The following is a 288,358-nucleotide window of genomic DNA, read 5'->3' as shown; positions in this document are numbered from 1 at the left end:
GCAATTTGTGTATCTTGAGCAAGCCTTCAGATGTTTTCTGCCATGATCTTGATCTCATTTAAATAATAAAGGCTCAGAGTTATCTGAATAATTTATGAGTGAAGTGAATTTTCTTCCAAAGCTATTGAATAATTTACAGCCTCCCTTTCTTCAATGCTCACCACAATAACAAATGTAGCCTGCAACCATTTAGAGTACAGTGACAAGATCCAATTTGGTCAGAAAAATGCAATTATATAGGGAAAATGATCAGTGCTATCTAATTCCTCGATATGAACGTAAATTATTTGTCCCTCTTCCCCCACCACCTCCACAGATGAGCTGAATATTTTGATTCTGTTCACTCCTTCACTTTTCCCGTTCCTGTCATATGATTGAGTTTAAGTAATTTCTAATGTTTGTTGTCCTGAACGCAAAGCACTAACAGTGAACAAATTTACATAGAGGACTCCATTATTAAAGTTCAGTGAATAGGATTAGAGGCCAAGCTTTAGCGCTGTGTGGAAGAAAGACCCTGTTGTGGGATGATTTCTTCCAAACCAATAAATCTTGTCTTTAATAACGAATATAAAAATATACCAATAATATCCTACTGCTAAACAACTTTATGGATAAAATAGATTGCTGATATCGAAAAAAGACATTATCTGTGGGCACAAACGCAATCTTTAATGCGTGCTGACAAGAATTTAATTTTGCCTAAAGCCATTTGGATCAATATTGTGTGAAATCAATCCATCCGTTCATCCTGTATGTTGGAGTCCAAACCAATTAGGCTTTGAAGCAAATCTCCATTGGATTTCAGGAAGTCAGAAAGAAGGGTCTTGATTAGTTAAGAATTATGTTATTCTCTCCTGTTTGGACTCAAATAAACCTGCAGTTTAAACTTGACTGAGTTTCAAAGCTGCTTTCATTGCTTCACAGACAGTGGCTGTTTGACAATTTTAAAGCACAACACACAGGCTTGTATTATTAGAGGGATGCTGCTTTTTTGAAAAGATAGTCAGCAATTTTATTTTGCCAACTCATGAGATTAATAATCACTTTGAAACATATTGAGGAGGAAATCGGATGAAGTCTGAAAACAGTTACAGGGAACTTGGTGTGCAAAGCTCTCACCTGTTCATTGCGATGCTAACAGCATGTAACCTTCACACTGCCTGCTAATTTAAATGTTCATAGTATATAACCCAATGCTGAACGTGCTACTGAGTGACTACACTCCTCATCAGGAGGCTCAGGTTTGTGCAAAGGAACAAAAAACAGGAAACTAAACAAGGTACTGTTCACTGAAGTTTAAAGAAACTGGCACAGAGAGGCTCTTAGTTAAAGACAGGGCTGCACTGTGCAGGTCTGGAGACATCAACTAAAGAGATGCCAGACATCTGAGGCAGTCCTAAGGTTGTTGACACCTTACTGTGTGTGTCTGTGTGTGTCTGCGTGTCTGTGACTGTGTGGGTCCACAGAAGTTGTATTGGATGGCATCTGCCACTTGGTTTCAGAGTGTGGAAGGGCTGATCATATTTTACCTATTGGTTTGCATAGATTGTGTATTTACTGAGAATATTATAGTATAAGAGAAATTTCATAACTAGTGTTATCCTTATCTGAAAACGTGTAGCTGGGGTGAAGCAGTAATGTATTAGAGTTTAACCTTCTCTTGTTTAATAAATGTTTTGTTCTTTTGTTAAATGTTAATGTCCTGTGACTCTGTTCATCCATGTCTCTAACTCAGCTGGGATCAGAACAATCCTCTGACCACTGTACTTTAGTGTTGTCCCTGCTGTTGCGTATCAGCTAACCTAGCCTAGACTGTTGTTGCTCATGCCAAGATGGTGCAATCCAAAACAGTACCTCTCAAATCAGAGTTGTGAAAGATCATCCCCCAAGGTCACCTGCAGTCATCCGCATTGAAAGACTGTAGCTATGCTGCAGTCCTGGGGACTGTTGGGCAGGGAGTGGGCATTAGTGGAGATGAACACCAAGAGAATGCACAAGGTTGATTAGTGGACTTTTATAGACAATATTGAATGATTTATTTGGCAAAGCTGATGTGAAATAGTTGTTTTGTGGTGATCTTTATTCAATGTTGTGGCTAAGCACATGCTGTGAAGGTGACAAAATGAAGATAAGGTATGGGGCATCTATAGAATGAAGAACTGGATTATGTTAACTGGATGAAACAGATGTGGAAAGCCTAACCAGAAAGGGTATATCCTGGTTTCCCTTCCTTCTGCTCCTTCTTCCTCATCCTCCTCCAGTGTCCATCATATCCCTAGTAGCAAGGGTGTGGCATCATGATGGTGAGGTCGTACAGGATACAGCAGAGAACAATGTAATGGGACACTGTCTCTTGCAGGTACTGCAGGGCTCCTTCAGAGGATGCTGCTTTTGTCAGCTTGATTCTATTACCCTACTGTGGTTGGGTTACACACTGGAGCCATGCCCTAGGTAATCAATGGATAACCCTTGTCACCCAGCAGTCAGTCTCTGGTTTCAGATGCTGGTACAAATGTTGATGTTACTGAGAACTGTCGCAGAATAAAGACATCATAACAGTTACCAGGCATTCATCTGCTGTATGATCACACATCAATTAAACACAGGGCACCTGAGATCTCCCAAAGGTGTTCCAGGACCATGCCCAAAGCGCCAAGAATTCCAGTAAGTTCAAACCTTCTCCTGCCACGTCTAAAATGCACAAAATGCATTTTGGACATCCCATTAGCAAAAATCAGATCTGACTGAGGCAGTTGCACTTTAACATGTGCAGTTGCTTCTGTGAACTATGGATGTGGTATTAAGAACTTGCCCTCTAGAAAAATGGTAGGAGCCAGAAGCAAGACTGGGGTTTCCAGATCTATGCCTCCACAGCCATTTTTATTAAGATGGAAAGCCTTTCCAGCTGTGTGAAAATCCAGACCTCAAACACAGTGGTGGAGATAAAAATCTTGGAATCATTTAACAAGCAGCTGGGGGGCTTTGGGGTAAATCAGGGTGACTAAATTGCCTTTCTCATCCATAATTATCTATTTAGATACAATATGTGTTTGCCACATATTCTGTGTTTGTATTTGTGGTTGGTAAAATGTTAATACAGATTCATTTATTTTGCTTACCTAATTTGGGAGTTTTCAGAACATAAATTTCATGGCACTTATCCAGTTACTGTGGCTGTAACAACAGGTTAGAGGCTGGGAATTTTACAGGGAGTAACTCGCCTCCAAACTCCCCAAAACCTATCCACCATCAATAAGGCAGAAGACATGAGTGTGATGGAATACTCTCCACTTGCCTGAATGAGTGCAGCTCCAACAACAGTCAAAAAGTTCGACACCATCCAGGACAAAACAGCCCATTTGATTGACACCCTTTCCACCACCTTCAACATCCACTTCCTCACTACTGAAGTGCAGTAGTGGCAAAAGTGTGTACCATCTACAAGGTGCACTGCAGCGACTCATCAAAACACTTTCGATAGCACACAGATTTGAACTTGTGACTTTCTGGGATAGAGATCAGAATGATACTAGAGTGTTAAGCCAAGGCTGATAACTCAGATAAAGATATTTTATTCCATTCCTCCCCATATTACACCTGACCTGGAGGGGTACTTGATATCTGGCACGTTTGTCCCATTCCTTATAACGACGCTTCACACTTTGAGCACAAGAAAAGCCATTACGTATCAAGTTAGAAGACCAAAGAAAACTGTAGCTGTGAATTAAGAACACTTACGCTGCTACAGTCATAGAGCATAAATTTCAAGATTCTGTTGTCAAGGTATATGCTTGCAAAATGTGAGGAAGGAGGCAGATCATGGTTACATTGTTAACCTTATCTCCAAAAAGCACACCCACAAAGCAAGGAAAAGGTAGCGTACCCTTGCAATAGTTGCCCCAAGCAGCCAAAGTTCCAAGAAAAACACAATGGAACATGAACAAATTATGTTTCACTGTGCCTTTAAGGAAATGATCCTGCCTAATGGGTTAAATTATAAATGATGTGGAGATGCCAGCATTAGACTGGGGTAAACACAGTAAGAAATCTCACAACACCAGGTTAAAGTCCACCAGGTTTATTTCGTAGCAAAAGCCACTAGCTTTCGAAGCGCTAGTTCTTCATCAGGTGAGTGGGATTTCAGTTCACAAACGGGGCATATAAAGACACAAACTCAATTTACAAAATAATGATTGGAATGCGAGTCTTTACAGGTAATCAAGTCTCAAAGCTACAGACAACGTGAGTAGAGAGAGTGTTAAGCACAGGTTAAAGAGACGTGTGTTGTCTCCACCATCCCTTGACCAACATCACAAAAATAGGTATTCTCCCAAAAGAATTCTAAATGCTGAATTTGCGTAAGAACTGGAGTAAACCTTGCTGTTTTCTTTTAATGAGACTTTCAAAATGTGTCTCCCACACTCTGCATTTCTGGTGCGGAGCTGATGATACCAGAGATCTGCCGGCCAGAGATGTGCGGAGGTCATGGTGCCCAGCGGAATGCTGTCTACACAGCCTCCGCTTAAGTCTCAGCACAGCAGGGTGGAAGAATCGCCCCCAGTAGGTAGTGATTATCATATTGTTTGTGGGAGCTTGCTGCATTTAAATTGGCTGCTGCAGTTCCTACATTAGAAGAGTGATTATGCTTTAAAAGTGCTTCATCACCTGTGAAGTGTTTGGGATGTCTGGAAGTTGTGCAAAATGCAATATAAATGAAAATCTATTTTTTCCTTCTGCGTATCATAAAAATAACTCTGAATTGTTTGCCAATAGATCATTATTTAATTGTTCACCAGTGATGTTTATCATGCAGAAATAGAAATGTGGGTCAGCAACATGCTGCCCTGTTCAGGCAGGTAACCAGATACGTCCGAACGCTGTCAGATTGGCAGCTGGTAAATGATTTTCCGTTGCTTTGTGTGAACTGTTTGACAGTGTCAGGAAGATTAACTGCTGTAACTACGTGAATCCGTACCAAGAATAGTGTAGTTAGGAATTTGGTGACAACAGAAACATGAAGAAACCTCAACACCAGCTGTTGTGAATGGCAGCAAGAGAACCTTTCCTGAAATAGCCCTAATGTGTTGCTCGGAAGAAGGACCCAATCTTTCCAGCTAAGTGGGTTATTCATAGAAGCGTCATTAACCATTTAAAAAAAGTTAAAAATGGTAATTGGATTAAGCCACTGAGCAGCTCTACTTCTGTGATTCAGTAGTATCAAGATGCAGAGCTGAGCATTTGAATTTTGAATATAATGTGATACTACATTATTCACTCTGTAAAGTGAGTGAACTTGGAGTACTGTGCTCAGTTGTGGTCACTTCATTACAGGAAGGATGTGGAAGCCGTTCAAAGGGTGCAGAGGAGATTTACAAGGATGTTACCTGGATTGGGTGGCATGCCTTATGAGGGTAGGTTGACAGAGCTCGACCTTTCTCCTCAGAGAGACAAAGGATGAGAGGGGACCTGATAGAGGTGTATAAGATGATGAGAGGTATTGATCAGGTGGACTCTCAGAGGCTTTTCCCAGGACTGAAATGGCTGCCACAAGAGGACACAAGTTTAATGTGCTGAGGAGTAGGTGACAGAGGAGATGTCAGGGGTAAGTTTTTCACTCAGAGGGTGATGAGTGAGTGGAATTGGCTGCCATCGGTGGTGATGGAGGCAAATTCGATAGGGTCTTTTAAGAGACTTCTGGATGAGTACATGGGACTTCATAGGATTGAGGGTTATAGGTAAGCCTAGTAGGTAGAGATAAAATCGGTGCACCTTGTGGGCTGAAGGCCCTGTTTGTGCTGTAGTTTTTCTATGTTCTATGATTTGTTGTAAAGGTATTAACATCCTGCATTGAAAGGAATTCCCATTAAAATGCAGTTGGCTCCCTTTGAGTTCAATTTTCCAAAAGGACATCTGAAGTATATCAGAAATTTGTTGTTATCAGGAATTCATTAATTCACCCAGCATTCGTAATTGATACCACTCCTATAACTAATGTGTAGGGACAGAATGCTTGTACTGTACTAAAAAGAGAAAATATTAGAAATACTCAGCAGGTCAGGCAGCATCTATGGAGACAGAAAGGCAGAGTTAACATTTCAGGTCAATTAATTTTCGATCGAGCCCTTGCACTGTTAATCCTAAAGTCGGTCGACCTTCTTGTTTAACAAGATACAAGAGTCACATTCACGAATTATCTTTGTTCCTTGCTTTAGTAGCAAGAGCAGGGACAACAGCAACAATGAATCTTCTGTCACAATTTTCAGGTTTGATCTTTCCTTTTCACAATGTTGCCTCAATTATCAATGCGATGAAGTAATCACAAGCTGGTTCATATGCACTCTTTCCTAAACATGTGTTCCTGCAGAACATATTACCATAATACTGATATATGTAATTTCATCCACAACCACCATTAAATGGTGATGTGTAATACAAGATTTTTTTGTAATGTTGTCTACATTCAACAGCAATCCTTTCATTTCCCAGAGTTCCAATACTAATTAGTGCCATTACCTTCAGCAGGTACCTCCAACCCCAGGGGTCAAATTTAATACATCATTTAAATTATTCAGCCACCAGAAGCCGCACTTTGATTCCCAAAGGAGAAAAATGAGGGGTAACAGATACTTGCTTTTCCTAACAGTCCTGAAAATTGTTCTACTTCATGTATTTACCCAATTCCTTTTTGAAAGATTACAATTGAATCTGCTTTTACCAAACAAATTCTGACAAAGCCACTTAGTCTTGATACTCAACTCACTTTTTCTCCTCCTCTGAAGGATCATCCAGTTTCCCCAGTAAGTGGCTAAGCCATGCAACCAGGAATGCTCCAGATCTGATCCTTTACCTGTACTGAGTTTGCTGAACCTCTCCAGCACAACAATGGGATCATTCCAGATTGTTTGATGAAAGTAGGAGAAGGAGGTGAAAACAAATGAAGATTCAAATTATTAACTGTTATCCAGAGATGCTAATTGGTTGTACACATATATACATATATACACAATAGGTGGGTGTTGTAAAATGTGCTAGGGCAGGATTCTAGTAAGAAAGAGCTGCAATTATGTCAGGGTATTCACTTAAAGTGAGAATGTTTTTACAAGTCATGTATGTACATGGTGGGTTACAGTGAAGGCACATCTTCTTTCTGAATGACCTGTCTGCTGCCTAGAGCACCTAACACATATGACTGTCAATGCTGTATCTTATCCTCGAACAAGAGTACGAAACTATGGGGGTGATCTTGCGGCTCGTCACATTGGTTGACTGGTATGGCGAGCTGGTAAGATTACGAGAGAGGCAAACAACCTGGTTCGCACCCAATTTCTTGTATCATGCGATCTTACTCGTCCTGAACTGCCGGAGTAATCAGCCTTTCACGTGGTACCCTGGCACTGCCCACCAGACACCAAGCAGGACCTAAGGGGAGGCAGTGTGTGGGGAGCTGCACACTCTGAAATGGGGCCTGTAGGGGGGGGCAGTGAACGGGGACAGTGATCAAGCTACTTGTCAACTGCCTTGAATATCTAGCACATAACTGTCTGGTGTCAGTGCTGCATGTACCTCAGAGATTCACATATCCATTCTGTAACCTTCCTTATTACAGTAAGGTTAGGACCAGAGACAACTGAAGTGCCCAGACTAGCTGTCTAATTTCTACTTTAATTTCTGTACAACTCTTGCTTGATAGTTAAACTGGTTTCTCATTCCCTCTCTTTTTATCTCTTTACCTCATGTGTTTTGTGTTCTTTTTCCCTATAAATTCTTTGGTAACCCCAACAGATTTCACATTCTTTTCTCTGCAAGGTAACTTGACCAATCATCCAAAGGTTGCTCCCAAGCTTCCCTGCTCCAATTGGATTAGGGATGAAAAGAGCAGTGTAAAGGCAACGCTTCGTTACATCATCAGGTAAAACTGTGAGAATATCTTTCAGTAGTTTGCATGGAATGAGAAAAATGAAAGTGATTGATTTTTGCATTCTCTATTTTCATTTGCAAATAGATTTTGCTGCTCATTGTTGAACTGACTTTTTTCAAATAATTCATTGTCCCTCCTATTCTGATCTTTCTGCTCTTTGTATAATTTTCTTCTTCTTCGGCCTCTGCCTTTAACATCTCCCGGTCTTTCTGTTTGATAAATCCTATCAAAGTTAATCCCTCCTGCTCCTCAATCTCTGCCCTTCAGTGTTATCTCTGTATTTTTTGGGAGTTTACGGGGAGTCAATCTCCCAAATTGTTTCCTCCGTCTTGGAGACACCCTCATGTAAATTTCTCACTCCTGCAGCATTTTTCAGTCCCGCTTTAAACAAAATGGTTTTTAAAGCATATACATAAAGTGCTGCAAACATTATTTTAAAAGTGGTGAAATCCAAATCTGCTCTAAGTCTTGGTGTCCATCACAAATTGCATCTTTCTTCTCTCCCATTATCTGAATAAATTCACTCCGGTCATATGAATTGTGAATGGGCCCGTCAGCATTTTGAAGAGGAAATGTTGAAACTGTTCAATTTTTTCACCAGTTCTCTGTTGTATTGGACAGCTGAAGCTGATTGAATTACGTGATGTATATAAATTTGCATGTTTCCAAGACTGAAGCTTTCAGGATATTAATCAATTTGTCCAAACTGTATTGGGTTAGTGCAAATTCATGGCTTGGGTGCCCCTTAAGTACATTGATACCTTGCTGCTGCAAAAGTTCTTCCATAAACTATCGAGTTTACTTAATAATGCAGAGTTGATTACATCTATAATGCTAACATACAACATCACCAGTCATGGGCCTTCAGATGTTATATTGCCTATTTCACTACATTTCATTTTCCCCTCAGTAGCACAGCCCCACTTGAATCTAGCCGCCAAGCCATGTACATAGCAATAACAAAATCAAAGAATGAATATTTTATACATGCAAATAAAAATTACAACAATTTATATAGGGTGGGAATCTCTGGTCCCACCAACTGTCCACCCCTGCCTGCAAGTTTCCTGGCAGTGTGGAGTGGTTTCAGTGGGAAATCCCATCGACAGTGGCGGGACCACAGAATCCTACCACCTGTGAACGCATACCTCCTCCCATTACCGAGAAATACGTGGTTGGAAGGCCAGAGTATCTTGCCCATAATACCTTTAGCATAGACAATTATCTCAGGGCACTTCAGTGAAGCCTTATAAAATAAAGTATGACACTATGCCATTTGGATTAGATGGCCAAGACCTTGATCAAAAAAGTTGTTTTTAAGGAGTGTCTTAAAGGAGGAAAGTGAGCAATAGAGGCGGAGAGATGTTAGGAGGGAATTCCAGAAATTGGATCCCTGACAGCCAAAGGCACAGACACTAATGGTCAAGCAATTATAATTGGGAATGCACAAGAGGCCAGAATTTGAGGAGTGCTGATATCTCGCAGTGTTGTGGGGTTGGAGGAGATTACAGGCATAAAAAGGGGTGAGGCCATTGGAGGATTTGAAAACAATTATGAAAATTTAAAGTCAAGATATTGCTTGACCAGGAGCCAATATAAGTCAGCAAGCGTGAGGGATGTGATAAGGGAACGGGACTTGCTATGAGTGAGACATGGCCTGTCTGATAACACCAGGCCAGCAGGGGTGTGGATGATTTCAAGGTTCAGCAGTAGAATGAGCTGAAACAATGAAGTTGAGCAATGTTACAGTTGTGGGAATAAGTTGGCTTAGTGATGACAAGAACGTGAGGCTGAAAGCTCATCTCTAAAGTAAACGTGACACCAAGGTTGTAAGCAGGCTCTTGCTAGGGAGAGGAACGGTAGCCAGAGAGAGTTTGGAGCAGGAACTGAAAACAATGGTTTAAAGTTTATTTATTAGTGTCACAAGTAGGCTTACATTAACACTGCAATGAAGTTACTGTGGAAAGCTCTTAGTTGCCACACGCAATGCCTGTTTGGGTACACTGCAGGAGAATTTTAGCATGGCCACAGGTGTTCTCCGGTTTCCTCCCACAATCCGAAAGATCAGCATGTATTTTGGACTGTGGGAAGAAACAGAGCACCCGGAGGAAACTCATGCAGACATAGGGAGAATGTGCAGACTCTGCACAGATGGTGACCAAGCTGGGAATTGAACCCAGGTTCCTTACGCTGTGAGGCAGCAGTACAAACCATTGTGCCACCATGCTGCTCTTTCGGCTTTGGTCTTCTCAGTATTTCATTGGAGGATATAAATGGTATCGACCGATATAATCAAACATCTGGTTACATATTTAGGTTGACAGTTCCCACTTGTGCAGTTTGCTATTCTCAAGTTTCCAGAGTTTTTTTTAATGATTTAATTGGATCAGGTTTTTTTAATTCCTGCCTTACAATGCTCAATTACTCTCAGTTCCATGAGATTATATTGAGTCAGCCCATTTCAGTTAGGTTAAGATCAGATTCATAGACTTACATTGTTGCACTTGTTGATCACTACAGGTAAGATTAATGTGTTACGGGCCCTTCATTTGCATTTAGTGAGGACAAATTGTATTGCAGACTTCTTTAGCTGGTAGCTTGAGTGTGCTAATTACTTGTGTATTATGTGCTTGTTTAATAGTAGTTATATGCAATCTGTTTAACTGAATCACAAGCCATTGGGAAACTGTGTAAACCAGTTGATGACATTATGATTCAGGGTGGGCAGAATATGGTCACTCACTACAAAACATAAAAACCAATTACTGTGATGCTGGAATCTGAAACAGAAACAGAAAATGCTCAGTGGGTCTGAGCATCTGTGAAGAGAGAATGAAGCCAATGTTTCAAGTCTGGATAACTTTTCATCAGAGCTGGTTGCCCACTGTCACATTGGTTGTTCACTGTCACACGGTCTTCATGGAATAAAACTGTGTGTTTGTAACTGTTTGTCTACAGTGACATTAACTATTCTTTTAGGTTCTGTGGACTCGGCTCTGAATTCTGCTGATTAATGTAATCCCATTTACTTTTGGGCTACTGCTCTAATTTGCTTTTCTATTTCACTATTTTGCTTTTTACACTGAGATCTACCCTCCTGGCTCCTCAACTTCCTCCTATCTCCTCGGGCCTCCTTGTATTTCTCCCCTCTCCATTCTCGCCAATCCATATCCCACAATGCTTCATAATTCATTGTCATCCCTATTGTCTGGCCACAACTCTAAACTGAATATCTTCTGGAGAAAACCATATCTTCTTTCGATGCCTCTGGCATTCCCCAACCAGGTTGGTTCAGTTCTTGTTTTCGTTTTTTCTATCTGTTTTCTGTGAACACCTCTCACAAATTATCCTATGAGGCAGCATTTTTTGACCCCACTGGGTTCTGGAACAACGGTGGATGGGACCTGAAAATACCTGAACTGGCTGGCCTGCCAACACCTTTTGGTCAGAGGCAGGTTCAAGACTGGCAATGCTACCAGCCTCAATGCGGCAGACAGCAAATTAAGCTCATTAAAAGCCCTGTTAAAGGTAAGTAAAGGATGTTGACTGCAGTTTTCTTCAGTTAGAGAGCAGGCTTAATTTTCTTCAGTTAGATCACGTGACAAAATAGTATTTTCATCTTGTGAAAGTATAAAAAATGTGTTTGTGCCCAGAGTTGAACTCTGAACCTCCTGCCCCGCATGCAGTTCCACCAACAGATACCTGAGGCAGCAGTTCAATGGTAAATTATGAGGTGCAAGAGGTCTAAGAAAATGTGTTGGTCATATCATTTCTAAATCTACTATTATGTTGTTTTCCTATATATTAATCACTTGAAACCCCAAACACCAGTAAAGCTGCTTTTAAAGTGAAAAATGTAAGTGCCAGCAGGCATTTTATTTCAAACTAAGGGGTAATTTAAATCATTAGTCTTTGGCATAGCTAGGATTTATTCTACAATCTATTAAAAACATGAATCACAGAAAGCATTACTTCTGGCTGAAGGATGGTGTATGGAAACAATACTGTTTTCTGATTTGTATTAATAACCTAGACCTGGGAGCACAGGGCACAATTTCAAACATTGTAGATTATGAAATTATTGTGAACTGTGAGGAAGACAGTGATAAAGGTTGGTGGAATTGGCAGCTGAAATTTAATGTAGCCAAGTGTGAAGTGATACATTTTTTGGTCACAAGACCAAGGAGAGATGACAGAAAATGAAGAGCACAATTCTAAAGGAAATGCAGGAGCAGAGGGACCTGGGTGTACATGTGCAATCACTGAAGGTGGCAGGGTAGGTTGGTAAAGCAGTTAATAGATTAGACTGAATCTTGAGCCTTTTAACAGGGGCATAGGGTACAAATGCAGTAAGCTATGGTCCTTCATAAAATACTGGTTCAACCTCAGCAGGAAGGATATGAAGGTTTAAGAAAGGATGCAGAAAAGATTTATGAGAATGGTTTTGAGGATGACTTCAATTATGTGAATAGATTAGCAAAGCTGGGGCTGTTCTCCTTGGAGAAGGGAAGGGTGTTTGTTATGATTCAAAATTATAATATGGATTGAATAAGTGGGGAGAAGCTGTCCCATTGGCAGCAGGCCAATGCCCCTAAGGTGATTAACAAAGGAACCAGAGGCAATATGTGAAAAAGTTGTTTATACAAGAAGTGGTTTGGAACACACTGCCTGAGAATGTGGTGTAGACAGATTCAGTTGTGGTTTACAAAAGGGAACTGGATAATTATCTGAAGAGAAGATTTTACACAGTTACATGGAAAAGATGGAGGGGTGCGTTTGTCTGCCTGCATGGATTTCCTTCCACAGTCCAAAAATGTGCAGATTAGATGGATTAGCCATGGAGCTAGGGTAGGTGGTGGACCTGAGTAAGATGCTTTTTCAGAGAGTTGGTGCAGGCTTGAATGGCCTCATTCTGCAGTGTAGGGACTCTATATGAAGTGGATTCTAAGAAGAGTAGGACTAGCTGAGTTGCTATTGCAGTGAACTGACACAGATATGGGGTAGCCTTACTGGCTTGTCCTGTTGCTCAATCAGCAGGATGAACAGATGAGATCAGACACAAGGTGAAAGATCAGGATTGTGCCTGGTTTTTCACCTCTTGAGATCTTACTAGCCCTCATTTGCCAGCGAAACTGGCTTCTTGCTCAGAAAGGGCACAAAGCCAACTTCAATATTCATGACATTCTTAGCAAGTCATTAGGAGTCACAAATGGTGTTGTCTGGGCTCACTTGCCCACCAGTCAAGGTCCTCCCTGTTGAGGATTGCGCATGATCCCCACCAACGGGACCAGGCATGAAGGCCTCGCCAGTGGGAACGGAGGCCATTGAAGCCCCAAGGATGGTCAGGGGAAGGGCTTGGCAGTGCCTGCCTGGCATCCTGGCACTACCCACAAGGCATCCTGGCACTGCCCACCGGGCACAATGACTGTTTCCAACAAGAGAGGATCTAAGCATCGCCCCTTGACATTCGATGGCATTACCATTACTGAATCCGCCACTACCACCATCCTGAAGGTTACCATTGATCAGAAATGGTACTGGACTAGCCATGTGACTACCAAAGCAGGTCAGAGGCTAGGAATTCTATGCTGAATAACTCACCTGCTGACTCCCCAAAGCCAATCCACCATCTACAAGATACAAGTCTGGAGTGCAGTGGAATACTCTCCATTGCCTGGATGAGTTCAGCAACAACACTCAAGGGGCTCAACACCATCCAGGACAAAGCAACCCATTTGATTGTTATTGTTCCACAAATAGTCAATCCCTCCACCACTGATGAACAGTGTTAATCATATCTACTAGCTACAAGATGCACTGCAGGAACTCACCAAGTTTCCTTCAGAACCAGGGCCACCTGGAGATTGTCCTCCAAGTCACTCACCACCCTGAAATGGAAATATATCATCGTTCCTTCACTGTTGCTGGGTGAAGTCCTGAAACTTGCTCCCTAACGGCACTGTGGATGTATCTACACCTCAGGATTCGCAGAGGTACAAGAAGGCAGCTCACCACCACCTTCTCGAGGGCAATTAGGGATGGGCAATAAATGCTGGTTGAGCCACATCCCTTAAATACATTTTGAGAAAGGCTTACGTGGAACATAAAAACATAGATGGGATGGGACATACGGCCTGTTTCTTGCTGTAATCCACGTAAATCTGTCAGCAGAGAAATAAAAGCGCAATACCATGTTTCACATGCTCAGGCCATCTCAGCTAAGGAATTAAAGTGAGTCACTCTGTCTTTGCCCCACCAGAATTAAATGTATTGTCTCCAAATTTGCGGATGATACAAAGTTGGGTAGGAGGGTAAGCCGTGAGGAAGATGCAGAGATGCTTCAGTGTGATTTGCACAGACTGAGTGTGTGGGCATCTGCGTGACAGATGCAGTATAAAATGGATAAATGTGTGGTTAGCCACTTTGGTAACAATAATAGGAATACAGATTATTACTTGAATGGGTGAAAATTGAGAGAGATGGATACTCAGTGAGACCTTGGTGTCCTCATGCATCAGTCATTGAAAATAAGCGAGCAGGTACAACAGGCAGTAAAGAAGACAAATAATACGTTGGCCTTCATAGCGAGAGGATTTGAGTATAGGGATAGGGATGTTTTGCTGCAATTGTATAAGGTGTTGGTGAAGTCATACCTGGAGTATTGTGTGCAGTTTCAGTATCCTTATCTGAGGAAGGACGTCCTTGCTGTAGGGGAAGTACAGCGGAATTTTACTAGGTTGATTCCAGGGATGGCAGGTTTGTCATATGAGGAGAGATTAAGTCGGTTGGGGTTATATTCACTAAAATGAGAAGAGTGAGAGGGGATCTCACTGAAACTTATAAAATTCTAACAGGGTTAGACAGGGTAGATTCGGAAGGAATGTTCCCAATGGTGGGGGGAGTCCAGAACTAGGGATCATAGTTTGAGGATCAGGGGTAAATCTTTTAGAAGTGAGATGAGGAGAAATTCCTTGACCCAGAGAGTGGTGAATGTGTGGAATTCACTACCACAGCAAGTAGTTGAGGCCAAAACATTGTCTGATTTCAAGAAGCAAATAACTCTTGGGGCTAAAGGAATCAAAAGATATGGAGAGAAGGGGGTATCAGGATATTGAATTTGATGATCAGCCATGATCAAAATGAATGGTAGAGCAGGTTTGAAGGACCACATGGCCTACTCTTGTTTCTAGTTTTTTTTTTGCTTCTATGTGGTGTAATGTTTTCAGCGAATCAACTTACAAGAGCATAAGGACAGGAGAAATAGGAGGAAGAGTTCATGGCCCATCAAACCTGCTCTGTCACTCAGTATGATCAGGGCTGATCTTGGGCTTCAAGTCTATTTATCTACCCGCTCCCCATTTCTCTTAATTCCCTGCAAGACAAAAAACCTCTCTATCCCAGTCTTTGATATACTTAACGATGGAACATTCACAACTATCTGAGATGGAGACATTTAAAGATTCTCTTCATCTCAGTACTGAATGATTGGTCCCTTACCCTGAGACTATGCCCCCTTGTTTTAGATTCCTTGACCAGTGGAAACGTCCACACTATTGAGCCCCTTTTGAATCTTGCAGGTTTTAATCTGAGAACTTAGGTTGGTATCTGCATGAAGGAATGATTATTCAAGCTTAAAGAATATTTAAAGAGTTGCTAACATTTCAAGCCAACATAACTAATTTGAGTTCATCAAATGGCAAGTTAAAGGAGTACTGAAGTTTTCAAAGCTGGTAATGCCACTTTTTATTCAATATGTTTGTGCAACTGAAACAAATAATCAGTTAAACTCATAATCAATATCATGTTACTGTTTCCATAAAACCACAAAATTGGTCCGAACATCAACTGTTAAATGTCAATTATATTAAAGCAAAATTTTACTCTAATTTTCTTTAACGACGAATAAGTCCCCTCCAAGTCACACACCACCCTGATTTGGAACTATATCACTGTTCCTTCACTTTTACTAGATTAGAATCCTGGAATTCTCTAACAGTGCTTTGAGTGTACCTACATCACATGGCAAGAAATGTTGTTCTTGCCCATGACAAAAAAACAGGAAACTAAAGAAAGAGGTGAATTCAGCACTTGGGTAGGGGAGCTGAGGTTTGATTTTTGTGGGTGAGGGCACAATTCAGATAGCTGGTCTCAATCTTTGTGACAGAAAAGCCCATGAGCTCCTCACATTTGGTGTTGGGGTGAAGATGGAGGGATGGGGAAATCAGTTTAAAATACCAGTCGTTAAAGGAAAAACTTGGAAAGATCTTATGTAAGCTTCAATTTAGAGCAGTAGGATCTGCAATAAATCCTACTTGGTGCCTCCTGTCCCCCAATCAGCCAGTTTATATTCAATTACTATAAGATAATTGAATCATCCACTCAGTATACAAACAGCTTATTCTGGAAAGAAGTAACTTCTCAGGGTAGAAATGTGTTATAGTACTGTAGCTTTAACCTCTGCTCATGAAAATACCTACCAGCCTCATAATTTTCATACTTCCTCAGTTATTATTACAGAATTTCTGGTATTGAGTTCTTAAGACTGTACAATCACAATTTATATTTTTAAAAACTGTTGTACATTTTAGGCAATGGAAGGTATTCTCTGGTACTGTTCCAGTCTGCACATGACCCCTGTCCACACTGAGGTTAATGCATAGGGTGGAATCTTACACAAAATGGCAAAGTGTCAGGATCTGATTGAAAATCGGCATGTTTCTCTTAAGGGAAACAGGCGGGTTTTCTCCCATGATCTTATTTCACTTTGTCAAAAAAAAACAAGGGGACACCAAATTCAGGTGTTTCATAATGTCATTATGAGGGACAGGGCCAAAACACGCTAGCAAAGATCGGAGCACCATTTTGAAAGAGCAAGAAATAACCCCTCCACCCCGTGATTAATGCCAACATCACGTTTCCCGATTCTTCCAAATTTTCAGCCTGTATTGTTGTGCTCTCTGACGATGGAGGTGAGCTGAAAATCTGCCCCCGTGGCCTTTTGATTCAGCCAAGCAAGCCACCCAGTGGTACACCCAATTGCTAGAAGGTCCATTGCAACTTCTCAGGACAACAGTTGTATAAATAATCCATTGTTGTCAATAGCTATTGACACGTCCTCAAGGCAACTAGGGAAGCATAATAAATCCAGCCTTGCAAGCAATGTCCCATTGCTGAGAATAACTAATAAAAATGTAAGGTTTCTTTATATTTTAACTCCTCCAAATGTTGTAGCTCATGCCCTTCCCCACCATTTTTCCATCACCCGAGTCTTTATCAAGTGGTTCTTCAAGTTGACTTCTAAATTCTCTTCCTTATGCTCAAATCTTTTGCCTGACCTCATCCACCCTTTGATCTTAGAATTCCTATAGTGCAGGAGGCCATTCAAGTCTGTACCCACCACAAACCACCCGCACCCTAATCCCATAATCCCACATAATTACCCTGCTAATCCCCTGACATTAAGGGTCAATTTAGCACAACCAATCAACTTAACCTGCACATCTTTGGATCCAGGCAGCTTGTAGCATAGGCTTTCATTTTGGCCATATATTAACTAGGTCCTCCCCTCTGCAACATTTGGACTAATGCCTTATCATTCTCATCATCTTTCCAAATCTTCCTCAGAAACGTTTTCATTTACACTATTTTATTTCCTCCTGCTCAGTATTTTGAAAATTCTTTGAGATGTCCTTCTGCACATGAGGAACATGTAGAAATGCAAGTTGATGTTGTTTGTGCCGGGAGCAATACAGACTGAGGGATCCAGGCAGTTTGTTATTGATCTCTGCTAGAATTAGAAAATGAGTAGGGATCCTGCCTGCAGGTTTTTTGTGGCTGCTTGGGCTGTTATGATGAAAGGGCAATTGAGACTGCATTGATTAGATAAATGATAACTTTAAAAAAAAAGCACCAATAAACATAAAAATAAATTCTGAAATCATCCAGTTTAATTGGAAAGTTAAGACAGAGAGAAATTAGTTAGAGATAAAAATGCATTTGAGCCAAGCCCAGAATTCTGGCGTTCAACCATTTGCTATTATACATCATTCTTAATTTAAGCATAATTTAAAAATTAGATAATTGGGGAACAGTTTGTAATTGGATTTAATTTAAATAATTGCAACCAATCCTGTGGCAAACTGCAGTTAGCACGAACACTACATATAAGAATTCCGGTCACATTTTTATGAATAGATGGCATAGTGGTTTGCACTGCTGCCTCACAGCGCGAGGGACACTAGTTTGATTCGTGGCTTGGATCACTGTTAGTGAGAAGTTTGAACATTCTCCCCATGCCCGTGTCGGTTTCTTCTAAGTGCTCCAATTTTTCCTCCCACAGTCCAAAAGACTTGCTGGCTAGATGCATTTCCATGCTAAATGTGTACCCGTGTACCTGAATAGGTGCTAGAGTGTGGCAGCTCGGAGATTTTCACAGTAACTTCATTACAGTGTTAATGTAGGCCTACTTGTGATAATAAATACAAAAACTAAACATCTTTATGCAAAATTGATCAAGAATGAATGTTTAAACAGACTGTTGTATTAAGGATTTCTACATTATCTATTTTATCCATATTTCATGGAAATCCTGGCACGTGTAAATGTAACTTTGTCAAACTTGATAAATATTAGGGTTTAACTAAGAAAAGAACTCCAGTGTAGAATGTAATAATTATCAATCAAAGGAAGAGGTTGATAAATTTGCCAAAAAAGTAGTAAGCCTGAGGATTGGGAGTATTTTAGAATTCAACAAAGAAGAACCAAGAAACTGAAAAAGGGAGAATAAAATAAGAGTGTAAACTAGCAAGAAACATAAGACAGACTGTAAAAGATTCTCTAGGTATGTAAAAAGAGTGGATTAGCCAAGACAAATGTGGGTTCATTACAGGCAGAGGCAGGAAAATTTATAATGGAACATGAGGAAAAGTCAGAGGAATCAAATAATTATTTTATGTCTACCATCAGAGAAGCAGATACAAGAAATCTCCCAGAAATAATAGTCAACCAAGGGACTAGTCAGAATAAGGAACTGAAGGAAATTAATATTAGTAAAAAGTGGTATTGGAGAAATTAATGATAAATCCCCAGGACCCAATAATCCACATCACAGAGTGTTGAAAGTGTTCAATATAGAGATAATTGATGAATTCGCTGTCATCTTTCAAAATTCTATAAAATCTGGAACAGTACCTATGGATTGTGAAGTTCCAAATGTAATCTCTCTATTTAAGAAAGAAAGAAAAGAGAAAACAAGTAATAACAGACCTGTTGGTCGGACGTCAATAGTAGGAAAATACTAGAATCTACAATAAAGGGTGTGATAACTGGACACCTTAAAAATTCTGGTCTGATTCGGCAGAGTCAACATGCATTTATGAAAAGGGAAATCATATTTGTCAACTGTTAGAGACAGTCTTGCCAAAATGAATGGAACACTGATTGGGATGGAAGGGATGGGGGCATTGTGAAGTAGGTCCAACCCAAATCACATGGATTAGTATTGGTTTGTGCACTGAGGTCTTGATCACAATCTAGTCAGAGTTCCTGGAAAAATGCAGCTTCTTTAAATTGGTATTTACTTCACCTTCCCATTGGCTTACCTTGGCTCATGGTCCCCAGTGCTTCATATTCAAAATCCTTATCACTTCCTTCATAACCTGCAGCTTTCCCTATTTTTATAACTTCCAACACTTACTGAAAGCTCCTGTCCTCTCATTTAGCATCTTATAAATGCGCACTCCACTAATTGGTGGCCATGCCTTCAACTAAGTCTTTGCGAAACGCCATCTCTCTTCACTTCTTTAAGATCCTTCTGACCTCTTTAACCAAACTTCGATTGGCACCCCTTCAATTTCCTTGTCCAGGTGATCTTGTATCTCATTATACTGAAGTGCTATTTTTCAATATGAAATACACTATATAAAGTTGTTTTTGTCATTCTAACAATGCCACTGTTCAACTATAATCAGTTCCATTTTATAATTGAACATTTCAAAGGTGCAAGTTCTAAAGCAAACAAGAAATTCCTCAATTATGAGAAGTGAATTTAAAAATAAGTAGAAAAAAGAATACATAAACCAGTCTTTGACTTGTCTGTCAGGACTAGATGGTGAAACATTGCGGTGGTTTGAGATTTCTGAATCCAATAGCACTGGCTTCAGCAGTTGAATAATTGATTGAGATTCTAGGGTCCTGGAATTTAGCTGAGATGTCACTCTGCTTCATTTTCAGCCATCGCTTTGCTGAGACAAGCCAAATCATCAATCAGAGAGAGAGTAAGACTTGTATTTTTACCTGCTAGAGCCAGGGGTGGGCGCGTTCTGTTGCCTTTTTGTTTCTGTGTTACACACTCACATACAGTATTAGTCCATATTAACCATATGTTGCAGCTGGCTTTTTAACCTAGTCTCTTGTATATTCCTCGAAGGTGAAAGTCCACAAACTGATCTAGGATATGGTTTGGAGGATATAATGCCTGCTGAGATGATAAACTGCTTCCATTATCTCCACAGCAAGATAGAATCCAATCCTTGCCAGTTGATGGCATTACCATTATTGAATCCCTTACTATCAGAGTTTGGGTTGAGGGTGCGCTTACAATAGACAAGAAACTGAAATGGAATAGCCATATCAATATTGTACCTACAAGAGTAGGTCAGAGACTGGGAATTCTATCATGAGTAACTCCCCTCCCGACTTCCCAAAGCCTGTCCATCATGTACAAGACACCAGTGAGGTGTGTAATGGAATATTCTCCATTTGTCTGAATGAATGCAGCTCAAGACGTTCAACTCCATCAAACTGTCATTCACATTTGCATATATTTTCCTTTCAAATATCTGTCTGAAACAGGGTATGATATTACATTGTCTTTTAGTATCACCCACACAGGAGTGATCTAGATAGTGAGGATGTAAATTCTGAAAATGCAAATTAAGTCAACCATCTTTGGCTAGTATGTCCATTTTTAAAACAGAGGTCCTATTTCCAAGTTCAATATATTTGTTCATAATTTGAGGTTTTTTCTCCATCATCAGGACACAGGCAATGACCATCTCAAGCAAGATAAAATCCAATCCTTGCCAGTTGACATTCAATAGCATTACCATCATTGGATCCCTCGCTATCAAAGTCTGGGGGGCTGGTGCTTACAATAGACCAGAAACAGAAATGGAATAGCCATACAATATACAAGAGTAGGTCAGAAGCTAGGAATTATATAGCGAGTAACTCTCCTCATGACTTCCCAAAGCCTGTCCATCATCTACAAGACAGCAGTGAGGTGTGTGATGGAATATTTTCCATTTGTCTGCATGAATGCAGCTCAAAGATGTTCAATTCCATCAAGGAGAAGGTAGCCTGCTTGATTGGCACCTCTTTTACATCTTCAACATTCACTTCACTACCAACACACTGGCATCAGTGTGCACCATCTACAAGATGAACTGTGACAATTCACTAAGGTTCCTTCGACTGCAGCTTCCAAACCCCTGGGCCAGAATTTTACCTCTCCACCAGCCACAGGAACCAGAGCAGGCGAGGGGCGGATCATGGAAAGGTCCATTGATCTCGAGCGGGATTTTATGGTTTCGGAATGGAGGGCCGTAAAATCCCAAACATAATCTCTACCTCCAAGAAGGACAAGGACAGCATGGCAACACCACCACCTGCAAGTTCACTCCAAGCCAGCCACCACCCTGATTTGGAAATATATCACTGTTCCTTCCTAGTCAAAGCCCTGCAAGTCCCTTCCTAATTGCACTACAGGTGTATCCACACGACATGGATTGCAGTGCTTCAAGAAGGTGGATCATCACCACTTTCTCAAGGGCAATTAGTAATGGCCATTAAATGTTGGTCTAGCCAGCAAAGCCCACATCCCGTGAAAGAATCATAATTAGAAAAAGGTCAGTCTTGTTCATGCTGGATCTCAGCAAGAACAACTCAGCTAGTCCTATTCCCCTGTCCTTTCCCTGCCATGTTGCAATTTCTTTCTCTTCAGATAGATGTTCCTTTGAATGCCTTGATTGAATTTGCCTCCAACATATTTCCAATTAGTGCTTTCCAGATCCTAATGTGTAAACGGTTTTCCTCAAGTTGCCAATCACCTTAAATCAGTGTCTTCTGGTGTTCAATCCTTCTACCAATGGAAACATTTTTTCTTATTTTGAGCACCTTTATCAAATTTGCTCTTAAACTTCTGTTCTCCAAGGAGAACAGTCCCAGATTCTCCAATCTGTCCACATAACTGATGTTCCTCATCTCTGGAACTATTCTTGTTCTTACTCTCTCTGATGCCTTTGCATCTTTCCTGAAGTGTGGTGCCCACACTTGATACAGAAACAATGTTTTATATATGTTTATCTTCACTTTCTTGCTTTTGTAATCCATTCCCTTACTTATAAAGCTTTATTAATCACTTTCTCAACCTAACCTGCCAGCTTCAATGTTTTGTACACATATATTGTTTCCTTGCACTCTCTTTCGAATTATACGCATTTTTATATTTTGTTTCCTCATTCGTCTTACAAAAATGAAATCCTTTGCATTTCTCTGTGTTAAATTTCAACTGCATCTTTTTGGTCATCTTCTCATCTGTCTACATCCTTTTTGAAATTACTACACTACCCTTCCCACAGTTAACAAAAAAAATCCAGTTTTACACCATCCATAAATTATGCCCTGCACATCCAAGTCCAGGATATATGGAAGTTCCCAAACACTACTTCAACTACATTAACTTCAGCAACTCTCTGTTACCTCATTAAAAAAAACTCAAGCACACTCATTAAGCAGGAATTGCCCTTAACAAATCCATGCTGGCTTCCCTTCTAAATCCGCATTTGCCCAAGAGACCATTAATTTAGTCCCAAATGATCATTTCTGTAACATTCAACTGTTCAACTGAACCTTCAACTGGTTCAACTGACTGACCTGTTCCTGCTGGTCTTATCCTTATACCCTTCTTTGAACAGGAATATTTGCAACTGTCCAGCCCTCTGGAAACCACCCCTGTATCTAAGGAGATTTAAAAGCCAGTGCCTCTGCAATTTCAATCCCTCAGTATGCTTGGATTCACTCTTCCAGTTTTGGCGACTTGTCAACTTTAAGTATAGCCAACCTATCCAATCTTTACCAATTTTTAACCCATTTAGTGTCTCAAATACCTCCTTTCTCAAAATTGTTTGTGCAGCATTATATACCTTGGTTAAGACAGAAACAGGGTACTGATTGTATCTTTCCCTGCAATAACATAAGCAAGAAACACCTTTAGTTGCCCAATAATCAGGAAATAGCATCACTAATATAACTAGTAAATTAGCCCTCCATGTGTAAATTCCCTTTAAAGTTTCTAACCAGCATCACTCTTCCTTTAAACAACCTTTTACTGCTGATTTGCCCAAAAAAGACTTTGGGATTCCCTTTTAAGTTAGCTGAAGGTCTCCTTCTATTCTTTTTTTGCTTCTCTTATTCACTCCACACATTCGATATTGAGTCTGGTTCTCAATTGCGTTCACCACCTGACATCTGTCAAACGTACTCTTTTTCTGCTTCATCTTGCTCGCTACTTATTTCATTATCCACACAGCTCTGGATTTGTTTACCTCAGTTTTTGTCCTCAAATGTACTTTGACTTGAACTACCTCCTCGTTAAAGGCAGACCATTGTTCTTTTACAATTTTACAGGCAATCTTTGATTCCAATCTATCCAAGCCAAATCCTGAGGCACTCCTCCTGCAATGTGCTAATTCTACTCTTTGTACTTACAGTCTTGTTTCTTTCTAAAATGGAATGGAGTTAAACGTGGGGCAGTTTGAAATGATGAACTTATTCTCCTTGTCAACTATTTGCCATTCTCACCCCTGTACAAAGGGAGCATTCATCTCATTTCTTACTGCATTGATTAAAATTGAATCCTCCAGAGGAAAAAAGAAAATTTATTTGAATAATGTTCTAAAGGTTAAATGAGAAATTCTCCTTATCTCAGTAGATTTTAGTTAAATTTGATCCTCTTTATTCAATATCTTTGATTAAAGGGCAGGAGTAGTAGATTAGCCATTATGATAATATGGGAAACATTATCTAGAAATCATTAGACCATGTAAATATAGAAAGCATTCCTTTCCTCCCACCATGTGCATAGATACTAAAGCTCGGTATGAATATCATGCATTTGTAATAATTGAAATGAATTCCCTATCAGCTTATGAAGAAACAGGGGGAAAAAACCCATACGGCATCATATTTCTGAGCAACAACCTTAAACAATAAAGTTAAATCATCATTTAACTTCAACAATCTGGTTTCCTGCATAATGATTTTGAGGAAGTGTGAGTCATTTGCCATGGAAACACAAAAATGTTAGGTAGTTTAAATATTCTATCAGTGTGAGGGTACACAGTGGGCAAAGGACTCAGTTGTTTATATCTTTCAGTCTGTTCATACTTGCATTATATCACTATCAATAGCAAGCGTAGGTTTGATCTTGATGCATTTCCAGCCTGAGGGTGTCCTTGTACATGCAGACTATGTCAGAAGAAAATATCAGTTGACAAGAACATTTGTGTTTTTTTTTACCATTTACCAGTTGTGTTAGTGATGCTACTTCCTGGTTATTGAACAACTAAACAGCTTTCTTGCTCATGTAATCTCCGGGAAAGATAGATTAAAACAACAGTAGATCAATAGATGCAACTTGGTCCTGATTAATTACTGGTAATATCGTCACCTGCACAGCTCTTCAGCATTAATTCAGTGATGTGGAGATGCCAGCATTGATGGGCACAGTAAGAAGTCTTACAACACCAGGTTAAAGTCCAACAGGTTTATTCGAGGCATTAATTCAAGGCAGCGTCTATTTGTGCCGCAACATGAAATAAGCAGACTGTTTCCTGAGTTTCTCCAGGTAAGCACAAATACAAACAAAACATTGAAAGGACTCATAAACAGTGAACTCTCTATTTTTTGCTTTTCATCATTGAATCTTAATTCGGCTAACCTCCTACTGTATAACTTGTTGTTCAGCATGCTTGTGTACATGTGTGTGTATTATGAAGTTGGGACAAAGATTTACCTTTCAAATATTTTTATATCTTTACCTGGGTGAGATTTTAGCTCAAATATGGTGCAATTCCTTTTGTTTAAACTCAGCCTGTTGGATTGGTTTCTTTGCAATCACCACATAAATGGCTAAGTGCTGACATTGAATTAATACCTTCTAAGTTCATTTTAAAAAATTGTTACTGTCAGATCTAGAGAATAGGGTGTCATTTCACTCTTCCTCATGTACTGGCAGCAAGAGGTGTGTGGACGTATTCATTCCCAGTCAATATTTACAAAAGGCTGTGAAAGTAGCCCAATCCATCATGCAAACCAGCTTTGCATCCACTAACTCTGTCTACACTTCCCGCTGCCTCGGCAAAGCAACCAGCATAACTAAGAACACCACACACCCTGGACATTCTCTCTTTCACCTTCTTCTACCAGGAAAAAGATAAAAAAGTCTAAGGTCATGTACCAATCAACTCAAGAACAGCTTCTTCTCTGCTGCTGTCAGAATTTTAAATGTACTTACCTTGCATTAAGTTGATCTTTCTCTACACCCTAGCTATGACTGTAACACTACATTCTTTCTGCACTCTCTTGTTTCCTTTTCTATGAACAGTATGCTTTGTCTGCAAGAAACAATACTTTTGAGTGTATGTTAATACATGTGACAATAATAAATCAAATCAACTTTACAGTAATTCAGTTTCAAACATCTTTTGTTTCTGCTTTTGAACTGCATTGTAATTGGAGATTATTGCTTCAAATATTCCCCTCTCCTTACTTTCAACAATCTAATGTACTCATATAGCCAGCCATTAATTCATACTTTTGTCCTGCAGAAAATATTTAAACAGAACAGACTAAATAACGCAATGCATACGTCAACAACATTAAGATATTGGGAGAAGCAGTATAATGGGGCTAGCATTAAGTAAAGTGGGTGAGAGGATGTGAGTCACCATCCTATTAAAAGGTAATCCTTCAAACTCTAGAATTGAAATTCAGCATCCATATTAGGTAAAAGCTTTAGTCCTCCTTAATAAAATGTTGACCGACAACCTTCAGAGTTTGATGATTGTGGGAGCCAACATGAGGGACTGTTTTCAGTTTTTAGGAACAGGCACATTAATCACCACAGCTTTTTTCATTTTAAACTCAAGTCCGGAACAAGGATTTTATTATCTTCAGCATCAGAAGTCTGCCCAATTATCATTCATCTTCACAATGCAAATGCAGCACTTTCAGATGATTAAACAGCCACTTAGCTGATCTTCCAACACTCAGGGCTGAAAACTTAGCTGTGAGGAGTAGGCAACTATGGGAAGTTGATCAAACAAAAGTTGTTTATGTAGATTATTCAACTATTCGGCTGCAACTTAGAATCACTGCTCGAGACCAGCCAAAGGACAGTTAACCATATATTTTCTTTATGAGCAATAAAAATTTCTTTAAGTCTATCCTCATATTCTACCGTGTGTGTGTGTGTGTGTGTGTGTGTGTGTGTGTGTGTGTGTGTGTTGGGGGGGCAGTGGAGGGAGAAAATGTGTGGCATATGAATGAGGGTTACAATTTACTTGGTTTTATTTGAATTCAGGAAGTAAGGTCGTAAACTTATTTTGTTTTTTGATTTAAACTTGGAAAATCTGACGGATTAATTCTTTACAGTCTGAAAGTAAACACAGTGGGACTAAAGCAGTATTGTCAAAGCGAGTCTCTGCTATATTCACAAAAAACTGTGATCCAGCCAGACCTAGTGTGATAAATTAGGAGAGTCAATTTTTAGCCCTCCTTATGTGGTCATAAATTTCATATTAAGCCAAAGAAGAATTATTTTAGGCTACCCAATTATTTTAACACTGATTTTGTGTATATTTCTCCCTGTTTGAATAAATTTAGTAAAGAGCTATTTTCTGAAAATAGCCAATTAGATAACGAGGGACCTATTTTAATCCCTATCTGCTGAGTGGGCAGTTAAACATGAACAGGTTAAGTTACATATTCAGATCCCTACCATTTCTAATTTTAGCCTGCTAATTGTGCAAGTAATGGGAGCCTGACGTATTGGGTCATTAAATTATAACCACGTACACAATAATGGAGAAAGGGCTTTCATAGCAAACTAAGTTACATATGAAATGATTATATTTGAAAGGTATAAAAATGTGTAACTTGTACATTGAAGACAAGGGCTTAGAATTACAGATGAGTGAAATTGACATAGAAATAATTAAAACACTTATACCGCATTCTTGTGCATAACATATCCACTTGAGCATTAACTCCAGTTAATATTCACAAGTTAGCATCAAAATTGCACAGACAGGAGAATAATAAAAGCCTGAGCATTAAACAGTTACAAGTGAAGCTTATTGATGAATATTGCTGCCTAATAGGTGGGATGCTTTGGTCCCGCCCTCTACCAAGATTGTCCAGTCTCACCAGAAGTCAATGGGCTTTTGGCTGGGCCTCCTGCAGTGAGTCCCACTGCAACGGGGCTGGAAATTCCCAGCCTTTGAGTCCTCTGTAGTGAGGCAGCCAAAAGTCCATTGACTCAGCAGGATCGGAAGATCCCGTCCGCAGGTGGGGCTGGAAGAGTCATGTTTCATCATGTATTATTTACTTGTTGATGTTTGCATATTGTTAGTGTTTGTCTTCTGGACCAGGCGTTGAGACCACGATACAGTTCATGTCTTCCCTACCATTGATCATGGTTCATTTAAAAGAAAATCTTATTCGTTTTGTCGATTTGTGGCATATAAATAAAAATATAAAATAAAATCAGCTTTGCATTACACAGTGGGTTTTACTACTTGCAAGGAATAAGAACTAGATGTGGGCAGGAATTCTCCGACCTTGACCACGCCTGGGATACTCCGGTCCTGGTGTGGTGAATAGAAATGTCAAATTCTCCATTTTGCTGGCAGCCCCAGTGGGGCAAATGACATTGGAAAATTCTGGCCAAGGTTTTATGCTCAGCTGTGACCTGTTCCCACAGATGGTGCTCTTCCTGCTATCACTGCTGTTCTTGCTTTTTCTTATGTGTCATGTCCTGTGGTGTTGATGTTACTGCCACTGATGTTTCTGCTATTTTGTTCATTATTCTCCATGAAAACATTGTAATTCCAGCACAGAAGGAGGCTTTTCAGCCCTTCAGTCCTGTGCCAGCTCTTGAGCTGTCAGTATCCCCTTTTCCACGTCCTTTTCCAATCCTCCTTTTTTAATCATCTTCTGATTCACTTTCCATGAAGTTATTAGTTCTATTTCGATAACCAATTGTGACTAAGCACCTTGATAAACCCTCTATGTAAGAAGACAGTTTCCTCAATTCCTGCTTCATTATTCCAGTGATTAATGAAGTTGATAGGGGATAGTATAGAATTCTTAGTATAAGGCCCTTCATTTTACTTTTACTATAATAAGTAAACTAGATTAAGGTAATTATAAAATGCCTTATACATACTGAGAATTCAAAATGTATCTGGAACAAAATATGCAAAGGTATTAGAAACTGTATAACCACAAATTCATAAATTCATAGAATCTATCTACGATAATTTCCTTGAACAGTAAGTAATGGAACCTATGAGGGGAGCAAACTATCGGAAATCTGGTCCTATGTAAAGAAATAGGAATAATTAATGATCTTACAGTTAGAGACCTTCTCAGAAGAAGCAATCACGGTACGGTTGAATTTAAAATACAGATGGAGCGCGAGAAGGTAAAATCCAATATCAGTGTCTTGTGCTTAAATAAATGAGACTACAATGGGATAAGGGAGGAGTAGGCCAAGAGAGACTGGGAGCAAAACTTTATAGTGGGACAATTGAGGAACAGTGGAGGACTTTCAAAACAATTATTCAGTGCTTGGCAAAAGTAGACACTGGTAATAAGGAAGGACTGTAGAAAAAGAGACAACGAGCCATGGACATCCAAAACAAGACAGAGTATCCAAGAAAATGTATACAAAGTGGTAAAGATTAGTGGGAAGCTAGAGGATTGAGAAATCTTTAAAGGTCAACAGAAAGCCACGAAAAAAGCTATAAAGAAAAGAAAGGTGGATTATGAGAGTAAATTGCTCAGAATATAAAATCAGATGGCAAAAGTTTCTACAAATATATAAAATGGAAAAGAATGGCTAAAGTAAACATTGGTCCTTTAGAGGATAAGAAGGGGGATGTAATAACTGGAAATAAGGAAATGGCCAAGGCATTGAACAGGTATTTTGTGTCAGTCTTCACAATGGAAGACACAAATAACATACCAAAAATCGATGATAAGAAGGCTATGGAAGGTGAGGACCTAGAAACTATAATTATCACCAAAGAGGTAGTATTGGGCAAGCTAATGGGGCTAAAGGTAGACAAGTTTCTTGGCCCTGATGGAATGGAACCCAGGGTACTAAAAGACATGGTGGGGGGAATTGCATATGCACTAGGGCTAATTTACCAAAATTTGTGGAGTCTGGGGTGGTTCCTGCAGATTGGAAAACAGCAAATGCAATGCCACAAAAAGGAGATAGATAAATGGTGGGTAACTATAGGCCGGTTAGCTAACTTCTGTAGGAGGGAAAATGCTTGAATCTATCTTCAAGGAAAAAATAGCAAGACATCTGGATAGAAATTATCCCATTGGGAAGGCACAGCATGAGTTCATGAAGGGCAGGTCGTGTTTGACTAATTTGGTGGAATTCTTTGAGAACATTACATGTTCAGTGGATAGTGGGGAACCTATGGATGTGGTGTATCTGGATTTCCAGAAGGCATTTAACAAGGTGTCACACCAAAGGCTGCTGCATAAAGTAAAGGTGCATAGTGTCATGAGTAATGTATTAGCATGGATAGAGGATTGGTTAACAGAGAGCAAAGAATGGGGATAAATGGGTGTTTTTCTGGTTGGTGATCAGTGACTAGTAGTGTGCCTGAGGGATCAATGTTGGGACCACAATTGTTACAATTTACATTGATGGTTTGGAGTTGGGGACCAAGTGTGTCAACATTTGCAGATGACACTAACATGAGTGGCAGAGCAAAGTGTGCAGAAGATGCTGAAAGTCTGCAAAGCGATATAGATAGTCTAAGTGAATAGGTAAAGGTCTGGCAGATGGAATTCAATTTTGGCAGATGTGAGGTCATCCATTTTGGTAGGAATAACTGCAAAATGCACTGTTATTTAATTGATAAAAAATTGCAGCAAACTGTTGTGCAGAGAGACCTGGGTGTCGAAATGCATGCATCACAAAAATTGGTTTGCAGGTGTGGCAGATAATTAAGAGGGCAAATGAAATTTTGTTCTTCATTGCTCAAGGGATGAAATTTAAAAACAAGGAGGTTATGCTGCAGCTGTATAAGGTACTGGTGAGGCCAGATCTGGACTACTGTGTACAGTTTTGGTCTCCTCACTTGAGAAAGGATATACTGACACTGGAGGGGGTGCAGAGGAGATTCACTAGGTTGATTGTGGAGTTAAGAGGGTCGGCTTATGAGGAGAGACTGAGCAGACTGGGGCTACACTCATTGGAATTCAGAAGAATGAGGGGAGATCTTATAGAAACATATAAGATTATAGAGGGAATAGATAAAGGAGCAGAGATGTTGTTTCCACTGGCGGGTGAAACTAGAACTAGAGGGCATGGCCTCAAAATAAGGAGCAGCTGATTTAGGACTGAGTTGAGGAGGAACTTCTTCACTGAAAGGGTTGTGAATCTGCAGAATTCCCTGCCCAGTGAAGCAGTTGAGGCTACCTCATTGAATGTCTTTAAGACAAGGATAGATAAATTTTTGAACAATAAAGGAATTAAGGGTTGTGGTGAGCAGGCAGATAAGTGGAGCTGAGTCCATGAAAAAATCAACAATGATCTTATTGAATGGTGGAGCAGGCTCAAGGGGCTAGACGGCCTACTCCTGCTCCTAGTTCTTATATTCTAACCAAGTATTGTAAGCTTAAACAGTATTTTCAAAATATATGTATGGTGTGCCTTGGCAACTTTGTTCTGAATGCAGCTTGATGGGAAACAGTGGTAGAGAGACTAAATTTTTTTAACACAATGGAGCACAGAAATGCAGTTTCTCTTATCTGTTTTTGGAATATGCAAAAACAAATTTAATAGGCCAGGTATGTAAGGGAGTGGAAGCGTTCATGGGTAGCAAAGCTGGCGAAGTTCTTCAAGCTGATGAGAAGAGGCCAGATTTTTTTTGCAGAGAATGGCTCCTTCCACCAGTTAAAATTCACAGATGTTAGCTATGATCTTGATTACTGGAATTGACATGGATTAGGTTTCCTAGGTAACAGGGGAGGAAGCTGCAGGGGCAATGAGCTAATGATTTCCTATTCCTGACAAGTGGAATGCTATTGGCTAAGGTAATAATGTGTAATATTATAACTGGACCCACCAGCCTGATTGATGAGGCTAGGCAGGATATTGAAATGTTCAAAATAATATAACAATTTTACAATTGCGAGATTAGTTCAGAAAACAGTCAACCCTCATGAACTGTGTCTTTCTCCTAATACATATATTAGAAAATAAATTCCTTTTCATTCTTTAACTGTACACTGTCTTTCGTAGTCTATGTATTGGTTGAGTAAGATCAACTAAATACAGGACACCCCAGTGGGACACCTCCAAAAATTCCTCTTACAATTCATGTTGTAAAATGAATAACATGTGGAAACTACCTTTAGCTTGTTGTGAGGTATCTAAATGGATATAAAATTGGCTTCTTGACAGAAGCCAGAGGGTGGTTTTCAACTGGAGGCCTGTGACTAGTGGTGTGTCTTGGGGATCAGTGCTGGGTCCACTGTTATTTCTCATTTATATTAATGATTTGGATGAGAATATAGGAGGCATGGTTAATAAATATACAGATGACATGAAGATTGGTGGCATACTGAACAGTGAAGAAAGTTATCGCCAATTACAACAAGACCTTGATCAATTGAGCCAGTGGGCTGGTGAATGGCAGATGGAGTTTAATTTAGATAAATGCAAGGTAATGCATTTTGGTAGATTGAACCAGGGCAGAACTTACTCAGTTAATGATAGGGTGTTGGGGAGAGTTACAGAACAAAGAGATCTAGGGGTACATGTTCACAGCTCCTTGAAAATGGAGTCATGGGTGGACAGAGTGGTGAAGAAGGCATTCGGCATGCTTGGTTTCATCAGTCAGAACATTGAATACAGGAGTTGGGACATCTTGTTAAAGTTGTACAAGACATTGGTAAGGCCACACTTGGAATACTGTGTGCAATTCTGGTCACCTTATTATAGAAATGATATTATTAAACTAGAAAGAGCGCAGAAAAATTTACTAGGATGCTACTAAGACTTGATGGATTGAGGTACAAGAAGAGGCTGGATAGACTGGGACTTTTTTCTCTGGAGCATAGGAGGCTGAGGGGTGATCTTATAAAGGCCCATAAAATAATGAGGGGCACAGATTAGCTAAATAGTCAATATCTTTTCCCAAAGGGAGGGGAGTCTAAAACTAGACAGCATAGGTTTAAACTGAGAGGGGAGAGATACAAAAGTGTCCAGAGGGGCAATTTTTTCAGACACAGAGTGGTGAGTGTCTGGAACAAGCTGCTAGAGGTAGTAGTAGAGGCGGGTACAATTGTGTCTTTTAAAAAGCATTTAAATAGTTACATGGGTATGATGGGTATAGAGGGCTATGGGCCAAATGCGGGCAATTGGTATTAGCTTAGGAGTTTTAAAAAAGAAAGGGTGGCATGGATAAGTTGGGCCGAAGGGCCTATTTCCATGCTGTAAACCTCTATAACTCTGTGACAACTTGGAAGTCCTTTGGATCCACCTCAGGATTTTAGATGGGGGCCTGGGGAGGCTTCAAGAGAAGATTGGAGGCCTCAGAGGAAAGTAAAGGCTTTGGAAGTGTGTGAGATGTGGGGTGTCAGAGGCCATGAGGGAAAGAATCAAAGTATAGTAAAGGGTTAACTCTAATAGCTACTGAGCATAAAGAGTTATATCACAGTGAAGTCACTCACCAAGAGAGAAGCATCTCAGAGAGGAGCTGTTGCTATCTCCTGATGTTCTATAATTTTGTAAATAGTTATTGATGTAAATAAAGGCATTTTGAGTGAAAGATCATTGCTTTCTGTGAAATCTCTTCCAGAGTAATAAACCAAGGCATTCCAAGACAAATCTAAAATAATAGAATAAGAAGGATGGTGGGGGGCTCAGAAGAGTTGCTGCTGAAGGAGATAGAAATGTTTGGGGAAGGGATTAGAAGGACCATCGAGTCGAGATCGGAAATGACAGTGTCAGGGAGATTTCAAAACAGCCTTGGTAGTGGGGAAATGGTAGTGTCGTGGGGTGGGAAGGGAGGGGGGCGGGAAACAGAAGGGTTGGTCATTTGAAGAAAATGGAAGGGGAGATTGCAAATATCAATGCCAGGGTGATCAGAAATATGGATAAGGATCGCAAGGAGATAGGAACGGTGGGAAGAAGATCCAAAGTGTCATTGGAGAGATTAGAAGAGCCTCAGCGGGAGATATTAGTAGGTTTTGAGAAAATGAGGTTTGGGGCTGAAATCAGAAATTGTACAGGAACTTGGAGGAATCAATGTTGCGGTGAGGTTGGAAGGATCAAGCTAGGGAAATCGGATGATCCAAGTAGAGAATGAAAGCATTGAGGGAGAAGATTGGAAGATCCGTGGGGAGATTGGAAAGGTCAATGGGAGATCAGAATGATTCAATGGGAGTTCAGAAAAGTGGTCATGCAGGAAATCTGAAGGGTCAGTTAGGTGTCCAGTCATAGGGACAGAAAGAAAACAGAAACAGGTTGGTAAATCTGTTCAAAAAGTATAGGAAGAACTATGATAACAATGTATTGTGCCTCTCTAAATTAACATGATTAATGTAATTTACAAGCTTAGGAGAGCTTGAAGCAATGACCAACTGCTGGGAGTTAGTCAGGAATAGGAGCAAATGCAATATTTGGTCAGACCAGAAATTGCTGGGATCACAAACATTTGAAGATTAGGAATTGAAACAATGCATTCATGTTGGCTTTTGGGAGTTGAACCACTAACTGGTGGATGTCTATCCATTTTGGAGATTGGAAGCTGAAACATCAATGACTGAGAGTCCACCAACATTGTGATTTGGCAATTGAAACCCTTGGACACGATCTTACCAGCTCACCACACTGGTCAATCAGTATGGCGAGATGGTTAAATGGTGCGAGAGGTGAAAAATCAGGTTTGTTCTTGGTTTCTTGCCTCACACGTTTCTGCTGATCCAGGAAGGGTGTGAGGCTGATTTTAAATATTAATAACCTTTTTTACATGTCATTAACAAGCACGGGACCCAATCATCTGGGCTTACTTAGTCTGATCGATGACCTCACCAGGATGGATCATAGATGATCCCCACCAATGGCGGTCAGACGTGATGGCCTTGCTGGTGGGAATGGAGGTCACTGAAATCCCCCGGGTGGTCAAGGGGTGGGCTGGGCAGTGCCCATGGGGTGGGGCCTGAGGGGTAGAGCTTGACCAGGGTGGAGCCTGATTTGGGGAGGGGGAGGCAGGAGAAGTGGGAAGGGGCAACTTTGCAGAGGGGGTGGGGGCAGAATGGATCGGTGGGGACAACAGTCAGAGGTGGGGGCAGCAATCATGGAGGCAATCAGCCGGGGATAGAGATTGAGATTGGGGAGAGTCGGGAGGGCGACAGATTTGCAGTATACTAGGAAATCGGGGCAACTGTGCAATGGCGTACCGAGCAGTCTTTAGCAGGCTTCCCTGATGAGAATAGGTCCTGCCCACCCCCTACTAGCGTGAATCACCTGACAGCCTTTGTATAGCCTTTGTGTTCCCTGCTGTAAATTCATGTAATTCAGTTCATTGAAAAAAAATGAAAAGACCTCCTGCTTTCTCGCCTATTCTACACTTAGAATTTTTTTGAGAAAATTCCACCCAAGCTGTTGGAAACTGATCCACATTGGAGTTTGGGAGCTGAAACAGGAACTGTTATCAACCCATCCAAATAGGAGTATATAGGTCGATGTGTTTAACTATGAAACATTGAAATTATGATAATTGTTCACCTCACTGTAATTTTGTGGATTAATTTGGAGAAATCACCAAAATCCAATAGGGCGTTCTTCCCCCTTTATTTTGAAAGAGAACTGACTGGTGGTGATTTAACCTGAGGGTCACTAAACTTCAGGTGAGGCACAAGGTTGAGAAGGAAAGTTTTTCTTGGATAACCCCAGCTGGTACGGGAATTGAACTTGCTCTGTTGGCATCATTCGACAGACATCCAGCCAATTGAGCTAACCAATCCCCAACCAAACTTAATGTTGACTTTATGGTAAGAATCCTTGTAGATTTAATGTCATCTGATGTCAAGTGGATATATTAGCCACTTCATTGTACAGAATATTCTATGTTCGGGCAGATCTGATCGTTGTTGAGGAAGCAGTGAACTGAATAAGTTATTCATTATTCAGCCTCCAGCACTGAAGAAAATGTTAAATGGTCAGAAAAAATTGTCTAATTTACCATATAGTTCTAATATTTGTACTGTCATAACAAAAACACAGCAAATCTGGCAGACACTCGCTTGTTTCCTGCCTAAAGGCCAAGTAGTCATCAAACTCAGTTATGTCTTAAAGCTTAAATGTTCCTTGAAAATGAAAAAAGAATAGGAAAAAGGAATACAAAATCACAGGATAAATCTGTAGGTTTTGTTTTGGATTTTGTATAAAATTTGGAGAGTTAATTACGGTGACAACAGTTTTTTCCTGTACCATGAGTTATGAGTTTTCTCAGCTATCATTACATGAGCAGAAAACAAGCAAAATCGGCTGCTCCGGGATATGATGTTTTCCTGAACCAACTGGCAGTCTAAGGGTTAAAATGTTTATAAATATGCCACTTTAATGTCCATAACAGGACACGTTTCATCTGTATGAATAAACCCCTCCAGAACTCTTCATAAGTCTGGGTCTTCATAAGAGTGTATCTTACCATTCGATCTAATGCCACTCCAATATCAAGGTTCTCTACAATAATTATAAGGATATTACAACAGATCTCAACTGATCTTTCATGGTTATCTCTACTTACCTACTAAAAACAAGGTCTTGAATTACACCTTGAACTTCTCAAAGGAGGTTGGAAACAATTTGCCTGCAAAATAAAATCTAACAGGGGTGGCTTTATCTGTTAAGAATATGGTGGGGTTATACATTCGGCTTTTAGAAAGATGAAATGGGGCAGAAGGTGGCTATTATACATTAATATTTGTGGAAACAAAATAATTCTTTGCATGTTCAGCAAGATACCACTTGAACTACAGAAGTGATTGGAAAACATCCTCCGAAACAAATGTTTCCAGAAAAAGTGATCCAGTATGTTAATTATTTTGTTTTATTCATCATTTCAATTCTATTGAAGAGATCACAATGATCTTTCGTAATGCTCTTGCTGTTAATGCTGAATTTCTTAATATCATGTATATGCTTATTCTAATTTTTCTAGTTTCCTCTTCTCCCTTTTTTTATATTTTTGGAGGATGTGTATTTTTCCCAGTAGTTTGGCGCAAGTGTTTTTTTCTACTTTGACTTTCTACTGTTATCTTGTTAGCCTATTTAGAATTCAGTTTCTCTATTTATCCAGTATTCCAATCTCTTCCAAGCTGAAAATGTTCCTGATTACCAGCTTCTAATTGATCTATTTAAAATCATTCCCTTTCCCTGAAGTTAGGCCTTTTAAAAAAGTGTGGCCTTGGTCAGCTGTTTTATGCTCCTATGTTGCAGTGGGCAAGGAAATGAAGGGGCTGGGTGTGAGGGAGTGAGCGATTAAATGAAGAAATTAAGGTGCTAATTTAATCAACGGAAGTTGAGAAAGTAAAGTACAGTATGCGATATTTGGATCAGTACCAAGAAGCCAGTGAAAACACTATATGGATGCATGGGAACTATATGAATACCTTACTGTTGATAAACAGCCAAACACCTGTGACAGAAATTAGGTGGTAAAAACAAAATGCCCTCAAAAGATTCATATTGTTATGATGCCCACAAAGGGCACAGGGGATTGTCAATCAATCTCACAATGGACTTCATGGAGTATAAACATGCTTATAGAGTGAGTGGAAGTTTGCCCAATGGGAAGTGTGCAGTGGAGGGGTAAAACCTGTTGCTTCAATCCAGACTGGTATCCTGTAGGTCCCTGGGTATTGACTTGCATGCTGTAAGTCACAGGTGAAGCTCTTTCTTGTATTGTCATTAAAGGGTTTTTGCTCGCAGAAGACTGGTCTTGGCAAAACTATTACACTATTAAGGCACCAAAAAAAAAGATTGCTGTGACACAGCTCAGAGTAGAGAGCCTGAACAGCTACAGTGCTGTTGGGAACGGAGTTCCAGGTTTTTAACCCAGCAACAATGAAGGAACGACAATGCAACTTTATAAGACCCTTGTCAGGCCTCATTTAGAGTATTGTGCGCAGTTCTGGTCGCCTCACTATAGGAAAGATGTAGAAGCTATTGAGAGGGTACAGAGGAGATTTACAAGGATGTTGCCTGGACTGGGAGGCATGCCTTATGAAGTTAGGTTGAGGGAGCTGGGATTCTTTTCCCTGGAGAGACGAAGGTTGAGAGGCGACCTGATAGAAGTTTACAAAATGTTGAGAGGAATAGATAGGGTGGACTCTCAGAGGCTATTTCCCCGGGTTGAAATGGTTGCTACGAGAGGACACAGATTTAAGGTGCAGGGAGGGAAGTTCAGAAGTGATGTTAGGGGTAAGTTTTTCACTCAAAGGGTGGTGAGTGAATGGAATCGGCTGCCGTCAGTGGTGGTGGAGGCGAACTCGCTGGGGTCTTTTAAAAGACTTCTGGATGAGTATATGGGGTTTAATGAGATTGAGGGTTATAGATAGGTCTGTAGGTTGGTAGGTGTTGATGTGATCGGCGCAACTCGTGGGCCGAAGGGCCTGTTTGTGCTGTAGTGTTCTATGTTCTATGTTCTAATATAGTTCCAAGTGAGGATGGTGTGTGGCTTGAAGGGAAATATCAGGCTGGTGGTGTATCCATACATCTGCTGCCCTTGTCCTTCAAGGTGATAGAGATCGCTGGTTTGGAAGCTGCTATTAATGGTGTCTTGGTGAGTTGCTGCTGTGTGCACAAATCCTTAAATAGGAACAGGAGAATACAGTATTATCCCCATGAAGGTATTTTTTCACTGATGATATAGCTGAACGATTGACTGCCACAGAGAGACAGTTGGCTTTTTCCTGTTGCTGTGTAGATTTGGTAGGAGCTACAGATACATATGAGAGCATAATGGTAGATAAAGATCGGCACTGGGGTTTTGTAGGATGCATGGCATGTCTTATTTGAACTTGTACCATTTCAGCCATGAAATAGTGCAATTTGGATAATTTCAAAGCAGCCCATCATTCATTCATTTTTAATATGTTCTGCAACCTCAATCAGTAATATGGATTTGATGGTTTCCCACTTGTTAGGACAATTTTCCCAGCCACACTTGCAGGAAGGGGCAGGCGTGGGCAAATAGAGGACTGCCAAATTGGCAGTCCCAATCTATATTCCCAATACTAAACAGGGACTGGACTGTCAGCCTGCTCCATGGAGGGGAGGCAGCTAACTTCCATAAAGTCCCCAGTTGGGGACAATTTTTCAAGGTTGCAGGCATGTAGAGTTGATCCAATCAATGGAGGCAATCCCCCTGTGGCAGTCCGGTGTCCACCAGTATCCAAGCCGCCATTCAGTGAGGATGATTTCACACTACTAAACAACTGCAATGCCAATCAGTGAGGAAATCTTTATCTCCTGCCCAATAACTGGTCCTTCTGTGTCTTCTTACAACCTTCATTTGTGGCCAGTGACTGGGCATGGAGGTACTGTCACATAAGAACATAAGAACATAAGAACATAAGAAATAAGAGCAGGAGTAGGCCATCTAGCCCTTCGAGCCTGCCCCGCCATTCAATAAGATCATGGCTGATCTGTCGCTGCTCAGTTCCACTTTCCCACCCTCTCCCCATAACCCTTAATCCCCTCTCTTATCAAAAACCCATCAACCCGCGTCTTAAAAATATTTAGCGAGGCAGCCTCCACCACTTCAACGGGATGGACCCTGGGGTCCACCAGTTCCCACATCATACAGAAACCACACATCACATGCCCCTCCATTATTCACGGTAGTAGTTTTGAAAAAAATTTTTTGTTTTGTTTTTTTTTTCCTTGGTTTTCAAACGAACTCACCTGGCCTTTTTTCCTTCCAGCCCTGCTGCACCTGCAAGCTGGGTTTTTGCGACTCATGCACAAGGACCCCGAGGTCCCTCTGCACCGTCGCCTGCTGCAGTTTTTCGCCACATAAGTAATAGTCCTTCCTACCATTCTTCCTACCAAAGTGGACCACCTCACACTTGCCAACATTAAATTCCATTTGCCATTTCCTGGCCCATTCGCCCAGCCTATCTAGATCCTTCTGCAGACTCTCCACACCCTCCGCACAATTTGCCGTTCCCCCAATCTTGGTGTCATCAGCAAATTTCGACACCCTACACTCGGTTCCCTCCTCCAGATCATCTATATAAATGGTAAAAAGCTGAGGCCCCAGCACCGACCCCTGGGGCACTCCACTCGTCATCATCCGCCAATCCGAATAGCACCCGTTGACCCCCACTCTCTGCCTCCTATTTGACAACCAATCCTCTATCCACGCTAACACCCTACCCCCAATTCCATGTCCTTCGACCTTCTGCAATAACCTCTTGTGAGGTACTTTGTCAAACGCCCTCTGAAAATCTAGAAAGACCACATCCACCGGCTCTCCTCTATCCACCGCCCTAGACACATCCTCATAGAACTCCAGTAAATTTGTCAGACACGACTTCCCTTTAACGAAACCGTGCTGCGTCTGCTCTATCAAGCAATTCCCTTCAAGATGCCTCGCAATTTCCTCCTTAATGACAGATTCTAACATTTTACCTACCACAGACGTTAAACTAACCGGCCTATAATTCCCCGCCTTTTGCCTGGCACCCTTCTTAAACAACGGCGTAACATTAGCCGTTTTCCAATCATCCGGCACTTCCCCGGAATCCAGCGACGTCTGGAAAATAACCACCAAGGCATCCACTATCACCTCCGCCATTTCTTTCAGAACCCTCGGATGCATTCCATCCGGTCCTGGGGACTTGTCCACAATCAGCCCCTCCAGTCTGTCGAGCATCGCCTCTCTAGTAACAGTAATGTCATCGAGACCCTCCAGTCCTACCACCTTTCCATCGCTAACACCCGGCAAATTATTCACGTCCTCCTCCGTGAAGACAGAAACAAAAAAGTTATTCAATACCTTAGCCATATCCTCATCCCCTACCACTAGGTCCCCTTTCTCATCCTCTAAAGGACCAACATTCACCCTAGCCAGCCTCTTCCTTTTTATATATTTATAAAAACTCTTGCTATCCTTTTTTATATTAAGCGCTAGCCCAGCTTCATAGTTTCTCCTACCCTTCTTTATCAACTTCTTTGTCAATCTTTGTTGACATTTAAACCTCTCCCAATCCTCTTCTCGCCCACTACTCTTAGCTACTCTAAATTCCTCCGCTTTTAATTTAACACTTACCTTCACCTCCTTCGTTATCCACGGCTTATTACCTCTCTTCCTACTATCCTTTTTGACCATCGGAATAAATTTCCGCTGAGCACCAAGAAAGATCTCCTTAAAGATCCTCCACTGCTCCTCAACAGACCCTCCCTCCAACGTGCTCCCCCAGTCCACATTCGCCAATTCTTCTCTCATCCTACTGTACTCCCCTCTATTCAAACAGAGGACGCGTGTCCGGGAACCCACTTTCTCCTCCTCCATCTGCACCAGAAACTCCACCATACAATGATCACTCTCCCCAAGAGGATCCTTCACCACAAGGTCCCTAATTCTACCCGCCTCATTACATAGCACCAGATCCAAGATAGCTCGCTCCCTCGTCGGCTCCAACACACACTGTTCGAGGAAACTATCCCGGCAGCATTCCAAGAACTCTTCCTCGAGCCCCCCGCATCAAACATGGGTCGACCAATCAATATGCAGATTGAAATCCCCCATAACTACGGCCGTCCCATTCCTGCACGCCGCACTTATTTGCGCGTTAACAGCCCGCCCCACCTCCAGATCATTATTCGGGGGCCTATAGACGACACCCACCAGCGTCTTCCTCCCTTTGCTGTTCCTAATCTCTACCCACAACGATTCCACCCTCTGCTCCTTGGCTCCAATATCATCCCTTGCTACCACCGTGATGCTATCCTTAATCAGCAGAACTACGCCCCCCCCTTTTCCCTCCTGCCTATCCTTCCTAAACACTTGATAGCCCTGGACATTCAGCTCCCAGTCCCTGTCACCCTGCAGCCACGTCTCTGTAATGGCCACCAGATCGTATCCATTTGTGTCGATCTGCGCCACCAACTCATCCACTTTATTCCGAATGCTTCGTGCATTCAGATAAAGCGCTTTCATCCCAGCCTTCACCTGGACCCTCTGTGCCGTAACGCCACCAACCATACTCACGCCCCCTACTCCCTCTATTGTTGGGACATCCTCGGCCTCTTCCCTTACCTGTACCCTCTCCTTAACTTTAGACCTCGTAACATCACCTACCCTCGCACCCTCCCCCCCCCCAATTAGTTTAAAGCCCTGTCTACAGTCCTCTTTACTCGATTCGCCAGCACTCTGGTCCCAGCACGGTTCAGACCAACCCCATCCCGCCCGAACAGGTCCCACCTACCCCAATACTGGTGCCAATGCCCCATAAATTCAAACCCATTCCTCCCACACCAATCCCTGAGCCACCCATTCACTTCCTTAATCCTGTCAACCCTACGCCCGTCTGCACTCGGTTCAGGAAGTAGCCCAGAGATGACCACCTTGTCGGTTCTACTCTTTAATTCCATTCCCAGCTTTTCATACTCCCTCCCCAGATCCTCAGTCCGCATTTTGCTTACGTCGCCGGCACCCACATGTACCACAACGACCGGATTCTCACCCTCCCACTCCAGGTTCCTCTGCAGCCCACATGCGACATCCTGGACCCGAGCACCAGGCAGACAACACACCCTTCTGTGCACTTTGTCATTGTGACAAAGGACAGTGTCAATACCCTTCACCCCACTATCCCCAATTACTACTACGTTCCTTTTCCCCCTCTCTTTGCATATGTCCTGCTGCATCACTGTACCGTGTGCAGTTTGCTCACCAACCTCACCTGCCTCATTCTCGTCCAGCCTGGAAGCAAGAACCTCAAACCTGTTATGCAGATTAAGAGGCTGAGGCCTCCACTCCTCACCCCCCTTCCTCCTCCCAGCAGCCCCCTCTTGTCCCTGACCCTTAGAGTTAGTCACTTGCACCCCATTGACAATGGCACCCTCTCTCCCCCTGATGAGCCTCAGTGACTGTAGCTCAGAGGCCAGCTCATTTACCCTGAGCTGGAGCTCATCCAGCAACCTGCACTTACTACAGACATGGTCACTGGGACACATCCCACTGCATACTCCAGTGGTAATTAACTCTGATAGTTGGGCTACCAATCTTTTAGTGCTAGATGGTCTCCTGTTGACATTCCAGACGCAGGAGTCCATGCATTGTCCTTAGTGGGATTAAGAAGCCTCTTCAGGAAAATAGCTCCACCAGTCTAGCTGTTGGAAACTGTGGGTTCAAGTTTGCACATTTGCCCATGCTGCTGGGTCTTGAAGCCCATAGGAAATCTGCCCATTGAATCAAAGTTATCAGCATATCTGCTCTTCAACATATTTTCTTTTGTGCTAAATCCTCATAATTGCTGCAACTACAGAGAGCTTTCTCGAGGTTCAGCAATCAATGGTTTGTTTCCCCAGTAACATTTTATTCTGGCTCTTCTGATGAAAAGCAAAGCAAAACAAAATAAAATGCAGCCAAATAAGCAGAAAAATAAGGGAAAGAAGAAAAAGGAAATTAATTACAAATGCTGTTACCCTTTTAAGAACTCTCTTCCACAAAAGACTTTGTTTTACATGTGTGGCAGATGGGTGGATTTACTTAATCAGGATACTTCACTCTAAATGTCAGAAATCACATGCATTCTGATTTGCATATGTTTTGCCCATTGTATAATAAACTATAGTTCTCATTCAAAATCTACACCGACAATCTACACCAAGTGGAAAATTATGCACACTGATGAATCAAATCTGATTCCAGTCAGAGTTGTGCACTGCCAAATGTCATCATCCCTGCACATTTGAATCTCACTGCCAGGAATGATCCTCCTGGAAAATTCACCCCTAGAAACTGAACTGAAAGCTTTACAGTTTGCATTTGGAAAACATTAAGTCACTAGGTTACATGCCAATTGTAAACACGTACACTGTGCTAATTGCCAAGGCAAGCACTGTAGTAATGCCAAGAGTTTACCAACATCATTTGAACTCACTTGCTCATCTCGTGTGGTGTGATCCCAACCCCAGTTTCATTTTAGTGTTGTTTTTAAAAATAACATGAATGCCTTTGGTCAGAACTGCAGATTTGTGATTCTTTGAGGTTTAACACTACAATGCTTCTGTAATTGAGGCAGCAACAACAACTTGAATTTATGAAGCACTTTTAATGAAGAAGTCTCAAGTGGTATGCATATTGGGGCATAGCGCCTTTAAGGAAATGTGACCTCAGTGTAGGATGACTTGTTGGGTTCTGCCCAGAGTGGGCAGTCTACGTTTGGAGTGTGGGGCAAATAGACCTAATAAAGAATTGTGTTCCCTGACTGTGGAACAGTTATTGAGGAGAAGCTTCAATACAACAGGATTTAACACTGATGATGGAGGTGGCATGTTTCAACTATAAAGTGAAGGACAGGAATCTTCAACAAGAACCATCTGGAAATCCGCAGCGCACAGTAAAGAAGGAAACCCTCGGAGGACGGGTAGGGCCATGAGTGTAAGAGGCCATCGTTGCAGGCAGTGAATGGATGGACTCAGGAGCCATCAAAGGCCTCAAGTTGGTTTCCATGACCGTCATTGGCATCAGGTTGGGGGCGATTGAAGAGCCTCGGTCGTCTGGAGTGGCAATACCAAGGGGGGAAACAAGGACAGTAGCCAGCGCAGAAAAACAGGCTTCAGGCTTAAGCCAGGGACAGGAAAACCCAGGCAGCCAATACAGAGGAATGGTAGGAAAGTTCAGGATTGTGAAGAGGCTGAGTCACGGACAGCCTACATCAAATGGTTCAGTAGTTTTGTCACGACGGGTAAGGTGGCAGACTGCAATATGGTACCAGTCTTTTTGAGCATAATGGGAAGTAAAACAGTCAATGTTCTGTGAAACCTGCTGCAGCCAGAAAAACCAACAGTGATAATCTTTCAATAGTTATGCATGGTACTAGAGGGGAATATCAGACCAAAACCACTGCCGATTGTGGAGTGGTTCAGGTTTTACAAGTGGGACCAGATGGAGGGCAAGATCATTGCCAAATTTGTGGTATCCTTGAAGAGCCTAGTGAAGCATTGTGGCTTCGGAGCTTTCTTGCAGGATGCATAATGGGGCCTGCGTGTGGGTGGCCTCCAACAGAGAATAATCCAGCGGAGACTGTTGGTGGAATAGTGTTGGATTTTAAGAAGGTGTTGGAGGTCACAGTCTCCAGGCTGATAGGGAAGTAACACATTTAGGCAGTAATGTGAGGGTGCGTAAGGTAGCAGAGGAACTGAGGAGCCAAACAGGGATCAAGGAATGTCGCCTTCATGGCCAAGGGGGTCACACAGAACCCAGTTGTTAGACAAAAGGAGGTCAGTGCTGGAACTATCAGAAGACGGGCCACATTACCCAAAACTGCAGAATACCGATATTCCAGGAAAGTGCAAAATTGAAACAGTCTGGGGACAAACACCAAAGGAAGTGGCGATGCAGATGAGGACAAAGAGTGCATGGGTTCTGCAGATGGAACAGAGCAGACTGAGAAGACACAATATCCTGTTGACATGAGGTGAAGTGGACAGGTTCTGGGCGATGCCCAAAGTTGAAGACAAATTAGTAAAGATAGAGGTTGACATGGCGCAGCTGTGTCATTGATTCCAGAGTTAATATACAAAGCGAATTTGAAGCATCTTCTCTTGAAACCTGCAAACACTATTCTGAGAACAGATACAGAGTAGCAAGTTCTCCTGAAAGGTTATGTCTTGGCCAAGATGCAGCTGAGAGACCAGTGTGCGCAGCTGACTCTGTGGTAAAAAGTGATTGCCCTGCATTGTTCGGTCTCGCACGGCTAAAAAAATAAACTTAAACTGGCAAGTGGTGAATTGACTAACTAAGGCTCATTCAAGTTTGAATTACAGCTTGGAAAAATATAAGATGGTGTTTAATTAAACCCTGGGGGAAATGAATGGAGTTAAAGTGACTTCATGAATGAAACCAGGCACATTTGCACATTCTCCTCGTGTCTACATGGATTTCCTCCGGGTGCTCCAGTTTCCTCCCACATTCCAAAGATGTGCAGGTTAGGTTGTTTGGCCACAATAAACTGCCCCTTAGTGTCAAGGGGATTGGGAGAGTAAATATGTGGGGTAACGGGGATGCGAACTGGGTGGGATTGTTGTCAGTGTAGTCTCAATGGACCAAAGGTTTCCTTCTGCATTGTAGATTCTATGATTCTATACCCAAACAGCATGAAGGCACATCTCGTGCCATATGCAATTGGACCCAAGGTGGAGGCTGAACTCAAGAGATCAGTAGGTCTCAGGGTATTGGTATTAGTGGTCACAAGTGAGTGGGCCACGCTCATTGTCTCTGTAATGAAGACCAATGGTTCAATGAAGCTATTTGGAGACTTTAAAGTCACCATGAACCCTGACATATGTGCGGATTAATATCCATTGGCTTTGATTGCAGAGCTGTTCAGTGGCTTTGCTGGTGGTAAGAACGTCTTGCTGGTGGGGGCGGCTGAAGACTCTGGCACCATTAACAGTTATTACTCACAAGTGGTTGATTCTTTATAAATGCCTTCCTTCTGGGATCACGTTGGCCCCAGCCAATTTTCACAGAGTAATGGACCAGATTTTGAGTGGTCTCCCAGGGGTCCAGTGTCATTTGGATAACATCCTGGTGCCAGGTTCCACAGGTGAGGAACATTTGTGGAAATCAGGAGAGACATTGAAGAGATTGCAGGAACATGGGCTGCAGATTAAGAAAGACAAGTGTGAGATTTTCGAGGACTTTATTGAATAATTATCAACGGTGAAGATCTATTTCAAGCACTGAAGAAGCTAGGAGACATAATGAAGGCATCAACACTGGAAAATGTGTCCCAGTTGAGGTCTTTCCTCGGACTCATAATTGTTCTGACAAATTTTAGCCTGGGTTGGTGACAATATTGAAACCTCTGAATTGGTTGTTGATGAAAGGGCAGGTATGACAGTGGGTGCTGGAGTGCAAGAAGGCTTACCAAGTAGCAAAGAAGGCATTGAAGGAGTCTGGGGTCTTAGTCCATTTAAACCCCAAACTACTTTTGCAGCTGGCCTGTGATGGATCGCCATATGGGGTCGGAGTGTGATATTCCATGTGATGCCGAATGGAGAAGATAGGCCTATTGCACTTAGAAGAACCCTGTCGAAAGCGGAATAGAACTATGCATAGAAAGAAAACATTGGGTATCATTTTCATCATGACTAAGTTTCATCACTATCTGTATGGCAAGAAACTTGTTTTGCTGACAGGCCATGAACCACTGACTAAGATTCTGGGACCTCATTTGGGGATCTGTGGCTGCAGTCTGATTTGCAAGGTGGGGGGTGTGAGGGGAATATTGCCCAGCCATTTGTATGAAAACTGCTATTGACAGTTAGAACGGCATGCCAATGCAGGTATGTTATCCATTCTGCCATTACCATGTCAAAGAGAAGCACCAGATGAGGTTATCCAGTTCATCTACTCCTCACAAGAGAAAAATGTACCATTGACAGCTGCTAAGGTGAAAGAAGCCACAAGAAAAGATCAGAGCCAAGTAGTTGACCTGATCCATAAAAGGAGGACAAGCTGAATGAAGGGTACAGAACTGAGCCCATATGTAAGTTGACAGTGGAAATTGTTGGTGCAGGACAGTTGTTTACTGTGGGAAATGCAGATTGTCATTCCCTAATTTTTGAAACAGAAGGTATTGGAGCAATTGCACCAAGGGCACCTAGGGTGACGCATATGAATGAGATAACCTGCAGCTATGTGTGGTGGCCAAAGATAGACATCTGCATTGAGGAGAAAGCAGGCTCACGCGACTCGTGTGCCAACTTTAGAAATGCACCACCTGCATTGCCATTGCACCCATGGAAATGGCCGAAGGGGCCTTGGGAGTAGGTCCACGTAAATTTTGCAGGGCCAGTAGAAGGTCAGATGCTGCGCACACTTGAAGTGGCTGGAAGTGATTTGCATTAAATCGATGACCATAGAAGTTATTTTGAACAAGCTCAATGACGTGTTCGCTAAGTTTGACTACCCAACCAAATTGTAAGTGACAACAGACCACAGTTCATACCAGCAGACTTTGAAGAGTACATGGAGCTACGTGGCTTTTGCCATGTAAAATCTGCACCATACCACCTAGCAATGAGTGGACTAGTGGAACATTTTGTACAGTGTGTTAAACATGCTTTGGAGGATTCATGGGGGGAGTGGTCACTGATGTGAAGATTAAACCAGTTTTTGAGCGTGTATAAGAACACTGGTATGCACCAATTTGGTGGTGGCATGTCGTTTGCTGGCAGTGGGATTCTCCAGTCCTGCTGCTGTCAATGGGATTTCACATTAAAAGACAACCCACACTGCTGAGAAATTCATGAGCGAGAGGAGTGTGCTGCTGTCAGGACCAGAGAATTTCAGCCAATGGCTTTGGAGATAGCTATTTATGAATGAATTGGTGAAAATTGCAAAAAGCTCAGGGTGAACATGAGGATTGTTTAATCAATGTTTTCTTACAATCAGTAATGTATCATCTAAAAGGGTGGTGGAAGCACATTCAATTGTAAGTTTCAGAAGGAAAGAAAATATTTTCAGTGCTGTGGGTAAGGGGTAGGAGTGGGGGATGGACGCAGCAAGCAATAGGTATTACCAAAGAAACATTTCTGAGTACATCTACTATTTGGCTAATCCATAATATAAAACCTTATAACAACTTGGTGTTAAAATGCTGTTCAATCCTGGAAAGCTTTTATTGTCACTATTGTAACCAATAATGACTTCAAAATTTGTATCCCAAGCAATTTACCTCCTATGTTATGAAACATCAGTGGTTTTGATATTTTAATGATTTTTCTTTGTAATTGCTGCAAAGTGTTAGTTACTGAAAACCATCGCTAGCTTGGTTTTGTTGTATAATATTTTCATAAGCCCATAATGCAAGGAGGATTCCTGGAAAGGAAACGTTATCTCAAAAACACGTGAATTTCAAACGAATCTCCAGAGACATCTGGAGACTATTAAAGCCTCCAAATTCCTTCAGAATGCCACTTTCCATAATAGATTTGATCTGCCAACAAATGTGCTGCAGGAATTTCTTTTGATCACAGACCTCACATTGCAGTAAAAATTAACTGCATACCCCATTAAAATTGATTTACATTTTTTCCAAGCAGATATTGTGCAGTAATTACCATTTTATTAATGAGTGTTTATTTACAGTAGTTTCCTATATATTAACAAAGATCTTTAAAATATTAAGTGCTTAGCAGGCAGCTTAATCCTGTCCTATCCATGGATATACACTGAAGAAACTAGGCTGAGCTATTACCAAACAATCATTTAGTAGCCACAGGGCTAATCGGTTGAAGCATTTAATTTCCCAGCATTGCGGCACAGTGGTTAGCACTGCTGCCTCACAGCTCCAGGGACTCGGGTTCAATTCCGGTCTTGGGTTACTGTCTAATTGAAGTTTGCACATTCTTCCTGTGTCTGTGTGGGTTTCCTGTGGGTTCTCCAGTTTCCTCCCACATTCCCAAAAATGTGCAGGTTAGGTAGGCTGGCCATACAAAATTGACCCTTTACGTCAGGGTGTTAGCGTGTTAAATACGTGGGGTTACTGGAATAGGGTCTGGCTGGGATTGTTGTCAGTTCAGGCTCTATGGGCTGAATGACCACCTTCTGCACTATAAAGATTCTTTGATTCTATGAGTCTTAAGTGGTGCCAGATCAGCTATGCACATGCACTACATTCATCACTACATGAGACCTGTGCTGTTAAAAATGGCCTTCACCACACAGGTCAACTGATGGAAATCCAATGAAGCTGTGAACTCCCACGTTTTCAGATCTATTGATAATCTCACAATGGAATTCAACAGTTTCTGATCCAGGCCTGCACTATGAGTGTGGTTCTGAATATATAGGGGTGATTAAACAACCTCAAAATTCATTGACAACATCAAAATGGGGCATTCAGCAAACAAAGGAAAGATTGGAAAAAATATGAGCAGATTGGGCACACAGATACAAGTTACAGCCAAAAAATTCAAAGGAATGCATTTTCGGAGGAGAGTATATGAAGTATCAGTCATGGAAAAATGCTGAATGTTGTGGAAAGACAAAGCTCCAAGAGTGCAAATACTTAATTGCTTGGAAATGTGAGTGCAGGTATATAAAACAATAGATACAATCAATAGGATATGTTGTTTTCTCAATATTAAGATTAAAAACAACAATGAGGAAATGTTTTGCCGGTAATCACAGGACTGGCTAACATCTGAGCATCCCATTAAAGAAAGGAAATCAAAGACATAGTAAGTACACAGCAAGAAGTCACCACAATGAATCATAGAATCCCTCTAGTGCAGAAGGCCATTCAGTCCATCGAGCCTGCACCAACAACAATCCCACCCAGACCCTACCCATGTAACTGCATGTATTAGTCTGCTAATCCCCCTAATACTAAGGGAAAATTTGCCATGGCCAATCAGCCTAACTTGTGGGAGGAAACCGGAGCTCCCAGAAGAAACTCTCACTGAGATGGGGTGAGTGCACACAGACAGTTAACTGAAGGTGGAATTGAAACCGGGTTGCTGGCGCTGTGAGATAACAGTGCTAACCACTGTGCCACCATGCTGCCCACCGAAACCAGTCATGAGAATCTATACATGAATAGAGGCTTGAGATGCTGAAATTAATGCTGTTGGATTAACGGAGGTGGAGTAAAGATTTAATGGAGACTTTAAATTTCTGAATGGTGCTGACTGGGATTAGAAAAAAACTGTAGGGGCGATTCTCCCAGCCTGCTGCTCAGGGGTCAGGAGGTCGGTGGCATAGTGCTTAACACTGCTACCCGTCAGTGCCAGGGCTCCGGTTCAATTCCCAGCTTGGGTTACTGTCTGTGTGGAGTTTGCACATTCTCCCATGTCTGCATGGGTTTCCTTCAGGTGCTCCAGGTTCCTCCCACAGTCCAAAAGACGTGCTGGTTAGGTGCATTGGCCATGCTAAATTCTCCCTCAGTGTACCTGATCAGGCGCTGGAGTGTGGTGACTAGGGGATTTTCACGGTAATTTAATTGCGGTATTAATGTAAGCCTACTTGTGACGCTAGTAAAGAAACTTTAAAAAAGGTCAGGACTGCTGAGGTGGGGGAAGATCAAGGTGGGCCGGGGGGGGGAGGAGAAAGGGGTCAAGGCCAGGGACGTCCAGAAGGCAAGTGATTGGGAGGATGGTTAGAGGGACTGTGTTGCAGGGTCGTGAGGCTGCCAGTGATCAAGAGGCTGGCAGTGCGGGGCTACTGTGCATGCACCAATATCCGCTCTGACAGATCGGCACATGTGCAGCGCTTTGCTGCCAGCCTTTCCAGTAGGAATAGGCCCCGCCCCCTGATCGTTGTGCGATTCACGCTGAGGCACTCTGTGATGCACGAACGTGGGAGATCCATTTTGAAAATTCCACTGAAATAACCAGTAGGATTTATTCCAGTTTTTACACAAATTCAGCACTTAGAATTTTTTGGAGGGAATCGAGGCCTATTTCTGGGTGTCAGAGATGAGGCCAGTAAGCAACTAAACATTGTCACTGAAAATGAAGAGTGATTAGTAGAAATTTTTTCACATAGAGGCTAGTCACATTGTGGAATAATTGGAGAGTACTTATGGCAAACATTGTTGTATTTTTAAGGGGAAATTAGGTACATATTTAAGGCAGATAAAGATAAAGGGCCATGGGGAAAGAGTGGGGCAGCAGGATTAGCTTTGAAACTCTGATGAAGGGTCACCCAGACTCAAAATGTTGGCTCTATTCTCTCTCCAGAGATGCGGTCAGATTTTCCAGCATTTTCTGTTTTTGTTTCAGATTCCAGTATCCATAGTGATTTGTTTTTATTTTTGGATTAACTTTGAATTGCTTTCTCAATGAACGGGTGTTATGGACCAACTAGCATTGATCTGTGCAGTTATTTATTAAGATTCCTTCCAGGTACTCCTGCAGTAATAGGATTAAGAAAAATTGTGAGTGGGTGAGCAGATGAGTGAGTGAAATAATAATAGGAAAGGAATGCTACTGGTTCTGAGTTTCTGGGAGATCTCCAGTTTCACCATGGTTCCTCTCCTTTTACATTCTCCAGCAGTTCCAGACTGGTAAGTTCATAGAAACAGAAAAAACTAGTCTGAAGATGATTTCCTACCTGCCATTTGACATCATTTCTTTTCTGCAAGCAGAGCTGTGGCTGTCAGGGGTTTTTAAGGCAGAACAATGAATCGCAGCCAATGGCCAACCAGGATCCCAGCTTGTGTATAAAGGAATGGACTCAACTGTACATGATTAAAGGTTGGAAGTGGGGAGGTTTGCTGATAATTACACAGTGCTCAGAACCATTTGTGACTCCTCAGATACAGAAGTGTATGTATGCAACAAGACCTGGATGCATTTAGGCTCGATCTAATAAGTGACAAGTAATATTCTCACCACACCATTGCCAGGCAACAACTATCTCCAACAAGTGCAAATCTAATCATCGCATTCAATGGCATTAACATCACTGAAGCCCCCCCCATTATCAAAATTCTGGGCTTAACTGAAATTGAATTGAACCTGCCAACTAAATCTTGTGGCTACAAGAGCAGACCAGAAGTCTGGAATTCTCACTTGCTGACTGCCCAAAGTCTGTCCACCATCTACAAGGCACAAGTAAAGAGTGTGATGGAATACTCAGCATTTGCTCAGGAGCAGACAAACTGCTCCTGACGAACTGAAGAAGCTCAACATCATCCAGGATAAAGCAGCCCACTTGATTGGCACCCCATCCATTACCTACAACATTCATTCTCTCCACTACTGATGCATAGTGGCAGCAGTGTGTACCATCTACAAGATGCACAGTAGCAACTCACAAAGACTCCTTTGACAAAACCTTCTAAACCTAGACCAGGGCAACGTTTTGGAACTATATCAGTGTTCCTTCACCGTAACTGAATCAAAATCTTGGAACTATCTCCCTAACAGCAGTGTGTACGTGTACCTACACCACATGGACTGCAAAGATTCAAGAGGCATCTCATCACCACCTTCTCGAGGCCAATATGGGACAGACAATACATGTGAAAGAATGTTTAAAATGCTCATGCATCATGTAGGATTGCCTTTGGGGTCCCAGTTGACAATGCAACGTAAGTTAAAATGGGTGATGTTGCGATGGGAAGAGTATTGATGAAGGCTATTATAATGAGAAGCTGAGTAAATTGGGCTTATAATTCTGTGGAATTTAGAAGAAGAGGCAATTTCATTGCAATCTAGAAAATTATGAAGTGGCTTGATAGGATGGGTGTTGAGAGGTTGTTTCTGCTGTTTGAGGAATCTAAAACACGAATGCTCTATCCCAAGATAAGTTGTCTATTATTTAGGACAGAGATAAGGAAAAATAACTTCACTCAAAGGGTTGCAAATGTTTGGAAGTTTCTCTACCCTAGTGGGTGGTAGATGCTCAATCCTTGAATACATTTAAGGTTGAGATAGATTTTTGGTATCTCAGGGAATTTAGGGGTATGGGAGCGAGCAGGAAAACAGAGTTGAAACCCAAGATCATCTATGATCATATTAATTCAGTGGGTTCTATAGCATACTCCTGCTCCTATTTCTTGTGTTCTTGTGGAAATAAGAAACCTTCTTCACATCACATTTTGGCTCTGACCTGGGGAAGATCATTCAACAAAAGAAAGTTCAACTTGTCTATTTCTATGCATTTACAGCCTTGGAATCTCCCATAACAGTTAACAGCCAATCAGGTACATCTTGAAGTATATTCACTATAGTTAAGTAGAGAAACATTACTGGCAATTTTTACCAGGTCTTACAAACAGAGATGGGATAACCAACCAGATATTCTGATTTTGCTTGATGGTAAGTATTACCTAGGACACTGGGAGAACTTGGAATATTGCAATGGGATTCTTAAAGTATATCTGAGAGACAGGGCCTTTATTTCATACGTCCTCCGAAAGTCAGCATATCTGATAGTGCAACTCTCCTTCTATGACCTCCTGGTTTGTGCACTATAAAGAACCATGGAGAACACTCAGCCCTTCAAGGCCTGTTGCTTTCATAGGTCATATCCAATCTTCCCATTTAATATCCTGAGAAAGTATTTTGTCAGTGGTCTCCAGGCCAGCCCCAAAAGATAAATCAACCAATCTCCCACAATGCCCATCGCAAGGTTACATCAACAATCCCTCATAACATCAATTAATAACAATTAGGCTAGTCCTCTGTGTGCATTGATTATAATTGCAATCCCAGAATTACCTCCCGTAAAAAAAAACACTTGGTTGGGTTGAAAAGCAGCTACACACCCTCTAAGGGGAGAGTCTCATACAAGAATGTACAACTTCTTGCCCTGTAAAAAATCAAATGTACTTTGATAATTGTGCTTAGCTCTTCCACAGCATTCCTGAGGTAACAGTGGAGTTTATTTACATTCTGGTGAAGTGAAAACAACTGATTGCAAAATCTCTTAACTCATCCACAGATGCTGCCATAACCTGCTGACTGTTTCCTGAACTTTCTGTTATTATTCCAGATTTCCAGAATCCGCAGTGTTCTGTTTTCAGGTTGTAGCCAAGTTTCTTTGCTTGGGATTTTCTGTTAGTAGACTCAATCTCTCAAATGAATTGGTGTTATTACAAACCAGTAGTGCATTCAGCTGAGTGTTTAAAAGTGCCACAGATTGCAACTTGTTTACCTGCTTTTGAACTACTTTATCTCCTGAACAATACTCAGTTCCATTTCTTGGTCACTCATTGGCAGAAATATGAGGGGGGGTTGCAATTAGTGTGAGTTATCACTGGAGGCTGTTTAGCAGGCTCTCCGCTGGGCACCATACCCTCCACACGCTGCCACTCTCAGTTGGGATCAGTGGCAAAGGGAAGGAGATGATTGAGGCTGGCCACCAGGGGCAGATGGAGGGGTGTGGTTGGAGCTGCCAGGGAGATGGCCGGGGCAAGACGGGATGGCAGGGAGGAGGTGGAGAAAGGGGATGGCGAGATTGGGATTGCAGGAGTTGGGGGGGTGGGTTCAGGGAGATTGCAGCTGACAGGAGGGGGGCAGTGTTGGGGGTTGGCCCAGAGACACCAAGAGACCAGCAATCTTGGGGGTGGAAGGTTTGGGCTGGCCAGCAATCGGGGGATGTGGGGTTCTAGCTGGCCAGAGATCGGGAGGCCAGTAGTGCGGGGCTACTGCGCATGTGCCGATCTCTACTCTGACAAATCAGCACATGCGCAATGACCCACTCAGCACTATGCTGCTGGCCTTTTGGATGGATACAAGCCTCACCCCCTATTTTCAGCACAAATCTCCCTGAGGCACTCTGCAACGCACAGAGTGTGGGAGATTCATTTTGAAAATCTCGCTAAAATAACCAGCAGGAGTTACTTCAGTTTTTACGTCAATTCAGCAGTTGGAACGTTTTTGGGAGAATCCCAGCCATGATGTCAAGTAGCTTTTGAGCTTAACAGGGATTTCTTATAAAGTAGCATCTGCCTTTGCTGAGGAGAAAGAAATCTGAGTTTAAATAATTTACTTTTAAAACCTCCTGCTATTTGTTTTAAACCACATGTTGCTGTGCTAGCTAGAAATGCAGATTGTAACAATACACTGGTAAAACTGGGGAGCCGGGGAGACAATAAGAAGGAAGAGGAAAGAAAGCCATCATTCTTTTTCCTCCACCTTAAAGATCCAGGAAATGGTTTTATTATTGTGTTGTGTAGTGTGCTGTAATACTTTCCAGAGAATCTTGGCCGCTGAACAAGACAGATACTTGCGTTTCTTTCTCAAGAGGGTTTGTTTTATCCTACAGATCTGTGGATTTTATGGTGTAACAACACAAGCCAATCACACTGATGTCAGCCCTCCCATGATGCATTATATTGAAGAGAAGCAACAGTGTCTCCTGGTGATAGAAATGTAGCTGAACAATGAGACTCCAGTAGACGGTTCACAACACAGAGAGCAGCATTCCGTTTCTAATTGAAAACTGAGTGAAATTCTCCTCAAGAAATAAAATTTCAAAAGATTTTTCTAATTCTGCACAAGCATGATTAAATAAAGTTTTGATGACTAAGGAATGAATAAGAAACTCATTACATGGTAGGAAGCAATGATTATCCATCAGGGAGTTCTGTCAGAGTGGAGAGAAATTCTGACTGAGTCAGGTGTCTTGGATCTGAGTGCTGGGATATGTATTATTTTGAACTTACATCAATGACCTGGTAGCAATTTAGTAATGTTACCAGACAAGTAAGCCAACTAATATTCTGGAGAAATGAATTTAAATCCCACCATTCATAGCTGGGGGAATTTAAATTCAATGAACTAATAAATATGGAATTAAATATTAGTTTAAGTAACAATGCTCATGATACTATTATTTTGTCATTTTAAATAAACCCCATCTGGTTCAATGATGTCCTTTAGGGAAGGAAATCTGCCATCCTTACTTGGTCTGACCTACATGTGAACCCAGATCCACAGCAATGCAAATCTCATTCTTTTAAAATTTGGAGGAGTGGTAGACTCATCTGCTTTGGTCTGGGTTTGTTGTTTCTGGGGTTAAAATTGTAGTACGTGGTGTTTCAAACATTCGTGTCAACATTTCCTTTGTTTTTTGAGCTCCTTAATGTTGTTTTTTTTGTCAATGACCTTTCTTCCTTTGTCGGTAACCTTGAGCATATTTCTCTCCTTCCAGTGGGAATGTTCACTCCATTCATTTGTAGAACTCAAGTTTTTTTGCGGGGGGACACACCATATTCTTTCTGGAAGTTGAATGTTTACCTCAGTTATGTTTCTATGTTCCTCCTCCTGAGCCTGTGGTTCAGCTTCCAATGCTGCACGCTTTTCTTTTATGTGCACTTGTGCCACTCTGAGTTTTGTCTTGGTGAGTTGGTGGTTGCTTCCCTCCTGCTCCAAGATCGACTTTATGTTGTGTGTGTGAGCTTGAAGCTCCAACTTTGTTGCTGTCATTTTTCCTGATTCTGTGACAGCAACTGTTTGACTCTAAAGTTCGGGCTCCACTTTCTGCCGCTGCTCCTTCTCCTCTGTATCTACTGGTTTAAGTATGTTGGTGCTCGTCTGGAGGTTTGGTTGGTCTGACCAAAGAAGAGCATTTTCTGCTGTCTGCAAAGGAGCTGGAATAACTGCCTCTGAAAATAGAAAGGGCAATTCCAAACTAAAGTCCCAATCAAGATCATTAGCACTGGTGGACGTCCTGGAAGGCTCCAATTCAACGTAGTTGACTGCAGTGGTTGTTTTGACATTTTAAGGAGGCATCTCTGGTCAGGAGAGAAAAGGATTAATTGCGAATGACATACAAAATTTTGATTATTTATTTGTTGCCATACCAAAGAAGTTCTTGATTCGTGCCCATGACTGATAGTTGAATTCCACTGGGACAGTAGGAGTCAGAGGTTTTTAAGTCGCATTTACTATCTGAAAGGACCATCACACTAGCTCCTGTGTCTAACTTGAAAATTTTTGGGGTGACCATTTACAGATATGCCAACAGTCCAAAATGTGAATCTAGGATTCTTAATTTCTCCCAAGAAGCATTGTTAGATTTCCTTTTGGTGTAGCTCATCTATCATATGGACTCCTTTGGGATTCTCCGCAAGTCTCAAGATTTTTTAATTACTCATCTTGGTAGTTGCAGTGAATGTGCTATAGAGAGATTGCTGGACAATGCCTGCCTCTGTGAGGTTGTTTGGTGCAATAGTGCTGACATCATCCATCATCTTATGTTTCATTTGAGTATTGATTTCCTTGTCATAGAGTCTCCTTACCCTCTTGTTACTTTAAGAGCTGGCCTGTGGGGGTTCTTCTGTACCATGGTTTAATTTCCCCATGAAAAACGGATGATTTTTGCTGGTGGACTTCTGATAGACAATTGGGATGGCTTTCAAATTGGAGTACATCCTAAATAGTATAATTAGCCACTCCCAGTACTATTTCGTTTCTTATGAGCTCAGGTTTAAGGTCACCATAGTCACAGCCTTCAGCCAATCTGTATAACTCATTTATGAAAGAGTCTATGGGTTCCCTGGGCTTTTGGATGCTTTTGTTAAATTTTACTCCCTCCAAATGTTATTGCTTCTTATGTTATTATTATATCAGCATCAAAGGACTTTATGATCCCTTCAAAATTATTGGAAGATTAATTTATTCCCCATTGGTGGCTCTTGGACCTACTGAATATAATTGTATATTCACTTGTTCAGCCTCTGTTTGTTTATTCAAACCTGATGATATCATATATCTTCAAAATTCTCTTCTCCATAACATCCAATTTTGCCCCTACCCTGGTCCTTTAATCTGCCTTATCTCTGGCAGTGCAATTCACCATCCATGGCTGTTTTCAGCACAGAGGAATAAGCTTTTTTTTAGATGACACTGCAGTAGTCATTTATTTTTCTTCTTCTTCCTGCACTTCTCAGGATTTGGCAATCTCCCGTTGCAGTTATGGAGCTGTTTTAAACTTCAATGATTCTGCGGAAAATGTTTTGAAAGAATTGTTTTGACCAACTAGTTGCTTTCCTAAACTTGGAGAATCAAATTGAAATTAATTTTTTGCTCTGATTTCTCTTTAATTTTTCCTTGTTTCTATGAGGTTGTCATGTATTATGGCATCAATTCTGGATCTGGGCTGCAGCATTCTTCAAGCTTCACTCAACAGTTTGTCTCATGAAGAATTCTAGAGATTTGTATGGTTGAACAATAATTGTTTTTCAATAACTCATAACTATGAAGAGAATTCTACTGTCTCGCCTACCACGGGAATTGGAGCAGGTATCGGGCAGACCATAGAAAGGTCTGTTGATCTGGAGTGGGATTTTCCGGTTTGGGAGCAAGCGAGGCCAGAAAATCCCACCCTATATGTTTTAATACAGTATTGGGCAGAGTTTGGATGGGGCATACCTCCCTGCACATATGTTTCATTTCCTCTCATCCAGAACAACAAAGCAGGACAGGCGCACTATGTTTCCGAGAAGACATCACACTGAAATGGAAACAAATACACGTGAGCAGGGGTAGACCTAAAAAAGAGGAGGCTTGAAGAGAGTCATTTTTCTGAGCATCTGCAAAGGTAAATTGACATGGAGGGTGGTTAGTGTGAAACCTGAGAGACCTTGAAGAGACAATCCACAGCTGCGATTGTGGTTACCACAACCTTTCTTCTACTATCAGTGAGTTGAGTGACAACACAGACCCAACTCTGTTACGAGTGAACCCTGACAAGCCAAAAGATCTTATCTGTCTGAAGATCGAGAGTCGGAAGCCCTTTTATAATTATTTAATTATAAAATAACTAAACGTGTCATGGTCAAATTTTGACTACATGGCTTTGGACTTTGTTCGGTGTGTTTTGGTTTGACTGTAGTGATTAAATATATAGGGGGAATAATCAATGTAAAGAAAGCATTCAACAAAGAGCTAGGCTTTTTTTTGTTTTCTTTTGTTTCCTCATTATTTTGAAGGGCCTTGCTTATATAAAACAGACATTGCAACAATAAATATACAGTCTCATATTAAAGTGTGCTTAAACTCTCATCTACAAGATCCCAGCACAACACAACAGGTACAGTCCTGACTAGGTGCTATCTTCATGGAAACCTCTACCAGACTCACTACTAAACTCTACTGTTCCCATGAGTCTCTATTATCAAATATTGTGTGGCACTGTTTCCCCAGTCCTACATTGACCCTTACAGTCTCAAACACCCGAATCCTACAAAATATTGCATCTTATTTTGCCCACCAAGACAAAAGGGAGGCATTCATATGCTGGAGACAGTGCAGAGAAGGCCTGCAGATCTAGTCCCTAATGAGTTATATGGAAAACTGAAGGCACTTGGAATTTTCAGACTGGAGGAGTGAAACTGAGATCTCATCAAAGAATATAGGCTGTTAAGAATGTAGAAAAAAATCATTTAAATTGAGCTTCAAGAATCAAACAAACCCATACTGGCTCAAACCAGAGAAGAATATTTTCAGTACAGCTATTCAAAAATCTGTCTTCTCAAAAAGTGAGAACATGTGGAATAGACTTCCAGATACATGCAAATATCATGGGATCAGTTGAGTGACAATTAGGATCTCTCCACATGCATCAATTAAGAGAGCTTGAATGATATCCTTCACCCATGATCATTTGTGACCATGTCACATTTAGTTCTTTTATAATTAAGTAATTATAAGAGGGCTTCCGACCCTCTATCTTCATATAAATAAGATCTTTTGGCTCATCAGGATTCACTCAAAATAAGCTGGGACTATGTTGTCAGTCAACTCTCTGATAGTAGAAGAAAGGCTGTGGTAACTACAATCCCAGCTGTGGATTGTCTCTTCAGGGTGTCTTCATTCACTGCTACTTTGTAACCTCTTCACAATGCCATCTCAGAATATTGTCAAAACTGCACTTTCAGCAGTTTGAGTGATTTTTTTGAGAAAATTGAACTCTCATCAAGGGTCAATGTATTGCTGTTTCACCAGATTACTCAAATCTCTGACAAAGAATCATCCAGACTTGAAACATTAGCTGTGTCCTCTCCCCACAGATGCTATCAGACCTGCAGAGATTTTTCAGCATTTTCAATTTCAGTTTCAGATTCCAACATCTGTAGAAATTGCTTATTTTACCCAAATTGTTAATTTTTTCGATTGCTAAATCATCAAGGTGAAATTTTGCAATGCTGAATCTCAATACCATCTGTACTTGGAAAATTACTGAAGGACTAATGTGGAACTGCTGCATCTGCTGGGTGCTGAGTTTCTTAAATTGAGACGTTGTTGCCATAGCTTCCCTTCCAAATGTGTATTAACATTTGCCCCAACAGTCACATGCAGCATCATTATGTCTACATGCAGGCAACATTAGTGTTCAACATATAACCAAAATGCTGCCATTTCTGAAATAAGGGTGAGTAAACAGCAAGCCTGCTAATTTAAGAGAGCATGTATAAAGGATTAACTCTAGTAAGAGCATACTGAACAAGTGCACAGAAGCTATGTCAGGATGATGTTACTCACATGAGACAGGATGTCTGAGTAGCATCTAAATGGGCAGGTCTCACTATATGTTAGTCTTATTCAACCTTTGTAAATGCTCTTTGAACATAGACCATTGCCTCCAGCTGAATCTCTTCTCAAATAAGAAACAAACAGTTCGTAAGACAAACCCTCAATAACAGAGTGTCCACAGTCTTTTCTCTCAGTGAAATCTCCATCTCATTGACTATATCATTCCACCTGCAGCATTGTAGGCAAAAGTGTATGTTCATTAGGGTGAGGGGGCTGTATACGAAAGTGTTGGTGGTTGTGGGGAATAGTAAACTCAGGTCAAAGAGAAAAGGCAAAACTGATCCAATCACTAGCAGGGAGAGAGAAAAGTGATTAAAAAGAGAAATGAAAAAAATTCACACTCCACCATGTTGGGAAAAAGAGAATGCACGACTAGAAAAACAAATGAGTTAACAACTGCCAGTTTGAGAAAACAAGCAAAACCTCCCTGTGAACCTGGAGAATGTTCAGAATATTTTTACATGGCTGCACTGCATATGTTTTGGAAGTCCTTAATGAATTGGTTTAGCTGAAGTAATAACAGTCTGAATTTGTATACAACAAGAAGGGGAAGGAAAATAGGAAGACAAAATAGAAACGCCGGGAGAGTTAAATGTTATATGGGGGATGTTATCTTTTAATGCAAAACACATTTTGCCCTGTATTTTGTGATAGGATTGAAGGATTTTAACATTGTAATTATTTACATTCTTGCTTCCCTGCATTCTCATTTGCGCACATACAAATATACAAAGCATAAACTTACAAAGGGCAAAAATTCTGGCTATGTAGAAAAAAGTTCAATCTGGAAACACTCCAGTACAACCCTGAAACCCTACAATGGCTCGGGGGAAAGTAAACAGTGATGTTTGATAAAGCATTCAGTGCCAATTACCACATATGAGAATGGTGCACTGAGGGTGCTTCTTGGTAAGTACTAGCTTTGATTGCAATGGGACAAGACAAAGAATCAATAGTTGCAAATACAGAAAATGCTGGAAAAACTCAACAGGTCTGACAGCATCTGTGGAGAGAGAATACAGCCAACGTTTCAAATCTTGATGACCCTTTGTCAGAGCTGAGTTAGGATGGTACTGAGTGCATCTTAGCTTTAGCTACTGGAGGATGAGCCCATCATGCATTTATTCAAAGGTCTCTGTTTGCAAAGTTGTTAAACTTCCATTAACCTCAATTATAACAAAGGAATGACAAAGTTTTTGCCACATTTCAGTAACATAATGATTATGGGGATAGCTGAACAGTGAAAATGGCAAATGCAATGTCTTCTGGTCTTGTAAATAAGGAATGGGATGGAAGCAAAAAGCACCCCAAATTGATAACCAATATCCCACAAAGTTTAGTCAACTTGTGCAACTTTCTAGGCATCATTCCAACATCATTTACAAACAGGCAGAATGAACAGATTGGGGAATGGACATTAAGTCATAAAGAGAGATTAGGAGTAATGGCCAATTAAAAGTTCTTTGTAATTTCTAATGGTGAAGAGGAAATGTCATAAAGTTTGGTGAGAGAATTCCAGTTCCAGTGAAGACCATGGAGTCATTCATTTTGCTGTGGTGCAGGGAGATAGTGGATGGAAGCTCCCCATCATTTTGGGTGAGAATCCCGATGTAATCTACACTGGACATGCCATACTCCATCATTTTTGGCAGAGGAATGAGCTTTGCATTGGTTCTGAGAGGGGCACAGTCTAAAGACACCAGTAAATCCAGCTTCACGTAGATCTCAAATTGAAATTGAGAAATTGAGGGTGGCATGGTAGCACAGTGGTTAGCACTGCTGCTTCACAGCTCCAGGTACCTGGGTTCAATTCCTGGCTTGGATCACTGTCTGTGTGGAGTTTGTACATTCTCCTCATGTCTGCGTGGGTTTCTTCCAGGTGCTCTGGTTTCCTCCCACAGTCCAAAGATGTGCAGGTTAGGTTGATTGGCCATGCTAAAATTGCCCCTTAGTGTTCTGAGATGTGTAGGTTAGAGGGATTAGCAGGTAAATATGTCAGAATATGGGGGTAGGGAGTGGGTGGGATTGTGATCCGTGCAGACTCGATGGACCTAATGGTCTCTTTCTGCACTGTAGCGTTTCTATGATTGCTAACCACCCCCTCACTGAAAGGATGTTTATCGACACCCGCTGCCCAACAAACATCAGTGGCATCAGAGCATAGAGGCCCACCTAATGGGTCCCCCTTCGTGACCTCCCAATTTTTGAACCTCCCCTTCCCTCTGTGACCCCCCCTCCGTGCCCCACATCCTGTCCCCCTTCAGGACTCCACCTCATGCCCAAGATTCCTCAGGCTCCATCCCCCATCTAGCTCCAGCGCCTAATGCTCGAGCCCTCCCCGCACCCTGGTAGTGCCCACCTGGCTGTGCCAGGGTGCCACCTGAATGCCACTTTGGCACTGCCAGGTTGACACTGCCAGGTGGCCAACGCCCAGCTATGTCACTGACCACCAGGCGCTTCAATGGCTTTCAAACACTCCCCAGCATGACCAATTGTGGAGACCAGTAAGTTTAAGTTTATTTATTAGTGTTACAAGTAGGCTGACATTAACACTGCAATGATGTTATTGTGAAAATCCCACAGTTGCCGCACTCCAGCGCCTGTTTGAGTACACTGAGGGAGAATTTATTATAGCCAATGCACCAAATGCACATCTTTCAGACTATGGGAGGAAACCGGAGCACCAGAAGGAAACCTGTGCAGACACGGGAAGAACATGCAGACTCCGCACAGACAGGAATTGAATCCACATACTGATGGTGTGAGTTAGTAGTGTTAAGCACTATGCCGCCCCAAAGCATTCTTGCCTTGTTCTCCCTGTGCCTGAGGGTCAAAAAGTCCTGGGAGCATGTGAGATCTGGCCTCAAAAGGACTGCATATTTTAAAATACTCATTTAAATATGCTGATCTGATTCCCACCCCAAATGGTAAAGACAGACTTCATTCTTCAAGTCCTTCACCAAAACAGCCCAAGGTTTTGTCCACAGCTGCTGGCATCTATTTGGAGCTGTGTAACACTGCACTTCAATTGCACAAATTGGTTGGAGATTTGGGACACAATTATACGAAGGATACTTATTTGAACAATGCCAGACTAACAGAACTGCTTATACTGCAAGCTCCACAATGCTGTCTGGCTGAGGAAAACAATGCCTCTGCTTGCATGCATACGTAACTTTTAAGGGGCATCTTGACAAATACATGAATAGGATGGGAATGGAGAAATATGGTCCCAGGAAGGATAGGGGATTTTAGTCCAGTCAGGCAGCATGGTCGGTGCAGCCTTGGACAGCTGAATGGCCTGTTACTGTGCTGTAATGTTCTTTGTAACACTCTATTTTTGGCAATAGTTAAAGTTGAATGCTGGGAAAGTATAGATGGGACAATCAGCTCTCCATGTTCAAGCATTGCTTTGGAACCCTTATAAGGGAAGGAGCTAAAGAAAAAATTTAACAAGGGGTTTTAAAACTATGTGCAGTTTTGAGAAATTGGCTAAAGAAAGAATATTTCCTCTGTTTGGCAAGTCAATGGATAAGGGTCAGGAATTTAAAGTTGCCATTGAGAGGAGGAAGAGAGAGGTTCAAAGACATCCTTTCACACAGAGTTGTTCTAGGAGACCTTGTAGCACGGTGTTAGCATCCCTACTTCTGGGCCAGAAATTGCAGTTCAGTCCAATGTCAAGACTTGTTGGCCATGGAAGGAATGCTCATAACATGGTTCCACAGGCTGATAATCATCTCAATTCCTAGCACCACTTCCCCATGATTCCCCCAAAGGGAAAAAGTATGTGTGTGAAGATGAGATTAAAAAAATAGTGTTGTTGAAGATCAAATGTCACTCTCTTAAGATCAGTTGAGAATAAGTCTGATTAATGTGTTTCTGTAATCAGATCATTTGTCCCTGTTATGACCCTTCTGTTGATCAGCTGTTGAACTATTTAAAATTTATGTGGCTGCTTGGCATGCCACACAATTATATTTATACAAACACTGGCAAAACAAATTTCTTCTTTAATAATATGGCTATCTTTAGTGTTGCTGTGAAAAGATAATCTGTGAAAGCTTTTCATCTTGCACTCATCAGGACAATTGCAAGAATGTTATGGTGTGCCAAGTACTCATCCAGGTACTTTTTAAAGGATATGAGTCACCCCACCTCCACCACTCTCCCAGACAGTGCATTCCAGACCATTACCAGCCTCTGGGTAAAAAAGGTTTTCCTCAAATCCCCCTTAAACCTCCCATCCTTGTCCATCAAAACAACAACTTTATAGTGTATGAGGAGAGAGTGTGGATAGGCTGGCAAGTGGACTCTGACTGGTAGAGACATTGCCATGGAGAAATGACCAGTTAATGGTGACTGACAGTTAACTACCAAGCACTGTTTGAAATTAAACCAGGCAGCTTGACTTTGATTGGTCAAGGCATTGTCCTGAGGGATGAACCAGCAAATGTCTATCACTTATTTGTTCTGCTGAAACAGGCACAATGTGTGCATGTTCTTTCTGTCTGCAAAGAACAGTGCCCTGTGCATTAATGTATGTAGCTTCCAGCACATGCAAATATGCCACACTGAGTCTGATTGACAACCTTAAATTAGTTGTCAGTGTAATTTTGTAGCACACTGAGAATTATTTAAGAAATATGTGATTGTCTTAATGGATGCAACACAAGAAACTTTGACTAAATGGTTTTTTTCAGCAAAATTCAAGTTCTGCACTACCAAATGATTATACGGTTATTGTTAGTAAATGCAAACAGCAATTTAATATAAATGTTGGGGGACAACGTAAAGCTTCTGCAAAACATTCAGACAAATACGGAAGTTGGAGAAAGGCAGTGAGGGAAATGAAGGAACCAAGAGACTGTAGATAAGAACAGATCAAAAATGTAAGAAGACTTAACACCGGTTGAGAAATCAATGAGTAAAATATGAATGGATGGATGGGAAGGGGGAGATGAGGCAGAAAAATAACAGGGAAATAGAGATAAAGAATTTATATAATGCAGAAAAAAGATTTTAAGAAAGGGATCAATTGTAATGGAGATGGGTAAAAATGCATGAAAGTGAAATATGAGGGGAAAATAAGTTTTAAATGTTAACCATTTCTCACAATGGAAAAATTGGTCTAGTTTCTACAATGGATTTAAAAGTGAATATGGTGGTAAGTGACTACAGCAAAAATTGAACATGGTTTTCTCAACTTCCCAGTCTCCCTGAATGCTAAATCCTGAGTAAAAATCAATACTATATTTAGAGTTGCCTGTTACCATTGACAGCAATCCCCTGGGCCAGTTCAAAGAGCTGCTGACATAATTTGAATGCAAATTGAATTGCCTGATGGCGTAGTTACCTCTTTCCTCAGTTCTCATGTTGATCGCGCAACAGAAATGATAGATGCAAATCCATCAACTGAACAGCATCGTTGCATGCTCAGTGATGCTTAACCATGACTCTAAAATAAAGTCTGCATGAGCCACCAACTGTCAATGATCTCATTATAGAGTAAACAATTGGCTTATCAAGAAAAACAAGAACAACATAGTGCCTTTAACGTATTAAAACATTTGAATATACTTCACAGAAAAATTAACAGAATTCTACAATAGGGCACAGAAGGAAATCTGAGATGCAGTCGACATACACAATTAAAAATAGGTAACATACAGGTAAAAGGGTAAAAAGAATCAAGGCCACTTATTTCCTCTTTTCAAATAAACAGGGACATTCAAAGCATCGGGAAAGTATCACCATCAGTATCTTAACAAAGTCCTCCAAATCGGCTGGTAAGAAAGGTGGTCCAACAGCAATGGCATCTCCCAAGCTAACTTAACCAGCATCAAGGAGCTAATCATGCAATACCAGCTCTCATAACTTCGGCATGACAAGAGACTCCCAGGAAAACAGTGGAAATGCTTCTGAGGTATCCTTCATGCATCCCTGAAGAAATTGAATATACCCATCAACTGATAGGAGACCCTGATTTGTAACTGACCAAAAAGGAAAAGGTTTACTTCAGAAAGCATCGAGCATATCAAGAGACCTTGTTGGGAACATGCAAAGACAGTTGAAATATCGGAGAGAGTGTGCAAACTTCCAAAGCAATTACCCAATTCTCCAAGCACCAACTGCACATCGGGGACTTGGGGTGGAGGGTGATGCATGCAGCAGTTCCGCACAACCGTAGGATTCACTGGTTCACGGGCTCCAAAGCTTGCCCCTTCTGTGGCCTTGTGGAGCCCATGGACCATGTCTATGTTTCATGTCTTAGGCTGCACACCCTTTTTGTTTTCCTGAAGGACCTTTTATTGATATTTTGTTTGCACTTCAGTCCCACGCTCCTGATTTACAGACACCTGGTGCAGAGAGAGGAGGGTCGGGATGGTGACCTCCTCGTCAACCTGCTCCTGGGCCTGGCGAAACGCGCCATTTACAGGTCCAAGCAGCAGGTGATCAAGGGGGCCATCCGTCCTGACTGTCTACCCCTCCACTGTGGCTACGTTCACAGCCAGGTGTCCCTGGAGAGGGAGCATGCGGTGTCCATGGACACAATTGACGCCTTCTGTGCCCGTTGAGCACCGCAGGGGATGGGGTGCACTATTGACCCTAATAATCAAATTTTAATTTGACATTTTTAAGTTTCCTTTGTATTTTGATTTTGTTTGGGCTGTTCCCCTTCCTTTTGGGGAGCTGCCCCTTTTACTTTGTCCTAATTTAGTTTGAGTTTGTTTATTTGATTTGACCTTCAAAGAGGCCAAGCACCAACTGCAGATTTTATAAAATTGCACATAAACTGTTTGACTGCTTCTTTTGTGCTTTGACATGTCTCGAATCCAAAAATCCATTTCCTCTTACAAATTACTGCACTTGAATTTCATTACAGATTAGCTAAGAAGCTGTCAATCAGTTGCCAACATGTGACCACAGGTTAAATTGTGCAAAATGATGAACAAATTAGCAATAAAGCAAATCAAGTAGTTGCCTCAGCAAACATGTTGATAGATCAAAACAACAATTTACCTCAAGTAAAAGTGATTAATGTTTTATTGTGACATTTATGGGATGGCCAAAATTTACTCATACGCAAATATTTCACTCCTCTTTCCTCTTAACAGGTGCTGATTGGCCTGCTGTACATTTCTAGTACTCTCTTTGATTGGATTTAACAGTGTTTGTGAGGCTAGTTTTTTTTTTAAATTCTGCTTACCATCTTCAAACAACTCACTTGTAGCCAGCGTGCCAAATGCTGCTTCACAATACCCTACAGCCTGTCTGGAGCACCTGACCACATTTCAGAATGGAAGCTGCAGCTAAATAAGGAGCACCAGCCAAAATCAATAACAGCACCAACACAGACATTTTCATTCAAAAGCTGACTGACACTGTGCGAAGACTAACCTGACAGCCCAGACCAGCCAACATTTGCTGAACCCACCTGTTTTGGATCATTTGAGGGTGGGCTCTATATTGGGTGGACGACATACGCTGACAGGTTACTGTCCAGGAGGAGTTGAAAATTAATCCCTCAGCAGCATAAGCAGACAGCAGTTATATGAGAAGATCCATCACGCTCTTAAGATTGCACGTCTATTGAATAAATGCACGGTTTTTTCAAAAAGCGTCAATGAATTGCTTCAATTTATAGATATCTCAATATGATGCAGATTGGTGTGATACAGCTTTTATATTAAAGTCCATTTCACATATCCTGTCATTCATATTGAATAAGTCTTTATATTTAAAAAAATCATCCTCCATCCCTTGTAATTGCAGTAAACTTTGGTTTTATCCATTCTGATTCAGTTTTCCCATTTTCTTTCATTCCTGAATAAATGTGTAGATTCTTAAGTGATCAAGGATTTTTTTTTCCTTTGTTCCAATAAAAGAGTAATTTAGTACATGTTGTTCTTTAATGATTCCTTGATATGACTTAAAAGTATAATCATGCAATTAGAATGTGTCAAATTCACTGGTACATTAGATTTATGCTTTCAGTTTTTAATGTTACTTCAGCCAGTCAAATTGCATGTTCGACATACATGTCAAATGTCAGAATGTCACAGATGATATTCCCTACCCATGTCCAATTCAGTTTGTAATCAATACCAAGATTACCTCAGTATCACCTGTCAGTCCATTTGTCTCTCAGCATATTTCCACATGCCTGAAATAATTAGATCACAGTTTGTGGCTATGGATTGTATTAAGCTAAAAAGATATTCAGCACCAGTTTGCTTGTAAACATTCATAAATGTGACACAGACATACTGAGTCTTTTTACATGCATGCATACATTACACAGGAATATCAACAGAAAAATCTAAGCTAATATGCTGGAAAATTTCCAATCACATCATTACGTATTTTTTGTTGACAATATATAAAATAAGAGACTCATCATCTATACAGGTTTTAGTAGATGCTTAATAATAAACAAATGTCACAACAAAGAAGCCAACCTATAAGTTCTGAGTTCAACTGTAACATACACCATCTGGGCTATGAGGTTAGATTTTAATTGTTTGAAACTCAGATTAGATGAAGGATGCTTCCACATTTGTAGTGTGGGAACTTTGCTAATGTCTTGATAAGTGCATCAAGCTTTGCTCTTATATTTAATGTCAAATACCACAGTATGTGCAAAACAAGGAACTGTTATTTAAAAAGGATGCGAAGGATAGGCCAGAAAACCATAGGCCAGTCAGTCTGACTTTGATAGTGAACAAATTATTGGAAACAATTTTGAGAGACAGAATAAACTATCACGTAGAAAGGCAAGGATTGATCAAGGATAGGCTTTGTTAGGGGAAGATTGTGTCTTACTAAATTAATAGAATTTCTTGAGGAAGTAACAAGGATTTGATCTGTGCAGTGCAGTGCATGCTGAGTTTGAAATGTTCAAATCATTTAAAAGGTACCTGGATCTGCACCTGATGTACTGTAACCTGCCAAGTGCTGGAAAGTAGGCTGAAAATGAGTGGCTCGTTTATGTTTTTCATTTTGGCTGGTGCAGACATGAAGGGCTGAATGGTTTCTTTCTGTACCATAATTTTGCTATGGTTCTATGGTTCTAATTTCTACTGAGCTCTGAATGCAAGTTACCTTCTATTTTTATATAAATTTCCCATCCAGAGCAATAAATAATAGTGAGCTGTGCATCTCTCCTCTCCACCTCAATCCATTAATTTATATCCTCCCTTTCCCCTTCTCTGAAGATATTGCGTCCTTGCAGTTTGACGGGCATTTGTTGTCCTCTGATGTTTTGTTCACTGCTGAGGACATGGCAATGAGAAAGAGGTACGTTTCTTGACCAGGTGGCAAGGTAGATGAATATACTTGATAACCATGCATAAAATATGATTCTTGTTGAGAAAACATCACTCCCATTCCTCTAAACCTTGTATTCTGTTGGTACGTGGTTTGCAATGACTGTGAGAAACGAGCAGAGTTACCCAGTATTGTACTTCATTCTCTGGTTTAATGGTGTCGCATACATCCGTGGCATAATTTACGATCATGATTTCTGGCACATAGCAGATGACAGCTGGGGCACTCGAGTATAACAAGCCCTGAGCACATGCCTGTCAGTATTCTTTACTTGCTGCTCTCCTAAGAGTGTTACTGAGTAGAATAATTCAATGTCACACAAACTGTAGTCTTTGTGCCCTCCAGCTTACATGTGCAAAATTGATCAGAATACCGACAGAATACCTAATGTTTCTTGCAGAAATAAACACCAGAGCTGTCAATTATTAGTGGGCCATTTATTTCAAATCCCTCGTTAGCTCAGGCTATAATAAAGAAATGGGTACAGGGGAAAAACTCAACATAATAAAATTATCTTATTGAATATGAACCTCCTGGCAAGTATTATACACATGATTATCTTTGTAGGTATGAAAAGATGCAAAGCCATCTTTGAGAGGGAATCCCATAGAAATTTATACACTTCTGACAGGGTTAGACAGGGTAGATTCAGAAAGAATGTTCCTAATGATGTGGGAGTCCAGAACTAGGGGTCATAGTTTGAGGATAAGGGGTAAATCTTTTATAACTGAGGTGAGGAGAAATTTATTTACCCAGAGGGTGGTGAATGTGTGGATTTCATTACCATCAAATATAGTTGAGGCCAAATGTTGTGTGATTTCAGGAAGAAATTCAATATAACTCTAGGGGCTAAATGGATCAATGGATGGGGGGTAAAGGGAGATCAGGATATTGAATTTCTTGATCAGTCATGATCAAAATGAATGGTGGAGTAGGCTCAAAGGGCCAAATGGCCTATTCCTGCTTCTAGTTTCTATGTTTCAACATAATTGCTTAGATCTTTCAGCTTTCCCGATCAGGACAGTAACAATTCACATTCTGTTCTTGACTTGCTGGGTCAGCGTTGGCAATTAATTTTTTAAAGTTTTTATTTATTAGTCACAAGTCAGCATTACACCACAATGAAATTACTGTGAAAATCCCCTAGTTGCTACACTCTAGCACCTATCTGGGTACACTGAAGGAGTGTTTAGCGTGGCCAATGCACCTAACCAGTATATCTTTCAGACTGTTGAAGGAAACTGGAGCACCTGGAGGAAACTCATGCAGACATAGGGAAAATGTGCAAAGTCTGCACAGATAGTGTTCCAAGCCAGGAATTGAACCCCGGTCCCTGGAGCTGTGAGGCAGCAGTGCTAACCACTGTACCATTGTGCCTCCCCTATTTCTGAATTAAACAAACCTTCTGTAATCTTACTACAGTTTGCTAGTCATCTAATCATACACCTTTGCCCATGCGATTTTTCATTTTATATTTATGTACTAGTTGTAATGTGCTCACTTTTTTGCATTTGAAGCTGTTCAGAGAAACTTTACTCACTAATGCCAGGAGTGGGCGGTTGATATGAGAAAACAGAACAAGCTAGGCTTATATCCTCTGGAGTCTAGAAGAGTAAGAGGTGACTTGATCACAACCCTTAAGCTCCTGAAAGTTCTCAGCAAGGTGAGTGTGGAGAGAATATTTCTAAAAACAAGGGGTTGCTCAATCCAGTAAGAAGTCTCACAATGCCAGGTTGTGAAATAACCTGATGTTGTGAAACTTATTGCTGTGTTTACCCCAGTCCAATGCCGGCATCTCCACATCATTGCTCAACCCGGACAGAGATGAGAAGAAAAGTTTTCTCTCATACGGTCATGAGTCTTTGGAATGCTTCCTCAAAAGACACTGGAAAGCAGTCTTTGAATATTGTTAAGACAGACCTAAACAGAGGCCTTGTTGTGCAGTGGTAGTAGCCCTGCCATGGTCCAGAAGCTCTGCGTTTGAATCCAACACCTTGAGGTGCTGGCTTCAGAAGGAGCTTTCAATGTGGTTCAACAGGCTGCTAACCAGCTCAGAAATTCTTGCACCATTACCCTATCTGTCCCCACGGAGTACAAAATACAGCCTGGACGGGATTTTCCAGCCGCACTCACCTTAAGGGTCAAAGGACTTTTAAATGGTCCATGTCCCACCCAGTACAATTCCCGTGGCGGGTGGGATGGGAACATTCCATACTATGGGTGAGCTAGATAGATTCTTAATAAGCAAGGGGTGTAAGGTTATCAAAGCTGGGCGGGAATGTCAGTTGAAGCATGATTTTGTTGAATGGTGGATCCAAGTGGCCTAGGCCTGTCCTAACTTGTATGTTTGTATGAAAATATTCACGTTACCTGTGTACTTTCTGTTATTGCCTAGAAATATATCAAGCTCTGTTTTCTTCCTTGTTTGGAGCAACAATAATTAAATATTCCCAAACACTACCCCACTCTTTCACATCACAAACATTTTGCCTATCATAATCATTGAAAACAGTTTATCATTCTATTGATTATAACTGTATTTGGGAGCAGTAACCTGTTGGGAAATACACACTCAGCCGACAACTATTTCATTCTTAATTCTAATAAATTAACATGTAACCTAGTTACATATTCTTAATTTGGTGACTATAAATATAAATGTCAGTAGAAAATAAACACCTTTGTGAAGTTATGGGTAAAACAGTTCTTCAAAGTTGTAGAAGTGACAAGGCCATATTTTAATAAAGTTCAGATGCAATAATTCATCTGATACTTACAAATTTCTGCATGTCATTAGGTATGTGTGAAGGTGACCACTTCATTTTCTGCATGCTCAGCACTATGGTTTGTGAGTTAAAAATGATCCTAAACTGAAGGGAGTGCTTTAGGTTGGAACAACAGTTGTATATCGGAGCCATTCATCTTTGGACTCATTAAAAATTGGGTGAGGAATGATGGAGAAAGAAATTAGGTCTGGATTGGCAGTGGAATAATCTTCCACATTTCACTACCTGGAATTTTAGCCCTTCACGTCAGCATGATTTCCAGTCCCACCAATGTGAATAGAAATTTCAATGGCTAGCCAATCCCGCCATGGGGAAGCTGATGACAGGGGGATCTGGAAATTCAGGCCATTAAATATATTATTCCATTTTTGACAGTGTTCTAGTGAAACTTAGCAATCTTTTCCTTCCTTACACCAACCTGATTCAAGGTCTGTTGGAGTTTCAAGCTACACTTTCTGTGCACCTTATGGTCCCTGGGATGAAGGGAAGTCTGCTGAGGAATTGAGTTCAGAAGGCATATAGTCCCTGGAGTTTAAGGGGAGAAGTGATTTAATTGAAAATTTAAAATTCAAAGGGTTTTGACACAGTAGATGCTGATAAAATGTTTTCCCTCACTTTATCACAGTGTCTAAAACAGTGATCTCCTTTTAGGCCCAAGGTGAGAAGAAAATTCTTCATTCAAAGAGCTGTGAATCTTTTGGATTCTTTGTACCCAGTGAGTATAAAAGGTCTGTTCAAGAAAGAGGTTGTTAGATTTTGAGCGATTAAGTGAATTAAGGAATGTAGGAAGGTCAAGCTGAGATACAAAATTGGCAATGACCTTATTGAATGGTTGAACAGACATAAGGGAAAAAATAGCCTCCTTTTTCTATTTCCGATTTCTTACATTCTGCAATTCGTCAAACCTTCAAGGTCATCTTGCATTTTTTTTAATTTTGAATTTCCCTTCAAACATCAGCAATATTTTCTCTGCTGATGTCTCTCAGGCACAAAACATTTCATGTCGGAGGGTGACTTGCAAATAGATCGGGGCATCTTTAATTTACTTCCCATTTCATTGCAGAAATTTGGAATTGGCAAATCATATGTTAGTGATAATGAGCTAATTGGGAGAGAAAAGTACATCATAATGTTATTTAAAGATAGCTTAACTCAGGTTAACGGGCCAAATCAACATCACTGTAATTATCTTGACCTCTTCAGTATTCTTCCTAAGTTCATTTCAATCTAAAAGTGACACAAATTCTGGCACAAATTTATATCGTACAAATTATTTCCACCTTAATTCTGCCCTCATCCATTTTACTTCTTTCAAAGATGAGTGGATTACATTGATTGGCCATGCTCAGCTGCCCCTGAGTGTCAGCGAGATTAGCAGAGTAAATATTTGAGGTTGCTGGGATAGGGCCTGGGTGGGATTGTTGTCAGTGCAGGCTTGATGGACAAATGGCCTCTTTCTGCACCTTAGGAATTTTATTTTTTTTAGTGTTTGCTCCCATTCCAGTTTGCTTACATTTGAAAAGACGGCATCTTTTGAATTAATATTCATTTGAAGTGAATGATCACTACTTACTGAGACTTTTCCTTTCTCAGGATGTTTCCCTCGTTCTTTGTGATTACAATGTTCTTCAGATGGAATAAAACTGCATGTTGCCTGCAATACAAATAGCTTTTCTCTGGAAGCTGATTGGAGGGAAGGAGAGCTGGGAAATGAGGCAAAACAAAGACCTCCTTGATGTGAGGTGGATTTCTTGCAACCTTTGGCATTTTCCACTTGGTGATAATAGCTTTGGAGACCTGAGCAAACAGATTTTGAGAGAGGCAGATTGGGTGGTTGAGAAGGTGAATACCCATTTTCGCTCAGACTTGTATTGTATCTATTCCTCTTGGGACATGTAACTCCGGCAGTTCCACGTGGAATGCTTTTATGTTGCAGTTCATCAGAATGATTGTTTGCCTCCAGACACAGGGACCAGGCACCTTCATCCTCTGAAACTGTAGTACCATTGCACTGACTTGACTTTCTTGACACTGATTTCTCTTTGGCTTTCCTGTTCAAGGGCTGAGACTGATGATTATGTATGATGGGGGGTATTATGTTTGTAATTTTATCAGATGATTCCATTTCAAAAAGCTCAGGGCCTAGAAGAGAAATCTCTTTTTTTGTCTTCTTACTGATGTTGTGTGCACAATTATTTAGACCTTCGTTTCTTTCTTTATCTCTTCGGTTATAATAGTGATTAGTTTGAGTAAATCTAGTACCCGTGAGTCTCACATTTTTGTCTTGTTGGTTCTGTTGATCAACTTGCAATGCAAGGAACAATGGACAGCCTTCCGTGGCAGTTTCGTTACAGAACTGCCCAGGTTCACCACTGTTCATCTTCAGGGATGCCACATGACTAACACAGTCCTCCAGAAGCTGAGCCACATATATATCTGCCTCATGTTGCCTTGAATTGTTGGAATTACTCTGATGATCCTTCTTTGGTCCCGAATGACAATCTCTTCTACTAAAATTGCACAATGGGCCAGATGTGTTACAGGTGCCAAGTAAAGCAAAGCAAGAAGGACAAAGCATTACCTCAGCAAGATTGGATTCCACTGATTTCCTACAGTTTGGACAAAGACGTGTCTTACTGATTTCCACTAGGATCATAGATTTTGATGTTACTGTAGATTCTCCTGTTGAAACCATTGTACTCTTCAGCTCTCTCTGTGGATGAGGTGTCAACAATACCTGCTTCTTGAGCAAGCTATCTGGAACAACTTTACTTATAGAGCTATGTTTGCTCTGCAAAAACCCAGAATCATCATGCTCAGGTGTCGACAAAGAAACAGCATCATTTGTTGATTCAGCAAATGGGGAAGTTGCATTTTGACCATAAAGATTCTTTCTATGTTCATTTTTTCCACTTAGTCTCATTGGTGTGGCTTTGGTCAAATTGTTCACACTACTGTTTTCCAATACTCCTTCCGTATCAGCACAGGAAACGGAATGGCTAGCAGATATGTTTGTTGAACTGATTATGTCTGTCCTTGATGGATCATGACTTTCAGCATTACTTTGAACATTGAACCCCAACACATTTGTTTCTGTCTTTTGCCTAAGCCAGTTTACTAGGCCCATTGCCAAAGAAAGTTCAGTGTCACAAAGTTTTAGCAAGCACTCTTTGCCTTTCCAACCGCCCTGGAAGAACTCATGGCAGTTGGCTTCCACCGTAGGAGATGGAGCCATGTTTTCTTCAGCTCCAACATAAAAACTGTACATGGACAAAGGAGTTTGGGGTTGAGCCTGAGCATTTTGCAAAGTGGACACTTCTTCATCTAAGATAGGACTCATCCTGGGTTCTTCTGGATCATAAAAAAGTTCATAGAGGGCATCACCACTGTAACTGTCCCTGGGAAATTGCCTACTTACACTTGGACTTTGTGAACGCTTGCTTTCATCCTCTTCTTGCCCTGGGGAAAATGAGTCATAATATCCCTCATCACTGGTTGATGTTGATTCCTGATGGTCACTCTGCGGTGTCCCCAGGTCCATTGAGGCATCTAAATTCTTCTCTGCCTCCTCAACCTCTTCTTTCTCTGTGATGTTTTGTAATTCTAAAGGTGAACTAACTAACTGCTCATCGCCAGACTTGAGCTCCACAGAGTGTGTGCCTTCAACACTTACAGTTGTCTCATGGACAATTTCATGCGCATCAGAGTTGTTAATATTTTTCCAAAATCCATTTAGTTCCAGGCCATCCGTCTGTCCTGGTGATGCAAGTTGCTCCCCTCCACCTTGGAATGATCCATTTGAAGGAGTTGGTTTATCTTCACACCGTTCAGCTGCATGTTTAAAACTGTGGCCTGCCTCTAATTGGTCAGTACTTTCCTCATCCGCAAAGATCTCTCCACAGCCAGTGAGGGAGTCAAAGCTCTTCAAAGAAGCAACGTCTTCACAGAGAGTGCTGCTACATTCATGTGAGGAATCTGAGGGTGGATCACTATCAGTAAAATACTGTGCTAAAGAATCACCAGCATGAGTTAAAATCTTTGAACTTTTGTATATGCCCTTAGTAGGTCTTAATGTCACTCTGCCACTGAAAAATTTAGAGTCTGGCTTATGGACCTTGGGTCCCAATGAAGTTACTTTCTCTTGCCTGTTTCTCCTCATTGTAAATAAACCCCTGAAGCCCCTTTTGGGTTTTCTCAGTGATAGACGTCTGCTTGTAATGCATTTTGTCATTGATGGTAATGATTGAGAGGAAGGACTTGGAAGCTCAACTATTGAATTATTAGATTGGCACTTAGCCCTTCTTTCTCGCAGCCTATTCATAACAAAAGGCCCAGAGGACATCGCAACTTCAGAGAAATTTATGGCATTAATAATTCTATCCTTATTTTTTTCTAGCGATGTCATAATCTTACCATCTTGCGGTTTCTCCAATTGAGTACTTTCTGAATCTTCTGCCATAGACATGAGACAGTCATGAGTCTTGCTTTTCCGTACACACCTCTGCACATTCCAAAATCCAAATTGTTCCTCTTCTTTATCTCTTTCAGAGGTGCTCATAACGCTCCGAGTTTGCCTTGATTTCAAGAACAGTTTCTTTACTTTTTCATCTTTGCAACTGCCTCCGCTGCTAGATGAACATTTATTGATTGATCTTCGCTCAAAGTCGATATCAATGAAGGTCTCTGCGTTTCTAACAGCCTGTTGCAGGCTGTACTTGCGGAAGTTTCTTGATCTTCTTGGTTCCATTGTCACGAGTCACAATCGGTCTGCTGAAAAGAGAAATGTGTTATTCATATCTTTCAAATTCACATTTTCATACTTCTGCAATACATGCAGGAGGAAATATGCATGTGGCAATTTGTTTTTATGATCAGCAGTTTGAGGGAATGATCTGAGAGAAAAAAAACATTTTTCCATCCTTGGTGCTAAGAATAAGCAGTGCAGGGTTGGAGTACTGTGTGCAGTTTTGGGCGCCGCACCTGCGCAAAGATATTTTGGCCTTGGAGGGAGTACAGAGGAGGTTTACTAGGCTGATACCGGAGTTGAGGGGGTTGAGCTATGAGGAGAGGCTGAATAAACTAGGCTTGTACTCGTTAGAGTTTAGAAGAATGAGGGGAGATCTCATTGAGATGTATAAGATGATGAATGGGATGGATAGGATAGAGGTGGAGAGACTCTTCCCGCTCAAAAAAGACAGTAGGACTAGGGGGCACAGCCTCAAGATAAAGGGGGGGCGGTTTAGAATGGAGTTGAGGAGGAACTTCTTCACTCAAAGGGTGGTGAATCTCTGGAATTCTCTGCCCGTTGAAGTGGTGGAGGCTGCCTCACTAAATATTTTTAAGACGCGGGTTGATGGGTTTTTGATAAGAGAGAGGATTAAGGGTTATGGGGAGAGGGCGGGAAAGTGGAACTGAGCCACGACAGATCAGCCATGATCTTATTGAATGGCGGGGCAGGCTCGAAGGGCTAGATGGCCTACTCCTGCTCCTATTTCTTATGTTCTTATGTTCTCTGCAAGCATGTGTCTAAAAATATAACTTGTCTGCTACTTTAACACAGCCATTAACAAAATGTACAATAAATCTAGCAAAATAGTGAAGAAATGAATTTCTGAGAAGCTTAGTTAAGTGTTTACATGCAGTGTAATTTCAACTTGCCAGTGTCAACACTATCCACCGGAAAAGACAGAGTAAAAATCCTTCCACTCAACCTCAACAATCCCACCCTCAGCGGAATACACTTACTGCACCAAAAATCATTTATCATCCCTCACATCAATCATCTGTCTCAGATTGATAATCTATACCAATTTATAGGCATCCCATATGCAATGGGAACTTCAATGGGACAGCGCACAATTGATCTGCAAGTGTGAATGGCCCAAGGCACTTCTGGTGTTCATCTCAACAGTCAAAATTCAATCCCGATCCCAATGGTGAAGACTGGTGCATTGGCCTAGTATTTTGCTTTGGGATTGGGTGCGCAGACCTGGGACATTTCCCGGTCTTGTCAGCCTGATCCAGAAAAACAAGGCCTCAAAATAGGAATTTTCACTTTGGGGGGATGGGCTTGATTTGAAGTCAGATCTGCTGTGCCTGAAATGAGTGTGAAGGCTTCCGGGTGTAGAGTCGGGCTTATCGAAAGGCCTGAATCTATGCTCTGGCAGCGTGCGAATAGCAACAAAACAAAAAACATCCTTTCTCACCTCACCCTGCACACTCCACATGCCTTATCCATGCCAACCCAGGCCAGCTCATGCCCCTGTACCCACCTGCATACCATCCATACACCTATGGCACACCAGTCTTTTTTTTTCAAAAATTATAATGGCAGGCCATTTAAATGCCTTGACAAGTGCTCTTGACAGTTTTGGTGAGTCTTACCAGATCTGAGAGGTTCTTTGACAGATGTTTCTGACAGTTTTGACAGTTGATTTTGAAATGTTTGTTGACAGGTCCAATCAGTTTGACAGTAGTGGGTTTATATACTTTTTACACATTTTTGTGCCTACTTTTAATAATACCGGAGAACACCTATCCTACCCCAAAGAGCACCTTCCTAATGGTGTCCTGGATTAGATCCAAAGGAGTAACTTACCTCTCCAAAGGGGTAACTTCACTGCCCAAACAATTTCACCAAGTTCAGACCAGCTCTTAGTTGGTCTAATCTGCACACTCTGGTTTTCACACTCAGCAGAGGCAGCTGATGATTTAAAAGTCAGCTGCCTCTGTAAACTGTTCATACATGAACCTCAGCATTCCCTCACCCACAGAAATGGAAAATACTGTGTGTTTGGGGGATGTGACTTACTATTTCTGGGCTTATCTGTTTTTTGCCACAATGGATTGCCTGTCTGACATGGTGAAAATCCAGGCCATTGTGCCACATAGTGCAAGGGGATTTGTAGGTAGGCAACAATGGTTGAGAATTGCATGGTGGAGAATACAGGAGTTGAAAATTTGAACATGGGGAGACGTTTCTAAACTAGCAGATTACTTGATAGTTACAAAAATAGATAATGGCCTGAACTTTTTGTGGTATTAGCAGGCAAGCGCCTAAACAGGGAAACCATGAAATGTCATGAGAAGACTCCAAGCGTGCATCCAGACGAAGCCAGTCAGGGTGAGTGTGTCAGAGGTTATGCTGCTATTGCTGGGTTCTCTCACAGACAAGGTGCTATAGAGTGCACTCATGTGCCAATTGAGGCATCAGCCGCTCAGCCAGGTGCCTTTGTAAAGAGAAAGGTTATCATTCTATGAATATGTAATTAGCATGTGACCACAAGACCCAGATTGTGCATGTCTGTGCAAAGTGTTCTGGCAGGACCCATGATTCACACATCCTGCGACACTCCCAAGTATCAAAGGTATTCGTGACTCCAGTTTGGCTAGATAGTTAGTTGCTGGGTCGCAAAAGGTATGATATCACTTCAGTACCCTAGTACAGAGGCAGAAGAGACATACAATCAGTGTCATGCCTGCACAAGGGCAGTTGTTGAGGGGACCATTGGGCTGTTGAACATGAGGTTCCACTACCTGGACCAACCAAGAGATGGCAATGCAATATCTTCCACAGTCAGTGTCACTTATTGCTATTGCCTGCTGCATTCTGCACAATGTGCTCTGGCAAGGATGAAGTGATCCACCCTGGGCTGAGGATAACAAGGCAGCTCCACAAGAATCAGAACTAGACCACTGATGGATCTGATGAGGAGGCTGGACAGGCATAGGGTGAGGATCAGGAGCCTGATTTGAGGAAGCCTCATGGAGACAAGGACATCAGGGAGAAGTTGATTGAATGCACCTTCAGCTGGGATGCCAAGGCACAGCTTCAATTTCATTGCAAGGACAACACCACCATCACAACCATTTCTGAGGAGGCAATACCATGACTCCAATGTCACCTCCCAACTTCTATAATGAAAATTGTTGCCTGTGCTGTATATCATGAGGCACTGATGAGGCCTTCACCTATTGAACAGAAGAAAGACACTCAGGGTATTGAAACAAAATTTTGACCAGAGTTACAAATAAGGAAGAAAACATAATATGGTTGCTAAAATCACACAAAAACCACAGATAACACTGATGAAAAGAATGGATGTCACCCATCACCCTGTGATCATGCTGCCTTAAACTTACATTTGCAAGTGCCACATCTTAGTACCCCTCCCCACCCCTAACCCACCCCTTGTTGAGAGCAGCATTGGAGGCAGATTGCTGACTCGATCATGATAGTTTCGCCCTGATGAGCTTAGCAGCCATTTCCAGCTGGTGAGGCCTCAGCAGAATCCATTTGGGAGGGTACAACCAATGACATGGCTGGGTACTCATTGCGGCCTCAAATAATGCCAAAGCCCCTGGCAGAGAGGTAAAGCAGCTGCCGCCTTTGTCCAGAGCTCCATAAGAGGACCCCACAAAAATGATAGGCAGCTTGTCAACCAGCATGAAGTACGTCTAGACCTCCCTGCTCACAACTGATGGACAGATACCAGGAGAGTCACTAGGTTCCTCATCCAGTGGTGTGGTGGCACAGAGGTTAGCACTGCTGCCTCACAGTGCCAGGAACCCGGTTCGATTCCCAGCTTGGGTCACTATTTGTATGGAATCTCTGCATCCTTCCCATGTCTGCATGGGTTTCCTCCAGGTGCTCCGGTTTCCTCCCACAGTCCAAAAGACGTGCTTGTTAAGTGCATTGGCCATGCTAAATTCTCCCTCAGTGTACCCAAACAGGCACAGGAGTGTGACGACTTGTGAATTTCACAGTAACTTCATTGCAGTTTTGATGTAAGCCTACTTGTGACACTAATAAATACATTTTAAAAAAGACCTCCCACACTAATAGAGACCTCTGACACAGTGAGTGTGTGTGTTGTTAGGTCTAGGTGCAATCCCAGGGACCACTGATTCTGATCCTGAGGCTGCCTCTCCATGATAGTCGTCGCTCTTTCAATGGAGGAGGTTGTGCATTCAGTTCTCAGGGTCAATGCAGTGCTCAAGCTCCTCATAAATTCCTCCGTGACAGACACCATGGCATGCAGACCCTCAGGGATCGCTCTCACATCTTCCTGCATATCCCACTGGCTAATCAGCATTTGCTGCCTGATGGATGACTCAAGAGGCTCATCATCTACCTCAGACTCAACGTGGTCCTTACGACTGTCGGCACCCTGGGAACTCTCTACCTCTGCCAGCTCCTCATGTGATGTGCCCTCACCACACTGAACTCTAAACTGAGCCAATGCACTAAAACCACCAATGTGCCTGTATCTGTGCTGGTACTTGGTGCATGTACATGTGATGTGAATGCATTTCTCAGCAGCTCCTTCTCAGGTGTCAAGGGAGGGGTCCTTGGGTTCATCAGTGTATCGTGAGGATGACACTTCTGAGGGATTATGTCATTAAGAACATCCTCACTAAGCACAACAGTTTCGTGCCAAAATGGACATGTGCTTCACTGAGGCACTGCCAAGCAATTGTTCTCTGGGCATGAACATCTCATTGGAGGTGACACAATCCTGCTATTTGTGCCCAGTATCTTACCTACTAATTATATTCTTAACATCTTATGAGACATCTACCTCTCTGAACCCTGTGGACTATGCTGTCGCTTGCATTCCATGTCCAGGGCATCTATTTCAAACATGGACAGGGTAAGAATGTTGAGCACCCCACCAGCCATTCATGCGCTTACCAATGCATTATAGCTTCTCTTCTGAACATAGACAAGTGCATTCATTAGTCCATCCTCCACTGCAACACCACTTTTCTTTATTTTTATTCATTCAAGGAATGTGGGTGTCGCTAGCTAAACCATTCTTAATTGCACTTTGGAAGGTGGTTGTGAGCCACCTTCTTGGAATCTTGCAGTCCATGTGGTGTAGGTACACCCACAGTGTGGTTATGGAGGGAGTTGCAGGAATTTGATAGTCAAAGAATGGTGATAACAGTTCCACATCAGGATGGTGAGTGATTTGAAGGTGAACTTGCAGGTGCTGGTACTCCCATGCATCTGCTAGTCTTGTCCCTTTAGGTCATAAGTTTGGAAATTGCTTTCGAAGAAGACTTGATGATTTGCTGCAGTGCATCTTGTAGATGCTATACACTGTGTATCAGTGGTGGAAGGAATGGGTATTTGTGGATGGGGTGTCTATCAAGCAGGCTGCATTTTCTTAGATAGTGTCAAGCTGCTTGAGTGTTGTTGGAGCTGTGCTCATCCAGGCAAGAGGAAAGAGTCCCATCACACTCCTGACTTCTGCCTTGTAGACGGTGGGCAAGCTTTAGTGAGTCAGGAGGTCAGGTAGTCACCATAGGATTTTCAGCCTCTGACCTGGTCATGTAGACACAGTATTTATATGGCTAATCCAGTTCAGTTTCTGGTCAACAGTAACTAACAGGATGTTGAAACTGGGGGATTCAGTGATGATAATGTCACTAAATGTCAAGGGGCAATGGTTAAATTCTCTATTGTTGGAAATGGTCATTGCCTTGATCTTTTGTGGCACTGAATGTTACTTGCCTTTTGTCAGCCCAAGCCTGGCTATTGTCCAAGTCTTGCCGCATTTGGGCACAAACTACTTCAGTGTCTGAGGAGTCATAAATGGTTCTGAACATTGTGCAATCGTGAGTGAACATCCCCATTTCTTACCTAATGATAGCAGGAAAGTCACTGAAGCAGCTGAAGATAGTTGGGCCTTGGACATTATATTGAGGAACTCCTGCAGTGATGTCCTGGAGAGCTGAAAAGACTGACCTCCTAGCACCTCAATCTTCTATCTTCCTTTGTGCTAGGTATGACTCCAAACAGCAGAGAGTTTCCCCTTCGGTTCCTATTGATTCCAGTTTTGCTGGGACTACTTGAAACCATATTTGATTAAATGCTGCCTTCATGTCTAGGGCAGACACTCTCACCTCACCTCTGTCATTAATCTCTTTTGTCCATGTTTGTACCATGGCTGTGATGACAAAAGGAGCTGAGTGACCTTGGAAGAACTGAAATTGAGCATCAGTGAGCAGGTTATTGTTCAGTTGGTGCTGCTTGGTAGCGATTTATTGATGATCAGGAATAAACTGATGGGTTGTAAGTGGTTGTGTTGGATTTGTCCTTTTTCTGTGTATGAAACTAACCTGAGCAATGTTCCACACTGCTGGGTAGATGTCAGTGTGGTAGCTGTATTGGATCAACTTAGCTAAGAGCACAGCAATCCACTCCCTAGGAGAGCCAGTTTGAGGTGCCCATCAGATCACCACTTTTCAGCCTTTTGCACACAGGTGAGTGACAACATCTCCTGTCCTTGGCAGGCACAGAGATAAGTGCTATTTGCAAATATTTTAAAATTGTGCCCTCTTTTTACCATCTTGCTTCTCAGTGTAAATAATCTGTCATTATGTGTTCATAACCGATCAAAATCTTGAAGACATGCATTCGATCACCAGAACTTCTACGGTTTATAACATCAATCACCAAATTATGTAACAATGCTTTTGTTACCAGAAACCTGAGCATTTAACCTTTTTTTATTCAGATCAGTCAAATAGCATAATTAGTGTAATTCCTGTTAAATTATTGCCCTGAATTTCGCAAATAACTGAACCTATGTCTGCAGCTCCTGAACAAAAGGAGCTTTCTGGAAGTTTTGAAGAAATTTACCTCTTTTCTCTGAAGAGACACTAATGATAATTGGAGTGCAGAGAACAAACTCAAAATGAACTACACAAAGGCCATCTGCATTTCGTAAGGCAAGTAGGCCAACTGCAGTCTATATGTCTGTGAGGAAAAAAGATACCACCATCTTTCTTTAAAATCTTAATAATTGGAACATTTAACCATCTCAGGACCAGCTGGGAGATACAAATACTTTGCTAAAGACATTGTGAAGAGATGAATGTCATGTGACATGAATATACCACAAACACAATCTGCCATTTTACCAAGCAGCAACACAGAGAAGGAGCTCTGTCCAGGTTGAATACAATCTACACTGTTTCTAATGGAACTTCTGCACCATCACCTTTAAGGCTGATTCATCACTGCCTCACTGGAAAAGTGAATTATAGAGGACCAGTTTTCAACCTACTGACCTCCATGAAGGAATGTCTTATTGGACTTTGATTCTAGACTCTGGACACATAAGAGACTCTGTACTCTGTGATTTTTTTTTCCTGCATACCTCTTTTACTTGATAAGTGCATAGCAGGCAACATTGTTACCCTGCTCTCCCATGTTTGAGAGAGTGCAAATAAACCAATCCTTTAAGAACATGCTATCTCAAGTTTGCTGAGGGGTTATTAATAGAAAATTGGATTACACCAAACCTGAGGGGTGAGAAATACCCAACCACTTATAAAGGGGGAAAACATCAAAACATCCTTCTGTTTATGGATGAGAGGAACAATTAAGGCTGTTTACATTAACCTCACTCCTGTTCGTAACACCATCTTTAAAGCACATTTTAGATTATCTCTTCACCTTCTCTTTTCCAAGGGGAACAGTGTTAATTTTTCCAACTTTTGTTCAAACTACATCCCTCACCCTAGTAACATTCTGGCAAGCCTCCTCTTACTCTTTCCAAGATCATTACATCTTTCCTGAAGTGTGATGCCCAGAATTGTCCACAATATTTTATCTCAGACAAAACCAGCAACCTATGAACTGCAAGCATAATGTCTTTCTTTTTCAATTCCACTATTTATAAACCAAATTAGCCCATACGCTTCTCTTTAACCATCATATCCACTTGACCACCTATCCATAGGGTTTGTGTAAATGAATACCAAGGATGGCTCTCATCTATGCTTTACAAATTGTGCCATTTCTAGCATGGTGATATTTTGTATTAGCTTTTCCAAAGAACATTATATCATACTTCTCCAAACTGAATTCCATGATTCTGCCCGCTTCACCATCTTGCGTATGTCACTGTGAAGCCTTTAATTATCCTTATCAATCTTATGCTATTTTGCCAAGTTTTGTAACACAAACTTTGTATTGCAACTCCAACACTGTTCTGCTACATAGAGTACAAATACTCAGCTATTTAATCCAATTGTATTTAGCAATATAGTATAACTGTTCAGCTTTAAATTTCATAGGAATTCATTTAAATGAACTATATATTCAATAAACCAGTATCTAGTTGGTCACTCTTGATTATCAATAATGCAACAATATAGTGATATCCTGAATTTTAGAGGTGAAGTTTGTAAAATAATTTTAGAGTTTAAATATAATTTATATAGTAAACTTTTTATGGATATCTTTGTTGTGCATAGCACATAACAATGTCAATGTACATGTAAGATATGGTCCACAGAATTTATAATTTGAAGTACAGTACGATCTTAATTATGAATGGAATGCATGTCATCATGTCATTTAGAAATCTCTTTTGCAGTTTATACATTGTTATTTGCAATTTATTAGTTACCTTGGAAAATTGAAAAATTAACTAAAGATTATATCATAAATAAAATTAGAAGAGGAAGGCAAAAGCTTATACTTTTTGTTTGTATTTCGTAAAGGTATTTGCAGTTTCAGTAGTTAGAAATAAATATATCCCTTTAGAAAAAAAGACCATTGAAATTCCTTAAAGACCTGTGAATTTAAATAAATATCAATTACTTTAATGACTCCCATATTGATAATACAAATTCACAGAATGGTGGTTTAAGAGGAAGTTCAATGTGTGAATGTTAGACTTAATGTGCATCAAAAATAAATGTGATTTGCAATTCTTGTCTTTTTATCCCACCTGACTGTGCAATGAGGATGTATTGAGAATTACAGCTCTGTTTCCTTTCTGCTATTAAAGCATCCCACCTCTGCAGGGAGTCAATTAACTGATACCATTAACAAAGTAAACAGCAACAGCTGACCAGCATTCAGACTCAACAAGTACAACAATTTACTTGCTGCTGCTTCCTCAGCTGCGATGAACTGACTGGCTTTCTGGAAAGTAAATACTAAGCTCCTATGGGTGAAAAAAGTGTTAAATATGTGATTTTTTTGTGGGGAAATAATTTGCATGACACCTCCTAAGGAAGCGTTCTTCATGTTGAACATATTCCCTCCACATACATGCTCCTTGATCTTTTAGTACATTGTTTTTTGCCATAAGTTAGAGACTCTAGAAATTTGCATGATGGTCCTTAGCTCCATTCTCAAGAAAACACTTCTCTTGCAAGTGATATTTTGTCCTTTGCCCTTTACTCCATTATTATGCCCTTTTTTTAGTGAGGCTGCTGACCTGCACCTGTGGTCTGGGTTGAAACCATTTTATATGGAAGCATTACAGGCAAGAGATGAGGCTTTACAATCAAGACTGGTTTTAATCGCAATCATTAAAAGATGAAAGGTCAGATTGCAAGCAGATAACAATACCTAATCTTCACTGAGAAACTTTTGGATAATGCTGGACTATTGTGTCTCTTTTGAGTAATGTAATTTTTAAAACCTATTTTGAAGTTTGCAGCCTGTCAGCAGTCAATGAAACTGGCTGCTAAATGTTCCCTTCTGTTAGTACATTGAAAATCAAGGTGACTTAGGTCTCTATTAGTGTGGGAGGTCTTTTTTAAAATGTATTTATTAGTGTCACAAGCAGGCTTATGTCAAAACTGCAATGAAGTTACTGTGAAATTCACAAGTCATCACACTCCTGCGCCTGTTCGGGTACACTGAGGGAGAATTTAGCATAGCCAATGCACTTAACAAGCACGTCTTTTGGAGTGTGGGAGGAAACCGGAGCACCTGTAGGAAACCCATGCAGACATGGGTGGGATGCATAGATTCCATACAGATAGTGACCCGAGCTCAAGGTACCAAAACTCAAGGTTCCTCTGGAGGTATCTAATTCACTTTTTTTGGGAATGAAATTGTTGCTTGCATCACTCAATTCTTGCTGATAAATTTACGTTCAGTCATGTCAGTACAGTACTATACCAAAAGCATCAGTAAATGCACATACAAAGTAGTTCCAAAGTTCATTGGCTATTGTGCGTGATTAATAAAATTTAAATTCTAGCGCTGAGTTTGAGCATTAACACTCTGCACAATTATCAGTTTCAATTAGAAAAATATTCAACAAATTACATTTGAGAATTCACAGAAGTAACACAAACACAATTTTCAACCATGAATAAACAAAAAAACACAAAAAATTCAGTAAAGTAAATTCGTATTCTAGTTTAAAAATTGTCATGTCACTTCAAAAATCTCAAAGTACTTTGCATATTTATTGCTGTGACTACTAAGCAGATTAATTGTGGTTTGTTTTGTAATGCAGTGCTTTCTAATTCAGTATCAATGGAACAATAGGCAGAAAACTGCCACAGTCATGTTCAGCTAATATGTTTTTTGACCAGAATACCTGAACAGGTATTGTCTCAATTTGCAGAGCATTTCTTCCTTTTGGCCAGTTATGATATGATGCATGTGTATGTATACATAATATATGTTACTGTTTTCTATTACCATTAAAAATTGAATTAGTAAGAATATTTTGACAAGGAGGGATGATTGGTAACATGGGCTGAATGTTCTCCTGAATATGAAGCATGGGATAGATGGGCTAGGGATAGATGGGCTAACTTAGTAGAGATTAAATTATGTTAGCAATAATCAAAGGAGCATATTAATTCTAAATATTAAGAGTAAGCCAAATCATATACTTGTCACCAAGTACAAAACTCTTGCAAAGCTATGTACAGGCTAAACAATGACAATTAATTTTTGAAGCTGAACACATTTAAGAAGTAAAGGTGGGTGTGCAATGCAATTTGTAGCAAATTCAGTTTGTCATAGGAGTCCCTCACGTCAGATCCTGACTCAGTACTTGCACAATTATATTCATGTTGGTACAAAGAAAAACTACACAATACAGTTGTATGGCAGATGCACCCATAAAATGGAAATTGTAAAACAATCAAAAGAAAAAATGGAAGTCTGGAATGATAAGAGGAACCAATTTTTAATATTATGAGAAAATATCTCATTCTAATCTGTCCTTCAACCAATGTGATAATAAGAAAGAAACCAATTTGCATCACAAAGAATAACACCTGATCTCTGTATATTTTAAACATGAATCTAGGGAAGTAATGGTTCAAGAATTGATTGTCATGTTTTCAGCCTCCTTACCAGTGACGTTTCACAGCATTGGAAATAAAATGCATCAAACCCACATGTAAGCTGTCTTTCTAACACATAACACACTGTCCACGGCTATCGCTTATATGAGAGGATCACAACAAACCATATCACTTGTTGACTTTTGTAAAGTCTTCCACTATATATAGGAATAAACATAAGAACAAGATTGTTATTCAGTCCCTCGAGCTTGTTCCACTAATCAACTAGATCTTGGCTGATCCAAACCTTGTTCCAGTTATCTGCCTTAATTGTGTAGTTGTTAATCTCCTTGCCTAACAAAAATATATTTGTTTTAGTTTTGAAATTTTGAAATGAGCTAGCCTCATCAGCTTTTTGGAAAATGAGAGTTGTAGATTTCCACTACACATTGTGCGAATAACTGCTTCCTGACATCACCCCTGAATGACCTAGTTCTAATTTTAAGATTATGCACCCTCATTCTGGACTTTTCCACCACAGGTAATAGCTTCTCTTCACCTATCCTGTCAAATTCTTTAATCATAATAAGCATCTCAATTACCCCTCATACCATTGTACTCGAGGGAATGCAAATATAGTTTATGCAACCTGTCCTCATAATTTAATTTTTTTAGACCTGGAATCCATGCTGCATATCAACTGAGGTAAATATATCCTCTTTTCTCTTAATATGTGTAAAAATCTTCAATCTTGGTCTCGGTTTCCTCACAATTTCGTTTTCTCATATTCCCTTTTTGCGAGTTCTGTCTAGAGTCTTGGTATTATTGACCTTACTTTATATCTGCTAATCTTTGTATTTATATAAGCCTTTTATTTTAGTTTTAAACTATCCCTTGTTTGTTTTGTGGACTAAGGTTGCTTCATTACACAAAGCTCTAGCTTTGTAGGACTATGTATGAGACTTGTAACCTAAAATGTCCTCTCACAACAAAGAGATAACACAAAGCCTTGCAGCAGCCACAAAGTGGCAACATGAACGTCAAAAACATACTAAAATTGAAACAGATCCAACCAGAATAAACATACAGTCAATATTAGATTTCCAAACTGTTAAATTAAGAATCTCCAATTTGCTCATTGAGAAAAACATTATTAAAGGATAGACTATTTAGTCACACTAGACATATAACAAACAAAGATTTCTCACTTAATGATCCATTGCAAGTAATATTTTCTTTTCAGTGTATTAGTCCTTGTGAAATAAACACGATAATGCGCCGGATTTGCCTATTCATTCCGAATAGTTATTTTTCATACTCCATCCAGGGTAGATGAAGGGGGAAAATCAAGCTGCGAGTCGAGATATAGACATTATTAAAAATATTATCCTGCACTACCTCCTGAAGTAGATACAGTGCAAGAGGTCACTCGAATAGGTTTTAAGAAAGAACTGAGCTTGAATCGTATGAAACGTGTTCGGAATAGCGTTGGTAGTGGGGAACAGGGTGATTGTTCTCCTGTAGACGAAAGGCACCTAACTGAATACAAAGGATATAACCAAATTCGTTATTCTCAGACGAAAATATGTTTATGTGTATTGATTCCTTGTCAGTCGGCTGCTTCACTTGAATGTGAGCTGAAAATGAACACACAAGCACACAATTGTATCCCAGCTGGTTTAAGCTGTCTGTGACTGGACCAAAAATAAGCCGAGGATCTTTCTGCGCCGGTGTACTGGGAGCAGCCACGTTCTGGCGGAAAGTATAGCAAAGTGCCATTTGCATTGCGTTTTGAAACAATAGCTGTTTGAAACAATGTAAATATATTTCTCAGCAGCATTGCATACATGGTTACTATAGCTTGGTATTGGCTTGGGCAATTGCGAGCACTTAATTGTATGAAGGTGTTCGAGATCTAATTTGTTTACACACTTAGATGAATGAGTTTGCTTAAAGTATTCACTTTTTTAACATAGTTTGTGTTGCTAAACCGGCACACCTGCGACACTAGTGTCATTCTGCAACTAGCAGGGGAATAATTTCTTAATTCATCCAAAACCCGGAGAGAGATAAAATGTCAGGCGGACAAAACGCCCACTTTAATTGATTCTTTGACTGTACAGGAATGTCTTAAGGTAAACGGAGTATGGAGACATGTCCGCATTTGAGATGTTAGCCGCAAAGGCGCCTGAAATGGAAGGTGAGAGGAAAATATGAAGTGTAAAGCGGAACAAACCCGGAGGTGAGCTGGGGTAGCGGAGCTGACCATTTCAGCACCGTGGCCAGCTCCTGCCCCAGGCATCAGGGCTGGCTACACCGCGACTGGCAACATTGCAGCAACTGGTAATTCGCTGAGCAAAAACTGAACAATGGTGGAAGCTGACTTAATTAGCAAACAGCTTAACTCCTCAACCCTCTTTGTATGATCGACACCAGGGGTATTCTCAGTCCAACCATCTATTTTACCAGTCTAATGTTTGGCTAGTGATTGCTATGGCTGTGATTCATCTCCCACTTCTACGTTTCCTGATTAAAGAAGCCTTCTACATTGGAACTGGGGACCAGATAAAAGATCTTGCACATACCTGAAGTAGTTGGGCTGCACTTTATCAGTCTCGATAAGCAGAGCAATGCTGCCTGCCGTATCGTTGCGCAGGGATAGCTCAACCTCCAATGGAAATTTCCTTGCAACAAGATCTTACACACCTCGTTTCTATAGAAATCCGGCTGTCTTGCAACAGCCTTGTACCTCGCTCGGTATGTGACGCCCTGACCTGTAGGGAATTATCATACCTATTAATACAGTGAGTGGCTAGACCGATTCCCTCCATGTGAAATGAACAGGAGTAGATCATTCAGCCCATCAATCCGGTTCTGCCGTTCACTTAGGTCATGGCTGTCGACTATCCTAACTCCATCCACTCGCCCCTTCCATTCAACAGCCGTCCCTAGAGCTTAGGGAAACCTTCCTGCCCTCGGAGGGGAATCAGTAAATAGGGCCAGAATAGATCGGCGGATGGAATGTAAATGTGAGTGACCCCCTAACACCAGAATGGGATACAGCAGCACCCACCAGAATAATGCCGCATTTATGACCTGTCTGTACCAGAAACTGAAACAGATTCTCTCATGTTTCAGCAGATCGAAATAAATATAAGATCCAGCAACAGTTAAAGCGTTACCTCATAACCTTGCCTTTGCACATCCATGTGACGAGTTAAAATTAAATGCCACCCTACGCCGCAATTGGAGATAACTGGCTCCATCATAAATGTTTACATTAATATTTATGTTATATTTACAGAAAGCAGCCGAGCTTCTGCTGTTAAACAAACAAGATGCATCGATCAGAAGATCAACTGGATTTGAGAAATGCTGGGTTTTTTTCAATATTTCACGACAATTACTAAATATGTTTCACATTAGAAACGAGGCTTCTGCAGAATGGAGCCTCTGCTATGTGTTTAAAATGTAACAAAAGAAAATCACACCAAACAATAATACCTTGATTCCTTGACTGGCTTATTGTGGGGAGGAACAATCCAATTCTTCAAGTAGACAGACCCGTGACTCCGTGATGGAGCTGCTCGCTGTTTTCAGTATTGAAGCAAATCCATTGTCAGAGATCCGGTTCCAAATCCTCAAAACAGTCTTCTGGCGTGCTCTGCAACAGCCTGTCTATTGGACTGCACCATTCCGCCTTTTCAAATATAGGACCAGAGAATGGTTACAGCACGGAAGGCGGCCACTCGTCCCGTCCATGCCAGCTCTCTGCAAGAACAACTCAGCTGTCCCATTGCCCCACCCTTTCTCCTTACATAGAACCTGGAAGTTACAGTCGGGAAAATTTGAGGACCAAGACAATATTTTGCATGGCATTGCCCTAGAATGTGCTTAAGGCATTCCCTTGCTTTGAATAGTGGAGCAGGTGCCAATGCTCAGCTATAATAATGAAGGGATACTGCACCAAAATGTTAAGCTTTGGCCTGATAATACCGCAAGCAAACGCTGAATAGTGTTGAGCTATTAAATCTGTCAGTGCAATTAATGGTCAGACAACCTCTTCTTGCAATTAGCGTACAGAAGGGAAGCTTTTAAGCCAATGCATCCAGTTAAAACTCTTGATTTAAGAGCATAAAAACATAAGAAATAGGAACAGGAAAAGCTTACAGTCCCTCGAGCCTGCTCCAACATTCATAGAATCATAGAGAGCCTACAGTGCATAAAGAGGCCATTGGGCCCATCAAGTCTGCGCCAACCATAATCCCACCCAGGTTCTACCCCCATATCCACCCACTAATCTACACATCGCAGAACACTGAGGGGCAATTTTAGCATGGCCAATCAACCTAACCTGCACATCCTTGGGCTGTGGGAGGAAACCAGAGTGCCTGGAGGAAACCCATGCAGACATGAGGAGAATGTGCAAACTCCACACAGAAAGTGACCCAAGCTGGGAATCGAACCCAGGTTCCTGGAGCTATGAAGCAGCAGTGCTAACCACTTGCTACAGTGCAGCAATATGATCATGGCTGATCTTTGGCTTCAACTCTATTTTCCAACCTCCTCTCCAAATCCCCTAATTCCTTCAAAGACCCAAACTCTGTCTATTCCAGTCTTATATATATTTAACAATGAATCCTCTGGGGTAGAAAATTCCAAAGATTCACAACCCTCTGAGTGAAGAAATTTCTCTTCATCTAAGTCCCAAATGATCAGTCCCTAATCCTGAGACAATCTTGTTCCTGATTCCCCAAGCATTGAATTATATGCGAATGTGAAGCATGCTTTGCTTCTTTTGTCCCTTTCCCATTTCTGCTGGGACATTTTTTTTCATTCATGGGTGCTAAGTATCACTGGCAAGGCTAGTATTTTTTGCCCATCCCTAATTGCTCTTGAAAAGGTAATGGTGAGCCACCTTCTTGAACCACTGCAGTCCATTTGGTTATAGATACACCCACTGATGAGGAGTTCCAAGATTTTGACCCAAGGACAGTGAAGGAATGGCAGTATAGTTCCAATGTAGTATTGTGTGACTTGGAAAGGAAATTGCAGTTGGTGTTATTTCCATTCATCTACTATCATTGTTTAAGTGCTGGAGTTTGAGGTTTGGGAAGGAGCCTTGGTAAGTTGCTGCAGTACAGCTTGTGAATGGTACATGCTGCTGCCACTGTGCATCAGTAGAAGATGGAATTAATGTTCAAGGTGATAGATGGAGTGTCAATCAAGTGGGCTGTTTTGTTCTGGATGGTGTCGAACTTCTTGAGTGTTTTTGGAACTGCACTCAATAAAACATAAATATTCCATCACAATCCTGACATGTGCTGATAAATGGTGAACAAGCTTTAGGATGTCAGGAAATGAGCTGCTTGTCACAGAATTCCCACTCTCTGACGTTATTTTTTGTAATCACTATGATGGCGATTTTACAAGAAAAATTATAAGTGTGAAAACAGGAGAGTTTCAGATCCGTTTTTTGGATGAGTCTTTACTTCCAATCTTCTGCACTTAGAGCATGAAAAAATGGGCTAAACTATTTCCAGCCACTCGAGTAGTGAATGGGGCTTAATTCATCAGCCAGCTTGATCCAGCAGCAGGGGGAGCTATTGTACATGCAGAACTGAAACAATAGAGGCCTGAAACAGAGAGAGACGAAACCCCCAGCTGTTACAGGGGCCTGCATACAGATTTAATTGCTTCAGTATCTGTGGACTTGCAAGTGATGCTGAACACTGTACAATCATAAGAAAACATCCCCATATCTGACCTTTTGTTGAGGAAAAAGACAATGAAACAGCTGATGATGTTTGGGCTGAGGACACTGTATTCAGTAAACCTCTGATTCATACTGAATTTAATTTGACAAGAGCTTCTTGATGTCACACTTGGTCAAATGCTGTCTTGATGTCAAAGACGGTCACTTCCACTTCACCTCTGAAATTCAACGCTTGTCCATGTTTAATTCAAGTCTGTTTCGAGCAATCCAACTGAACATCAATAAGCAGGTTATTGCTGAATAATTCCTGTCTCAAAGCACTGTTGATGGCACATTCCATTACTTTGCTTATGATTGACAACAGATTAATTTGCTGGTTTGGCTTTATCCTGCCTATAACGTACAGGACATATCTAAGCAAGTTTCCACATTGCTGCGGAGATAACAGTGTTGCAGCTGTGCTGGAACAACTTGGCTAGGAGTACAGTTAATTCTGGTGCACAAATCCTCAGCGCTACAACAGGGATGTTGTCCTGTGCCTTCAGCCAGTGTCGGTATTACATGCAGTGAATTGAATTGGCTGGAGACTGGCATCAATGAAGCCAGGAGGGTGCCGAGATGAATCACCCACTCGGCAATTTTGGTGAAGGTAGTTGCAAATGCTTTGGCCTTGTCTTTTGACATGCCCAGCTCCTCCATCTTGGAGCTTGATGCATGTTTGTGGAGAATCTTCCTCCCATTAGTTGTTTAATTGACCACCACTGTTCATGGTTGGATGGGCAGGACTTCAAAGTTTTGATCCAACTCTTTGATTGTGAGATCACTTAGCTCTGTTTATTCCATTTTGTATTCTCTGCCTGGCATACATCTAATCCTGTGTTGTAGCTTCAAACTGTTGACACCTCATTTTTAGATATGCCAGCTGCTGTTCCTATCATGCTCATCTTTCACTCCTCATCAAACCAGGATTGGTCACCTGGCTTGAGTGTAATGGCAGACTGAGAGATATGAGAGGTCGTGAAGTTACAAATTGTGCTTGAGTACAGTTCTGCTGCTGCTGAACAAGGTGAAGTGACAGTTGGGAAGGGGTGTAAGGCAGAAACATACGATTATCCTCAATATTCTGGTCAATGCAGGCTGCAATGGGCTTTCTCACTGACTTAGACAACAATATAGGTAGGTGAAGAGAGCAGTTCTGTGAGAAATACATTTTTCTCAAAATCAACATGACTAAAATATTGAGAAATTGATTATGATGCAAATGTAAATGGCTGAGTTGCTCACTGTAGAAGGTTTACAGTTGCCTTTATTTCATAAAATAAATTCCTCTTTTCCCTACACTGACAGGTCACTGCATACAGAATAGTAAGGTCACTTCCAGATGACTTTTGAATGGAAATGGTGGATTACTTCAGAATAATGTGAGGTTTCTTTCCTCAATAACCTGTCATTCCTACTATGCTCTGATTATCACTGGTGCATGCACAAATGAAGAAGATGCCTGTTTGTGATACAAGTGGAGATTGCATATTAAGAACAAAGAACAAAGAACAAAATCAGCCCGGGAGACAGGCCCTTTGGCCCAACAAGCCCGCGCCACCATCTCAACACCACCAGTCCCCCTCTCCACCCACGACCCCTGTCTAATGTTTTATGGCCATCCAGATTGAGGGAACCTGATTTAGGGACAATTTATTCCTGCCAATCAGCCTAACAGCACATCTTTGGGGTGTGGGAGGAAACCGGAGCACCAGGAGAAAACCCATGCAAGCACGGGGAGAATGCGCAAACTCCCACAGACACCGGCCCAAATCCATGTGTCTGCACAGCAATCAGCGATAGTCACTGAGCTGTCGTCTTGCCCAGTATCTTGTCCAGTTTAGGCACACACTAACGACATGAAGCACTAGGCCAATCTTGAACAACCAAGAGCAGCCCCAGTACGACCCATCGCGTGTATGCCCCTCGTTGGACACGAGGTGGACCGACTTAAAACCTGTGAATGAAAAGAGAAAAAACATTATTATTATTGATTTACTTCTGGAATCATAGAACCCTACAGTGCAGAAAGCGGCCCTTCAGCCCATTAAGTCTGCACCGACCACAATCCCAACCAGGCCCTACACCCATATCCCTACATATTTTACCTGCTAACCCCTCTAACCTAAGCATCTTGGGACACTAAGGGGTAATTTTAGCATGGCCAATCAACCTAACCTGCACATCTTTGGACTGTGGGAGGAAACCGAAGCACCCGGAGGAAACCCACGCAGACACAAGGAGAATGTGCAAACTCCACACAGACAGTGACCCGAGGCGGGAATCGAACCCAGGTCCCTGGAGCTGTGAAGCAGCAATGCTAACCCACTGTGCTACTGTGCCACCCTATTTGTGCTAGGTTCTTTCAAAAACTGACAGATTCTTAACTCTAGAAGCGATGTGATGCATGGATATTTGGAAGGGAGGCTTCCAAACAGCAGGACCCCCTCCCCCTCCACCCAGTGCATCTTTTATCTGCAGTTTCTATGGGCTTTGACAAAAAGTTCATTTCTTCAACATTTCTACTGTTATAACACAACAACAACAATAACTTGTATTTATGTAGTGCCTTTTACATAGTAAAATATCCCAGGGTGCTTCACAGGAGTGTTATCAAACAACAAAATTGACATTGAGCCAAAGAAGGAGATTTTAGGTTAGGTGTCCAAAACCTCAGTGGAAGAGGTAGGTTTTAAATAGCACCTTAAAGGAAGAGAGAGATCGAGATTTAGCGTTTTCAACTGTGCTACATCTTAAACAGTGTCATGGGATCTCCTGAAATCACTTGAAAGGGATAGAGAATCTGGTGAACTGGTGCATGGATAATAATCTCTCCCTCAATGTCAACAAAACAAAGGAGAGAGTCATCAACTTCAGGAAGCATAGTGGAGGACATGCTCCTGTCCACATCAATGGGGACAAAGTAGAAATGGTGCTTCAAGTTTTTAGGTGTCCAGATCACCAGCAACCTGTCCTGATCCCTCCATGACAATGCTATAGTTAAGAAAGTCTCAACTATGCCTCTACTTTCTCAGGAGGCTAAGGAAATTTGGCATATCTGCTACGACTCTCACTAACATTTACAGAAGCACCATAAAAAGCATTTTTTCTAAGTGTATCAAAGTTTGGTATAGCTCATGATCTGCCCAAGACCACAAAAGCACAAAGGGTCGTGAATGAAGCCCAGTCTATCACACAAGCCAGCCTCCCATCCATTGACACTGTCTATACTTCCCACTGTCTCGGAAAAGCAGCTAACATAATCAAGGACCCCATGCACCCTGGACATGCTCTCTTCCACCTTCTTCCATTGGGAAAAAGATATGAAAGTGTGAGGTCAAATACCAACCGACTTAAGAACAGCTTCTTCCCTGCTGCCATCAGACTTTTGAATGGACCTACCTCGTATTAAGTTCATCTTTATCCACACCCTAGCTATGACTGTAACGGTATGCTTTGTCTGTACACATGCAAGAAACAATACTTCTCACTGTATACTAATACATGCGACAATAATAAATCAAATCAAATCAAAAAACCTCCAATGATTCAGCCCTCCTCCAGTACTACTGCACTCAGTCAGTCTCTATCTATGGTGCAGGCTCATGTCTGTCAACATGAACACCCAACTCTTGGCTGAGATGGTTACAGATCATTCCACGCCAGCACTTGTGGTGTGCTGAAATCAGAGGCATGAATGATGAATCAAAGACATAGCCAGAAAGAAAGATTTTGATGAATAGTTTGAATATGTGGGGAATTTCTTCTCTGGATAAATATGAACAGATTAGAGAGAGCTCACATGGTTTTGTGAAAAAAAACCTAGTTGAATTTTTTAAGAGGGCTAATAATAGAGTAGATTGTCTATGGGTTCTAATTATATATGCTTGCAGAATACATTCAACAATGTTCCACATAAATGGCTGTTAGCAAAATTAAAGTACATAAAACTGAAGGCAATGTATTGACTCAGACATGGAATTAATGACGACATGTGAGAGGAGAGTAGGCATAATGTGTATGAACTTGAATTGGCAGGATGTTATGACTTTTGTCCCTCTGGAATCTGTAGTGGGGCATCAACTAATCACAATATTTATAAGTAATTTAGACGATGAAATAGAGAGCTGTATATCCAAGTTTACTGATGATCCTTGATTATGGAGCATACTAAATAATGTAAATGGGAGCAGAAAGTTGCCATCAGACAATGATAGGTTGACTGTGAAATTCAATGTAAGAAAAGGTGATGTCATGCACTATGACTTAAGCAAAGTAGATAGCATTTTCCAAATGGCACTGCTGTCTCACAGTGCCAGGGACGCGGGTTCGATTCCAGCTTTGGGTGATTGTGTGGAGTTTGCACTTCCTCCCCTTGCCTGCTTGGGGTTCCTCCCACAGTCCAAAGATATGTAGGGTAGGTGGATTAGCTGTGGTAAGTGCATGGGGGTTACAGGGATAAGGTGAGGTTTTGGTGTGAATAAGAGGCTCTTTTGGAGAGTCAGTGCACACTCAATGGGCCAAATGGCCTCCTTCTGCACTGTACAGATTCTGTGATTTCACAGTTTAACTTGGTTTTATTCACAAAACCATGTGAGCTCTCTCTAATCTGTTCATATTTGTCCAGAGAAGAAACGCCCCACATATTCAAATCTTTCTGTCTGGCTATGTCTTTGATTCATCATTCATGCCTCTGAATTCAGCACACCACAAAATGTCATTCAAAGATATTGAGTAGTTACAAAGTAATTTAAAGGGCTAATTGGCCTTTATCTCTATCAGGTTGGAATACAAAGAGATGGAACTTATGTTACAGCTGTACCCAGCTCTTTTTACACCTCAGTAGGATTGCTGCAGGTGCTGTAACTCATGAAGATATATTAGCCTTGAAGTAGGCAAAACGCAAAATCACTAGAATGCAAGCAGTCCTAAAAGAATTAAATTATGAGGAGAGGATGCAAAGACTGGGGCTTGTATTTCACTGAATATAAAAGATCAAAGAGAGGTCTAATTGAAGCATTTAAATCATCAAAGATTTGATAGGATAAATGGAGAGAAATGATTTCCGCTGGCAGGGAAAACAAGAGAACTTAACTTTAAAATTAGAGCTAGGGGTGATATCAGGGAAAAAAAAACTTGTTCACACAACAGATAATGGAGATCTGAAATTCTCTCTCTAATACTCTTGAGGCTAGGGGTCAACTGAAAATTTCAAAACAAATATGAATAGAATTTGAGTTAGACAAGGGTATTAAGGGCGACAGAACCAAATAAGTTAAGATACTAATAAGCATGATCTCATTGAAGGATAGAACAGTCTCAAAGGAATGGCCCATCCCTGCTCCAATGTAGGAAGGGTGCTGATAGGGCAGAGTTAACTGGTTAGAGAACTCCTTAGGGCAGCAGAATAATGGTTGAATGGAGAGTCACCAACAGCAGAGCAGATGGAGTTCACAGCAGCAATGTTAGAAAGGGTAGAAAGGGCAGAGAGGAAATAAATTGCAGTAGGAAGCAAAGATTGGAAAAACAAGATTGAGAAATTTGCCACAGAAGGCAGAGGAACAAACAGCCAGTGAACCTTTGGGAGGGGGTCGGGTGGAGGGTTTGTGGTGGGTATGTAAGACATGGTATATTGGAGGAATAATACAAGGAGGCCGATCCAAGAAGTATTTGAGTAATCAAATCTTGAGATACAGGGGCTGATGGAAGATGAAAGCAATGTTCTAGCATTGGAAAAACGCAGCTTGCATAATTTGATCTTGGGGATCAAGAAGCACAAAAAAGATAGGCTCCTTCCATTTCAGGGAGCCAGGGAGGTTCCAGATAAGAGATTCAGAGAAGATAGAGAGGACGATTCTTTAATGTAACGTGGGACAAGCATTAGATAATATGGTTAAAACAAAAAATATTAAGTATATCCCAATCAAATAAATATCGTTGGATACATTGTTTACTGTTGCATGTTACTTTAAATGATTAGAAAATCAGAGCGTCTCCATTATGGGCCGGTGTCCCACTCCATCCAGTTTCCATTCCGACTTAACCCATAACAAATGTAGTAATGAGACAATTGGCCCTCTGTCATCCTAGCAATGCAAATAAAAATGATCAGAGTTCTTTAGAAACAATGGGTGGAATTTTACAAGATGTTTTCTAAGTGTCCAGCTAATGTGAAAACAGGAGAATTCCTGATTCCCTTTTTTGGGAGCGTTTTCACGCCAAATCTTATGCACTCAGTCTTTGGAAAAGTGGGCGAGACCGATTCTAGCCATGAGTGATAGTAGGCGGGGATTAACTCACCAGACAACCTGCAGCCCAGATCGGAGCCACAAACTGCGTTGGTAGACAGAGGGGAACCAGTGGATGTGGTGTTTTTAGATTTCCAAAAGGCATTTGATAAGGTGCCTCACAAAAGGTTGCTACAGAAGGTTAGGGTGCACGGAGTTGGGGGTAAGGTGTCAGCATGGATAGAGGATTGGCTGTCTAATAGGAAGCAGAGAGTTGGTATCAATGGTGCTATTCTGGTTGGCAGTTGGTGACTAGTGGAGTGCCGCAGGGATCGGTGCTGGGGCCTCAACTTTTTACCATTTATATAGATGATCTGAAGGAGGGGGCTGAGTGTAGGGTGACGAAATTTGCTGATGACACGAAGATGAGTGGTAAAGCAAATTGCATAGAGGGTGTGGAAAGTCTGCAAAGAGATCTGGATAGGCTGAACGAGTGGGCGAGGACCTGGCAGATGGAGTATAATGTTAGTGAGTGTGAGGTTATCCACTTTGGTAGAAATAATTGTAGGAGGGATTATTATTTAAAAGGTGAAAAGCTGCAGCATGCTACAGTGCAGAGGGACCTGGGGGTCCTTGGGCACGAATCGCAAAAACCCAGTCTACAGGCGCAGCAGGTGATCAAGAAGGCGAATGGAATGTTGGCCTTTATAGCGAAGGGGATAGAATATAAAAGTAGGGAGGTCTTGCTGCAACTGCACAGGGTACTGGTGAGGCCGCAGCTGGAGTACTGTGTGCAGTTTTGGTCGCCGCACTTGCGGAAGGATATATTGGCCTTGGAGGGAATGCAGGGAAGGTTCACTAGGCTGATACCGGAGATGACGGGGCTAGCCTATAAAGAGAGACTAAATAGACTGGGTCTGTACTCATTGGAGTTTAGAAGGCTGAGGGGGGATTTTATAGAGACGTATAAGATAATGCAGGGAAAGATAGGGTAGAGGTAGAGAGATTCTTCCCGCTTAGAAAGGATAGCAGGACTAGAGGGCACAGCCTCAAGATAAGGGAGGGGTGCAGTTTAGATCGGAGTTGAGGAGGAACTTCTTCACTCAAAGGGTGGTGAATCTCTGGAATTCTCTGCCTATTGAAGTGGTGGCGGCTACCTCGCTGAATATATTTAAGTCACGGGTCGATAGGTTTCTGATAGACAGGGGAATTAAGGGTTATGGGGAGAAAGCGGGAAAGTGGAACTGATCCACTTCAAATCAGCCATGATCTTATTGAATGGTGGGGCAGGCTCGAAGGGCTAGATGGCTACTCCTGCTCCTATTTCTTATGTTCTTATATTCTTAAAAAGCTAAAAAAAAAGCTCTCCTGTCAGAAACCCCAGGCCAAATACAGCATCCCCCTCCACCCCACAAACATCGGGCCCCCCCCCTAATATTACTGACCCTCCTTAATCCCCCCCAGACCCCTTGACTCTTTGCACATGTCCCCTCATCATCCCCCTTGGCCCTGATGGCTGACTGCCAAGACCCTCTCTCTCCCCTGCCCCCGATCATCACAGAGACACAAATCCAGCCCCCCACCCTCCACCTTCCATCAACGCACCTATAACTACTGACTTGGCTTCCCTTCCATGGTAAAGAGGCAAACTGCATTAAACTCGCTGGGACGCTGTAACGGGCCCGTAACTGATCCAAACTACCTGCAGCTGATCTGCCCAAACGAGGAAAAGCTCCATAAAAATCCTAAGGATGGACAGACAGGTAGGCAGTGCAGGAAGAAATGGCTTCCAGAAAGACATCTCCCTTGCTTTTCAGATGCTGATCTGGCCAGATTGCTGCAGAAGGTGGAGGCAAGGTGGGACACCCTCTTCCCCCCAGCAGAACGTTGTCCCAGGGGAAGGGATGGAAATGCAGTCTGGGAGGCAGCGTGTGTTAGTGCCAGGGCACTGGCCAGGAGAACTGGGAAGCAGTGCGGGGCAACAAAAGTGAGAGTTTAACCTCATCCAGCATCTTCCTCCTAAATGATGCCCAGCTACTCCCACCCCCAGCATTCTGCGTGCTGTCAGCCGCCAACCCCCAAGCACCTCCCTCCTCCCTCCTCCCAACTTTTGCACTGTGAGGGCCACCCCCTGATACCCTGCAGGAGTCGTGCCATCAGATTTTACATGGCTCCTTCTGTCCCCACGGAAGAAGAATGCCCATAATCGCTGGGAGAGGGCGGAGACAGGGGAGTGTGTGGCTGAGATCTGGGTCCTCACTCCCTTTGAGGAGCAGGCATCGGAGCTTGTGAGAGAGGAGGGGAACCAGACATTAGTGACAGCATGGTCGAGATGCAGCATATAAGTGAGCACGTACCAATCCTCCACTGAGAAATCTGAAGTAAGTTGCATGCAGCTCAGATTCTTTTCCCTTCTTTGCACTTAACCTTGTGTCCTGTGTTGCAGGGAGGGACTCTGACACACCTGGACCATGAGGCATTGCAGCCCCCAGTGCTGCTCCCACCCATCCTGCCCCTGACAGTTCGGAAGACTCCTCGGAGGTAGCCGATGAAGGGACCTCTGAGGCCTGCAACAGTTTTGCATCAGCTTCCACCTCATAACTCACCATCCCAGAGACTCTCACATCAGTAGGTCAAGTGAGTGGCGAGGCATCTGGGTCACTTTCTGGTGCTCAGGACACATCATACATCAGGTGAAAGAGAGAATGTCCGAGGCCTCTGGCAAATGGGGGCCTGCTGGCGATGAGGACTCAGTTGACCCCAGGCTACATGCTGGGCCTCTATGATCACTTCGCCCTCAGCTGCTGGAGATGCAGCAACAGAGCCAGGGAGTGCAAGAGGGGCTGACAGCCACACTGGACCAACTGAGAGGCTGTTGGGAGGAGGCCCAAAGCTTTCAGGTGGACCAGCTGTTGCCAGTCTTGCGTGGTTTCTAGGCCAATGCTGCAAGGGTGGCAGAGGTGGAAAGCCTGGGTCAGGGATTCCTCACCGTGAGTGGCAGGGTCCAAGTGATGGCCAAGTCATAGCAGGCCACAGCTGAGGGACTCAACAGGCTTTTTGAGATTCTGTGGCCCATGGCTGAGAGGCTCGAGAGCTTGCAGGAGACCCAGAGGGGTAGCACCAAGGTACAGCGGGCTATGGCTGAAGCCTTTCAGAACATGGCCCAGTCACAGAGGGTCATGGCTGAGGGGCTGCAGAGCGTGGCCCAGTCTCAGAGGGCACTTGCTGCTGCCATTGACATGTGGCCTGCGACTCAGGTGGCCATCGCTGAGAGCTCGGTCACCATGGGTAGAACGCAGGTGGCCCTCCAGGACTGGCAGGGGCAGGTGACGTCGAAGCTTCTGGAGCTCACTACAGAAGCACCGCCATCCCATGAAGTGACCCAGGGGCCCACAGGAACCCCAAGGGAGGAGGAAGAGCGCGAGCCCTTGCTGGGGCCTTCCAGCCAGGAAACTGTGGCTGTGACTACACCTTCTGACTTCTCTCTTCCTGACACCAGGCCACCTCAGGGACAGCAAGATGAAGAGAGTGTCATGGATACATCCCTGGCCCTGGAAGCTGACCAGAGTCTTCAAGTTCCAGGCCCTCCAGAAGACGCTAGCCAAGGGATACAGAAGGCAGCTGGCCACCTCCACCTCCGATGTACATCCTGGGGAGACAGCGAGAATTAGTAGTACACCAAATACAGTTAAGAAGTTGTAGTGGCACTAAGATGTCATAGGTAAAGGGCAACATTAGTTAGATAGAATATTTAGACACTTTAAAGTCTCACGTTCCCATGTTTTTATATTATCACCTATTTTAAAGGCACTTTTATTGGCACTAATAAATGTTATTTCACCCCACACCTGTGACTAATTTGTCTCTGAATAGTCTCTAACAGGGATATTCTTACTCTGATGGTCGCCAGAGGGATAATGCACATTGATGTCATTTGGGAAGGCCCCTCAATGCACTGCTACTGTGAAAATCAAGGTGCTCAAATAATTCACTGGCCATAGTGGTGGCATGCATTGGCAGCGATTTTACAGCACCCGCCCACGGGCACTGCATGGAGCTTTAGTACTCCCTTTCCCCACCACCTAGATGTAGGCCCCGGTGCCTGTGGAATTCAGGTAGGAATCAGACTAGTTTGCACCAGGGCATTCACATAATGGTGCTTAGTGAGTCATCATCACCCTCCCACCTGCCAAAGAAACTCACTAACACCGCATACCCAGGCCCACCAATCTGCTGTTACAATGTTGCAGGAGATTATAGGACTGCACAGGGGGGGTGTGGGGATGGAACACACATGCAGTAACACAGGCCCTAGTGACCATAGCACAGGGGGTCAGGGCCTCCCTCGTTGCTCTTGCATGCCTGACCCTTGCTGCCGCTAGCTCTTCAGTACCTGGGTGATGTTGCTAGCCATTGACATCAACCTCCTCCTGCTGGATGGCCTCCTCCCAGCGATACCCTGCTGGTTGGCCTTCATGTCCTCCTCCTCCAAAAGGTCTCCTCTTCGTTGTGCCAGATTGTGAAGGGCACCAAACACCACCACAATGCGGGACAATATCAGGGGGCTTTATTGGAGGGCCCTGCCAGAACAGCCTAGGCACCTGAACCATATTTTGAGGATCTTTATGCACTGTTCCACTATTGAGCAGGTGGCAACATGGGCCTTATTATATCGCATCTCCACCTCAGTCTCAGGCCTCCGCACAAGTGTCATCAGTCCCCACGAGCCATCTGTACACCCTGGGCTCCTCCTCAAAGATGTCCAGGATATCTGAACTCCTCACTATAAAACTGTCATGCATGCTGCTGGGGTGTCATACACAGATGTGCATGTTGTGCAGCTGATGGTCACGTACCAACTGCACATCTATTGAATGGAAGCCCTTTCTTTTCATGAATAGAACATAGGACATAGAAAAACTACAGCACAAACAGGCCCTTCGGCCCACAAGTTGCACCGAACATCTCTACCTATCAGGTAGGATTCTTCACAGGGCAGCAGGCTGAAGAGGGTGTCATGTCTGAGGGTGACGTGTGTGCAGTCTGTAACCCCGTGCACATTGACATCCCTGCGATGGCCATGAATACTGCAGCTGAGCTGCCTGGTCCAGGTCAAATTTAATGTACAGGCCAGCCCGGGCATACAGGGCATCCGTAACCTTCTTCACTTGCGGATGGATGGTTGAGAAATGCCACAAAGGTCTCCATTGGCGGTCTGGAAGGGCCCAGGTGGCATAAAAGTTTAAGGTGGCAGTCACTTTCACAGCCACTGGGAGTGGGTGCTTCCCCCTCTCCAACCCCCTCCGTCAATGCCCCGAGATTCCAGGTCCTGCAACAAATGGCACAAGTGTTGCACTGTCTCCTTTCGGAGCCAGAGCTGTTGGCGGCATGCAATATCCGACAGTTGGTCAAAGAACACTTGCTTGCGGAACTGCCAGGGTCTCCCATCCCTCCATCTTCTGCCCCACCCCCTCTCCTCTGGAAGAATGGTCTCTGGCAGCTGTTTCCCTCTACTCCTGTGAGTGGTAAGGCCTGTGCCTCCTCTGCCCGCAATTCATCCTCCTGCTCCTCCTCCTCAGCTCCAGCAGCAATCAAAAGAACATCAAGATTAATGGTTTGTACTGCAAAAACAATCTAGTCAATCTAAAAGGCTGGGGGAATTTGGAGAAGGGGGAGACAGATGGAGTGTTTAAAGAACTCTGCTCAATTCCAGCCCAGCAACACACACACTTCCCAAGCTGCCCCCCACAGACCCTCAAACTAACAACACAATTCCCCCCCCGCCATTCCTCCCCCACTCACAAACACAGAACCCAGACAGATAGTGCTGCTTGACAAGTCCTGAGGCTGCAGCACTGCCACTTCGGAGAGTTTCCAGCCCAACTCCCACCAACAACAGTGCTTGCTGCTGCCACCACTAGGACCCAGAGTCAGCACTAAGACCTGAGGTCAGTGCACTGACCTGGGTCCATTCTGAGAGGTCAAAATCGGAATCGGTGAACAACAGCAGCCCCCCCCCACACCCCATACACTTTCAGGCCTTCCCCGATCCAAAAGGCATCATGGCCACCATGAAACCATCTCCCCCACCCCAGAGCAGCACCGAGCAGTTTGAAAGCAGAGACTTACTCCTTGCTCACCCTTACTGTTCAATGCAATTTTTATATATGAGGTGTTTTCCTGATGATCTGGCTACAGCGAACGAGGTCATTATGAGGTGAGCTGGGATGATTGGGAGTGAAACTCATTAATTACATTGTGAGGAATGCAAAAAAAAGCAAACTGATGTTTCGCCCATTTTGGGTGGAGTCCCGATCATGCCGATTTTGTTTTCTTGGTAAAATGGGAATGGGCATGAAAACAGGCATCATGCCCGATTTTACAACTCTTTTCTGCCACAAAATGGGCATGATGAGGTCATAAAATTATTAGAAAAACCTCCCTGATAAAGATTGGCCTCTTGCTGGGGTTGGTTTTCCTCAATTCATTCCTAATTGGTAAAACCTCGAGAAGTATTGCAAGGATATTAGCCACATTGGGTGAACCTTTAGCCTGGCAACCCCCTGCCCCCTGCCTTTAAGAATTGTATTTGATTCTCTGCAGGATGTTTCTGCAGTCCTTGGCAATTTGTCAGCACCATGTTGTCTATAGCTGGTGTCCTATATTGCTACTGAGGCAGTATAATTGATATCATGTTGATATTAATCTGGGCTAACGCAGTTTTCTGTGATGGTCATGGTCCTTTGGGGATTGCTGAGTGGAGCTTGATTTATGATGATTGATTGATCAGCTGTTATGACTGTGGATAGTTTTTTTTACAGAGCAGTCTGAGTTTTTAGTTTCTAATTGCTGATAGAAGCTGGTGGAAGAAGGCAATGTCTCACTCTCTCTCTCTCTTTCTCTCCAGAGGCTCTCTGAAAGTTCCAAGACCAGGAAACCTCAGAGATCTGATCCAATATTAAAGGACCAATTCATAGCAAGTGTTAAAAAGCTGCAAACCCAGCATCACGACAGCATATTGGCTTCTGTGCCAAGTCTGAAGAAGGGTGCATATTTTTGGGATGGTGCTTAACTTGGATAGCTAGCTGTAGGGAGTATATACTGTGTTATGTTTAAGTCTTGTAATTAGTAAAAGTTATGCTAAATCTTTTTATTGTATTTTAACTGTGTTCTTAAATAAATTTTGTTTGATAAAAGCTTCCTAGTAGGTCATTTGAATCCTACCTGGAGCGAAACACCTTATGCACACCCGTGCCAAAATCAAATGTAAAACTTAGAACCTAGGCTAACTTCATAAAAAACCTTGGAGTTTTTGGCCTGGATCTTAATATACCTCACTGCCCCCCCCCCCCCTCCCCCATGCCCCTCACCTCCCCCCGCAAGCCCCACCTCCCCCACCCACCAATTAACTTTTGAAAATGAATGCAGTAAAATGGGTCTACACTCACAGAACTACAAAAAATGGTCAAACTCAAAGGTAGTTGTTGTCCACAGCCTACCCTCAGCCACTGCTAAGGTCTCAGCCTCGCAAGTCTCATTCCACTGCTGTGCTTCTGCTACACCATGATTCTCCCAAAAAAATCTAAGTGTCGAATTCCGGTAAAAACTGGAGTAAATCCTTCTGGTTTTTCAGTGGGAGTTTCAAAATGAATCTCCCACACTCTGTGCACTGCAGAGTGCCTCAGTGTGAATTATGTGAAAACTCAGTGGGGCGGGGTCTATACCTGCTGGAGAGGCTGGCGGCATAGCGCTGAGGGGCCACTGAGCATGCAGCAACCTGTCAGCCCTGAGATCGGGGTATGCCCTGCACTGCCAGCCTCTTGATCACTGGCCAGCTCGATTGCCAGCCAGCCCCGTGACACCCACATTGCCATCCATGCAACCCTACAGCTCGATCACTGACCTCCCCCCCCCCGCAAGATGTGTCTGGGCCAGCTTCACCCCCTCCGCCCCCAGCCCACATTAATCTTCACCACCTCCCGCTCTGCAACCCCAATCCCCCGATCCTCCCCAATCACCTCAGCAGGCTGACACCCCCCACCCCGCCCCAATACCCAGCCCCGATTACTGGTCTCCCTCCCTCTGTCCCTCAGCCTGAATGCAGAGTGGCAGTGGGGCTCCCACCCCAGCGACCGCCACCCTCCCCTCCACGAGGCCCTTCCCCCGATTAGGCTCTGCCCCATTGGTCTCCACCCCCTTTTGCACTGCCAATTGCTCAGTGGGCAGTGGATTGCCCCTTCCCCTTCATCCAGCGGGATTGGGCAGACAGTTCCCCGCAAGTGGGGAGTTACTGTAAACCCTGCTGGAGTGAATCACTCCTGGTGGGGGGAGATGCTAGAGGACATGGAGGTTTCAGTTCTGGGCCTGCTAATGGGATTTAAAATATTTGGTAATAAGGATTACCATAATCTATTCAGCCCTGCACCAGAAATCTGTCTGCTGCCGGAGACTTGTGGAGGCCATGGTGCCCAGCAGGCAGCCCACAAAATGGCCTCCGCGCGAGTCTCCTGGCAGCGCAGAAGGATGGGAGAATCACCCCCATGTTCTCTCAATGCCACACAGATTCACAAATCCCACTCCTGCGCCCTTCACAAGACTTCAACACGCACTTCACAACATCATTCCCCAAAGAAGCTTGACTCTCTGAATTGTTAAATTGGAAGCATCCCACCTCTGCATATTCATCGAGTCGCTCATCTTATAATAAAATCTTATCAATATCATTGTAAAGTTTCAGAATTCAGACTTCAATGTTTGTGCTGCAGTCTTAGTGCTGGAGTGCCATGGTTGATTCCCCTCCAATCTTGCTGCTCTGGCCATTTGACTAGTTTTCCTAGTGCCTGTGCCAGCCCAATCAGTCATACCTCAATAGTTTGATAATATCTTTTCCTGTCACTGAACATCACCACTGATTGATTTGCAATGAGGTCACGATATGACTTTGCTCTCAAATGCTTCATCTCCTCAGTGACACAAACATCAAGTTCAGACTTCTCTGGTGCAACAGCCCCAAGGCAATCTTGGCTTGATCTCTCATCTAATGCAGGAACAATGTTTACAAAGACACCAGCAATTAGATTTGTGTGTGTACATGCATATATATGCGTGTGTGTATGTGTGTGTGTGTGCGTGTATGTGTGTGTATGTGTGTGTATGTGTGTGTGAGTAAATAGATAGTTATCAGTGGAGTACGGCAGAATGCACAGTTTAATTTCACAAGTGGGAAGGCATGTTCATTTATAGGCCAGTTAAGGTTTGGCTTCAGCACAGCCAAGTTATATCAATCTTGCATGTTTAGACAGTAAGAATCATTAGCAGAATTCCTAATGAACTAACTGGATTCCTTCAGTTTCCCTAATGGTTGTTTTTAGTAATTGCAGCACAAGAACAGATTTATCCCATTCGCAGTTCATACAACATTTTAACTGTTTGTCCTATCCAGGCTCTAAAGGGACATTATCTTTGAGATAATGAAAGAGTTAACAGGTAGTCATACAGATCTGAATGTGACACCCATTAATGCTGTTTTATGGGTCATTGATGGATTGTGGGTGTTGCTAGCATTTATTGCCATGAGAAGGTACTGATGGGCCACCTTCTTCAGCCTCTACAGTATGTGTGGTGAAAGAGCTCTTGGTCTTTTTTCAGCAGCTTGGTATAAACAGAATGTTTCAATCATAAACCAGTTGGTATTTCTGTGACACTTTTACTGATGGAGGTTTTATTAAAAAAAGTTTAAGTTCATGAACTGTCATTGTGAGATCATTAATCTGGGCCTCAGTATTGCTAGTTTTATAAGTTAACCATTGTTCTATATGAGTGTGAATGTCAGCTAACCCTCAAAGCTTGGAAAACATTCTAGCCAGAATTTTACTGCCCTGCCTGCCATGGGAGTTAGAGTGGGCGAGGGGTGGAACATGGAAAGGTGCATTGACCTCGGGTGGGATTTTCCCATTTCAGGACGAGTAAGGCTGTAAAATCTTGTCCATTGTTTTTATATTCCCTTTGAAATGCTTCACTGATTGACAACAATATGAATATTGTAATGTGCCGTACAGTAGTAGCTGCATGACATCACCAGAAGGGAAGTGTGTTCTGTGATCCAGTCTCGGGGAGCGGGAATTTTCCCACAATTTGTCAGCATCAGGCTCTGACTGAAAACTAGATACATACTCTCTCTGGATGTATTGCCAAATTTTCAGACCAGATCTTGAGCCGCTCTGACAAAAATAAATTGAGGGGGATGGAGTGCGTGGTTTATGCCATCAGTCTGGTGGGACAGTGCCTGGGGTGCCACTTTAAAGGACTCCCCAATGAGAACTGAAGTTAATCTCCCACCAGCCACTCCCCTCCCCCCACCCACACCACTCGCTCATCCTGAAACGGGAACATCCCACCCGAGGTCAATGCACCTTTCCATGTTCCACCCCTCGCCCACTCTAATTCCCACGGCAGGCAGGGCAGTAAAATTCTGGCTAGAATGTTTTCCAAGCTTTGAGGGTTAGCTGACATTCGCACTCGTATAGAACAATGGTTAACTTATAAAACTAGCAATACTGAGGCCCAGATTAATGATCTCACAATGACAGTTCATGAACTTAAACTTTTTTTTAATAAAACCTCTATCAGTAGAAGTGTCACAGAAATATCAGGGGCTTCGGCCCCCACCCTCTCCCCCACCAGTACACAATTATCAGCGTTCTCCAGCCCCACAACAACTGCGACAGTATCGCCAGCATTCCCCCACTCACTGCCAGGATCCTCCTCCCAAACACAGCCAATGTTCCTTCCCTCCAATGGCCTTGGTTCTCTCTCCCTCTTCCCCCATCACGCATAATGGGAACCCCCCACCCCCCCCACCACCAGGCTCCCCAGAAGGCATGTCCCTGACTCCCGACTTTCTGCGCCCAAACCAGGGATAAAAGTCTGGGGCCTTTGCCTAGGGTAAAATACCAGAGAATGTTTGGCAGTAGTTTTATATATTCAGTTGCTATGGTTACATTGGGTTCTCGCTAGCAATTTGGGCCTATGTAGGACAGCTTGTTTCTAAACCTATCGACCCTTCAGCAAAATAATTGTGACTGAGCTTTAAGTACGTTAAATTCTGTATTCTCCATGGATATAGCAGTCTCAATAACCCTGGATTAACAAACACATCATTTCTGTAAAATGATTCAGTGGAGAGGGGAGTGAATTCTGGTGCAGCATTTACAAAATTATTGATTCTTTTTGTTTAAATAATGTGTGTTGTCTTATTGTGTTCTGCAAATAAAGACAGTTTGACTATTGTAATCCAAATTTTACCGTAGTGATATTCATTCCTGTACCAATGTGATGTTTGGAACCCTATCAGTGCTTGTTGATTGCCTGCTGAGAGAGTGAGATGGGGTGGTTTAGTTAGTTCACAATAGCTATATTAAATAGCATGTTGTTGTCCCTTTACCCCTACTTTATCACAATTAAATGTTGCTGCTGCCACAGTATTAATACTTGATAAGTCTCCATTCATTTGACCCCCTCCTCTTGTTTATGCTCCTACTCTTTCATTCCAACAGGAGGTGGGAATGGAGTGGGACACGGGGGAAAGTGGGCCACATTTTAGCCTGACTCAGGAGCCATTGCTCTGGCCCATGCTCAGACATAAAAAAATTAAAGGACTTTCACCTTCAAAGTGACCAGGGCAAATGTAAAGCTGGAACCTGGGAAAGGATTAGAAAAGGTCAGTTTATTATGAATTCCAGTGCTGCTCAATGTTTTTTTTAATCCAAATTTACACGTTTGTTTCTGTCAAATGAAACTCTTTCAGCACTGCCACCCCTGTGGCCATCAGGTTAGAACTGATCAGCCTTGGTGACTCATAGAAGCCATTTGCCCATCCTCAAGAAAACCTCAACATTTCAGAGGACTGGATCTTAATTAACTTCTTCATGACATCAACATGCCCAATTAACAAGGTGGGTGTAGTGACTATCCCTTTAAGGGCAACACAGCAGTGTAAGGCTCACATAGTCTGTGTAACCAGTAGGACTCAGAATAGGGAATCATCCCAGAGGGCGCAGTCCTCTAATACAAATAGACATTTTAAGAATGGCAATTCTTACTAATGTGTTAATTGTGTTCACTAATGTAGACTTTGAAAGTGCATCTGCACATCAAATGATGAGGATGAATTATTCTGACACTGCCTTTGGCCCAACATCTGTGAGTATCCTGAAGACTGAAAATAAATACTCACCAGTATGTCTTATTTTGTATGAATAGACCCATTTAAGATATTGTCAGACTCTGAGTAATGTAGATTCAGAAAAGATGGAGAGTTACAAGATGGGTGGGCAATGGAGAGAACACTGCAAGACCTCTGTGTCAGAACACACAAGAAGGTGAATGAAATACAATAAAGTAGCTGCACTTACATGACTAGGAGGCAGTCCGGGAGGCACAGTGCATTGGAAAGACTGATGACAGACAAAGAATAAATATAAATTGGTCAGTAGGGTCAAAAGTTTTGAAAGAAATGGATAAAGGAAAGAGAAAATAACCCTGTGAAGCAAGAGCTGCGGCTTTAAGTTTAAAAACATAGAAGTTAAGTAAAAAAGAAGAGTTGCTGCGAAGTCTTTTTCAAAAGGGCACACAGAAAACAGTGCTTTAAGTTAAAAAAAAGTCCCCCAAGTGAACTGCAATGTGGTCTCCCAAAGCAAGTTTAAAAAGATAACATGTTTAACAAACGGCTATGGACAGGAAAATTAGAGGAGATTGCAAGTCTCAAAAAATAGGTCCAGAAGTAATGAAGACCTCAAGAAGGGGGCAATGGGAGACCTCACAGGAGGCAATGATGACTTCAAAGAAGATATAACAAAGACCTCAGAAAGGATGCAACGTAAGACCACAAAAAAGGGCATATCAAAGGCGTCAGAGAAGGATAACAAAAGACCCCACAAGAAGGGCAACAAGAGAATTGCAGAATGGAAACAAATCAACACTTCATCAAAGACACACCAACAGTGAAGCCAAGAGATTTTAGCTGAAGTTAAGACAAGTACAAATGAAGGTTCCATTTGTGAAATGTATGTTCAATAAGAACATGATGACATGATGTATTCCCCTCAGAAGAAACACAGAAAGTGAAGACTCCAAAAGAAATTAGAAACTATTAAACAGAAAGAGAAATCAGCAAAAGGAATTAAAACTCCAGAGAAGGCATTAAAACAACAGGGTGAAATGACTGACAATAAACTTGTAGAATAAAGAAGTTGTCAAAAAGTTACAAAATGAAGTTAAGAAGAAAAAGAAATTACTAAAACAATGTAGAATATGTTGAATTCCATGAAAGATGCACTAGAAAATAAGAGCAAGTCAAGTGAAGAATTGAATCGGGACGATAAGAGCTTGAAGAAAGGGGGCTTGACAATGAGAAATTAACTGAAGAGGTAAAAACATTGAAATTGACAGCAGAATCAGCAATTCAGACAGAGAAAGAAACTGAGATTACATGCCAGAACAAGATTGTTGTATATGTCACACTAATAGAAAAGAATAAGAATCAACATGATAAAATGGTTGAAAGAGATGCTGAATTCAAATGCTGGAAAGAGAAGAAACTTCAGCACACAACATAAGTACCAGAAACAGAACTGCAACCATCTCTTCAGATGGGGCAGGTTGAGATTGTGAAAGAACTGTCAAGGCATAAGACTGTGTTATATTGTGATGGTATGTGCCTGCATGCATTATAGTGTAAGGTACTCAGCAGAGTAAGGGTTAATGCACAACTGGACTGTGGCACTGCCCACAGAATGATGAATGTGGTCATATAGTCAGAGAACAGTTTTGGACAGATCTTGGTAAGCAGCAAGCCCGCGTGGAACATCTCCATGCAAGACCGTACATACACGGAACTGTACATAGACTACAAATAAAAGTGTTCATGTTGAAACACACAAGCCTCAAGGCTTCATCAATGAACCATCATCGCTACAACATAAGAAAATCATATGAAGTACATAACGTGAAACTTCAGTAGTGAATCAAGTTGAATTCCTGAATTATAGGGTGGGATTTTCTGGCTGCGCTCACCCAAAACCGGAAAATCCCGCTTGATGTCAGCGGTCCATTTTATAGTTCCCACCACCACCCCAGCCGCTATGATTCTCATGGCAGGTGAGATGGGAATATTCCCCCTATAGTCTCTGAGGCTGGACCCCTGTCATACCAAGTAGACATAGAGGGATGGGTCGTTGTAAACACGTGGATCACTGGATGACTAGAGAATTGCTACAGCAGTCAGTGTCACCATCAAGAGGTGTCTTGGAACCCGTAAGTACAGAGGTACATGATAGACCTGTTGTAGACATAACTCTGTGGAAGCAAAAAGTAATGAAGTGCCTGTGCCAGAAGAATTACCCTCTATTTTCATTCCTATTAATGTTGATTCTGTGGAAGTATCTCAGACTTAAATAATTACACTGCTCTACAGGAAACAGAAAACCCCCTCAAAGGTTCAATTTATAATTGTCTTACTCATGTATATAATGTTTAGCTGGCATTTAAATTGGAGTGAGTTAATAATTGAAGATTGTATAAAATTGTTAAAGGGGAAGGGGTGTGGTGATTGTCCCTTTAAGGGCAACACAGCAGAGTAAGGGTCACATGGTTGTGTAATCAATGGGGAATAGGGAATAGGGAATCACCCCATGGGGTGGAAACCTCTGAGGCAAAGAGACATTTTGGGATCAAGCTGCAGCCATACAGTTGCTGTACAATTCTTATTAATTCCCTCTTTGTAGTCTGTAAAGGTGCATCCTTACAGTGGGCATCTTTCCCACCCACCTCAGTTCTCCCCTACCCTGTCCTCGCAAATGCCAGCAGAATCAAGAGCAAAAACAGCAGACAGGCACATAGTCTGCCAAAACCATTTGTTTGCTGTCTCACCTTCGTTCCATCCCGATCAAAGAGGGGGAAAAATCCTTTCTTAATGTAGTGGTCTCTGGTGCCATCTGCTGGTCAGTGAGCAAAGTGTCTTTCAATGCACAATTGTAAATGAATAGGAAGTCTGAACATTGACCATAGACCTATAAAATCCCTATGATGCTGAAGGAGGCCATTGAGTCTGCACCAACTCTCCAAAACAGCATCTTAGCCAGGCCCACCTAACCTGCATATTTTTGGACATTGTTGAATCTGATTTTCAAACTGAAATTGATTTCCCTGTGCATGAGTCGCAAAAACCCAGCCTGCAGGTGCAGCAGGTGGTCAGGAAGGCTAATGGGATGCTGGCCTTCATCACGAGGGGGATTGAATATAAAAGTAGGGAGGTCTTGCTGCAGCTGTATAGGGCATTGGTGAGGCCGCAGCTGGAGTACTGTGTGCAGTTTTGGTCGCCGTACTTACGCAAGGATATTTTGGCCTTGGAGGGAGTGCAGAGGAGGTTTACTAGGCTGATACCGGAGTTGAGAGGGTTGAGCTATGAGGAGAGGCTGAATAAACTGGGCTTGTACTCGTTAGAGTTTAGAAGAATGAGGGGAGATCTCATCGAGACATATAAGATGATGAATGGGATGGATAGGATAGAGGTGGAGAGACTCTTCCCGCTCAGAAAAGACAGTAGGACTAGGGGGCACAGCCTCAAGATAAAGGGGGGGCTGTTTAGAACGGAGTTGAGGAGGAACTTCTTCACTCAAAGGGTGGTGAATCTCTGGAATTCTCTGCCCATTGAGGTGGTGGAGGCTGCCTCGCTAAATATTTTTAAGACGCGGGTTGATGGGTTTTTAATAAGCGACGGGATTAAGGGTTATGGGGAAAGGGCGGGAATGTGGAACTGAGCCACGACAGATCAGCCATGATCTTATTGAATGGCGGGGCAGGCTTGAAGGGCTAGATGGTCTACTCCTGCTCCTATTTCTTATGTTCTTATGAGAACAACTCATGCAAAAGAGCACATCTGTATCTTTTGGTACTTTGGGCTAGAGTTTCTGCCAATGTGTACCAGTAATGGGTGGGATAATGGTAATGTCACTGGGCTAGACATCCAGATGTCCAGGCTAATGCCCTGGGTAACAAGGGTTCAAATCCCACCACTGCTAGTGAAGTTTAAATTTGGTTAGCTAATTAATTGAAAGTTAATCTCAATAATAGCATCATGAAACAACTTATTGTCGTAAAAACTCACCTGGTTCACTAATGTCCTCCAGGGAAGGAAATCTGCCATCCTTATCTGGTCTGGCCTACACTTGACTCTAAACTCACAGCAATGTGGTTGACCATTAACCACCCTCAGCAATGGCCTAGCAAGCCACTCAGATCCAGGGCAATTAGGGATGGGCAAAAATGCTGTCCTTGTCAGTGACACCCACATCCCATGAAAAGAATTTTCATTATCAAAGCAAAATGAACTTGGCCAAACAAGCACCAAAATTTGGGGGAATGAAAGTTCAATGAACTATGCCCAAGGCCACTGACATTCATCTTTTTCATTGAAGTTGGTTAAATGTCCAATTCTCCCGAGTCAGGCCCCACCCTCAAAATAGGTGACACCCATGGAAAAGGAGTGAATTTCTGCTGGTTAGGGAAACATCTTCAAACTACACTCATTCTGTCGCCCTCATCCCTGCCAGGTTACAGTTGGTCAGTTCCTAAAGGCCACTTGTCCAGCCTAGTGAAAATCTCAGCAAGTCAGAAGGTAAGCTCTTAATGAGCTCCCGCATGATATCAACATGCTCAATTAACAGACTGGATAACTTCACTGTCCTATCTGCCTCCCCACTCCATCCACCCCATGATCTGCTACCCAGTGTTAAATTCCAACTCATTATATTAGGCCCACATTAAAAATAAACAAAACCCCATGCTGAAGCAGCAATGAAAGGACTTTTAGCAGGCAGTTTGGCAACAATAAAAAAAACCCTAAGCTGCTTAAGTGCAGAGAACATGATTTAAAAAAACAGTTCTTAAAGGCACTGTAGCGTCACAACTTGTTGCAGCCAAGAGTGAAGGGCTGCCTCCTGGAATGGTGTTTCATGTGCTTGAATTAAACATCTATCAAATCTTGGTTAGATCACACTTAGTGTCAGTTCTGGTCACCACATTTTAAAAAGAACATAGAGGTACTGGAGAAAGTGATAGCCGAAATTTATATGTGTGACATTTATATGTGTGACATACATATCAAGATCAGATTGACAGGCTGTGTCTCTTCTCTCTTGAAGAAGGAAGAAGGCCTAATGGAGGTCTTTGAAATTATTTAAGGTTTGATAAAGTGGATAAAGAGAGAATGGTTCCTCTTGTGGGGAAACACAGAACCAGAGGCCACCAATATAAGATAGTCACCAAATAATCCAGTAGGGATTTTAAAAGAAACTTCTTCACCTAAAGAATGATGAGGAAGTAGAAAAGCAGAATTCCAACAATGTTGAAGATCTGAAATAAAAGCTGGACACGTTGGAAATAAGCAGCATTTATCTGGAGAGAGGGAAACCAAGAGAAAGTTTCAAGTCTATGATTTTTCATCTGAAATGGGAAAAGTTAGATTTTGATCAAGGGATGGATGGGAAAAGGACAAAGGGAAGGTGGAAGGGTAGGAGAAGGAAGAGATTTGACGACTGAATAGTCTTCCAGGCCCAAAAAGAATGAAGATCATGAGGGAAAAGGAACAAAGAAACAAAATATGTGCCTATATTATTTGAGGAATATCCTAGGCCGGATCTCTCAAAGAGGAACTGTTGGCAGATCCAAGTATTTATACTACGTACAGCATGTACAAAGTTGGTTACAGTGAAGGCACATCGCCTCCCAGAGTTGTCCATGTGCTGCACAGAGTGTCGTCACATGACTGACTGACAAAATTGATATATTATCATCTACCTCATAGGTTAGCATGTCCATTCTGTTAACCCTTTGTACTAAACCTCAAACAGGTGTACTGCTGGCTAAGAGCAAAATAAGAAAAGATGGGAGAAGGCACCAGTGGAGCAGAAGCACCAACATGGAATGGTTGGGCCGATTGGCCTGTTTCTTTGCCATATGGCCAATACAATTCCATGTAATTCATTTTGATCAATTTCATACCTGGATAATTTGTGAAACCAAAATCACTGTAAATCAATGACTGTCATTCACTCGTCTCTCCAAAAGAGCTAGAATTTTCTTTTTAAAATCATTAAGTCAGTAATGTTACAATTTGGCCAATGTTAGTGATTTTGGTTTTACACATTGTTGTTATCCAGGTAAGAAGTTGATCAAAATTATGCACCCTCCATCAATTTGGAGGAACAGGAGTCGACCATTCAGCCTCTTAAGCTTCTTCTGCCATTCAATGAGGTGATGGCTGATCTATGACTTAACACCATATGAAATCAGCACATTTTCCTACAATAACTTTGAAGGTCAGTTATAAAGAAGGGTGGCAGTCATTTGGTGGGGGTGGGGCTTGGGTGCATGCAGGAGGTGGCTGTGCATTTCATTTTGTATGATGGTGTAAGACTGGTGATAGAAAAATGACTGTCCATTTTACATCTTGCAAATGGAGGAGAAGGAGTTGTTATAGGATGTGCTGCAGATGCACTTTCACCCATTTGACAATTTAATTCAAACTTGTAAATGGCTCCAAAGCTGTCCACAACGTGTGCCACCTGGAGATGGGAGATATCATTGAGCTATAACAAAGAAATCACTGCGTTACTGGGGAAGATGGGATGATGAAATGTCCAGGAATTCTCCAAATAAAATTGGGAACCTTACCCTTGATAAAAAGCCGAACCCAACGACATCAATTCAATATCCTAATAAAACATTTTTGAAGAGGATCAAAAACCGGAGGCAGATGGAAATTCACATGTGTCTCATGTTACAAGCACTGGATGTTATAAAACAATGATATTTTAAACCTCCTTTAACTTAAAGTACAATGGAGTAGTTTAGAGTGGGGGGATCTGACCTCCTATGAAATCTGCCTGGAGAAATGCCCATGTAACCTTGTTGCTATGGTGATTATTGAAAGTAAGTTGCAAGTTTTAATACCTGGAGACAGGAGGTGGTTATTCCTGCTGCACTCAGACTATCAGAATCAGTCAAACAGAGAGATTTGAGGATGAAGACAGATATTGCTATTCCAAACGGATGAAGTCTTATTTTTGCATTAGTGCTGATGAGGATGGGTTCCTCATTCAAAGAATCAATATTAATGGAGCGTTCAAGACCAAGGGGTCATTGAAGGGTGCCTTACTACTCAAAATCCATTTGTGCTCAGACGATTGAGTGAAGGAACTTATTTAAAAGGATGCTGGAACATTCAGCTTGGTGTGGCAAGGAGAAGATATCCTGTTAAAGTCCAGAGGAGCTTCGGACTGTAAACACAAAACTACAAGTGGGATTTTATGGCATTGCTTATCCCAAAACCATAAAATCCCACTTGAGGTCAACGGACATTTTCATGATCTACCCCTCACCCACTCCGATTCCCAAGGCAGACGGGATGGTAGAATTCCAGCCTATATTTCTGCAGACAGTCTGGTGTAAAGTATAAATGTGATGTGGGATTTTTGGTTGTATTGAGAAATTGATAGGGGAATACTTTTAGTGCATTAGGTGCCTACAAGGTAATATTTAGTCAATGGTGACTGTAGCTTATTTCCCATAATAAAATTCTTAAGACGCGAAATCTTGTTGTGGAATTCTTTATATTGGTCAGTAGGAAATTTATATCTCTATTTAAAATTTATCAATTTCATTGGGATGGTAACAACATTCTCAGCGACATGGTGGCACAGTAGTTAGCAATGCTGCCTCACAGTGCCAGGGACCTGGATTCAATTCTGGCCTTGGGTGATTATCTGTGTGGAATTTGCATGTTCGCCCATGTCTTTGTGGGTTTCCTCTGAGTGCTCCGGTTTCCTTAGTTCACCAACCAAAGATATGTAGATTGGGTGGGTTAGCAGGGTAAATGCACAGGGTTAGGAGGATGGGGTGGCGTACGTGATGGAGAATGTTTCGGAGAATCGGTGCAGACACGATGGGGCAAATGGTCTGATTCTGTACTACCGAGACTCAAAGAACATGATTCAGTCTGCCTGCAAAGCAAACAAACTCTATCTCCCATGATTCAGCGCCGGCCAGGTCCACCTCCCATGATGCAGCGCGGACCGGGATCAATTTCCCATGATGCAGCGCGGGTCGCGTCCACTTCCCATGATGCAGCGCGGGCCGAGTCCCCTTTCCACGATGCAGCCTGGGCAGGGGACCACCTCCCATGATGCAGCGCGGACCAGGTCCACTTCCCATGGTGCAGCGCGGGCTGAGTCCACCTCCCATGATGCAGCGCGGGCTGAGTCCACCTCCCATGATGCAGTGCGGGCCAAACCCACTTCCCATGGTGCCTCACTGGCTCTAAGATGGCGGCGGCCAATTTGCAGCTTTACCTGGAGTCCATCCGCCGGGAGCTGCAGCTTCAGGATCCGAGTGTTCTCGGGGTAGTCGTAGCGCTGGTTGCGGTGCTGGTCACCATCGGTAAGGAAGTTGAAGGGTCGGAGAGCGGCGACAGGGCTGGACCAGGATAGCCAGGTCCAGCCATGTGTCAGCGGGTCCAGGACACGTCTCCAGGAGCCCCCCCTCCCCCACCGCCAGAAAGAAAAACTTCTATTAATCTCTCATCTTTCATTTTTCAGAGTGACCTAAGGAGCCTTAGATCTAGTGCAATATTGTTTGAAACAACTGCCAATTTGTGTACAGAAAAGTTCCATTAATAGTTATGAAATAAATGCCCAGATGGTCTGTTTTAGCTGTTGATTGAAGGATAAATGTTGGCCAGGAGAATTATTTTCTCTTCAAATTGATCTTCCACGTCCACCTGAGGTGGTTGGCTGTGTTCTCATCTGGAAAATGCTGTAGCATTTCTTCTGCCTGCATTGGATGACTCATCTGATGAAGGAGCAGCGCGCCAAAAGCTTGTGATTGCAAATCAGGTTGGACTTCAACCTGATGTTGTGGGACTTCTTCCTGCACTGAAGTGGTTGTTTAGAAATTCAGTGCAGACAGTAGGCCAAATGGTATTAATGATTCCGATTCTGAAGTATCAACATAGATTCAGAAAATGCTGGATAAACTCAAGGTCTGGCAGCATCCATGGAGAGAGATTCAGAGTTAATGTATTTGGTCGGTTCTGTATCTATTTCAGATTCCCAGCATCCACAGTATTTTGCTTTTATGTCAGCATAGATTGTTTACTTGATCGTAATCTTCAAACTTTGGCAAAAGTAATATTCCATGTAAAATACTTAAAGAAAAGCCACTCTTCTTGTGGCCTGGCCAGTGTTTGCTCTTTGAATAATGTAAATACGCAGAATGAAATGTATCCACATATTTGCATTTATGTGAACTAGGATTCATACAATTTGTGAAAGGGTATCATGAGTCTTGCTTTTGCTGAAGTAAATGAATGAGCCTTGGTATTCATACAACTTGAAGTAGGTGATGTGCTGGGACTGAACATTGCCCTTTGACCTTTGCTTTCTAGCCCGGAGTTTGAAGAGGATGCGACAAATGGAAAGAGTGATCCAAAGTTAAGCAGGTGGGGATCAAAAGAGCAGAATTCAAGTCAGGGCTGATAATGTTGGACTGTGACAAAATGTTTCTAATTCTCTGTTGCAGCCTTAACTATTCAGTCTACTAAGATTTGATTTTATTATTGTCACATATATTGTTGTTCGTCCATCGTCATCGATGAGGACCTCAACACCATTAGTCATTTTGAGGCTGGTTGTGGTATGATCGAAGATGACTGATCAGGCCAATTCGGGCACGGAATATATGTTCTGCCATGTGTTGGACAGACTTGTGTAGACACTGTAGTTGTTGCACTGGTGGCTCTGGACTTGCACACTTCGTGCTTAAGTTGTGCTTCAGCAATACACCTTGCTTTGTGAGCTTGACAGCCTTTGTGGATGAGGCAGCACCAGGTAGGGCGGTTTTGGGCCAGCGTTTTCCAGGTAGTTGTGTCAATGTCATGCGACTTCATGGAGGCCTTCAGTGTACCTTTGAAACGTTTCTTCTGCCCTCCATGCGAGTGTCTTCCAGCAGAGCGTTCCCCAAAAAGGAGCTGCTTGGATATGTGCTCGTCTGACATACAGATGTCATGACCTACCCACCAGGTCTGCGCTCTTGTCAGCAGTGTGTGGACTGATGGTAGACGTGCTCTAGAGAGAACTCCAGTGTCTGGTACTTAGTCTCGCCATCGGATGCGTAATACTCTGCAAAGACAAGTCATGTGGAAATGATTGAACTGTCTTGCATGCCTTTGATACACAGTCCATGTTTCACAGGCATACAGGAGGGTAGTGAGTACCACGGCGCTGTAGACCTTCAGCTTTGTTGCTGGGCTGATTCCTCGACGTTCCCATACAGTGGAGCGCAGTCTACCGAAAGCAGAACTTGCCTTTGCTATTCTGCAGTTAACTTCTGTATCAATAGTCACTGCTTGGGAGAGGGTGCTGCCAAGATAAGTGAACTGGTCCACTGCCTGTAGTTTCTGCCATTTGACTGTGATTTTGGGTTCTGTGTATGGTGCATGAGGAGCAGGCTGGTGCATGACTTCGGTCTTTTTAATGTTGATGGTGAGTCCAGAGATGTCTCAAACCATGGAAAATTTGTCCATACTGCCTTGCATCTTTGGCTCTGAGCCAGCACACAGGGCACAGTCATCGGCAAAGAGGAAATCTCTCAGGAACAGTCTCTTTCACTTTGGTAATAGCTTGAAGTCTCCTCAGGTTGAAGAGCTTCTCATCCATTCTGTACTTGAGGCTGATTTCAACAACACTGTCCTGGAAGGCATCATTCAGCATGGCAGTAAACATCACGCTGAACAGTGTGGGTGTGAGCACACAGCCCTGTTTGATGCCATTGGTGACTGGGAATGCCTCAGAAAATTCTCTGCCATCCAGTACTCTGGCCATCATGCCATTATGGAACTGGCGTACCATCTGAATGAATTTGGGGGGGGCGGGGGCAGCCGAACTTTGACATGATCCTCCACAGGCCTTTTGGCTTAGTGTTGAAGGCTTTTGCGAGGTCAACAAAGGTTGTGTAGAGCTTGTGATTCTGCTCCTGACACTTCTCCTGAAGTTGCTGCACAGCAAAAATCATGTCAGTAGTCCCACGACCTTTGAGGAAGCCACACTGTGACTCTGGAAGCAGGCCCAGCTTCAGATGAGTGACCAGACCATTTAGCAGGACTCTTGCAAGGGTTTTTCCTGCGACAGAGAGCAGTGAGATTCCTCGGTGGTTGTTGCATACTTGCCGATTGCCCTTCCTCTTAAAGATGCTTCCATCGTACACCTCTACAATTTTCCTGAGGAATGGATCTTTGCTTCCAAAAGGACTGGAACAACTCGGTGAGCTTCTCAATAAGTGCAGGACCAGCAGCTTTATAGATCTCTTGCAAGTATGGCATCTGCCCCTGGGGCTTTGCCACTGGATAGCTGGCTGACAGCTTTTGTGACTTCAGCTACTACCGGTGGGTCATCCATGGCGCTGTTGATATCAATCTGGGGAATTCTGTCTATTGCCTCATTGTTAATATATGACGGTTGGTTGAGGATGTCTTCAAAATGTTGAGCCCATCTCTGCAGGATCTGAGCCTTCTCTGTAATGAGAATTGTACCATCTGTACTCAGGAGGGGTGAACACCTGAGAGATTGAAGTCCTTAGAGAGTGTTGAGGGCTTCATAGAACCGTTTCAAGTTGTTTCTGTCAGTGTATCCCTGTATTTCATCTGCCTTGGTGCTCAGCCAGGCATCCTGCATTTTACGCAGTTTGTTCTGGACTGTCCTGTGAGCACTGGTAAAAGCGTTTTTCTTGGCAGCTGAAGATGGGTCGTTCTGACAGGCCCGATGAAGACGGTGCTTTTCAACAAGTAGAGCCTGTATCTCCTCATCATTGTCATCGAACCAATCATGCTGCTTGCGGGTAGAGGGCCCGAGCATCTTCAGCGCAGATGTATAGATAGCATCCCTGAAGCATTCCCAGTCGTCCTCAGCACTGCCTGCGAGGTGTAGGTCAGCAAGCTTGATTTTTAAGTCTTCAGCCAGTGCTGAAGCTATGCTGGGGTTCTTTAGCTTGGCCGCATTGATTCTTTTCATAACTTTGCTTCCTTGTGGTCGCCTCTTGGGTCTGATGAGGAGCCTCATTTTGGAGACAATGAGCCTGTGATCTGTCTAGCCGTCAGCACCACACATGGCCTTGGTTACTCTGACGTCCTGCCTGTCTTTTCTCATGACAATGACGTAGTCGATAAGATGCCAGTGCTTAGAGCGGGGGTGCATCCAGGAGGTCATCTTGTTACGGGTAGGCAGATGGAAGGTTGTGTTGGTGATGAGGAGGTCGTGTGCTTCTCATGTCGTCTTTTAAGAATAGGCCGTTACTGTTACACTTGCCCACTCCATGCCTCCCAATGACTCCCTGCCAGATTGCAGAGTCACACCCTACTCTTGCATTGAAATTGCCAAGCAAGATCAGCTTGTTGGTACTGCTCACTGCTGATAGTAGGGCGTCTAGTTTTTCGTACAACTTGTCTTTCATCTCGTCTGGATTGTTCATTGTGGGGGGCATAGGCACTGATCAGGGTCGCTTGACTTCTGTTCTGTAGTGGAAGCTGTAATGTTATAAGCCTTGGGTTGACTAGCAAGTTTCCGAACAAGGTGACTCCTGACAGCGAATCCAACTCCAGCATCACGACGCTCATCGCTGCTGTGACCGCTCCAGAAAAAAATGTATCCACCTCCAGTTTCAGTCAACTGACTTACGTTGGCAAGACGCATTTTGCTCAGGGCTGCAATGTTAATGTTGTGTTTTGCAAGTTCACTGGCAACTAAGGCTGTTCTTCTCTCTGGTCTGTCTGCTGTAGGGTTGTCCAAAAGCGTGCCCAAGTTCCAAGTGCCAATGGTGAGCGGTGTCACCTTGTGTTTTATTTTGTTTGTTTGACCGCAAGATGGGATCCCCGCCAGCCACAGTAAACTGGCCAGGGTCTAGTGAAGCAGGCAATGTTTAGGACACCTTTTCTAGCCGCTTCCTCATTCTACGGAGGTGAGCAGTGTGTTTCTGAAGAGGACTGCTCAGTCCCCCAGGTAGACGAGTTCCATTGCTGCTTCGGTCAGCAGAAAGCGACCATTAGACCTGAGCTGCCTGCATGCAGGTCTGTGACTACAGCTCCCAGTGTATCCACACCTGCTTCGTCACTCGCCTATCACCAAAGGACTTCGAGGGTTGAACGGGACACATGATGGTGTCAAAACTAGCACTTGATTTGGATTAAAGTGAGGGAGAGTTGCGCAGCGTCAGCCTCACTCTGTCTTCCCAATTCCCATCTAGATCCAGCGGCAAGACAAGACGGCTGGAGGTGGGACGAAGCGCAGTGGATGACCAGGACGTTTTCTGTGTCTAGTCCTGCTCTTTGCGTTCCACGACGCTTGCACAGATCACCTACTTGACCGTTGGACCTTCCATTGGTCTCGTCCGCTCAATCCGCTGGACTCTGTCTTCACATGCTGGGATAGACACCTCCCTATCTCACCGAGGGTTGAGACCCAACAGTGACGCTCGCCTGGTTTAGCCGGCTTGTTGAGGCTATTGCCCAGGGTGTGGCTGCTGTCACATGCAAACAGCTATGGGGAGCCACAGGTGAGAGCTGAGTGCCAGGTGGGGACAAAGGATGGACAAACCACCCTGAAAGGATGCAACATATTCCCCTACCAATGGTACTACCCCTCCCTGACACCCCATACATGCCCTGTCACACACATTAGTATAAAGTGAAAAGTATTGTTTCTTGCCAGCAATACAAACAGTGTACATAGGGAAGGAAAAGAGAGTGCAGAATGTAGTGTTACTGTCATAGTAGGGTATAGAGAAAGTGTGAGGTAGGTCCATTCAAATATCTGACGACAACAGGGAAGAAGCTGTTTTTAAGTCAGTTGGCATGTGATCTCAGACTTTTGTATGTTTTTCCCGATGGAAGAAGGTGGAAGAGAATATCTCCATGGTGCGTCGAGGCAGCGGGAAATGTAGACAGTGTCAATGGATGGGAGGCTGGTTTGAGTGACGGACTGGGCTTCATCCACGACCCTTTGCAGTTTCTTGTGGTCTTAAACAGAGCAGGAGCCATACCAAGCTGTGCTACAAACAGAAAGAATGTGAAATCCTAAAGGTAGTGGGATAGAAAGCCATTTATCCAAATTTGCTGATGACACAAAGATAGATGACATTGCAAATAACATGGACGGAATCGTAAAATTACATTGAAATATTAACACGTTAAACAACCAGGTACTAATATTAGCAAGTGTTTGGCCATCCATTTTAGATGAACTGAGTACTTTCTAAATGGTAAAAAAACTAGAAGCAGTTGATGTACAAAGACACTTGGCATATAGATCAATAAAATGTCACACAGGTGCAGAAAATAAACAAAAAGGCAACGGACTGCTTGAAGTTATGCTATTGCCACACAAAGGCCTGGTTAGACCACATTTATAACACAGCAATTCTGGGCTCAACAAGTTAAAAAGGATCTATTGGCCTTGGGAGTGCAGCATTAATCTGTTAGAATCTTACATGGACTACAGGAGGTATGAGGAGTAAATACAGAGATAAGGCTGTATTCCCTGAAATTTGGGTTAAAGATTGATTTGGTCGAAGTTCGCTATTAAAAAGGGAACATCAAGCCTGAATATTAATTTGTTTCAGCAAGAGCAAGACCCATGGTAGCCTTTTTCACGTTACTTAATGAGGGTAAATGGAGAGAAACTGTGTTCACTGATTGAGGGATTTAGGATTAATGGGCATAATGGTCTTTGATGGAGTTGACCACATAATCTTTTTCCAACGCCTCTGGACTATTGTTCAGTTGGGTGGGACTGTGCTTGCCTAATTCCATTTTTGTTTTTTAATTCAGTCATAGTCAGAGCATCTCCTGCAGTTACTTTCTACTCTTGCACCTCAGTGTCTCCAAGACATTATCTTTGACCTTCCTATTTCTCACCTATATGTTACCCCTTTGTGACATCATCTGAAAATACAGCATAATTTCCACATAATGAAACTTGACTCTACTTCACTACCGTTTCTGTTGGCCTCTCCATCAACTATAAAAAATAATCAGAATGCTTGTCCAATATCCTGGATGAGCAGAAATTTCCTCCCGTTAGGTATTGAGAAGACCAAAGTCATTGTCTTGTGTCCCTGTCACAAATCTCTTCCACTCTTCCCCCTAGTGTTGGAGACTAAACCAGATTGTTTGCAACCTTAGTGCCATATTTGACCCTGAAATGAAATAAAATTCCAGCCAGGTATCCACGTCATTGCTCAAACTAACAGTTTTGTCCTTTGAAACATTGTCTCCACTGCTACCTCATTCACCTGTTATTGAAGCTCTCATTTCATATGTGTTATCTCTAGATTTGATTGTAGAAATGCTAGACTCCCTCATACTTCCCTTTGTGAACTGGAGGTCATCCTAAGCTGCTGCCCTAGTCCTAACTTGCACCAAGTTATCTATCACCTATGTTTGCTGACCTGCACCGTCTCCTAGTTAAGCAAAGCCTCAATTCTAAAATTCTCATCTCTGGTTTCAAATCCCTCTGACACACACACACACACACACACACACACACTCGCCCCAATTCTGGCCTTCTGAAGATCCCTGATTTGAATTTCTCCTCTAGTTGAATTTCTCCCTTTGGTATGCCCTCTCTAAACTATCCAACCTCTCCCTCTTTTAAGGTGGCCTTTGACCCAATGGTTTTCGACCCTGTGGCTCAGTGATCTATTTTGTTTGATGGTACTCCAGTGAAATGCCTGAGCTAACGTGATGTCAAAATGCAGCTTGTTGTAGTGATACATTTGAGGCAGACTTTTTGGGATTATATTCAGGGAACACTGCTACCAAAGGGAAGGAAAACTCGGAACTCTCCAACAAATAGCAGTTGACTATGGGTCAGTTGTTAATTTTAAATCCATAACTTATTATTAAAGGTATGAAGGGTTATGGGGCAACAAGGTTGTATGGAGTTAGATCACCAATTGGCAATGATCTCATTAAATAGTCGAACAAGCTCAGGGGGGTAACTGCCCTAATCCTGTTCCTATAATTTAGTGGGTTTATTGCTAAACCATGTTTCCTGTTTTGTTTGCCAGTTCTTTTTGTCCTGTTGAGAAGCAGAAAAAGCAGTCGCCGAGCAGTGCTTTTGACTGGTTTGTGTGATTCTGGGAAGACTCTTCTGTGCTGTCGGGTAAGTCTCTTCCAGGCTCTTTAACAACATTATTTCTATCAAATCAGTTCCCTTGACCTTTTTCAGGTTTTTGCTGCACTACATACCATTCCTAATTGAAAGAATCAGTAATCTTCCTAATCCTCATTACCTCTGAGTGGTGACTAAGCTTTTTGTAATGACCTCCTTCAATTTTACTTCCTTCCTGGTGCTTGCCCTGAATTCTCCTGTTGAGAGTTATCAATCAAGTTCCATATACAGTCTTGCAGCATTCCTGTTTTCCCTTTACACCTGTGAATTAATCCTGCAGCAGAACTGAAAGACTTGCTCCTCTAACTGAGAAAATGGTGTTGTTTCGTAGACAGCTATGAAGAATATGTGGTGAAGCATTGTTTTGTATGCCTTGCTTGGACTGCTCTTCACAATGATGTGAAGTTTTGTAGTTGTGAAGATGAGGAATGTCAGTTTCTTGATGAAAGTGATTATTTATTCCATCAACTGAGATTGTAACACAACCAAAGTTGATGTGAAGGTCCCAGTATAGAACCCTGGCTCAAAAGATCTTAACTGTTTTATCAGACATGGAGGAACAGAGTCAAAGGACCACTAATTAGTTTTAACAAGAAAGAAACATTTATTAAACATTAAAAGTGGATTATATGTTACTCCTTTGCTCCTCCTTTAGCTTAACAATTACATACAGATTTGAAGTTTAACATGGATGATGAAGTCTATTTGAAACTACAAAGATCTCATTAGCTCACAAAGTTAGTATTTGCAGATTTCCCCTCAATCCCCCCAGATGGTTGTCATATGAGGGCAACTCCACCCAAGAATCTTCTCTCATTCACTTTGAATACGTTTGTTTAGCAATTCACATTCCAAAAAATCCAGTTCATGTTGACCAAAAGACGTGTATGACTTGAGCATCCACTCCACTTTTAGCTTTAAATCCATGCAAAGATTTTGGATTAACCCTTTCAGGTTTTCACTGTTATACCAATTCTGATATCCAGTCAGTACATTATAATTTATTTATAGACATAGTAAGACATTTCAAACTTTAGGAATATTTTTAGAAAACCTTTTCTCGAGTATCCTCACCAATTGATTTCTTCTCAGCTTCATCATTTGTCTCTGAACAGAATCATGTTCTATTTCCCAGTTTATTCTTTGTTCCCATTTACTTCAGATCTTTTGGAAACTTTCCTCCATTTCTCTAGTTTCTTAACTAGTTGCTCTTTAGATTTTTGGCAATGGCTGTTTCAACCATAACTCTATCATAGGACTTTTTTTATGGCAAAGCTAAAAGACCTTAGTTCTTTAATCTTCTGGCAGAGCGGAGAGGGAGTTGTTTAATGTCTGCCCCCAACTACTAGCTTTTAGCTAAAATTAAACAATGAAATAAGCTTCTGCTCCCCTTACAGTGCCCCTCTAGTTGCTAAGCAACTATCTTTCTTTATGCCATAGCTTTCTAAACACATTATCTCAGCTGGAATTGAAACAAACCTCCACACACACACTTTTGATCAGCATAAAATCTAACTATAGCTCCCGTCCAGGTATAGAAACATTAAATTAAACCTATTAAAACTATACATTATTTTAAATGTTTATCCTCCCCATTCTCCTGTGTGCTTTAACTCTGAGCAACATTGGAGCAGGAGTAGGCCATTCAGCCCTTTGAACCTACTCTGCCATTCAATAAGATCATGGCTGATCTGATTGTGGCCTCAATCTTAATTAGCTATCAGCTATCAACATCTGTCTAATCTGGCCTTGAATAAATTCAATGACCTAGTCTCCTCTGCTTTCTGGGGAAGAGAATTCCACAGATTAACGATCCATCTTAAACAGAAAACCTCTTATTCTTAAACAGAAAACCTCTTATTCTTAAACAGAAAACCTCTTATTCTTAAACAGAAAACCTCTTATTCTTAAACAGAAAACCTCTTATTCTTAAACAGAAAACCTCTTATTCTTAAACTGTCTACCCTGGTTCTATTCTCTCCCACAATTGGCACATTCTCCTGTTATCCGTCCTATCAAATCACTCAGGATCTGAAATGTTTCAGTAGAATCACTTCTCATTCTTCTAAAAATGCAATGGGTTTGGACCAAATCTGTTCAACCTTCATTCATAAAATAAACATAAACCGCTCATCCCAGGCAGGAGTTGAGTGAATCTTCTCTGCGCTGTTTCTAACGCAATTACAACTTCTTTTCAAATTAGGAGACCAAATCTCTCCTCGAGGCTCAATCTCAGACTAATGAATAAAAGCCTGGGAAGAGGTTTGTATAGACTGACTAAATTCATGATGTCCATGTGGACTGGGCTGTATTTACACTTGTGCCCTTAAAATCATTACAGTATATGCGATCTCTGATGAATTTGCTTTTACGTGGAAAGACAGACTTACGTTGACACAGCATCTTTCACGGTTATCAAGCATTTGAAAGTGATTGATAGCTAATGACATATGTTTTGAAGCATAGTCTCTTTGGAAATGTAAGAAAAATGACAAATTTGCACTCAGCAAACTGTCACAGACAGCAGTCTGTTTTTTTGTGATGTTTTGGGGGATAGTTAACCAGCACATTGGCGATAATCTTCATGATCTTCAGAATAGTGCTATAGGATCTTTTAGATCCACTTGAGCGGCAGGTGGCACCTTTGTTTAACATCTCATCTGAAAGACAGCACCCCCGTATGTCTGTCTCTGTCTCTGTGCAGACTCAATTGACTAAATGGTAACTTCCTGCACTGTAGGAATTCTATGGTATTGTCTCTGTCAAAAGCAAACCTGGAGTTTGGCAGAACATTTGAGGCCAGACCAGGAGAAAGGAATGTGCAGCAGGGCATGGCTTCTCCTGATCAACTATTGTAGCATCAGTTGAAAAAGCTGCTTCTGTGGGTCTTCTGTTGAATCTCAGACGTGAAGATATTCCCTGGATAAACCACTCTCTGTATCCCCATGTCTGTCAACTGTGGGGCAAGAGGCCATGGCTTTGCATTTCTCATTTGGGGTATCAGTTGATAAAGAATCTCTGGTTTATACCTTTTGAAAAGAGGGATTGGTTCTTGAAAATGCATGTTTTTTTTCTCTTTTGAATGCATTCTGCGTTTCACAATCTTGGTGGAAGCTTCTGGATTGCTCGCAAAATTTGACTGAAAATAAGAGGTTAGGATGAGGAAAAGTAAAGTTAGATCAGGAAAGGTGTAAAGAAGTGAAATCTGTTGGGGCAGAAAGCAGGTGGTGGCTCCAATCTTTATACTTTCCAGTTAGGCTGGTTAGCTGAAGATTGCTTCTCAAGCTTTCAGTCTGTGTTTTTTTTCCTTCCTACTGAAGAGTTTTTGTTTGCCTGAATAAAGCTTTTGGAATTTATCTCAAAAAAAGTGAAATTTAATCTTGTTCTATTGTTTGGCTGGATTAAGTGCAGTTGACGCATCCTAGGAAACCACGTGAGCTGCATGAACTGGAATTACTGCCAGCAACTAAATGTTCAGTTCTAGTGGCAAGTAACTCACCTCCTAACTCTTCAAATGCTGTCCCCCATCTATGAGGCACAAGTCAGAAGTGTAATGGAATACTCTATTTGCCTGCATGAGTGCAACTCCAACAACACTTTAAATCATCGAGGACAAAGCAGCCTGCTTGATTGGCATCCCAGTCACAAAGATTTGCTTCTTTCACCACCACTGAACAGTGGCAGCCATGTATACGTCTACATGATGCACTGCAGGAACTCACCGAAGGCTTTTTAGGTAGCACCTTCCAAACCAACTACCATCTAGACAAAGACAGCAGACACATGGGAACCACTCCAAGTTACTTACCATCCTGACTTGGAAATATATTGCTGTTCTGTCACTGGGTTACATTCCTGAAACTCCCTCCCAACAGCATTGTGGATGTACCTACACCACAGACTGCAGCAATTCAAGAAGGCAGCTCACCACCGCTATCTCAAGGATAATTAGGGATGCCCTAAGCCCAAGATTTTGGGAGAGGCTGAGAAACTTTTAAGGAAGGCATTAAAATCTATTTCAGTGGGTGTACATAATGCCATTATGGAACATGTAACTTGTTGAATCTATGCCTTGTTTAAAAGCTTATTTTGAAATCTTAGTCATGGGGAGGTGGGGGTGGTGGTTGGAATTGGCAGAATCCTTTCCCCAAACACCATATGATTTGGTTGCAAAAATTTCTACAAGATGTAACTGCCCATGTAAATATTTGCAGTATCAATGTTAAATATTGAGATAAAAATGTTGCCAGATTATATTTCAATGGGGATTTTTGAGTCATTTCTTGAAGTAAGATTTTGTTTTTTACTATTGTACACAAACTTTTCCAGCAGGGCTCCTGTGAGTTGGCCTGTAGTAAGTCGGGTAATAATGAGGGCAGTGTAATATTTCACTGATAAGGTAGAGTTATGTCCCTCTTGAAAGTTATCAAAGTGAGCTCTGAGTGAATGCATCCTGAGATTGATGTCTGTTCAGGCTGAAGGGCAGAACCCTGTGGAAAAGTCAGTTGCAGGGAGCTGTAGACATTTGACTGTTATTTTCTGGGAGTTTTCTTGTACACTTGAAATCACTTCCAAGAGAAGAGCTTGGAATAAACTTGTTTGCCTAGGATTAATCGATTACAACTCTTAATTCAGAATGAGAACATGTAAAATAAAGAACTTAGGGCCCATAACATTGCAACTCCTCTGACAACTCTTCTTTCTCGTTTCAGTTATTGTCCGGGAAGTTTAAGGTGACACACACGTCCATTACCAGTAACTCTGCATTGTACAGGGTTAGAAATGACAAGGTACAGATGTGGTAATGAACCTCTGCCTCTATATTTATTGAAATAACTAATTGATCCGTCTGGTTCTCTAAGATGGCCCTTGGTTCTTAACAGTGGGAGGAGGAAGAGATAAAAATATGATGCCTTTCTTGTGCTTTAATACCTACAGTATTGGGTAATGGACAAGCAAGAATGATCTTGATGTTGCCAAAATGTAAAAACACGTTTGAAGAAAATGAATGTCATGATGATTGATTTCTCTTGTTGGTATTCACGAGTACATGATGGTTTAAGTGTTGTTGCCCACTCAAACAATGTGGAAGGAAAAACCCTTGAAGTTCCATTATATTAATCACTTTCTATGAAATAATAAGCACTTGTTATTGGTTATTCAAAGCATTTTTTTACTTTCCCTTGTATAATTTTGGTTCGAGTGCAAAGAGAGATCACTCTCCCTCAATGTGTTTCTATTTCTTTTGAAGATGTTGTGAAATATTTGCATTTATATAGCACCTCATCTTATATGTCAGAAACACCCCAGCACCTTGAAGGTCGCAAATTCCTTAGAAATGCATCCTGAGATTGATGTCTGTTCAGGTCTGTTCTTAGGCACGCAAAAACGGCAATCGTTTTGCATATCAGCAGGTCTCACGAACAGCAAGTGAGAAAATGCCAGTTAGTCTGTTCTTGATGTTATAGGGTAGGGATTCACTAGAGAGCAAACTGAAAGGGCCTCAGATGAACATCTTATCCAAAGGTGTGCACCTCTGAGTCCTTTGGTTATTGTTGATTTGGTTTTGGTCAGTTGGCGGTGCTTTCACCTCTCAACCAATAAAGATTAAATCTCACACCAAGGCAAAAAAGCTTAGAGTGGGCTGACAGTTAAAGGAGAATTTTCATATGCATATTATATGATGGCTAAACTATTTCTGTTGAATATGTAGTTAAATGAGAAGTGGGTTTAAATAATAGGCTACCATCATAATGCACTGGTTTACGTTGCTGATTCTAAGTCTTTAGTGCACAAGTTCAAGGCTTCCTTGCATTCCAACTCTCTGAATATTTTGTGCTTAAGATATTATATTCCTTTCCTTGTTCAAATTCTTGGAATGGTACCAGCCTAGCATCAAAAATGGAAAAAAAATCCAGCTGCATCTGAGACGTTGTGGAGTTTGTTACAGGGCTAGCCAAGCAGGCCCTCAGGAACTGAAGATAAGATAAAGCATTGAGGAAACCATTGACTTTGTATCTCTTCTCACAGGGCCCTGCAGTTGCTTTGTATGATCTCCCTGGGCATGAGAGTCTGCGTCTTCAGTATCTGGAGAAACACAAGGGTGATGCCAGGTGACAGGACAGGACTGTGCTTTATATTGTAAAGCTGTGGTAGAAACTTCTCAAAACACTTGTTTATGGTTGGTGTGGAAGTGGGTTAACTTCATGCCGTGGTGATACGACATAGGGATGTTGTCACGAATATCGCCATGGTCATTTAAAGAGTTATTTAAGCAGCAAATTTTACTGCTGAAATTTCAGTCTTTTTGCTCAACGGACTCTGAATCCGCAAAATTCAATTTGTGTTTTTAAAATATCTGATCTCCGTGAACAAGGATAGTGAGTAATGCTCAGATCTGAAGTAGTAATTTGCAATTACAATTAGCAGCAGCTCAGATTTAGTTATATAGTATATTCAATTTGGAAAACTGGCTTAAGGCAGTTCATTAAAATGGATGCTGAGAAGGAAGGCTGTATAAGGAGGTTAAGGCTCAAAGGTGAGCTTTCAGAAGGGTCTTGCAGAAGGAGAAGTATGTGGAGAGGCAGAAAAATTTGGGGTGAGAGGTGCCTAGGTAACCGAGGCACAGGATATCAGTGATTCGGAGGCAAGCAGGGGGAATGCAGATAGAGATCAGAAATAGCAATGTGGTTGACTTTGAAACGACCTCTGAACTGACTGAGCAAACTATTTAATTAAAGGCCAATTAGGGAGGGGCAATTATCCCCAATTTCACTCCTGCCTCTCAGTTTTCTAACCGGGTCAGCAATTTGCCTTCAATCCCATGAACTTCAACTTCAGCTAAACAGTCTCTTGTGGGGGACCTTATCAAATGCCTTCTGGAATTTCATATAAATAATAACCACAGACATTGTATCAGATTACAGCATCTGCAATATTTTGTTGATGCGCTTTACAAATCCATGTTGGCTCTGAACACTTGAAAAATGTCAAGCTTTACCATCCTGCTATCTTTAGTTACATATTCTAGCAATTTTCCAGCAACAGTAACTGGTCTATAATTCCCTGGTTTCCCTCTCTTACTTAAGGTGGTGAAAGAGGCTAACCTTTCAGAGCAATCTATAATGGTGAGGTCATCTAAGGCATACTGAGATGTCAGGCTATAAAATAACCAAATGTATTTGCTTAACCCTCATGTTTAACGTACCATCTCTAACAGATTGAGCACAAGCTTTTCCATCCCCTCTCCAATTTACATCTCAGAAGAAATTTTCAGGATCCTTTGCTCCATCGTCGAAGGATGAGGCTTGTTTCAAAGTTCTCATCAGATTGGCAACCAGGGTCAGTGACCAAGTGTCCACTGCGAGCTGACATGATCTGGGGAGGGGGGGAAGTGGTATGGAAGGTATAGTCCACCTGTTTTTCAAGCAGAGGTTTTAGGACCATGTTAAAAATAAAAGTTGTTTCTTTGAGCTGGTGCATTTACAAATAGTGTGGCTAATCCTATTTTCCCCATTGGAGGCAGTTCCCAGCAATATTACCAATCAGTGAACTATTAAAGTAGTCTGCCTATTTAACACCAGCTTTACCTGCCTCACTCTGACTTTTGTTTGTTTGCCAGGGAGGGGGGTGTTGGTGCATATATTTATACTAATTGTACTTTATTTAATATGTAACAATAACAAGAAATTGGATCCTTTAGGATTAGAAGCAGAATTGTAAAATAAAATGTTGAGGATTCATGACAACATAACACTGGACATAATTCTGTATCTTTCCACAGAGGTATTGTTTTTGTAGTGGACAGTGTGTCATTTCAAAAAGAAGTGAAGGATGTTGCTGAGTTCCTCTACATGTTGCTAACTGATGCTGTGATTGTGAAGAATGCACCTCCACTCCTAATAGCCTGCAACAAGCAAGGTAACGTGAAGGTTGTCCTTTTTTTGACTCTCATGGCTGGGATTGCGGTCGTAGTTCAGTGTTGGAGTTAATCTAATTGTTGTGCGAGAGGCCTGGCATGATGATTGAGTACATTGTAGATTGTTTCCATGTTGATATAATGTACAGATGTGAGAATTTGAGTTTGGGAAGGATCTTAGTTCTGTGTTTTGCTGTGGGGTTAGAGAGATACTTCAGTTCTGCATATTGAAGGTGCTCTGTCTCTGCTGTATATTGAGGTAAATCAGAAAGATATTTGCTAGCTGCCATTCGTGAACTTTGACACACCTGAAGCTATCAATTTTGAGGACGGCGTTGTAAATCCAGATCATGGAACCCCTGCAGTGCAGAAGGGGGCCATTCGGCCCATCAAATCTGCACCAACAACAATCCCACCCAGGCCCTATCCCTGTAACCCCGCATATTTACTCTGCCAATCCCCCTGACGCTAAGGGACAATTTAGCATGGCCATTCAACCTATCTGCACATCTTTGGTGTGGGAGGAAACCCACGGGGAGAATGTGCAAACTCCACACAGCCAGTCCCCCAAGGCTAGAATCAAACTCAGATTCCTGGCACTGTGAGGTATGTAAAACTTAAGTCTAGTGTCTATCTGTTTCAATAGTTTAAAGAATATTTATCTTGAAATCGCACAAAAACTAGAAAGGTGAAGTTATTAGCTTTGGCTGATAGTTATAAATGTGAACATCAAAGTTGCTGTGTGGTCTATCTGTAGAGGTTTCTGAAGCAATATTTGGATTTTGGCTCTCACACAAATGAAATAGTTTGTGTGCACAACAATTTGGGTGGGATTGTAATTTTGTTTTGTTGAATTTCAGATGTGACCATGGCCAAATCTGCAAAATTAATTCAACAGCAGTTGGAAAAGGAACTGTAAGTGTCTGGTTCTTGCAAGGTGCAGCTGTTGGAGTGCACACTAACCAAGGAGGGCTTTATAATTCAGAATTATATCTTTATTTTCTGTTGCCAGTTTGGGAGGGAAACATTGAGTGAGGCCTCCTATCTGTGAGCAGTGAACTTGGGATCTCTGGCTGGATTTCATAAGAAACTCCTTAGAAGACAGTGTGGTGTTTGCAGCATCTTAAAATTGAATATTTTTAACAGCTTAAAGTAAAAGCACTCAGAGCCACAGCTATACCCAAATAGTTTTGTGGAATAAATTTTAAACAGTGAGGTGCTCCATTTCTGTCTGCAGCTTCTAGAAGTTATATGTGACTTTAGCTTTTTTGTGAAGCAGCAGTTCCTTCCATTGCAAAAGTGTAAGCTTCATCCAAATTACTATTTGAGACAACTTAAAATTAGGAGTAGTAAAGAGCCTGGGCTCACTGCACATTAAATTGATTGCGCGGGTTTTCTCCAGGTGCTCCGGTTTCCTCCCACATCCCAAAAACGTGCTCTTAGGCTGATTGGTGTAACAAATTATCCCAAAATTAGTCTTCCCTCAATCTTCCCCGATAAGTGTAGACAAAGGTCATGGGTAGAGGAGGGCACTCATAATGTTAAAATGGTGGCGTGGGCTCGTTGGGCCGAAGGGCCTGTTTCTCATGCTGTGTTGTTCTTTGTAAAGTGTCTTATTGGTGTCTTTTACAGCTCTGTGAAGGTCAGCTGACCACCAAAGGTGCCATACAGTTGCCACTACAGAGTCTGTCTCAAAGCAGCTCCATAAAGTACCCATCAAGTGGAATATTAAACGGATTTCACCCTGAATGTACAAAATAAGAGCAGAAACTATACAGCCTCCTCCACCATTCAACACAATCATTGGTAATGTTGGGCTTCAGCCTGCCCCCCCTCCCCACAGCCCCATGAATCCCTGAGAGATCAAAAATCTGTCTATCTCAACCTTAAAGGTGTTTTAACGGTGGAGTGTCCACAACCCCCTCGGATTGAGAATTCCAAAGATTTACAGAGAATTCTCCCTTGTCTCGATCCAAAATAATTGGCCCTTTATCCTGAGACATGGCCCCTGTGTTTTAGACGCCCCAATCAATTATCTCTGCCCACTTTATCAAACTCCTTCCAATTCTTGTAAGTTTCAATGAGATCACCTTTCATTTTTCTAAACTCCAAAGAATACAGTCCCAATTTACTGTGGGTGTGCTGGGTTAAGATTATCCTTCTGTTTCTGGAGCAATGTTAAATGTCATTATTGCCATCCTGGATTGTTTAACACAGATACATTGCGGTGTCAGTACAACGTGAAACCACTTTGTACACTCAGTACAACCTGACATATGTCTAAAATGGTGATATAAAGCAAGTCAAATCTCCTTCCAAAGTAGATCTACACTCCATTTTCAAATGAGGAAATGTCATCGTAATATTGGATTAACCTGCAGAGAACAACTGTTATTTGACCAATAGTATTGTGCATATTTATTCATCATCTCAAAACACGAATTTCAGTGAATCCTGGTAAATATTTCTAAAATCTTTCATATAAATAAACTTTCCTGATTTTAAACATCTATGCTGAACACAAGTGCATCTGCAGCTTCTTAGTTTATTATGGTCGGTATGTTGGATCTTATTTAAAAATGTGGTGCTAGTTGAAATCACAAATTAGGGCCAAGATAGTCAGCAAATCTCACCATTGGAAATACCAAACGAGGTTACATTTTCAGGCAATATTAGCAAAATAATGGTGCTTTAAAACTGATAAATTATGCACTCATTTGTAATATGTGTATAAATTGACAATCTGAATTCATTTAATCTTAACTGTAAGATATTTACAGTGGAGAGAGGACAGCAGCTAGAGAAGTAGATTTTCCATGCAGTTGATTTATAAAATGCAACTTTAAAAATGGTGCATGTCAACATATATATGCACCTGTCACTGGCATTAAAGTCTTAGTACTCATTTATTTAAGAACTAAATCCATAGTGTGTCTGAACCTTTCTTGTGATTATAAAATGTCTGACACTGACTGCATTTGCAAGTGCACTGTTAGAAATCTCAGTGAAGAGCAAATGAATTACGAGGTTTGTTTTGTCTCTTTTAGGCCTCTAGTTGTTACTTTGCAGTTTTATCTTCTCTCACCCACAGGAACACCCTGAGGATGATTCGCTCTGGTGCGCCAAAATCTCTGGACGGATCTGGCACTGGGAGTGTGTTGCCTCTGGGGAAGAAGGGAAAGGAGTTTGATTTCTCCCAGGCACCGATGAAAATTGAGTTTGTCGAGTGCAGTGCACGAGGGAGCAAAGGGGACAAAGGCGAAGCAGACCTTGGAACTGTGGAAGCGTGGCTCATCAAAGTGGCATGAACAATGAGAGAGTGTAGAAATGGGAGGCATGTCATGCTGCCAGTAGGAGAGAATTGAATCACCGTACGCAATGGCAACATAAGCGGGACTATGGCCAAAGTTATATTTTTAATGCGGAAGGTTCAGACAAATGCAGAATGTTGGCTGCACAATGTTTACCATGGCTGTCTTAATCTGAGCTAGCTGATATCTCTGACATTTCGATGTTCCACAGCTAGAATGTCGATGTGAGTGACGCTTTTTATGTTGTGTGTTGCTGAATTGGCAATGCCACCACCTTGTCTGTTCATAAGCAAATAAAGTAATGGATCTAAATCAACCTTTACAGTAGTGGTGGTGCTGATACTTTATATGAAATGTGTTGGACTGGACAGAAATATAGTAATAGGTATTGAAAATGCACTTATCTTTTGATCCTGTGCTGTTGTATTATGTCAAAAACAATTTCTTAGATTGGTATTTTGTTTGGTTAATATAAGTTAACCACATTTACTTGTTTCTTATTGCCACATATCATTAATGTGACCTTAGCAGTGCCTGATGCAGAAGGTGTTCTCGGCACAGCTTCAGCCACCACTGCAGGGTTTCCTCAGAGTAACATCCTTGGCCCACCCAACTTCAGTTGCATCATCAGTGGCCTTCGGTTTGGCAGTGAAGTTGTTTACTCAAGGTTCCATTGTTTAGCTTCACTTACAACTCCTCCAATTCTGTAGCTGTCCATGTCATGGCCAGAACCTGAATTGAATAACTTTACAAGTTGACATCGTGCAAAGGGAGATGGTAAACATCTCCAGGAGGGAGAAAAACATCAATATAATGGGAACACCATCTCCAAGCCACAACCAACCTGACTTCGACATGAATTACCATTGCTTTGTCACTGGTCTAAGTCCCCATTTAATGCCAGGTGAGAGCACCATTGCAAGGATTACATTAGTAACTTGCCAGTAGATGATCCTCAATTTGGGGAAGATCAGGATGGGCAGTAAGCCTTGCTAGTATCATTGACAGGGTGGTGGGTGCCTGGAGCTTGCTGCTGGGGGAGGGTAGTGGAAGCAGATACGACAGTGTCTTTTAAGGGGCGTCTTGACAAATACATGAATAGAATGGGAATAAGAGGGATATGGTCCCTGGAAGGATAGGGGGTTTTAGTTCAATCAAGCAGCATGGTTGTTGCAGGCTTGGAGGACTGAAGGGCCTGTTCCTGTGCTGTAATTTTCTTTGTTCTGTTGTTCAACTGAAGAGACAGCACCGATGGTAGAGCAATTAAAATTGGGCTTGTTAAGAAACCAGAATTAGATGAGCAGACATCTTGGAGGGTTTTGGGGCTGAAGGAGATTAGAGAGTCAAGGCTATGGTCTGATTTGATGTCAAGGATGAGAATTTTTAGTCAGTGGGGATAATGAACGAGATTCAGTGAGGATTGGGTGTCACGTGGTTTTGGATAATCTCAGGTTTGCAGAGGGCAGAAGGTGAGGGCACAGCCTGGCCTGTATTGGAAAGTCAAGTTGGGAGGTAATAGAGTTTGCAGCAATAGATGTGCTGAGGCTGAAGTGTAACTGAGGCAGAAAATGGTGGCAAAAAGGATAGACTAGACTGCAGCCATCCTCAAACTTTTTGTTTAAATCTCTGAACCTATTCGGAAATCTGCATGTTAGGGTGTTATGGTTTTAGCTGCTGTTTCCATATTAGCAATCTAGTGAGAATCATGGAAACTTTAATGCACTAAGGAGCTGTTGCCAACCATCTATCTAATCTTAAACTTACTGTACGTGCATTAAAACTGAGATGTGGACAAGTGATATAAACCAGACATAATAAGCAAAAATTAATACCTAACAATGAATTTGCTCGATCGGCTTAGAATTTAAAGAATGTAATATTTTGAGACCTCTAGCCTGAGTGTTTTCTTTGGCAACTCTGTATTCTTGTTCATGTCAATCTCTGCTGCCTTAGAATCCCTACAGTGCAGAAGGAAGGCCTTTGGCCTATCGAGTCTGCACTGACCACCATCTCACCTAAGCCTATCCCCATAACCCCATGCATTTACCTTAGCTAGTCCCCTGACACTCCAACAATTTACCATGGCTAATCCACCTAATCTGCATATTTTTGGACATCTGTCAGAAAATGGTGGAAGTGAGGTCACTGCATATTTTTGAGGGAGAGGTAGATTTTTGTTAGATGAGGGAATCAAAGGCTACCGAGGGTAGATAGGAATGTGGGATTCAACACAGACATATCAGCCATAAAGGATGAGGCAGACTTGAGGGGCTGAACGATCCACTCCTAGTATTTTGTATGTTTGTAAAGTCTGAGCAGCCTAGCTACTAGTGTTCGTCAAAGGTGGTGTAGCTAGTGATATGGGTACAAAGGTGAGGGTTATCAAGTTTGGAAAAATCTTCTCTTTCTTCTTTGCCTGAAGCATTCACCTCCCGCAATTAGTATTTGTTGTTGTTACCGTGACAATCCACTGAAAGAAGAACAAGAGTTTCTTAACTTGGGTTTTTTTTAAGAAAAAGGGACTTCTATATTTTCCAAGGGGCCTGTTCTAAAAGGTGTGCATAATCCTGAGCTAGCTGTGGACTTTGTGATCGGGGCACTATTTCAGTTAAGGTATTGCATCAGTTAAGGTGTTTGCATTGAAACTCTCTGTTCGTTGAAGTGGATGAAATATATTTTTGATGGGAATTCGAGCTCCGAGAAGGTGTGCGCCTTTCCTCCTGGGTTACAGCTTGGGTTCCTAAGCTTTGAACCACAATACTAACTCCCCTTTGTGGTGAAGATGTTCCTCTCTTGACCAATTTGGTGACAGGCTCCTCTCCATAAAGGAGAAACTCTGCTTAGATGATTCTGCTTTTTGACTTGGCCATGGGTTATCCTGTAGAGAGCTCTGACAGCTCTTTGGTTTGTGATTTTATTCACCTGCTAATTCGGAGGTGAAAATGAACTCACTGAAGGAAGGCTTTGGTCCTACTTGCATCTCCAACCAACTGGTGTGGATCCACCACATCCTACATAAAGGCTAACATTGGCCTTTTGGCATGGATCAAGCCCAGGATAGGGTGCAATGTCTTGCCTCATCAACTTGTATCTTATTTGTTTTTCTTGTAGGGTCCAAGAATTGGATTCAATTTGAATTTAAGTTTTTAGAGCAAGCAAGGAGGTGGATTCAATTCTGCTGGCCCACTCTAAAAATTAGCTTCGTAACTTGTAAAGAATGGAGTTTTTTAAAGAAAGGCCAATATTCCATAGACTTTAAGAGTGTAGCTGTACAAAGAGGTTCTGGTGAAATGAGTGGACTGCCTGTTTAAATTTATTTGTGAAAAGCCAGTATTACATTTTGCTGTTTTGTACTTCCGTCCTTATTTCACAGAAAATTGGGAAAGTTGTTAATTTTAAATGTATTTCTAATATATTGAAGTGGAACCCAATTGTCAATCTCTGAACTTTGCATTGCAACATTGGTTCATCCCCATTCCACGCGCCCCCTGACAGCGTTTCCGGATACTGAAATGATTTGGGGCTCCCTCTGGCGGCGGTTCCCGGTACAGCACGCGTTCGCTCTCCTCCTGGCGGTAGAGTGCTTTCGGTTTCCCCCTGGCGGCCAGGTGGCAGTAATGCGGGCTCTCTGTTTCCCCCTCATGGCCGGATGCCGGTATCGCAGGCTCTCGGTTTCTGCCTGGCGGCCTGATGTCCGTACAGCGGGCTCGCCGTCCTCTGGTGGCGGGATGCCGCTACCGCGGGCTCTCCGTTTCCCCCTGGTGGCCGCATGCCGGTACCACGGGTCTCTCGGTTTCCCCCTGGTGGCTGGATGCCGGTACCGCGGGCTCTCCGTTTCCCCCTGGCTGCAGGATGTCGCTATCGCGGGCTCTCCGTTTCCCCCTGGTGGCCGGATGCCGGTACTGCGGGCCCTCCGTTTCCCCCTGGTGGCCGGATGCCGCTACCGTGGGCTCTCCGTTTCCCCCTGGCGGCGACGTTGGAGTGAGGACCCCGGTTGCTGCGGTGATGATGGCGGCTCGGGAAGCGCAGGCCGCCGGCTCCGGCTGTGAGTTGGGGGCCCGGGAGCGTCTCGCCAGCGGCAGCACAGTAGGAGATGAGTCATCAGACAGCGAGGCCGAGCACGAATCCGCGCAGAAACTGATCCGCAAAGTGTCCACCTCGGGTCAGATCCGCAGCAAGGTGAGGCCGGGGTGGGGGCAGCAAGACCGGGAACACGGCGGCTGCAGCTGGGGGGAGGCCGCGGGGGGCAGGCTGAGGATCCAGAGAGGGAGCAGAGCCCGCGACACAACTCGGGAAACAGCGCCCAGATCCCGGGAACAATCTCCCTGGGTCCAGTTCCCGGGAATAACCTGTCCCTGGGTCCAGTTCCCGGGAATACTGTACCCCTTGAATAATAGGAATAATCTGTCCCAGGGTCCAGCCTCTGGGGGTAGTCCGTCCCAGGGTCCAGCCTCTGGGGGTAGTCCGTCCCAGGGTCCAGCCTCTGGGGGTAGTCCGTCCCAGGGTCCAGCCTCTGGGGGTAGTCCGTCCCAGGGTCCAGCCTCTGGGGGTAGTCCGTCCCAGGGTCCAGCCTCTGGGGGTAGTCCGTCCCAGGGTCCAGCCTCTGGGGGTAGTCCGTCCCAGGGTCCAGCCTCTGGGGGTAGTCCGTCCCAGGGTCCAGCCTCTGGGGGTAGTCCGTCCCAGGGTCCAGCCTCTGGGGGTAGTCCGTCCCAGGGTCCAGCCTCTGGGGGTAGTCCGTCCCAGGGTCCAGCCTCTGGGGGTAGTCCGTCCCAGGGTCCAGCCTCTGGGGGTAGTCCGTCCCAGGGTCCAGCCTCTGGGGGTAGTCCGTCCCAGGGTCCAGCCTCTGGGGGTAGTCCGTCCCAGGGTCCAGCCTCTGGGGGTAGTCCGTCCCAGGGTCCAGCCTCTGGGGGTAGTCCGTCCCAGGGTCCAGCCTCTGGGGGTAGTCCGTCCCAGGGTCCAGCCTCTGGGGGTAGTCCGTCCCAGGGTCCAGCCTCTGGGGGTAGTCCGTCCCAGGGTCCAGCCTCTGGGGGTAGTCCGTCCCAGGGTCCAGCCTCTGGGGGTAGTCCGTCCCAGGGTCCAGCCTCTGGGGGTAGTCCGTCCCAGGGTCCAGCCTCTGGGGGTAGTCCGTCCCAGGGTCCAGCCTCTGAGAATAATCTGCTTTTTGGTCCTATCCATGGGAATAATCTGCCCTGGGATCCATGCTCTGGGAATAATCTGTTTCTGAACCCATCCACAGGATGTGCCACAAAATTTGCCCTTAACAGAATCTAGCACAGTTGAGGTTCCTGACAGGTTTTTCTCTTGCGTGACCTTGCAAACCTTCAAATCTCAGGGGAAAGTGTTATAGCAAGTTCACAGGGTTATCACTTTGTAGTGCTGGTTTTATTGCATCGCTAGGTGCTACTGTCAAAGGTTGGCTATCTGTTCAATATTGATCGGTGACTGTTGAAGTAGTGAGGTGGAATCTTCCATAACTATCACACAGAGGCTAAATGGTTGCTGGAATATTGAGGAACATTTATATTGGGCATTGCGGTCTCTTGAATTAAGAACCATTTCCCTGATTATATTCTGAAATTAGCCTCTTGCTTCTTCTGCCTGGAGATTGGGTGGTATTGGATGAGGTTAGGGAAGTGGATTGGGGATTCGCGATGCTCTGACTACATAGTGCTCTTAGGCAGAATTTGACAGGCTTGCTGCACTAGCAGCTCTTTTCCTGACTGTCCATATCTTTCAGAATGATGGCAAGGTTTCCAATCATGGTTCTGTGCTAAAATGGCCTGAATAGTTTTGTGAAAGGGAACTTTGTTTTTTGAGTTTTGTGTCACACAACAGAAGAGCGGAAATAACTTCAAACAGTCTGTTGCTCAAAAAGGTGTCCAGCGGATTGTTAGAATATGCATAATGTAACCAGTCAATCTTTCAAAGAGAAAAGTACTCAGTATGATATATTAAAAATTGCTGTTGATCTGAGATAAAAACAGAAAATGCTGGAAAATCTCAGTAGGCCCCTCGACAACTGTGGAGAGAGAATAGACATTCAATACACATCTCTTTAAGCTGTGCTTAAACCTCTCTCCACTCACATTGTCTGTATCTTTAAGACTTGATTACCTGTAAAGACTTGCATTCTAACCATTATTTTGTACATTGAGTTTGTGCCTTTATATACCCTGTTCGTGAACAGAACTCCCACTTACCTGATAAAGGAGCAGCACTCCAATAGCTAATGGCTTTAGCTACCAAATAAACCTATTGGACTTTAACCTGTGTTGTGAGACTTCTTAATGTGTTTACCCCAGTCCAACGCCAGCATCTCCACATTGAGAGAATGTTTTGAGTCAAGATGAAAGCTCTGACGAAGGGTCATACAGCCTCAAAATATTAGCTCTATTCTCTCTCTTCAGATGCTGCTAGACCCCAAGGATCAGGGTGCTGTGTTCTGATTCCATAATAGGTAATGATTATGGAAAAAGGGACACCCCAGACAGTCTGGGTCACTTCAAGAATTGAATACTGATATTGAGGGAGTGCCGCAGTGTCAGAGGTGCCAATTCTACAGCATTGAATATTCTACTGAACACTTCCAAGTGGGTGCTGCTGTATTCTTTAGTTGGCTCTTGCAGCTCTGAACACTTTTGTTTCCTGATTCTTGAGTGTACCAGCTCTGTACTAGCGAGTTTCACAAGGTGCTGGCCCCTTTGCCTGATGTTCAGATTTCCCTGAATTCAGCTGCTACCCATCCTTATTGTGGCTGCCTGATTTAAACTTTAGGCTTGTGACTGAGGCAAGCCACTATCCTCCCAATTGGTTTCTAATCCTTGAGTTAACCACTCAATCCTCTCGTCGCTTCCCCTGCTTTTAACCATCACTTTCCCCTTGCCTCATTGCTCACTGGACTTCTCAAGTGATATATCTTTTCTTTGTCTTGGAGTCCCAACTGGCAAAGAATGCTTGCAAATGCTTGGCGTGAGCATCTACACGGATATATAATAACAACTCTTCACAGACTTTAACACGTCAGTGTGAGTAGGACATCCAGATTCTCCATGGTGGAAGGGGAAAGGTGTCATGTACCTCATACCAGAGGGGGAAACAGCCAACTCACCAAGAGTAAGTACCATGGGAGCTCAAAGTAAAGGTGCTGAACTATCTAAACCCAGCCCCTGTGTTTAACGACAGTGATTTAGAAAGTTGGAGGCACAAAAAGTAAAGCAAGAAAAAGAAAATAGATGGGATGCCATCAAATTAACACTGAATTGATCATTGCAGGGTTATTGGTAAGGAGCAGAGGATTGGATCTAATGTGGATAGCACTTTCTAGAGTTGGCATATGCACAGTGGGCTGAATGATCTCTTTCTGTGCTGTAAAATTCTACAAAAAGCTGTCGAAAAAGCAGACTTCAACAGAGTGTATCAGGTCAGCAAGTGAGCTCAGCCCTGTACCAGGGGAGTTCTCAAATCATTCATGAAATTTAATAATAAAAATAATAGTTGATAAAAGAAAAAAATGTGTGATGGAGAAAATATTGAAATGCTGTCTTGAATCACTGCCCTGAAGCCTGCTTCCAGCTGTTGCTGACCTTCTGTGTCCTTTCTCCTCATGCTGATGGATCTTCTTGGGAAACAGTGCTGAAGGCGGTATGTGTGTGTTGCCATATACATGTGGATGGAGACATTTTAGTTCTGCACCGAAGCTCCGATGCCTTTGGTTATAACCCAACCTCAAAAAAGAACAAAATGTTCTGCTTCAGGAATGTTTCTTGAAGTTTCCTGACACGTTGGAAGGTTTAAAATAAATTCAATTTTAGAATTGTTTTTCCACCTGTGTCAGCGGTGTTGCTTGTGGAGATTTGTGAGGGAACAAGCTTGCCTCAGAACATCTTAGCAATGCTGCTAGTATAAAGTGTGGAGATCTGGGACTAGCAAATGCTGAGCTATTGGCAGGCGTGAATGCATAGCAGGCAGCTTTTTAATAAGCACATCCCCTATAAATGCTGCATAGAGACATGAGAGGGTGGCAGTCTGCAATGTTGATTATAGATTAGTTACGACTACTAGTTTATATCACATAGCAAGCAATGATCTGTTTTAGTAATTGCTGCAAGAGGTTTGGCAGCAGTTGCCTTAAAAATGCTTTGAATTTTGTTGGAATATCCCATGAGACGTGGAAGTGTTTCTATTTCTTCAGCACATCTCCAGCAGCAATTTGATTTCAAGTTTGGTGAAGTATTCTAGTACAGTTTGAAATAAAAACATTACAAAATCTGTATTTCTTTTGCCCCAGTATTGATGTTGAAAAATTAGTTAGCCTCTGCAAGTGTTAATATTATCTGCAGAGAGCAGAACTAAAATAATTTTTTTATTGAAACCTTGGCTCTCTGCTCCGACTATGTAAAATATAGAGCAGTGTGCGGTTTAATCTAAATGAGCCCTACTTCCTGGTATTTCTCTGAAAATATTTAGTCTCTTGAGGGGACCGACTCAGCTAAAAATAGCCCTGGTCGTCTGTTCTCACTAAGCTCACAGACTGATGCTGACCAGATGGAATTCATCCACCAGAACATGCAAACAGCAAAACATTCAATTTAATGCTTTTTTTCCACAGACTTGTTTAGCAGTTTAAAAATCTAACTTGTGTATCACTTCCTGAAAGTCCCTTAAAGTTTGAGATTGAATGCACCCTTACATCACCCCTCTTATAGAAATGCATATTGTGTTTAACAAAATTGGAGGGCATCAGATGAAACAGTGAAGAGCTGGGGAGTGGGTGGCATGGTCAGAGTCTCTAGGGTGCTTTTGAAGTCAGGGAAGGAGACAGTGACACAAAGCAGCTTTTGGAGAGAGTTCCAGGGAGTAAACGGTGGGTCTGGGGGTGGTCAAAGTCACAAGAAGCAGAGAGCGATTGGGTGGGATATGAGGTTGGAGAAGGTCACTTCCAAGGGTTGGGGGGTGGGGAAGGGAGGTGCAGAGGTGAGGTGATCGTCAGAAACCTGAGTGGTTTTCTGATGACTGCGTCGTTCGGTCACATTGTGGTGTTCTTCCAACTCTTGGCAAACAGCAATGAATCTTTGCTGTCATAAGTTAGAATTTGAGGAAAGGGCATACTTTGTTTGCAAAGTGATCATGCTATATTTGAAAATTTATGTTATCATTCTGCAGGATCTTAGCTGGACTGCACACCAAGTTTATTCTTAGCCACAGTATGCACAAAGAGGGAAAGCCATTGACTAAGCAGCCGCCACAATTCCTGGTTACTGTCTAATGCTGAATAATATTTTGTAACCCCAGTATCCTATCTGATCCTGAGTCGAGTTTCTGACTTTGTATCTCCTCAATGCGGAGAGTGCTTCTCTTTTCCTGACAATACCTGCCTAAGCCCATCTGCTGCAGAAACTTTCACTCATGCTTTTGTCACCTCCAGACTCGACTATTCCAACTTCTTTTCTGGCCAGTCACACATCCTCTGCCTTTCACACGCTTTAAACTCACCCACAACTATGCTGCCCATACTCCACCCCACAACCTTGTGTCAAATACTTTCATAGTTTTGTTTTCCTTATGTTAAATATACTTAACAATGTCAAGTTGATGAGTTGTCTTTATACATGTACATAATGTGCTGACTAGTTCTATCTGTTGCCCTATCTTTATGTTAAAATGAGCTGCAGTCTTAATACGAACATAGGATATGAAAGTATAAATTTGGGATTTCTGTTTCCTATTTTACACTTGACACACTGGCTATGCATTTGCATGTGACATACTATTTCTATTTTCATATATACTTTGTGTTTTCACCTCTTTATATGATCTGCTATTTGCATATTAACATTGGATGAAATGTCCTGTATTTGCTTGATGTCTCATTTGCGTGTGACCAGTTAGCAATGATCTGTCAATTTTATATTTGTATGTAACGTCACAACCATATGACTGTGTACGTTAACATAAGATGGCCTTCTGTATATTAATGTTGGATCTCCCATCCATATACTTAACAAGTGATATGCTATTTGTTAAAGTGACGTGCTATCTCTATCTCTACTCTCTCTGAATTTACAACTTATGTGTTAGTATATTCTTATATAATGCATTTTCTTAGATGTGTGACACAAAAAATGCATATTATCATAGTGTGCTGTCTGCATAGATTCAGGTGATATTCTGCTTGATATTAACAATGTGGGCTGTCATTATTCACAATCTGTCTCAGTGCACCTTTACACATGATGTGCTCTCTCTATGTGATGTTCCATCCCTTTATTTGCACAATGCATGCTATTTGTATATTTACATTTGTTGTATTAGCTCAGTATTTGACACAGTTGTACTGTCAGTATGTTTATACACAGCCTGCTGTCTATATATTTACACAAGATGTACTAACAGTAGATATTTATATATGATGTGCTGCAGCTACAAAGAGTTAGCTATATGGTGGGAGAAATAGCAAATGCACTCATGGTAATTTATCAAAATTCACTGGACTCTGGGACAGCTCCAGCAGATTGGAATACAGCAAATGTGACACCACTGTTTAAAAAAAGGAGGTAGACAAAAGGTGGGTAACTATAGGCCGATTAGCTTAACTTCCGTAGTGGGGAAAATGTTTGAATCTATCATCAAGGAAGAAATAGTGAGACATCGGGATAAAAATTGCCCATTGGAAAGACACACCACGGATTCGTGAAAGTCTGGTCATGTTTAACTAATTTACTGACATTCTTTAAAGACATTATGAGCACCGTGGACAATGGGGAACTGGTGAATGTGATGTGTCTGGATTTCCAGAAGGCATCCGACATGGTGTCGCACAAAAGGCTGCTGCATAAGATAAAAGTGTATGGTGTTAAGGGTAATGTATCAACATGGATAGAGGATTGGTTAACTAACAGAAAGCAAAGAGTGGGGATAAATGGATGTACTTCTGGTTGGCGATCAGTTTCTAGTGATGTGCTTCAAGAATCAGTGTTGGGACTGCAATTATTTACAATTTACATAGATGATTTGGAGTTGGAGTGTTAGTGTGTCAAAGTTTGCAGATGACACTAAGATGGGTGTCAGTACAAAGTATACAGAGAACACTGGAAGTCTGTAAAGGGATGTAGATAGTTTAAGTGAGTGGGTAAGTGTCTGGCAGATGGAGTACAATGTTGGTAAATGTGAGGTCATCCATTTTGGTGGGAATAACAGCAAAATGGACTATTGTATACAGTAAAAAATTGCAACATGCTGCTATGCAGAGCACTCTGGGTGTCCTTGTGCATGAATCACAAAAAGTTGGTTTGCAGGTGCAGCAGGTAATTAAGAAGGTGAATAGAATATTGTCCTTCATTGCTAGAGGGATGGAGTTTTAAAAACAGGGAAGATATGTTGCAACTGTATAAGGTGCTGGTGAAGCCATGCCTGGAATACTGTGTACAGTTTTGGTGTCCTTGAGAAAGGATATACTGGCACTGGGGAGGGTGTAGAGGAGATTCACTAGGTTGATTCTGAGTTGAGAGAGAGTTGGCTTATGAAGAAAGTAGACTGGGATTATATTCATTGTAATTTAGAAGAATGGGGGGGGGAATCTTACAGAAACATAAAATTATGAAAGGAATAGATAAGATAACAGCATGCAGGTAGTTTTCACTGGCAGGTGAAACCAGAACGAGGGGGTATAGCCTCAAAATAAAGTAGAGCAGATTTATGATTGAGTTGAACATAAGAACATAAATAGGAGCAGGAGTAGGCCATCTAGCCCCTCGAGCCTGCCCCACCATTCAATAAGATCATGGCTGATCTGAAGTGCATCAGTTCCACTTACCCGCTTCCTTCCCATAACCCTTAATTCCCTTATCAATCAGAAATCTATCTACCCATGACTTAAACATATTCAACGAGGTAGCCTCCACCACTTCAGTGGGCAGAGAATTCCAGAGATTCACTATCCTCTGAGAGAAGAAGTTCCTCCCTAACTCTGTTCCAAACTGACCCTCCCCCCCAATTTATTTTGCGGCTGTGTCCGCTAACTCTGGTTTCCTTTCTAAGTGGAAAGAATCTCTCTGCCTCTACCCTATCCAGCCCCTTCATTATCTTATATGTCTCTATAAGATCCCCCCCCTCAGCCTTCTAAACTCCAAGACTACAGGCCCAGTCTACTCAATCCCTCTTCATAAGCTAACCCACTCATCTCTGGTATCAAGTTGAGGAGGAACTTCTTCACCCAAAGGACTGTGAATCTGTAGAGTTCTGTGCCCAGTGAAGCAGTTGAGGCTACCTCGTTGAATATTTTTAAGGCAAAAATACAAAGATCTTTGAACAATAAAGGAATTACGGGTTATGGTCAGCGAGTGGGTAAGTGGAATTGAGTCCACAAAAAGATCAGAAATGATCTTATTGAATGGCAGAACAGGCTCAAGGGGCCAAATGGCACTTCTGCTCCTTGTTCTTATGTACTGACTGAACTGTACAGGTACTCTGTACACTGTAACTGTACAGGTTCTCTGTACTGTAACAGTACAGGTACTTTGCGTACTGTAACAGTACAGGTACTTTGCGTACTGCGACGGTACAGGTACTTTGCGTACTGTGACGGTACAGGTACTCTGCGTACTGTGACGGTACAGGTACTCTGCGTACTGTGACGGTACAGGTACTCTGCGTACTGTGACGGTGCGGGTGCTCTGAACGCTGTGACGGTGCAGGTGCTCTGAACGCGGTTCTCTTGAATATTTTGAGTGTCCAGGTACTCTTGAATATTTTAAGTGTCCAGGTACTCTACACTAAATACTGTGACTGCACCGGTACCTTGTCCTGAATACCTTGACTGTACAGAACAGCATGTACAAAATACTGAATAATTGTACAAAACATTTGGATAATGATCATGGATTGTGAAACCGCATGTTGCTCATTGTATAAACAAAACTGCATAATTCTAGAATTTTCAATGTACAGAATGTACAATATACCTAGGGATGGTACTGAATACTCACTAACTATACAAAACATTCATTGTCTGCCGACTGACTGTACAGAACACATACTGTTGACTTTTGATCAGAATGTTGACATGTAGGTCCTTATTTAAACAATAATTTGAATTGGAGCAGTACAGCCTACCTCTGGTTGAGATCTGAAATACTGGACAAGGTGACTTTGCACTAAAGTGTAAACCACAGTTATCATGAGGTTTAGCAGAGCATGCTGCAATCCGTTGTTATATCTGAAAGTCACAAAGAAGCAGCGAACCTAACACGTTAAGCATACTGCAGGTGGTGACAAGCGCAGGCAGCTCCCTATTTGTTACTCAGAGTAAATCATCCTGGCATACAGTAACTACATGGGAAATGTTTGAAAGCATTCCTGGGGTAACATTAGATTTCTTCATGTAATTTTCATCTAGTGTTGATTCCATTCAGTTTCTAATTTTTATTCATTGAAATGGAACAAATGTGAGCCGTGCTTCAACATCTCCACAGCAGTTGCTGGTCATTGCAGCCAGTGTCAGACACTGCATCCCATCTGCAGCAGCTGCTGGTCAATGCGCCAGTGCATTACTGCAACCAGTGTCAGACACTGCATCCCCATCCACAGCTGGTCACCGTGGCCAGTGTCAGACACTGCATCCCATCCGCAGCAGCTGCTGGCCAGTGCATTCCTGCAGCCAGTGTCAGACCCTGCAACCCCATACACAGCTAGTCACTGCAGCCAATGTCAGACACTGCCTCCCATCTGCAGCAGCTGCTGGTCAATGCACCAGTGCGTTACTGCATCCCCATACACAGCTGATCACTGCAGCTAGTGTCAGACACTGCATCCTATCCACAGCAGCTGCCAGTCACTGCAACCAGTGTCAGACATTGCATCAACATGCAGACAACATCTGAGTTGAAAAAAGTGATTTAGCATTTAATTTTAAAAAAACCCTAAACTTAATAGCAAACAGATGACTATGACTTGTGAGAAAATTATGCTGTTTCTTCCTGTCTGTCCCCAGGGATGGAAGAATTTTTTTATGGAAGAGCCACTTCCTGAACAGTATTTTAGAGGCCAGTTGTTCAGGTTTGAGGCTGTGTGCAGTACTGTAACATCAGGGCACTGTGACCCCATACATTACTGCTCTCAGAGGTGCTCAAACTAATTCAGAACAGGGGAATAACAGTGGTTTAATATTCTGTATAAGTAAGGAAGCCTGAGGAAATGAACCCCATCATCATCATTTAGAGAAATAAAGGAGCCAGGGGCATCCTTGATGGTTTGTATCTTGAAGGAATGGTGCCAGAGAGTTTTACACAACCAGCACTTGAGCAGACAAACGAGGTGTCATTTAAAAGAGCAGCAGTTTGTACTCGAGGTTTAGCAAGGCCATTTATTGTGAAGACTACTGACTGGATAGAGAGGAAAATGACTAGATTGGAGATTGAGTTCAGATCAAATTGCTGGCCTATTATCCTTAGGACAGCTTGGAGTTGAAAGTGATTGGAGTGAGCTAAAAAAAAGCAAAATAAATGGGATGAGTCCAGTCCTCTCATTCCTGTCTTTCTTTTGCTGGCATTTGAAGTTTTACTGCAGGACTCTTTCAGATTACAATGATTATTGTGCTCACTTAGATAATTCAATGCTTATATCACAAAGAATTTATCATTTGCTCAGTTTTCTGACAGTTATGTTCCACGTATGGTGTCACAGAGTGTAGAACTTCTAACACTGCTAAATAAATTGCGTTGGTTCAAAAACACTTTGTAAATAGTAAATATTTATTCAACACATTTCCTGTTCCTTGATTTTAAAAATTGAATTATTGCTTCTTCTAATGCAACATATTTTGCAGGGCAATGGAAGCAGAGAGTGATAAGTGGGACTAATTGCCTGAGACTTTCAGAGCCCGGGGCATAGTTACCTGAATGGTTGTCTCCTGGTACTTTGTGACTCAATGATTCAGTGCAGCCATTTTCAACAAGCACTAGGTGGCATTACACTTTCACTTGCACACACTGCTCAGCACCTGGTGACAGACCAGACACAGGAAGATGGTACCAGCTACTATCCTCTCAAGTATTTATAAGTTAACAAGAGAATATGTGAAGCTCCCAGTGACTCCATTATACTGCGGTTTCTAGTGTGGTTAAGGTTATTTCAACATTTATCCCCAGACGAGTTTCCCTTGTTACCTCTAACATTAATTTATGTCGTGAAGGGTTTCTTTGAAGAAGGAACATTTAGTCTTAAATTTCTCCAGTTTGATTTATTAAGTGCCTAAAGATGACCTCAGTAAGAATTCAGCTGTTGAATGCTGAGTATACAGGGATTTCATTTAAGGCAATAGTGGCAGATAAGGTTTTCAATTGAACTGAAGACTTGGTGGGCCAAAAGGTTTGTTCCTGTGATGTACTGTTCTTTGTTTTTTGTTGTACAATTGAGGTGCCTGAATGCAACATTTTGAGCTGTACAACCCTGGGATAAAATATTGGTGAGTATTAATCTTGCTGTATGATACTAGAGGACTGTATGGTACAAATCTGTGTAACACTGGAGGGACCATATGTATACAAATCTGTCACTGCAATACTGGGAGAACAAGTCTGGATGCATATTTGTCACTGCAGGTCTGTTACTGTCAAACACGACGGGGCAATATGAGTACAAGTTGGTCATTGTACAATCCTGGAACACAATATGGATCCAGGTGTGTCACCATATAGCAAGCAGTATCATTCTGCTCGGTATCATTCTTTTGATGTATATAGCACTATAGTGCAGGCATGGTGGATGGAGCTCTGTCACTGTTTAACACTACAGTGCAGTACTGATGGGTATTGATCTGTCACTGTATAACTCTATAGTGCAGTGCTAGTGGGTACAGGTTTTTCATTGTATAATATGACAGTGAAATGCTGGTGGGTACAGTTCTGTCACAGCATGGTAATGCTGTGCTTGTGGGTACAGGTCAGTCATTGTATGAGAATCATAAGAACTATGAACAGAAGTAGGCAACTTAGCTGCTTGAGTTGCTCTGCCATTTAATACAATCATAGAATTATAGAATCATAGAATTCTATCTCCACTTACCTGCCCCAACACCATAGCCCTTCAAACTCCTACTAATTAAAAATCTGTCAATCTCTTCTTTAAATTTACGCCAAGTCCCGGCATTCACCACGCTTTACGGTTCCTGAGTCCAAGGACTCAGGAACCTTCAAGAGAAGTAATTTCTTCTCATTCCTGTTTGTCAATCCCCCTTAACATCTTATATACCTCAATTAGATCTCCTCTCATTCTTCTAAACTCCACAGAGTATAGACCTAAACTGCTCAATCTGTCTGCGTAAGTCAAACCACTCATCTCTGGCATCAATCTAATGAGCCTCCTCTGAACTGCCTCCTATGCAACTACATCCCTCAAGTAAGGGGACCAAAGCTTTCCACAATATTCAAAGACTGGTTTCACTAATGCTTTGTACAGTAGCAGCAACACTTCACTGCTTTTATGTGTAATCCTTTAGCAATAAATGCCATGATTTCATTTGCCTCCTTTACTGTACCTACATACTAGTTTTCTATGAGTCTTGCACAAGGACACCCTGATCTGTCTGCACCAAAGCATAATGAACTTTCTCTCCATTTAGATTCAGTCCATCAAGCCTGCACCAACAATAACCCAGGTCCTATCCCCATAACCCCATGTATTTATCCTGCTAATCATCCTGACACTAAGAGGTGACCTGGCAGATGGAGTATAACGTTAGCAAATGTGAAGTTATCCACTTTGGTAGAAATAATAGGAGGGATTATTATTTAAAGGGCAAAAAGCTGCAGCATGCAGAGGGTGCAGAGGGACCTGGGGGTCCTTGTGCACAATCACAAAAACCCAGTCTGCAAGTGCAGCAGGTGATCAAGAAGGCAAATGGAATCTTGGCCTTTATAGCAAGGGGGATAGAATATAAGAGCAGGGAGGTCTTGCTGCAACTGTACAGGGCACTGGTGAGGCCGCAACTGGAGTACTGTGTGCAGTTTTGGTCACTGCATTTGCAAAAGGATATATTGGCCTTGGAGGGAGTACAGAGAAGGTTCACTAGGCTGATACCGGAGATGAGGAGCGTATGAAGAGAGATTGAATAGACTGGGTCTGTACTCGTTAGAGTTTAGAAGGCTAAGGGGGGATCTTATAGAGACATATAAGATAATGAAGAGGCTAGATAGGGTAGAGGTAGAGAGATTCGTCCTGCTTAGAAAGGATAGCAGAACTAGAGGGCACAGCCTCAAAATAAGGGGCGGGCAGTTTAGAACAGAGTTGAGGAGGAACTTCTTCACTCAAAGGGTGGTGAGTCTCTGGAATTCTCTGCCCATTGAAGTGGTGGAGGCTACCTCGCTGAATATATTTAAGTCATGGGTAGATAGGTTTCTGATAGACAAGGGAATTAAGGGTTATGGGGAGAAAGCAGGAAAGTGGAACTGATCCACTTCAGATCAGCCAAGATCTTGTTGAATGGCGGGGCAGGTTCGAAGGGCTAGATGGCCTACTCCTGCTCCTATTTCTTATTTTCTTATGTAGATCATTTGGTTTGCATTTTTCCTACCAAAATGGATAACCTCTCACTTGTCTACATGAAACTCCATCTGCCACATTTTGCGCCATTCACTTAACCTATCTATATCTATTTGTAAATTGCTTATTTAATTTTCACAACTCACTATCCCACCTATTTTAGTGTCACCTGCAAATTTAGTTATTGTACCTACAATCCCTGAATCCGAGTCATTACTACAGATTATAAGTAGTTGGGGCTTGAGGGCCGAACCCTGTAGCAGCACTATTTATATTTTGCCAACCTGAGAAAGATCCGTTTATTCCAACTCTGCCTTCTGCTGGTTACAGTAAAAAGTCTGACAACACCAGGTTTTAGTCCAACCTATTTATTTGATAATATACTCACAAGCTTTCGGGGTTAGTCCCTTTGTCAGGTGAATGGAGAGTTCTGGCCTCAGACAGAGCATATAAAGCACAGACAGTTTAGAGATTACTGATTAGAATGCGAATCCTTACACCTAACCTGCTGTTCAAGACCTGAAGTGGCTGATAATGTGAGTGGAAGGAGCACTGATCACAGTTTAAAGAGATGTGTATTGTCTCCAGACAGTACAGTAAGTGAGGTTTTGCAAACCCAGGCAAGTCACGGGGGTTACAGATAGTGCGACATGAACCCAAGATCCCTGTTGAACATAAGAACATAAGAACATAAGAAATAGGAGCAGAAGTAGGCCATCTGGCCCTTCGAGCCTGCCCCGCCATTCAATAAGATCATGGCTGATCTGTCGTGGCTCAGTTCCACTTTCCCGCCCTCTCCCCATAACCCTTAATCCCTTCTCTTATCAAAAACCCATCAACCCGCTTCTTAAAAATATTTAGCGAGGCAGCCTCCACCACTTCAACGGGCAGAGAATTCCAGAGATTCACCACCCTTTGAGTGAAGAAGTTCCTCCTCAACTCCGTTCTGAACCGCCCCCCCTTTATCTTGAGGCTGTGCCCCCTAGTCCTACTGTCTTTTTTGAGCGGGAAGAGTCTTTCCACCTCTATCCTATCCATCCCATTCATCATCTTATACGTCTCAATGAGAGACCGTCCTCATGTGTGCTGGTTAGCCAATCCTCTGTCCAAACTAATAAATTACTCCTAATCCCATATGAATTAAGATTGTGGATTAACCTTTTGTGTGGCACTTATGAAATGCCTTCTGAAAATCCAGGTACATTACACCTACACCTTCACTATTGATCTTGCTTGTTACATCTTCGAAGAACTTGAGCACATTAATCAAACATGATTTACCCTTCATAACACTATGATGGATTGCATTTTGACTTTCTAAATGTCCTATTATTACTTCCTTTATAATGGATTGGAACAATTTCCCAACAACAGATGTTAAACTAATTGGCCTATAGTTTCCTATATTTTGCCACCCTCTCTTTTTGAATAAGGGCGTTATTATCATTTTTCCAATGCACTGGAACCATTCGGCATTCAGAGAATCCACTATCTCCAGTGCCATTTCCTTTAAGACCCTGGGATATGGGCCATCAGGCACTTGCCTGCCTTCAATCCCAATAGTTTGCTCAGTACTTTTACCCTAGTGGCAATAACAGTTCTAAGTTCCTCCCTTTCTTTAACATCTGCATTTTTTGATGATAACCATGTCCTCCACTGTCAAAACTGAGGTAAAATATTGATTTAGCGTCTCAGCCATTTCTGCATTCCCCACTATTAACATTCCAGCCTCCTTCCAATGGACCAACATTTGCTTTAGCTACTCTCTTCCTCTCTGTATACTTATAGATCTTTTGCTGTCTGTTTTTATATTTTGCACTTGTTTTCTTTCGTAATTTGCCTTTGCTCTTTTTACTACTTCTCTAGTGACCCTTTGTTGATCTTTGAAAGCTTCCCAATTTTCCAGTGTGCCACAGATCTCTGCAATATGGCATACCTTCGTTTTTGACTTTGTGTTATCCTTAACTTCCTTGATTAGCCATGGAAGCCTTTCACCCTTAGTTGGATGGACTTGAATATCTCCTTAACTCTATGCCACTGTTCATCAACTGTCCTACTTTGTAGTCCTCCTGCCCAGCCCATTAGGGCCAAATCTGTCCTCATGCCTATGTAATTTCCTTCGTTTAATTCCAGAATACTACTGTGAGACTCAATTTTTCACCCACAAACTGAATTTAAAATTCTAACTTGCTATGCTCACTGTATAACATACAGTGCAGTGCTGGTGGATACAGGTCTTGTCACCCTATAACACTCCAGTTGTGTACTTGTGAGTACAGGTCTGTCACTGTATAATACTACAGTGCAATGCTGGTGGAACAGAGCTGTCACTGCATAATGCTGCGGTATAGTCCTGGTCGGTCCAGATCTATCACTGCATAACGCTGCAGTGCAGTACTGGTGGCTATAAATCTGTTGCTGTATAGTAATAGGGCAAGATGTTCATGAATGTAGGCGTGTCCCTGTTTAATTCTCTAGACTAGTGCAGATCTATCACTTGTGATGATCATCCTGTTGGAAACAGTTTGATGTAATGATCCACTTTGCAATGAGTGCCTGCACAGCATTTTGACATGTTGGTTTCCACTACCTAATTAGCCTATGAGTTTTCATGTGTTACAGTTGGAATAGTTCAGTTGGGCTCAGTTGCATGTGTAGATTGACCAGCACTAATGCCTAACCAGTATAATCATTATTCAGTCTTTCCCTCAAATGTAAAAGAAGGGAATTGTGCTGCTGATGTTGGAACACTGTGAGCCCCAACTGCTGGGTCAGGCACTGAACATTTAACTATTGTGGTAAATGATCCTGACCCATTTGACTATTTAGAACATCTGAACTAGAGTTTTAAGGAGCACAGTGAACGTGCAGCTTTGATATGAGGCATCTGTATGGGTACATGAATAGAGAGATATGGACCAAGTAAGGGCAGAAGGTTTTTTTCAGTTTAGTTTTGGCATCATGATTAGCACAGACATGGAGGGCCCATGTTGAACTTTCCTTTGTTCTTTGTTCTTTGAGTGGGATACAAAGTGAGGTGCAGTTGTTGTATATTTGACCATCATCCATAAGCCCAAAGGGGCAGCAGCAGTAAATCAGTCCTGAGTACAATGCTGCCACACTGCAGACATTTCTGCAATCTCCTTTTCTGACCCAGTTCAGCAGAAAGCAATTTGCTGTATTTAAAAAAAAATTCTTCTTTCTGACATTCCCAAATGAAAAAACCTTTCTGTCTTTTCCTGTTCTCACTATATGATTCAGAGAAATTGGATAATGTGCTGCCCACATGATGACCTTTTCATTTTATGATTCTTGGCGATTTCTAGAGCAATCGGTAACATCCAGAAATCCTGCCTGGAGAAGCTCCAGGGTTCAGTTAAGCATGCGGCTCTGAAAACAGGAAGGGAAGCTACCCTAATACCTTTCTGCCATTTCTGTTTTAATCAAAACAAACTTCTGTTAAGAACAACAAACATTTATTTAGTGCCTTTAATGAAATAAAAATATGTCAAGGTTATCAGGTAAAATTTGACACTGGTCCACATGAGATATTAAGACAGGTGACTCAAAACTTAAAGAGCTAAATTTTAAGGAACATCTTAGAGAAGGAGAAAAAGGGTGAAAATTCCAGAGCTCAGAGTCTAGGCAGCCAAAAAGTGAGTTTGACTCAGGTGAGACTGAGTCCCCTCAAAGTCAGTGGTGAATTCCAGCTCTTCATTATTTGAAATGCTTTGAAGTGACATATCCATTTAAGAGATGCATTTCCCCTAACAGAGTGGCATTCCTTCTGTTCATGAGGGAGATGCAAATAGGCTTTCGAATGTGAGGGATGCAAACAACTTTCGGAGCATAAGGATTTTCACCTTATTGTAAAAATAGTCCTGAAGGAGCACTTGAGGAAGATATGGAGATACAAGTATTTAAATTGACATTGTATTAAAACCATCTTCAGGCTGAATGCGGAAAGATCATTCAGGTTTATCTTTGGAATCTTTCCGTCTAGAAAAGGTGAAGGACATAAGCAAACAATCCATTTCAAACATTGACATATTTTTGCTGATGGCAGAAGAGGCCCAGTCTTTGAAAAACAAGTTCTGCCACAAATGCCACTTCTAAATCTACCTTGGGTTGTTTTTGGCATTGGCATGTGTTGCCAAGCCACTGGAACCATTAGTCATCATGGTGGCACATGCCAGCTCCCAGGAAGTATTACCATTTTCCTTTATCAGTTAGTGACACCCAGTTGTGATAACGTGTAAAGGTTTCACAAATACACATACAGATGTCCTTGCAGCAGAGCTTGGGCATTAAAACAGTGGCCGTCATCTGGCTCCAGCTAGTTCATCATAGAGAATGATCTTGGGTATGTGACCATTTCCCATTCTGCGAACGTACCTGAGCCAACAAAGGCACTTCTGTTTTATAAGCATGAACAAAATTGGGAGCTCTGCCTTTAAAGAACTGCACTTTCATGATTTTGACCTGCCAGGATATATCCATAATGTACCAAAGATGGAAATTAATGATTAATTACTTCATTCTCAAGATTAAACACCTTGTCCCATGACTATGTTTTCTTGATATTTTATAGTCAGGGAAAACAAGCTACATGTGTAGGAGAGGAGATCCTTGTAGCTGAATTTTCATGTGGATGTCTAGTGCAGCATCATCAGCAAGAGTTCTGTAATTAGGGTGTTATGTGTTTTTGGCTTTGCTTTCAGTCTTCACAAACAGGGCAGCACAGTGGCATAGTATTTAGCACAGCTGCTTCACAGCACCAGGGACCCAGATTTGATTCCTGGCTTGGGTCACTGTCTGTGTGGAGTCTGCACATTCTCTCTGTGTCTGCACCCATGACTCCTCTGGGTGCTCCAGTCTCCTTCCACAGTTCAAAAGACGTGCTGGTTAGGTGCATTGGCAATGCTAAATTCTCCCTCCGTGTACCCGAATAGGTTCCAGATTGTTTCGACTAGGGGATTTTCTCAGTAACTTCATTGCAATGTTAATGTAAGCCTACTTGTGATACTAACAAATAAACATTATTTATAAATTGTCAGCATGTCGAATCTAAGTAGATTACTTCCATGTCTTAAATTAAGCCAAAGATCAGCAGCATGGAGAAGAAAACACCAAACAGACTGGGGGCTAGCACACAACCCTGTTTCACTCCATTCTTCCTTTCAAAACTGTCAAAAGTGGAGCCATCGAACCGTACAATCCAATGCTTGTTGCCATGGAAGGAGTGGATCTAACTGTGGAGCTTATTGGACGGCCAATTTCCACCGAAATCTTGTGAAATCCTGCTCTGCTGTTGATATCAAATGCCTTAATGAGATCTACAAAAATAAGGTAAAGAAGTATATCCTATTCCCTATCCTTCTCTTGTAGCTGGCAAATGGAGATCATGGGAGATGTCGGTCTCACAGGAATACTTCTCACAGTGATCAACCCAACGGAACTTCTGTTTACTTTTTTTGGCGAATACTTCACCATCTGCCAATTTCAGGAAACAATTTTGGTGATTCTAGGGCCACGCATCCTCTTGATCCTTTCATATACAGCTCACACATTTCTATTGTCACAGGCAATTTGGATTTCTTGATACAATTTGATCCTTTGTTTTTCTGCACTGTATCTTCCTGTCTTTTGCACACCGGTTTTGGCTACATTCAGATCATTCAGTGTTTTAAATGTTGAGTTGCTGTTGTGCATCATGGAGGCTTTGTTTTTTTCATTAGTGTCAGATATCATCTCAGCTGATTAGGTCTCAAACTGGCCATGTTGCAGGTTCCACCTTCATCAAATTATGTTTCTGATTGTATTAAGTACTTCCAAGCTTCATCAATACAGTATTTGCCCTTGCTGTTAAAACTTTTGTGAGTAGCATTTATTCTAGGGACAGCACAAAGTGCTGGAATTTGTATCATTGCATTTGGAGCTGTGAAACTTTCAGGGTTGCAACTGCACTCTGCAGTATCGTAATCAGGTGTTGAGTGTGGGTGTGGAGAACACTGGCAGATCATGCCGCCTTATGATGATTAGATCTGGTTCATATCGATATCCAGAACCTGGATGATGCCATGATCACTTATAGTGATGGCTGCCCTTGAAGAAGGTGTTGGTGACAGAGTTCATTTTAGACACAAAGCTCAAAAAGATGTTGCCTGTTGTCGTTAACCTTGTTCGCCCCATGTTGACCATCAATCACTGTCTGCCCCAAAACACGAATTGAAGTCACCCAGGCTGAACAGCTTCTCATCATTTGTAATGTCCCTCGGAATGCCATCTAGGGAGTCATAGAAATGTTTATTATCTATGAGATGCTGCTGTACAGAATTGGTATTTAGGCACAAATGATGACTGCGCTCCCATCAGATGAGCCACAGGGAGATGAGGCACTCCAAGGTTACCCAATTGACCATGTCCAGCAGTTGCTCACTATGAAGCCTACACTATGCTGACACAGGTTTTCACTGCTCTTTCTATGCCTGTAGAAGATGTAATTAGGCTCAACGATTGGGCCTGTATTAGCTATCCTGGTTTCTTTTAGAGCAACAATGTTGACACCAAGCTTGTGTAGCTTACAATTAATCAGGCCCATGTTACTTACACACTGTTCATGCCGAGGAACCTTGTCTTCAAAATTCAGCTTCCAAGCCAAAAGGTAACCTTCCTTTGTTTGCCGCTTAGCCTGGTTGTAGGAGGTGCAGACTTGCCTAGCACTTGTAACCCTTTCCTCCCAACTTTATAGGTTAGTATCCAGAGGAAAGCTTACATGTCTGGCCTATTCATTTGTAGGAGCTGCTGGAAGTTGCTAACTTGAAGGAAACACCAACCATCTAATGGGACTCCAGGTTTTGTGTTATGTTTACTCCCTTAACCATTAACCCTTGTTGTTAGTGTTGAAAGGCACCAACCAGCAGATCTCAGGTTGCCAGAAATGTAGATGTGATCTTGTCCTCCAAGTGTACCATTCCTTTGCCATTTCACGGCAATCAGTCCTTCATCTTGGGTGTGTGGCAACAAAACCCAGTGTAACCGATAACGCCCCTCGATAGAGTCCCACCTTGGCAAATCGAGTTAAACTAATCATCCTTACTAGAATCAGCACTCAGTAGTTCAACCCCCTCCGTTATGCCCTCCACCCCCGTCCCTGCCCCAACTGCTCCTTACTTTGGCACTTAATCCTTCCAATGCAGTGGTAAATGCCTCAAAGATTCCTGAGTAAACCTCTCACCACAGCTCTAAATCCCCTAAAATGATCCCCACCACACCACCAACTCCCCCTACCCACACAAATAAAACTCATTGTCACTAAATCCACAAATAAACTCACCACAGCAATCTCCCTCCACAAAACCCTCACCAGGGCACTAAATCTTTCAAAAATATTTTCTCACTGACAGAAAGTCCCCTTGAAAGAAAGTAAAGGACCTTCACTATGATCCTGGACATCCCCATTTAGGTCCTTGTTCAGTGTTAAAACAAGGCTGGAAAAAAAAGACCTCTGGGACCACCCCTCCCCCTGCTGGCCGCCTCCTCTCCCCCTCCCGCTGGCCGCTGCCCCCCACCCCTGCTCGCCACCTCTCCCCTGCTCGCCATCTCTAGCGCTGACTGCTTCTGTCTGTTCGCCACCCTTGTCGTACTCACCACTTCTCTCCCCAGTTCTATCTCAGTGCTCCTCCACTCGCTGCAACCTCATTCATTAGGCTAGCATCTCAGAATATTGAAAGAGGTAGGAGACAAAATGCCACTAGCCATAATGTTAGCAGAATCTTTGGAAGTAGGAATTATGCCAAAGGATTGGAAGGTAGGGTGTGTCCATGAAAGATGAACAAGACAAACCAGGAAATTATAGGCTGGAAAGTCTTATCTCAATTGTTTGTAAACATTTAGAATACAGGATAAAGTTAGTGGAAAAACAGTTGGAAAAGCTTGGCTGATTCACAGGGTCAAAGCTGAGATTTCTTTTGTTTTCCACATACAGAATGACAAGAATTTGGGTATAAATGCAAAAGGAATAGAGGATCAAAGTTTGATGATGATTTCAAAGTCATCGGAATAGCAAACTGTGAGGAAGGGGGAGGAGGACAACAGGTTAACAGATAGATGATGGATGCAGTTCAATATGAGTACAAACAGTAAAAGGGAATGTACCCTGAATCATATAATTCTTATTGAAGTGGAGAAAAAGATTGAGGAATGCACTGATCAAAATGTATTGAAACACATAGAGAGGTTACAGGTTTTGCACAGGGCATTGAATCTGACAGTGTGGAAGTTAATTTGTTGATTGAGTCACAATCAGGTAATAGGTGCACTTCTGCACCTCATCAGAGGGGTGATATTTGAGTTATGGGAATGATAGAGCAATTATACCATCCTAGAATGATACTAGGAATGAGAAACTTGTTCTGAAGTAAGGGTTTATAAAAAAGAGGCTTCTTTTTTGGAGCAATGAAGGTTAAGGGTGAGTCTAATCGAGATTTTCAAACTGTGAAAGATTACACTGATTGGTAAGTTGGTTACAAGCTACAATTTGTATTTATATCTCACCTTTAATGGAATGAAACATCACAAGGCATTTCAAAGAGGCTTTATAAAACAAAATATGACACCAAGCCACATAAGGAAATTTAGGGCAGTTGACCAAAAACTTGGCCAAAGAAGCAGGTTTTAACAACTGTCTTCAAGGAGCAAAGTGAGGCAGAGAGGTTTAGGAAGGGAGTCAATGGCTTGGAGGCCAGGCAGTTGAAAGCACAGCTGTCAAGAATACAGTGATGCGAAACGGATGATCAAGAGACTGGGAAAAGAGGAGCGCAAATATCTCAAAGGGTTGTAGGACCAGAGGAGATTCCAGAAATAGGGAGGGGCCAGGTAATGGAAGAAGTTGAAAAAGGATGAGAATTTTAAAATTGAGGTGTTGTTTAACCGGGAGCCAGTGTAGTTTAACGAACACAAGGGTAATGGTATTCGTTAGGACACAGGCAACAGAACTTGGATGATCTCGTGCTTTGAAAGTGTAGAATGTGGGAGATAAGGCAGGAATGTGTCAAGTCTGGAGACAATAAAGTTATAGATGAGACTTTCACCAGCACAAGAGCTGCAGCACGGGTAGAGAAAGCAATTGTTATTGAGGTAAAAATAGGTGGTTTTGGTAATAGTGCAGCTATGTGGTTAAAAGGTCATGTCAGGGTCAGATGTTCGAACCATCTGGTTCAGTTGCCAGAGGGAGGGCATGGTCAGAAAATAACAAATGATTATGAATGTGGATGATGATTAGAAGGGCAAGGGGAGAAATTATAAGATTTTTTTCATGGACTGTTATTTAAACATGGAATATTGGAAAGGATCTATAGCACCTTTCAGGACTTGAGAATCTCCCTAAGTGCTTTGCATCCAATGAGTTGCTATTGAATGCTTTATCGCAAGCAGCTATTGAACTAGAGGCTATAACATTTGAAAGAAGATTGGCTATGTATTTGAAATAAATATGAAAGGGTATGAAGAAAGACTAGCTAAATTATATTGAATCATTTGAAAATCTCAGACTTTTCAGCACATTAGAAAGTAAAATTAGCACCAAGGACGACTCTCCTTGAGGAAATAAAGCAGGCGAAACAAGTTATTGTATCAGTCTGCAGGGGAAAGTAAAAGTACTTCAAAATGGCATCTTAACAAATGCTTGGGCTATCCCAAGGCACTTTATATTCATTTTTCACATGAATCTAGTGTTACTATGTAGGCAAATTTGGCAGATCCCACAAACGTACTTTGAGGCAAAGAAAGAGTTGACTTTTTTTGTGATGTTAGCCAGGCTCTTCTGCAAGTAGTACATGGGGTTTGTGCACTTGCACCTAAACAAGGAGTCAGGACCTCTGTTTAATGTTTGATCCGAAAATTGACACAAATGCAGGTTTTGCAGTCACCGTCGGCTATAATCCAACTGGTCAGTGGTTCTCTGATACAACCTTCAGCACTGGACTATGCAGTTGGATTATGCTATTGGAGGACTTAAAGGCAAAACTTTACTTTCTAATGTGCTGAGAAGTCTGAGATTTTCTATTGATTTGATGTAATTTAGCTAGTCTTTCTTCATTCCCTTTCATATTTATTTCACAGTTTTACAGTCACCATAGACTGTAATCCAATTGGTCAGTGGTTCTCTGATACAACCTTCAGTATTGAACTATGCAATCCAGCTTCTGAAGCAAAATAAAATCAATTCTCCAGGGGAACTGGGGCGTATAGTGGTTTAGACACTTGCCTTTCACCTCTGAAGCCCAGATTTCCATTCAGCCGGAAAGATGGCAGTAAAACTTCCTGTGTCTGCTGGCTTTCCATATCTGATTTAAATTAGCTTAAGAGTCTTGGTTCGCACAAGGCTGCCGAAATTAATCCTTAGTTGATGCTAACTAATTGGCATCTGACTCGGAGAAGTCACAGGATGGCTATTGGGTAGTGGTAAAATGTGATAAAAAATTCTCAAGTAAAAGGTGGCCTTTTCAAGGTTGGACTGCAGGATGTGGTAACAGAGAAGAGGAGTTTCACTCTGGCTCTGCAGCATGCTGGTCTACCTCATGCTGATAAAGGGAAAGAGGTCCATTTCCCAGCACTATTTTTGCCTTGTGCTCATTTTTTTCGTCTTTAAGGGAAGCAAAAGACTGAAATATAGTGATAAAAACAGAAAAATCTGGAAATACTCAGCTGGTCAGACAGCATCTGTAGAAAGAGAAACAGTGTTAATATTTCAGGCTGATGGTCTGTCAACAGAACTGGAAAAAGTTAGAGATGTAATAGGTTTTGAGCAAGGAATGGATGCAGCAAGGGCAAAGTCTGTATTCGGGTGGAAAATAGTATTTCCAGCATCCATAGCGTTATCTTTTACTACCGAAATCTAGAACTTGTTTAGTCAATGCAAGTATGCGGGCACCATCTTCTGTAATGACTCTCACAATCATTGTTGCCTACACAAGAGACCTTGAGTTGTCGCATTTATTTTGAACTGATAATGTGCATTTGTGAAAAACAGTTATACCATGTTTTCTGTGTTACTCAGAACAACATAGAAAAAAATGTATGCCAAGAAACCTAATTTTGCTCAATTGCTTCAAGCCATTCAGAGGATTACGCTAAACCAGTTTGTTTCATTTCAACTTTGCTTTGAATTAAAGATTGAGTAAAGGATATGCTAAGAAAGTTGATGGATGGGGTTGGCCTGTTATAAAAATGGGCTTAACAATCTTTTCCGTTTTTAAAATATCCTGCGTTTCTCTCTGTTGGATAGCATGTACGGTTTCAACCTGTCATAAATTAGAAGAATGACAGATTAAGATTAACATTTTGGCATCCAGTGTTGTCTGCACAGATGGAACCCAGCTGAGCGCAGAGAAAACAGAATCTTGCTCTTCTGTAACAATCTATTTTCACTGACAGAATACTGCACAAAATTAAAAACTTCAACCCAGTGCCTCCTTTGAATCAGACGCAGAAGATTGCTTTCTGGGTCTGGATATGACCAGGGTCCTTGGCTTCCTCCTACCTGCAGCCCAACTGTGCATTCTATTGAAGGACAATCTCTTCCCTTACTGCCCACCCACCCCCTGTTAATAAGGCATTGCGGATAAATTGTAAAGAAGATGTAAAGAATTTTGAGACTCTCCTCTTCCAACCAATAATGTTTGTGCTCACCCTGAGTTATATATTGGATGGGGTCATCTTATATTATTCTTGCGGTAGCTCCATTTAAGCATATCTGGATACACGGATGCTGGCACATTCCAGCTGAATGCTTATTTTGATGTCCTTCAAAGCAGATACCAGCTTAGCCAGACTGAAACTTTCTATACATACCAAAAATCCTCTCTTACCATTGAAAAGACTACATTCCCATCAGCATTCTATATATAGATAAAAATAGCAGCCCGCAGAGTTAAGTATTTTGCTTAATTTAGAAAATGTGGACCTACATCAAAAACTCAGCTGTATTAACTTTTTCAATGAATATAAAAAGGCAGAAATAGTGACTAGCTGAACAGGCAAATCCCTTGGTCTGTTGGAAGAAGAGTGAACCATTTTATTGTGTGCAGAACTCCAGTGTGATGCAATGCAGGCACTTCCTAGGAGGTTGTGGACAGGAAGGATGGTGAAGGCAGCTGATCTCCAGTGTTGCAAGGCAAGCTGCTAGTTTATAATAATTGGTGTCTACTTTGGTCTACCAGGGATCCAGTGTAAATCCTCTCAACCGCTTCTACATTTAAAATTGGGAAACCTGGAGGAAACTGGTGTTCAGGGCTCAGCTATTTCATAACTCTCAATTAGCAGAGTCATACTTAAGACTTCTGGCAGAGAAGGAGATTTATTGCCAACAGTCTGTTTAAAGAAATGCTGTCTGTTAGGCCCCCTCACAATTAAGTCTATGTACTGTTAAGGTATTTGGTATTTTTCTTTTTAAGTTCTTTGTATAGTCATCACATATTCCTAATGAAATCATAGGATGATTTCATTAGGAATATGCAACTTGGAATGATGGATTGGAATTACATGCAAGACTCAGGCTATTTGCCAAAATTGGTATAAATGTTCACTCAATAATGTTGCATTATCTTGTTGTCTATATCAAAAGAGAACTCATTCCAACATGTAGCACTCAGTTCCCTGTATAACTGTCAGATGTATATCTTCTGTAAATGCCATAGTTAGGTACGTAAGTGGTTGCAGTAAATGTAGAATCTTACACCAGAATGTAGGAGAGGACCTTCCTGTTCTATACCGTAAAACTGTTGTAAGTAATTTGTAAATCATCAGCAAATTATGGAAATTTCACTGAAATTTCAGGTAATGCTGTCTGCACAGCAGCCATAATATCAAGCCAGCTCCCTCATATTGCCAAGCTCAGTAACTCCTTCCATTCAGTGCTCTGTGTTCCAGCTACCGTTTCTCTGAGGATTCCACTGCCAAAGTTACAGTGGCTGATCAGAACCACCTGCAGAGATTCTGAATTTTTAAACCATATGATATTAATCTGTAGAACATAGCACAAGAAAAAAAATGTATTGGTAGACAGATTAGTGAAACCATAAATAAGACAAATAAGATGTTGGGATATATAGTTCATCAGATAAAGCAGAAATCACAGGAAATGATACGGAGTCTACTCAGGGATTCGGTTACCTGCATCTAAAGACAACTGATCACCATATTTGCAAGACGGACATGAGAATACTGGAAAAGGTTCTCTAAAGGGCTACTTATTTGATACCTGGTACTGGACAGCTGAGCTACAAGAGAGACTACAGAACTGAGAGTTTACTTCTAATAAAGAAGATTCAGAGATGGTTTATAAGGGTTTTCTGGATCCTTAAAGACATCAATAAGTTGACTCCTGAGAATCAGCTTACCGCGGAGTTGCAGGAAGGGAACGGGACAGAACAGATAAAACTGTTACGCAGGGCAGGTGGCGAATATTCAGGATAGTCTGCACAGGGCTGTGATTGAAGCTGGTAACAACAGTGATCTGAACAAGGAGTTGGAATATTAGGTAGAGAACTTCATCTTCTTTGTTTTGAATTACAGGGCCAGTGAGATGAACCAAAATAGCTCTTTCGGAAACTGTACGTTCCTGTGTTTCTATGAAAAATGTAGCCTTGCCAGTTGGTCGGGTGTGAAGCAGTAAGGTCAACTCAGTGCCAAAGAAGAAAGCTGAGTTTGTGTCATTTCAGGACAATAGTTTGTTCACAATTAGAATATTACGTTCAGAACCAAGCATCCCTGTATAGAAAGAACATTAAAACACAAAGACTGTTCAGCAAAAATTAACTAGGATAATGCCAGAGATGGGCAGCTTTAATTCAGGAGAAACTTGTGATACTGGGACTGTTTATATTGATTCACACAGGGCAAAGAGGAAATTTGACAGGGGTTTAAAGTTATGAAAAGTTTTGATAAGTGACAAAAGATCATTGATTTAAAATTGTCAGAAAGAGCACAGAGAGAGGTGGAAGAAATTTTCTTTCACATTTTCTCCTTCGATCATGCCATTGAAAATGGTTGACAGTAACAACTGCAACTTTTAAGGAAAACCACAAAAATATTTGAAACATGGGAAGGTCCGAGGCTATGGCTAGAGTGCCAGTAGGTTTAGTTTGGATTTGCTCTAGCAGAGCAGTGGAACAGAAGTGATTGGCTTAATGATCTTGTGTGCTGTAAAGTCCGTCTATCTGGTTCAGCTTGAGGAGGTTGATAGAGCTGGACCTTATCTGAAGTGCTGTGAGAACAAACCAGGATAGTTTTTCTTATATGGAGCTAAAGAAAATTAAGGTCTGTCCAAATCTTCATGTCACACAGCACAGATATGGTGTCCATTGGTGGAGGAGGGGAAAATTGGATGTATGAAAACTGACCATATGCTTGCACATAATCTCTTCATAGGGATAGCATATAGAATTGCAGAATGACCTAGCAGGCAAAGAAACCATTAGCCGATCACACATGTGTCAAACCTTTAAAATTATCCAACTGACTCCAGTCTGCTATGGTTTAAAAACATCATTAATTTCTCAACACATTACCATCATCCTCTTGAGATTATGAAGAGCACGATAGAATTAAAAAAACTTTGATAAGAAACAATTTTTGTTGATATAATTGGTGTCAGTGTCTTTGGGCTGGGTAGGGGGCAATCAGCCAAGATTGCCCCCATTACCCTGTAATTTGTTTTGCCTCCAATTATTTACTCAATTCTATTACAAGTGATGGCTAAGTGAATCGAGGATAGAACAGTGGGCATGTTATGGGATCTAATGGCATTGGAAGTTACAGATAGTTCTATGGCTTGGTAGGTATAGATGTGATCAGCGCAACTTGTGGGCCGAAGGGCCTGTTTGTGCTGTAGTGTTCTATGTTGCAGGTGATTGACAGGCATTGGAAGAGGAAATTTTTAAGAAGATGAAGTGACTAAATAGGCACTGATCAGAATGTAACCAAGAACGAGTAGTGTCATGATAGTGGAACAAAGGACTGATCAGGAGCTTTGAAAGTAATAAAGACGAGATTTGCCAGATGTGCAGGATATTGATGACTCAAGGCTGAGAAGTTAACGTATTTTGTAATGCATATATAAAACACTATGGGCTTTCCCACTGGCTTCCCTGGTTGCCATCCACCCTCCAGTATCTCATTCAAGAGATTTCTCAACGTACATTGTTGGCCATTAAGTAGAGTACTAGCAGCCTATTCAGTGCATAGAGCATCGCAACTGAGCCTAGCTCTGTTTCCATCAAAGTCCACACGTGCACTTTTCAGCAGGAATCATGAGATAATCAGGATCATAAAACCTGGCTGATTTCCCCCTACCCAACCCAAAGACACTGAGGCCAATTATATCAACCAAACATGTTTCTTATCCAAGTTTTTTTTAACCAGTTGCACTTCTTATCACCATTAGAGGATGATGGCAATGCATTGAAAAATCAATTATTTTTATAAACCACAGGCTTTAACTGCAGTATATATGCGCTGGTGGATCTGTCATATTACAGAATTTCCACAACATGATCAGAACTTGAAACAAAAAGGGAGGTCACGCAACCAGCCATCGAACCTGGGTAGTGCTAACTTTAAAACTGCAGCTACCTACTTTAATCTCAATTTGCTGCACCTCATGCCAGTCCTTCCACATTCTTCCTTTTCAAATACTTAAGTCAATTTCAAAGGTGTAATCTATCATTGCTATGGCTCACTCCTAAAGAGGTAGGGATAAAAATGCACAGAAGTTAATGTTACTTTCATAAAGATTCTTATTAAGTCCACTCATGGTTTGCTGTGTGTAGCTCTGGTCACCATATATTAAGAAACAAGAATATGGGGGCTGTGAAGGATGTGGTTATCAGAAAAGGCTGGGGCTCTTTTCTTTAGAAAAAGGAAGGCTGAACAGTGAGTGATCTAATGGAGGTTGTTAAGTTTATCAAAAGATTTAATAAGTTGTTCACCTAAAGAATGTGTAACATACTACAATATAGAATAATTGAGGGGAATAGATAGATGCATTTAAGGAGAAACACATGAAGGAGCAAGAAATAGAATATTTGATAGGACTACCTGAGACAGGGTGGAAGGAGGCTTATGTGGAGCATAAATGCAGATTTGAAGCTTTTGGGTAAATAGTCTCTGTGTTCTTTGGACATTATATGACTACAATTGAATTGTGGGAAAATGCTCATCATTGTAATGCAACAAATTACATTTTTATAGCGCCATTAATATTGTAAACACATCCCAAACTAATTCGTAGAAGTGATTATCAGATCAAATTTGACATTGAGCTACATTAGGAGGTATTAGGACTAATGAGCAAAAACTTGATATAAGAGGCAGATTTAACAGTATGATTGTCTTAATAGTTATTCTGGTTAACATTTTTATTTCCTAAATTGTGGTTGGAAGAGAGGTTGGGGGGAATATACAGTATTCCTGTTCTATGTTCTGTGTTTCCATGTGTAAAGTTTCTGTCTAAAGGTGTGCACTGTGCCTATGTTCTGCTTCCATCTTCTGTGCCTTCAGTTCTAAATGGAGTTTTCATTCCCCACAGGCTATTATAAAAGAAGGTCTTCTGATGAAACAGACAAGTTCATTTCAACGTTGGAAGAAAAGATATTTCAAGCTCCGGGGAAGGACATTGTATTATGCAAAGAATGCAAAGGTGATTTTTTACTTCATGCAGTGTATCAGCTGCAGTTATATAAGGGAACCTGTGATGTTTGCCTGCCTGAGAATTCACAGTGTGGCTGACAAGATAACATGATGTAATAACAAAAAGTGCTTTTTGGACTGTCTGTATCTTTTTTGCTGTAATTCAGTTGTCAGCTCAGCCAGTGTGACCACATGACTTATATCCTGGAATTCAGCAATAGACCGGTGAAAGCTTGGGTTATTTTTTGTTTTCGAGCATCATTGATTATAGTTAAATTCTACACTCACTTGGCCTTTGACATTTCACTCATCTTTCACAGTTCAAGACCTAGTCACACAGGAGTGCAAAGGATGGGAAAAGCAGTCTATTCAGCCACTCCAGTATCTCAAAATATATCTGACGATAGCTGTCATACCTCTGTTAAACCTTCCTCCAAGTACTTAGCTGTCATTGTAGAAATAATTCTTAAAGGGCTGAGTATGCCAACAAATAAGTTTGCAAACCCAAATATTATTCAGTCTGGTATATTAATGAAGGTTAGTGAGGAAGGAGTGGTGAGAAACTGTATCAAAAGACTAGAAGGTGGAAAAAGGTAGGATGAGAAAGAGATATGCCAAGCAACTATCAGTTGGTTAGTTTCACCTTAGTAGGAAAATGACTAGAGGCCATGATTAGAGATAATATAACTAAATACATTGTAGGGTATGGCCTAACCATGATCACAAACACAGACTTGTGATTGTTTGACTAATTTGTTGAATGTTTTGAAAGCACAATATGCTGAGTTCTGCAGGTACGATGACCCGAACATTCACTGAAATAGTTCTGATACTGGAGAAAACCAGCCTAAGCCCTTGACGCAAGTGGACTCAAAAAAAAATGCTGGAGGAATGATCACAATCATGGCTAGAGGTGGATTTTAAAGAGTGTCTTGAAGAAGTGAGGAGGTGCATAGAATATATAATCCCTACAGTACAGAAGGAGGCCATTTAGTCCATCGAGCCTGCACCAACAACAATCCCACCCAGGCCCTATCCCTGTAACCCCTTGTGTTTACCTTGCTATTTCCCCACTGAGGGACAACTTATCGTGGCCAATCAACCTAAGCCACACATTGTCGGACTATGGGAGGAAACCAAAGCACCCAGAGAAAATCCATGCACAGAGAGAATGTGCAAACTCCACACACTCACCCAGAATTGAACCTGGGTCCCTGGTGTTGTGAAGCAGTAGTGCTAACCACTGTGTTACTTTGCCACCCAAAGGCAGAAAGGCATCAAAAGGAGATCTAAGGTGTGCTGCTTTGATGGCAGAAAGTATGAGCATCAGAGTGAAAGAAGAGGATGCACAAGAAATTAGAGTCAAGGGAATGGGAAGATAGAAAGAGACCATGCCTGCAAGGTACTTAGATACAAGAGTGCAAAATCTGTCAACAGATGAGCGGTAGAAAGCATTTTGGATGGCAATCCTTTGTTAGAACATAAATCTATCTTTCCTCTTTGAGCTGCTAACTGATTTGTGCATTCCAACATTCACAGCTCTTCTTTTTATCTCCAGTTTTATGGAGAGTCTGCTTAATCTGAGAAAAACGGATTAGTTTGTAGGAATCTGAATCTAAGCTATGGCTCAGTGGGTAATAGTCCTGCTTCGGAGTCAGAAGTTTGTAGGTTCAAGCCTCACTTCAGAGAGTTGTACACGAAAGTCTAAGCTTGCACTTCAAGGCAGAACTGAGGGAGCGCCACATGGTCAGAGGTGCAGTCTTTTACACTCACCATCTGATGTCCCAGACTGCTCCATCATCATTCCTGAGTATGTCATGTTTCATTGGAAGAATAGACCCGCCAGAGGTGGTCACACAGTGACATAGAATTGAGAGGGAGTTGCCATGGGAGTCCTCAACATTGACTCCAGATTCCATAAAGTATCATGGCATCAGATTGTACATGGCAAAGAACGTTTCTGCTGATTAACACTTACTGATGAATCAGTGATCCTCCATGTTGAACACTACTTAGAAGAATTACTGGGGGTAGAATGGGCCCAGGACATAAGAACATAAGAAATAGGAGCGGGAGTAGGCCATCTAGCCCTTCGAGCCTGCCCCGCCATTCAGTAAGATCATGGCTGATCTGAAGTGGATCAGTTCCACTTTACCGCTTTCTCCCCATAACCCTTAATTCCCTTGTCTATCAAAAACCTATCTACCCGTGACTTAAATATATTTAGCGAGGTAGCCTCCACCACTTCAACGGGCAGAGAATTCCAGAAATTCACCACCCTTTGAGTGAAGAAGTTCCTCCTCAACTCTGATCTAAACTGCTCCCCCCTTATCTTGAGGTTGTGCCCTCTAGCCCTGCTATCCTTTCTAAGCGGGAAGAATCTCTCTACCTCTACCCTATCCATCCCCTTCATTATCTTATACGTCTCTATAAGATCCCCCTCATCTTTCTAAACTCCAATGAGAACAGACCCAGTCTATTTAGTCTCTCTTCATAGTCCAACCCCATCATCTCCAGTATCAACCTAGTGAACCTCATCTGCACTCCCTCCAAGGCCAATATATCCTTCCGCAAGTGCGGCGACCAAAACTGCACACAGTACTCCAGCTGCAGCCTCACCAGTACCCTGTGCAGTTGCAGCAAGACCTCCCTACTTTTATATTCTAACACCCCTCGCTATAAAGGCCAACATTCCATTCGCCTTCTTGATCATCTGCTGCACCTGCAGACTGGGTTTTTGCGACTCGTGCACAAGGACCCCCAGGTCCCCCTGCACCATAGCATGCTGCAGCTTTTCGCCTTTTAAATAATAATCCCTCCTACTATTATTTCTTCCATAGTCTCTGTGTGGAACTCAACTTCCATAATCCAGAGTGGCTCACTTATACCAGAACTGATCAAGTGTAGAGAAAAGTAAAGTTTATTTATTAGTCATAAGCAGACTTACATTAACACTGTAATGAAGTTACTCTGAAAATCCCCTGGTCGTCACATTCCGGTGCCTGTTTGGATACACGGAGAATTTAGCATGGTCAATGCACCTAACCAACACGTCTTTTAGACTGTGGGACGAAACTGGAGAAACCCATGCAGACGTGGAGAGAATATGCAAACTCTACACGGGCAGCAACCCAAGCCGGGAATCGAACCTGGGTGCCTGGCACTGTGAGGCAGCAGTGCTAACCACTGTGCCACCATGCCACCCCACTTAAGGACTTATCTGCCAGACTGGGCTAGCTGCAGGTGATGAAAGAATAAACAAGAGGGAAAAGCTTACTTGGCCTTGGTCTCACCAACCTATATCTCGCAGATCCAAGGCATTATTAGTAAGAGTGACCGCTGCACAGTCATTGTGGAAATGAAATCCATTCTTCACACTGAGGGTACTCCATTGTGTTGTGTGGCACTATCAAATGGGATAGGTTTTGGAAGCTCAAAACTGGGCATCCACGAAGCATTGTCAGTCATCAGTGACAGCAGCAGAATTGTATTCAACCAGAATTTGTAATCTCATGGTTCAAAATATCTTTCACTAGTATTACTATCAAGCCAGGAGATCAACCCTGGTTCAATGAAGAATGCAGAAGGGAATGCCAGGGAGCAGCATTAGATATACTAGAAATGAGGTGCCAACGTGCTGAAGCTACAAAAGAGGACCATACCTATGATAAACAGCGGAAACATGTGTGATAGACAGAGCTAAGTGATCTTACAACCAACAGATTATCATAGCACATCAGTCATGTATGGTGAAAAATTTAAGAACTAAGCAGAGAAGATCCCATAAATATCCCAATGCTTAATGATGAGGGGAGTCTATCATGTCCAAACGTGGATAAAAAAGCTGAATTCCGGGAGGAAGGTAAGAGTAATTGCCCTTGACATTAAAGCAGTATGTGACTAAGAGTGGCATCATGGAGCCCTAACAAAGTTGAAGTCAATAGGAACCAAGAGGTAATCCCTCCACTGGTTGGAGTCATACCTACCAGAAAGGAAGATTGTCTTTGTTGTTGGAGGTCAGACATCTCAGTCCCAGGAGATTGTTACAGGAGTTCCTCGGGATAGTGCCTTAGGCCAAACCATCTTGAGCTATTTCATCAATGCCCTTTCTTCCATCATAAGATCAGAAATAGGGATGTTCACTGCTGACTAAATGGTTATTTAGTACCACTCATAATTCATGAAGCAGTCTGTGTCCATTTGCAGCAAGCCCCAGACAGCATTCAGGATTGGATTGACAACTAAGAATTACCATCTGTGCCAAGCAATGACCATCTCCAACACCAGAGAATCTAACCATCTCTTACTGACATTCATCCATTACTATAGCTAAATTCCCCACTATCAACATCCTGGGGTTACCATTGACCAGATACTTAACTGGATCAGCCAAATAAGCACTATGGCTGCAAAAACAGATCAAAGGTTGGGAATTTTGTATTTTGTAACTCTCCTCGCTAAATATTTTTAAGACGCAGGTTGATGGGTTTTTGATAGGAGAGGGGATTAAGGGTTATGGGGAGAGGGCGGGAAAGTGGAACTGAGCAGCGACAGATCAGCCATGATCTTATTGAATGGCGGGGCAGGCTCGAAGGGCTGGATGGCCTACTCCTGCTCCTATTTCTTATGTTCTTATGTTCTCCTTTCTCCCTTAGGCCTGTTCACCAAGGCAAAAAGTCAGGAGTGTGATGAAATTATCTCCACTTGCCTGGATAAGTACAGTTCCAACAATATTCAAGAAATGCAAAATTATCCAGGACAAAGTAGCCCACTTTGTTAACACCATTTCTACCACCTTCAACATTCCTTCCAACCCTGTTCCCCCATCACCAGGGCACAATGGCAAGAGTGTATACCATCTATAAGCTGCACTGTCACAACTCACCATGGCTCATTCAGCAGCATCTTCTGAACCCACAACATGTACCACTACAAACAAGGGCAGCGAACACATGGCAACACTACTACCTGTTAGTGCCCCTCTGGGCCACACTTCATTCTGACTTAGAACATTATCACCATCCCTCTGCTGTCAAAGTGTCAAAATTTTGGACATACCTTCCAACAGCACTGTGGGTGTACCTACATCGGAAGGCTGGAGGGGTTCAATAAGGCAGCTCACCGCCACCTTCTCAGTGGCAATGAAGGATTAACAACATATATTGGCCCTGCCAGCCTGCTCATATTGCATGAAAAATTTTTAAAAAGATGTTATCCCCAATGGTTTGATAGATTTGTACTGCCCTTGTGACACAAGATCCTAGAATTCTCATCCAAACAGAACGGCCTTGATTCTGAGACTGCACCTTTAATATGGGTGTGCTCAAGAATTTGTGACAGCTGTTTTGAGCTTGTTTATTTAACCAATGCTAATGTCATGTACAGGTCTTGGTTAAATATGTCATGTGGCCAAATCAGGTCTTGCCAAATTTCATGAATTCAGATGAGGCTTCACCTAATGGTTAATCTCACCAGTAAAAACATGTCTCCAGACAACCTGCTGTTGTTTTTGGTGCATTATCAACTTTTTTTGGCCTTGGGAGAATATTGATGGTCATTTTATGATCATCATTGAAGATTATTTGGGTCCCCAATGCTGCTTTTTGCACTATCATTGCATTTGTGGTCGAAAATTGGTGGACAATAAATAAGTAACTGGAGGAAGAGGCTGCATAAATATCCCACAGATAAATTTATGTGATATGTGATATATATATCACAGATGCCAGCAAAAATTGCACTTTAAACCTGATTGAAATCTATCAATAAGGTATCCTACTCGGCAAGATGCCCACCACTGTAACTGAGCTCATACATGGAAGATTGGGAACGTACTTTATGGACATGAAAGTTCACTGTGCTTTTCACTAATTGTGTTTAATTGGTGGTGGACATTAACTGGTAATTCCTTTGAATCACTATCGGTCAAAACACACTGAAACTGTGGTTGTTGTGTTCAGAAGTATATGCAATGTGTAACTCTGAAAATAAATATAAAAATGGGTAAAAGATTGACTCCAGTTCAGTCCTTGCCAATTGACTTTCTGGAGAAGAACACTGTATTTGCCCTGTTCATCAATTTCTCTTATGGCTTGTTCCTTCCATTTATCACATCCTGGTTTATTAATGCATTCCATAGTTTTTCTGAAAGTCTCTCCTCCCCTGCTGAAACACAGATTGGATGCTGCCATCCAGTTCCTTAGCCATTTTTCAGATGTGAACCTAGAATGTTAGCAGCCTGTCCACTATGAAGAAGGGGATTGGGGGAGTAGAATCATGACCAAACCGAATCTTGTTCTCATTTGATATCTACATATTGTACTTTCCAACAGGGACCACTGAGTAGTGATTTGAAGCAGGATGTAGAGCTGAAGTTTGCTAAGGATAACTGGAATGTCCCACTCTGGACCCAGATGACATAAGCTAACCCAGCACAAGCTGGGGATCAAACCTGGTGTCTTGCTCAGTTATATAGCTTGGTTAACTGTGGGCACTGAGCCATTTAAGGAGTTCTAATTTGCATAAACCTTATTTTAACACAGAGGATCACTTGGGAATGGAGTTGTTGAGGAGATGAAAATTTGTTCTATTTTATCTGTCGTGGCCACACTTCTTGAGATTCTTGTTTTGTCCTCTTATGTTCTGCTTTAATTGTCCCCTCTTTGGTCCGTTTGGTTGACATTTTGCCTTGGCACTACTTTGGAGTTCACCAGTAAGTGTGCATCATAATCTGATTTTATACAAATGTGTTGCAAATAGATGGCTTGCCTGAAGGGCTATTGCAGCTGACAACATTATGGAGATTATGGCGTTAAAGTAAATGAGCTCACTATATTGGCATTGTGCTTTTGTCACTCCCCAACCAAATACGGTGCAGTGTGCAGTATTTTGAAAATCTCTAACATAAAACTATTTATGGCACTTACTAACACATTCTTACTGATGTTTTGAGTGCATTAAAATAATTCAACTTTTCAGAATCCCTTCTAACATATCTACTCTGAACCACTAGTGTTGAATCTGTTGTTCACACTGTTAAAATCTGCAGTCATGAGAAATGCTTAAAGGCTGACATTTACTGGAAAATTCCCTTCTGACTATTTAGTGCCATCTACAAATTCACACGGTATAAATTTAGCTTTCCAGCTCCCAGGGCCAAAGGCCCCAGTCACTTGGCAGCTATCTAAAAACAAACAAGAATGTAGTGTACTCAAGCAGGAAGCGCTTGAGAGGAAGAGTGCTCCAGCTCAAACCCTCTGATTCTCATACCCAGCCCAGAGAGATGTAGGATAGCCCTCTTATTATGATATCTGATACAGGGGACAATCCTTATTTATCATGATAACCCTTGCATTATATTCAGCACAGCAGAATTCTCCTTCCATTGAGACTATCTACAAGGTGGTGTAGCATTTATTCCTTTCCCCTTGGACCTCGCTGTGAGGACACAACCCCACCCATTACACCTTTATAATATGGATATTGGGTTATACCTTTCCATTGATCATATTTATGGGATAATACTGCCCCACTACTCTGACATTTAGAGGATTGTGGTCCTTCCCTGTTTCTCCCCGCAATTGATCTCCCCATAAGATAAATGTGGAGTTGTACCCCTCCATTAATCTCTCAGTCGTATAACTGTTGGGTAATAACTCCCATTTATCTCTCAGCTGGAAGTGTGGGCTCATCCTACCTCATTGTAATGGGGTTTGGAGCCAATATTACTACTTTGGTCACTCTCACATGCAATGGTGCATTTTCAATGACAGACTTGTATTTTTTTTTGTAGTCCATCATATTTGATGAAGTGGATTTAACAGATGCCAGTGTCGCAGAATCCAGCACGAAAAATGTTAACAACAGTTTTACAGTGAGTAGCTCTGACACGAGTCGTATTTAGCAAGAATTTGATTGCATCCAATAATGTTACTGACAATGGTTGCATATTAATAATGAGCACAGGTAGCATGGATGTTTGATTATTTATCAGACAGTTTGTTAAGTAGTGACACAAATGGCAGCAGTTGAAATTTGTTTTAAATGTATTAATTGCATTGGCTGATTAAGTTCCATGCTGAAGAGGGACCTTGAATTTATGTAGTACCTATTAGGTCCCAGGATATACCAAAGCATTTCACATTTAAAGAATAACTTTTGAAGTGCAGCCACTGTTGCATTGTAGGCTGAGATGGGTTCAATTTTTATACAGGAAGGTCCTACAAATAGATAAGTAGATAAATTATCAGATAATCTATTTTAATGATGTTCGTTCAGACACAAAATGTTGGCAAGAACTGCTGCTGATTTGGCTTAAGTTCTTCAGCTAGAAGTTTACTTTAAATTCTGGATTAATTCTCTTTCTTGTCAAAGAGGTTGGATTTAATAAACTAGGATGTGGGGTAGGAAGATTACAAAGTTTGGCTGTAGTGAGTTGAGATTAGTGTAGAAAGGTTAGTGAGTTTGGCTGTAGTGAGTTGGGATATAGGGTAGAAGGATTATTGAGTTTGAGTGTAGTGAGTTGGGATTTATGGTAGACAGTTACTGAGTTTGGGTGTAGTGAGTTGGGATGTAAGGTAGATGGGTTACTGAGTTTGATTGTGGTGAGTTGGAATGTTGACAGGTTGTAGAGGTTGGTGTAGCGAGCTGAGATGTTGGGGTAGAGGGGTTACAGATGTTGGGTGTCGTAAGTTAGGGTGAAGTGTAGAGGGTTACGGAGGTTGGTGTAGTGAGCTGAGATGTAGGATAGAGGGGTTACAGAGTTTGGACAAAGTGAGTTGGGATGTAGGGTTGAGGAGTTAGAAGTTGGGTGTAGTGAGTTGGGATGTAGACAGATTACAGAGGTTGGTGTAGTGAGCTGAGTTATAGGGTAGAGGGGTTACAGATGTTGAGTGTAGTGAGCTGGGATGAAGGGTAGAGGGTTACAGATGTTGAGTATAGTGAGCTGAGATTTAGGGCAGAGGGTTACATAGTTTGGGTGAAGTGAGTTGGGATGTAGGGTAGATTGGTTACAGAGGTTGGTGTAGTGAGCTGGGAATCAGAGTAGTGGGATTACAAAGTTACATTGGAGAAAGAGGTCCTGGAGAAATTTGGGGATTTTGAATTCACTTGCTTGAAACCAGTAAACTAACCAAATAATATAAAAGATTTGCATATTTGAAAGGTGGAAATTCTGAACCAGTTGGAATTTGTTATGATTGAGTGCTCGATAAAAGGGGATATTTGAGAAGCTGGGTCTGCAACCTTTCATCAGGATTTTAGTAAGATTAAAGTGGATAAATGCAGACAGAAATTGACAGTTTTGGTGATAGAATGTTGGTTTGAAGCTCAGCTCCTATTCAAGGAGTTTTGGCATCGTAAGTCACCTTACTCAAACAGATAAAGATGGAAATGCAATTCCAGGCAAAAGTGCAGATGTTTAACAGGAAACAAATAATATGGTTTCAGTCTTCCTGGTGCCAATATCAGAAATATCTGACCAGATTTAAGTACAAGAAATACTAAAGACTGGTTTCTTTTTCCTGTTGTTGCTAATTGCCTCTGCTGTTAGACAATGTCCTGGACTTCATTTTGGATGAAGTGACAATGCAGCAACAGGAAGGTCAAACTGTTCCTCAGCATTTCTTATACCGTGATCTAACCAGAATTTCCAGTCTGATATTAATTCTTAGGAAGTCTCCCGACTCTGACTGTATTTTCCAGGAAACTCAACTTTATTTGGGATTTCATAACAGATGTAGTGGAATTATTTGCTGTTCAGACATTTCCTGGTTTCCATCTTTTCCAACATGGTCTTTCATTAGGCAAGTGTCAGAAAATCTGTGCCTTTTGATGTTGTTTCCATTCAAATGTGACAGCCTGTATAGACTTGTCTGCTGTTAATTGTATATTAAATGTGCTTAATTGAGTGCTGGTGATCGGCATTAACTGTGTTTTCATTTGAGCATATATAAAGAGGTACTTATTGAAACTGTAGCATGGTGGAGGTAGGAGGTGTAAACTTGCAACATTTAACTCGGTAAATAAATGTAGAAGATTGACTCCAATACAGCCATTCACCAGATAAAAGGTAAAATTAACAATCCCCTGTGAGCAATCCTTAATCACACTATTTTGGTGCTTCTTATCAAACTGACTAAATTTTGGGAACTTATGGATATAAAACAGAAGTAAGGCAAGAAATGAAAAGCTAGTAATTTGATTACACACACAGGGCAGTGTGTGATTGATTCCGATCCTGCAAGCAAATTGGCTTACATGTATCAATCTAAACAACTGAGGTGAATGCATCTGTGTCCCAATCTTTGCTTAGATTAGTGACATGGTGCAGAGGTGAACACTGGCAGTATTGTCCAAATAATCAAGCTGCTATAACATTGAAATGGGAGTCAGGCTGTTGCCCAAGCCATTCTACCCCATGGGCTTGAATAACTTGAGCATTTTAAAGCACACTTTTGCCCTTTAGAACAAAATCATCCAGCTCACACTCCCCCTCCCCCACAAACAGTTCTTTGCTGACCAAATTGACGTAGCTTTCAGTTAATGCCAGACATTGAAAGAAGTATCCGGTGAATAGCACCAATTATACCAACTGCCACACGCTTGTTTTATTACCTGGGACATCCAGACTTCTAATCACAGAGACAAGTTTCATGAGTTTCTATTACAGGAGAACACAAACTATCCCATTGTTGAGGGGTTCAGAATATTTGCGGTCTACACTAATGCAGAAATCACCAGCCCAGTTGGAACAGAATCGAAGATAAACATATTGAGCAATGAAAAACTATATGGCTTGGGTTTCTCCAGGCATTTCCTTTGCTGTTACTTGCTGTCAACAATTATCCACCAAGGTTTGAAGTGTCAGTGCAGCAGGTTTCTTTGCACTGTTGGAAGGCAACCACTTGGAATTGCTTAGGTGCTTTCATTGAGCACTATGGCCTGCTTCAAAGTGGCTATAATGTTTCTGACCAAAACTTTTTCACTTTTCTTAGTTGGCTTTATTGTCTGAAACTTTCAAATACTTGATACACATTTATTTTCTCTGAGTCCCTCTTAACCTGTCTTCTGATATGACAGAGCATTCAGTTGTATAAGTCTTCACCATGTTGAAAGGCACTCACTGCCAGCTCCTCCCCAAGTCACATGAACCATAGAACACTACCGTGCAGAAAGAGGCCCTTCGGCCCATCGAGTCTGCACCGACCACAATCCCACCCAGGCCCTACCCCCACATCCCTAAATATTTTACCCTCTAATCTCTCTAACCTAAGCATCTGAGGACACTAAGGGGCAATTTTAGCATTGCCAATCAACCTAACCTGCACATCTTTGGACTGTGGGAGGAAACCGGAGCACCCGGAGGAAACCCAGGCAGACACGAGGAGAATGTACAAACTCCACATAGACAGTGACCTGAGCCGGGAATCGAACCCAGGTGCCTGGAACCGTGAAGCAGCAGTGCTAACCGCTGTGCTACCGTGCTGCCCCTAGTGTGCTTAATGTCATTGTGCGACCACCAACACAACATTCAAGAGGCAGCCCTCCCATCACCTTTTCAGTTCAGGCAATATATGTGTCTTGCTGAGATGGCTCCTCTTCATTCCAATGTGCTTGAGATCTGCTCTATATATTTCTTGTGATTTTCTTCCTCACTCCCCTGTGATTGCTCTTCAGTATTCTCTGTCATAGAGATTGTTGTTGTTGCCAATGCTAGAAATCAGCACACGTCAATCCCCAGCTAAAATTAGACCAAGAGGAACAAAGAGGATGATTTAAGAGTCAGGATAACACAAGCCTTGGTACTGTAGTGAAAAGACTCATTTGTCTTTTGTACTGCGCAGTACTCATGAAGCCTTTCACTCCCTGTCAGCACTTGAATTGCTCTGCTTTCTTTCTTTTTTGGAGACACAGGCAAGCTGGCTACAGGCACACATAGTATGATACAGAGACTGAGTCAGTGGAATGGGAAATAGAACAGTGAAAATGAATCTTCACCTGACATTTTTGCTGCCTCTATATTTGCCATGGTAATGATATCTCTCACTCTCACAGCTACCTATTGTATATCCTGTCAGCTGAATTCATTGTGTAGCAAGAATTGCCATGACAAAATCAGACCTATTCAGGGCAGCAGAAGAAGAAGCAGGAGTAATTCTGATTTGGGAAAATTAAAGAGCTAAGAACCAACCAAACTGCCTGGGAAAGGAGTTCTGCTTTTTTTCCCCTCCTCCCTCCAGTCTCTGCCTGACACACTTTGTTCTATTCTCACTGATGAACTGCTCCATGCCTAAGTGGATCTTCTACACCATACTTGCTGGTTTCTGTCCTGGTCATGTCTACAAGTTCCCACCCCAAGTGCTGTGGCGTTCATAACTGGCTCTTACGAAGCAGTTGCCTCAGAAACCTTATTCCTCTATCCCATTGCTTATCCTGCGCCATATACTCAGCATTGTCTCCTATTCGGTTGTCCACCTTCTGCATGCCCACTATCTCCAGTCAGTCTTTTCTTAACCCTCTGATATCCCACTTCTTTGTGCCTTCTCACTTGTTCCAGTGAGTTCTCTAGTTGTCCATTTGTGCACATCCATTTGCAAAATGTCTTTTCACTATCAGAAAAGTTTTACTCCTCCGCGATTTCATTCTGGAAGAGCACATTGTCAGTCTGACAGTAGCATAGTTTACTGACAGCAGATCTTTTCTTAACAGTGAGACACCCCTACCAGTCTAGATTTATTACTCTGCCACTGTGATGCACTGCAGTGGTACTGTCATCTTGCCCTATTCCTCAAATTCCCTACTGTTCCATCACCTTTTCCAATGTTGTCCTCAGTCATTTTTTGATTTAGATAAATGACTATGCATCCATAGCAATTCAGAAGAGATAGCATTTATTCTCTTCATTGAAATTCTATCATTTCCCTGACTTAGTAGCAGACAGGCTGAAAAAAAAGTAACATTTGTTAATGGTGGAAGGAATTTTAGAGCAATGCGATATGATGTCCATATGTGTGTAAGCTGATTGTGTTCTTGTAGATGAGGCAGCACATTGACATTCAAAGCCAAAGTTATATAGAAAAAACTTTATTTTGTCCATCGTGTGCCGAACCTGGCCTTGGTATGTTCAATAGGGCAGCATTATGGAACCTATGCTCTGTGTCGAACCCAGACTGTACCTTTAATTCAGGATGGTTGCTGTAGTGTTGCGGCATAATAGGCTGCTCATTCACCCCTAAAATTCAACAAAAGTTTGAGCTCCTGATCTTATTTATATGGTTGGTTAGGTTTCAAGTATAGGTAAAAACCCATGTCAGGCTTTTGCAGCTTCTCAATGTAGCTATTAAAAAGAAAGGTATTGTGTTGAGCTGGGGTCATGGTGGGGACAATAATGAAAGTTTATGACAATGCAACAATTTTTTTATCCAAGTAGCAAACTAGCCCAGCCATGCTGTTAAGGGTTAAGCTTCAGTGTTCCAGGACTAGGATTTCCTGCTGTTTATGTTCCAACCTACTGGACATAAACTCACTTCCTCATGTCATCCTGTTGGTGTTGACCGGGATGTAGTTTGAGACAAGAGGCCATCAACTCAGACAGAAACTCTTCGACTTGAAGAGGACAGGTGGAGAGGAATTATTCCTTTGCAAGGTCACTAAACACAGTATATAGATGCAGCAGTTTCTAATGGATCATCTACTAAACTGTCACAGAAACCACTCGAAAGGGCAGGTGCATGATTAAACATAAAAATCCAAAAGCTCCTGGCTCATTCATTCATGAAAATGACATTTTGTTGCCTGGCTTCCCATTCAAAACGTTCAGTGACATGACATTATATTTGTATTGTAGATATAAAATAAATTACCACAAAGTTGTGACTTATCCATTTTAGTTTTTTTTTACTTTGTCTCTTTTTTACTCTTTACCATTTTTCCCTCTATTTCTCATTTTGGGTCTCATTTGACATTGAATTCATCCACTCTAACTTGGACTTCCTAGTACAAACCTTCTGTCTATTGCTCTCTCCTTGAATCCGATTGCTTTCGGGGGCAAGCAGTTGTACCTTACTCACGCAGAGTTCAGATAGCCTATAAAGGTCACCACGCAGTTTTCATCTCTCACTTCCGGCAAGTCATCATCAGCGTTAAATAGATAAGGTCAAATCTAACAGCGTGTGTCACAGAAATCTTTGGGCCACAATCTCATAATACAGACAATTGTACCCTAAACTATACAAAACGAAGAATGAAAAAGTGACAGTGCACCTGAAGACACTTGTCAAGCTGACCACTTCTGTTAGCATTCTGCAGTGAAGTTAAAATGTTTACGAAAGTAACAAGTTTGGAGATTAATTGATAAGTTTAAATTGAGCGTTTCTGGTTCCTAATATCATATTATCCCTTGAGTCACATATTTACTTTGCTTACCTTGCTATTCATATTCTGACAGGGTTGTGGAACCAGTAGTTCTTAGATTGCTATCCTTAAAGTTCTGATCTTCTGTTAGTCTCCTAAATTCCTTAAATGTCTATTGCAGAATCTCAATAACAGGCAAATCAGCCTTTTGCCTTGCGGAGTTAGTAATGAAGAATAATCAGTTTATAATTATAACTAAGCGGATGACGATATGAGGTTAGTAGAGATTTCTAGAAACATGTTGCTAAACCATAGGCCAATGCGTTATTTATAGGAGAACCATATAAACATTTGATCCAGAAGGTAACAAGCTGTGGGGAGAAAACAGAGCAGAGGGATTAGTTTTGGATTGATGTAGCAAAGAGCCCGCACAGACGATGATGAGTTGACTGGTACATTTACAAGCTTAGATGGATCACTTGTGTCCAATCCTATTCATCAACTCTGTTATAATATTTTGTTGTTCCTCCAAGATCAGGAAGTCTCCAATATGATATGGTGTCCATACACAGACACAGACACAAACTTATGAATTAGGAGTAAGCCATTCAGCCCCTTGAGCCTGCTGCACATTGAAAAAGGGCATGGTTGGTCTGATTGTAACCACTGGATAAAAGCAAATTATTGCAGATGCTGGAATCTAAAACCAAAAGGGAAAATGCTGGAAAATCTCAGCAGGTCTGGCAACACCTGTAAGGAGAGAAAAGAGCTGACCCTTTGACAAAGGGTCATCTGGACTCGAAACATCAGCTCTTTTCTCTCCTAACTGATTGTAACCATCCCTTACTTCCAATAACCTTTCACTCATTCCCTTGTTTATCAAGCTTCTGCTGATTTTTGATGGAGGGAACTCCTAAGACTCTCTACCTGCTGAGGGAAAAAGAATTCTCTTCATCTCAGTCTTAAATGGGCAACCCTTTAGTTTTAAACAATGACCCTGGTTCTAGATTCTCTCACAGAGGAAACATCATCTCCAAATCCAAACTGTTATGACTTCTCAGCATCTTAAAGGTTTCAATCAGGCTGCCTCTTACTTTTCCAAGCTACAGTGGATACAGGTCTGGCCTATGCAAATTTTCATAATTAGGCAACCACACCTATTCCTGGCATTAATCTAACAAACATTCTCTGAACTGCTTCTAATTCATTTACATCCTTCCTTAAATAAGAAGACCAGTACTGTACTCAATACTTTAGATGTGGGTTTTACCAGTGCCTGTTACAACAGAAACATAACCTCTCTACTTTCATACTCAATTCCCCTCAAAGTAAAAATCACATTCTATTATAAGCTCTCCTAATTACTTGCTATACTTGCACGAACGTCAAGCAATTCATGCAGAAGGACACCTAAATTCCACTGAATCTCAGCTTGCGATTTCTCACAATTAAGATAATATGTTTTTTTTATTCTTCCTTTCACATTTTCTCACTTTATACTCCATTTGCCAAGTCATTGCCCACCCACCTAAACTATCTTTATCCCTTTGCAACCTCCCTAGGCCCTTTTCATAACTCAATTTCCTAACTTAATTTGTATCTTCAGCAAATTTAGCAACCATGCCTTTATCCCTTCATCCAAATCATTTAAATAAATTGTAAAAAGCTGACGCCCCAACACCGGTCTCTCTACTTATCCTGCCAATCTGAAAAAGAACCCATTTATGTCCATCTTTGTTTCCTGGCAGCCAGACAATCTTCACTGTGAGCTTTTATTTATCGCAATAACTGTCAATGTTGCACTTTATCAAATGCCTTCTGAAATCTAAGTACAGTACAGACAGCAGTTCCCCTTTATCCACAGCATGTGACTTCTTCAAGAAATTGTAATCAATTCAATAAACATTTTTTCCCTTTCACAAAACTATGTGGACTCTGCATAGTTGCCTTGAATTTTTCTGTGTGCCCTGCTATAATATCTTTAAGAAGAGCTTCTGTCATTTTCAGTTTATGAGTACAGGCATGGAGTATAAAAGCAAGGAAATGATGCTTTTCATTTCTGTAGAGGTACCTTTACAAATCATTGGTCAGACTACATTTGGAATATCGTGTTCCATTCTGGGCACCTTATTTAAGGAACAATGTTAAATCCCTAGAGATAGTGCAAAGAAGATTTACTAGAATGGTATTAGAAATGAGAAATTTTAAATACAAGGAAAGATTAGAGAAATTGGGCTTATTCTCCCTTACGAAGAGTAGGTTGAGGTGACCTTACTGAGATGTTCAAAATTCTGCACAGTTTTGACAAAATAAAGAAAGGTATTCTGTTTCCACATGTTGATATGTCTGACTAGAAGTCACAATTTCAAGATGGTCAGCAAAAGAGTTAGGAGTGAGATGAAAGTGCTATTACGATTTGGAACACACTGCTGAGAAGAGTAGTGGAGGCTGATTCCATGGAAGATTTCAAAAAAGAGCTGGAAACGTATTTGAAAGTGATGAATTTAAAGAGTTACGGAGATAGGGCTGGAGGATGGGACTAGCTGGAGGGGGCAGCGGGTAGCTATTTCAGATGCTGGTGCAAACACGGTGGGCCGAATGACCTCTTTCTGCGCTGTAAGATTCTATGATTTTCCTTTGACAGAATTAACTGGCCTGCAGTTTCTTGCTTGTCTCCCTCCCTTTTTGAATAAAGGAGTTAATTCACTAATTTCTAATCTAATGGAACCTTCCCTGGGAATTTTAGAAAATTAAAACCAACGCATCAACTAACCACTTCCTTTAAGATGCCATGACGAAGTCTATCAAGATTTGTTAAGATGTGGATGTGCCGGCGTTGGACTGGGGTAAACACAGTAAAAAAAAACCTGGTGTTGTCAGACTTTTTACTACAAGATTTGTTAACCCATAATTCAACAGTTTGCTAAGTTCCATTTTCCTGGTGACTGTAATTTTCCCTAGTTCTTTCCTCCCTTCCAATCTTTGATTTACAGCTATTTCTGAGATGTCATTTATCCTGTGTAATGAAGACTGTTGCAAAATACCTGTTCAATTAATTTGCCAAATCCTTCACTTCCATTATTATTCCCATAGACACTGTCTGTAGGGCCAATAATTGTTAAAGGCAAGGTAAAGGTTTGTTTTGTTAACTCATTTCTTATTTGAATATCTATAGAAACTCTTACTATCTGTCTTTCTATTTCTAGCCACCTTTCTCTCATACTTGGATTTTTCCCTTCTTATTAATCTTTTGGTGTTTCTTTGCTGTTCTTTGTATTCTGTCTAGTCTTCTGAAGTGCCACCCATCCTTGTACAATTATATGCCTTTTCTTTAAGTTTGATGCCATACCTTTTTAGTTAACCGCCATGGTGGGGTCTGCCCTTTGATATTTTGCTTTCTAGTTGGAATGTATATATTCTGAGTATGCTGAAATATCTCTTTTAACATTTGCCATTGCATCTCTGTGGAACTATCCCTTAACCTCATTTGCCAGATCACTTTAGCTAGTTCTGCTTTCATACCCTCATAATTGCCCTATTTAAGTTTAAAATACTAATCTTGATCTACTCTTCTCTTCCTCAAACAAAATGTAAAATTCAATCACATTTTGATCACTGCTACTTAGAGGTGCCAGCACTATGAGATCATTAATTAACTCTGTCTTGTTTCTCACTACCAAGTCCAGTACAACCTGTTCTCTGGTTGGCTCCAGAATGTGAGCCATAACAACAGGATGAAGTGGATTGGAATTTGAATGTTCCAAGAAACTATCCTAAAAACACTCTGAGCTACTCATCTAGGCAACCTTTTCCCATCTGATTTATCTAGTCCATATGTAGATTGAATCACTCAAGATTATTGCTGTACCTTTCTGATAAGCTCCCATTGTTTCTTCCTTTTTATTCTGTCCTACCATGTGGTTACTGTTTGGAGGCCTGTACAACATTCCTTTATCTTTATCATTTATCATCCCTACTGAAACTCAATGTCTTGGTTTCCTGAACTTATGTCATCCCTCTCCATTGTAGTAATACCACCATTAATTAACAAGGCCACATCTTTACCTTTTCCTAGTTTCCTGTCGTTCCTATATGTCATGCTTCCTTAAATATTCGGATCCCAACCTGTGTCATCTGTAGATGTATGTCTGTGATGGCCATCAGATGGTACTTACTTATTTCTGTTTGCACTCTCAGTTCATTTATTTTGTTACAATGCTGTGTGAATTCAGATACAGAACCTTTAGTTTTGTCATTTTATTACTTCCGTAACTCCTAGACTTACCTGCTGCTTTTACTCTTAGCTTTATACTCTATCCTTTCCTGTCGCAGTCTGTTTATCATTTCCAATATTAATGCCTTTCTTTCTTATTTTATGTTTACTCTTTGATTTACCACGTCTTCCAAAATTTGATTCCTTGTCTTTACTGTTTAATTTAAAACCCTCTCTACTTCCCTAATTATGCGGCTCACTAAATCACTGGTTTCAGCGTGGTTCATGTGTATCTTCAAAATGGTACAGATCTCACTTTCCCAATACTGATGCCAGTGTTCCACGAATTGAACCTATTTCTCCCACACCAGTCTTTGAACCAGGCATTCGTTTCTCTAATTTTATTGGTCTGCTGTTCCGAAGGTCTTTTGCCTCAGTAAGAGTTGTCAGGGCATGATTTTAATTCCGATTAATGTTTTCGTATTAGAGGTCTTAAGACTTAGAATGGAAGTTGCCCTAGTGAAATGATGCAAAGCATCAGCGCCATTCCTTCAATTAATCCTTTGCCACTGACAGTCAAATGTATAAAGTATATGATGGCGAATCGAGTTGAGGGTCTTTCTGTGAATTACGTTGCTCTAGCTGAGTTGAGAAAGAAGTGGGGACAGATTGGGTCAGTAGACCACTGACCACATGCCTTAGTGCAACTTAGAGGTACCTCAGGCTATTCCTCGAACTCTGAATGCTTCAGCTTTTAACAATGGGCGGATGATTATTTTTACCCTGTGTGATAAGTAGCTTGGGCTTAACTACTCTTAACTGAAAACAAGTTGAAACTGGAGCAGTGTAATAGTTGGTGAGAAGAAAAAGAACCAATAGAACTACAGCTACAGTTTAAAAAATTAGGATTTTTAAAATTTCATTTTACAGAAGTGGACGATGTTGGTCTCAAGCCAGACCAACAGTTATTGCCCATCCCTAGTTGCGCTTCAGTTGGGTGAACCGTTGCAGTCTCTGAGGTGTAGATATACCCACAATTCTGTTAGGGAGGGAATTCCAGAATTTTGACCTAGTGACATGAGGAGTGGCAATATATTTCCAAGTCAGAATGGTGAGCAATTTGGAGGAGAACCTCCAGATATGTTCCTAGGTGTCTGCAGCTTCTGCCCTTCTAGATGGTAGTGGTCATGGGTTTGGAAGTTGCTGCTGAAGGAACCTTGATGAGCTCCTGTAGTGCATCTTGTAGATGGTACACACGGCTGCCGTTGTTTGTCGGTAGTACAGGGATTGAATGTTTGTAGAAGGTGTAGCAATCAAGCAGGCTGCTTTACCTTGGATGGTGTTGAGGTTCTTGAGTGTTGTTGGAGCTGTACTAATCCATGCAAGTGTAGAGTATTCCTTTACACTCCTAACTTGTGCCTTGTAAATGGTGGACAGGCTTAGGCTTAGAGATGTCAGGAGGCGAGTTACTCACTGCAGTACTCCTAGCCTTTGACCTGCTCTGGTAGCCACCATTTTTACCATTGAAGTTAAGGGGTGATGGTTAGATCCTCTCTTGTTGCAGATGGTTATTGCCTTGCTCTCATGTGGCACAAATGTTACTTGCCACTTGTCAGTCCAAGCCTAGTATTGTCCAGCTTTTGCTGCATTTGGACATGATCTGCTTCAGTATCTGAGGAGCCATAAATGGAGCTGAATATTGTGTGGTTATCTATGAGCATCCCTACTTCTGACCATATTATGGATGGGAAGTCATTGATAAAGCAGCTGAAGATGGTTGGGCCTAGGATACTACCCTGAGAAACTTCTGTGGTGATGTTCTGTAGCTGAGATGATTGACCTCCAACCAGCACAACCATCTTCCAAGCTAGGTATGACTCCAACTATCAGAAATTTTTCTCCTGATTCCCATTGACTCCAGTTTTGCTCAGGCTCCTTGATGCTATACTTTGTCAAATATTGCTTTGATGTCATCTCACCTCTGGCCTTCAGCTCTTTTGTCCATGTTTGATCCAAGGCTGTAATGAGATCAGGAACTGAGTGCCCCTGGTGGAACCAAAACTGAGCATCCGTGAGCATGTCATTGCTGAATAAGTGCTGCTTGATGGTACTGATGACCCATTTTGTCACTTTACTAATGATCGAAAGTAGACTGGTGGGATGATAAGTCTTCAGGACTATTGCCAAAGCTCATAGCTTTTGCAGTAACTTGTACCTTCAGCTGTTTCTTGACGGCGAGTAGAGTGAATCGAATTAGCTGAAGATTGATATCAGTGAGGAGGCCGAGATAGATAGTCTACTTTGCCTCTCAGGCTGAAGGTTTATGCAAATGCTTCAGTGTTATCTTTTGCACGTATGTGCTGGGCTATTCCATCATTGAGGATGGGGATATTTGTAAAGCCACCTCCTCCAGTGAGTTGGCTGCCATTTACAGCCCAATGTGGCAGGCTCCATTTTCCTGCATCTGTATAGATTTGAACTGATTTGAAAATTGCACACCAATTCCAGCATTGACAGTGTTAAAGATTTAGAGCAGCAGCAGTTTGTCCTTGGGAGTCTGAATGGGTCAGTTCCGCTGCAGGGCATTCCCTGTGGGCTCTGATACTATTTTAGTGTGTTTGTCTCTGACAGGCCTTCCTCATTTTTTGTAGGGTGTGGTTTAAAGATAGTGAGGAATTTGAAATACCTCTGATCTTCCTGGTACTTCTGTTTGAAACACTGCAACTATATCCTTTCACCACAGGCTCGCCTCTCCCACAGCAGGACGTGTACATTAGTCATACAACCAAGACTACAGTCAATCAAAAAGAGTGTCAGAAGTATGAGTGTTCCTTAAGAGATGGAGAAACTTTTGCTGCCTCACAGTTCAAGTTTTAGGATGTCTACAGTAGAGTTGCTGTTCTGCCTGAGGTATTAAATAGTGTTTGCCCTTCATATTTGTGTAAAGGGTTTCTTTATATGTTGTGGGATTTTTGGAACAAGTCCAGGAGCATAAGAAAGAGAAGGCCTGAGTGCTGAAATCTCTCAGATTGTGGAACGAACTGTGAATTCAGTCCATGATGGAGCATCCTGCAAGACGTCAGCCGTAAGTGAGACATTTCACTCTTTACTGCAAGACCCTTTCAGGCAGTGTACTTCTTTTCATAATTTATTCTTATTTTGGATCTTGCATTGTATAGTTCATGTACCAAGGGATTTTTCAGTGACCTGAGGATTTAAAGTGGGAGTTAAAGAAATCTTCTTTGAAATGTGGGTTTTGTAACCTGCCCCTAGAATTTGTTTTTGTTTCTGTTGAAACCTCACTGCATTTCCTCTACAAGCTCCCAACTTGAGATTCAATTGATTTTATAATGTTGGGAGTTTGTATTGTGGATTGTTTTCTGTGTCATGGTAACCCATTAAAGTTCAGAGATTTATTTTCTTAGCTAACTAACACTGGATATTTTATATTTTGAGATTAAAAGCACCCATAATTATAAAATGATGTGCCATTGCTAAACCTTCAATTCTCCCCCACAACTTCCCACCTCACCCCAATGGTATGTGAAATTTCAGTAAGGCATCATCATGAGTGAAACATTTAAAAATGGAATTTTGGAAACAACAAAAAACATGATTCTAGGTACTGCTGTGCAAATTTGAGCTGTGTCTTAAGATAGCAACAAAGCTGTATAACACAAGCCTAAAATAGTAATGGTACAGGCCTGTATAATACTAGAGTAAATGGCTGATGAGTATGCATCTGTCACTGTTTTAAAAAAAAACTGGGGTACAGTGCTGCTGGGCATGGATTTGTCTGGGCACGGATCGGTCTGGGCATGGACCTGTATATGTATAACGCTGGTTACAACGCTAATGGGTATAAGTGTGTCATGTGTAACATTGGGTTAAGGTGCTGATAGATACTGATCTGTCACTATATAAGTACAGAGCTAATGGGTATAGATATGTCACTATATAACATTGAAATACATTGCTAATTGGTACAGGTCTGTCACTACATAACACTCGAATATGGCGCTGATAGATACGAGTCTGTCACTGCATAATATTGAGTACAGTGCTGGTGGTTATAGGTCTCTCACTATATGGATACAGTGTTGCTGGGTACAGCCACTGTATAACAATGGGGTAAGATACAGATTGCAGGACAGTCACTGTACAACACTTGAGTATAAAGTACTGTTGAGTACAGTGTTAACATGCTATAATACAGGTTAAAGGTTAAATTAAAGATGCTTTACATCAGAAAATTGACAGACAGTAATCTCACAGTATTCATACTGCATTCAAAAACACAAATGACCTGATCTGTGATAATGAGGTGTAAAGTTATTTTTGTGGGTCCTCTGATTTGTTGTCAAAATATGGGTATAACATGGCCTGCTAAATACATATCAGATCCGAGTGTCATGACGCGGAATAAGGCTGACAAGTAGGTTTCCTGGACAATTCACATTGCTAGGATGCCATGATGTTTTAGTTCCAGCATGTCAGTGTCAGATGTACCTGCATGCAGCCAGGAGCCAAGTTATGACTCAAATTGGAGCGAGCAGACTAACAGAGAAAAAAGAAATATGAAAACATTTTAAGAATCTCAAACAACATTAGAAGTGCATTAGTATCCAGAATTTCATGCAAATAAAATGTATATTAATATTTACAGCATCATTTGCTAAATAATGTATCATTGTCACATATTAAGCATGCATTGGTGCCCAGTGCACCCTACAACATAAAAGGAATGCTTTTACTCAAATATTGTACAGTGTAAAATTCATATAAGTACTCACAGCATTGCATATTAAATATATTTAAATGACTGGCCCTGCCACAGAACTGACAATCCTTATGTGTCTAACCATGATGTGTTCATCTCGTATGATTATCTGATGTCTCTGCAGTCCTTGACACAATCAATCACAGCATACTCCTCTGAAACCTTTCCCATGTTGTCCAACTCGGTTGGATCACCCTCACTGAGCTATCTGTTCAATGCCAGAGCTTCTCCAGTAGTGGCTTCTCTTCCTTCCTGTGCACTATTTCCTCCAGTCGCCCAGTAATCATTGGCCGCTTCCTCTTTCTCTTCTGTATCCTTCTCCTGGATGTGAGGTCACTTTCCACATGTATGCTTATGAAGCTCAGCTTTACCTCTCCAACATCTCTCTTGACCTTGCACTGCCCCTCTGCTGTCAGACTGCTTGTCCAATGTGTAGTTTTGGATGAGCCACAGTTTGCTTAAGTTGAACAATGAGAAGACTGAAACCATCATCTTGGAACATTACTATGAACCCCAAAACTGCTTCACTGACTTTAACTCACTTCTCCCCAACTTCAGGCACACCTGTCCTGAGCTGAGCTTCTGAACCCATACCTCCTTCATCACAAAGACTGCCTACTTCCATCTCTGCAATATTACCCACCTCTAGCCCTCCCTCAGAACATCTACAAAATGTTATGAAACTCTCACCCATACCTGTATTACCTCGATACTTAACTATTCCATCATATCCCAATCAATCTCTCATTCTTTTCCATCCACAGGCTTCAGTTCATCCAAAGCTCTGTTGTTCTTATCCTGTACTGCTCATCCATCGTCCATGTTATTTCTATTCTACGTTAACTCCGAATTCTTCAATGTCCCAAGCTTAGAATTATTATCTTTATGTTCACATCTCTTCATGACCTATGACCTTGCTATCTGTAACCTCCTCTAGTCCTAAAACCATCCCTGAATTCCGTATCTCAGAATCCCATCACCTTTCATCCCACCAATGGTACCTGTGTCTTCAGCTATCTGGGTAAAATTACTTTATAATTCCCCTTCCTAATTCCTGTCCCATCTCCTCTCCATTCTTCTTTAAAATCCTCTTGGAAATCCATTTCCTGATGAAACATCTTGGTGACTTCTGAAATCTATTTTACTGTCATGGTTTGACTAATTACTCCTCTGTGAAGTTATCTGAAATGTATTACCATATTAAATTACAGATGCTATATAAATGAATGTTGTTAGTGTTATTGTAGTGGTGCCCAGAGTGCATTCCACAACATGAATATTAGTACACAAACTGCTACACAATATTAAATGCATATTCAAAGAGTCTCTCAACATGAACAGTAAACTGAAATTTGTATAGGTGCAGAGAGCGTTTCTACATATTAAACATGTATCAGCACCCAAAGTGTCACACAGCTGGAATTGCATTTTGATAACTAGAATATTGCACAATCGAAAACACATAGTACCAAGGGTATTGAACACCTTAAAATCTGCATTGCAGCCAAAGTCTTCCACCGCATAAAATCCAGAGTATCCATCATATTAAACATATATCCGTGTACGTGTTATCATACAATAAATGCATTTTTACTTAGTATTATACAACATTAAATAGATATCAGGGCCCAGAGCATTGCACAGTATTAAATCCATACTTGCATTTAGTAGGTTGTGCACCATTAAATATATATTACAGTTCAGACTATCACAATGTTAAAACACATTGCAATCAAAAATGTCACTTGATGTTGATCATTCATTTATATGCAGAGTATCACACAATATTAAACATGGTCAATATTAATTACAAGAGTATCAAACAGAAGTAATCACTTGTTTAAATGTGGATTATTTTCCAGAATATCATACAATATTAAAGACGGCTCACTAAAAAAAATCAAAAAGCTTGCACTGATTGTGCCTTAAATTATCTGAGAGCATCCTAAAACCAATAAAGTATTTTTGAAGCATAATGCAGGAAGTGTAATGTAGAAAGCTTGGCCGTCAATTCGTGCATGGCAAAGTCCCACAAATAGCAATGTGAAACTTAACCAGAAATCTGATGGATAAATGTTAACCAGAACAGGTGAACTCCACTGCTCTTGTTCAAAATACAGTCTTGTTATGGGATTTCTTTGTCCACCTTGGAGACTGAATAGGGCCTTAGTTTAACATCTCATTTGAGAGATCGTAGTTTTAACAGGACAGTGCTCCCTCAGTAATGAACCTTATGAACTGGAGTGTCAACCCAAAGTTTATACACAAGTGTCTGAAATATAACTTGGAATCATAACTTGTCAACTTTGAAGTGAGAGTGCATCCATTGAGCTGCAGGTAACATGAGAATTTGAAACTTTTTGATACTTTTACTTTTAAAATCATTTTACAGCATTAAAATTTCAATTACCAAAAAAATTAATCAAGGCATATTTTGAATGATTTGATTGGTTAACTTGCAAAATGTGATGGACAGCTGTTTACATGGGTTTCCAAGGGGAATTAGCCAGTTCTATCATGTCCTGAAGGGCATAATACAGAGGAGGTTTACTAGGCTGATACCAGAGTTGAGGGGGTTGAGCAATGAGGAGAGGCTGAATAAACTAGGCTTGTACTCGTTAGAGTTTAGAAGAATGAGGGGAGATCTCATTGAGATGTATAAGATGATGAATGGGATGGATAGGATAGAGGTGGAGAGACTCTTCCCGCTCAAAAAAGACAGTAGGACTAGGGGGCACAGCCTCAAGATAAAGGGGGGGCGGTTTAGAGTGGAGTTGAGGAGGAACTTCTTCACTCAAAGGGTGGTGAATCTCTGGAATTCTCTGCCCGTTGAAGTGGTGGAGGCTGCCTCGCTAAATATTTTTAAGACGCGGGTTGATGGGTTTTTGATAAGAGAGGGGATTAAGGGTTATGGGGAGAGGGCGGGAAAGTGGAACTGAGCCACGACAGATCAGCCATGATCTTATTGAATGGCGGGGCAGGCTCGAAGGGCTAGATGGCCTACTCCTGCTCCTATTTCTTATGTTCTTATAATTGTGAGACTGGGCATGCACGGTTAATGATAGACAAAGAACAGAACAACTCAAAACTGACACCTGTGCGGTACAATGGGCCAAGAGCAGAAACAAAGCTATACACCACCACAATTTGTAACCTCCTGGCCTCGCACATCTTGTTCTGATTTTTTCAATGAGGTTCAATAATGAATTTAGAAGTGAGGTGGCAATGCTGGCGTTGGACTGGGGTGGGCACTCTAATAAGTCTCACAACACCAGATTAAAGTCCAATAGGTTTATTTGGAATCAGGAAGGAGTGCTGGTGAGTCAGCTGATGAAGGAGCAGCACAAATGAATCTGTTGGACTTTAACCTGATGTTGTGAGACTATTCACAATGAATTTAGAAGAGCATGCCAGAGCAACAATTTACCCGGAAATGAGATTCCTACCTGATGAAGCTACATCATTGGACTGCATTCTTGAAAAACTGAAAGCAACATGCACTAATCAGAGCTAAACAATTCCACAACCATCAGAGCAGTTCAAAGCTTTGCACCTGATTTGAGGAGGAGGGTCTATGAACAGGCCATTGATCAATGATGGTGGAAGTTGGCCTGTGTACCAAAGATCAGACAGAAGCATTTGTAGCTTACATGAGCTAAAGGTGCCTTGGATGGTCCTCTTGATCTTCTTCTGAGGTCTTCAACATCACAAATGCCAGTCTTCAGCCAACCTAGTTCACTTCTCAATAACCTGCTCAGCCTGGATTTCTCCAGAAAACTTGAGTCCAGACCTCTTTATAGTCTTGGTCCAAACATGGACACAAGCTCAGTTCTGGGATCGATATGAGGGTAAATGCCCTTGATATCAGGATAGCATTTGACCAAGTGTGCTACCAAAAGCCCTAGCAAAATTTAAATCAGTGGGAATCAGAAAGACATCACTTTAAGTGGCTAGATTCATAGCTGCTTGTTAAAGGTTAATCTCTGCAACCCCAGGATCTCATTGAGTCTCAGGCGCAATGATTTTCAAGTGATCCTTCTGTGACCTTCCCTGTATCATGAGATCAGACATAAACCTATTGACTAATGTTCACAAAGTGCTCAGCTTCTTTGTCAATTCCTAAGATAATGAAGCAGCCCATGTCCTCAAGCAGCAGGAGGTGGACATCATCCAAACTTGTAATGGTAAGTGCCAGGCAATGTGTACGTTAGGCAATGGTCATCTCCAACAAAAGGCAACCCGATCACTTCCCCTTGACATTCATTGATATTACCATTGCTGAGTGCCACAACATCATTATCCCAAGGACCAGAAACAGAACCAAACAGCCAGATAAATGCCATGCTACAAGACCAGGTCAGAGCCTGGGTATTCTGAGATGCAAGGCTCACCTCCTAACTCCCCCAAAGACTTTTAACCATCTACAAGGTACAAGTCAGGAGTGTGATTATAAATTCTCCACTCAAAATAATGATTGCAGCTGCATCAACATTCAAGAAGCTCCTGACTATCCAGGACAAAGTGCATGATCGATGTTACATTTGCTGGCTTAAATATCCAACCCCTCCACCACTGGCATATCGTGGCTTCAATGTGTACTCTGTATTGGGTACACAGCCACAACCCACCACAGCTTCTTCAGCTGCACTGCCCAAACCGAAAGGCACACATTTTCCTCACTTATTGGACATGTACCACTTCATTGTCACGTGTTCAAAGTCCTGGAATTCTCTATCTTCAGTATTGTTGGAGTATCTTCACCATTTCCATTTAAGAAAAGAGCCCAACACTGCTTTCTCAACAGCAGCTTGGTTTGTGCAATAAACGGCAGCATTGCCAGTGGTGTGCATATCCCAAAGTATGATTCACTAAATACTCCATTGAATGATGGAGTTTCTTACTATCTGAGTGAGCCTTCTGTTCTCAAAACTGAATAATTGTACAGCTTTGACAAATTATTGTTAACTCTGAAGATGCTAACCAGGAACTTAAGAAGTTTGTCAGAGTCATTAAAAAGTGAAGAAGAGGAAATATAGGTTTGATTAAATCATTTCAATTATTAATTCTAACAGTTGGGTCACAATATACTAATGTAAGATCTATGTACAAGCACCTGAATAAAGCACTGCCTCATTTGAGCCGTTGACAGTGGTTAGGCTGAGGACAGGAAGTGGAAATTATATCGTGCTGACAATCAGCCATGAAAATGTGAACTTTTTAAAAAATTATTCAGTGTATTAAAGACAGAACTGGAGAAGACATCTGAACTGGTGAGAGGTTAATAGTGCAAAGCAGAGAAGGGTGCTGCTACACTGTATGTAAATGGATAAAAATGGGCACTTATTGCTAGTGATTAAATAGTGATGTAACGATAAATGTTGATCATGTTCTATAAAGTGAGTGCTGCCAGTGATTGAATAGTTGTGTAGCAATGGCACAGTCCCATACTGAGAATTATTTTCAGACTGAATCACAAGCTACTGTTTAATGTTTGCCATTTTTAAACAATTCTGGTTATGGCAGATAGCAGTTACTCTGTCTCCTCTTGCTGATTGATTAAGGTAACAACCAACAGCGATAGCTACCGGCCTGCTATTGCAAGGGGAGATTAGCAACTGAATCAGTTTTTAAACCATGTTATCTGCTGTGGTATTGCTCATAGGTACTCCTGGGATCAAAGCAGTTCTGTGACATTTCATTAATTTGGTCTGTCATTTAATTTTCTTTTGAGAAATCACCTAAATAGGTTCAGAGGCTAATTATTACTGTTTGAAATTTTTTTCTTGTATTGACACCTGTTTACTGCCGCTCCTTATGACCTCAGGTAATGAATGAATGCCAGCAGGAAATGACTAGCTGTCTTTCTATTTTGATATGCTTTCCTTAAAATTATTCAGCTGCGACTTGTTCATGGTTTATACAAAACATGACATCCTGTGTGCAACAAATAGAGGGAAGCTGGCTAGGCGAACAGTAGTCCTAGCCAATATTAACTCTCAGGCCTCATTTACATTCTACCAGCCGGCTGTCCACCCTAATGGGCAGAAAGAGGCGATCACCAGCAATTGAGAATCTGTCGACCTATTGGACAATCCAGTGTCACTTAAGTAAGTTGGGGCTTTGTGACAGTGTCTCATGGGTGCTTCTCCGGTTCCTAAAATGTACATTTTAAATGGCCTCTTCTTCTGCAGATCTGGGTTAATTGAGCAGGCATCCTGCTCATTTAGTGGTTAAAATGCAATGGGAGCCATTGGACTCCTGAAATGCATGATGTATAAGGTTCCAATTTAGGAAAGTGCCTTAGCCAACCAAAAAAAAACAGCATAGATAATACATGAAACCTATACACTCCATTTTAATTTCTGTTGAACTCCCCAAATGGAAAGAATTACATTGCACCCCCTGCCCCCTGCAACTATTTTCAAAGCTTTTGAATAAATACTGGTGATGTTGCTCACAGTTGCACCAGATATATTGTTTGCACCATTCTTGTGACTGTAGACTTTATGTTACTGGTTCGTTCTCTATCGCTGCTGTTTCTGTTTCGGTCCGTCTCAGATTTAGATACTCCCATCCCTGCAGGCTCAGGAATTATCCTCTGTTGCGCTCACAAGCTGTAGCATGAAAGAAAGTAAGAGCAGCAATTGAATTCTGAGTGGCCCATTTGTTCAAGTGAAGCCAGGCAAGCAGCAGGTGTTGCATGGCAGTCCCTTGAACTGCCAGTGATCTGAATTCCAAGAACTGTGCAAGGCCATAGCCAACTTGGGAATACGCCCCACAATGCTAAGCACAGGTCAGCAAGGAATGAGAGTGAAAAATGTAAAAGGATAACAAGGATGGAAAATTGAAATCAAAAAGACTGGGAAAATGGACATTTAAAAACTAAAATTGAGTGGACTTAAAAAAAAAACCTGAGGATTTTAAAAGCAGCAGCAATTCAATCAAATAAATAGCAGGACTGATGGCACAGGATAGCAAAATAAGAATGAAAGCAAAATTAGAAGAGTCAGAAGCCAAGATTCAAAACAAATTAACAACCATGTGTCAAAAAATATTGGGGAGAGAAAGATAGGGTGCAGCAACTGGGCTTCAAAAAAGATGGAAAACCCCAAAAACACAGAAACGAGGGCTTGCAAAAGAAATGCGGAAGCAAAATGGAAGTGCAGGAACCAGGACTGCAGAAAAATCCAGAAAGGAAATAAAGAAGTAAGATATGGTACTTCATAAAAGAAATGGGGAAGCAACATTAAAAAGTGTAAGTAGAAAATATGGATTTAAAAGTGGCAATTAAAAACACAGCAGAAATCAGGGTTTAACAAAGGACTGGAGAAGGAAAAATAGAAGAGAACAAGAGCCAGATCATCATAGAGAATTGGGGCCGCAATGTGACAAAAACACCAAAACTGGGGCTTCAGCGTGCTGGAGAGTTTAAGAAAAGATCAGGAAGTGGGTCTTCAAACAAGCACGGAAAGGCACAATAACAAAGAGCAGGAATTAGGACTTCAATAAATAAACTGGAAAGCAAAAAGTACTGAGAGCAGGAACTGGCTTTCAAAAAAACTGGAGATGCAGAATAAAAATAGAGATGGGAACTAGGGCTTTAAAAAGCATCAAGGAAAGGAAAAAGGAGCAGGAACTAGGCCTTGATAAAATCATTAACAGCAAATATCAGCAAAAATACAGCAGAAATTTACTTTTAGCAGGAAATATTTTTTAAATGGAAAATCCAGCCATCGATGAAACTTGGAGGAAGATTTAGGCAGCGGATCAGAAGACTTATGATGTGACAGGCAAGTATAACCAGTAAATCAGAATTTAACATTAAAAGGTCCCATGATTGCAACAGCTACTGATGTCATCAAAATGTGCTATGGACATCTTAACATGAGAAGTATTTGAATGGATACATAATATTAATTGATTTTATTTTATAATTATTTTTATAGCTAGATGTATTAAACTTCATTCAGCATCATGCACTCTGAAGGAGGTTATTTGATTTTGGAGACACACCATGTGCATCGCGCAAACGTGAAAGTGCTACAGTAATTGTAAAGCATCGGCTCTTGGTTCTGAACCCTATGAAACTCAGCACTAGTTTGATTTCCCACCTAAAGATAGGTTCTGTGCTGTTCACCTCAGTTTCTGATATGGAGATGAACTACTTTTAAGTCAGCTTTAGATGATAATGCGTTGAGTTTTAATTATAAACATTTACTGATGCATTTCAATTGTCCCTATCGTTATAGCTTTCTGTTTGAGGTGTTTCCTGCTGTTGCTCACAGTTGTTTAGATGTTTTCCTGCTGTTACCAGCCCGTGTGTCTTAGGCAAAAACCAGACAGTGCTTTGGTTCTGATTTGGATTTGGTGTCAGTGCCATTTGATGCATCTCAAAGAAACATGAGTATCGCTGTTTTCCTTATTTGGAAGCATCTATAAAAATGATGATGCTTGTACACCACTGCATACAGTACATGCCGTGCTGATCAAAGTAAACTAATGTCAAGCAATAGATAATGATAGCCAGAAATAAAATTTTGAGGCACTAGTTTGAATTTTGGTACTCAGTACAATAAGTGCATTTGCATAGCTGGGCCTGTAGTAGTTTGGTACATCATCAGGACTGACCCAGCTGAATTTAAGCTTACAAGATATTCAAATTTACCACCATTTTGAAATAATTAGTTCACAAGGACATGGAAGTCTTGTGGGAATAGAAAATAGAAAGCCATAATGCAAGACTTCCAACCTGGCAGGGAACCTTGCAAAGGCACCTCCAAGCTAACTCCAACCTGTGTTATCCTTTCTCTCCCTGGACCTTATTCTGCTAATGTAGTCTTTCCTTCTCACTGCCTCTTCCCTCTATAGATATGACAATTCGTTTAATCTCAGTAAAATTTTATAAAAACTCAGTTTCATAATGAAACATGTATCTTTCTTGCAAAAATATAAATAATTGCTTTCAAGTAAGTGTTGTAGAAAATATTTAACTTTTATAGGCAACCATTTTAAATTCAAAATTCAGGGAACACATTCAAGCCATTAAGGCAATCGTCTTGAAATGCTGGCTTGGAGCATGTGCTCTGTTCTGAAAGAGTCAATAATGATCATTCTTTTAAAGGGTTGGAGGTTGCATTAGCTTGCAGTGGATGGTCAATGCAGTCTGTTATGGCAGCATAAAGTGAAAATCTAGGGAGAAAGCATGTTTGCTGGGAGAGAGCAGGAGACCATAGAGTTGTGCTCAGTAAGAATAGTTTGTTTTTATTTTATTGTGATCATACTTAGTTTCAGCTCCACACAGTAGTAATATTACAAGTCTAACTGCTCAAAAATCCTTGTGGATTTTGAGGTTGGAATAATCTAATTTTACAGTGTTTCAAATAACAGGCAAAGCCTGATGTGCACATTCTAGTAACAGTAAATTGTCACAGCTTATTATAGCCTTCTATTACCAGGGTAGTTTATGTTCTATAGTCTGGAGCACCGTTAATAGCAATACAAGTGATCAACAGATCCATCAGCAGTGGAATCCTAGTTAACTTTAGTCTTGATGTTGCCATCAGATGTCCCCTTGCACCTACACATTATTTTACATTTGATGGTCATACAGTTCTCCTGATAGAAGAGTACTATGACTTCCTGTTTTCATTATAGAAGCTGCTACTATATTCCAGCAATGGAATTATGGGTACTCAAAAATCTGAGTCTACAAATCAGCTGACAGGATTGCAATGTTAACTTCGGGGCCAATGCTTGGAGCCCACGCTCTTGCGATCAAAACTGCGGGTTTAACGAATATAGAAGTCTTAATTTAGAATGGAAACAGAAAAAAAATTAAGTAGGGAAGAGGGTGTGTGGAGATCAAGAATCTTTGAGCCACGCATCTTGGGTCTGTTTCTATTGCCACAGGACTAAGTGTAGGTTTTTGTAAGCCACTCGTGAGGCTTACACATCATTTGTCATTCTGTATTGCTTTCTGTTTTGAAAAAAAACCTGATTTTTATGATAAATCTCTTGATTTGTAGCACTTTGTTCCCAATTTATGAATGAGATGTATGAGTGTAGGAGGAATGAGATGTAATCCTTTTGCTTAGAAAGGATAGCAGGACTAGCGGGCACAACCTCAGGATAAGCGGGGGGGGGGGGGGGGGGGGGGGTGGTGGGGTGGGGGTGTGGGGGGGGGGTGGGGGGGGGGTCGGCAGTTTAGATCGGAGTTGAGGACGAACTTCTTCACTCAAAGGGTGGTGTATTTCTGGAATTCTCTGCCCGTTGAAGTGGTGGAGGCTACCTCGCTAAACATATTTAAGTCACGGGTAGATAGGTTTTTGACAGAAGGGAATTAAGGGTTATGGGGAGAAAGCGGGAAAGTGGAACTGATCCACTTCAGATCAGCCATGATCTTATTGAATGGCAGAGCAGGCTCGAAGGGCTAGATGGCCTATTCCTGCTCCTATTTCTTACGTTCTTATGTTCTTATGAGTGTTCACATTACAGCGTCCCTGAGTCCCATTCAACCACCACTGCCTTTTCCTTCCCTAAGACCCATTCAGCTGCAGTTGCCTGTACTCCTGTTTGGGCCCAGATCTACTGGGGCTGATGCTTCTTTTCTTTCTTCTTCTGCCGCAGCTTCCCTCATGCAGGCTGTTCCTTTATCAATGCTGGAGACTGCTCTCTTTTCTTTGCTTTCCATACGCTCCTGTGTTTCTTTTCTCTAACTTGCCTCTGCTCAGAATTTCACTCCAATACAATATGATACTTGGAGACTTCTTTGATGTGATGGGAGTAACCCGGAAAGCGGTGTATTCTTTTGGTCCTTTATCTGATCTGCTGGTATTTTTGGAATGAGATTGATCGAGGAAGTTGTTGATTCTGCCAGCAATTGCGCTTATTCAGTGGATTGTAGGTTTTAAGTTGCCAGTAACTGGTGTCGTTTTTCAAAAACAGTCTATTTCAGTCAACTCAACTGACCAAATACTGGAATTTTCTGTGATTCATTGCAAAAGCCTCATGAGAGCATAACCTGTTTCATGTTTATAATTCCTGAGATTTGTGGCCACCTCTTTAATTTGTCAGTTTGTGGCTATAAAATCTGAACTGCTGAGTATTGCATCATAGGAAAAAGCTAACAATGAAGGGGCTTCATGCCACTTAATGAAAATCGGACTGTTCACATCCTTAATAATGTTGCAGTTTTGTTCAAGCAGTCAGTATGGTAGTTTGGCTAGGTTTATTGTCAATGATACGTTGCAAGAGTGAGGCTTGAATTTAAAAAATGAAAAGTACTATTTGGCTACAGAGGCTAAGAATTTTGTTCTGGCATAATGGGGGGCCAACGTTAAATATCAATTCAAAAATATAAAATCTCTGGAAAATTGAAACACAGCCTTCACAGCAACTAACGGAAGACCCTTTCAAATAGTGTGCATGCCACCATAATAAGGAAAATATTGCAGATGCTACAAACCTGAAGCAGGAGCAGAAAATATCGGAATGTGCAACCAGTCAGTAAACATTTGTAGAAAGAACGAACAAGCTGATGTTTGGAGCATGGACCCTTCTTCAGAAATGGGAGTTAGGTGATGGGCAGGCATGTTAATACAGTCAGCAAAGTGTATTTTTATAAATCTATATGTGTATATATAAAAAGGGCAGCCAACATTGTTGAATAATGTAGTACATAATCTCAGCCAAAAGATGGACAGAAGTGTGAAGAAAATAAATAGAACAATTGTTTATGTACAGAGAGAGCACTTTTAACATATAATGACTGGACGCACATTGTCAGCGTGTAATAAAGAAAATGTAACACTGAGCCCCAGAAGAAGATATATGGACAGATGACTGAAAGCTTTGACAAAAAGGTAATTTGAAAAAGGAGGAAACAGTGGTTGACAGAGAGGTTTAATGAGAAAATTCCAGAGCTTAGCCCTCAAATAGCAAGAATCGGAGAAGTGCAGATACCTTGGACAGTTGTGAGGCGTGAGATTACAGAGATCAGGAGGAACTAGATCATGGAAGAATTTGAAAGCAAGGGTGAGAATTTTAAGATTGCAGTGTTGTTTTATCAGAAACCAAGTCAACCAGCACAGGAATGATGGGTGAATGGGATTTGGTGGAGGTAAGGATATGGGCAGCAGAATTTTGGATGCCTTTGAGTTTATGCAGGCTAGAATATAGGGAGGTGGAACAGAAACGCATTGGGATGGGCATCAACAGCAAATTAATTGAGTCAAGGGCAAAGTCAGGCCATGTTACAGAAGTGGACTAGTGATAGCAGTCACAAGCTCATCGAAGGATTAGATATGACACTAGGGTTGTGAACAGTCTGGTTCAGTCTCAAACAGCTGCCAGAGAAAGGGATGGAGTTGGTAGCAGAGGGACTGAAGGTTAGTGGCTTTGGTATTTTCAGTATTTATTTTGAGAAAATTTCTGCTCGTCCTATTCTGGGTGTCAGATGCAGAAATTATTAAACTAGTTAAGGAAGTGGGATTGCCTGGGCAAGGGGGGAAATCTCCTGGGTTTCAATGAAACAGGTTTAAAAATGTATATTTAGCCAAAGTCTGAAATTACTGAAGTCAATATCCAGAGGATAGGATTGCAGTTTACCTGCAATAACAACAATAATTTGCATTTACAAAGTGCTTTTAAGCTATTAAAACATCCCAAGGTGCTTCACAAAAGTGTAATCAGACAAATTTTGACATTCAGACCAAGAAAGTGATCAAAAGCTTGGTCAAAGAGATGAGTTTTGCATTTAATGCCTTTCATGATATCAGCATATCACTAAATGTTTTACAACCATGAAGTCTTTTTTTGAAGTATAGTTGTAACCTGGGAAGCAGTACTAGGGTGTCTTAAAGGAAGTGAGACAAGGGGAATGTCAAAAACGTTTATGGAGTAAATTCCGGAGCTTATGACAAAGACAATTGAAGGCACGACTGAGCGAAGGGAAGTGGGGCTTACACCAAAGGTAGAGGTACTCTGTTTTCTCAATGAGTTGTCGATATTGTTTCCAATTCTTGTGGCAAGCTTTGTTGGAACGTTATGTGAATCCAATGACAGAGAATCAGTAGGAGTTGGAGCGTGAGTTAAAATGGTGAACAATAGTCACATTTTTGCATAGAACTGAATGGTTTGACAAGTGGCCACCTACTCTGCCTGTAGTTTCACCAGTGTAAATGGAACTGCACCATGAGAAGTTGGATGGTGTGAACATGTGTATGTTGAGTGAGGGAAGGATAGAGTTTAACAATGATACAATTTCCACATTTGAATACAGTACAGTATCAATGGCATGGTGGCTAGTTCTGCTGCCTCACAGCGCTATGGACCTGGGGCTGATTCCAGCCTCGGGTGACCGTGTGGAATTTGTTTCCTCCTGGCCCTTCAGTTTCCTCCCACAGTCCAAAGATGTGCAGGTTGGGTGAATTGACTCTTAGTGTCCAAAGATGTGTAGGTTAGATGGATTAACTATGGTGAATGTGCAGGGCTACAGAGATAGAGCATGAGAGGGCCTGGGTAAGACTCACTGTCAGAGTTGGTGCAGACTGATGGGTCAAATGGCGTTCTCTGCATCGTAGAGATTCTACGAATATACAAGGGCCTTAGCAATGTTGGAACGCATCCTCAATTTTTTTTTCAACATGAAGAATTGTAATAATTTCAGAGGAGGAGGTTTGCAGAATCCATAGAACCATGCAGCAATGAAGAAATGCCAACTTTAGCTGGTGGGTAGTGAGGGAGGCAACATGGTCGGGGGTTATCTGACTGCCTCTTCCAAGAATGTACAGCAACAGTTTCAGTGACGCTCATGTCTTTACCAGCATCTATTTCACATAGAAGAATTTGACACTTCTAGACACACATCTGCACTGTTGCAGATACCTACAGCCCAGTCATACTTCTGATGGCACCAATGTAACACTGAATTATTCCAAGACTAAAGTGGCTTAAGTTATGAGGGTTGGTTGCATAAATTTACCTTGTGTTCCCTTAAGTATAGAAATTGAAGAGTAGTATTTCTAAGGAACTTAAATATCAAAATAATTAAATGAGGGAGGTAGTATATAGAGAATGGCAGAATGGTGATAGGGAGGCAAGAATATGAAGAGATAGTATTAAAATTAGAGCCCAGTCTTTTAAGAATGAAATCAGAAGTATTTTTTCACAAAAAAGTGTTTTAGAAATTTAGAACTGGAACTGTTGGAGCTGTCAAAATTGAGGTTGATATATCATTGTCAGGTAAAGGTATCAAAGAATATGGAGCAAAGACAGGAAGCATTTTTTTACACGGAGTATTGCGATCTGGAATGCACTGGCTGAAAGGATAGTCAAAGCAGATTCAGTTATATCATTCAAAGTAGACTCATGGGGCTGAATGACTGACGCTTGTCCCTTACTGTAGAATATTACACTATGACTAATCCACCAGAAGCAAATGCAAAATCAAAAAATGCATGCTGTGGTGTTTCTCAGTCAGAGAGCTAAAGAACAAAGAAAATTACAGCAGAAGTAGGCCCTTCAGCTCTCCAAACCTGCAGCGATCATGCTGCCCAACTTAACTGAAACTGCCTATCTTTCCAGAGCATATCCCTCTATTCCCATCCTATTCGTGTACTTGTCAAGACACCCCTTAAAAGTCAGTACTGTATCCGCTTCCACTACCACCTCCTGCAACGAGTTCCAGGCACCCACTACTCTCTGTGTAAAAAAAAACCTGCCTCATACATCCCCTTTAAACCTTGCCGCTCGCACCTTAAACCAATGCCCCCTAGTAATTGACTCTTCCACCCTGGGAAAAAGCTTCTGACTATCCACTCTGTCCATGCCTCTCATAATCTTGTAGATTTCTATCAGGTCTTCCCTCAACCTCTGTCACTCCAGTGAGAACAAACCAAGTTTCTCCAATCTCTCCTCATAGCTAATGCCCTCCATACCAGGCAACTTCCTGGTAAATCTTTTCCGTACCCTCTCCAAAGCTTTCATATCCTTCTAGTAGTGTAGCAACCAGAATTGAACACTATATTCTAAATGTAGCCTAACTAATGTTCTATAAAGCTGCCACATGACATGCCAATTTTTAAACTCAATACCGCAGCCGACGAAGGCAAAGTCTAGGTTGAGGCTGGTGAGTTGAATTGCTGTTTCTTGTGCTTGAATGTACTCTTGATTTACTTTGCATTGCTTCCCCCAAAATAATTGAAAGCACAGCGAAGGAAATGGAGAATACACAAGAATCCAAAGTTGTAGAACTGCAGAGTTCTCAAAGGGTTGTTGACTAGAAGAAAGCTGAAATATTGTCCCAGTTCTTGTGGTGAGCTTTGTTTGAACATTATATGAATTCAGTGACAGAGAATTTTCTAGGTATGAATCAGTAGGAATGGAAGTGTGAGTTAAAATGGCGAACTGCAGAGTAGCTTGGGTCACATATATAGATAGAACCCAAGGATTTGGAAAAGCAGTCTCTATTCTACATTTAATTTCACCAGTGTAATTGAAACTGCACCATGAGAAGCCAGACAGTGCAAATGTGTGTTGAGGGAATAAAGAAGTATCTGATCTCTGTGCAGAACGGTATATGCTGTGATAATAAGTAAAAGGGGATAAGATCATTTGCTACTTGTTCACCAATTGCTTGTTCGTATCTGGGTCCTGCGTGCAGTCCCATGACTTTCTGGCTTCTACTAGCATAGATTTGAATAAATGCAATACCACAAAAGTGGATTATTGTCCTCATGAGGTCTTACTAAAGCTGTGATAATTTTTCTTTTTGCTGCTTTGTTTTCAAAAGTACACAAGTCTTTCAGCTCTCTGATTTATAAACATGGTGGTCAGTTTGTGAATATGTGAAATGTAGGTATTTGGCTGTACCGTGAAGTTTTGAGGAATTCAATTTCTGAATTATGATGAGTTCTAACTTGAGGTTCAGGTTTAGAGCTGGACTGATCCCTGAGTCGGGATCCAGTTTTGGAGTTGGTTTGTTCTCTTATTTGAGGCTGATGTTTGAAGCTGGCCTGAGCCCAGACTTGGGTCTGACTCCAATTTCTGAATTTGAGTTGCTGGAATAACATGTAGCAGCAGTTTGAAGCCAAGTTTCATTTCATACAAACTTCATTTGAACCTGAGAATTCTGGTTGCCTGTCATCTGTGCTTGATTTGCCTTGCTCTTGATTAGGAACAGGACATTGCAACCTTCACTCTGCAGGTGTCCACTATTTGTATCTGAATTGGCTGGATTTGGACACCCAGCCTTTACACAGTCTGAGGTTAGCTTTTGCAGCAATGGGTTATAGCAGGTTGGACTGATTTCTTTGAAAAACATCTGAATGGAAAATGTTACAGCAATGTGATTTCTGATGTGGTTTATTATAGGATGTGAGCAAAAGAAGATGTAGATGAGAGGCTCTTGATCACCCGTAGACTTACTGATGTTATGCTAAATATAACTTTGGTACTGATAAAATCTTTAGGTCAGCGATCCGACTCACTTCCACTGTGAAGAACCATCCTTTCCACTTGGTTGAGCAACAGTAGTCTGACTGGTACTTTTGAGTTTGAATTGCAAAATTTATAAACCACCAACCACGCAAAGTGAAATAAACAATTTTGAAAAATCATCATCGACCGCATGATGAAATGCTATCCAGACCCTGGCAGCTCAGGGTTTGAAGAACCTACACGATTAAATGCAGTTGATTATATTCTTGGAAACAGGGAGAAGAATTTGTACATATAACAAAAGCAAACTACTGTGGATACTGAAATCAGAACAAATTACTGGAAATACTCAGCGAGTCTGGCAGTGCCCTTGGAGAGAGAAACAGTTAACATTTCAGTTCAATGACTTTTCATTAGAACTGGGCGATGTTACAGCACATTTTAATCAAGTAGGCAGACAGGGAAAGGGCTATGATAAGGTTGAATGCAGGAACAATAAAAGGGCAAAAGAAATGATGATGCAAGGCAAAAGTAGATTAGGTAGGCAGAGAAACAAAAGATGAGTCCAGAGAAGCTGTAAATGTCAGCAGTCGGACCGTTGTCGATACCTGCTGTCTGGACAAAACGGGAGTTGTGGTCATGACCTGAAATTGATTAAATCAGTGTTGTGTACAGCATCCCATCGAAAGGTGAAGTGTACTCCTCAAGCTTCTGTTGCGGTTCACTAAAACAAATTTGCAGATTAAAGCTGGGAGGTCAAAGTGGAGAAATAGAATGACAAGTGTCAAAAACTCAGAATGTTCTTGCCAATGGAAGGGGACGTTCAACAGTGTGCTCACTCAACCTACATTGCAGCATACTAACTTGCAAGAGTGGAATATAAATCAGTATTTCACCTGGTAGGAATGTTTTAGGCCATGCATGGTAGGAATAAAAGCAGTTAAAGGGCAAATGCTGCATTTCTTGTGCTTTTATAGGGATGTGCAAAGAAAGGGGAGCGTGTGGGTGATTGAAAAATGGACCAGGGTATCCGGGAAGGTATGATCCTTTTAGAATGCTGAAATGGTAGGAGAACGTGTTTGGTGATGGCATCATTCTGAAGGTGACTGAAATAGCAGAGGAAGAGGCTGGTGGGATGGAAGTTGAGGACGTTGGGACCCTATTATAGTTCTAAGAGAAGGAATGGGGTGAGAGCAGAAATATGAGAAATGGGATCAACATGGACATGGGCCTCGTCAACCATGTTGGAAGGGAATTCTCAAATGAAAGAAAAGGAAGACAAAGCAAAAGGCAGCAGTGTCAGAAGAAGTATGATGGAGAAACTGATAGAAGGGTCCTTATAGAAAGTGGGTTGTGAGCAAGTTGAGCCACGTATGCTTATTGTTGACAGTCTATTCTCAAAAATGGTGACTGAGAAGTCAACGAAGGAAATGGAGCACTTGGAGATGGATCAGATGAAGACAAGGACATAGTTCTAGTTTGGGCAATCAACGCAGTTATCAATGTACTAGAACAAAGAATGTTCTTTGTGTCCCACAAAAAGGCAGGCATTGCTAGAGTCATACACATTTCATTTGAAGAAAGTGAATGTAATCAAAGAAGAAATTTATCAATATAAGAACATGTTCAAACTGACAGAGAAGAGTCATGCTGGTGGGAACTAATTGAGCCTAAGTTCAAGAAAGAAGCAGAGCGTACTCCCTCCCACCTTTATAGTTTGGAATGGAGTTGTGGAAGGATTGGATGTCCCTGGTGAAAAGGAGGTAGTTAGGACCATGGAGTTAGTGACAGAGAGCATCGGAAGAGTTGCAGAAGTAGGTTAGAAAGAGACTGGACAAGACATTTAATGAGAGACCAGTAGGAGACTTTTCTCCAAGTCTCAGTCAGCCCTCCCTCCCTCCTTCATTCTATATGGGAATATGTCTGATTTTTCACTGTTAACAAGCCTAAAGAAAATCATGAAATCACTTATTGGAGAGTTTCTGGCATCCCATGTCCTATCATAACATGTGTTGCAAATGAAGAACACGCTACTACGGCAAGAACCAAAAGAGAACTGCAAGTGAGAAAGAGGTTGATAAAGAGAGACTATCAAATGGAGGGAGAGAGAGAGCCAAAAGACAATGTCAGTGTAAAGGAGAGGGTCAACACATATTGCTAGTGTAAGGGAGAAAATACGGCTATTTTGTTCATTTCTGTTAATGCTGTGTGATGGAATTCATTCCCCTCTGTTTGGCTACAGGAAATCCAACTTGTACTCCTAATAATGTCATCAGAATATTTGAAAGCAACTGAGCTTTCTGAATGAAAGCTCTGCTGAGATGTTCAGAGAGTTTTTGTTTTGCAGCTTGCTGCATTTGTGTATATTTTGATTATGGCAAAAGTCTTCTTAGTGGTGAGATTCTTCCCCCAATCTTGAACATTCTGGCTATTCTGTGCGAGTAACTCCATAGGTACCTATCTTCAAAGTAACTTCATCATATGTGAACCCAGTGGGAAGTGTCAAAGGGTTCTTCCCAAAGGATTCTTTCATGAAAGGCACCACACCTGAGTATCATCATCACTTGACCGAGCATGTGCCCATACACTTCAGCAAGGATCACTGGCTAGTCATTGGGAGCAGACATCCTATCTAATCTAATCCAGGGATGCTGATTTCTTTTTCTAATTCATTTGTGGGACATGGGTGTTGCTGGCTGGCTAGCATTTATTGCCCATCCCTAGTTGCCCTTGAGAAGGTGGTGGTGAGCTGCCTTCTTGAATTGCTGCAGTCCATGTACTGTGCCATTAGGGAGAGAATTCCAGGATTTTGACCCAGTGACTGTGGAGGACGGCGGCGATATATTTTTGAGTCAGGATGGTGGGTAGCTTGGAGGGGAATTTGCAGATGGCATGTTCCCGTTTATCTGCTGCCCTTGTCCTTCTAGATGGAAGTGGTTGTGGATTTGGAAGGTGCTGTCTAAGGACCTTTGGTGAATTGCTGCAGGGCATTTTGTAGATAGTACATACAGCTGCTACTGAGTGTCAGTGGTGGAGGGATTGAATGTTTGCAGACCTGGTGCCAATCAAGTGGACTGCTTTGCCCCGGATGGTATCAAGCTTCTTGAGTCTTGTTGGAGCTACACCCATCCAAGCAAGTGGGGAGTAATCCATCACACTCCTGACTTGTGCCTTGTAGATGGTGGATAGGCTCTGGGAGTCAGGAGGTGAGTTACTCACCGCAGTATTCCTTGCCTCTGACTAGCTTTTGTAGCCACTGTGTTTATGTGGTGAGTCCAGTTGAGTTTCTGGTCAATGGTAACCCAAGAATGTTAATAGTGGGGGGTTCAATGATGGTTACACCATTGAATCTCAAGGAGCGGTGATTAGAGTGTCTCTTATTGGTGATGGTCATTGTCTGGCATTTGTGTGGTGTGAATTGTGTGGATATTGTCCAGATCTTGTTGCATTTGAACATGGACTGCTTCAGTATCTGAGAAGTTGTGAATGGTGCTGAACATTGTGCAATCATCGGTGAACATCCCCACTTCCGATCTTATGATGGAGGGAAAATCATTGATGAGATAGCTAAAGCTTTTTGGGCCTAGGGTACTACCCTGAGGGACTCCTGCAGAGGTGTCCTGGAGCTAAGATGACTGACCCTTGCTTGGCTCCTACTAAGAGAAACTCTCTTGCAATGAAAATGATCTACTGATGACATTTAGAGGCCAATTGCTCATGTTACCTCAGTGAAATGTGAAAGAGTTATAGCAATACAAATTTAACTGAATTGAATATATTGACTGATTTTCAGATCAAGATTTTCTAGTCCCACTCAGGAACCTTTGCAGGCAGAATGGAAAATTTCATGGACCAGCCAAAGGTCCACTGATTTAAAGGTGGGACTTTCTGATCCTGCAGTGGGCAGAATCGGAAAATCCGGCCTCGGTGCTTCACCAGTATGCTCTTATGTAACCAGGTATGTATGTACTTGCTGTTTCCACAGATAATTACACCTTTCCGCAAGCTGATCCTGTGTGCTGAAAACCGCAAGGAGATGGAAGATTGGATCGCAGCAATGAAAACTATCCAGAACAGGGATAATTTTGAGGTGAGATGGTTGAAAGTCAGAAATTGCTGCACCTTCAGGAATTTGTTTGTAAACCAGTGTCTGCAAATTAGGCAATGATGCTACTTTATGCACCTGAGGGAGCGGAAAGAAAAGTAGCGAGGTTTTAAACCTCAAAGAAAGATCCGCTGATGTGGCTTCATGTTACTTCATTTGTGTAAAAGCCTTTGGTAGAGCATTTCAGGGTGACAAATTATTATTTAGATGACAAGATTTATCCGTGCTTGTGATAGTTTGTATAGCAGACGGCAGTTTCAGCACCTTTTTCCCATTTTACAGATGGTTCACATCACCATAAGCAGCACTGTGATTTCAACTTTAATTCAAGAGTGACCAATGTTAGCAAGGCAACATTTATTCCCCATCCCTAATTGCCTTGAAATTGTGAGGCTTGCTAGACAACTTCAGAAGGCACCAGGAATCCACCATGCAGTGGGGACTAAAATCCCACTTATGTGGCCAGACCACATAAGTTCCCTTCACTGAAAGGAACCTGTGAACTGGTTTGGTTTGATGTAGCAGCAACCTTGATTATCATTTTAAGGGGCATAAATTGGCATTTGTTTCCACAACTTGCTATGATTTTGAGTTGCTAGTCCAGGACCTACACAGTTAAACTGGCTGGTTTTGCAAATTAATATCCAATACAACGGCCCTCACTGTCAGCAGTGCATTAGGTGGGCAGCTATATCTCATCAAGTGGTTTAGGAGGCTTTTCTGAGGCAATTGACTCACCATGAGAAAGTGTAAATAGCTGCCACATTTCTGACTCTAAGCACAAACTACTCAGCCCTTCCGTGCAGGGATCATTTTTTGCAGAGCTTTTGTATATGTTTAATCTGTTTGCAGTGTTCAGTATTTTAATCCTTAGCAAAGCATTTCTGTTGAGAGCAGTGTTGTGAGAATGATTGTGATGGATCAGGTTCTGACCAATACCATTCAGCAAAGATCTTGTTTACCCTTCCTGTCTTCCTCACTCAGTTTTTTTTTATAAAACTTCATGCATCCTTTTTATCTGTTTCAGGTTGGTAGCATACTCAGTACATGCTATAATCAGTGCACAATGTTTTGGCTCTGTTACCTTTCCTTCTTCCGTTGAGGTATTAACTGTCTCTGGTCTGTTGTAAAAAGTAGGAGCAGGAGTAGAAATTCAGCCGCTCGAACCTGCGCTGCCATTCAATACAATTATGGCCTCAACCCCACTTTCCTGCCCATTCTCCATAAACCTTCAACCCACTACTAATACAAAATCTATTTCCTCAAATTTACTATAATGTCCCATCTTTCACCGCACTCTGAGGTAGTGAATTCCAAAGATTCTCAACCCTTTAAGAGAAATAATTTCTCAGAGTTTCAGTTCTAAATCCCCTTTTACTAAAACTATGACCTCTTGTTCTAGATTTCCCCACAAGAGGAAACATCCGGTCTACGTCTACTTTGCCAATACCTTTCATCGTCTTGCACACTTCAATTAAGTCTTTCTCATCCTTCTAAAGCCTAGAGACTCTCGGCTGAACTGCTCAATCTTTTCATAAGACAAACCCCTGATCTTTGGAATCAAAAGTCCCTTGTCAGCCGTTTTCCATGTTTGGAGCTAGACAGTGAGTGCTTGCCACTGTTCGATCTTGGGGGGAATCCAAGCCAAACTAAACTGTAGTCTTAACCACCATGCACATGGACAAACTTTCAAATAGGACTAAAGATTTTAAATGGACAGAACGAGACTGAGACATGGAGATTCAGCAAGGGTCCTGGGACTGGTGTTTCTGTTGATTGAATTGCTATATTACTGCTGGCCACCAGAATCTTATCCCCTACAATTGTCATACCCAAATCTGTTTTTAATGAGCCACTTTCTCATTTAGTATAATTTTTCTAAATGCCCATTAGTAAATATTAAATAAACTTGATCCACTTCCTACTTGCAGACTTGTATTTGTAGCACAGAAACGGGTTATTCATCACAATATATACATAACCGATATAAATATAAAAAATGCTCGAAGTACTCCGTAAGTTAGATACCATCTGTGTGAGGAGAGAAACTGAGTTAACATTTCAGCTCTGTGACCTTTCGTCAAAGCAATTACAAGTTAGAAGTATCGTCTGAAAACTGCCAATTAGAGTCAGAACTCCTGTGCCTGACTGATCAGATATAAACTACCCACTGTCCTGCATACTTTGAAAAAGCTCAAGACTTCTAGTGGAAAACCTTCAGATCTCCTTCTTCAGAGGAATCTGCACAGAGAGCAGTGAAGCGAATCTGTGCAGAACCCATACCCACCTTTCACAGTGCTAACTGCCCTGGTAAATGTTTGAAGGTCGCCAAGTTTCTCGGTATGTTAGTGTGTGAATGAATGTGTGTCGGTGGGCAGGTGGGTGAGGGAAGTGGCTAGGATATCAGCTGGATGATGTAGCAGCTGGGTGAGGTGGGTAGTTGGGTCAGGGGGTTATCAGGTTTGGGGCTTATCAGATTTGATTGGGTGTGTCGGGGAGTCAGCTTGCTGGGGGTAGTCAGGTTAGGGAGGAATCACAAACCTTCCTTTTTATCCTCGTCCAACCCACCCTTGCTCAAAACCTATTATATCTCTAACTTGTTCCAGATCTGAGGGAAGGTCACAAACCTGAAACAGTCACTACTCTCTTATGGTGCACATTCTAAATAGTAAAGATGTTGCCACTGCATTGTCTTTTATTATGATAGTTATTTGGTACACAGCTTAAGGCCTCCTTTCTGATTAATGTTTGCCATTTTAGAACCCTTCCTAATCATCATTCCATATATTCCTCTGTTATGTCATCTAAACAGGTCTATCAGATGCTCACTAGCATCTGTCCTTTTCAATTCTTTAGTTCTATTCATTTTGATTTTGCCTGATAATGCCATTAATTTAGACTTTTCCTTCACATTACCCTGATGATGTATTAATACTTCAATCACTACCTCCCCCACCCTGACCCATCCTCCCCACAAGCTTTTTTATATTTCCCTCCCAGTTTCTAAAGTCCTACATCCTATTGTGTTTGCCTCCCACCAATGTCCACGGTACAGCCAGCTCTCTGTCCTTGCTGTTACCTCACTTCACTCTAGCTGGACTTCTGCTCCCAGTCCCCCTCTTTCATTTCATTTCCCCTGGAATTGTCATGAGGAGGCTACTTTCCTCCTCTTGGCTTTCTTATCTGCCAGCAACCCAGCATCTACTGGTGCATTACTGATTTCCATATAAGTCCTGAATTCTAGATGTTCTCAGTCTCTTTCCCAGAGGTTTTCTCACCCACTCTGTTATTTTCTCCTGGAGATGACACACCATTCAAGACTTCAGAACATAACTGAAAACGGTCTGTTTCTCTAATCAGTCACCCATAACCACTAAGAACTATTCATTTTCATGATAGGCACTTTCTTCACTATGCCATGATGTTGCTCATGATGACTGTCCTCCTGGCTCACTGCCCTCGTCTGAGACAACAGCTATCACTTTATGTTCACAGGAGACTACCTCTACTTCCTGCCTCCTCACCCTTCTCAATGTAGTTAAGAAGTTCAGTCCATGAGGGAGGATGAACCAGTTTTTTTTAGAAGCCTGCTTATAATGTGCCCATTGTGATTGCTTCAGTGTAATAGGAATCACGGTAGAATTTGGTCACACTTTTGTCATCTATCACACCACCCTGATTGAGGGAGTAACTGGCAGATACATGCACAAGGGTTGCTACTATTAGTGAGTCATGTAATTATCACTAAGATTGTGCAAATATAGCACAGTATGTTTGATTTAAACAGTTAATTTCAGAACTCATTGGATTTATTCTACTATGAGATCTTAAGCACGTCATTAGAATCGAGAACAAAATGGTAACTGAGAATATTTGCCTGTATTCACTTACATGTCACAAATGTAGTGTCGAAAACCAGGTAAAGCACTTCAATAGGCAGAACCCAACCAAGCACGAGAATTAGGAAATCGCTAACCTGACACTGAATGAAAAGCCAGCTGATACGTCGTAATTGCTCCAAGCATGTCAATGTATAAATGAGCACATTATCTACACTCTGCTCGCTGGTCCCACCCAATCCATGAAATTTTTGTCGCTGTGATTGGGATCCAGTAGAGTGACTGGTATGTAGTAAATTCTCTTTGGCTGTTTTTGTTAAATATTTGTTAAATATTTCTTATACTTTTTAATTCTGTTTTTCTCTGAGCAGTCGACCCAGTACAGCATGGATCATTTCTCAGGGATGCACAACTGGTACGCCTGCTCACATGCACGGCCAACATACTGCAATGTGTGCCGAGAGGCCCTATCTGGGGTCACATCTCATGGATTGTCCTGTGAAGGTAAGAATCTAAGATGGAAGTGGTTTCTCACTTCATCCCTTGTGACCCCTTTCTCAGTCAGTCACAATATCTTTCATTGGAAAATTCATCATTCATCTTACATATGTTGTTACCACACCCCAAATCCCCTCCACTCCCACAGTGCAGCTCCTGAACATTGTAAGGAGTGTTCCACAGTAAAATTACCATTATAAATAAACACTGTGTGCCATAGTGTAAGTGCACAGCCTACAGGGCGGGATGGGCTATTGATTTTGACAGCACATTCTTTCTGACAAGGAAGGATAGGCAGTTTTTTTTTACAGAACACTGGATAATTTCTTCCTCATAAGGAGCAATGGATTCTTTTTATTTTTCTGAAATCAGGAACCTTTTAAAACAAACTTTAAAGAACGTATTTCATTTTCACATTCTTCCTTTGTTTATTCTTGGTTTTTTTTGCTGAATGTCCCGTTCAGTTTATTTCCCGCCAGTTTTGACTTTGAACAGTTGAATGATTTGAGACATTTAAGTTAATATTGTGTGTAATCCCCACATTGTGTCGGTCAGTGACTACCTTGTTAACCATTTCCTGGTTATGTGGCCAAACAGAATGCGTGTAGCTGTCAGATTATATAATCGACTATGATACCTAAACAAGGAATCAGTGTGAGAAAAAAGAGTCAACAGAATTTAAGGATTCCTGATAATGACACTGCCACAAAGTATGTGGCTAACAGTTAATCGCTTTCTATAAAGAATCCAACTGGTGGAATCATAATAGTGCACCACTCTGTAGCAGGGAAGCATACAGATAATAACGGTGCCTCTTTAAAAGGATCTGATCACATAGAAGGCCAAGATAAGTGAGATTTTCACTTCAAAGGGAATCCCAGTGGTTAGGTAATCTCCTTCAAGTCACCCTAATAAAAAGAATCTAGGCCCCAATGGTGTAAAGGTTGCAAACTAGTGGTTCCGAATCTAGCATGGGAGTTTTTGATAAACTTGTTTAGAGGCATAGCAGCTGCCTTACCTCAGTGATAGTCATGCATGATTTGGAGGTGGGAATGTGGGGAATTCCTTCTATCATAATAAGGTGGTGTAGAATCAGGCGATATGGAGCCTACCTTGATAGTAGACAATCAGCAGATGTTGCCCAGCTGGGCTTTGTGGATTTGCTTTTAGTCTGTGGTGAGATTTGAACACAGCCCCCAAAGTATTAACCTGGGTCATTTGGGTTTTTAAGCCAGTGACAATACCAGTGCGCTACCACCTCAAAAGAAAATGATCAGGTGAGCCTCACCTCCACCGAAGGTTTATTTCAAAATTCAAATTCAAATTTAACCCTGTATTATGGTGATAGCATTACTCTAGGTTATGGTTTACCAGTTCAGTGACCTCCTAAGCTCCCATCAGGGAATTGAACCTTTGGCTCCTATGTGACAGACAGGGATACAAAACGCTGTACTAACAACCCCTGTTTCCATCCTCATCTCTCTCTTCTCCTCCTCCTCCTCCTCCTCCTCCTCCTCCTCCCCCTCCCCCCCCCTCCTCTCTCCCCCCCCCCCCCCCCCCCCACTGTCCCACAAATAAAACACTTAACTGCACAATAACTTTTGAAGACTCTCATGTGCCTCTCCTTTCTGATTCACAGTGTGTAAGTTCAAAGCTCACAAGCGTTGTGCTGTGAGAGCCACCAACAACTGCAAGTGGACAACACTGGCCTCAATTGCCAAAGATATAATTGAAGATGAAGATGGGGTATGTTGTAAGTGGAGAGACAAGCGAGTGCTGATAAATTAAAAGCAGAGCGAGTGCTGGTTAGAGCCTGGCAATCTTTGGTCACTTTGGTTATAGTGGCCACAATTCGGTTGCGTTTACTTTAGCAATGGATAGGTATATACCGCAGGGCAAGAGTTACAGCTGGGGGAAAGGAAATTATGAGGCGATTAGGTGAGATTTAGGATGCATAGGGTGTGGAAGGAAATTGTAGAGGATGGGCACAATTAAAATGTGGAGATTGTTCAAGGAACAGCTACTGCGTGTTCTTGATAAATATGTACCTGTCGGACAGGGAGGAAGTGGTCAAGCAAAGGAACCGTGGTTTATTAAAGAAGTTGAATCTCTTGTGAAGAGGAAGAAGGAGACTTATGTTAAGATGAGACGTGAAGGCTCAGTTAGGGCGCTTGAGAGTTACAAGTTAGCCAGGAAGGAACTAAAGAGAGAGCAAAGAAGAGCCAGGAAGGGACATGAGACGTCTTTGGCAGGTAGGATCAAAGAAAACCCTTAAGCTTTCTATAGGTATGTCAGGAATAAAAGAATGACTAGGGTAAGATTAGGGCTAGTCAAGGACAGTAGTGGGAAGTTGTACGTGGAGTTTGAAGAGATAGGAGAGGCGCTAATGAATATTTTCTTCCATATTCACACAGGAAAAAGACAATGTTGTCGAGGAGAATACTGAGATACAGGCTATTAGACTAGACGGGATTGAGGTTCATAAGGAGGAAGTGTTAGCAATTCTGTACAGTGTGAAAATAGATAAATTCCCAGGCCGGATGGGATTTATCCTAGGATTCTCTGGGAGGCTAGGGAGGAGATTGCAGAGCCTTTGGCTTTGATCTTTATGTCATCATTGTCTACATTTGTCTATAGTGTCAGAAGACTGGAGGAAAGCAAATGTTGTCCCCTTATTCAAGAAGGCGAGTAGAGACAACCTTGGTAATTATAAACCAGTGAGCCTTACTTATGTTGTGGGCAAAGTTTTGGAAAGGATTACAAGAGATAGGATTTATAATCATCCAGAAAGGAATAATTTGATTAGGGATTGTCAACATGGTTTTGTGAAGGGTAGGTCATGCCTCACAAACCTTATTGAGTTCTTTGAAAAGGTGACCAAGGAGGTGGATGAGGGTAACGCAGTTGATGTGGTGTATATGGATTTCAGGAAAAGCATTTGATAAGGTTCCCCACAGTAAGCTATTGCAGAAGATACAGAGGCATGGGATTGAGGGTGATTTAGCAGTTTGGATCAGAAATTGGCTAGCTGCAAGAAGGCAGAAGGGTGGTGATTGATGTAAAATATTCATTCTGGAGTTCATGTACTAGTGGAGTACCGCAAGGATCTATTTTGGGCCACTGCTGTTTGTCATTTTTATAAATGACCTGGATGAGGGCATAGAAGGATTGGTTAGTAAATTTGCCGATGACACTAAAGTAGGTGGAGTTGTGGACAGTGTGGAAGGATGTTGCAGGTTACAGGGGGACATAGATAAGCTGCAGAGCTGGGCTGAGAGGTGGCAAATGGAGTTTAATGTAGAAGAGTGAGAGGTGATTCACTTTGGAAGGAGTGACCGGAATATAGAGTACTGGGCTAATGGTAAGATACTTGATGGTGTCGATAAGCAGAGAGGTCTCAGTGTCCCTGTGTATAGATCCCTGAAAGTTGGCACCCAGGCTGATGGGGTTGTTAAGAAGGCAAACGGTGTGTTAGCTTTTATTGGTAGAGGGATTGAGTTTTGGAGCCATGAGGTCATGTTGCAGCTGTACAAAACTTTGGTGCAGCCACAGTTGGAGTATTGCATACAGTTCTGGTCGCCGCATTATAGGAATGATGTGGAAGCGTTGGGAAGGGTGCGGAGGAGATTTACCAGGATGTTGCCTGGCATGATGGGAAGGTCTTATAAGGAAATGCTGAGGGACTTAAAGCTGTTTTCGTTAGGAGAAGAAGGTTAAGAGGTGATTTAATAGAGGCATACGAGATAATCAGGGGATTAGATAAGGTGGACAGTGAGAGCCTTTTTCCTCAGATGGCGATGGCTAGCACAAGGGTCCATAGCTTTAAATTGAGGGGTGTTAGATATAGGACAGATGTCAGAGATAGGCTCTTTACTAAGAGAGTAGTAAGGGCGTAGAATGCCCTGCCTACGACAGTAGTGGATTCGCCAACATTAAGGGCATTTAAATGGTCATTGGAAAAACATGGATGATGTTGGAATAGTGTAGGTTAGATGGGCTTTAGGTTGGTTTTCACAGGTCGGCGCAACATTGAGGGCCGAAGGGCGTTTTCTGCACTGTAATGTTCTGTGTTCTATCAGCCACTGCCTTTCAATGGAATTCATCAGGATTGATACGTTGGTGCAGTGAGTTAGACTCCTTCTGCAGTTGGAATTGGGACTGGTGAGAGTTGAGTTTAGGAAGTTGTACAAAGTCATTCCATCAGGAACTCAGGGCATTTTTCAATGAACAGTTTTCAGGGGAACATGACCCTGGCGCAGTGAGTACTAGTTAGGGGGGAAGTCGCATTGAACAATGAGTGGTTAAATGAGGAATATGGCACTGGAAGGCAAATGTACCGAGGGAACATGGGACTAATCAACGAGTGATTACAAATAGGAATATAATACTTGGCAGTGAGTAATTACCAAGGTGGTTGATTATTATCCATAAAGTAGAAGAATTTAAAATTGGAATTTTCAGATGAAAAAGACCAGTACACAGTTGGATGGTATTGTGCTGCAGAGCCTGAGCTCTTGAAAACCCAGTTTGTATTTTAAATATTGGAGCTCCCCCAATTGGTATAACTTGGTAAAGCAGCCCATTTTACTTTGGTTTCCTGAAGTTGGATCGATTTTGAAGAACTAGCATCTTTCATAAGCTCTTTGAATTGTCTTGAGATTAACAGCCAAATATTACCTTTGCAATAGAGTCAGCGTTATAATATAGACAAATGTGGACAAATTAGGTATTGCTATTGGTGATGAAGGTTGAAGGGTAAATACTAACTAGACAGCAGAAGAATATCCCTGCAGTTCACAGAACCAGAATACTACAGTGCAGAAGAGGTCCTTCAGCCCATCAAGTCTGCACGGACACACGAAATGCCCTCACCTGCCCACCTAATCCCACTTACCAGCACTTGGCCCATAGCCTTGAATGTTATGGCATGCCAAATATTCATCCAGTACTTTTTAAAGGGTGTGAGGCATCCTGCCTTCACTACCCTTCCAGGCAGTGTATTTCAGACCATCACCACCCTCTGAGTTAAAGTTTTCCCTGAAATCTCCCCTAAACCTCCCACCCTGCACTTATAACTTGTGTCCCCTAGTAACTGACCCTTCAACTAAGGAGAACAGCTGCTCCCTATCCACCCTATGCATAATCCTCATAATCTTGAACACTTCAGTCAGGTCGTCACGCACCCCCCCCCCCCCCCCCCCCCCCTCAGTCTTCTCTGCTCCAACAAAAACAACCCAAGCCTATCCCACCTCTCTTCATAACCTAAATGTTCCATCCCAGGCAGCATCCAGGTAAATCTCCACTGCACCCACTCCTTCACATTCTTCCTCTAATGTGGCGACCAGAACTACACAGTATTCCAGATGTGGCCTCACCAAAGTTCTATACAACTCCATCATGATATCTCTACTTTTGTAATCTATACTCCGATTGATAAAGACGAGTGTGCCATATGTCTTTGTCACCACCCTATTAACCTGCCTTTCTGCCTTCGGAGATCTATGGATAAACACATGAAGGTCCCTGTTCTTCAGAACTTCCCAGTGTCAGCTCTTTCATAGGATACTTCCTTGTCAAATTATTCCTTCCAAAGTGCATCACTTCACATTTTTCAGAGTTAAATTCCATCTGCCACTTATCTGCCCATTTGAGCATTCCGTCTATCTTCCTGTAACCCAAGACACTCAACTTCACTGTTAACCACCCAGCCAATCTTTGTGCCATCGGCAAACTTACTGATCCTACCCCCACGTAGTCATCTATGTCATTTATATAAATGATGAACAATCGGGGACCCAACACATCCCTGTGGTACACCACTGGTCACTGGCCTCCAGCCATCTGTCACCACCTTCCGTCTCCTACCACTGAGCCAAGTATTAATCCACTTTGTCAGATTACCCTGTAGCCCATATGCATTGGCCTTCTTAATAAGTCTCCCATGTGGGATTTTGTCAAGGGCTCTGCTGAATCCATGTAAACTTCATCAACGGCACTATCCTCACCCACATGCTTTGTTACATACTCAAAAAATTAAATTAAGTTTGTAAGGCATGACTTCACACTGATAAAGCCATGCTGACTATCCCTCATCAAACCTCGCCTCTCCAAATAGAGATAGATTCCTCTTTCAGAATCTTCTCCAATAGTTTCTCAACCACAGGCGTGAGACTCACTGGTCTGTAGTTCCTTGCCTTGTCTCTACAATCTTTCTTAAATGGTGGGACCACATTGACTGTTCTCCAGTCCTCTGGCACCTCCCCGGTAGCCAGGGAGGAATTAAAAATTTGGGTCAGAGCCCAAAGAGCACTTCTTTGAATAGTATTAGCCTAGGCTACATAATCAATTTTCTGGAACAGGCTTTGAACTAAGTTGCAGATGAGAGTACTATCATTGAACCAAGTTGAACGTTGCTGCACTGATGTTTTCCTGCAAGGACCACATTACCGCTGGAAATCTGCACGTCATGTTCAAAACCTTGCACGTGGTTTTTTTGTGTTGTGCAGGGCACTTCAACTATGCTGGCAAACTGTCTATGCCAATATTGACAATTGTAGCTTACCATAAGTTCATTCATTGCTCCAATTGTAGCTTAATGCCTCAGTGCATCTAGTAAGCATTTTCAATGTGGCCTTTTTCATTGCAATATTTGTGTATCAGTCACAAAGAGCTGAAGCAGAGAAATCACTCCTGGGGCTAGTACTGATCCCTTACACCAAGTTCATGGCCGATCCCTTAAACAAGCTTCTGAGTCGATCCCTTATACTGGAGTACACGCTGGCTCCCCTCTCCGGGCTCCGCGCCGGCTCCCCTCTCCGGGCTCCGCGCCGGCTCCCCTCTCCGGGCTCCGCGCCGGCTCCCCTCTCCGGGCTCCGCGCCGGCTCCCCTCTCCGGGCTCCGCCCCGGCCCCTTACAGTTAGGTCCACGCTTTCTTTTTATACCTGAGGCTGTGCTGGTGTCTTTACTTGGGTCTGTACTGAGTCATTTTGCTGGAGCGTCTGCTCTTTCTTTTGATGAGATCTGTTAGTGCTCCTTATCTGTGTTTTGTACTGCTGCAACTGTTGTACTTTGATTTGTATCCTTTCTTCCATACTGTAGATCACATTGCTGTTATACTGTAATATTCTTCTGTCTCCCTCATTCAGGTCTCAATGCCACACCAGTGGTTGGAAGGCAATTTGCCTGTCAGTGCAAAATGTACTGTCTGTGACAAAACATGTGGCAGTGTTCTACGTCTGCAGGATTGGCGCTGCCTATGGTGTAAAGCGATGGTGAGCAGAACATTTTTATTGGTTTGTTAGTCAGAACAGGGCTCACACATCATTGCGATAAATGGTGATTTTCTGTTGAAATTTCAGCCTCCCTTTTTGAGCATGAAGCAGTTTTTAAAAATCTTAAATCACACAATTAGGTAGAGCTGAAGTTTTCTTTATAAATTGGAGAAAATTTCATTGCTGCCTGTCCAATTTGATAGAAATCAGTTCACAAAATTTTTATATCACTGTTTGCAAAATCAGCTGTTTCTGTGTTCCCATAACTGGAATTAAAAGTCTAATGATGACCACAAAACCAAAGGCGATTGTCGTAAAAACCCGTCTGGTTCATTAGTGTCCTTTAGGGAAGGAAATCTGTTGTCCTTACCTGGTCTGGCCTACATGTGACTGCAAGCCCACAGCAATGCAATTGACTCTTAACTGCCCTCAGGAATGGGCAATAAATGCTGCAATACCCACATCCCATAAATAATTATTAAAAAAAACCTGATTATTACAATGTCCTCTGTAACATGACTTCCCCAACCAATACTTCTCTCCCCTTTCTCCCCTCCTACCTGAAGACAACTCTCCTCTTTGTCTTCCGCTCTGTTTTACTTATCTCCCTCACTTCCTGTTTTTCCTTGTTTCCTATTCAGGACACCCCTGTGCTTCCCATTTTCCACCCCATCTCTGCTGTTACCTAACTCTGCCATTAGATCTCCTCTTCTCATTTCTCCCATCCCTCATGAATTCCTCCTTTCCACTACTCAATCTTCTCACCCTCTTTCCCTCTTGTTCACCCACTTTCCAGATCTTTGCCCCTGTCAAAACTTGTTCTCCATTTCCCCTAATTATACTTACCCTCTCCCACAAATCTACTTTCAATCATTTTGCATCTTACCTCCATTGATTTCTTTCTGATGTAAGCTTCCTGTCTTATCTTTAGCCTTCTCCCCCATCTCTGCTTCACGTCTCCACATTGTTCTTGATAGTCCCAGTTCTCCCAGTCTTCCCATTGATTTTGTCATGGATGGGCTTCAGAGCTGCATCCTGAATTTCAGACATTACTGGATCAGACTAAAAGCAGAGTTCTGCACAAGGTCTTTTCCTGAAGAAAGGGAGAAGTGCCAAGTAGAAGTAGGAAGCAGGCTCATGGCTGTGTTGTTTGTGAAGTAGGGAGCAGCCTCATGGCTGTGAAAATGTTTGTACCCTGAGTAGGAACAAGTTAACTTTATTGCTATTCATTGGATGCCATCTGTGGAAACACGATGTACACCGATTAAGGGAATTAGCCATTTGCCATAGTTGAACTAGATAATTTTATTTGAAACCATGCCAATATTTGGCTGTGTGGAGCTGAACTCCTATTTTGACAGTCCAGGTTAGATCAGCAACTTGCTCCCATTGGAATTTCACTGAATTTCAATTATTTAGGAATGTCCCATTACGAATTACCTATTGCAACCAGCTGTATCAGAGAGTACAATCTGTAGTAACCTTGAACAGACAATAAGTTCTATCTATTCACTCAGTCCTAACTCACTTTGTTCTCTGCTCTCCTCCTGTTCAGTTTTATTTAAGTTTTAAGTTTATGTTTATTTATTAGTATCACAAGTAGGCTTACATTAACACAGCAATGAAGTTACTGTGCAAATCTCTTAGTCACCACACTCCAATGCCTATTTGGATACACTGAAGGAGAACTTAGCATGGCCAATGCACCTAATCAGCATCTTTTGGACAGTGGGTGGAAACCAGAGCACCCAAAGGAAACCCACGCAAACATGGGGAGAGTGTTGCAGACTGTGCACAGACAGTGACCCAAGCTGGGAATCAAAACTGAGCCTCTGGCACTGGGAGGCAGTGGTGCTAACCACTGTGCCACCGTGCCGCCCTCCAGTGTGGATCATTGTGTGCTAATTTTTGTGTCCTGTTCTTTGCCTCTAGGTACACACAACCTGTAAAGACATGCTTCCTGTCAAATGTCCACTGGGACAATGTAAAGTTTCAGTCATTCCTCCAACTGCACTCAACAGTATAGACTCTGATGGTGAGTTCAACACTTTTGCTTCAATGAGCATTAACGTGCTTTCAAACTAGGGGGGACACGGAGATTGGAATTAAACCAAGGTTTGAAATGGGTGAGACATTGACTCGAGGTTTTTTCTAAAACTAGAGTGAGTGAGATATTTGACCCAATACTGGGATGGGAGTGGTTGACATGTATGGCCTAAGAGAAAGTGTGATGTGGAAAGTTTGTGAGTGAGTGTGAAGGATGCTATGAACAGTTGCAAGCGAGTTTGTAAATGAATGTTAGCTTTGATTGAGAGAGTGGGCACAATGTAGTTTGCGAGTGAGTGTCAGTAATTGTGAAAAAGTCTGCAGGTGGAACTGAAAGAATAAGTTAATGTAAGAGGTGCTGCAAGAATTTGAGTGTGACAATGAGGGAACTGTGAGTGTGAGTGATTCTGAGAGAATTTGCAAAAGTTTGAGCAAGTGAGAATTTGTGAGCAGTTAAGGAAAAGTGTGAAGGTGTTTGAGTGTTTGTGAATCGTATTGAGAGTTTCCAATTGACCTTTAGGGGTTCTTCAAGAGTGTAAGTGGTTGTGAGAAGGTGTCAGCAGTAGTGAGAGAATATGAGTGAGTTTGTGAGTGGTGTTACAAGGATGTGAGGTGTTGACTTACAGCATGTAGGGCCTTGAGTTCATTAAAATATTATACAACCACCCATGGGCAACCTCAGCTTGACCTAGTTTCATGCTGTTGACTGAGTGTAGGCACAAAATGCTGTTATAGTGCTAACTATATACCTAGTACCAAATGCTGCCCTTTCCATTAGTGGTAGGGTCTAAACTAATTAAACTGGCAATAGCCCAAACTATCAACCAAACAGTGTAAAGGCACCCAACAGCAACCATTCTGTAGGGGAGAGCGTATAGAAAGAAGTAATGAGGGCTTGTGTGAAAGGTATGGCGATAATCATAGTTGATTTTAATCTAACAAGTAGATTGGGCAGATCAGATTGGCAAAGATAGCTGATACTTGAGTTCATAGAGTGTATTCAGGGCAATTTGAGTTCTAGAGCCAACCAGAGAGCAGGCTATTCTAGATCTGTTAATGTGCAACCAGACAAGATTAATGAATAACCTCATAGCAAACGCATCCGAGGTAATAGTGATCATGTCATGGCTGAGTTTGGCATTCAGTTTGAGGGAGGAAGAGTGGATCTAAGACTAGTGTTTTGAACTTAAATTAGGACAGTTATGAGAATAAGGAGACATAGCTGGCTAAAGTGAACTTGGAAATTGGATTATGGGATAAGTCAGTAGAAATGCAGAGGCAGACATTTATATGGATATATTTTGTAACACTCAGCAAAGATATATTCCAGTGAGAAAGGTTCTAGGGCAAGGACATATTATCAGTGACTAACTATGGCAATTAAAGAGGGTATCAAGTTGAAAGAGAAAGCATACAATTCCATGAAGATTTATAGCATGTTAAAAGATTGAACAGGATAGAAAAAACAGCAAAGAATGGCCCAAAAAAAAGGGAGAAATTGGAGGAGAGAAAGCAAGCAAGAAATATGAAAGCAAATCCCTTCTCCACAGGCGAGACTAGAACTATGGGACACAGTTTCAAAGTAAGGGATCTCCCATTTAAGACGGAGATGAAGAGCAATTTTTTTCTCTCAGTGAGTGGTGAATCTGAAATTCTCTTCTCCAGAAAGCAAAAGAGACAGGGTTATTAAATATTTTTAAAGCTGGTTTAGTTAGATTCTTGATGTATAAGGTAGTCAAAGGGTATTGGGAATAGACAGTAAGTGGAGTTGAGGCCACAGTTGAATCAGCTGCGATCTTGTTGAATGACAGAGCAGACTCGATTGGGCTACTCCTCTTAATTCATATATTCGTATATAAGAAATACAGGGGTCTGGGTGAACAGGTAGTCATGCAATTACTAAACTTATCACATTTTTTCATTTAGCAACCATCTCAGTAAACTTTGTAATCAAATTTCTGCTGTTCTTTAGGGTTTTGGAAAGCAACGTGCCCACCATCATGTACCAGTCCGCTTCTTGTGTTTGTGAACTCTAAAAGTGGAGATAACCAGGGGGTGAAGTTCTTAAGGAGATTCAAGCAGTTACTGAACCCGGCTCAGGTGTTTGACTTGATGAACGGAGGCCCGCATCTTGGGTAGGAGGTGCTTAAAGCACACACCTTTGCAGTTTAGATTTATCAGACTACTGGGGCAGAGTGTAACTTTTGTTAAAACAAAAACAGAACTGCTGTCATATTGGGTGACCAGGTGAGAGGGTTGGTTCAAGGTCAGGCAGGAATCATCACAATTACTGCTCCAGGTCACTCTCTAGTAGCCCTGCTAGGAAGAGTTCATGGATGGCAGGCGGCAACAGGATAGGGCCCAGCTATGGTGCACTCACCATGCTCACAATACCATGCTGGTCTTCATTGCTCAAGCTCTTTCACAAAGCATGGCCACAGTGAGGAACCAGAGACTGGCTGGAGGCTTGCACAAACCAGCCAGCAGTCATTTAAGTTATGAGAGTTAACAATGTGGAGGTTCTAATTGTGAAAGTTGTAACAATTGTAATTGTGGGAGCTAAAACAGAGTTCTAGTTGTGGGAGTTATTACTGAGGCCTAGTTGTGGGATTTATCATTGAGGTCCAATTAAGCAATTTATTATTGAGGTCTAATTGTGGGAATTATAATCTATAATTGCAGAAATTATGCTGGGAATAATTATAGTTATAATTATGGGTGTATAAAATATTATTATTGGAGATTTGAATAGACTTGGATAGGTTGAATATGTGTGTTAACAGACAGCTCTTTCTCGAAATGGGTTCAGGTCTAATTTGCTACTTCAGTAAGGAAGGAAGTAATATTCACCGTGCTTCTGCATAATGATGCAGGGCAAGAGAAAGGCCTAAAAATAGGGAAAACACTTGGACGCAATGATCACAATGTAATTGATAGCAGAGGTACTTGACAAGAACAAATTAATAGCGAGAAATTAAGGATTTCTTAAATTGCAAAATTAGCAAACTGAGCAAAGGGAAATACGAAAAACACAAGATAAGATGAGAGCCGCTGAAAATACGGATAGTGAGCAAGTGCTTATGGACAACTTGGCTTTGTTCTATGATTCTATCATTGTGAGCGGTAGCTTGGCAGAGAAACAAATGCGCAAGAATGGAAACAATAGAGTAAGAAAGGAGAAAAGGCGAGTTGGATGATATTTGTCTGCTTTGGAGTGACATTCAATTGAGGAATGCAGGTAAACCAGTTTGAGAACATTAGTTGGGGTTCTTGTCATTGTCATTACTTGTGTTTATTTTCAGATAGTACAGATCAAACAACAGTGTGATTTTACATGCTGTCTTTTTGTTTACAGTTTGCGGTTGTTCCAGAAGTTTGATACATTTCGAATCCTTGTGTGTGGTGGAGATGGCAGTGTTGGATGGGTGCTGTCTGAAATTGATAGTCTCAATCTCCACAAGCAGGTATTATCTAGAGTGTCCTGTAGAAAAATCTGAAAAATCATCTTGTTCTTTTTGATTGGAGGTAAAGACTCAATAACAACTGTGGTTGGTGTACGTGATTCCACAACCAAGTAAATGCAAATCCAGAGAAAAAAGAGGTCCGACAGTCCAAATACGAAAGAATCTATGGGCTGAATTTCATGCTCCCCTGCCTGTATGTTTTTCTGCGGTGGGGTGAATGTTAAATGGAAGGAACAGCCTTCCATTGGGTCCCTGTCAGCCCCTACCACAGTGATTTTAAACTGAGACGGGCAAGTTCTCAGCTGAAATGCCTGCCTATGCCTCAACTGAGGCCCTTAAGTCATTTTCCAGCCACCCATGGCCTGGGAGATCCTCCTACCCTGACTCAATTTTGAGGCTGGCGGGAAGATTTCCTGGGCCATAGGGTAGTAGGAAAGTGATCAGGCTTAAGTGTTGGCCTGGACTTTGGATTCCCCCAGCCCTGGCCTCGGCCTCTTCCTTCAACATCCCAGTTCCCACTCTTCATCCTGCCCACACTAGGACCTCGAAAAACTTACTTGGCTGTCCAGTCCTGGGATTGACGCTGTGGCATCTTCAAGCACTTCCTTTTGTATCAGCTGCAGCTGTTGAGATGGTGGGAATGGAAACCCTGCCATACAAAATGTTCAGGCCCATGTTTGATTTTGTGATTGAGCCTCTCATCCCACTTCCTCCAGTGCCAGTTGATTTTTCAGTCAGACCATCTTCATTTTTATTCCATGTCTGATAATTCTAACATTGAATCCAACATTTCACAGCTCGCATTGTTATCAGAGGCCACATTTGAAGGTGGTGTCGGAGGTTGAAGTTAAGGGGTTGTGTGGCACAGAGCGCTGCATTTGAGAGTGGGTATTTCAGGATATCACTGACTTCTGGGTCTATTATTTTTAATAACTGCCAAACTTTTTCAGTGTCAGATGGGAGTTCTACCTTTGGGTACCGGCAATGATCTGGCACGTGTTCTGGGATGGGGTTCAGCCTGCGATGATGACACACAGCTCCCTCAAATCCTGGAGAAGCTGGAGCGAGCAAGCACAAAAATGCTGGATAGGTGAGAAAATTGTTTAAAAATTCAATGGATTTCGTTTATTTTATTACATCAGTGGAGCCTGTTATTCTCCATTCTGTTGATTTCACTTAACGCACAATCGTACAACACCACTTTGTTACCTCTGTACTTAGATGCACAATAACTTCACATCTTTGATTCTGGGAGGGGCAAAGCAGTCAGGGTCCCTGCTCCTGACCACAATCCTGTTGGAAAGTGCATGTATGTGGATGTTGAGTGAGGACAGAATTGGGCGCAGCAATGATCTTTCTTCACAGTCAGGTAATCTGCTGACACTCTGTAGGCGCAGACATTTGTTGATGCTTGTGGAATTTTTATCCCAGGATGGGTTAATGCTGACAAGGAGGTGAGACGATAAAGACATTCAGCACCAAGCTTATAGACATGTTGATAAAAGCCAAAGTGGCCAGTAACTGAGAAAACATGAAAGAAAGTTTACTCCACAAATAACAAACATTACAACATTGTGTGGATGTGGCTGAGACAACAGCAAGCATTGCGGATCCCTGGGACACGCCATCCAACACCTTGAGTTCATTATCCCGGACCAGTCGGCTCGGGGAATAGGGCAGGGCACGATGGTGGAACAATCAGGAAGCAACAGAGGGCCAGGTAACAGGCATTTCTCCTGCATTCGTGAGAGGCTATTTACAGAGTGCCTCTCACCACAGGGTGAGAGCAGGGTGCTTACCTATGGGCTTCGGATTGGTGCATGGTTGTGGGAAGAGGATAATGATGTATCAGAAGAGTGGGAGACTAATGATACATAGTTCAACGGAAGAGTAATGGAGTATGGTACTGGGTGAAGGTAAAAATGCACATTATGGGGAATTAGTAACTGTGCATGTGGAAGGGGGGTAGTGCATGTTGCAAGGAGAAGAAGAATGGTGCATGATATAAGGTGGTTAAAGTAATGATGTATAGGGAAATACTGTAACCTTGAATGATGTGCTGCAACGAAGAAAATGGGAAACTCATGAGCAATATCTAATCAATGTTCATTTTTACAGGTGGGGTATTATGGTTTACGAGACAAAAGTTCCACGACACTCCTCATCTTCAATAGGGACCGAGGATTTCAGTGACGATTTAGAGGTACTGCACTATATGGGTACTGAGCTCAACACCTCAGAAACGATTGTTAGGGAATGCAAGGATCTAGCTCGCATATAGAAGTGGAACTGAGTAATAATCTAGCCAACCATCAGATATTGTCCAGCAGTAGGGTTGTGGAATGGTGAGGACAAGTGTATAAATCCTTTTTCTGCATTCATAGCTAAATCCTCATTCATAGCTAAAGACTCTCTCCAAGTTCTTTCCCCAGAGCTATCTGTGCAGCTAGAAGGCTTATGTTTCATGTATATCACAGTTGGTATGGTTTTGAACAACATTTTAAATGTAATGATAATAAGGAATCTTTCTGAAAATCTGAGATGACTGCAGGAAGATTTGATAGGTTTTTAAAATTATGAAAAATACGTATCAAGATCAGATTGAATAGCTAAATAGCTTTGAGGGGCTGAATGGCCTACTCTTATTCCTATGTTTTTTCTCTTTATTCCTGAACAATCTAACCAATAACATTATTGTTTTGCGCAAATTTAAATAGGCTGGATTGTGAGGGTAAGTGATCTGTCTCTTGTTCTGTGTCCCAATTTTTCTCAGGTACAGCAGATTTCGTTCTACGAAGATTCAGTCGCTGCACACCTGTCAAAAATCCTGACATCAGACCAACATTCAGTGGTCATATCGTCAGCAAAGTGAGTAGTGTGCAACAACATATATCTAGCCTAAGCCAGGGCATTTCATTTACACGTCTTAATAGTTTCAACTATTCCTACCTGTTCTTCCCCACATTCCATCTGGTTGCAACTCCTCTCCCTCCAATTGCCTGCTTAGAAAATAGACCAGACTACAACAATTGTGACTTTTTTCACAATTAGAGCAACAGCACTTCTGTATGCTGAAGCAACAACTGCTGATATCCATGGAAACAAAAATGTTTATGAAATAAATAGATGCCAAAGAACCTTTGTAGTGTGCAGCTAAATATGATAAAAAGAAAACCAAAGTTTAGATTCATAACGATGCATACAAAAATACAAGTTGAAGAAGCGGCGTTAAATGTCATAGACCCTTGCGGCTTTCAGCAGTCAGGATTGTGGCTTCTGATTACTTGCTGCAGTCCACCAGTTCCTGTAATTCAGTGAGGATCATATAGTTAGTTTTGGTCAATCACAAATCAGGAAACAAAAAGAAACATGATTCAGTCGTTAGGTCAAGGTTGATTTAACACGATAAAACCAACAGAACCATTGAAAGGGTGCCTACATGTGGCACAAGTCAAACACGCCAAGATCCAATCTGAATGGCATCAGGTGCTGATCAGTGCTTTTTTCATCTGCTTCCTCTTTGCAGAGTGCTTTGCGAAACAGTTAAAGATTTTGTTGCACGGGTTGGGAAGGCTTATGAAAGGACAACAGAGAACTGGGAAGAATCTGAGACTATGGCGAGAAAGGTATGCAGGGAAAGTTGCACCGTCAGCTATTTCCTTTTTTTCCCTTCAGTTTTCTGTCATAGTGGCACTGACTCTTTTTGGAATACAACTCCACAGGTACTGGCTCACCCCCTGATGTGTCACTCAAGGATGTGTCATTCTTAAAGTATGAGATGAGACAATGAGTGCCACTGTGCTAGACAGCTGTGGATAGCTTATTCTTTTCCTGAGACTTTGTGCTCTGTATTCATTCGTATTAATTATCACTTGCCACCAATGTGTTCCCTTTAAAATTTTGTTCTCCAGTTTGAGCAATTCTTTTCAGTGGATGGTACTTCATATGGAACAAGGCTTGTACAAGACCTTTTGCCACTGTAGCTGATTTTCCCACCAGTCAAGATCCCTTTATATTTGGTTGGCTTCTAACCTTGTGCTTGAAACCTCCTCTCAACTTGTTTGTTATCATCTGCAAAAGTAGGTAACTTTGCTTCTAGTGCCAGCTCCAAATAATTCATGTACACTAATGGCTAAATCACTGATCTCAATAACACCCACATGGAGACAACTTGCCATGCTGATCCTTTCTGTTTCCTCTGGTTTAGCCAATTTTCAGCTCACCGCACCAGCTTGCCCTCCCTTCCCCACTTTCTGACCTGATAGACCGATGGGCACCGTGGGCCTTGTTGAAATCCAACTATATCAATTACTTTACAAATAATCCCGCCAACACCTGCCATAATTTTGTGTTGATTCCTTCTTACTGTACCTTCCCTATCTCACTGTTTCATTCTTCCCTGTTTCAAGATGGCTTCTAATTTTTCATCCATAACAAATATGGCATTAATGTCCATTAGTTATTAAATGTAATATCTTTGGGGTCATTTAGTGGTCCACTCTTCCATTTTATGCAGCCTGCAGCAAATATCTTTCTGTAAATATTTGACTTGTCCTGAGTAGTCTCTGCTATCCTAACTTAAATTTTTATTTCAGTTATTGCTTTATAACCTCTGTTTCCTTTTAATATATATTTTGTGCTAGCCACTACTCACTAGCTATGTATTATGAACAACCTTGCCTTTATCCTTTCAGTTTTTCCTCTTTTCTTTAGTGGTATGCATTAGTTCTGTGCTCTATTGAATATTCCTAAGCAGGAGCCACTTTTCACTTAACATTGCCAGCCAGTGCACCTTCATAATCTGTCTTCTGAAACATTAATGTTTCTATCATTTTCATTGTTTGCCGTCATAAGCCTATGCTTATATGGCACCATGTTGTATCTCTGACTGTGATATGTTGTGACACAACACCAGGTTAAAGTCCAGCAGATTTATTTGGTAACAAACGTCACTAGCTTTCGGGTCTCTGCCCCTTTGTCAGGTGAGTGGGGAGTTCTGATCACAAACAGGGCATATAAAGACACACACTCAGATTACAGAATGCTGATTAGAATGCGAGCCTTTACAGCTAATCAAGACTTAAAGGTGCAGACGATGTGAGTGGAGATAGCATTAAGCATAGGTTAAAGAGATGTGTATTGTCTCCAGACAGGGCAGTAAGTGAGATTTTGCAAGCCCAGGCAAGTCATGATGGTTACAAATAGTGTAACATAAACCTAAGATCTCGGTTGAGGCAGTCCTCATGGGTGCGGAACTTGGCTATCAGTCTCTGCTCAGCAACTCTGTGCTGTCATGTGTCGTGAAGGTCGTCTTGGAGAACGCTTACCCGAAGATCAGAGGCCGAACGCCCATGACCACTGAAGTGTTTGCCAACAGGAAGAGAACAGTCCTGCCTGTTGATTGTTGTAGCATCTGCACGGTCTCCCCAATATACCATGCCTCAGGACACCCTTTCTGCAGCGTATCAGGTAGACAACGTTGGCCAAGTTGCAAGAGTATGTACCATGTACCTGGTGGATGGTGTTCTCACGTGAGATGACGGCATCCATGTCGATGATCCAGCATGTCTTGCAGATATTGCTGTGGCAAGGTCGTGTGGTGTCGTGGTCACTGTTCTCCTAAAAGCTGGGTAGTTTGTGTGGACAGTGGTCTGTTTGAGGTTGTGTGGCTGTTTGAAGGCAAGAAGTGGGGGTGTGGGGATGACCTTGATGAGATATTTGTCTTCATCAATGACATGTTGAAGATTCCGGAGAAGATGTCATAGCTTCTCTGCTCCGGGGAAGTACTAGACGACGAAGGGTACTCTGTCCACTGTGTTCCGTGTTTGTCTTCTGAGAAGGTCGGTGCAGATTTTCGCTGTGGCGCGTCTGAACTGTCAATCGATGAGTCGAGCGCCATATCCTGTCCTTATGAGGGCATCTTTCAGCATCTGGAGGTGTCTGTTACAATCCTCCTGATCTGAGCAGATCCTGTGTATACAGAAGGCTTGTCCGTAGGGGATGGCTTCCTTATCATGTTTAGGGTAGAAGCTGGAGAAGTGGAGCATCGTGAGGTTATTGTGGACTTACAGTACAATGAAGTGCTGAGGTGACCATCCTTCATGAAGATGCGTGTGTCCAAGAAAGCAACAGATTCCAGAGACCAGTCTCTGGTGAATCCATCAGACTCACCACGGACTACTCTCTGGAATCGGTTGCATTCTTGGACACACGCACTTTCATTAAGGACAGTCAACTCAGCACCTCACTGTACCACAAGCCCACTACTCTCTAGCTATGTATTATGAGCAACCTTGCCTTTATCCTTTCAGTTTTTCCTCACGATGCCCCACTTCTCCAGCTTCCACCCTAAACACGTTAAAGAAGCCATCCCTTACGGACAAGCCCTCTGTATACACAGGATCTGCTCAGATGAGGAGGATTGCAACAGATACCTCCAGATGCTGGAAGATGCCCTCATAAGAACAGGACATGGCGCTTGACTCATTGATCGACAATTCTGACGCGCCACAGTGAAAAACTGCATCGATCACCTCAGAAGACAAACATGGGACACGGTGGACATAGTACCCTTCATCGTCCAGTACTTCCCGGGAGGGGAGAAGCTACGACATCTTCTCCGGAGCCTTCAGCATGTCATTGAAGACGAACATCTTGCCAAGGCCATCCCCACACCCCCACTTCTTGCCTTCAAACAGACCATTGTCCACAGCAAACTACCCAGTCTTCAGGAAAACAGTGACCACGACACCACACAACCTTGCCACAGCAACCTCTGCAAGACATGCCAGATCATTGACACAGATGCAATCATCTAACGTGAGAACACCATCCACGAGGTACATGGTACACACTGTTGCAACTCGACCAACGTTGTCTACCTGATACGCTGCAGGGAAGGATGTCCTAAGGTGCGGTACACTGGGGAGACCATGCAGACGCTATGACAACGGATGAATGAACACCGCTCGACAATCACCAGGCAAGACTGTTCTCTTTCTGTTGGCGAACACTTCAGTGGTCACGGGCATTTGGCCTCTAATCTTCGGGTAAGCATTCTCCAAGGCGGCCTTCACGACACACGACAGCGCAGAGTCGCTGAGCAGAGACTGATAGCCAAGTTCCGTACACATGAGGACGGCCTCAACTGGGATCTTGAGTTCATGTCACACTATTTGTAACACTCATGACTTGCCTGGCCTTGCAAAATCTTACTAACTGTCCTGTCTGGAGACAATACACATCTATTTAACCTCTGCTTAATGCTATCTCCACTCACACTGTCTGCACCTTTAAGACTTGATTAACATTCTAATCAGTATTCTGTAATCTGAGTGCGTGTCTTTCTATGCCCTGTTTGTGATCAGAACTCCCCATCACCTGACGAAGAGGCAGAAAGTCCCGAAAGCTAGTGGCATTTGCTACCAAATAAACCTGTTGGACTTCAACCTGGTGTTGTGAGGCTTCTTACTGTGTTTACCCCAGTCCAACGCCAGCATCTCCACATTTGATCTGTTGCCCATCTCTTAGTATTTAACATCAGGTCCAGTAGCACCATTGCTCACCTAGGTTCCTTAACAAATTGTGCCAGTTAGGATAACGAAGAACCATGGCTTCACTCATGTTCCAGTTTGTAATTATTAAATCTCACTAATGTTTTACTGATACAATATTCCACCTAACATGGTAGCACACAGCAGATGTGAACTGTTAGTTCCTGAGCTATAATTTCTTCCATCCCACAAAATTTCCACGTTATCCACAGTTGGCCTAGGTAGGTTTAGCTCTGTTCCAAATAAGTTTTTTTTCTCATATAAACTATGACATCCCTTCCACTTTACCTTTCCTATCAAAGTAACCTTAAGCTTGTGGATTTAGCCAATCCATATCATTGTTGAATCATATCTTTGTAATGCCTCCGATATCACATCTGCATTCTCCAGCAAGAGCTTCCAAATCCCCCATTTTATTCTACAAGGCATATGTATAATTTTGAGTATATTTTTCTAATGCTCCCAGTAATGTGTTCAAGTGGTTTTATGGTGCAGTGGTAGCATCCCTACCTCTGAGCCAGAAGTTCCAGGTTCAAGTCCCTCTTCAGGACTTGATGGCTGCGGAAGGTGTATTCATAATGTGGCCAAACAGTTTGACTGTCGATCTGTAAGTCCCCCCAATATGCCTATAATAGGCAGTAAGTATTGGAATGCCTCATGGTCAGCCATGCTTAATGCAGAGTGACAACTATCGAACTACAACCTCTGGTGACAGACGAGTGACCTGTCCCAGGAAAAACTAGCTATAGAAACAGATGTAAGCATGTACTTTGTCTGTTTCATGTCCCGTCAGATGCTGGAAAGAAATAAAAAGATAAAGAAGACGATAATGTTGTTTATTTATTGAGCCATTATTTCCTGTATGGAAATTTCATTCAGCACCTTGGGCTCAACCATCAGCTGCCAACACCTGCTTCATACCATAAGACGTCGCTTATGTAATTTTTCTATTTCCATCATTCTTTATTTTCACAGAATTTTCATCAGCCCTTCTGATATATTCTTCCTTTAACTGCAGTGCTCTGTACTAAAAGAAAAACTGGACTCCCTGCTCAAAACACTCAGTGATGAATCCCAGGCGACCTCATCCCTGCCAAACCCACCACCAACAATTGCAGAAGAACAGGAAGATGGTGAGACAACCAGTATGATGTGTGACCTTGCTGAGGAAAGGCCAGCCTGTTCCCCCAGGCCACAGATATTCCGCCCAAGGGAGCAACTCATGTTACGAGCAAATAGCTTGAAGAAAGCAATACGACAGATCATAGAGCATGCGGAGAAAGGTGAGAAATCAGTAGCAACTTACTGCACAGTTACTCAGATTTTATGTTGAGGTGGAAGGCATCAGGCCCCCTGACCAGTGTACATGGATCCCTGTCCCCTAGATCTGCTGGATTAAAGGCTAACGCCAACAAAGATGTGAAATGCATTACTGTATCTACATCTCTTCCTTTGATTGCTATAACATTAGATTTATAGGTCTTATCAGCTTAATTTCTTCACTAAATCTGACCAATACTTTAAATTATAACAGCACAATTGTAATTATTACTTCATTCATGTGTGTTTGAGCAATAACATGCACTGTAAGTTGAAGACAGCCTGGCCATGAGGCTTATAAAAGCCTCATGGTTAGCTTTAGCATTGTTGTTGAATTGGTTACAATTTATAGTGTTTGTTCTTTCTACCTTGTCTAGCCGTGGATGAACAGAATGCACAGACACAGGAGCAGGAGGGTTACACCTTTGGTGTTTGCTCTGAGGAAGAAAGGAGAGAGTCCCAAACTGATGACAGGATCTCACTGCACTCCTCATATAGCTCTAACATAAAAGGAAGGGTCTACCGGAAAGGTACTGCACCTTGATGTTTTGATAAGATACTTTCTGTGCATAGGAGCAGTTGGCATAGTGATTAGAGGCTTTCCTCAAACTCTGTTGTACACTTGTACATGCAAGTTGACACAAAGATAGTTCCAGGTTTCAGGGAAAGCATGAAGTTCTTCCAAAACAAAGGTGTTTTTTTGCACAATTTGGGGAATGGAGGCATGGAAGAGAGAAGGGATCAGGGAGAAAAGAGAGATAGGGATCAAGGGAGGAGAATTGTTCAAGGAATAATAGAAGTGAGAGAGAACACAAAACCATAATTGTTATGTTTCAAAAGACAGATAAGGATTGACAGTAAGTGAAATCTGTACACACTTAAAGGTTTTGAAATAGGTGCAGGGACAGGAGCAGCAGTGGGACAGGACCAGAATTGGCATTGTCCAAGGCCTGAAGATAGGAACGGAAATGAGCAAGATTTGAGGGTAGGAATGGAACTGAGATCTGGGAGCAGAAGTGGCACTGATCTTGATTCTGTGTGTTTGCCTTTTTGCCTGAAGAATGTTGGACTGTACATGGGTAAAACAGGGAAAATAAGAGAAAGAAAGAATTTGACAGTTATACAAATGACTAACTCAGAATCTGGAAGCTCAACTCTCAGTGTTTGTGTTGGATCCTCTCAGCTGTTGCCCTTCTCCCACTTATACCGTGTTCTGAAGAGATTTCACAAACAAATTGATAAGTTAAAGGAATTACAAACAAGTACAAATTGGTGGCATTTTAATGTTTATGTAAAACTTCATTAAGATGATCAATCACATTTTGTTTGGGTCGTTTCATGGTTGCAGACATCATGTTTCTGCTGAATTTTAGCATTTCTGAAAGGTGCTGCTTTTCAATTTAAGGATCGCTAGATTGCTTGGGTAAATCTTGCGGTATGTTTGTGAGGGAATCGGAGTTTATAGCAGCCAATTAAATGTAATTGAGACTGTTGTCCTGTCATCATTGCAGTGCCAAAGTCTCCATGTGAGAGGAGGATCAGTAAAGGAAGCTTATCGATTGGCAGCTCCTCCTCACTTCCTACTCCAACAACACATCGAGACAACTTGCCAATGCTTAACTCCAAGATTCTTTATCCAAGTAAGTGACACAGCAGTATCAGCAGTGACACAGGAATTCCTGGTGCAGAGTGAATGAGAGTACTTCTTGTATCAAACTCACTATCTCTGAGTTATAGAGGGAAAATCAGCCACACTGCTGTGGGCTACAATGAGAAAACCAGTCAGCATTCCAGCTGCTGAACACTAACCAGTGCTGCAAAATGTGCACTGGTATTTCATGATTTTTGGTGCAGGCAAATTAGACTTATCTGTGGTGCTTTTTGTGACCAAATATTCTTCTATCATTCACAATCTAGACTTAGGCTATTACTGACTGCAGCTTACAGCTACTGACTGCACCATACAGTGATGGCTGATGGTTGCACCTTACAGTTCCTGACTGCTTCAATGTGTTTTAGAAAGAGAGGTAGATTGCTAGGATTAGTTTACCACTTGGCTGACAAGACACAGTTTATACAAGGTTATCCCCAAATCAGAACCTTAACATAGTGATGTTATTAAAGTTGTAACCTTTAGCTGTTGAGAATGCTGAATGGATTGTTCTGATCCCCCTGCTGCTCTCATACAATAGTCTGCAAATTATTTTGTCTTTTGACTCTTCCTTTCTCAGTTCATACCTGGCATCACCATCTGAGACATTGTGTGTCAAAAAGTGTGGGGAGAAGGGGCTGAGGATCTGAACACTGCTTTCATACTGGACTCAGCAATGTTAACTCGGGGGCTTATCTTTTATTCAGGTGGGGGTGTAGCTGGTTCTGTTTTGTGCTGGCAAGTGCTTACACTGTTGATTTCACCACTGACTGTATGTCTTATGCACCTCCCATCAGGTTTACGAGCTGGATTAGCTGCTTCCTTGGCTGGAGGATCTGTCATCAGCAAAATGTTGTTTGTCCATGCTGACACTATGAACTCGGAACCTGATATTCTGTATGTGCCGTGAGCAGTCACTGTTTTTGTTAATCTTCAGTTTCTCTGTATAGTGCATTCTGTTTCAGGTGTTTTGATCTTATTTCAAATTGTTCCGTTGGTTTAATTTAGATTTTATTTGTCATGATTTCTGTTTGCTTTGATCAGAATGACTAATAACCACCAAGCTACAGCATAAAGCTCTCTCAACACTGTCCCGTCAAACATGCCCAGTTCAGATACAGCATAGTTTAGATGCAGAGTAAAGTTCCTTCTCCAACAACAAAAACAAAATACTGTGGATTCTGAAGATCTGAAAAAACAAAGTATGTTGGGAATACTCAGCAGATCTGCTAGCATTTGTGGAAAGAGAAGATTCTCCCGTTAAACACTCCCAGATCAGACGCAGCACTGGTTAGATACAGAGTAAAAGTCATTCTACCTACCCATCTTAGTTGTTCTTGCCTCCAATATCCCACTATTCAAGCGAAGAGGAGTGATCAGGCAAAAAGGTTTCTGGAGCGTTGCCATTGCCACTGAATCTGTATTCCAGCCAAGTCAGAACTTTCAAGAAAGCAAGAGAAATTGGCAGGAAGAAAACCCATTACTAATTTCCAGTCTGATGTGGAGAGGCTGAAGTTGCTCACTCTGCTTAACTTGTATTCAGTATCTCCTCCCATCAGGACAGTGTGGGACAATGAGGTGCTTCGAGGAGGCAGTCACACCTGGGTGATCCCTAATTAGCCTTGACAGCCAGGAATAGGAAGGAATGGCAGCTGGTAGGATCATCCAGTGCCCCCATTCTTTCAGCTGCTAAAGTGCCTATCAGGAAAGGGAGGAAAAATTATTCTGAAAAGAAAAGCTTGAAAGAAAAACAAAAGCACTGGAAAGTATTTATACATTTAGTATAGAATTCTCTAGTTTTGCTTTTTAAGTTTGGTTATTAAAAGTGTATCAAAGTCTTTGTAGATTTCGGTGCAGCTTATATAGCAAACAGCAGGTATTCCCTCTTTAAACTCAACATAGTTGCACTGATTCTTGTCTGTCCCAAAGTTTGTTTCTATGCATCGCTCCCAATATCACTCCTTAGATATCAACCCACTTAAATTTCACTGAAAGAGCAATCAGTGTAGGGAGTCTGAAATGCAAAGATTATTCGGTGTGATTGAAATTACATTTTCTTTCATTCATAACTCAGCTCAGCTGGGTCTCCTAGGAGACCTAGCTGTCAGGTTGAGATGATTCATTGGGAACCAGTCTCTCCACTAGGGTCTACTTATGGAGAACTCAGATCAGCTGGTCAGAAGATGACTATCTCTGGAGGGGATTGTTGACCAGCAACCAGTTCTCTTTCAAGGAGTTCTCGCATTGGAAGTGCAGTTCTCTGTTGTGATTTTCTGGTTGAAGGTGCTGTAAGTTCAAAAGTCACCTCAGCATGAGTCCAACTTTCAAGTGGCAGATTTGAATTGGGAGAAATACTCTGTGGGGTTTGCTGGTAAATAGTGCTATTGTTAGGTTTTGAGCTGGTGGATTCACTTTTCCAAGTTAAAACAAATTGAAATTGGGGATTTTTTTCTGTGTGAATCTTCAAGATTCTGGAGGCTCAACTTGATTAATTTTGTTCTTCAGAAATGGGTATACAGAAAAGTGTGTAATGAACAATTACTTTGGTATCGGATTGGATGCAAAAATTTCTCTCGATTTCAACAACAAACGGGATGAGCATCCAGAAAAATGCAGGTGAGAAAACCAATTGTCAATAGAGTGCTGGATTGAAAGAATGACCAAGTTTGCTACCACTCCACAAGCTGCTGTTGTAATCCTTTCCCATCAAAGTTTTCATTTCAAAATACAAAAGGAGGTGATCAAATTGTCAATTGCAGACATGCTAAGGGGCTTGTGGAAATTCGTGTATCGCTGATCAAACTGAATCCAAGAAGGGGAGACAGTGGCAGAGTGGTATTGTCACTGGACAAGTAAGGGCGGCACGTGGCACAGTGGTTAGCACTGCTGCCTCACAGTGCCAGGGACCCAGGTTCAATTCTGGCCTTGGGTCACTGTCTGTGTGGAGTTTGCACATTCTTTCTGTGTCTATGTGGTTTTCTCCAGGGGCTCCAGTTTCCTCCCACAGTCCAAAGATGTGCAGGTTAGGTAGATTAGCCATGGTAAATTGCCCCTTAGTGTGAGGGGGATTAGAAGGGTAAATACGTGGGGTTATGGGGATAGGACCTGGGTAGGATTGTTGTCAGTACAGGTTTGATGAGCCAAATGGCCGCCTCCTGCACTGTAGAGATTCTATGATTCTAGTTACCCTAGAAAACAGGATTGTTTTCTGGAGCAGTATGTTGAGGAACCAACAAGGGAGCAGGCCATATTGGACAGGGTTTTGTGCAATGAGAAAGGATTAGTTGGCAGTCTAGTTGTGAGAGAACGTTGGGGCCGACTGTAATATGGTAAAGTTCTTTATCAAAGTTGATAGTGATGTAGTTGATTCTGAGACAAGGGTCCTGAAACTCAGTAAAGGAAACTATGATGGTATGAGGCATGAATTGGCTATGTCAGACTGGGAAACTATACAGGAAGGAAAGACAGTGAACAGACAATGGCAGGCATTTAAAGAATGCGTACATGGACTCCAGAAGTTGTTTATTCCTGTTTTGTGCGGATCCACAAGAGATGGGTGAGATATTAAATGAAGATTTCTCATCAATATTTACTGTTGAGAAAAACATGAATATTAGGGAACTTGGGGAAATAGATAATGATCCCTTGAGGATTGTACATATTGCAGAGAAGGAGGTGCTGGAAGTCTTAAAGTGCTTCAAGATAGATAAATCCCAGGTACCTGATAAGGTATATCCCAGGACGTTGTGAGAGGCTAGGGAGGAAATTGCGGGACCCCTGGCGAGATATTTGAATCCTCGATAGTCAAGATGAGGTGCTTGAAGGTTGGAGAGTGGTAAATGTTATGCCTTTGTTTAAAACGGACTGCAGGGAAAACCTGGGAACTACAGGCCAGTGAGCCTCACATCTGTGGTGGGTAAATTGTTGAAAGGTATTTTGAGAGACAGGATCTAGAGGTATTTAGAGATGCAAGGGACAGTCAGCATGGCTTTGAGAGTGGAAAATCATGTCTCACAAATTTAATTGAGTTTTTTGAAGGGGTAACCAAGAAGGTAGATGAGGCAGTGCAATTGATGTTGTCTACATGGACTTTAACAAGGCCTTTGTCAAGGTACCGCATGGTAGGTTGTTACATCAAGTTAAATCTCATGGGATTCAGGGTGAGGTATCTAAATGGGTACAAAGTTGGCTTCTTAACAGAAGCCAGAGGATGATTGTAGAGAGTTGTTTTTCAAACTGGAGGCCTATGACCAGCGGTACGCCTCAGGGATCAATGCTGGGCCCAATGTTAGTTGTCATTGATATTAATGAGAATATAAGGGGCATGATGAGTAAGTTTGCAGATGAGACCAAGATTAGTGGCATAGTGGACAGTGAAGAATGTTATCTCCAATTGCAACGGGATCTTGATCAATTGGGCCAGTGGGCTGACAAATGGCAGATGGAGTTTAATTTAGACAAATGGAGGCAATGTATTTTAGTAGATTGAACCAGGGCAGGACTTACTCAATTAATGGTAGGGCACTGGGGAGAGTTACAGAACAAAGGGATCTAGGGGTACATGTTCATAGCTTCTTGAAAGTAGAGTCACAAGTGGACAGAGTGGTGAAGAAGGCATTTGGCATGCTTGGTTTCGTCAGTCAGAACATTGAATACAGGAGTTGGGACGTCTTTTGAAGTTGTACAACACATTGGAAAGGCCACACTTGAAATACTGTGTGCAATTCTGGTCACTCTATTATAGAAAGGATATTATTAAACTAGAAAGAGTGCAGAAAAGATTTACTAGGATGTTACTAGGCCTTGATGGATTGAGTTATAAGGAGAGGCTGAATAGACTGAGACTTTTTTCTCTGAGCATAGGAGGCTGAGGGGGTGACCTTATGGAGGTCTATAAAATAATGAGGGGCATAGACAAGATAAATAGTCAATATCTTTTCCCAAAAAGAGGGGAGTCTAAAACTAGAGGATTTTAAGGTGAGAGGGGAGAAATACGAAAGTGTCCAGAGGGGCAATTTTGTCACACACAGGGTGGTAAGTGTCTGGAACAAGGTGCCAGAGGTAGTAGTAGAGGCGGGTACAATTTTATCTTTTAAAAAGCATTTGGATAGTTACATGGGTACAATGGGTGTAGAGGGATATGGGCCAAATGTGGGCAATTGGGATTAGCTTAGGAGTTTTAAAAAAAAGGGCGGCATGAACAAGTCAGGCTGAAGGGCCTACTTCCATGTTGTAAGCCTCTATAGTGCAAGAGTGGTAAGGGAATTGTAGCCAAACCATGGCTTACAAGAGAAATTAGAGATACTATCAGATTCAAGGAAGAAGCATACAAATTAGCAAGAAAATGCAATAGGCGTGAGGATTGGGAGCAGTTTAAAATTCAGCAAAGACCAAGGGTTTGATTAAGAAGAGAAAAATAGAAAATGAAAGTAGCGGGGAACATAAAAATTGACTGTAAATGTTTCGATAGGTATGTAATGAGATAAAGATTGACAAGAACAAATTTAGGCCCCTTCCAGTCAGAAATGGGAAAATTCAAACCGGGGAATAAAGAAATAGCTGAGGAATTAAATTTCTACTTTGCTTCAGTCTTCACAAAGGAAGACATGAATAATGTGCCAGAAGTGCTGAGAGAAACATGTTTTAGTGAGGAGCTGAAGGAAATTAGCATTAGTAGAGAAATAATTTTGGAGAAATTGATGGGAGTGAAGTTGAATAAATCTCCAGGTCCTGATAACCTTCACCCCAGAGCATTTAGGGAAGTGGCCCTGGAAATAGTAGATCCATTGGTGGTTGTTTTCCAAAATCCTTTGGATTCTGAATTGTTCCTATAGATTGGAGGGTAGCTAATGTAAGCCCGTTGTTCAAGAAAGGAGATGGAAAGAAAACAGGGATCTATAGACCAGTGTGCCTAATGTCGGTGCTGGGGAAATTGCTATTATCAAGATTTGATAACTCAGCATTTAGAAGGCAGTGGTATAATCAGACAAAGTCAGCATGAATTTACAAAAGGGAAATAATGCTTGATGCATCTATTGGAATATTTTGAGGATGTAACCAATAGAATTGACTGAGGAGAACCAGTGGATGTAGTTTATCTAATATAGATTTTCAGAATGCTTTCGACAAGATCGCAAATAACAGACTACTGTCTAAAATTAAAGCACGTGGGTTTGCAGTTAATGTCTTGACATGGATAGAAAGCTGGTTAGCAGGTAGGCAGTAAAGAATTGGATAAATGGGTCTTTTTCTGATTGGCGGTCAATGACTAGTGAGGTTCCACAGGGATCTGTGCTAGAACCCAACTGTCCACATAATATATTAATGATTTGGAAGAGGGAACTGAATGTACTGTTTGTAAATTTGCAGATAATACAAAGTTGGGTGGGAGGGTGAGCTGTGAGAAGGATTCGGAGAAGCTTGGACAGGCTGAGTGTGCAAGTATCTGCATGGCAGATGCAGAATAATGTGGATAAATGTGAGGTTATGACTTTGGTAGCAATAATAGGAAGACAGATTAATGTTTGAGTGGGTCCAAATTGAGAGAGGTGGATACTCAACAAGACTTTGGAGTCCTCATGCATCATTCGCTGAAAGCATACAGGTACAGTAGGCAAAAAAGAAGGCAGATTCTATGTTGGCTTTCACAGTGAGAGGATTTAAGTCCAGGGAGAGGGATGTTTTGCTGCAATTGTAAAGGGCATTGTTGAGGCCACACCTGGAGTATTGTGTGCAGTTTCGGTATTCTTATCTGAGGAAATATGTCCTTCCTATAGCGGGAGTACAGTGAAGGTTTACCAGGTTGATTCCTGGGATGGCAGGTCTGTCATATAAAGAGATACTAAATCGGTTAGAATTATATTCACTGGAGTTTAGAAGAGTGAGTGAAGATCTCATAGGAACTTATAAAATTCTAACAGGGTTAGACAGGGTAGATTCAGAAAAAATGTTCCCATTGGTGGAGGAGTCCAGAACTAGGGGTGATAGTTTGAAGAAATGGGGTTAACATTTTAAAACTAAGGTGAGGAGAAATTTCTTCATCCAGAGGGTGGTGAATGTGTGGTATTCACTACCACCAAATGTAGTTGTGGCCAAAACGTTGTTTGATTTCAAGAAGAAATTAGATATAGCTCATGGGGCTAAAGGGACCAAGGGATATGGGAGGGGGGGTGTGGGGGGGAGTCAAGATATTGCATTTGATGTTCAGCCATGATCAAGGTGAATGGCAGAACAGGCTCGAAAGACCGAATGGCCTACTCCTGTTTTTAGTTTCTATGTTAACCCAGAGACCCGGAGACCTGGATTCGATTCCCACCACAGCAGATGATGAAATTTGAATTCAATAAAAATCTGGAATCTAATGATGTCTATGAATTGATTGTCACAGAAAGCCATTTGGTTCACTAATGTCTTTTAGGGAAGGAAATCTGCTGTTCTTACCTGGTCTGACTCTCGTGACTCCAGTCCTCGAAAAATGTGATTGACTCTTAACTGCCCTCAAATAACTGAGCAAGCTACTGAGTTCAAGGGCAATTAGGGATGAGCAATAAATGCCAGCCCAGCCAGCGATGCCCACTTCCCCCGAACAAATAAAATAAAACTTCCAGTCCCACTTACCCTGCATCTGTGTCTCAGTCTTCCTTCATCTCTGCTTCCTTATTCCTTCAGTCCTGCTCTACTCGGATGCTGTAGCTGATTTTCCTGTTTTTGCATTTCGTTATTCCCCTCCTCTTGTGTTTTCCTTCAATCAGTCTACTCTATTCAGAATAATTGGCTTCCATAGCCAATTATTCTGTCACAGACTTCACCAGTTTCCATCCCAACAGTTCCACTTTTATATTTGGTATTGTATGCCAGCATTACTAGGATCCAGACTAGCAAATGTTAAGGATCCAGTGTTGACTGGCAGTGTGCCAGGATCCTCAAGGATGCCTTAAATTGTTGGGGTGATGGAGACAATATTAAGTCTTATTGGAAAAGGATGATGCACAATACAGCAAATTTATACTCTGATGATCTGTAGGCACCACACCATGGTTGAGTGCATGCGAGAGAGTCTCATTCGATGGTGCTGCCTGCATCCGTACACATTATTGTAATCTATCAAAGCACATCAAGCTATTTGTATTTTTAACCAGTGTAAGTGTGGGAACAAAAATATAGGTTTTAACTATATTATTGTTTTTACTGGGTGGTAATGTAGCAAGAAGAAAAGCATAAATAAATGGTATTTTTTCTTCAAAAACCATTGCTGTCTCACAGTGCCAGGGACTCAGGTTTGATTCTGGCCTTGAGTGACTGCCTGTGTGGAATTTGCGTGGATTTTCTCTGGGTGCTCTGGTTTCCTCCTGCAGTCCAAAGATGTGCAAATTAGATGATTGGCCATGCTAAATTGCCCCTTAGCGTCCCAGGTTGTGTGAGTTAGGGGGATTATCGGGCTAAATATGTAAGGTTAGGGAGTAGGGCCTGGGTAAGATGCTCTATCGAAGAGACAGTGCAGAGTTGATGGGCTGAATGGCCTCCTTCTGCACTGTAGGAATTCTACGATTCTATGTCCCAGTGTTGACCAGCAGTATGCCACAGATCCAGTGTTGACTGGCCTTTGATTCAGTTTTGACCAAGACTAAGGTTAAGTTGAACAGTGAACAGTGGATTATTATTGACTGGCAACATAGCTGCAGTTTGCTCATGACTGAGTGCATTTACAGTTTGATATTGACCGCTGGTTCAATATAACTGGCAGTACAGATGGTAAATGATAAAATTAGGGGTTTTAATATATTTTGTCCCCCTGAACTGTATTTAACTTCTTATAGTTTTTTCTCAGGAGCCGTACAAAAAACATGATGTGGTATGGGGTTCTTGGAACGAAGGAGCTGCTGCACCGAACCTACAAAAACCTGGAACAGAAAGTACTGTTAGAGGTGGGCAGCTCATTTACTTAATGCACCCTTAACCATTTATCCTTGGCCATCCTTTTAAATAATTTGTTTCAAATTAATTTGGCATGCTTCAAAATAAAGGATGTTAGAGCTGAAAAACCAAACCCTGTGCCATCAGACTTTCTGCATTGGGTTCAGCATGACTCAGATATCATTCAGCACTTCTATTTTGTTCAGAACTCTCCATGGCAACTTTGCTAAGTCGCAGCATTGTCAGTCCTAAGGCAGAGATTTGTGTTTAAACCCTTCTCCAGGGTTACAAAATCTGGGCTTTCTTCAGTGCAGTACTGGGGATAATTGGGGCAATTCTCCCATCCCGCTGTGTTGCGTTTTTAGTGCAGCAGGCCAGGAGACTTCAGCAGTGTCATCTCTGGGACGGAGCAGCCTCATGTATTCAGCAGCTCGTTTCCCTACAATTTCAAAATTATTAGCGCCAATCTCCAGGCTCAATAGCCTCTTCTTCTCTTCTCCCCCCCTCCAAAATGGTCAGTGCCAGCTTGGGCCTGCCCCTGGCATTGCCCAAGGTGCTGAAATGTGGGCATCTTGGCACTGCCCACCAGGCATGGGGTACTGCCCTGGGGCTGGGGCCTCTGGTGGGTGGAGAGGGGGTGTGATTGGTGGGGGGGAAGGGTCCTGCTTTCGAGCTGAGTGACAGAGGAAGGGAGAAATCCAGCAGAAATAGGCCCCACCCATTGATTTCTGGAATGATTCACACTAGTGCACTCTGCAGTGCACAGAGTGTGGGAGATTCATTTTGAAACTCTCACTCCCGGCATGATTTACTCTAGATTTTACACTAATTCGACCCTTGGAATTTTTTTGGGAGAATCGCCCCTGCTATCTTTCAGACAAGACATTAAACAAAGTTGCTAATTTGCCAGTTAAACTGGATGTGTCGGAGGACTAGCTAGGATAAATGTAGGGGAATAGGGCCTGGGTAGGATTGTTGTTGGTGCAGACTGAATGGGCCAAATGGCTCCCTTCTGCACTGTAGGGTCTAGGTCCTGGTATAATTTGAAGAAGAGCAGAAAGCTCTCTGATGTCCTGGGCAACACTTCTTCCTCAATCAGAGTGATCAAAAACATATTAGATCTGCTTATCTCATTTCTGTTCATGGGATTTTGCTCTGCACAAATTGGCTGTGGCCTTTGCCTTCATCACAACAGTGCTTACTTTTCCAAATTAATTCAATGGCTATGAAACACTCTGAGACTTTATGAAGACGTAAAACCCATGTGTTAGATACCAATAGAGAGTGAAGCTCCCTATCCACTGTCATGACATGTTCCCCTAGGCTGTTTCAGCATGTGTTAGATGTAGAGGGAAAGTCCCTCTACACTGTCCTCTGTATGACACTAGTATGAATTTTCACTGCCTAAAATGATTATTTGTTTTTTGTTAACTTTCTGAATGAGATTCTTTATGGCAAGATTCTGAGAATATTTATCTTGATCTCACCCACATTAATGAACTGGAATTGTACAAAGATATTTTACATAGGATTCTGGCACAGCGCAAACAAGGCTGGTGTTATATACCAACACTCAGGGCTGGATTTGAATTCAAGTTCCGAATGCATCATAAGGAACCCACTATACTACGTAATCACATACTATGAAAAGACAGTTTCTTTCTTGCTGTACTGTCCACTCCCAGAGTGTCTGACCCTATCTGGAGTACTGCGTTCAGCTTTTGGCACCGAACCTTAGGAAAGATATTTGCGCCTTAAGCTGGGGAAAATACAGATTCTGAGAACGATACTGGGGCTTAAAGAGTTAAATGAAAAGTTAATTTCTGCAACTCAATTTGATATTTCTTAAGCTTACACATTTGAAGGACTGACTTATGCTCAATGTACTCAACTGTGTCACTAATTTTATCTGTTTTTGCTGAAGTTCTGTTTTTATTGATCGGCAACATTTTGTGACGGGTCTATTAAGAGTGTTTTGTGTTTTTATCGCTACTTGCCCTTTGTTGATGTTTCTTTCTACTTTATAATGCAGTGTGATGGACAGCGCATACCCTTGCCCAGCTTGCAGGGCATTGCAGTGCTAAACATCCCCAGCTATGCTGGTGGCACCAACTTCTGGGGTGGAACCAAGGAAGATGATGTAAGTACAATTTCAAAGGGGATTTGTGTTAAATAGAGAGGAGTAGTGGCTTGGTGGGGTTACCATGTTCCTTTTGCTGCTTTGTAAAGTGCTAAGTACAGGACTGGAGTATATGTATCCAGGGAATAATATGCACACTGCAACTTCTTGTACGCTAACATCATTGTTGACTTAAGTCTTATTGGTTCTTTATCTGCAGATTTTCACAGCTCCCTCTTTTGATGATAAGATCCTGGAGGTAGTGGCTGTGTTTGGCAGTATGCAGATGGCAGTCTCACGAGTTATCAACCTGCAACATCATCGAATTGCTCAAGTGAGATCAACCTCAGCACTTGTTTTTTAACTTCCTCTTGTTTTCTTTCTCTCCCACTCTGTCAAATTAGGCTGACTCCTTCCCGCACAACACAATTTACTCTCATCGCAGGAGCATTGGTTTCCAGGTGAAACCCATCCACCCTGTACAAGTGATTCATAAATGGTCCCAGTTTCCTACAGATTTCAATAGTTTATTCCTGTGCCATCTCTCCAGTTACATACATTTATCCCCTGAGTCTCATTATTCCAAGCCATTGAAGGTGAAGTATGGAAGTAATCCCAAGATCAAAACCCAATCCCTTGACTTTGCAGGGCTTCACTTCTTGCCAAATCATTCATTCTAACATGAAATGTAACTTTTGGCAGTACTCTTTTTCTTTACAAAATCCACTCTGTTATACTTCTTCCCTGGAAATTGGGAGTAACAAACTATTCGGAATCTCAGACGTAGCTACAAACGTTCCTGCCTATTGCCTTGAATCCAAAATCTTCTAGTATTACATGGCCTTGGTACTTTACTCCCTGAGCATTTGTTGCTATTTCCTTCATGAGGTTATTTTAGAAACATCTAATACCTCTCATGTTGTGCAAGAACCACAGGCTTCAGTGGTCTCCAAACTAAACAATTTTCTTTTACACAATTTTAACCCCTAACATGTAAATTGAGACATCTATACCCAATAAAGTTAAACGGTGTATCTCCCAGTTATTCAATTTCCACAGGTCATTTGCTCCTTGTGATTTGTTTCTCACCTGTAAACTGAATGTTATCTGTACATAATAGCCAATACCGCAGAGTCAACATTGCTTATGCAAGGATGTGGAAATGTTGGTGTTGGACTGAGGTGGACAAGATGAGTGGTCACCCAACACCAGATTATAGTACAAGAAGTTTATTTGAAATCACATTTTTTGGAGCACTGCTCCTTTATCAGGTGAAGTGGAGCGAGGTGTGCAGGCACAGTATAGGCGGAGTGACAATAGCCTGACACTAACAGGTAATCAAGAGTGTCAGAGGGTATGTACAGACAGTGTAATGCAGTGCAGGCTGGCTGAATAACAAGTCTTTATAAATAATCACAAGTGCAGACAAATGCAAGCAGTTAAGTATAATCAGTATGTGTAAAGTTATGCAAAAAGTCATCAAACTTACTGACTCCGAACAACCTACAAAGCATAGAATGCCATTAATGAAACCTCCAACCTAGAGCACTGGAAATGCAAAGAGGCTCCAGACTGAAGGGTAAAGCTGAAACAAAAAAAAATAGAGCTATAAATATGAAACAGAAACCAAAAAAGCTGGAGCCACAGCGCAGGAAATATAATTCAGTAAATGGGGCAATTTGTGGACTGAAACCAAAACATGAATTGACCATAAAGCCTGCAGAATTGTGAAATAGTCAGAATAGTCAGTTCACCACTGGCACCCTGGCTCTTCTAGCCTAAGTATAAATTCAATCCAGTGCTGCATTGTTAAATTAATAGCATCTGAATTGGTTTCATGATTCTTGAGGCTACTATAGCTAGTGATAATCAGCCTTGCTAGTGTTACTCACATCCTGACAGCAAGTAAGCAAAACATCAGGGAGCACAATAATGATAGCTCAGAATGTGATCCTTCATCACAGAAGAAGTTGGAGCACTGAGCTCCCTTTCAGAGGCTGTTTAACCTCCTGTGTACTTATGTGTTTTATCTCAAGTGCTATACAATCATATGCGCCAATGGAGCAGACTGTCTGCTGTGTAACATAAAATGAAGTAAAATAGTTTAAAATGTTCCTTATCAGGAGCAGTGAGACCTTTAGGGCAAATGCTGGATTCAGTGAGTTGTGAGCCAGCCTTTGGTGTAATTAAGCTTTTTTTTTACCTCAATACGTTTTTGCCCTGCTCCTACCTCTAGTGTCGTGCTGTAAAGATTACAATCCTCGGTGATGAAGGAGTACCAGTGCAAGTAGATGGAGAAGCTTGGATCCAGCCCCCTGGTTACATCAAAATCATTCACAAGAACCGAGCACAGATGCTGACCAGGGATAGGGTACGTACCAACTTGAAATCAGCTGGAGAGTACAGCCGGAGTCTGAATAAAGCTTACATACTGCTAGGCTAAAACAGGAACTAACCAGTAAATAAAAGTTCTCCCATTCTTTAGATGAGGGGGAGATGGATCAGTAATTTGCCATGGGTCATACTATCACTGTCACAGGTAATGAGTGGTTGATATCTGCGAGTGATTACAAAACACTCCAGTCAGCAAATGTAATGACACTTTAAGCTTATGTTGCCTGAATTTATTGATTGAAAGTCCTACATGAAAGACTTCCGCCTGACCACTTCAGACAATCTGGCACATGGAATAAGGTTTTATGTCTGACTTAATCCTGATATTTTCTGTCAGACGAATCCTGAATTTTACTTTGCAAGTGCTGCTGGATTTTCTTTCTGAATTATTTCATTAACTTTAGAACATGACGCATCCTCTGCTGTTTAGAGATGAAAAAGAAGAATTATCACTATTATGATTCAGTGAGACTGAAACTGCAGGCAGTATTACAAGGATTCCTTTCTTTTCAATCTAAGTGTCATTATACGTTGGTAATTTGGATTTGGTTAAGTGATTTTGCAAGAGGTTAGACTGTTAATCTTGTGTGTGTGTATTTGGGTCTTCCCCTGCCACAGGCCTTTGAGAGCACCCTCAAGTCCTGGGAAGACAAGCAAAAATGTGAACTACCTCGTCCATCCTCCCAACATGCCTTGCAACCTGAGATAGTTTCAGAAGAGGAAGCTGCTGAGATCAATCAGTTTGGCCGAGCGGCTGGAACGCTCATCCACAGGTAGGAATCTCAGTGGATAATCAAATCACAGCCACTGATTTATTTTAATTTGTTACTCCACAAAAGATTTAGTTCCAGAGAGTAATTGCAGCATCGGAGGCCACTGAGTCCATGCATTTTCCTTCAATCGGAGGGCAGGTGAGAACAAGCTACAGGCATTTCATGATGGACTTCTGCATTACTGGCAGGAGGCTAGGAGAACCTCACGCCCTTGACCTAGTGCAGTATATGCTGTACTGGGTGGATGGCAGACAGTGGAAGAGTTAATTAGTCTTGGGACTGCGTTTTGCACTCTCTAATTAGACATATCCTCAGCCTAAAAATAAGAAGCAACTTGGTCCAGAGAAGAAGTTTTACATTGCGCGGTATAAGAGGCTAAAAGTAATAGAGGGAAAAATAGAGCCTTAAGCTCTCTATTCCATAGTGGAACAGATAACAGAATTGTAATCTATCTGTTGCACATAATGGCAGTTGGTATGTTGTAAGATGCATGTCTGTTACATGGTGTGAAACTCGAGTAGAGAACCAGTTAAGAAGTGCAAATTGTCTATTATTTCGTATAAAGGACTTCATGTTATATAGAATGAGGTCAGAGTTAACCTGCGTGTGATGCAGTATAACAGATTACATGTTATAGAGGCCAGGTTAAGAGGCAAAAGTTGTTTGTCTGATAGGGAAAATGCTGCTCCCATCCAGCATGTTTTCACTCACGCCACTAGGACCTCAAAAGCCAGTTCCGGTTTCTTCCATTACTTCCAGATGTTGTACTGTTGTGCTTTTCTCTTGTCAATTTTTGGATTTGACTGGCTTGAAGCAAACCAGTCAGTCCAAAAAAAGTTTATCATTTATCCTCGTTACTGTCTTCATCATGGAGCAAGTTATGTGTGGCCAACTTTTCACTACCCTGTCTGCTTTCTGTTTCCCAAAAGCCTTCTCACAAGGTCCCCATCTTCCACTCTGCTGCTGCTTCATTAGCTGACATTCCCCATCTCTTTTATTTTTTGTTCCCCTCCAACTGTTCCTACTCCTCCTCCCTCAATCCAGGATTCGGGAGACAGCACAGCTGCATCACACTATGGAACAGGAGCTTGCGCATGCAGTAAATGCCAGTGCCAAATCCATGGACAGAGTTTATGCAAAGTCGAAAACAACTGAGGTAAGAAATGGTAGTGAAATTTGTGATCAGTAGGGGTAGCTGGACTAGATAGGTTATACAGATCTGCTGTTGAGCCAGGCTCTGCTTTCAGAGAATTGGAAGTGAAGACTAATCTATAGCTGGCCAAACTGCATGGAGGGTGTTCGGAGCTCCAGCCTAGGCGGAGTCAGGGATGGTGTACAGATCTCCAGCCAAGTCAATTGCACTGCATTCCCACCGAGGCAAATATACGTTTTTCTAAGGGAGTTCCCAAAACTGAAAACAATATGAGGGGTCTCACCAAAGCTCTGTGCAATTCTCTTTCTTGGATTCAAAGTAGATCCTTTCACATCCCACAATCAAGCAGAGGACATTCTCTTTACTCTTGCTCTGTGTTTTGTACTACCTAACTACCAAGGCATTTCTCAAGGTAACCTCAGATTCTGTGCATTTATAATTTGAAAAAGAGATGGAGAGACAGAGGGATTGAGGGAGACCTGAGGCAACTGAAAAGAATGCCACAAAAGGGAAGCAGGATTGCAACATAGAAGTGAATGTAGAGCTGGTGGAAATTGCAGAGAAACAGTGAAGTCAGCATAAGTGGGATTTGAAGGTAGACTTTTTAATTCTATGTGATCAGGGAATCAGGCATGATGAGCAAACAACTGAATCTACAATATTATTTATTATTGCATTCTTGCCTGCAGAATGTAAGCTGAAAAACTATCTGATTCAGGGAGACTGACATTTCCATGCGTAGGACATTTTACTGTTCAAAGGGTTAAGACGTACCAGAACTTAGAATACACAGATTTCAACCAGCAATCAAGAGACAGCCTTTCTGGTCTCTCCTTGCATGTTCTTGAGCGGTGCAATGAAAGTATTTCATATTGGCTAGTCACATTGTTAAGAATTTACAATGAGCTCACATTGCAGTATCATACAAAAGGCTTTACCCCATCGTCCTGTAGAAGTTCACAATCAAATGTTCAATTTCTAATTGGTGCTGAAGAGAAAGTCATCGAGCTGGGAAGGTTGGATGGAAGTTGGTCTAGCAGCCATGGATTAGAATTGGGAATTCATCCAGGATTCTCACTTCTGTGGAATAAATTTGCCAGACTCTGACTATTGTCATTATGCAGTGGTTTAGTCCCATAGAAATAGAAGCAGCAAATACATCACCAGTAACAAAAGATCAACATCCTGGGGGTTACCATTGAAAAGAAACTGAACCAGACCAGCCATATAAATATTGTGGCTACAAGAGCAGGTCAGAGACTGGAAATTCTGTGGGGAGTACCTCACGTCCTGATTCCCGAAAGCTTGGAAACCATCTACAAGGCACAAATTTCTCTGGTTGCCACATGAATGCAGCTCCAACAACACTCAAGAAGCTCAAAACCATCAAAGCAGCCCCATCCACCACCTTAAACATTCACTCCCTCCACCACCAACGCACAGTGGCAACAATGTGTACCATTTATAAAATGCACTGCAGCAACCCACCAAGGCTCCTTCAAAAGCAGCTTCCAGACTTGTGAACTCTACTTCCTAGATGGCAAAGGCAGCAAACTCATGGGTATACTACCACCTACAAGCTCCTCTTGAAGCAACATACCATCTTGGCTTGGAATTATGTCACTATTCCTTGAACATTATTGGGTCAGAATCCTGGAATTCCCTTCATAACAGAACTGCGTACCTGCACCACGTGGACTGCAAGTTCAAGAGGGTGCTCATCACTACCTTTTTCAGGGAACATAGGGATGTGTAATAAATGCTGGTCCGGCCAGTGATGCTTATACCCCATAAACAAATACATTTTAAAAAGGGCAGAAAATCTTAGCTAAGTTACAAGACCCCCTATCATCAGGTACTATTATCAGCACCAGGCAATATACTGGTGAATATTCTGTAGGGGAGGCTAGAAGAAAATCCAATATAATGAATAATAGAGGGTTATTTTTAGATGATAATCCTCATTGACTTCTACAAGGATATTACAGGTTACACAGATAATGGATCAGCTTGATTAGCCTGTGAAAGCTTTAGACAAAATTTCAAGTGAAGGACTGCTAATCAAACTAAAACCAACAGGAATCCAAAATAGAAGATGGGATTCATTTAGAAGTTGCTTAAGAATGTGAACACCCATGAAAAGTGCAATACCATATTTAGGGCAGATGCTGAATGGAATTTCCCTGGACCAATGGAAGAGGGGCTGAATGCAATGCCACACAAGCCAGAATGGGTGAAATACTAAATGGAGTCTCATGAGCATTAGACTAGGCACAGTGCTGAAAGGAGGGAGCCTGCAGGGATCCTAGCCAGATTGGGCGAGGTACTGAGTGCATTCCAATGGGTTGCTTATAAAACTGAGGTACTAAGGGTCCAAGTCAAAATTAATATGGATCCTGCAATTAATTGTTAGCTTGCCATAATGGCTAATGAGACTATAACAGGAAGTGAAGTAGGGGTGGAAGAGATGATAGAAGAATGGGACAGATAAACAAACATTGAATATTAATGTTTAAATACTGTTGCACAGTGGGCAAAAATATGCAATGTACATTTAGAATTAATGGAACTTAACACAGGGAGAATTAAAATGGCAATGATGTTAGGAGTGTTGTAGCTCCAGCTCAAACAGCGTAGAGGAGCAACCAGAAAGCTGGGAAACACAATGAAAGCAATACTGTATAAATCACTGAGGTTTGCTGAGGCTTTCTAATCTACTAGGCAGATAGTGCATTGAATAAAGGCTGCAGTTTCAGTCACCGCCTTTCAAAAAAAATTGAAGACGCTGCAGGGAACAAGAAATTGGTAAGTTATAAAAGAAGAGCCAATTCTATAGTCTAAAGCAGCGGTCTCCAAACTCCGATCTGGATGTGGCCCGCAGGCCGTAGTTTGGAGACCCCTGATCTAAAGGGATATGTTAGTCTTTATAACTTTAGGGTCCTTTATAAAGAAGAGGAAGTTTTGCTATAACTATACAAAGCACAAATGAGATCACATCGGGTGGACAGTGTACAGTTCTGGACAATGTACCTTAAAAAGTATGTATTAACCTTAAAAGGACTCCAATTTATAAGCACCCGAATACTTTCAGGTCTCCAAGACTTAGATCATATAGAAAAATTATACGTACTTGCCTTGTATTCCATGAAAAATGGAAGGTTAAGCTGTGTTTTAGTTTTTTGGATTTTAAATAGAACTAATATAATCGATAAGAGAGAAACTTTTCCACTGGTCAGGAAGCCTAGGGCAAGGGGACATGACCTTAAAATCATAGCAACCTATTTCAGGAGAGAGGTTAGGAAATATTTCTTCACTCAAAGGGACTAAAAGTGTGGGACTGCTACAAAAAGCAGATATCTCAATTGACAATTTCAAATCTGGGGTCAAGAGATTTGCTAGCTGTCAATATAAAGGAAAATGAAGCCAATACAGGTCAATGAACTGAAAATAACAAACAGACCATGATGTCACAGATTGGTGGAACAGTCTCAAGGGGCCAAATGGTCCATTCCTGTTCCTACAATACAACATATGAAATATTTTATAGAAAGAAATACTACTGATTTTTTTTCTAAATGGATTGGAGAAGGAGAAAAAAAATTGTATGATTGAGTGAATAGTAAGCATCAAGCCGATTGCCGGAAAAGCCTCTCTCCTTCAAGGAGTGAGAGATGGTCAGAGTAATCTCCCAGTTGAGATAGAAGCATGAAGGACAAGATAAATGTACCTGAATGCTGGGCTATTTGAATAATTTCTAGGATGATCTTTGAGACAGCTAAAATACTAATTGGATGGACTACAATGGGGAGAGTTATGGTAGTGGAAAGCTACATTTGAGAAAGGAGTATTTGAGCACTCGAAGAGTGGAATCTGATGGAATAGATTGGCTTTTATGACCAATGTCAATGTTGACCATTGTTGATAATGCTTGTGTGACAATGGTGGGTGAGGACAAGATCAACCTTCATCCTTACTGATCAGCCTTGGAATTAATACTATCTAGACACACAGATGAATAATGACACCTTGAGTGAGGCACCAGAGGATGGCCAGGAGTTCTCGAACTGTAATCTAGCATGAGAGCATGAGTCAGGAGAAAAGAATCAGTAGAAAAGCTGAAAAAAATGTGATCACATCTTCAAGGCTTGTAATCAGATAGCCTGCAACTGAGGAATTTACGCAGATTCTGTGCTGAGATTTCCAGTTGCAGGAATTGAATATCCCAAACATGAGGTATCTTGTTCCATATTTGATGATTTTCTTGAGGTTTTAATGGGCAAACTGTACTCACTATTGTCTATTAGGAGAGAAGCCCCTTGAGCCAAATACTGTATCATTCAATCAGTTGGCCATAACTCCACTTTCCTGTCTGCTGTCTTGAGACCTACATTTTCCATACATTAATTGTTGCTCATCCATCATGCTTGTCTCTAATTTCCATGGGAGCCCCATTTCCAATGCATTAAATTCAATGTTTTCACCCATGTTTGCAAATCCCTACATATTGTTCTCCTGCCTGATCTTTACAATTTCTCAAACCCTAAACCTTAACTCATTCAAGCCAAGGTTAATAACCTCCGCCAGCTTTTCATCCCAGCCCATATGTTTTCAGCTGCAGACTTAGTTTCTTTTGTATTCTCCTTGTTAGGATGCCAGATCAGAAACCCTAAGGTATTTTCTGAAGCCAGACGAGACCCCAACAATTTTTCTATTTTTGGCACAAATGTGAAGAAAGGATGCTTTACTCCAGGACACTGACAAACTAGGAATCTTTTATCAAAACAAGCTTTATTCATAACTTACTTTAAGCATAACTCTAACAAAATGAAACAGTTTAACTGAACCATTGAACAATCTTTAAACATGAAAGAAACAACTGTTAACTTCTAACTTATCATTATTCAGTTCCAATTAAGCAATATTTATTTTATAGACCTAAACACCACTAAAAAAAAGCAAACATAAAATACCAGCTCTCACTTGGGTTAATAGTTTTTTGAAGCTTCCAGAGGATTTTATAGATAGACAAAGAAAGCTGCTTGTAGGCTTCTACCTTCAAACAACTTGTCCAGCAATTCTAGGCATATTTGCTTTCAATTGATTGACAACATTCAGAGAGATTCTGCAGAGAGAGAAGTAGCAGAGAGCAGACCTCCTTTACAGCTTCCTTCAGCAACTGAACTCAGCTGTTTTCCTCGGCTACAAACCTAACTCCTCGCATTTCTAGTATCTAATGATTATATGCCCCTGTGTACTTACTTCACCTTCCATTACTTTAATCAAGAAAACACCCTAAGGGTAATTTTCTTTGCGAAACAAAAGTTCATTAAGCCTTCTGCTAAATAAACACCAAAATGAGTAATTACCCTGCTTTCCAGCACCTGCTACTTTCTGTTCAGACAAACTGACTCCTTGTAACAAAACACTGAATCTTAAAGCAGTCCTGTTAAACATAAAATATATTAATAGCACAGTATCATCATACCTTCCTGCTCCATCAGTAAGCGCTCCTTCACCTGTTTGACTATGCTGTCTATAGATCCTTCTCTAAGCCCCTTTATCTTGCTGTGTATCATTGCTAATTGATGTTTATTTCTCCTCTTTAGAGGGGTCTTAGAATGTTTGCTGCATAAAAGATAGTTTATGTGTGCAAGCTGTTGCTGACTGTTCGAGAATCTGTGATTTCAGTAAGAGCTGCAGATGATGTGTGGTGATAATGACACTGCTGACTAGCAGTCCTCAAGTTCTGCTATGGATTTAAAACAACTCCACATTTTCTTTCTTAAAAGGGCCTGAGTTGCAGCCTGGTGATGGAAATGGTCAACAACGGGAAAGCTCTGCACAATGAGACAGAGCTTCTATTGGCAGGCAAAATGTCACTGGTAAGGAAAAGTTAAATGCAAGAAACAAATGTGCCTCAGTTGATATGTGGAGTAACAGTAGAGTTCCACAGTAACAGCTAATTGAGGGTTCCAGATAGCTTATATGCAGAATAACAGATGACCAGCATATCAAGCAATTCCATCAGTTTATAAATGCCACAAATTACAGACTGGAATGTAACTCAGGGGTTCAAAGCATTTATGTATAAATTAGTGGATATCAAGTGCATTATAGGCCGGAATCTAATCAAGGGGTTAATACACAGAATAGCAGATAGCCAGGAGTAAGATGCAGATTTGAATTTCATTGAGAGATTTGGGTGGATTAAATATAGAATCATGGATTACACTGAGTGTTTAAACTGCAGAATGATTTAAAGTAATTGAGTCTTATTTCTTGTTTTAAGATGATATATTGAAGGAAATTTAATATAATATGGAATTGTGCAATTTCAGCATTCTAACATTCAAAGTGTCAGATGAATTCAGTGATCTAGAGACGGAATCAGACCTTGAGATTGAAGCACTACTTACTGTAAACTCAGTACAAGATTCTGGTATTTAGTTTGCGCAGGCTCAGAGAATGATTAGAACTGGTCCTGATTTTCAGTTAATCTGATTTTTATAATAGATTTGCCAGCTTTGACCAATGAATGTCCTTCTACTGTTGTATCTTTATTTGCTGGTTTGTTCCTCCCATGAAGACAGTATTATTTGCTGGGGTCACAGTTCTAATTGTGTTACCAGCCCTCCAGTGCTTCATCCAAATGTCTGTTTACCTCTGTGTGTGATACTACGTGCCAAGTATCGGCATCGATTTTGACCATGTAGAAAGTCACCACTGAGACTGAAACCACTCCATGCATGACACCCGTGTCTTCACCTTCCAGTGGTGGTGACTGGACAGCATTTCGAAGCAGGAACCCCGCCTGATTTTCCTGTTCTCTTTCCAAGGAACTGAGTTAGTAGCACTACACCCTCTGCCTTGAATGAGACCATGTGGTGGAACACATACTGAAAATTGAACCTGGTGCCTTCTGGTCTGAATGGATTGCACACTGCAATCTGGGTATCTGGCTGTGATGTGGTAGCTGAGATCTATCAATAGTTTTTTGTAGTGTCTAGTGTTGCTGCAACTCAAATGCAATTTGCAGTTGCTTGAATGGCTCCTTTTCACACTTGTATGGTCACTTTTTACAAATCTGAAATAAAATCAGAAAATGCTGGAAAACCTCAGCAGGTCTGCCAGAATATGGGCAGAAGAAACAACTCTGAAGAAGAGTCATACAGACTCAAAGTGTTAACTCTGTTTCTCTCTCCCCAGATGTTGCCAGGCCTGCTAAGTTTTTCCAGCAATTTCTGATCTTATTTCAGATTTCCAGCATCTGCAGTATTTTGCTTTTATTTTATGTCACTTTCTAAGCTCAGTTGCAACCTGTAAAATGCTGGTTCATCTCGACTACTTCCCATTTTATATTCTATAATGTTTTTTATATAATAAGTAAGTCAGTAATGAGACTAAAACTTGAAGCGTGTGATATAGACAAGGTTAGATAGTGCTCAGTGCATTACTTACTGGGTATGAAATCATGCACAGTTTTATGGCAATTCCACATGCATCTGGGCTTCCTTTAGCCACTAGCACTTCCAGATGTTAGATCTCGGAAACCCAGAGGCTGTAACTGCTTGGTCATTCACTTCTAATCTCTAAACATTGCGTAAGAGAGGGCACGTATATCAAATTAATAAAACCAACCCACCTGCATGTTTGTGACTAGTGTTTGTTTTTGTTATGTGATTATTGCTAAGCACACTGCTATCTGTGTTCCTTTTCTGGATGCAGCAGTTGGATCCCCCTCAGAAGGACGAACTCACTGGGGCTCTGGCTAATGTAGACCTACAACTTCGAAAACTGGCAGAGATTCCCTGGTTATATCAGCTCATTGAACCAAGTGATGATGAGGTAAGTTCACACCCCTGCAAAGGATTTTACTGAATGAATGCTTTCTCAACTTGATACAAGTGTTCAGTCTATTTCTTTTCCATCTCCTTCCTTTCTCTCCGGAAGATGCTGACTGTTCCAAAAATACAGCTCGTGGTATTTTGCCACAGCAGTGGTCCTGGTGTACTTAGCTGCAGAATACTGATGTCCCTCATGATCCAACTGATAGAGATCATGGGCATGCGGCTAATCTCTGCTGTAAGGATAGTGTCAAGGAGGCGTAAGTGCATTCCCCTTGAGTGATTCCCAGTGCTTTCCCACGGTGTCCAGCCTGCTAATCACCTTGATGCTTCATGACATGGAAAATAATGACATGAATAATAATGTCCATTTACAAAGGAAGAAAGCACAATCATATCGACAGTTCTGAGGAACAGCTTCTAATATTCATGCCATTGGCATCAACTCAGCAGCACAACAAATATCTCATCACTGACCCAACAACAGAGGTTCCTGGCTCCCTTGAAACTAATCCACACAGGAAATGGGCAATCAAATCATTTGCTCTGAGTGGAAGATAACAGCCCAAATTGTGACTGTAGCCATGAGTCCCACACAATGGAGCACATTGCATTGCCTGTTCATTCAGATCTATTGCAGAAGACATCTCATTCCACCACTCAGCATCTCAGGAGGCCTTCAAATGGCTAGTCAAATTAGACGTCCCTTTATCAGCTTTTCTCATCATCCCAAAGAAGTGGTAGTGAACTCTTATGACTGCCTGCGAGGTGTCCTGCTAGCAGGTTGTAAATAATCCCATAGCACTATTTGCAAAGAGCTACGGAGTTCTCCGTATACCTTGATCAACATTTATCCTTCACCTAACACCACCTGAAATATATCTGGTCTTTCATTCATTTATTATTTGTGTTGTAAATGGCTGACACACATATTCCAGGCAACAATGATAATCGTTCTAAAGTTATCCATTGACCATTAAACACTTGAATGCATCATGAGGGAGTAAAATGCAAATATTTTCTTTCTTTTAGTAGTTTAATTGCTGTTTTTACTGTCTCTTCCAAAATAACCTAGCCCTGGACTTGATAAGCCTGTTTTTAACTGAGGGCAAGGGGTAATTGTGTGGGATCCGTGGGGCTGTTTGATGCGAGAGATTGGGCATTTTAATTCCTGGGCCTCTTTCATGTAAAATAGATTTGCTCCCTACCCAATCCTTGTATCAATGATGTGTGTATGTATGAGTGACCACTGCTTTGGGAATTTTTTTGCTCTGCTAATTATTTGATATGTGCCATGTTGGGGCTTTACTTTTCTCATGCCTTTGTGTGTTTGCCCAGGGCCAGTTGTTGGAATATTCCAAGCGTACTCGCAGTGCCAAATTCCGTCTTGTGTCAAAGTTAAAAAAAGAGAAGAACAACAAGAATAAGGAAACCAGGGGGAACATGGGATTACCAGGTGCATATGTAAATTCTGATCCTTCTCCACTTCCATCCTTTGTGTCCAGTATCTGTAATTTATGCCACCTTCAATATCCAGCTTTGGTAGTATCAGTCCCATTTACGTTCCAAAACATTTACACAGCACCTGATCACAAATTGTCAATACAATCCACGTCTCATCAGTTTTTAAAAAATATTTCTTGGAATGTGGGCCATGATGCTGCTTGGGCTAGCAATTATTGCCCATCCCAAATTGTCCTTCAAATCCAGGGGACATTTCAGAGACAACCACATTTCTATGGTGCTGGAGTCATGTGGAGACCAGACCAGGCAAGGATGGCAAATTTCCTTTCCTGATGGACATTAGTGAATCAGATGGGTTTTTATGACAATTGACAATGGTTTCATGGTCGCCGTTAGACTTTAATTGTGGGTGGCATTTTGGAATTTTTCACTACAAATGTAGCTCCTTGGCTGAGTCATTTGTGATAAAAATGTGTTAAGAGAACTCAGTAAGCCTAATTGCTGTCCCTCTCGTTACAATTCCATGCTTCATTGTGGTACCACAGGCTCCTTTGATGTGGACCAATGGGTGTAAGTCCTGTAGATTAGCCCTGAAACCATTGGCCACTGAAATTATGAGGCAGTAGAAGAACGTGATGCAGCAGGAAGCACAATGGTGATAAATAGTTCTAGGTTGGTCTCCCATATTTGTTTGGAGGATGCAGATGGAAATTAATTCAAAACCAGAACATAGTGTTATTTTCCCAGTTGTCCTTTGGCATATTATGCTGTCAGATACAAAAGCTAAAATAGACCAAGATCCCAGGTTTCATCTGATCTTATCTTAGTGTGCTTAAAATTGGCCATCGTCTTGAGTTCTCCATCAGAAGGTAGATTTAACCCACTGCACAGCAATCTCCTATATGTCTTACAGAAGCGAAAATATTAGTTCATATTCTGAAATAAAAACAGGAAATGCTGGAAAGATGCAGCAGGCCTGGCAGCATCTGTGGAGAGAGAATCAGAGTTAACATTTTGAGTCCACATGGCTCTTCTTCAGAGCACATTTCTCTCTCTTTAACTCTGAAGAAGAGTCACTTTCCTGTTTTATTTCAGATTTACAGTATCGGCAGTATTTTGCTTTTATTTTAGCTCAGGTTTTCATTTGCATTGAAAAGCTGGAGGTGAGGACAGGACCAAAATTGACTGTGAGGATTCTAAAAGTAGAATACCATGCCAACATTCATTTTCCAGACCTGAGGATGGAAACAGGTCAGATATTGGAGGAAAACTGCCACTATTGCAGTTGTATCTGAACAACTTGTTCAGATTTACTTATAAACCCTGTCTCGGAATCAGTAATAGCTCAGATCAGAAGGGAATCTCTCACCTCAATCGACACCTGTGCAGAATCTTCTACGCCTGGACTCTGTGCAGAATCTCTCTCTTCCACCTGAACCATTTGCAGGATTTCCCTTCTAATGTGAAAACTATCACTTTCTGAATTTTTAAGCAGTAATAATAAATTCTAACAAAATCAAAGTGCATTCTATACTCCTTGTTTTCTGGTTAAAGAGCCAATTGTTTTATCTGTTGGTTGGCATTAATGAATTGTTCAGTCAATTGAAGGTGTGCTCCAGGCTACAGTTTTAAATTGAATCTGCATTAGTGAATTTTGCAGAGTTCTCTGTAATATTAGTTACAATGCTATTTGGACACAAAATCTGGCTTAATGCCGTAACTGTAGCTTGCATCAGCCCATTTACTCCACATATCCTTACTCATACTATATTCAAGTTGTAAGTTTGCATCTAGTTTCCTGCCAGTCAGAAAGATGCAAACCAGCTTTAAGTTAATTTGAGCAGCTGTTTCAAGCAGGAGCTTAATAATAATTGGTGGGGGGGCAGTGAAGAGGTGACACATGGTGAGTGGAACACAGGGTAAGGGATGGATGGAAGTCACAATCAACTTTGTTTTCTCCTCCCTTGTTCTCTCCTTTCTCTATTGACAGTGTTAACTTTCAGTGGGTTAGAGTTTTCACAAGTGCTAACAACCTTCTAACACTTAAATCAAGTGACCATTCTTCACGTATGATCCTAAACAGTGGGTGTCAGCAGGTTATTGGACTCTGGGGCATTGCAACCAAACCCAATTCTTTATTTACCCAACATCGTTCTCAACAAACGTCAGTGGAGCAGCACGTGCGGACAACTGCCTCCATTGCATTCACCTCACCCAAGGGACAAAGACCATATGTAACACTCTGACTGCACCTGGCTGACATCAGCTAACTTATCAGAGGTGGCATTTGGCATGCTACTGATTTGTGTGCCTCAGTACAATACCAGAATATACATTAACAACGAGATATCACAGATCCCACCTTTCGTTGATCAACAGGATTCTTTAACAGTAGAGAGATTGAGATGTGTGTGAGGCAGGAGGAATGTTTTTCTGTATTTGGTAATGTAGCCTGGAGCTATTGTATCTCAACAACAGATATTTCATTTCAGCAGCTGTGCCAGACTCCTAATTGCATTGTTTGCTTATTGATTTATGGTGTTTCCCTAAAATATCTCTTGTGAGATTAGCAACTGGTGTTCTCTGCACTCTCTGAAACTTCTGTGGGCCTTTTTTTTGCTAGCGGGTGATGGTTGTGCATTTCTCTTTGCCTTTGGGATTGTGGGTACTGAAGGTGGCGCTGCTCTTCGCTTTCCCACAGTGCATCAGTGGGGTACTGAGGAGGTGGCAGCCTGGTTAGAGCATCTTAGCCTGTTCGAGTACAGAGACATCTTCATCCGGCACGACATCCGTGGCTCAGAGCTCTTGCATCTGGAGAGACGAGACCTGAAGGTATTGCAAGTGACGTTTTCACTTCTGCATGAATGACAAACTAATGTGGCCTGCTTTATCAGCACTGTCTTTCTGCCTTCATTTGCTGTGTGTATGCTGAGATCACATCATTTGGAAGGTACTGTGAAGCCATAAGCTGTAAAGAGAAATTACAGGATGGATAAGGGAATCACTGTACTCTGGCTGCTCCACACCCACAAATTTTTCAAGCTGAAATGTCAAGTGATCTTAAGAATACTTTTATGAAGGAAAGAGGGATATGAGAAAGAAGAAGAGGGAGTTCTACCCAAATACATTCTAGAATGACTTTCAAGAGTTGCTTCAATCTTACTGATGCTGAGAGAAAAATAATTTTAAAAAAAATTAAAAGTGAATTGAATCACAATCTATAGACCAAGCTGACTAGCTGGAACTCATTTTAATCTGAAGGGAAGTTCTGTAAAGGAGTGACTATTGTGAGGTTGAAAAGCCTAAAATAACTGATTTCCCCAGGATCCCACAGAATTTAAGTGGGTTCTGCCAACAGACAACCTGATTGAAGACCTGCAGGCCTTTTTGCTGTGGTACATAATATGGAAGGAGAGCAGACAGGTTGTAGAGCATGATAGTTTTTACTGGATTAAATTTTGGGTATCCTGCTGCTCCTGGCTCACAAACAGTGCTGTAAAGGCACTTATAGTCCACCCCTCTTGTCTTTGAGCTCCTCAGGTTTCCCATGAAAGTGGGAAGCCTGTGGTTAAAAATAGAATAATTGTGAAAATAAAGGCATGGAACCTCATTAGAATTTTTAAATGACAAGCTGATAGGTCATCTGCCCGTTTGTGCCACTGGTAAAACTAGAAGTTGTCAGGGTCAAGGCAGATTCAGCTCCTGTTCCATTTTTCTTGTATTTTAATCTCTGGCACAACCTGTGCCTACTCATTCTTTGAAGTTAAGATTTAGCCCAGTAACTTGATCTGCTGTGACTGGGTGCCAGGCTAAGTACCTGGAGTGGGGATCACTGGCTTTTTAATTGTTTTGGCTTCAGAAAATGATACAGATTAAAGGTTGAGGTTTGTACCAACATCCTGATGTGATGCCAGCTGTTGACCTGGCTTCCTGAGTATTTTGCAGCCTGCTTCTTTCCTTTAACTGCTTACGCCGCTAGGTCTCTCAATCCTTCAGGGTAGTTACTGCATAGTCTTAAATATCTCAGCTGTTTTGTGAACAAATTGTTCCATAAGAACTGCTCCCTTTTGTTCAGGATCTTTCATCCTCTCAGGAGTCAGCATTCAGGTACAACCCAATACATGTGTATGTGCATATGTGAAGAGTCTTACATAAAGCATGTCTTTCCTGTCCACATTAACATTGTTTCCCATGTCAAGACATTGCAGCAAGTTTTTGCATATCAATGTGTGTGTCAGCATTTCTTAATGTTATGACCCAACGCGCCTGTAACACTCAAAGTTTAGAGCATTACAGGCTCCAAACACATGGTGTATCTACCAATCTCTCAGGATTAGCTGCTAATTGAGTTTTTACCTCTTGCTTTTAACATGATTGTTGCAATTTCCCATCTTTGCTCCACCTAAGTTTTGAGTTTATTCTGGTTGCCTGCCAAATGCATAGTATTGCAGTCATTCCTCCACTTATTGCATCATCCAGCCAACTAATTCACCATCATTCAATTACAACATTAACTTTTAGGCTGCAGTCTAAATAATAAAATAATTGAATAATTATAATAATAATAATCCCGAATAATTGGATAGATTTCAAGCTTAGTGCTTAGGGTCAGCCAAACTACTTTTGGATGTCTCCTTTTTCCCCAGTCCCCAAATGTTGCAAGTCATCATTACTGCTAACCAGGCTTACACCCACGTCTCAGGAATTGCAAGCCACAACATCTGACGTCTAGTGCCATGAATCAAAATGAGGAGTCAGCACTCAAATACATTCACAATCACACACTTATAGTGAACATTCCACATGTACACAATGGATATTTTAAACATGGACTGATTTGCATAATTAGAAACAAACAGTTTTGCTGCCCAGACTGCTGATAGTTGTTGTTTCTGAGTGAAATAAGTTGAGAACATTATTAGAGGGCATCAGCTTGCTGCACAAAACTGCAGCTGATTCAATGCAAATGCGCAATTTCACTCTAGCAGCGACTAGGGGGAGGAAATAGAAAATTCTGTTACACTGCCCCATCAAGCACCCCAAATTCAGACTTGGCACTTTTCTGGGGTTGCTTGGTGGAGCTGTGTGGAGAGAGCTTTGTTCTGAACCTGATTTTGGAATGCTTGATGGGACGTTGTAGTCAGATCTTTGAGCTGCATCCAGCCCTCCAAATGAGCTCACAAGCTTGTAGCTGACCTTGTTGCTGGTGGAATGGTTGGTTACAAAAGATCTGTATCAGAGATAACATGCACCAGTAGGTTAGGTGCTGCATCACAGTAAAATATCCAATGTGTGCTAATGTAATAAACAGTTTAAACCATTGGAATATGGCATTTAACACCACGGTATATGCTGTATACCAATGGAAAGGCACTGTGTCCTAGCAGGATATTCACTGTGTTGCAAAGACTATATAATGTGGATAGGGTGTACCTCATTTTAAAATATTTTCTGAATAAAATTTCTTGAGGCCAGAAGCCAAATATTTTCACCTTGAATATGCTGACTTGTGCAACACCAAGAATAAAGGAACTGCAGCCCTTCCCTTCCCCAATTAAAGACGTACTTCATTTCAGGGAAAGAGGACGAGTTGGGATAAACATCTGTATGGAATAGCAAAACTGTGTTCTCAGGATGAGGTATAATCAGTTCCATTCAGTAGTCACAAAAGATTATTTTATCTATTTAACCCCATTTCCTTTTCAGGTTACTGCCTTTCACTAGCCTCCATTTTGACATTTTGACTGAGGTTGTTCTAGTATTTACTGAACTAACACACAGACAATAAACACCTGTCCTCTACCCTGTGTTTGACAGGACTTGGGGATAGCGAGAGTGGGCCACATGAAGCGAATCCTACATGGGATCAAGGAGTTGAGCCGGAATACTCCTGTCAGCGAAGTGTGATGTACATGTTCAACTCCTGTGTATACAGAGCTACCTAAACCTCCAGCCCCTTGCATAGAGGATGAGAGAGGCTAACCTTGGTCTGTATGTGTAAGCCTCGCCATCAGCTAATCGGAGTGTGTGGCCTTGGAGCAGCTAACAGATATCAAAATAATAAGAGACTTGATACATAATCTCTCACCCAGTAGAAAAAGGGAACGAGGCTTATCCAATCAAGCTGATGCTGCATTCGAGTTAAAAATGTGTCAAATCAGATTTGAAATTACCTCAAACAAATGTCCAGTTAGGTTGGATTTTACTCTGAAGCTCATCTAGGAGTAAGGCTGAATGTGATTGGTCTCACTTTCAACAGTGATCCCAATGAAAAGGAATCATGACCCTTCGACAGAGGAATGTACTGCACACCAGTGACTTAATCTCAGAACTCTTCGCAAAAGGGACAAAGCATCTCTTTTTTTATATAATAGGTGACCTAATGAAACTGTAATTGGGACAGAACCTGTAGTAATTCATATCTGCAGACATTAACTGAAAACTTTTTATATCGTGATTCATTGAAGTGAGTGTGGAGGCCTACATTTCTCTCTCATCCTAGAATCTATCCACACACCCTTTGCAGAATACCAACTTGAGGAACATGGAAGAATTATTACAATGTTTTCCCTCAAAGCTCTTGTTGTTGATATGTTGTTTCTCATTGCCTAGGTGACATCTTGTAGTGCCTGGGATGTGAGACAGTCAATCCTGAGTATCTTTTGTGAGAGTGAATCCTACAAGGTCTCGGATGTGTGAGCATCAATCCTGGACTGCCTGGGATGTGTGAGTGTCAATTCTGGACTGTCTGGGATGTGAGAGAATCAATCCTTGAGTATCTTATGTTAGAGTCTATCCTGGCCTATAATTTATTGACGGGGTGTGGCTAGGCTTGCATTTACTACCCATCTGTAGTTGCCCTTGAGAAGGTGAGATGAACTGCCCTCATAGAAGAAGGTCATTTAGCCCATCAAGTCTGAACCAACCACAACCCCACCCAGGCCCTATTCCCGCAAACTTCATTTACCCTGCTAATCCCTCTGACACTAGGGTCAACTTAGCATGGCCAATCAACCTAACTTGCAAATCTTTGGATTATGGGAGGAAACCAGAGCACCCGGAGAAAACCCACACTGACATGGGGAGAAACTGCAAACTCCACACACACAGTGACCCGAGGCCAAATTGAACCCGGGTCCCTGGCGCTGTGGGGCAGCAGTGCTAACCATTGTGCCGTTGTGCCACTATATGTCTCATCCAAATGACACCACCTCTTAAACTGTTGCAGTCCCTGAAGTGTCAATGCTGTTAAAGAGGAAGTTCCAGGATTTTAACACAGCGACAGTGAAGAAACTGATTTTCAAATCAGGATGTTGAAAAACTTAGAGGAACTTCAATGTAGGTGGTGTAACCAGGTATCAGCTGCCTTTGGCCTTCGAGATGGTAGTGGTCATGGATTTGGAAGGTGCTGTCTTAAGAGCCTTGGTGAGTCCCAGTGTTTGTCTAGCACCTTTTATGATCTCAAAAGTCCATTTGATCTCAACCATTTAAGAAGATAAGGAGAAAGCTTTTCTCCCAACAGGCTATTAGTATGTGGAATTCTCATTTCGAGAAACCAGTGGAGGCTGGGTCATTGAATTTTTTCAGGACAGAGTTAGATTTTTGATTGATAAAAGAGTTATGGGGGGAGGTTCAGACAGGAAAGTGGAGTTGAACCAATGACCAGATCAACCATCATCTTGTTAAATGGTGGAGCAGGTTTGAGGGGCTAAATGCCCACTCATGCTCATAAGTCCTATGTTCCCGTCTTCCTAGAGTCAGTGAGGTTCTTTTGAAGTGTAGTCACTTGTAATTTAAAAAATGCACATACAACCTTCCCACTAAAGTATTGTGGTACAGACCAAGCAGTTTATTCTTAGCAATGTAGGTTAAGGGATAAATGTTGCTCTGGACAATGGGGCAGTTCCTCTAGTCTTCTTTAAATGCCATGGGAACCTTTGCATCTTCCTAAGAGGCAGACTGGTTTAACATCTCGTCCAAAAGACAGCACCTCAGATAGTACAACACTGTTTCAGTGCTGCCTGAGTGCTATCTACTGAGCCACAATTGACATAGGGATCATTTGGGATGTGAGAGAGTGAATCTTGGACTATCTGGGATGTGAGAAAATGAATCCACAAGTGTCTCGGATGTGAGAGAGTGAATCCAGGGATCTCTGGGATGTGAGAGTGAACCCTGAACTATCTAGGATGTGAGTGAATCCACTGGTATCTGGGATGTGAGAGAGTGAATCCTGGAATCTCTGGGACATGTGAGAGTGAATTCTGGAGTGCCTGGGATGTGTGAGAGTGAATCCTGGAGTGCCTGGGATGGGAGAAAGTGTGCTGCAGTTTGGGATAAATGAAGAATTAGTATCCAAAATCTTCAAGGCTACTGATTTTGTTGTGTACAGCACACAGAAATACTTTAATAATGTTGCCTTTGATTCTGGCAATACCTAATCACACTTGCCCTATGGGTTGCCACACCTTTGCCAGTTCAGTGCTGGGAGTTATTGTGATTTGTGAGAAAACTGGTTGACTTCAAGATTTTGGGTTACAATGCAATTCCTTCACGATTTGTTCACCAAAATTTTGTTACTGTCTAATCTTCCTGCAGTTTTGCACATCCCTCAGCTTGGAAGAAGAGAGCTGGCAGAGAACTCATTTCAGGACCTCTGATATACTGTACTCACTCCATTTAATACACGCTACTGCTTGGGACATTTCTGAACTACTCGTTCTGATCCTTGTATTTAAATCCTTCCATGACTCCTATTTCTGTAACCTTCCCCACTTCCAAACTCACCTATTCCTATTACTCCATCTTCTTGTGCACTGCATCCTGCCCCCATTCATGCAGCACTGGTGCCCATGCCTTCAACTTCCAAGTCCCAGTTCCTATCCAGATATTCTCCCTCATCTCCTGTAAGAACTTCCTTTATATCTATCTCTCAGATAAGACTTTTGTTCCTTACTTAATTACCTTTTCCTTTAAATCCTTTAAATCATTTTCCCAGCACCTCTTCAAACACCCTGGGACATGTTTTCCACCTTGCAGATGTGATATGAGTACAAGTGGAGCCAGTTGCTCTGAAGTTCATCATTCCTCTAAATAAGCAACAGGGCTCCCTAACATTGATTCCCACGTATTACTCCAAGATACTTTTCATATCCAGGATCTTGCATTGTTCCCCCACGCCCCCAGACCCCCACACATACACGCGCGCACACGCACAAACGCACATCACCAGCCATGGTCCAGAAGCTGTCATTAATAAATTCCTAATTCTCTACACCACTAAATCTATTCAGTTAGAACTAATTTTCACTTGCCTCCTTGATCTTGCAACTTTAAGCCCATTTTGCCACAGTTGCTGGACTCGTATTCAGCTCAAGCACACTCCCTTAATTCTCCCAGCAGAAACATAGTCTATCAGCATCACAGTCAGTCAGTCTTTTGCACTGCAACCCCAGCTGCTCAAGTCAGGGCCATCGATAGCATAACAGTTCCAATCAATGGAATATAATAAATTAAACCTGTTTGTCTTTGCCTAATATTCATTTCACAATATACGCCATCTCATATAATTATATAGTGTTGTGATCAAAGTTAAAATTGGCTTCATAGGGAACCTGGCACATTCCATAGACTGAAACTTGACCATCTGTATGAAACAGCTAGGATAGCATTTCCATACAGTGGCAAATGGATCCTTCTGCTGTTGTAGTTTTTTGCTGCCAGTTATAGCTTACCTAATGTGAGTTCCACATCTCAGCAACTACTGCAAGGTCAGACACAAGGAACACTATCTCAGGTTAAGGTTATCTGCCATCTTTGAAAAATTAATTATACAGAAGGTAGTATAAATTTGCAAATTAAATTTAAAAAGTTAAATTAATCATGAAACAGCTTTGTAAGATATTTTTGAGAATCTGTTATATTAACAAGAATCCACTATCTGATAGAATAGCAGGAATTGAACTGAAGTGGTTGGTGGGGGGGTGGGGTTGATGGAATGGAATCTCATATTTATCCCAAGTTCAGATCATAGAGTCATATAGCGCAGAAGGGGACCTTTGGCCCATCAAGTCTGCACCAACACATTAGAAACACCTGAACTCTTACCTAATCCCATCTGACAGCACTTGCCCCATAACCCTGAATGTTATGATGTGTCGGGTGCTCATCCAGATACTTTTTTAAAGGATGTGAGGTAACCCACATCCACCACCCTCACAGGCAGCGAGGCCGTCACCACCCTCTGCGTAAAAATATTTTTCCTCACATCCTTCCTAAACCTCCTGCCCTTCACCTTGAACCTACATACCCGCGTGACTGAGCCTTCAACTAAGGGGAACAGCTACTCCTTATCCACTCTGTCCATATCTCACATAATCTTATACACCTCGATCAGATCGCCCCTCAGTCGTCTCTGCTCCACCGAAAACATTCCAAGCCTATCCAACCTTTATGACTTCTATCAATCAAGAATCAAAACAAAGACACAGTAGCATGTGATGTTCCACAAACCATGTCATCTCACTGTGTTTGCTTTAACTTAGGAGTTGCTGTTTTTGACACAGTCTACATACGTATATCTCCATCCTATTATCTTAACATATCACTCCACACTTTTTCATCTAGCCTTATCACTCCACCTGCTATCAGCTTCTCAACATATCAGCCTTTGCTATCTTTCTAATTTCTAACCACATTCCCTCCCCTCATTACCCACAATCTCATGATACGCCTCTACCCCACGTACTACCTATCTTCCTTATCCACTTTCTTGCTCACATAACTTAATCCATTTTCTCTCTTTGGAGACACAGATCTCTGTTGACTGTATTTGTATTTTCAATTTCAGGCCCCTTACTTGGATCAAACATTTCTCTAATTCCTCTTCTCACTGCTAACTTCCATACTTTCCTAAAATCAACTGTGCCAATGTCTCTGTGCCTCAATAATGGTGCAGTGCATATGTGTTCACCTTTAGAAATTTGTCCGGGTCATTCATTCCGCTGCTCCTGAATATTGTCTACTAAATTGCCACTAAGTGACCTCTGCTGCTGTAAATGAAGGTGCCATAATTGAAAACAAAGTGTCAGTGGGGTAAGGATGTTGAGTTTAAGATGTATTGATTTCACCCTCATTCCAGCTCCACGCTGTAAATTCATCACTTTTATTTAAGAGGTAGGTAACTTTTGTTGGCAATACAGATTGATGTTTAATGCAAATAGTGTGTTTTTTTAAAGCCTGATTCCCTACTTGTAAAAAAAATGCCACGTGAAGGATGGTTAAGGATCAAATTATTTCTCATGTTGTTGGGGAACTATTTTGACTGTTTTGGGCAAAGAGAAAAGTCAAATCATTGAAGCAAACACAAAAACGTCACAGTCATTAGAGACATTGGGACAGTGTTAGGAAGAAAGAGACTATGTTAACACATTGGTCTAATTTTGTAGAAAAATGGTGCATGGACGAAGTGTTTTAACAAAGAAAGCGACACAATGCATTAAGGAAGAATGATACAATAGACTGGATTCTCTTTCATGATTCCCTACTGAAGTGAGGTGGGAGACTGGCAAAGAGTAACACAGAATCTGGGCAGTTGAGTTTCCATCCTTTGCAACCACAACTAACTATTCTTTCCTTGCCCACTGCACAGCCCATTTTCTGACACCATTTTTCTGGTGTCTGCTTGTCTTACCACAGCTCGGTTCCATCACATGGAAGGTGATAGTGGGACCAGGGAAACATTGGTAACATACTTGAAGTCTACCAAAGTACTGCCTTGTGGCAGTCTCCCCTACATCCGTTCTGCATTCACTTATCTGTGTTGCAGCTGGAATGGAGTCAGGAGGCTACCATACATATCAGATGATCTGCCAAAACAGGAAATGATTTGGAGTTAGGACAAACTCAGAAGGGCTGGCAGGATTCCTGCCCATCCAAATCTACGCCCCAGAGAGAAGAAAATAAGTGACTGAACAGAACATGTATTAACAGAGAGAGAGAGAAATAAAAACTGGGATGATGCAGATACAAGGTACTTAGATGCTGAATTAACAGCCCTCATGTTTTAAGAGAGGTTGTATCGTGATGCAGTGAAGTCTGGGCAGTTATACTTCCTGCTAGTTGTACCTGTTGGATGTAAAATGCTTTTACAGTTTTTAATACTTCAGTAAATAGTAAACATTTGGCATTTATAAAGACTGTAGCTCCAATCAGAAGGAAACTGGGTTTCTGTTGAAAGGAGTCCACAACTGTATAACGGAAGAGTATGGCTCTTCTTAATGGGAGATTGTGGTTCCATTTAAAGGAAGATTACAGTTCTGCTTAAAGGGAGATCACAGCACTCTGCCCACAGGGAAGCCACTACTCTGATTGAAGGTAGCTCCTCAGGACTGTTGATGTTTTTGTGTCTTGGTTAGCCAGCAAAAGAGCTGGTCTGAGATTCCAAGCTTGACACAGGTGAATGCAGGTTTCACTGCATCTCTGCCTTAACTCACCTAGTGACAGAACTCCTTGTTATTTACCTCACTCCCTGGAACACTGTTTTATTTAGAGAGCCCAATGGATCGGGTTTTCTTGGTTCTGTCTTATCTTCAGCCTCTCCATGAGGCCTGCATGTTGTATTTATTCTTAATTTATATATAAATATGTTTGTGACTGTATTTTTTGTACATATTAATTGTCAATCGATGTATATATTTCTTGTAAATACAATGGGATTGAGTCCAGCTTTCAGTAAAATGTTTTTCTCAGTTTTCTGTTGCTCATATTTCTGTTGTTTGTTGAAAATATTCATTTATCTGGTGGTTCTTGATGTGTTTGATAAATATATTAGAATTCTTTGAGGATGTAACAAACAAGTTGGATAAAGGGGAACCAGTACATATCGTCTACATATAGGAAAGCAAATAGAATATTGGTCTTTATTGTATGGCGTTTAAAAAGAAGGAAGTCTTGCTGCACTTGTACCAAGTGAAATCACACCTGGGACTCTATTTGATCTTCTCAACTCAGTCGGGATATACTTGCATTGGAAGCAGTTCAGAGAAGGTTCCCCACTTCATTCACAAATTAGTGCAGAAGGCTGGGATGTATCATTTTCCTCATCTGACCCTCGATTTGAGGATGATGACTACTCAGGGTCTTGAATTTCTGTGAGTGAGCTAGTTAGTTTTCAGTCTGCAGATCCCTGGCCACATGGGACAGCACATCTCAGAAAGTAGTGGGATTCATATCACCTTGCTTCATCTCACTTGATCAAAACCCTGAAACTTTCTACCGAACAACTTTGGGGCTTTTTCAGATGGACTGCTACATTTCAAGACCTACAGCTAACGCGCCCTCTAGATTGGATAGTGCTTTTAACTGCACATCTTAGAGTAAATAACCTCCACTAATACCTTCTCGAGGACAATTATATTTGGTGAGTAAATGCAGACCTTGATGGTGATGCTCACATCTTGAGAAAATAATCTCCACCACACAGAATTTTCCTTCGCAGGTATGGGGAACACTGCGATAATGGTGAACCTTAGGGTTCTTCCAACCCAAGTTTTTGGTACAGTTCAGTTAGGGAACCAGTAACATTTTGATAAACAAAATTTGGAGCCAAGTTGCTTGCTAAGAGAATTATTCCACAAGATTCCATGGTTTTTTGAACAAGCAGGCTTTACTGTAGGTCAGAATAATAATGCAATTTACAATGGCCATCTTATACTTTCAGGGTTAATATGAGGGAAATGTGAATTAACAGGCAGATTGTGATCTAGCAATCTACATATTAGGACAGATCTCACAGATTTCTCAGCAACAACCCAGACTTCACTAAACACTATAACCAAAAGGCGGAATTTTATGGGAAAAATTCTAAGTGTTCAGTCAGCATGAAAATGGGAGAGCTGCAGATCTGTTTTTTGGGTGAGTTTTTCCTCCCAATTTTGTGCACATAATGCACGAGAAAATGGGCTCGACTATTTCTAGCTACTGCAGGTAGTGAGCGGAGCTAAACTCACCAGCCAACCTGATGAACCACCAAAGGGAACTGCTGTGCATGTGCAGACCCCTGCTGCTACAGCCAGCCTTAATCCAGCCCAACCCAGTCCCACAATAGTGGACGAGGTTGGGCATGCAGCCTATTGCAGAAAGTTCCAGGGATTTGATGAAGTGAAATGATGCAAGGTGATATAAATCCCACTACACCACCCAAAAGTATAGCCCCCACTGCCCAGAAGGTTCATGTCCCAGCCTGGCCTTGCTCCCATAGGCCTCATCCTCCTGGTTCCAGGCCATGCCAAGATGCCAGGCTGACACTGCCCAAGGGCCATCCTCCCTTCTTGCCCTCGACCTCCCCAGAGGCCTCAATGGCCTCCAGTTCTACTGGCAAGGGCAACATGACTGTTCCCCGTTCATGGGAAGCAGGTGTTCCTTGTCAGCGAGAACCTCTGAGGCAAGGTCATAAAGGCAAGTGAGCACTGGATGTGTTAAACAGATAGAAATTAATATTTCAATAAATTTAAATAGATTCTCCAGCCTCTTGCCAGAAATAGGCGAGAGGCTGACTGCACCAGAAATCTGGTCCCGGCAAGATGGCGAGAGCTGAGAAATCAGGCATGATCCTGATTTCTTGGCTCTCGCCTGATTTTACCAGCCTCCTCTGCCTATTAATGGGGTGGGGGTGGGGGGCGGGGGGCAAACCGGTTAAACCACAGCCGACCAATCGCTTTGAAACTCTATCTATAAGGGATTGCAGCTTTCACCTTCGAAGGTCTCGCCTTGAAATTCTCTCCAAAAGTCGCTCCAACTCAGACTGCCTCAACGGCAGCCCACCTCACATAGTTTCAATCTCATCATATTCCCCTGGATTCCCAAGTCTGCACTGTAGCACTGCTCTTAGCTGCGCCAAGCAGAATACTCTTACTCAAAGGGCTACTTTTGCCCCAACACAGAGCCTGAAGTCACCAACCTACTGTTGCCTTCTCAAATCAGTACATCTCCTGAGCCTCAAGCAGCTGCTTTTTTTCTTGTCTCTCTCTCTCTTAACTGGGACCTCTCCCTTGCCTTCTCAGTTATGGCATTCTGCTCCCAATCACATGATGAATTTTCGTGGCATTTTTGTTTTAACACAGGCGCACTTAGTCCGTCCTGGGCTGGACTGCACATGCATGATGCATTCCTGGTCCACAAATACATGGAAACTCCTGAGGCCGATCGGGAATTGGAGTTGCTGACCTTCCATTTGATGAGAGGGAAACTTGTTCTCATAGGCCTGAATTTTGTATATGCCAGGCACGATCAGAAATCAAGAGGCATCCATTCCCACCTACTATCACAGCTCAGTCCTGATTTTATGCTGGCTGGCCAACTGAAGGGCAGTCAGCGTGAAAAGCACACTGAGAACAGCTCAGTGCTACTGGGGAGTGCAGGGAGAGGGCAGGCTCCAAGAAAAGAGAGGATGTAGGCTAGTGCTTGTATTGGGCTCTTTCAAGGTAGACAGCTGAGGCAGAACCCTTTCAGAGAGCCACAGGTCTCTACAAATTAAAACTGATGAAAAAAATGAATCAAACTATCTATGGAATACGGTCCAACACCTAACTGTAGTGTTCAGTCCACAGACATTTTTGTTAAATTGCATTCCAGACAGTTCACCCTGCCTTGGATCAAGGTTGAATTGAAAATGTAAAGGCTGCCTGCCAATCATGAAAATGGTTGGACCATGTAAAATTAATTTTATTTGACTCCTTATCAGGCTCACTTGCCTGATTAATTATTGACAGGTATGGTTCAGATTCCCTGAGTGCCCATCAAGCATTTTACAGCATAAATGTGCAATTATGGCAGAGTGTGCACCTAATGTCTTGCACAATTTCACATGCTTTTTGTGAGCAGGATATGTTGAGAATTTCACTAGATAAATGCCATTGTGTAGCTGCACTGGAAGAGCTTGGCTAAAGGGATAGTCATTGTAGAGTGCTAGTCTTCAGCATTACAACCTGAATATCATCAGGATCCATAGCCTTTGTTCTGTTCAGTACGCTCAGCTGTTTTCTGGTATCACGTGGGGTGAATCAAATTGGCTGACATCTGGAAGTTATTGGTGAGAACCTCCGGAAGAGACGGAGGTAGATCAGCTACTAAGCCTCATCTTTTGCACTGCTTCCACCACATTGAAGGTGGAAGTGTTCAGGTAGTCACTTGTTTAATTATCCATTCAAGGCTGCAGATGACAGCACTTCAGAGGGCACCCGTGTCTATAAGATGCACGATTGGAACAGATGGTGGATGTGTAATTTGGGCAGTTATGAGAGGAGTGGGCAAAATGGGCATGCTCATAAAAAGTTGACAAGGAAGCATTGGGCAGGCTAACCAGGGAGGGGAGGGCCTTGTTTTCACTTTCATTTTCATTTTTGGGTGTCTTTGTTACCATTGCTTTTATTTCCCCTCCCAGCTTTTGTTGGCACCAGGCAGTTTGCCAGAAGGAATCCTTTGAACTTATATATTCAGCAGGGGAGCTGCAGAGAAATGCCAAACAGGTCAGGCCATCTAAATGGTATTATATGTCTTCTAGTCTATATATCTTTAGAGAGGGAGCATGGCCTCTGGTAAAGCTGAATCAGCAGGCCTTCCGTGGCGTTACCTTGAGATGTAAATGCCTGCCTATCCCACTCAAAACAGCCCATTCACAGCATGTCATGCATTGGCTGCTAGTGAAAACTTGATTTAAAGCACTTTTCATAATCCCAGAATGTCCCAAAGCTCTTCACAATCAGTGAAGCACTTGGAAATGTAATCACCGCTATCATGTACAAAATACAGCAGCCAACTTGCACATAATAAGGTCCGACAAACAGAAATGATGATGGCCAATAAAAACAGAAAATGCTGCAAAATCTCAACAGGTCTAACAGCATCTGGAGCCAATGTTTCGAGTCTGGAATACCCTTGGTCAGAGCTGAAGGCAATAGAGAATAGGACAAGATTTACACTGCGGGTGGGTGGTAGCTTGCAAAGATGTCGTAGACAAAAGAAAAATGGTAAGTAAATGGTGGTGATTGTGGTTAAGAAGCGTGCTGATAGCAGCCCATTAAGAAATCAGAATGTGTAAATGGCAGAACAAAGGTACAATGTCTCACAGCACCAGGTTAAAGTCCGACCGGTTTACTTGGAATCATGAGCTTTCGGAGTATTGCTCCTTCATTCGGTGAGTGGAGGTTAGTTCACAAGCACAGCATATATTGACCTAAAAAGTGGAAAAATGAAACAATGGAAGAAATGAATTTTTTTAAAATGAATAAATAAATAAGATAAAATGAAATATAATAAATGGAAATGGGGTGAAGGTGGAGGAGAGAGTTCATGCTCTGGACTCAATGTTCAGTCTGGAAGGCTGTAAAGTGCCTAACTAAGATAATGACCAGACTGTTTTAGTGCCACTGGTTGAGGGATAACCAGCAAGACTCCCTTTTTCTTCAACATAGTGCCATGGCATCTCTTCCAGCCATCTGATGGAAGACTGCTCTAAATAAAGCACCCAAGGATAATCAGGAGCCAGCATCATCTGTCTAGTCACATTTGTAAAGATTTCACTACAGTGGTTAGCACTGCTGCCTCACAGCACCAGAGACGTGGTTTGATTCCCAGCTTGGGTCACTCTCTGTGTGGAGTCTGCACATTCTCCCAATGTCTGGGTTTCCTCCGGTGCTCTGGTTTTCTCCCACAATTTGAAAGATGTGCTTGTTATGTGCAT

General features: G+C 41.8%; 2 protein-coding genes across 6 annotated transcripts; both read left to right on the top strand.

Annotated features, from left to right (window-relative positions):
- Window positions 1-121,027: 121,027 nt before the first annotated feature.
- On the top strand, window positions 121,028-140,527 carry srprb (SRP receptor subunit beta). 2 transcript variants are annotated; one of them, XM_080185424.1, is made up of 7 exons: window positions 121,031-121,195; window positions 128,873-128,967; window positions 133,689-133,766; window positions 135,007-135,089; window positions 136,760-136,896; window positions 137,755-137,809; window positions 139,986-140,527. In XM_080185424.1, exons 1-7 carry the CDS (start codon window positions 121,081-121,083, stop codon window positions 140,200-140,202), a joined length of 780 nt encoding a protein of 259 aa, XP_080041550.1. In that variant the 5' UTR covers window positions 121,031-121,080; the 3' UTR covers window positions 140,203-140,527. The 2 variants fall into 2 exon arrangements, with proteins under 2 accessions (XP_080041551.1, XP_080041550.1); XM_080185425.1 differs by lacking the exon at window positions 133,689-133,766 and having other exon boundaries at window positions 121,028-121,195.
- A 3,681-nt stretch (window positions 140,528-144,208) lies between these two features.
- dgkd (diacylglycerol kinase delta) lies at window positions 144,209-283,367 on the top strand. 4 transcript variants are annotated; one of them, XM_080185422.1, is made up of 30 exons: window positions 144,209-144,384; window positions 174,329-174,439; window positions 182,222-182,302; window positions 218,197-218,301; window positions 222,527-222,659; window positions 224,293-224,399; window positions 229,799-229,924; window positions 231,857-231,959; window positions 233,943-234,105; window positions 235,326-235,434; window positions 236,385-236,524; window positions 237,553-237,637; window positions 238,208-238,302; window positions 238,961-239,060; window positions 244,006-244,270; window positions 244,685-244,837; window positions 245,819-245,947; window positions 246,756-246,855; window positions 248,464-248,574; window positions 254,786-254,882; window positions 256,904-257,011; window positions 257,211-257,324; window positions 259,227-259,361; window positions 260,003-260,157; window positions 261,202-261,313; window positions 267,100-267,192; window positions 269,036-269,155; window positions 270,493-270,610; window positions 273,320-273,450; window positions 276,436-283,367. In XM_080185422.1, the coding sequence occupies exons 1-30, from the start codon at window positions 144,211-144,213 to the stop codon at window positions 276,523-276,525; spliced, it is 3,663 nt and encodes a 1,220-aa protein (XP_080041548.1). In that variant the 5' UTR covers window positions 144,209-144,210; the 3' UTR covers window positions 276,526-283,367. The 4 variants fall into 4 exon arrangements, with proteins under 4 accessions (XP_080041548.1, XP_080041547.1, XP_080041546.1 ...); XM_080185421.1 differs by having other exon boundaries at window positions 273,293-273,450; XM_080185420.1 differs by having other exon boundaries at window positions 273,242-273,450.
- The last annotated feature ends 4,991 nt before the right edge of the window (window positions 283,368-288,358 follow it).

Source organism: Carcharhinus amblyrhynchos, chromosome 3 (assembly GCF_965287045.1).
Source record: "Carcharhinus amblyrhynchos chromosome 3, sCarAmb.v2.hapA, whole genome shotgun sequence".
Taxonomy (NCBI): domain Eukaryota; kingdom Metazoa; phylum Chordata; class Chondrichthyes; order Carcharhiniformes; family Carcharhinidae; genus Carcharhinus; species Carcharhinus amblyrhynchos.
Note: the sequence above shows the minus strand (reverse complement) of the source record. Positions and strands in the feature narration are given on the sequence as shown.

Bases quoted from the DNA above. Each gene is read 5' to 3' on its own strand.
- dgkd (XM_080185420.1), top strand. From the start codon at position 144,211: ATGATGGCGGCTCGGGAAGCGCAGGCCGCCGGCTCCGGCTGTGAGTTG. The intron at 182,303-218,196 runs GTGAGTAGCTCT...CTGTTTCCACAG, and splicing joins ATGTTAACAACAGTTTTACA to ATAATTACACCTTTCCGCAA. The intron at 270,611-273,241 runs GTGCATATGTAA...TTTTTTTGCTAG, and splicing joins GGGGAACATGGGATTACCAG to CGGGTGATGGTTGTGCATTT.
- srprb (XM_080185424.1), top strand. From the start codon at position 121,081: ATGGCGGCGGCCAATTTGCAGCTTTACCTGGAGTCCATCCGCCGGGAG. The intron at 128,968-133,688 runs GTAAGTCTCTTC...TTCTCGTTTCAG, and splicing joins AGACTCTTCTGTGCTGTCGG to TTATTGTCCGGGAAGTTTAA. The intron at 136,897-137,754 runs GTAACGTGAAGG...GTTGAATTTCAG, and splicing joins AATAGCCTGCAACAAGCAAG to ATGTGACCATGGCCAAATCT.